This window comes from Neovison vison, chromosome 11, assembly GCF_020171115.1.
Source record: "Neovison vison isolate M4711 chromosome 11, ASM_NN_V1, whole genome shotgun sequence".
Lineage (NCBI taxonomy): Eukaryota > Metazoa > Chordata > Mammalia > Carnivora > Mustelidae > Neogale > Neogale vison.
The window spans coordinates 163,967,038-164,238,051 of record NC_058101.1 but is presented as its reverse complement, the minus strand read 5'-3'; the positions used below and the strand labels follow the sequence as shown (position 1 = coordinate 164,238,051).

Genomic DNA, 271,014 nt, shown 5'->3' with positions numbered 1-271,014 from the left:
GTGCTAAAGAATTTCCAGAAATATCAGCCTAGGCAACCACTATATCCCAGAGGAAGTGTGTTTCAGGGTTGGCAGGTAGCAGACACATCCCATAGGACAAGAATAATGGATTCTGCATAAGGAGTCTAGAGGAGTCGTGGGCTCTGGTTCCATCTTTGACACTAGGACTGATCTCGGGAAGTAACATCCTATCTCTGAACCTTGGCCGCATTTCCCAGAAGATGAGTGGATGGATAATATCACCAAAGTTGCCAACACTATGAGGTTTTAAGTTGTCTTATTGATTGAAGAGGTCCTCAGGAAATAGGAAAATAGAAGAGGTCTGTGGCATGGGGCCTGATCAGAAAGGCAAGCTGAGAGAAGTGAGCAAATCTGAGCAAACTGAGAGATGTCAGCAGATCTGACATTTCAGGGCGGGGAGGGGGAGGATGGGAAGGAGGGGAGAGGGAAGGATTCAGCCTGAGGCCCAACTAGGGCCATGCGGCTTACCCACAGCCCTGGCTCTTTAATGGGGCCAGCATGACCACTAAGGGTCCTGGAAAGAATGCTGGCCTTCTAGGATTCTGTCTGGAAAGGCCTGCTTGGACTCCTTCCCTGTGGCTCCTTTGCTCAGCCTGAGATGTGCCAGGCTGAAGAAGGACGGCCGGGCCCCCTGCTGTCCTGTGGACCCCCAAGCTTCCCTCCATGAGCATGACACGGCATTCTGCATTGATCCCTGGGGAGCTGAACATGAGGAAACATAAACACCTCCCACTGTCACAGAAAATTCAGCTGCGGGTCTCCAGACCCAGGGTGGGAAGCTCAGTCTTTCTTCTGGGAACCAAAGGATGGCACTATGAGGGTCAGGTTGATCCTGCCCCTTTGGGGAGGGGAGGGGGGCTGGAAAAGGAGCAAATTCAGCTTCTCTGTGGAAGCTGAGAGTGGAGGAGCTTCAGACAGAGGTGGGATGCTCCTGGATGCCAGCCTGGTGAATACTGCTTCCTCCCCCAAAGTCTGAGCCTGAAGTTCAGGGAGTGTTCGGGGGGCAGAGATTTGTTTGGGTGGACAGAGTTCTGTACCAGAGGGAAAAGGGCCAAAGAACCAGTTAAGCCACCACACCCCTCCCCTCTACTCAGAAACTGGTGAGCAGGTGCTCCCCACTGACCCTCCTCTCTGGGCTTGTCCTATATGCCCTCCCCACACAGAGGTCTGATTCTTTCACCAGGCGGACCTCTAGTCAGCTAGGAGCAAGGCTTCCTGAACTGGAGCTGGATCATGAGGAACTTCCTCACCAGCGTAAGGGCTGAGACTGAAGGGATTGACTGTTAGGGGGCTGAACTGATGGGCCGAGTTCCCTTTGCAGCCCTGAAGGTCTTTTTGTCCTGGGAGGCTCCCGGAGCATAAATTCAGACCAAACCCTCAGGTTTCTATACGGTTTCACTATCCACTTCCCTCTGTTCTGCATTTGCTCAACAAGGTGACCCGGAACAAGAGTACCCTGAGGAGCCATGGGCCAAGGACATGGGAGACGAGCAAGGGTGGGAGAAGATGCAGGATATGTGGGTGAAAGTTTTCAGTGGTGGGAAGCATACCTCAAGGGCTCAAATGTCAGGGTAAAGTGGTCAGTCAGAGGCTGGGTTAGCTAAGCAGTCAGGGCCAGGAATAGCTGTCTGGACCCTGGCTCTGTCCCCAAGTAGCTTGAGGGAGTCTCTCCCCTCCTCGGGGCCTCATTTTTCTTGACTGTAACATAAAGAGTCTGGGTTAGATCTGGGATGGCAAATGGGTGCCATCCCACTTGCCATCTCGAATGGCTTGTTCTTGGCTGCCTGGAGCACCACATAGGATTCTCGGGGAATCTGTCCTTGTTGGGGAAGTTCTGTGATTGATTAGCGATGACTGCCTTGGATGACTAAGGTGGTCCAGTCTATTTTATTATTTAGCCGTTGTTCTTATTTTTATTACCAGTTAATAACTGAGCATTCACGATATGCCAGGCACTGTTTTAAGTGGTTCCGTTTTCACCGTTTCCCATGATGCTGTGAAGTCGATCCTATTACTGTGATCGGCATAAAGCACAGCTGGTAAGTAGGGAGAAGGAATTCCCACCTGGGCCTCCTGGTCCTGAACCTTATGCTTTTTGATGCTGTGGTTATACGACCTCTCACCGCTGAAGTTCCTACTTCTGTAGACACCTACAACTCTGTCAAGGCAAAGTGGAAAGGAGCAGCAGACAGCTGGGGAATAGGCGAAGCACGAACCCTGGAGGGGCGGGCCAGCCTGAGACCAGGCACCTAAAGGGATTCAGGGCTTGGCCTCGACCTGGGAACTTTTATATGCTTCCTCCTGGTCATCGAGCTCGGGACCAGCAGGTGGCAGCACCTGGCAGGGTGAGAGAAAAGGGCAGATTCTGGACTTGGCATTGATCCTTCAGGGATCCTTCAGGGATCTGCCAGCCCGGATGCTGAGGAAAGCATGGACAAAGAAGGGTGTGCAGGAGGGCTAGTCAAGGGCCGGGAGGAAGGAGGCCCAAGCCTCAGACCCACAGGGAGCTCCCATGGCCAATGCTTTAGTTCCCCCCGCAGTGTGAGCCTCTCAGCTTGCATTTCATGGTGCCTGCTGTGGGCTTTTTTTTTCCTCCACTCTGGGAGAATGACTAACTTTAAGGACTAAAAAAAAAGTGTTTTGATTACACTGCCTTTTTACCAACTGGGAGCATTAGTCACCGTGGATTGCTGCAGATAACGGGGAAGGCAAGCAGCATCCCCCACCTCCCCCTCCTTCTCCCTGATTAGCTCGCAGAAGCCAAGGAGGAGACGAGAGTGAGAAAGAGCGCACCCAGGAGGGAAAACAATACCCCTGGACAGCATGGGTCCCGGGCATGTGCCCAAGGGCTGCTCCTCCAGGCTGGGCAGGCCCCCGATAGCTTGACCCATAATAGGAGATGCCCGCTGGAAAGAGAACTGGCAGGAGGAGCACTGAGCCCATGCCCCAACCCCCTGGGATCTGAGTTGGCTCCAAGTGTCCTGTTCATCCAGGTGGGTCCAAGGTACACCTGGAAAGGGGAAGGCAAGGGTAAGTCACTGAAGATGCAGCCCCCGAGGTGGGGCATTAGTGGCCAAAGAGGATGACAGAGCCCACGATGGCGTGACAGGGGGCCGATGGCCAGGCTGTGGAGGGGCTAAGGAATTGCTGCCTTGGGCTGGGGCTGTCAGGGCTCTGCCTAGAGTTGGGCAGCTCCTGCAAATGGGGATGGGTCCCACTTTCCCTGCCCTATGCTCTGGCATGCTCTGGCATTCCTCTGCATCCTCAAGGGGGCAGTATCTGGCACTTTGGGTGGCCTTTGCTCCTGCTTTGGTGCTGATGGGGCAAGAGAGCTAGGGTGCTCTCCTGGTCTGTCCTGTTGGCCTGGGTGCTGATGATGGGAACTCTGTACCTTCCTGGGGAAGGCTGGAGCTGGGCTGTATTGGGGACAGGCTGGCCCTGTGAATCCTGTTCTTTCAGGTCAGCCCTTTGGCCCACTCCCCCCACCCCACCCCTGCCCAACCCCCACCATGGTGCTCCACCCTGGGAAGAATGGCCCTTCCATTGGCTAGCCGCTCATGGATATGTAAAGAATCCCAAATATTAGGACAAATAACCTTTGGATTATGTCAGTAAAGAAAAAGAAACAATTTTATTTCTACATTTCCCAAGATCAAAGCTACTTCATCTTGATGTTGCTGCTTCTGATTCTTTTAAAAAAGAAAATACCCACAAGTGTCTAGTGTTCTCTGACTATGAGCTTATGTGACACCACCTTAGAGCAAACAGGGTTGCAAGAGGGAGAAATCCCGAGAGAAGCACCTCTTAACCTTGGGGCTCTAGCTGCCACAGAGGATGTCCAGGCACTGGGGTTGCCGTGTGGTTGTTCCTATCAGCCCTGGCGTGTCTCGTCAGCCTTTGCTCTTCTGAGTGTGGCACAGTTGGCTTCCCGAAGCTTCCCATGCCCATTCTTTGGTCTTTGCAGTTGTCTGTGATAATCTCCATCAGTGCTGAGTACTCCTGGTGCTCGGCAAAGCATCTGACATGCATTCAATCATGTATTCACTTAAAAAAAAAAAAAAGATTTTATTTTTAAGTGATCTCTACACCTAACATGGGGATCGAACTCACAACCCTGAGGTGGAAAGAGACATATGCTCTACCAATTCAGTCCACCAGGCACCCCAAGACCATGTGTTCTTCACAGTAACTTGATAGGGCAGCTTCTCTGAGGACCCTTTTTATAGATGAGGAATCCAAGGCTGAACCAATTGCCCAAGCGTCATAGAGTTGGCCAAGTGTCAGTGACAGGTGTTTAAAACCAGGTCTGTCTAAACCACCTTGGAGTAGAACAGAAAGTAGCCAAAGCGGAAGGAGCTAGTTTTTGTGAGATCTCACTCATGTGCCATCTCGTTAACCCCCGCCACCTCTCCAAAGGAGGACAAGGAGGCTTGGTGGGCTTGGCCGCAGGAGAGCCTGGGATGGCCCAACAGAAGTCATTCTTGCGACAGAGCCCATGCCTTAGCTGTGGTGCTGTCCAGAGGCCAGCTTGCAGACAGAAGGGGTACCCACTGATTTCAGTGGCAGGACTGGGAAGACAGGCTTTGAGCTGATTGTGCATGCCTCAGGACTTTTGTTCCTTGGCTGGGATAGCCCTCCACTCTCCACTGAAGCCACAGTGTACCCCAGATGAGCGCAGCCCCCAGGAGGGCATGGCTTTCCTAGGGAATCCTCACAGGTCCCACACACACATGGGAAGAGCAGATCTAGGGCGTGGGGAGGACTGCCCTAGCCTGACCTCGCTGTGGGCCTGGCTGCCCAGTGTCCGCCCCCTGCCGCTGTGGCCGAGACAGCCCCTAGACACCGGCGGGGCAGGTGGCAATTATCCCGAGGCACTGATTACACTGCCGGGCCGGCCGAAGCCCCAAATAGCCCAGCAGCTCAGCCCGGCACAGGGAGTGGGGGAGGAGAAGCGTCCCATCCCTTCCCGCTGGAGAAGACAGGGCAGGACCAAAGGGGTGGGTGGGGTTGATGTGTTTGGAAGGTCTGTGGGGGATCTGGACGGCATCATGTCAGGGTTTTGCCTTTGGGGGCAGTCAAGGACCCTCAAAGAAAGGGATGAGGTCTCCACCATGGCAGTCCAACCCAGAGAAGGGGGTCAGTGGATGGGGCAGACACCACTCCCCCACGGCTTTCCGAGGGTGAATCTGGGCAGTGAGCATGGAGCAGCATGTAGAAAGGTTCTCATGCCCCGTGGGAGGAGCCCCTCTTTGAACCTTATGCATCCCTTGCCTTGGATGGCATTATAATTTCCTGTACCCCTGGGCCCCTCGGTCGGGTGGTCTTCAACCAGATACAAAGGCAGGCAGCTGTGGACTTGGGAGACTGGGATCCTGGAGCTGGAGCCCCAAGCCTTTGGACTGGGGTACCTTGCGGAAGGCGTCAGGGCGAGGAACGCTGGCTTCTCACCCCACTGTCATTTCTAACCGCTCTCACCACTGCCTGAGGCGTTAGGGAGGGTTTGAGACCTGAGGAGCCGAAGCCTCCACAGCATGGGCTGGGGGAGGTAGTGAGAACCCAGTTTCTCAGGCAAGTCACTGGAAGTGGGCTGGACCCAAAGGCCCTTATAGGGAAGGGTGCGGCAGGTTGCTTTGGGGGTGTCTCGGATCCACCACCTCAGTCTGGATCTGACATCTTTAGAGGCTTGCTTCTTGGAGGACAGGCACAAAGGCCTAGAATGGCTGACCAGGAGGCGGCACTAGATGGAAACAAAATGGAAAGAGAGAAATACAGCCCCTGGCGTGCACCCCATGTCGCTTCTTATATATGGACAGATTCTCCTGTGTTGACCACCCCAGCCCACCCCCTCGCTCTGAGAGTGTGCCACCATCATGGCTTCCCCTGTGGTCAGCCAAGGGAGGGGGCTGAGCTGCAGGCCCCTCCCCCACACCCAGAAGCTTCCCCTGAGGGGAAACCAGGGCAGGCCTGTTTCCAGGATTTGCCAACTTGGGGACAAGACAGGGCAGGAACCTGGTTTCCCAGAGGTCTCTGACTGAGGGGGTCATGGAGCTCCACGGTGCCCAGTGTCTGGGATCCTCTTCTCCCCACAGCAGGGGGAGGGGGTCGCCCCTCTGTCTGCACCTGCTTGAAAGCCACCTGTGAGTTCTCGGGACCCAGGTCGGAGAAGGAGGCTGCCAGGGGCTCCAAACCACCTCTCCCAGCAACTCTGCTAATCCAAATAAGATAGGGAAAAGGCAGTGGGAGGAAATGATAGTTTCATGGTTATTTTCAGAAAGGAAACAAAAAAAAAAAATGCAAACAGGAGCACACCCTGCATTTTGGTGCAAAATCTAGGAGTCTCAGGGAAAAGAACCGACAGTGCTTCATTCTTCTGGTCCCTTCACCCGTTGCTGGGGAGGGGCTGCCTGGGCTGCTTCGGGGCGGGGGGGGGGCTCCGGTCGTTTTTCCTCCTGGGGAGAGGGGCAAGGGGCTTAGGGAGTGGATCTCAAAGACCCTTCCTACAGAGGCAGGCTGGGAAACTGTGAAGCTGAGGCTTGTAAGGCACAGTGGCTTGTGTAGGATTGGTGGGCTGGGAGGGTGTGTTCTAGGAGCACAGCACAGAAAGAGAACGAGAGGGGGAGGGAAAGCAGAGGAGACTGGGCTGTGGGAGAGCAAAGTGGGGCTGCTGCGGCCTTGCTTGTGTGTGCGTGTGCGGGGCAGGCACCAAGATGGGGGTCATGGGAGCAGGGCCACACACAGAGGGGATGGCCTAGGGCACCCCCAGGGCCGAAGGCTATGAAGGAAGACAGAGCCCACCTTCCTGTCCTGGGGGGAAACGGGGCGGTGCTCCATCACCTCTGAGTTTCCTGGATAATGTGGGGAGAGCACGGAAGGAAGTGGGGACCTGAACCTTGGGAGGTTTGTCTGGAGGCCTGTTCTCAGGGGTTTGGTCGGACTTGTCTGGAGACTTTTATAGGCCAGCCTGCAGGGGCTCGAGTGTGTGGATGGGGGAGAGGCAGGAGCCAAGGCTAGCCGGTGCATGGGGAAGAGGAGTACAGTGAACTAGGAGCCCCTGTGGTGGCCGGCCAGGTGTTCTAGAGCATGGGTGAGAGAGAGAAGAGGACAAGCAGGCCTCGGGGAACTGGCAGAGGGCCTTGGGGAGGTAGCTGGACTGGTGTCCTGCCCAAGGCAGGAGCACTGTTATTATGTCTGTCTTATAGAAGCATCTGCTGAGGCCTAGAGATGTTAGCTCCTGTGTCCAAGTTTCCATGACTAGCCAGAGAGGGGGTTGGAGTAGAGAGATGGGCAGGAAACAAACTCGGGCCCTCTGTTGGGTGGTCTAGTTGGTGATGGGGGGGGTCTATAATGCTGGGGAGAGAGGAGTGCCCATGAGGCACTGTTCCAGGGAAGACAAAGTCTGGCCAAATAGCAGGAAAATCCCTGTCCCAAGAGGCTTATGGGGCCTTGGAGTCTACCCACATGGAAGGGAAGGAGCCTTCCCTCCCAGCCTGCTAAACCAGACCAAGCCCTGGGACCTGGGAGGGTTGGGGAGGAGATGGAGGTAATGACTCAACCCATCCAACACACGCTTGACCTAGGGGTGGTTGGTTGGGTAACCCAGCAGACACTCCAGTGCGGGGAGGGATGGAAGAAATGGGTGATGCTTCAGATAAGGGAGAAAAGGCAGGCCGGCAGGGAGGGGCTGATGGTTCTGGGCAGCTTGTTTGGGAAGAGGATGGGGAGAAGCGCACTCGGTCTTTGGGGATGGGGAGAAGGAAAGAAGCTCCAGGACCTCTTGGGTGGCCTCTCCTGAGATCATGCTCCTGTAGGGAGGCAGAGGCTCTTTGGGGCTCATATCCCCAGAGGATTCCTGGTAGTAGGAATTCTCAGGGCAGAGGCCCAAAAGCAGAGCTCTGAGCCCTCCACATGGCTCCCTTCTCCCCACAACCCTACAACAGTGGCTCTGTTCAGGAGCCAGCCACCCCCTGGTGCCTTTTAGTCCATGGGCCTGGGGCTGATCCCTGCACCACAGGCCACTGCCGAGACCCCAAACTGGGGGACCTCTTGACCTATCTTCTTATACACATTTGGCTTGGGGCAGAGGATCAGAGGCCCCAGGGAGTCAAGACGGGTGGGAAGAGGCCAGCCCTTCTGAGCATCAGCAAGGAGGATCAGATTTGGGCCCAGGAGGATGAAAGCACAGGCCTTTTCCACTTCCTGCCCCTGCTGGGTCCCTGGTCAGCCCTCTGGCTCAGAGAGGGAGGGGTGGGGCTTTGGTGCACAGGGTGGTGATACTGGGACCCTTTCACACCCAAGCTTCAAGTGTGGATCCACCAATAGCACTGCCCACTTTCTTGATGGGGACTTTAAGACACAGAGGGGCTATGGCTTTGCAAACAGCATACAGCTTTGTCCTCATGTCAAAGTCAAGGTCAGGAGCCAGGGCTTCTAACTCCTGGGGTGGTACAGGAATGCTGTCTAGGTGGCCCAGACATGTACATGTTTGATGATATATATGTCCTCGCTGGTTGTAGATTTCAGCACCCTTAGGCGCAGAAGGGGAAGCAGGGATCATTCCCGGACAGTTCACCTCTGAACCATCCGGATCCTGTGTGGTTTTCCCATCTGACCTACTAAGAAGAGTGACATGAGTTCAGACCTGGCTCCCAGCTCTGCCTAGAACATCTGCCTGGGATATCTACTTGTAGAAGGAGGATACTGTTCCCCAACAGTCTTCTTCAGGCTCTTGGGACAAGATGGCTCTCCTTCACAATTTTACATTGCAGTGGACCTCTCAAAAGCCCTGTGGAGCAGGGGCTCGTACCCCCTACCGATGGGTGATACCAAAGGGTTCATACCCCCTACCGCTTGGCCAAGGTATGAGGTGGACTGGGTCTGCCTCACATCATTTGGTCTGGTCTGGTCTGACACAGAGAGACGAGCAAGACTGGGGCCAAAGATACAGCTTGGGCCTTTTTGGTCAAGAGGCCTGAGCTCTTCAACCAGGAGAAAAGGAGAAGTAGGTGGGTAGGTAGAGGGGAGGAAGGCAGATGCTGGTCTCTGTTTGGAATTGTGGAAGCAGAACTTCAAGCGCCCCAGGAGAAGAGGAGATGGGGAGGCTTTCCCTTCCAGCTCACCATCTCAGGGCCTGGACTGAGAAACAGGCAGGGAGGTCAGCCTGAAGGATGCTCCGTGAGGACCAAGGAGAATCCGAAGATGGATCCCCTGACAGAACCCCTCCTCCAGCCCTGGAGAAGTCTGCCCTGTAGCAAGAAAAAGCAACCAGAATGCAGCACAGAGAAGTGTCATCTGGGTTGGACAACCTCCACCAAGCCAGCTGGGTGTGCTTCAGAGATGCCAAGCTGCTGTGTTGTTTCCTGGGGCCCAGGGGCCACTGGGGATTTTCTTTTCCTCCTTGAGGAGAAGGACAAGAGAGCGAGGATCCCCTCTACCTAGAGTCCCATGGGATCATTTACACAGAGACCTTAGCTTAGCACTTGGCATGTAGTGAGTTCTCAGTACCTTGGTTTCATTATTATGGAGAGACATGGAAGAGGACTTTCTGAGATCCTCCAGGAAGTTTCCCTCCCCTTGACCCTTGACTCCCCCACCTCCCACAGGACTCTGATTTAGGTATTTTTCTATCAGGGACCACCATTTCATGACACCGGGCCCAGTATGTTGAAATCACCCGTTTATGGGTCTGCCTCTCTCCCAACAGAACGGAAGACCCTCCAGGGCAGGAATGGTGTCCTGGTGGTGTTCCTCTTTGTACCACCAGCCACTCCCTGTGCCCCCCCAGACAGGCACTATACCTGACTTTGTACAGGTTTGCTGAATTAATGGATGAATGAATGAAATGGGAAGAAGCTCTCATGATGATGTCAAGTTGCCAGGGAAAGACAGAGATGGGGGGAAGCGGGGGAAGGGGAGGCTTTTGGAAAGACATGACATGGGAGGCCAAAGAAAGGCGGAGGGAAGAAATTTCTCTTTTCCAGATGCAATTGCTTAGAGAAATCTATAGAGATAATGCCACAGCACCAACATTTGCAACAATCCTGGGGCACCGAGCTCACAGCGAGGGCTATAGTAGATCAAGTGATTTCAGGAATGTCCCATCGGGCACATTCAGGGCTCGGGGTCCGTGTGAGAAGATAACTGTACTGGAGGATCCTGGCCACCCACCAGCTCTTTTCCAAGGTAGGAAACATGGCCAATCTGGCCACAGTTGAAGGAGGAAGCTGGCTTGCAAGGAGCAATTTCTGCCACAGGATGCCAAGGGAGATTCCCATTGTGAGACAGTAGGGCAGTAGGAAGAGTCATTCATCTTATGAGGGATTTGGCACCAAGGCAAGTGTCCACAGGAAGGGAAAGGGTTCTTGGGCTGTGGTTCTTGAAGGAGGTAGTTCTTTCTGTCCTTGGCCAAGCTGGGGTTTAGGAATCATCAGTGGCCTCTGAGAGGACATGAGAACAAGGTTATGAAGACTGCAGCTGGGCAGGGGGGTGGTTAGGAAGCCAAGTGGGGAAGGGGAATCATTGGGGGCAGAGAAGAGAGGCAGACTGGGAAGAGGGAGACGGACTAGCAGCCCAGCATGAGTCCAGCTCTCTCCCCTTCTTTCTGGCCCCCTTCCGAGCTTGTCCCTGGCCACTCCGGCTTCATGTGGCTTCTTGAATTGTTCCAGAAGGCCACCAGCAGGGCCTTAAACTTGCTGTTCCTTCTTGCCCAGATGTCCACAGGACTGCCTCCAGCACTTCCTGCGTCTGTATGAAGGCCCCTCTCCAGTGAGGCCACAGGACTGCTCCCTATGCTACCCACCACGTGATTGTAACGCCCACCCAGCACCTCTCATTCCAGTCACCCTGCTGTATTTTTCTGTAACACATATCACAATCCAACATACGTATTTGTTACCTGCTTCTGCCCTGGACAAGGGAAGCTTTATGAATGGAAGGATGCTGTGTCCCTCAGCACATAGTACTGAGGAAATGAAGTAACCAGCACTTTCCACGGGGCCCTCCACTGAGAGTCTGGATCTGAAGTCCTAGCTCTTCCTTTATTGGATGTGATCTTGGAAAAGTCATGGAACCTCTGGGAGCCTCTTTTTTTTTTTTTTTTTTTTTTTTTAAACCCTGAAAAGAGGGTGTTGGACAGTTAGGGTCACTTATGGCGCCTCAAATGCAGGGGAACCTCTCAAGGCGATGGGATGAGCTAAGGGCCAGGGCTCTCCGCGATTCTCTCCTAGATCACCACGGCCAGGACAGCCCTGGATGGTGCTTCTGCTCCCAGACTAGGCTTGGGCCGGGGCAGTTCCATCAGCCCTGAGGCTGGAAGCTGAGAACTGGCCAGAAGGCAGAGGTCAAGGATGGATGACTAAGAACAAGCCTCAGATCCAGGGAGAGGGACAGACGGGGAGGAACTGGGGCTGCTGCGTTTTATTGAAATCCCTGATAAGGATCAGGAAGCAGGCAACAGCCCAATGACACATTAATTAACTTTGCAGATGATACTGCATCGGGAAGGTGTCATATCCACCCAGCGAAGTGAGAGAGAGGGGAGGACCTGGGATGGGGTCAGGAGCCAGCCAGGAAACGGCAACAATGAACAGCAGCTGCAGCCGGGAGCGGACGGGACGGACTGTGTCCTCTGGGTGGACCTGGGGGGGCGAGCGGTGGAGAGGATCCATTTTCAGAATACAGATGTCCCTCAGAGGGCTGGAGCTGGGGGCGGGTTGTGCGGACCGGAGGTTGCCGCCGCTCCGTTTGAACTGGTGTGCGGATCTCTGGCAGAACAGAGCTTGCTTTCTTGCCTATGTGTTTGGAGGGTGTGGAAAAGGGGACAGGGCAAGGGACGAAAAAGGAAGTAACATGTACAGAGCATCCACTGTGAACCAGGTACCATATCCTTTGTGTGGTCGGAACTCCATGATGGCGGGTTATGACCAGAGGAGGAAATTCAGGTTGGGAGAGACTAAGAAATCTGTCAGCGGTCACACCGTAAGCAAGTGGCGGAGCTGAGATGCACACGGAGATGGAGATGGTGACTCCAGAGCGGGCTAAGGGCCCCAAGGGAAAAGCCAAGGAGCTGGCTTATCAAACCACCTCCCAGGTTTTAAGACGGAGGCTTGAGCAATGAACCAGTGCCCCAAAGGAGACTTTCCTTAGGACCCTGGGGTCACACAGGCACTAGAGATTTTCTGCCTTCCTGCTTGGAGGGCCTGACCTTCCTAAGCAGGGAGGAAAAGGGGACAAGGAAGATTGGAAGACCTTCAGAGGCAGAGACCCGGGGGGGGGGGGGGGGGGGGCAGGGGGAAGAGCAAAACGCAAAGGACTAGAAAGTGCTACAGCTCTTGCAGCCTGTGCTTGAGAAGAAGCCAACGTGCCTGGAGGCCCCAGTCTGTTCTGGTCACTAATGTCTCTCTCTCTCTGTGCTGGAGACAGGGACCTGATTCTTGGTGGGGGTGGCAGCCACCCCAAACAAGACAGGTGTAGAGACAAAGTTAACTTTCCCTCTGGAGGGCTGGGGTGTCCCCAGCCTCAGTGGCGTCTGACATCTCTTTTCCCCCAGGGAACCAAGAGGTGGAAGCATTCTTAAGACTATAACTAGGAATTCAGTGGGGAACTCAAACAGGGACTCAAGTCAGCTGTCAGCCAGTTCAGAACAGAGCAGTCTGTTTCTGTGTGGGCCATGATGCCGCTGTGAAGTCCTGAGGTAAAGATGGCTGCTGGCCCTGGACAGGCCTCACTGGGAGAGTCAGCCCGAAGGACTTGCATTTGTGTTCCAAGCAAAATGAGCAGGGCCCAGAGAACACAACTGGGCAGTGAGAGGATGGGAGGGTTGTGGAATCACAGAGGCTCCCAGGAATGGGTGAAGGAGAGGCCGTAGGCGCTGGGTGGGCTTCCTGAGGTCCAGGAGAGCGCCTTTTTTGTCCCCTGTCCTGGGACCTTGAGAGGAGAGGAAGATATCAGTAACCCGGCGAAGCCCCACGTCTTCGTCCTAAGAGAACATGCAAGGGCCTTCCTAGAGACGAGGCCAAGAAGCAGGCGAGGCAACATTAAAGAAACCACACGGCGGCCAAACTCCCACCCAGCCTCAACATGAGAGCCTTCCTAGTGAGCAGCCAGTACCATCTAGAAGCTTGGGTTCTCTCATTCCTGTTTGCAGCTTTTGGCCATGTTCTGTGTGCTTCAGCTCCTTTGTAAGATTCCTCAGAAACCTTTTTTCCAGCCATCTGCGTGTTTGCCAGAAGGGAAGAAATACTGTTCTCACGCCCAGGTCAGAGGGCTGAGGAGCACTGGGCTCCTGGTGGCCAGCAGAGGTGGAGGCAGGGACTGTCCCAATTTTAAACGCCAGACAAGGCAACCATGACGAGAATGGGGAATGAAGATCCTAGGCAAGTGAGTCAGGGTCTAGTCCCTTCCTTTCCCCGTCATGGACAAGTGAGTGACTTATGAACAGTGACCTCTGTTCCTTGAAAATGACCAATTGTTGAAAATATGAGAGATGGGATAGAAAGGAACCTTCAAGCAAAAAGAGGGGTGAAGTTTCCAGAGCTGGGATGTTGGGAGAGGCTGACCAGGCCAGACATGTCCCTGGCCACTGTGGATGACTGACAGGGGCCTGACTACTTGCAGCCTTGTCCCGGGGACTGGGGTGGCCAAGGGGCTCCAAGAGTCCCTTAGATCTTTTTTCTTCCTCTGGAAACCTCATTCCCATTCATATAAAGAATGGTTTTTCTAAAAAGAACCACTTGGGATAGATTAAGGATTATGACCTCTTTTGAAAACCGCATGACACCTTTTAGAAAGGCACCCCCCCCCTTTGCCAGTATGACTTCTGGTCACTGGGACACGCAGAGGCCTTCTGCTTTCCTCAGGCTTATTATTCCACGGCACCAGGAGGGCCAGCCAACTGAGGCCAGGAAAAGGTAGCTCACAACCCCTCGTCTATGGCAGGCAAGTTCTGGATTAGTAAAAGGGGATCAGTAGCCACTGGCCATTAGCCATTACCTTGCTATCGTCGGGATCTACCTCACTATTCCTTTTTATATAGTTGAGAAGAATATGTAGACCCACACTTACATCACTACTACCCCCACCATTAGAAAATAAGCCATTCCTTGCCCCCGCTTCTTATGAAGTATCTCCTCCTTTGTACCAGCCCTAGTTCATGGAGTCCAATTTTGTAAAGAGTCATCACCTCCGGTAAAGCCACTCCCAAGACGAGAGAGAGAGAGAGAGAGAGAGGAAGATAGAGAGAAATCCTTTCATTTACCCTAAACACCTTACAGCTTGCTTTGGACATAGTTAAGCCCCTTCCATATTTCTATGCCTGATTTTCCTCCTGGCTAAGCTTCCATTGCTTCCTTCTCCTGATAGCTCTATCCAGCCCTTTCCTCTACCATCTCTCCACTTCATCCCTAAGTGTGAGGGTTGAGTTTCCTCTCCCCATACTTACAAAACCCAGGCAGGTTGGGTTGCTGGTATGATGCTATCTGGGACAGCCTTATCTAGCTACAAAGTATGAATCAGAGATTACACCACACAGGGCTGGTGCCAGCCAGGCGGGCTGCCATATTGTCAAGTAACCCAGTGGTTGAACCAGGTTGGGTTGAGTAATATGCACCAATGGGAAGTGAGTTTATTAATCATGCAGCATAGTACACTGTTGACGAAAGTGTAACTCTGAGGGCCTGATTTGATTGGAGAAGGTGCAGGTGGGGCCGGATGCTAACTATGAAGACACCCAGTGACGCTATCCTTCTCTGATAAATATGCCCTTGAAAAAACCATGGAAATCTGGAAGCAAATATCTAGTTTAGCAAAGAGGTGGGTTATATGCTCAATCTTTAGGGCTTTTCAGCCATCTTGGATTCCCTTCGCTGAAAAAAAGGATACTTCCTTGTGGCTATAGTTGTAGTTAGGAATTTCGAAAGTTTCATGAGGTAAGAGAAGGGAATTCAAGATGGCAGCCCGTGACCTAGAATTGTGTGGGTGAGAAAATGTAAGATTCCATACAGCATTCTCTTTATTGATCTCACACTTCAAAAAACATTCTTTTCTAAGGCCACGGCCCACCACCTACACCCGGGTCTGCCCTCAACTTCTCGGTAACTGAAGCCAACCGAAATACCACTCACATTTTTCGGGGCGATGGGCCTGACAGGGGCAGCAAGAGCAGTTTCTGAGCAGGGATGCTGCACTCCATTTCTGTCACTGGATGGTTGCTTCAGGCGGCAAGACATGGTCCCCCAGTTGCTGTGTCTATGTCTATGTCTATGCAGCATGCAGACACCGAGCCCCTGCCCCCAAGCTTCAGTGAGGCAGATGACACACAAAATACATAACAGAAAAGCCCAACTGAGTGTTTTAGAGGGCAGGCAGGAAGAAAGGAAGAGAAAGGACTGATCTGTCCAAGGATCATTCTAGAACAAGCTGCAGGAAGATAAAGGATTGTAAATAAGGTGAAGGGAGCAGAGTGGAGCTAGGGACGCACAAAGAAAGTGCTGGGAGGGGGGTGGTGGTATGTATCTCTTTAAGAGAACCGGGAGAAAGCTCTAGGGCTGGCCAATGAACTCAGTTAAGAAAGGGCAAGTTTCTCAGGGAAGAAAGCTCAAAGAGTGGGGGTGGCATCACCTCTAGGGGAGATAGAAGTCATAAGATGTGAGGGGTTAATGCTATATAAAATATTCCTTGTATGTCCTCCAAGTCTCAGAAGCATTTGATCCCGGGGAGTTCGTAAAAGCTGCTTTTTTTCAGCCAAAACCCTCTTTCCCAGGCAGCTACAAATAGTGAGGCCTGGAGAGTCCTGCCCAAGTGGGGCTGAAGTTGCATAATTTTTAAATCTGATTTTTCCCAATTATCTGACCACAATAGAGCTTCCAATCTCTCTGGTTATCTTGCCAACCTTGAAGAACCCTCTCTCAAGTCTCCACCTGTTTTTCAGGCTTCAAAAGCTGCAGCAAGAGCAAGAGCACTACTCGGTGTGGCTCTAGGGATTCCACAGGGTCCTGCTCTGGTGCTCCCAGAGCTATAGTTCAGCCACTAGAAGATCCCCGCCTCTGTACCCTCAATAGCCATTAGAAACCAAGGAGAAGGCTTCTAGAAGCTTCCAGTCACCAGTTCCAGTTCCCACGGGTTTATCTCATCTGCCTGCCTCATCTCTCTGGCAGTCTGAGACTCCCAGCAGCGTGGAGGAAGAATCCTTTTCTCTCAGAACCACTGTGAACCCTCGACACTGGGTTTGAAACAGCAGAGCCCATGTCAAACTCTGACCAGCTTTACTCATGATGCCAAATTCCAGGTCTCACATTGAGTTTTCAGAGCAAGAGCAACAAAGCCTGGCACAAGAACCTATCAAATCAACCTTCAGCCAAAAACAAAACAGGACAAAAAAACAGGCCAAACCAAAACTTTATACTATGAAAACAAGAAATAAAATAAGGAGATTAATAGGCCGGCTGATTGTCAGCAAACACAATATCTTTACTGTATTAGCATTTGCTCACAGTGCAAATGGTACAACATTACACCATTTCAATATTTCGGTTTTTAAAAATGCTGTTTTCATTAACTATATTATATTGGCATAACAATGTGACAAAGGAGCAAATGAAATGTTGGTGAAGAATTTCACCTTTTCACAATATCAAGCATATTTTTTTAACCTTAGTATAAGGTACTATAAATCCAAGAAATAAAAACATCCACAAAATATATTACATCTGGTTTGTCTTTTTCTAAGTACTCAACTTTATACAAAAGTCTTTCAAAAAATATCATTCCCCATAGGTTTTCCTGTTTAAAACCTGATTTTTTTTCTCTCAGTTCACATAAGTTAGAGTGCATTTTCTTTTGTTGTTGTTTTTTTAAAACATGCAGACATATAAAAAAATCTGGATAGCACAACCTTTTGGCAACAAAGTTATTTTTCTCTTAGTTTAAGCTTAAATGTCTGAGAACAGTTTTATTAAAACAAAGGAAAACTCAGATTATCATGCAGTGACATGCATAAACCAGAAGGAGCAAGGAAAAAATATTAAAGGATATTTGATTCCTCCTTCCAGCTTTGAAGTGACCAAAATTTTTGTTTTTAATAATCATCACATTATAAAAAGTATTCAGCAAAATACTGTCTCTGCAAAGAAAGATTTTACCCTTCAGCTGAAAAAATATGGGCCCTCCTGGCAAACTTCATCCTCTTCTCTCTCCTTCTACAAAAAAGTCCAAGTACCTGGAAATTCACAATCCCCCTGCTCTTTCATTTTTTCCCCTTTCACTAGACTCTTTTTAGTATTATTTATCCACCACCAAAGGAAACAAAAAACAAACCCAAAGAACAAACAAACAAACAAAAACCCCCGATGCTTTTTTTTCTTAAAAAAAAAAAAAAAGTGGGAAACGCATAAAGTGACTTTAAAAACAGACATTCTGTAAACTCCAGACCTTTGTTCCTTCTCTCTGGGCAGCTTAGTGACCGCAGGAGAAATAACGCTAAGAGGGAACAGTACATTCAGTCAAGACTGCTGGAAGCTGTGTCAGAGAGCAACCTTCCCTACTACTCCATTTCAAAAGAGTCACCCCTGTGTGTGGGGGGAGGAAGTGCTAGGGAGGGGGGTTGCCTGAGAAGAGGTGAGGTAGGGCAGGGAGAAAGTGAGAGCTGGGTGCGGAAAAGATAATGCCTCATTTCAGCAACAGGGATGAATGCAAAAATACCCCTATTTTTAGGGAAAATTTGGACAGAGATGTGTGTATGTGTAAATGCACGTGCACGTACACGTACATACATATATATGTGTATATATATACACACACACACCTATGTAGATATAATCTCATTGGTTAAATTTTTCATAAAAAATAAATCATTTAAAGCTTATATACCTCCAAATTCTCTTTACTCCAGTGCGCTGCACTGGATCGCCAAGTGCCTTGGAGATTTTATTTTGCTGAGAGAACATGTTGTGTGTTATATATATATGTATATGTATGTATGTATGTGCGTGTGTATATACACACACGCGCACACACACACACACACACACACACACCATATACACAGCTTTGAATTCTACCTGTTGTGTGGGCAGTGACAAAGGATGAAAAAATGAGCCTGCTTTCCCATCACTGAGGAGAAGGAGAAATGGGTATGAGTGAGCGAAAACAGAAAGATGGTGACATGAGGTGGCTGGTTGAGGCCTGCCTTTCTGCAAGAAGATTTTGAAAGAGATGGGAGAAGGCTTTAGAGAGAAGGGAGAGGAGGGGGGGAAAGGGCAGAGGAGCGAACTCAGCAACACAGCTTTTGGAAAGTGGGGCTTGAGGACATAGATCTGTTACAAGGCAGGTTTAGTGATGGCTGCTCCTTCTCCCCGCAGATCAAACTGCCCTGAGGCCTGAGAGGGAAGCGCTCGGAAAAGGAGGGGTGCTGAGGGGCCACCCCTATACGGCGGTAGAAGCCCCACGGCGGGCATCTGAGGCATTTCTGTAAGAAACATGATTTCCGAGCAGATGGAAGACCGTCTCCTCCGGCCACGTGCAGGCCCCCAACCTGGGACATTCCCCCAGCGGCCTGGGGACCCGATGTAGGGAAGAGTTTGGGGTGGACACAGCCCAGTTCAGCTCAAGAGTCTCACACACACATACACACACACGCACACACACGCGTGCGCGCGCGCGCACACCCACACACCCACACACATAACACTCACGCGAGCACGCACACTCGCGCGCATCCCCGCACGCAGGCGCGCGTGCGTGCGGCGGGCAGCAAGCTCTGCGCTTTGGTGCGCTCCTTACCCCCTCCCCCTCTCGGGTCTTCGAGGGGGAACCGAGGGAGACGTGGGGGGAACCGTGAGGTGCTTGGGTCGGGCGAGGCTTGGGCGGGCCCCGCCTTCAGTCCCCCGCAGGTCCTTGGCGCGGCCCAGCGACCCCTGGATCAAGACGATCCGCACTGAACAAAGCGGGCTAGACGCCACCTTTCCGCCCCCACGCCTTGGTTAAGGGGGGGCAACGAAGGGAGGGCGCCTCCTGCCCTGGCCCCCGACCGTTGGCCGGTGTGAAAGGGTGGAAACGGGGGACATCGAAGGGGAACAAGGGACCTTACGTCCATGGAGAGGCCAGGGCGCGGCCCCTGCGCCTCCGTGGCTAGCTTTCCCCGCTGCTTTCAGGCGAGCAGCTGGGAGACACTGCAGGGGAAAAGTGGGGATCTGGGGGCCCGAGCCTCAGGCGCAGGTGGTGACCACAGGGGCCAGGGACACGGGGGGCGCCGAGGACGCAGAGGGCGCACCCCCCTTCTCCGCCTTCTTCTCCTTTTGCTTGAGGTGGATCTTGGCGTGGCGCTTACGCTCGTCGCTGCGCGCAAACTTGCGCCCACAAAACTCGCAGGCAAAGGGCTTCTCGCCCGTATGCGTGCGGATGTGAGTGGTAAGGTGGTCGCTGCGACTGAAGCTCCGCATGCAGATCCGGCACTGGAAGGGCTTGTGGCCCGTGTGGATGCGCAGGTGCCGGGTCAGCTCGTCCGAGCGACTGAAACGGCGGTCGCAGCCCTCCGCCGGGCACGCGTGGGGCCGCTCGTGGAGCGGGGTCTTGCTGGGTCGGTTGGGATACTTGCGGGGCCGGATGGGCTTGAGCGTGAGCGGCGGCTGGGGCAGGCTGCCAAAGCCCGGGTGGATCTGCTTGTCTTTGAACGCCTTGATGGTCTCCAGGGGGGTAATGGGGGGCGGGTTGACCCGGATGGGGTCCATGCCCTGGAAGGGCTTGTGCTCCGGAATGGAGCCCATGTCGTTGGGGTGGTGGTATAGGTTGTAGTCAGGAATCATGGGGAAGAGATTGCTGTCCAAGGCCGGCTTGGCCGATTGGTAATCCTGGGGGGAATAGGCGAGCCCGGGGTTGCCTTGGGGGTCGTGGAAAGACACAGGCTCCGAGTAGAGATCACTGCAGTTAGAATAGGGGGGCAGCGCCGGGTACATGGCCTCCACGTCGCCCTGTGGCGGCTGCACCATGCTGGCCGTGGAGGTCTGCGTGCTGAGTGCCCCTGAGGCAGGGGGCACCCCCAAGATGCCGGCGCTCATGAGGCTAATGATGTTGTCCTGACACCAGTTGGAAGGGGAGTCGAAGGCGAACTTTCCCAAGTAGGTCACGGTCTTGTTGCCGGGGGCTGGCTGGAAGGAGCCCGAATAAGAGAGTTCCGGGTTGGGCTTCTCGTTGGTCAGACCGATGTCCATCACATTCTCTGCGGAGAGCGGGGAAGAGAGGGGAGGGGTGAGTGAAGCCGAGCCGGCTCCCGGGCCGGGGCGCCCAGGTCCTCGCCCAGGTGTGGAGGGTGCGGCCGGGTGGAGCGAAGAGCGCGCGGGGTAGGAGGAAAGCTGCGCCTGAGCGCAAAGCGGGCGGTGCCGCGCTCCCGGGCGCAACCTGGATACAGCAAAATACTACGGATCGGGGTGTGGAGTGGCGGCTGCACACACACACCGCACACGCCGCGCACACACTCACGTATCACACGCGCACACACACACACGCGCGCACGCGAGAAGCATTGTTGTTGTTTCCGAGGTGGGGCGGGCAGGTAGCAGCAGCTACAGGTAGTTTGAGACCCGGAGCGCGCCGGGCTCTCGCTCTCTAGCGCACGGAACTCGGCCTCTTCCCCTAGCCCTGTCCGCGCCGGGACGCGGCGCCTTTCCTGCCCCGACGAAGCCCCCAGTGCGCACCACGCCCGGGTCGCCGACCCGGAGCGCTCCGACGCTTTGTCCTCTGCGCGTAGAGGGGTTCTGCCCGCAAAGGGAGCTCTCCCGCCGCCTTCCCGTGCCCCAGCCTTCGCCAGGCCTGGAGGAGCTTTCGGCTCTTGCTGCAGGGGGGAAAGCCCAGCCTCAGCTAACGAGGGTGGAGGGCGGCCGAAAACCGGCCCGCGTCTCCATGGCGGGAGTGGCCGCTCTTCCTAAGCCCCGTGGCTGGAGGATCGCCCCCCGTGATGGCCCCCGCGCGGGTGGACCCCCCTCCCTCTTCCCGCCGTCCCCACACCCCCACGGCTTTGCTGAACGCCCCGGAAAGGCAGCGTCGCAGTACCTCTCCCACCGCGGGGACTCCACGCCGCACATGGCTCCATCCCGGGTGGGAGGCTGAGGGAGTAAGGGGGGAGAGCGCGGGTGAAAGGGACGCTGGGCTCCTCCCGGGAAAGGGGGCGACAGCACCACGCCTTGCTCGCAGCCTGGCGATCGCGCCCCCTAAGTGGAGAACCCCAGAGCCGCTCGCACCTACCTCCCTCTGGTCGGCGGCTGCCCCCACCCGGGAGAACCGAAGCCTCTACCGTGGCGTCGCCAACCGAGCCTTCCCGATCGGGGAGGGCGGGAGGAGTGGGTGGGAAAAGCAACTCGCCCCCCGGAAAATTCCCAGCGCGCCCCCCACCTCTTCACCCATCCATCCATCCATCCATCCATCCATCCATAGATCGCCAGCTCGTTCCCTCCTCCTCTTCCTCTCTTCCCCTCGGCTTCCTCGCTGCCTCGCCGCCTCCCCGCCGCCCTTACCTGTAGCCATCTGATTATAATGGGCTACCGAGTCGCTGCTGCCAGAGAAGAGGTTGAGCGCGCTGGGGATCTCCTCGGGGTACAGATTGTCAGGCAGTTGGTTTAGCAAACTGCTCATGGTCACCGGCAGCTTCTCGGCGAGTTTGCCGGTCATAGCACTCCCGAGCTGCCGCCGCCGCCACCGCCGCCACCGCCGCCGCTCGCTCCTAACGCAGCTTCCAGGCAAGCGGCATCCGAGAGGCGATCCGTGGTGCAGGGGAAAAGCATGCGAGAGGGAAAGTTCGGGGGGAGGGGGAGGGAAGAGGGGAAGGGGTGGGCCAGGGGAGGGGATCTTCTCTTTTTGGGGTGGGTGGGAGATAGGGCAAAAGGGGGTAATCCTCTTGGGTGCCTCAGCTGGTGCCGTAAGAGGCTGGGGGGGGGCGTGTGCGGGGGGGGTGGGGGGGCGGCCCGGGCTGGGGGAATCTCGGCCCGAGGGGGTTGGACGCGGCCTCAGTATTGATCTCACAAACAGATGCGCGCCGGCGGCCCCCCCGCCCCCCGTGCCGCCACCGCCACCGCCGCCACTGCCGCCGCCGCCGCCTCTGCCGCTGCTGCTGCCGCTGCTACCACCACCACCAGCCCCGCCGCTTCCTAGCAAGCTCACTGCTGCCCAAAAGCTCCCAGCCAGGGAACTCCACCAGCCTATTTATCTGAGCCCCGGGAAAGCTCCGTGACGTAGCTGCCCATATATGGACAGACAAAGCCCAGCCGAAGGGGCGCGACGTCACAATGGAAGCTCCTCACAATGGAACATTAGAAAGCAGGAAGCGGGCCGCAGCCAACATGCGGCGCCCGCAACGCTCGCGCACCTTAAGAAAATGAGAGAAAGAGAAATATAAAATAGAAGAATGAAGGAAAATTCGAGACGAGAGAGGAAAGAGAGAAGCATCCGATCGCAAAGAGTAAAGCGCTCGGCGCGGAGTTGAAAAAGCAGTAACTGCCTGTGTGTTTATAGGAGGTCTGCACTCTGGGAGCGCGCTGGTACCGCGGGGGAGGGGGCTGAGTTGTTTGCAAGTGGCCTCCAACACCCCGAGCAGGGATAAAGGGAATTGGAACCACCGGTGAGGTCCCTTTGCAGCCTGGGAACTTATGGGGAGCCCGGAAGGTGTGCGCTCCGACCCCGCTCCAGCCGCTCGTCTCGCATCTAGGACCCTGCCTGAGACTGACGGACGGGGAGCGCGTCCCTTCCAGGAGGATTCTAGCGGGCCAGGGGTCGCAGATCTAGTATCCCCACCACGTTCTGGAGGCTCTCGCTCTGATTCTCCGCCCACACCCCTGCCGCTCCCTGGGGCCCTGGCCCTGCGCTGACTCCCCGTCGAGCGCAGCGGCTGGAGACCTTGATGGCTAAAGCGTGGCTGCGTCGGAGGCGAGAGCCCCGCGCTTTTGGGGTCGGGAGTGTGCGGTCTGGGTGGCAAAGAAGTAGGAATGAAGTTGAGGGGATAGGAAACATGTGCACCAAATCCCTGATGATTCTCTAACGGTTCCAAAGCACCCCTTTGGCCACGGGATGGCAGGAGGGCCCGGCAGGCCCGGGCGCTGTCGCTGTCTGTTGCTGCCTGCGAAGGGCCCGCCACTGAGTTGCAGCAGGAGCAAGCCGAACCCACCGTCTCTGAGCCACCTCCTCTAGTCTCTGCCCTCCCCCTTGCCTTCCACAGGGCTGTCCCCATCGCTGCCTGCCGGCGCCCTGCAGTCAAGGGCCTCCTGTTTGCCGACCGGAACGCTGTCACCTCCCGGAGTGGCAGCAGATCCCGGGGGCGGCTGCTACGTTCCCCGAGGCCTGCTCCGGGAGCGCGCGCGGCCGGGCCGCGGGAGAGCTGGAGGAGAGAAAGGGAGCGTGGGGGAGCGACCCCGAATCACACCGGCACCGGCTTGGCGTGGGAGGATTCCCTCCTCGGTGGCCATGTGGGCGCGGTGAATCCCGCGTCCCCTCCTTCCTTCCCTCCAACCGCCTCCCCCCAACCCCGTGCGCTGGGGAGTCGGGGTTGGGGGAACGTGCATTTCTCAGGGGGAGTGGGAGTGTTGACAAGGAGGAAGAGAGGATCCCCGGGCCTCACTCCGTGGGAGGGCCACGCGGGCCGGGGACGTGTGGGAGGAACTCCCGAGCTGCTCATCGTGGTGGGGGTGGATGACAACCTCGCTCCCCTCCCCTCGGCTCCGCGGAGAACCGGGGGAGGGAGGGCCCGGCCTCCCCCAGATCTTTTCTGGTTCTTGGGAAAGGAGGGATTCCCGCCGCCCGCGAGCCCCCTCACCCCACCCCACCCCGGCCGCGGCTCGCGCCAGGCTCCCCACACCTATACAGGGGAGGCGCTGCGCCCCCGGGCTCTCCTCCGCCTGCGCGGCGCGGGGAGGGAGAGCTCTGCGGCGGTCCCCGGCTCCGGCCGGAATCAGGGCATGCAGCGCCTCCCGCCCCCGGCTCCCTCCCTAGGGGGGCGAGCGGCCTGCCCGGGGGCGTGGGCGGCAGTGTGAGCCCGGCTGGGCGGGGGAGGGGCCCTGGCGGCTGCAGGGAGGGTCGCGGGGCGGCGGGCCAAGCCGGGAAGAGCCATACAAGGAGCGGATCCGGTGACGCGCCGGCCGCGCCCCTTCTCCTCGATTTGGCTGCTGATTCCGGTCCCCGGATTTGCATATTTTGGCATCCAGTGGAAAAGGAAAGAAGAACGGAACCCGCAGCCTTTAAAGGAACCGCACAGACTCTAGCGTCACCTAGAGAGGCGGTCTGGGGGGCGTGAAAAATGAGCCGGCGGCTCGGGCCTCTGGCCGCAGAGCCTGGCGGCAAGGGAGAAGCGGGGAGCGGCGGTGACTAGAGATTGTCGCCTGCACCTGGCCCCTCGGCTGCTGCGCGGGCACCGGGAGGTGGCAGGGGTCTCCGCGGGTTCCTGACAGGGGCCAGCAGACGCCGCCGGGGCCGCGGCCTTGGGCGAGCGGCAGGCCACCGTACAGACTGCCACTGCCCTTGTTTCTCTGCGCGAGGCACAGCTCAGCCTGCGGGGGTGGTGGAAAGGCGGCGGGAGACCTGCGGGCGGTCCACCTCCACTCCTGAGGACGCTGCCGCGATGCACCCCCTCCCTATTCGGCCAGACCTCTACCCAGGAGAGGAGAGTCGAGGAGCTGGAAACCCTAGTTGAGGCCGATAGCGGCCCACGTTAGGGAAAACAGAGGCAGGGGAAGAATTTGGGATCCTTGAGAGCTTCCAGGACCCCAGAGACTGTGGAGGAGTGAGCCATTGGAGAGATGGCCCGGAAACATTTCCAGGCTAGCTGCACCTGTTGCACTCAAGAAAGGAGAGGAGGGAGGAGCAGAGCTTGCCCCCCTGCTCCACCTTCTGCTTACCTGTTGGTGAGCTCGGATATGAGTCTTTGGGGGCAGATTCCCTCCCCCCACTTCTTCCTACTAGTTCTTGACAAAGAATGGGTACCATCAGTTCAATTAAATAAGTATTCATTAAAACTTCGGTGTGACCTGAAGCAAATTTCGGAATTTCTTTCTTAGCCTCAGTTTCCTTGTTTGTAAATTGGGGTAATAACAGTACCTATGGCTTAGGAAACTTAAAATGAAATAATCCTCATACTTAAGCTAGCCTCCTGGCAAGCACTCCATAAATGGCAATTACTATCAGTATATATATTCTACCCACCCCCCACCCCCCACCCCCGCTACCATGCATCTTATGTGTGAGCATAAGTGACCAAGGGATTAAAAAGGGCCAGGTATCCCACATCCATGTGATCATACACAAGAAGCATGAAAGTTTATTATTTAGGGGGAAAAGAAAGTCTGGCTTGCATGCCAGGTACCTGCTGGGCACTGAGAGATGGTTAAAGAAAGGTCTTTACTCTGTGGGAGCACCAGCCCTGGGTAGCTTGGGGGGGGGTATGAAGTGGGTATGGGGTGTTTGGAATGGTTGCTTATAGACTAATAATCTTCCTGTCTGGTTGCCAAGCCTTGAATTCAGCATAGAAAAAAAGCTTTCCTTCTTCCCTCCCCACTTCTTTCTCCTCTCCCTCCTGAACAGGGGCTGAGGTTGATTGTCTCCGTTTTATTGGCGGGCTCAGGTGAGAATGCCAAGGGCCTAATTACCTGAACTCCAAGCCCCGGACTTGTTGCGGAGCGAGTAGGCACTGGTTCAGGGCATCCTCAGCCTGGAGATGGTGAAAGGCAGGCCCAGCCCCTCTGCGCTGGGGCCAAGGCCGCCCAGCCCCTGGCTGCTCTCTCCCACGGAACCCAGTTCTCCTTGCCAGCTGCATTCTGGGGACTGCTGCTGTTTATAGGGGCCATTGGGATGCTTGTCTTGGTGGAAGGATAAAGGGAGGAGTCAATGTAACCCTAGGAATTCACCCCCGAAAAAGGCCAGGTTGTTGCTCTGTCTTGGTCCTTAGTTCTGCAGTCACCTCTGAACTTGAGTGCCCCTTTTTGCTACAGATATCCAGTCCTCAGCAGTCTTACAATAACAGACCCACCCCCCCACTGCCTATTAATCCAATCTGGGGTGTTAGCAATTGTTGCATTGCTCTTCCCAGAGGCCGTTTGCATTTTGAAAGAAAATGCTTAAGAAGGGTAAGAAATAACCCAAAGGAATGAAGCCCTTTGCTTTGCATGATCCTTGGAGATAGTAGCCACTCAGTGCTGGAGGACTGTTTGACTGTCAGTAGCAGGCCCAGTGACAAGCAGCAGATGTCTGGCCTACTACAGAGTGTCTGGCGTTCCTCACATCATTCCAGACACTTGTGTACAAGGCCCACTCTGGAGGGATTGCTCTGGACTGACCCTTGCCTCAAGGGTGTTCCATTGCTTTCCATTTTGGGGTGCCCCCCAGGATGTGCACAGGAGACAGACAGGTCATTGGTGGACTCTGCCTGGCCAGCTGGGTATTCTCGAGGTCATTGCTATTTGTTTGATCATGACAGCCAGCTGAGGCTAGGTGAATTTTGCCTAGAAACTTTTGGAGGGCAAAGACTGTAGACAGCCATGAAGACTTTTGAGGGTGTGCTCCTTCTGAAGCCACAGAAGTTGGGTCCATGGGAGCCCTGTGGACATAATTCATTGTCTTCATTCTTTACAGCAATCCAGTGAAAACACTTTTAGGGCTGCCCCCTTAACATTCAACCTTAAAAAAAAAAAAAAAAGTAGAGTCCAAGTTGTTCATTGGAAGATATTGGGCCAAGAAGTGGCCGAGCTGAGATTTGAACTCAGGGCCTTGTAACTCCAAGCTACCTACTGCTCTTCATCTCAGCCTTTGTCCTCATCATGCCTGTCAGAGAAAGAAATGAGATGGCAGAGGTGGGTAAAAGGATGGATAGGTATACAACTTGTGGAGAAGGTGATGGATAGAAGAAAGGTTCATTGGAAAGTTGCCTCCCTGCACCCACTTGGACCCAGCATGGGGTGGGGGAGGAGTCCCTACCCAGGGGAGAGTCTGGGGCTAAGCACTCAGGGAGGTTGGGGTGGTTGAGCAGCCTTTCCGCAAGGCTCTTAGGAGGTGGAATGGCCACTGTGCCCCTCTCTGCCCACATCCTGTGACCCGAGTTGTCTCAGGCCACAGGGGCCTCTCCACATCAGTCCAGCGCTTCCATTTTGAACACCTGCCTCTGCCCCATTTCGAAGTAACTCCATAATTATATTATGTTGAATCAGGATGGTTTTTGATCACACTTCCAGGAATTTGGGGGTAAGTCTGGTGACCAAAAGGGAGAAAGTCTTGTTTCAAAATAAATTTGCTGGGAAGGAGCCCCTGGTTGGTCCTGGAACCCCCTTCTTCGACATCAGTCCAAGGCTGCGAGCAGCAGCCACAGAGGTGGAGAGGACAAGCGTCTAGGGCAGGGCTGGGGTGGGGGAGCAGGGAGGGAAGGCAGGTCTCGTGCCAAAGGCAACACTTAAAAGAATTTGCTAGATGGTCAAGTGGAAGGTGGAAACAGGAGTTCTGGATTCTGACGTGAATTACCTATGTGACTTTGAGTCAGGCTCTCTTGTTCCTGGGCTTCTGGTAGGAAGTGGACCAGACAACCCACCCCTAAAGTCTTCCTAGTCCTGTTAATCCACTGTTTTAGGATTCCACTGTACAAAAGGTTGGGAGGAGACATGTTAGTGTTCCTAATCGAGTTTGGAGTTCTATAAGGCTTGTCCGGGATCCCTGTGGAGGATGAAGCATGAGTCAGGGCGTGAGGCCTTAGGATGGGAACTTTGCTGTGGTGGCTTAGGGCTTCATGGAAGGTAAGTGGAGTCATGTGCTCCGAAGGCTTGTCATTGCCCCTGGGGGCCGAGGTGGGACAGCCCCCTTCTCAACTGGGAGGGATGGTATCTCTGTAGAAAGGACTCTTGGGGGATGGGGCTTTTTGAAAAGAGGAACTTTGTCATCTGAAATGAACCAGAAAATGTGTGAGTGTGAGGGGACAGTGGGGGAGGCAATCAGGGGGAGCAAAGAGAGAGAGAGAAACGGAGAGAGAGAGATGAAGAACAGGTTCTCTCCCACTTTCTTGCTGGGCTGCAGCCTTTACCCATGGAGCAGGTGCTGGATTCCAGAGGCTGGGATGTTTCTCTCCTCCCAGCCCTGTAAGATATGCCTCAGGAAACCAGAGAGCTGGGGTTGAGATCCTCTCCCCTTACCAGGTCCTTGGCTCAGGACCCTCGCCAGCCTTAAACAAGGGAGCCCTTTGCCTCCTCCATCAAGGTGAGGAGTTGGAGACAGACTTGCGTTCTTTTTGGCATTTCTGGACAGTCAAAACTCTGGGGTCTGGGAAAAAGCAGTGAGTGACTCTTCTGGGCCCAGAGTTTGGGCTCCTCAGTTGTGTTATCACCCTCTTTCACCAAGATGGCTTAGGCAGGGCTTCCTGACTTTTGTCATGCCTTAGCTATCCTAGGAAATGAAAACTCTTTTTACAACACTGGGACAAAGGACTGATGCTGCCCCAGGACCTTTCCCGTCAACTTGAGGGCCAGGGGAACAATACTGGCCAAGTGGAGCCCACTGGAAGTCTGCCCATCAGCTTGACTGATGGCGTGAGTTTCCCTGACAGGGCTTAGGACAGATGGCCAAAGGGTAAGGGGCGTGATTTCTCTCTCTCTTTCTCTCTCTCTCTCTCAGCCACTGTAGCATTATTTGGGCTGTTCAGAACTATTTGCACCAAGATCACTCAGAAAGTTACAGGAAGACAAGAGATGGTATCTAAGCTCCCAGAGGGCAGGGACCGAATCTTACTCCTCTGCCTCCCTAGCACTGGTCCCAGGCCTGCCCCGGTGGGGGCGCCATACAAGCTTATTGACCCAATTCAGGGGCCCACCTTGGTGATTCTGAAACCTGGTTTATTTGAGGAACAGCCTGATCCACTCAAACCTTCCCACCTGAACCCCCTCCCACCCCCGCCCAGGACAGAGTACCTCTTGTCCAGCAAAATTCCATTTTGTCAGGGGAGCCCCTAGGTCTGGGACTTAGCTCTCTTGCGTCAGTGAGGCAAACATCTAGGAAGCCCTTCCTTTGTACTGTTTTTGGAGGGAAGCAAACGTGAGCCTGGGCTCCTGCTGTTTTTCAGGGAGCATAGCGGCTTCTAGGGAATGAGGAAGGAGGCTGCTAGGAAGGATCATGCAAAAGACATGCTAAGTGTCTCAAAGGAGCACAGACAGGGGGTTCAGAGGCAGAAGGACCTCTGTGGCCTGGCAGGAGAGATTTGTCCAGGAAGAGGGGAAGGCCTGATGCAGGGTGGGAGTGTGGTGGTCCTGAGACCCATAGTGAGGAGGGGAACGGACAGGAGGGGAGAGAACAGGAAGGGAGAGAAGGGGAGGGGGATTCTGTGTCAAGAGCTATGATTCCCCCCCCATTTTCATTCAACTTTATATTCTTCATTTCTGGAACTAGAACCCATTAGCATTGTCCTTCCAGAACTTCTCAGAGTACCTAGCCTAGGCCTGATTATGGTTTCTTGTGTAGGTGAGTGAGGAACCCCGGAGAGAGAGAAGGGAGACAGTCCTGAGTCCGGATCTGCTAGATCCCATGAGACATTCGGCATCTACTAGAATGTAAGCTCCAGAAAGTTCCATAACCCTCACTGGGTTATATGGGTTATATATGGCCAGCGAGAAGCGGGCTTATGGGGGTGCTCCATACGTATTTGTTGAAAAATGAATGTGAAGACACTCTTTCAGGTCCCATTTGTGATCTTATTAGCAGCATTAGGAAAGAGGGCTAACCCCAGGTGTGAAACCAGGAGGAAGAAGGAGCCTGGGGAGTCCAAGGCAACATGGGTCCCAGGCTGGGGGCAGGGTAGGATTAATCATACATAAACTCAAGTGGTAATAGCCCCGTTAATTGAGTGGTAATGATCCTTGGCATTTTTCATCTTCAAAGTGAGGAACAAACTGTAATTAATACTCCAGCCACCCGGGGGCAGGGTGGGGGGTGGTGTGGAGAATCTGGAGCTGCTGCTACTCAGTCCGGGAAACTGAGGCACTGGCAGTGAAACTGGCTAGGAGAGTGGATACAAAGCCCAGGAGAGGAGCCCAGAACCTTCCGGGATGCCTTGAGCACATTGTGAGGTGTCCCCCTCCCAATCCCAGGCAGCTCAGGAGCTGAGATCATGAATGAAGAGGGGGCACTGGGCATCCACAAGGGGCAGAGAAAGAAGTCTCAACCTCCGGCCTGGCCAAGGCCCATCTGGTGTGCTGGTGCCTTGGCCCATGAGAGCCAGCCCAGGCCCAGGTTGAGCCCAGAGGTGGCCTTGGAGTGGCAGGCGGAGCAGTGGAAGGGTACCCTGGAGTCCTTGGCGCCCAATGGCAGGCCTGCTTGTGGCATACTCAGCGTGAGTCACCAGCGGCTCCGAAATGCCTCCCAGTTTCCTCATCGCAGTCTGGCTGCCCTGAGCCCCGAGGGAGTTTTTCATTAAGGTGATTACCCTGCCGTCATTAAAGGGCGGTAAATATCACCCAGGGACGGAGGGCGCGCGGCTGCCTGTGAACTGCAGCCTGGGTTCACAGGCGATCCCTGCCCCCCAGCCCACTGCTGCAAGTCTGGGCCTCATGGCCACCAGTTCGAATCCTAGGTATCTAGTACCCAGGGCCCAGGAGCTAGCCCCTGGCTTCTGCGTTCCCAAAGGCCCTAATGCCATCCTGTTTCTTTGTACCTCTCACACCATGTTGCATTTTCTTTGAGGAAGGTTGGGTCCGTCCATCCCCCAGTTCAGCCCCCACTCACTCAGGAAAGCCTCCTCTCCTGGGAGACACCCCTTCCAGGTGATGATCAGATACTACCTCCAGATTGCCACCATCCCCACTACCTTTTTATATTTATTTGTTTAATCCTTTGACAAATGTCTCCTCCCACCTCCCAAAGGTTCCAGAAGGGCAGGAACTGATTTTGTATTGTTTACTCTTGGTGTTGTCCCTCTCTGTCCCTCGTCCCTCACCCCCGGCCCACTGTCTCTCCACCTATCCCCAGAGTCTGTTGTCTAGCAGGCCTCCTTCCTTTGAATGAATGAGTCCCCACAAGGCAACAGAACTGCTTGACGGCTCCCGCCCCTCTGCCCAGTTGTTGTCGACATGGGACAGTGGTGTCTTGTGCGCCTACAGTGTGTCAGGCATGGGGAATGCGGCAGGGAGGTGAACTTGGAAGCCCTTGCTGTGGGGAGACTCAAGGCCAAGTGAGTATTCACGGTGGGGGCGGGCAAGATGTAAATCTATAGGAGGTGGGGATTTGGGGGAAAAAGAAGGAAAAGGGGTGATTGATGGGGCGTGCATGTAGGGATCTGGTTTTAGGTAGTCATTCTTCCCCTTCTTCGCATTTTGGGGCTTGCTTTAGTGCAGCTGACATCAAAATCGAGAATCGGAATATGTCGGTCTGTGCTGTATGGTCCAGCTAATTTATTATGTGCTCCCTGAAAAATTCTGTATAGTGTTCGATCTTGGTTTCAAACAAATTACAGCAGGACACCCTGGCTGGCTCAGTGGGAGGAGCACGCAACTCTTGATCTCAGGGTTGTGATTTTGAGCCCCGTGTTGGGTGTAGAGATTATTTAAATAAATTTTTAAAAATTACATCAAAGTCCACTAAGGAAGGCCAGGTCTCTGAATGACTTGGCCCCTTGTCCCTGGTATCAGCCACTCTTCCCTGGGTCAGCTTTGCCGCCTGCCACCAGGTGGCCTGAGATAAAATTCTGACAGCTCTGGAGGACGCAGCTGGTTCATAAGCCTTGAGGGAAGGGATGGCAGCAGGCCAAGGGTGACTGTGGCTGTGGGTACCCCAGCCCCGAATCTCAGAGCTGCACTCCCCTCTTGCAGAAACCATCTCTCAGATTGGCTGGCGAGAGAACTTCTTCTAGACCCCAAATGAAAGAAAAAGTTGCTGCAATGGAAACTCGAACGAACCCTCCCTCCTTGCCCCACTTCCCTCCAGCGGTCACACTTCCGGCAGCCACCACAGGGTATTTTAGGTTCGAAAACAAAGCGTCAGATCTATTTGAGCAACTTTTTTTTCCATTGGAGTAGAAGCCCAGGGGCCTGTGGCCACCCTGGGCTCGGCCACTTCCCCAGGGAACTGACGCGTTTCCCCTTCTCTGCTGAGGACCAATTTAGCAATTCAGACTGGCCACTTTTAGCTTCTCCTTTCCTTGGCCTGGCAGCAGGCAAGGGCCCAGAGGTAGGGCTGCAGGGAGGATGGGTGTGTGTCTGGGTGCCTTCCTTCTGGACTTCAGGGGAAGGCCTGGTTCCCCTCTTCTGCCAGAACCTCTGTTTTACCCCTCTCTAACACTCCTAAACATGCTTGTGTGCCCATGCGTGCGCGCGCGTGCACACACACACACACGCACACACCCCTCCCAGACCTATTGCTTTAAATCCATTTGCTACATCAGAAGACTGCAAAGTGAGAGCTGGGATTAGGCCCTGTCTGGTCCTAACTCTATGCCAAAGGATGGTGTGTCTGTGTCACTGGTGGGCTGGTGTGTATGTAGGTTGTGAAGAGTGTGGGCATGCATATTTGGAGACGGCACGGACACACAAATCGTATGTTCACAGTCCTCCTGGGCTACACAACGCATGTACACACAGCTTGCATGGATGTCTAGACAGAGCCTGGCAGAGTTGAAACCCTGCCGTGTCTAGCGGGTGCGTACACCATGTGATTTTGTGTGGGCTGCTGTATTTACAGTGTGCGTGTGCAGGGTGTGTAGAGGTGTGTGGAAGTGTGCACACGCACTTTTGTATACGGATGGGTGGGCTGGCCTGGTTTTCGGGGGCTGGGGGAAGGAAGACAGCAGAGCTCTACACAAGGGTGGCCTGTGTCCTTGGGGGCAAATGCATGCAAGGTCCGTCTGTGGACCAGGCTCTGAGGGCAGGTTAGTGAACTGCAGGTGTGTGTGTGTGTGTCTGGGGGATGCTGGCTGGGGACCGGCCGGTTTGTCCTTACGTACGCCTTATGTTTTACTTCAGGACCCTGCCAGGCCTCTCTCCTCAAGCAGCCCCTGCCCCTCCAGAGGCTGCCCCATCTCCCCCCGAGTCCAGCACCTCCCCCGTCTGCTGAGAGCCTTAGGTCTCCCAGTCGCACGACTCTTGAGGGACACCTTCTGGAGAGCAGGGACCTGCTAGGTTTCTTTTGTAGTTTCTCCCATTCTTTGCACACCACAGAGCCTCCATCCGTGCTGGAGGTCGGCTGACTGTGCTGGCTTCAGCGTGTCCGTGAAGGCTGTGCTGCTTTGTGATGACTTCAAAGTGTACATATAGCTTCCTTGCGGACTTCAGGCCAGTTTGTGTGTGTGTGTGTGAATGAGCGAGCAAGCATGTGAATATGTGAGTGTGAGTGACGGTAAATATTAGGAATACATATGTGACTGTGAGTGTGTGAGCGTGTGTGGGTGAGTGAAAGTGAGTAGTGAGGGTTGTGAGCGTGTGAGAGAGTGAATGTTTAGGGGTGTGGGTGTGGGTATGGGTAGAGGGTGTCTGGACTCCTTTGGGGGTGCTGCTCACACCTGCCTGTCTGTCCAGGTCCTGGAGGAAGTCCCCTCAGCCTGCCTTTCTGAAAAGCTTAGCCCCTTTCCTTTGAACTGTCCTCTCTCTGCCCACGTGACTTTCGCCAGTGGGGAGATCCCAGCTCACGGGGGTCAAGGGGGTGCTTCTGAGTCCTGCTGTCCTTCCAGGCATGTCGGGAGGCTCCACAGGTACATTTCTACCCTCCATCCCTGTGTGCAGACATGGGGCCCATGTGGTCCTCTACTTTCCCTCCACTAGGCTCCCTGAATGGGTTTCCTCCAGCCTGGATCTGGGGAGGATGAGCTCTGTTGCTGGTTATTGCTTCTGGAAACAGGTTCTCCTGAAACCCCAAGGTCTTCAGCTCCCCCATCGGCAAACCTCTTTTTAGTTTGGCCCTCCTGGTAGGGTTTTCTGCAGCCAAATGCACTTGGCTCTTTTGATTCTCAATCCCAAGGTTCTACACTGTGCTGGTGGCTTTTTCTCGTTTACTCCCACTCCTGCCCAGCCAAAGGGACTGTGGTGGTGGCTTCCTCTACCATTCCCTGAAGCAAGCACATAGAGTTGCAGAAGATTCAGCTGAAGGGGGCCTCACAGAACACCGGACCTGAGCTATTTTAGAGAGGCTCAGAGAAGGCAGTTGACTTGTCCAGGCTTACACAGCAGCGAACGGTACTAAAATCAGGCCTCCCCTCCCGGCCAGCCATCCTTCTAGCTACGTCAGAACAGATAGCCATGCCTTTCTTCTCTATTTCCTTCCCTTTCTGCCTCTTTCTCTTCCTTTCCTTTTTTATGGAGCTATTTCCTTTTTTCCCTTTGAAATATCCTCTTGTGTGAAGCAGGACCGCCGGCATTTGGTGGGAACCAAAGTGGCATTCGGAGCCAAACCTCTGTCCTGGCACAGTTCTCCTCAGTCTTTTCCAAAGGCTTTTCTCTTTCCTAGTCCCTCTTCCCAGGATGCTCAGAGGGACCTTGTCCTTCCTTCTCCCTGAGCCAGACTATTCAGCTCCGATTTCTCCTTCCAAGCCCCAAGGAGACCAGATGGGAACCCTCAAGGAATCAGCTCCCCTCTGTAACCTTAGTTTCCTGGTCTCGAAAATGGAGCGAGGGTCTCTGAGGGGAGAAACATGAGCATCTGTGTATGTGTGTGCATGCAGGCGTGTGTGTGTGTGTGTGTGTGTGTGTGTGTATGCCTCACGTGTCCCCCAGCAGCTCCGGGGGTGGGGGGGAATGGGGAAGTTAATTAGCACCAGGATGAAAGGTGCTGCGGGATAATTACAGGTAATATCAGGATGGCCAGGAGGGTGGGGCAACAGGCCCCTATATCTCAGGGGGTATGGGTGGGGGGGTCAGATTCTAGCCCTGCTCCTGCAAAGTGCACCAGACACCTGGGAAGGTGGGGGCTGGGGGGGGAAGGAGCAATCTGAGTGAAGGGTCTTTGTCTTTACAGAGAAATGCTTGTTAGTTGCTAAGGAACTGGGCTCTCTTCCCTGATCCAAGCCTCCCAATGTTTGCTGAGCTTGGGAGGGGGATGCTGGGCTGGGGCCTGAGGATCCCTTGGCCGACAGCCCTTCCCCCCCTGCCCCCCCACTCCCCTGGGGCTTCTGAGACTCTGATGGGTCTCCCCAGAAGGACTATCATCTAAGGGGGGGGGAGTGTAGGTCTTTCCCACTTCTGGAAGCCACACTGCTTGCTCCAGCCCAGGTGGGGAGCAGAGCAGGTGAGGCGGAGGCAGGGAAGGAGAGGAAAACATGCATTCCCTGAACAGTCTGTATGCCAAGCCTGGGGCCTGGGTGCCTTGGCTGCTCTCTCATCTAACTGGTGCAACAGATCTTTAAGGAAGGCACTTGTTTCCATGCTTTTCTCATTATACTGGTTTTGTTTGTCTTTCTTTCTTTCTTTCTTTCTTTTTTTTTTTTCAGTTGAAACATAGGTCCAGAACGGTTGAGGAAGTTGCCTGAGGTCACAGGGCTATCAATGGTAGAAAGTCTATGTGAATTTGGGTCTGCTCAGTAAGAAAAGTTGTACTTTTTAAGCTGTACCATTTAAGGCATCTACCAGGCTCTCTTTCTAGCCCATGGCTGCTTAGCTGTGACCCGGAGCCACTACCACCACCACGGTCACTGCCACAGGCATCAGACAGTTTTCCCATGCGGCTTTCTCTCCCTCCTTTTCCACCTCTCTCCCTTCCGCGACAGCAGTTGTCACACGGGGGAGCTTCTGGGGGAGAGGGATGATTCCATGGGCTGAGGGTGGTAAATTGTTGGGGTAGCTGCCCGGGGCAGGTGGGGCCGGGGGCGGGCGGAGCTGCTGCCGTGAGGGTCCAGGAGCTGGCCCTCCCCCACAGACCGTACTTGGTCTAGAATAGCTGAAGCTGGGGGAAGGGCAGATGCTGGGTGAGCCTCCCTTTCAATTCTTCTGGGATTTCCAGCCTTCCTTCTCAGCCCACCTGGCTTCCGAACAGATAGAAGTTCTGGCCTTTATTTTCTGGAGCGAGGAGAGTAAAACGAGAGCGCCGAATCTCCCTTGAGTACTGAGAGCCGCAGGCTCGAGGTACCAGCAGATGCCACCATGAATGGTTACCACGAAACAAGGAGGAGGTTCCTTAACTACTGGGGAAATGTCCATTTCCTCGTCTATAGAACGAGACAAGCAGAACCGACGTTATGGGCTCACTGTGATGGTGGATGGACTGGGGGCTGGGAAGCGGGGCAGGGGTGTGGTCCGTGAGGTAACACCAGTTAGGCGTCTGGCACAGGGCCCGGCCTACAGAAAAGGCTCAGCAAACACTATCTGATCATGACGATATGATAATGTCCGTTCTCCTATCCCTGCAACGGGCTTCCTACATCTTTCTTAGCTGCTTCGTTAGAGATCTCGAAGCAATCTATGTGCTCATTTGGTTTCTTCCTGGAGGAGGCCCTGAAAGGAAAAGGGGCAACAGGCCTAGGGTCTTGTGCGGGCAGAGAGCAGAGTCAAGGGCAGGTTTCACAAGGTGTCCCTGGCCCTCATGTTTCCCTTTCCTGGCACTGGACCTCCTTCTCTGTGGCTTTGAGGAACCGTCTGGCAGGGCTGGCTTCAGCCTTGAGCCTGGGGCCAGCTTTGTTCTTTTTTCACATCTTGGAGATGGGAGGGTGGGGGTCTCTCCTGCAGCTGAACTCAAAGCCCAAAACACCGAGAAAAAAGAAAAGGGGATGGGGTAGGGGGAGGAAGGAAAGCAAGCCGATAATTTCCTCGAAGGATAAACATCCGATTTTTTTCCTCACCCAAAATAAACATGCTAGCCACAAGGAATTAAAAGCAGAAGAGGGGAGGATGTGTCTCGATTTGGGGCTGCTCTAGTAAGCTGACCTGCTATTTATCCCAGCCTTGGGCACCAACCGGAGCTGCCAATTACACTCCGGGCCTGGTGGGACGGGGGCTGCAGGGAGAAGTGCCCAGGGGTGTGAGGTTCACACACACCCAGAATGTCCCTTCTGAGACTGCCTTCCCTGACCCTGCCAATGGACACTTCCTTTCCTGCTTTTTTTGCCCTGCTGACAAGCTTGCCTGGTGGGGTAGAAGACAGTGGGGAGATCCCAAGGCCTAGGCGGGCATCAAGGGCCCTTCCACAGAGCGAGACCTTAGGGTCCACCACCCAGGTGGGGAGCTAAGTCTGTCAGTGTTGGGGGGGTGGGGGAGCGCGGTCCAATTCCCTTCACAGACTTAGTCACCCATCTCGCTGTGTTCTTCAGCTCCCCACCACTGAGTCCTTCCAACCAGTGAAGATAGGCTCAGCTGGGCTGAGGGCTGGCTCAGGGCGCCTGTGCCTTCCAGCTAGTGGGGGGGGGGGTGTGGCTCTGAAAAGGTAATAACCTTGTGCCCAGCTGCAGCCTGTTCTTTCATCTGGGGATCTCAAGGCACTCTGCACTCATGAGTCACCAACACTACTGTATTCTGGCCAAGCAGAGGGGGGTTATTAACTCTGAGAGGGAAACTGAGGTGGGTGGTACTGAGGAGGGGGTGTGGGTGCTACTGGAGTTGGGGGTAACGGTGTCAGGGGACCAGAGTTTTATGCGTGAAGGAGACCGCAGCCAAAGAGGTACCTCCAAGGGGGCCTTGGGTGGGAAAGCCAAGCGGCCTTCAAAGGACGTCCAGGGGAGTTCGGCGCCAAAAATCCTTGCTTCACAGACACTGAGGAGTTCCTTCATAGTTTCTAAAAGCATAAATCAGATTGTGCCCCTTCTTCCCCTCTATCTATTATTCAATGGTTTCCCATTGCTTTCAGGGTATGATCCAAAATTTCAGCATGACTGCAAGGTCAGGAGTGTTCTGGTCTCTGCCCATCTGTCCAGTAGGCCACATTATTGGCCTAGAAGCTGCCAGGCCCGGGGGGCTGGGAGGTGGTGTTCCCTCTCTTTGACTTTGGCTCCAACCCCCATCCCAGCTCATGGTTAACCTCTACCATGCTTTTCAGCCCTGAAGTTAGACAGCACTTCCTCAGAGAGACCTCACTTGGGCCTCTACTGCGTCCCTCCACCACAGAGCGGGACCTCCACACCCTCACAGCACACACCACGCTTGTCATTGGCCTGTGGTCACCTGATGAACCTTTCCCTCCCATCCTGGACTGTAAGCTCTGTGAAGCAAGCCCTAGGTTTTGTCTGGCCCTGTTCACACATGTATCCCCAGCGCCTAACGGAAGGTCAGGCATGTACCAGGCGCCCACAATATTTGTTGAACGAAAGCTGCTGAATGTCACAGTTGGAAGGGACCGTGGCAATAACCCAACCAGCCCAACTCTCCTTCCTACCTTGATTTCCCAACTAAGGGAGCAGACTGAGACAAGACAAGGCCACAGTGCCTCAGTGACAGTTGAGGCCTAGGAACCCCCCACCTCCTGCCTATCCATCTCTCTCAGCACTGCTCCCCCACCACTCCCATACACACACACGCATTTATGGGAAAGCTCCAGTTCCCAGTGCTGGGCAATGATGGATTTCTTCTTCCTAGTTTTGGAAAGATGACCGGTTGGAAAAGAACACATCCAACCAGTAATCCCTGGATGATTTTTTTTTTTTAATTTGGAAGAGAAGGGGATCCATACCCAACAGGGGTTCCATACCCAGTGGGGGTGCCATACCCAGACCGTTGCTGGTGGGCACCGTGGACACACACACCTGCGGCATGAAGCCTGATGTCTGGCAGGCAGTTATCTCTACGTGGGTTTGTCCTTTAGCTCACTGCTTCCGGCTCCGGGGGCCTGGTAATTGGGCGAGTCCTGGTAATTTTGGGTCATGAATTGGGTGCTTGCTTCAGGTTCGCTCAGGTGGAAGCGGTTCAGGAATTTGTCCATTTTCCAAAAGCCTAGAAGGACAGACAAACCAGAGGAAGGCAGTGAGGGAGAAGAATGGACTGGGAGCTGGTGGGACTCGACAGGGAGGCTGGCTCTGGGGAAGTAGAGACAGCAAGTGAGGACCTTGACCCTTGGGCTGAAGGCATCAGGGTGCCTGGAGGCGCCTTCTGGGTCCCCACTGGAAGCTAGCAGAGTGTCTGGGAAGAAGCTGCTCTTCAGGGAACAACGGGCATCAAGGCTGGACTGGGTCAAGGCCTTCCTTTGGTCTCCTTCCCCAGAGCCCCTTATTGGGTCTAACTCTGCCGGCTCACTCACATGCAGAAACGAAGTGCCCTGTTCGGTGGGCTCCCCACTTCCTCCACCCACCCCTCTTTTCCCACAGGCTCTCCTGACCCCAGAACTGAAGTTTTACTGTTTCTTTCCTTCACACCTGGTCACCCTGGCTGCTGGGGCTGAGGCCGAGGCTGGCCCAAGTGACCTTGGCCTTCCTGCAGGCTCCTCCCTAGAACCCCAGCTGAGGCATCGGCTGAGGAGCGGAGCCTACCACTGGGCTTCTCCCTACTCCTGAGCACCTGGGTCCTATGGGAGCAGAGTATTCGGGCGAAGTCCCCGTTGTGCCCAGGTACTTCTCAAGGGGAGAAAGCACAGGGGTGTTGGGGGAGGTGCCTCTTCTGGGGCAAGTGTGGACAGGCCCAGCAGCAGGGCAAGGAGGACACAGCCCCGGGCACTGGGGAGAAGCCGAGGGAAGTGGTCACAAGCATATTCCCACGCTCTGGTTTCCCAAACCCTGGGCCTCAGGCACCCTCTGCGCATGACGGCCGGCTACAATCCAGGATGCCCGGCTTAGCTTGAATTTGAGATAAAACAACAAATAATTTGTAAGTCTGTCGCCCGTATTGCATGAAGCATACTTAAAAATTTCTCCCTTGTTTATCTGAAATTCAGATTTAACGGGGCATCCTGTATTATTTTTTCTTTTTGGCTACGTCTACCAACATCCCCCCCCAGGGAGGGGGGGAAGGTGGTGCTCAGGGCCTCTGTCTGCACCCATGAGCCTTTTCAACAAAGAAGACAGCAGGTCCCTTGAAGGGCTGTTACTCCACTTATCATCCTTCCCCCTCCCAGGGGCTGTTAGCTCTTCAAAGATGTTTTCAAGGAAAACAAAAATGTTTTAATCCAAAGGAACAAGACAATAATAATGCTAATGCAGGTAATAATAATAGTAATAACACATCTATATAGTGCTTCCTATGTGCCAGCAACTCCATGCATATTCATACACTTAATCCTCACCAGGGCAGACTATTTTTATCCCCAGTGCACAGATGGGAGGATGGGGCACAAGACGGGGTTCCGGTGAGGAAAGGGCTCCTTCAGGTTCCCGCAGGTCCGGTCTGGTCGCTGGCTGCACGCTCTAATTAGGGAGAGAGGCGCTGGGCCCTGGGAGAGCCTCTCCTGGGGGGAGAATGCTGCTGGGGGACAGGTGGGTGGCTGCATGCGGTGGGGTCTTCCCCTGGGAAGCACTGGCCTGATGTGGTCTTCATGCCCAGAAAGCCTGGCCGGCTGGTGAAGAGTTGTGGTATGATCCTGGGAAAGTGTGTTCACGTGTGTATGCTTCTACATGTGTGCAGGTACAAGCCAGGAAAAGGGCTCATGGGTGAACCGGTGTGTGACAGGCATGGGGACAAGGGGGCCTTCCCCACCGAGTAGGGCAGGAAGAAACCTTGGTGGCCAGGAGGGAATTGAAACTCTCATCACGAGATCAGGGCAAGTTGGTGGAAAGAAATCCCCTGTACCTTGAGGGAGAGCTTGCCTCCCTCCTGCAGACTTTGCCCTCCCCTAGCTCAGAGGGCTTCTCCCAGTGGAACTTGGAGTGCCCTTGGAGCCTCCCAGCTCCCCCTGGTCACATTTCCGACAACAACACTGTGGTTCTCGGGCAGCTCGTTAAGCCAGCCCTGTGTCCCTCAGGAGAGTGGGTACCGTGCTGCTGGCTGCTAGCCTCCCGCTGCCTCCTCCCCTGGCTTGGCCGTGACTCTTCACACCCCCTGTTTCCTGCCACAAAGGGCAAGAGGAACTGACCCTGTGCAAGTTCTAGAAGGAAGAGGGGTGAGTCAGACCCTCAGGGGTGCGTGTGTGGGGAGAGATGGGGAGCTGGGAGGCTGTGGCTTTGTGGTCACCCTGGGGAGGAAAGTCCCATCCTGCATGGCACTGCTCTGTCCTGGCCTGGAGCTGCAGAGAGACAGCCGCCACATGGGAAGAGGCTGCTGTCTGTGCTCCAGCCACTCCCACTGTCCCTGTGGGCCCAACCAGAACAGGCTCTTCCTTGGCCCAGGCCAAGGGTAGTGAGAACTGGAGGGAGAAAGGAGGAGGGCGTCTGCGGCCTGTTTCCTGAGCCACCCAGTGGCTGGAACAGGGAGGCCGGCTCTCCTCTGGGTGGGGCCACTGGATAGGATGGGCTGCTTGTTCCCTGCACAACCCTAGGGGGCACCGTTCCCATCCCGCAAACCCTTACGCTGTGGCCGCGCCAAGAGGCCAGTCTCTCACCTACTGGCTGGTGCCGATGGGGAAGATGTTGGCGACAAAGGATTTAGATGGGAGAGATGTTCCAGAAACGGGCCCAGGGGAGAGCTGGGTAAGCTAACCTGAAGTCATCAGGGGGTTCTGAGCTCCTACTGTGGGTGCCTGATTTCTCCTAGACAGTGACTTCAACAACTGGAAGAGGGTCTCCAAGATTTCAGCTACTCATCCTCCCAGCTTGAGTCCTAGGGGCTGCCATGGCTAGAATGTTCAGGACACCCTGAACAGGGGGCAGGTCTTGCCAGTCACTCTCTGCCCCCCAGCTCCTCCAGTCTGTGGGGTTGGCTTAGCATCGTTTGGAAGTGGTTCATAGCATGGGACTGGACAGCCCTGTTGGATCTATCAGGGTTCAACAGGCACCCCAGGACCGAGAAATAATCCCCTCGGAGGACTCGTGAGGTTGGGGTGGACAGCTCCTGGGCTAGAATGGGCAAGCTCTGGGCTGAGGGCAATCTGACAGCCCCGATGACAGCCGCTTCCTCGTGTCTACGGGGCTGGGGTGGGGGTGGGGTTTGGGGCTGGGGTGGGGGTGGGGTTTGCGTATCCTGCGGCCTTACTCCTGCCCTCAGTGGGTTTATAATATAAGATAATGAACATTGGGCGAGTAAGAGTTCCCACCTGACTTGCCATTTAGTCCTCAGTGGGCGGTCAAGTGTTTCCCTCTTGGAAGTGGGGGCCGAGAGGGAGGCCTCCATTCAGGTGAGCTGGAGGACAAGGGGGGCGGGGTCCTCATCCCTGTCTCCCTGCCCCCCCTCACCCCCAGGGGCACTGTGGCTTCTTGTCAGGGGACCGTGGCCCTGAAGAAAAAAACAAAAATTGAACGCCAGCCTCATAACCGCCCCATCGAGTGCCCGGCTCAGGTCTGTAATTTGTCTGACTCTTTGCAGGGCCGTCTGCAGTGATAGAAGCACTCGTGCCTCTCCACTGAGATTAATGATGTCCTGGCGGTGGTAGGCGGGAGGCCTGGGCCTCTTATTTTTTGTGCCATTAAATGACATCCAGAGACTTCCACTCAAGAGCTGAAAAGCCCTCGTTCCATCACATCCAATTACTCCTGGAGAATATTTGCTGAGTGGCTGATCCTGCTGGCTTGAGAGGCTTGGGGCAGAGGGGACCACTCTGACTTTGGGAGCGGGAGGGTGGGGATGCTGGGAGTGGGGGGGGGGTGGTTTCGAGGTGTGCAGGGGTTACCCGGCTCCTCTGGAGCCCTCCCCAGGACTGGAGAGTGGAAGAACAATTCCTAATTACCCAGTGAACGGATGGCCCAGGATGCCTCCATTCTCTCCTGGGGGCCGGGATGCAGGTGGGGGCGGGGGAGGGCACAAGAGAGGAGGATCGGTGCTGTGGACGTGAGCTTCCTGGCATCAGTTCCAGTATCTCCTGGTGGTGGCAGGCTGGCATTCTGGGTGAAATCTGGGGGATGATCTGGTCACTACAGCTTTGGACAGTTGATGCTTGGCTTGACTGGGAGCTTCCAGGTGGTTCTTAGCCAGGGTGCCTGTCTACAAGTTGCCCAGGATGGCCCCAACTGGTCTGCTGCCAGGCCCCCAGTCCTTCCCGCTCTGCCAGGTGGGTGGGGCCCTTCGGAGGCAGAAGAGGGCTGCCTCACACAAGCCCACACAGTGACTCAGGGGCTGGGCCCAGGGGCCGTTCTGGGGCCCAGCCAGGTGAACCGCCTTGGGAGGTCATGGCAGGGGGTAGGGGCTGTTTTGTAGTGGGCTGTGTTTGTGTGTGTCTGTGTGTGTGTTTGGGGCTGGTCTACAGGCGGGGGCCCCCTTCCTTCCATCTTTGCCTCCACTGTGTATTTTTCCCTCACTGCCACCAGGCCCAGCAGGATTTTCTCCTAGCCTCTGTCCCTCCACATCAGTGTCCCCTCCTTTTGATACTGCCGGGAGTTCTGCTGCCTTTCTGACCTTGGCCTGTGCTTTCAAACCTATCCCCTCCACCTGCATTGTCTCAATCACCCATGATGCCCCCCAGGCCTCTAGAGGCTACAAGCAAGCCTTTAAATGCCTTGTGTGCAGAGTCTTAGCTTGTCACTTCTCTCTGACCCTGTGGCAGGAGGGCAAGGGGGATGGCTTACCCAGGAGCTGCTCAGTTCAGGTGTCTGTGGTGCTGGGGGGAGTGGGTTATGGCCACCTGGTACAGAACCCAAGTACCCTTCTCAGCCCCTCCCATCCCATTTTGCAAGGATCGGTCTCTCTGCACACCTCAGGCTGCCCCAGCAAGGCCATGGTGGAGGCTGGTGTGGCCCGTTAGTTCCCCTGGCGCTCTGGCACCACCCTGGGCTCACCACCTCTGAGAGGCTTCTGGAAGCAGCTGCAGCACGTCCTCTTGTGGGGCAAAGAGGGGATTTCCCCAGTTCACTCTCGAGAGGAGTTTGGGGCCGTGAGGCCAGCTCGTGACACCCTTGGGCCAGGGGGCTGAGGTGTGGCGTGATGCAGACCACAGCTCCCCGGAGTTCTAGGCTCTACATAGGGCTGGGCTATAGCCTTCTCTAGGGAGGCCTGGGGGGTCTGTCCCGGGTGGCTGCCGCTGTGAGCCAAGGACACCCAGGGCTTCAGGATGGACTTGCTTCTTCTCTGTCCCCACACCAGGGCCCAGAAGTCAGATGGTCTGGGTGAGGGGAGAGGGAATTTAGGTAAGTGGGCACCAGGAGCACAGAGCCTTGTTCCAGAAGTCAGAAGAAAGGTAATTTGCTCTTAACTGCGGAACCTGGGTCGGCCAAGACATCATTGCTCCAGGCTTCAGTCTCCTTACTCCCCCAGTGGGAGCAATGGCCATGGTCCTGCCCACTCCACAGGGTCCAGCAGCTGGGTGAGGCCAGGGAGGGGCAGGGCAGGCTGGCAGAGAGGCTGGGCACAAGTGGTCCTGCCCACCCGCTCGACATTGGGACAGGGAGGATGTGGATGCCAAAATTGTCATTTGTGGGCACGGCGCTCACAGAGGTGGCTGTCTTTTCAGGTGTTAAAGGAAGTCGATGATGAGCTGAATATGGGGGCGTGAGAATGTGCAGCTGTGTGTGTGTGTGTGTGTGGCTTGTGAATGTGCGTATGTGGGTGTGTCCCATACACAAACATCCTCACTGACTGAAAGCTCACAGTGGGCTGAGCACTGGGATGGGGGTAAAGAGGAAATCCACAGCAGAGGTGAGCTTCTCCCTCAAGGAATGGAGTCTCACGGTGGAAGTGGGACCCGTGCAGGTGAAAAATGACTGAGTAATACAAAGAGATGAAAGTGGGTGACTAAGGAGGCACAGCAAAGTGTCACTGAGTCCGTCAAGAGGGACAGGGGCAGGGTCAAGTGTGGGAAAGCTCCCCTCTCCCCCCTGGGGCTGTCAGCAGGACTGATGCTCTGCAGGTGGCCAGAGCCCTCGGTTTGGGGAAGGGGAGAAAGGGTCTGCGTGAGGAGTGTGGGGGGTGGTGAGGAGTGTGGGAGGTGGTGCCATGAACAAGGTCGGTGGGAGTTCGTAGGTGTCCAGAAGGGCCCACAGGATGAAGTGGGAGCCAGCCCTGTGTGTGTGGGCCCTCTTCAGACACGTCCCTTTGGCTCAACTGTTTGGTTCCTCTACAGTGTAGAAGTCTAGATGCCGAATCCAAGAAGACGCAGGAACAAGCCATCATCAATTACAGATAAGCCCAGAGGCCAGATTCTGGGCCTTGGGCATAGAAGGTGGGGGGTGCGGGGAGGGTATTAAAGCTGGGGGCCTGGAGGGGCATGTCCAATGTGTGGCAGGCCCACATTTGGGAAGGTGAGGTGTAGTCTTGGGGATAAATGTTAGTGAAACTGGGCCAGCTCTGATCAGAGGACACCCATTCCAGCTCTTTCAGCCTCAGTATAAAGGCAGGAGGAGTGGGGAAGGGAGGATTTCATAAACGAGAAGCAAGGGGGCTCCAAAGCCCCTTCTAGGGCCCTCCCTGTGGTCCTGGCAGCCTGGCGTCTGACGGAAGGCCTCCACCCAGATGTGTGTGGAGCTGGCTGGGCTGGTCAAGTCTGATCACTTGCTCCCTGCACTCGTCTCAGAGGACTCGAAGTTGGGGGCCGCTCGGTAGGCTGGGAGAAAACCGGTTAAGGGTCATTCCATGGTAGACCAACTAGTCCATCCCCTTATCTTGATGATGTAGAAATCAAGGCCCAGAGATGTGAGGTGGTTGGTCCAAGTTCACACAATGGATAGGTCAAAATCTCCCATCCGCCGACCCTGCCCATGTTGTCTTGAGGTCAGAGAATAAAGGGAGGCCCTGGAGAGGCTTTCAGTCCCTGGCATGGAGCAATGTTCCCCAGCCCCCAAGGTCATAAAAGTTCTACTAGAATAATGTCACCCTTGCTTCTCATCTTTAATTGTCATTCAGATCTAAGTCCTAGGGAGGCAAGGACCCAACAGGAAGGGCTCCCGTTGACTATCCTTCACGGATGCCTCTCTACCTGGCTCTCGCATGGTGACTTCCCCTCCAGTTTCTGGAGTCCGTTCCTGCCTGCGCATTCAGGAAACACAGGGGGCTGGTTAGACCACGCTTACTCTAGGACACCCCTGCTTCTCCAAGGATACCTTCCCATGGAACAAAAACTAGACAACCGTAAAGCCCCGGGCCCGTATTCCTTGGCTCCAGGTCCTGGCCTCCCGAGGGCTTGGCCAGCTTAGGGCTCCATGGGTCCCCAAGCACAGTGTGGGCGCTTCAGAGAGCACCAGGGGTTCTAATGATGGGCAAGGGCTGCTCCTGTTTTTGCCATGGCCCTCCGGCTTCATTCAGGCACACATCTCCAGGCCCCCGGCGGCCTGCTGTGCTCTGGCTCCTCTCGGTCCTGCCTACCGCTCCAGCTTAGTCATCACTCAAGAGTGGCTTTTGTGTTGCCTCTCCCACGGCAGCGTCTAACGGTGCTTCATGGTACCCGCCAAGGTTGTGCCTCTGCTGGGCTTTCATGAACCTTCCGTGACCTTTCCCCCTCTCTCCTTTCTTGGCCTCACTGCTCCTCACAAGAGGTGCTCCTTCTCACTTTTTAAACAAAATAATCTTTGCATCTGTGGTTTCTCCAGCCCAGAGGTTCTTCTCTCTTTCACTCAAGAATTCAAATGTCCTCCTCCTCCCAGGCCCAGCCCAGGCCGTGCCTCTTCCACATAGCCTCAGGCCATACAGACCTGTAGATCATCTAGATCCAACCCCTCATTTTCTAGATGGGGAAACCAAGGCTCAGAGAGGGTAGCTGATTTGCTCAAACATCAAATCACTAGCTGGAGACTGGAACAGATTTCCTTACCCTGCAGTAAAATACCTTTGCAATCTTCCCTGCTAAAGAGGGTGTGTCTTCTTGGAGGGAAGGGAATCTAGAACCTTACAGACAATCCCTAAATCCTACTGGTCGTCAGTTGTCCTTACAGCCCTAAACACACAATTAAGTGCTTAATTATAAGCTGCTTTGCATTGTTATTTAAGTGTTTTCAAAGTAGACTGTAAGCCCCCTGAGGGCAGGTAACATTCCCTGAGCTGTGGGATTGTGCCCTCTTCTAAGCCCCTAGCTAAGAGTGCCAGGCACCAGAAGATGTCATCGAGTGGGATCGGTCCTCTGGCCTGGCTGGGGAGCTCATCTGGGAGGCTAATTCTCCCACCTGTTTCTGGTAGCGAGCAAAATGGCATGGAAATCAAGGGTCCCTGCCCAGATGCAAGTCTGGTTCCTAAGTTTTCACATAGATGAGGGGTGTGTGTGTGTGTGTGTGTGTGTGTGTGTGTGTGTTGGGGGAGTGCATTACAAACTGTGGCTTGGGCAGATTCAAAGGGACAAATAATGGGTGTCAGGTTGGATAGGTTTCGAGCTTCCTCACCAGCTGCCAGCATCACTGGTGGGCACACAAGCCACGGTGTTTTCTGGAGGACAGGTGAGGATCGAATGCAAGGACTGCAACCAAGGCAGGGGCAAGCATCTTTGCCTCAGGCACCTCCCTTCTTCCTCCGCCCCCTTTGTGCTCCTCCTGGCTTCATCCACTGCTCTCTCCTTTCCTGGCCACCCCACCCCTCCCAAGGTACGCGATCCCACGGGAGGCTCTTTCAGGGGACAGTCTGAGCATGATTCCTGCCCCCCTCCCCACCCCGGGTGTGGGCTCTGTGACTATGATGTCTAACGTGGGACTCAGAGGCACTGCCTGACTTTGTGGGGGAACGTGGTGGGCTGAGGTGCTAGTTCCCAGTCCGCAGAAAGCGCGGCGCCTGGACTGGTGGAAGAGGGTTCATGAAGTCTGAGGTGAGAGGGATCCAAGGAACTGGAGAAATTCGTCTTGGCCTGGGCAAGATACATTTTTCTCTTCCTTCTCTCCTTGCATCCAGATTTGAAAGTGTGTCTTGGGAAAGTGGTTTAAACAGATTTACAGCTTGGCAAAGCGCTGAGGGCACCTGGGGAGGGTTCACCAGTGGAAAGGTTGCCCCAGCTCGACTTTCAGGGCAACCCAGAGCCTTCTGTGATTGGTGGCTCCCACTCGGCACACCTGAAGGCCTCCTTCGCTCAGCCAGTGCCTTTGCCGGCTTGGGCTCTGTGTTCCTCTCCTCTGGGGCCTCGGGCAATGGGCTTGTAACAATACCTTCCCTGGCTTCCCAGTGGGTGGAAGTTGGTCAGGGTCACTGGGTGAGAGCAAATGGCTGATGACACCCACCCACCCACTCATCCTCCGGCCGGCCTGGGGGATGTGCTCTCTGCACCCTCCAGATGGCATGTGTACGTTCCACGTCCTCTTCCCTTCCCCCAAATGGGGGAGATGGTAGAGTACACAGGGATTACTTAATTTCCCATTTTTCTGGAGAGAAAGCCAAGGCTCAGAGAGGGGGCATGGCTCACACAGGAGCATATGAGTCGCCTGAGGCACTGCGGTGGCCTGATGTCCCCGGGTCTCTTCCCACTCCCCAGCTCTGGTGGGAGTGGGAGCAAGGCCACTGTCAGCCGTTAGGAAGCTCCAGGGAGTGGATCCTCTCCAGGATGCCAGAAGGGCTGCTCAGAGAAGCTAGTGGAAGGGGCATGGCCGGGGAAGTTTTGGCCCCACCACTCAGTTGGTGCGGGGCAGACAGAGCAATTAACGACCAATGAAGGCAGACTGGCAGGGTGGCATTCCAGGGCCCTCTTGCCCAGATTGGACTCAATTATAGGGTACAATTACCTGCAGGGGTGCTGTGAGGTAGCTGCCTGCACATGCCATTCGAGGCTGAGTTGGGGAAATGCTTCTCTCCCTGGCTCTGGTTACTCCCTTTGGGACCCGGCCTCCCAGACCCATCTACACAGCGGAAGCCGCCATCTTGGTCTGCGGGACGCACTTCTCGGGAAAGACTATATCTGATGCCAACATCTCCCTTAGGACACTCATTGCAGTCCACTGCCAAGGAAGGCCATCCCCCTGACTCCGGCCCCCAAGGCTCATGGGTGAGGGGGTGGGTCAAGGTCCCCCTTTGCCATGAACGCACAAGCATCCACTTCCGCCCCAGAAGTCGCACTGGCTTTGGCAGATGGGAAGGCCTTACCTCGAGTTTTGTTTTCTTTGGAATGGAGAGAGATGTTCTGTCTCTCCTGAAGATAGACGAAGAACTGATAGCGGTGAAAGCCACTTTGTGCTGGTGGGGACGGAGGCTGGTAGGCTGGGGGTGGGGGCAGAGAAGGACAGCGCATGGGACCCCACCCCACAGTACCCACAACCTCCTGGCTGCCCTGGGCCAGAGGAAAAGAGAATTCCTTGTGCCTTTCATGGTCCCTCCACCTCCCCCCGACCCCGGGGGGTCCCAGCTGGGGGCTTACCCATGGCAAACCATTAGGGTTTTTCTTTGGCAGGGTCTCAGCTTCAAAGCTGCCTTTAGGAAGTGCCTTAGTTTGTGCAGAGTGGGAAGAGGAGGTGTGGGCTGCTTGGGGGTCTTGGGGGCCAGTGGGACTCCCCGGGCCTCTCTCGGGCAGTGGACATTGGTGCTATCCCTTTGCTGCTTTGGTCTATCCTGATGGATTTCCTGCCTCAAGAGAAACTCATCTTCCTCTGTGAGAGTGTTTGGCAGTGGATTTTTATTTATTTTTTCAGCATTTCCTTATGATCTCAATTCCCAAAGAAGCCAATTTCTTGGCTGGATCCGGAGGATCTGGAAGTGGTTACGGGGGTGGGTGGGACTCGGTTCAAAGGTTTGATCATGGAAGTGTAGGATCTGGGTGCTCGGGGCACTGGGAGCCCACTCAGGCTCTTCCGGAGGAGAAGGCCTGTCTCCCTCCCTCTTGCCCTCGATGCAGGAGCCAGAACTTTTCCTGGGGAAGGCGGGGAGCCGGGGTGGGGACATCTCTCACTCTTTCGCCAAGTCTATGCAGGGGTTTTGTGGCCAGACTTTTGCGGGTGGTTCCAGCTGGGCCTGCTTCCAAACCATGGGCCTCTGCCTCCTCCTTTGCTCTCCTCCTCTCCCCTTCTGAAAAGCCTAGAATCTTCCTGGGGGTGGGTGGGGCTGGAGTGTTTGCTGTGAGGGTGCTGGTGGGAGGGAACGCGGGTACTCTACGGCCCCCTCCCTCTCTTGGTCATCAGACAAGAGCCACTTGCTCTTCACTCTTCTCTTCGGAGCTGCTGGAAGTGTTCCTCAGGGTGCACTTCCGGCCACCCCCCCCCCCCCCCCGCATGCTCACAGCCAGGGGAATTCCTGACCGTTCATCTCTCCCGCCTTTGTGATTGCAGACCTGATATCCGTGTGTGCGTGTGAGTGTGTGTGTGTGCTCAGAGTGAGCACTGCACAGCGTGTGCTGGGAGTCGTGTGAGTTTGTATGACGTGGCGTCTACACTGACAAAGAGCATGGTGTCCGTGATCCTGTGCGCAGAAGGCTGCGGTTGGAACCTTCTGTCTCTGTGCAGCTTGGGAATTTATCCCCAGGGGTGATGAAGACCCAGCCCCCTTCACTAGGGCTTTCTTAAAGAATCTCCCCCTCCGAAAGTAGAGATGAGGGGTGCTGAGGAGGAGGGGAAGGGATACACACACGTATCCCACTTCTTGTGGCTGGGCCCTGGCTCTGCGCTTTCCCTGGTGACATCGCCTTAATCCTCATCACAATCTGGTCGGATGCAGTGTTATCCCCATTTTCTGGATGAGGAAATGAGGTTCGGAGAGGTGAAGTCAGGCCGACAGGATGGGTGAAGCTGGGATCTGAGTCCAGGCCTATCTGATGTCTGACCCCACCTTGCGTCATGGAACTATGGGTCTCATTTGTCTTTCTGCTCAGCCCTCCTCGGAGGCCCAGTCTGCACCTCAGCTTTCCCCTCAAGTTGAGTGGCAGGCCTGCTCTTGCAGGGGGGGCGCGAGGGGGAGGGGAGGAATAGAGCTATGGGGGGTGGAGAAGGGGTGGGAAGGGGAAGTCATCAGAGAAAAGGGAGGTCTATGGGGTCCCATGCAAGCACATCATGGCACTGGGTACGAGGGAACACAGGGAGGCAGGCCCAGGGAAGGGAAGGACTCCAGTCCCTCCAGGAGAGCAGACCTCTGCATTTAATGCTGGCCTCACCCCTTAATCCTTGTGAGCTGAGGGACAATGGGGTCATGCCTGCCTTTCATTCTCTTTCAAATGAAGACAGCAGCCTTTAGAGGCCATTAAATGAACTCAAGGCGCAAGGAAGAGTCAACTCCTGGGTCGGTGGGCACTTTCACACCACTAAGTCTCAACATTAAGTTGCATTGTTATGGTTCTTGCGGTCATGTTGCCCCAGCTGGGGCAAGGGGTGGGGGAGGGTCGTACTCACGTGACAACTCCTGGCCCTGGACCTTCCCTTTCTTTATATCAACGCCCTGCAATCAGAGACAGGCACAGGTGTGGGTTACTCCTGGGGCAGCAGAAGGCCACACGGCCACACCTCAGTCCAAGCGGGTTTTGCAGACTTCATTCCTCTCCCTGAGGGAGTAAGATAGGAGAGTAGGCACGGGTATGACTGCTCCTGGGACACATTCCAGAACGGGCTCTGGGGCTTAGAATTGTGCCTTAGGGGGTCCAGGGAGAGAGGACAGACACAGGCATTGCTGAGGGCGGCCTGGGGGGTGAAAGATGGACCCCCCTGTCCCCTGGAGAGGGCGAGCTCCACTCCTCCTCTGCTCACTGGAAGGGCGGTTCCACTCCCATCATCTGTGTCCCCAGACTGGGCACGGGACACAGTCTCTGCCTATGGGGTCTGGTGAGCTCTAACGCAGGGGCTGACAATGCTCACAGCCTTACTAGGCTCTCTTTGGGGCCTTCAGCACATTAGACCAGTGGCTGCCTGAGGAACCAGAAGGGCAGGGATGGCAGAAGGAGGCTGGACTGCTGATTCTGAGGCAGCTTCTTTCCCAGCCTTGACTGGACTCAGCCCACAACCCCTGGGCAGATTGTTTGGCCTCAGTTTCCCTCTTCTTCCTTCCCCTCCCTTCTCCCCTCTGCTCTGCGTCTGTGGGATAATGAGGCGATCCCGGGGGCGGGTGCTAATTATTGTTTGTGCAGGACCGGGAGATGCTCAGATGAAAGGGACTGGAGCCGGGCCCCTGGGTCTGTGCCACAGCTCGGGGGCCCCTAGGTGTGGGGTTTTATGGCCTTAATGATGGTGATTAGCATGGCTCTTCATTGCTTCTGCCAACACCTAACTGTGCCCTGGCCACCTTTCCACCGAGCCCTCCTGGTCCAGCCTTGGCTCCTTCCCCTGGCAGAGGTCCTCGGGATAAGGCTTTGGAAGGGGGAGCTGTGAGATTCCCTCTCATTTCTCTGCTGAGGCTCTCAGGGTCAGCTGGGTGACCCAACTCCTAGTGCGGTTTACCTTCTACAGAATTAAAGCCCCACCCACCCCTCTTCTTGAAGTACCCTACCCCCATCTCTTCCACTTTGGGCTGTAGCCTGCCAACTGTTCTTATTTTGGGTCTCCTTGGCCAGAACATCCCTTCCCCGAGGCTCATCCCTGTCTATATTACCTCTGGTTGGGAGAGAGCTTGGGGCGGGTGGGGGAGACTGAGACTGCAGAATGGGCCCCTCCACCTTGGGCTCCCTTCCCACTTGGTTGTCCTCAGCCTGAGCATTCGAGATCTCTGTCCCCTGGCACCCCGCGCCAGCCCCCCTCATGCCGTCTTCTCTGCTCAGGAACATCCAGGCATGCCAGCTGTGCCTTGGCCTGCTTTCAGCAGGGTCCCCCCACCCCCGCCCCCAGTATCAGGCCCTGTCTTACCGGCCCTGCATGGGGCCCCCACTGTGACCTGCAGGTTGAGAAGCCAGGGGTCACCAGGGTAGGGGAAAGGGGGCAGGGAACAGAGGCCCCTTTCCTTGATACCCGTCTCTCTCAGGAGACAATGTGAGGGCCCAAGCCCTAGCAGCCCCTCTCCTGAATTGGCTGTCTGGCTCTCTGGTGGCTCTAGCACGACTGAGAGAGATGGGGGCTAAGGCCCAGGGCGGCCCAGCCCAGCCTGCTGAGCTCCCAGCCTCCCCCTCACTTGTCTCCAAGTCAGCCCAGCCAGCGGTTTGTTTAAACAAAACAATAGCAACCTAAGCTGGCTCTTTCTTTTCAATTCCCCACAGGCTTGGGTCCCACCCAGAGTGATAAACGGCCTCTCTCCTCTGAGTGAGTGCTGGGAGGGCTGGGGGGCGGGCTGGGGGTGGTTGCTGGGCCGGTAAGGTCAGTGAGTTTGTGCAGAACGGGGTGGAAAGTCTGATTGTAGCCTTGATCAGGGTGGAAAGGCTCTGTTTCCCCTCCCTTTCACTCCGGGGAGTCTTTTCTCATCTACTGGGGCCAGCTTGGCAAAGACAGACGTGGATTCAGTGAGTAAAGCCAGCGGCCTTTCCTGCCCGCCTTCCCTGGGGGAGCTGCCCTTGAGCTCCGCTGAGGAAGCTGCTGGGGGAGCCTGGAGCAGAGGGCATTGATGGCTTGTGTTCTTAGGGTCTCTCTGGAGCTTGTCCTGCGGACAGGTGCTGGTCCTTGGAAGGATGAGCAGGGAAGGAAGTCTCCAAGGAAGGACCAGGCTGCGTAGGGGCCTTCCCCAAAGAGCCTGTGGTCAGTGTGGCTGGTATTTATTCAAGCTGAGTTGAAGATTGGCTACACTCCCTTTGGCCATAAACCTTCCTTCATTGGTCTGTTCTGGGGAGTAGGGGGTGCTAAAATTTCCACCACATGATCAATATGTGATAGGGTCTTAGGAAATCAAACTCAAAGGGTAAGAAAACTGACTCTCCAACGGGCTCAAACTGCTTGTCCAGAGCCACAGAGTAGTGAGTGGGAGAATCCCAGAATATTCCAGGAGGAGGAAGCCTAGACCCTTTGACCCTTGAGACCTAGCTCAGGAACTCATGTCTTTTGACACATAGTGCCATCTTATGCTTTTTTTCTACGACAATCCCATCACTTCTCCAGGCAGCATGGCTTTAGGAAGACTGTTGTTAAAATACATAGATATTACCTAGAAGCCTGGGGCACAGTGGAAATGGCTACATGGTTCCCTGCCCCCAGCTCCCCACCCCCATATGAAATCCTGAGCTCTCCCGAAGAGTCTTCACGGATCGGAGTACCTCATTTAGCCTGAGATGACCTTAGGAACCCGGAAATTTCTGGGGATGGATGAGATTCTGGAACATTCTAGTGGAATGTGTGTGTGTGGGGAAATCTCTAATTCTGAGCACTTCCTAGGAAGACAGGACTGAGGAAAGGGTCTTGAGGGTGGGCAATGAACCCAGCATTTGAGGGACAGAGCAGTCTGAGCAGACAAGAGTTTTGGAAAGAGGGCATGCAGCGGAGGAGGGGCTGCTGAGAGCTCTCCCAACCTTGGCTTCCTCCCTGGCCGTCCCCCCTCCTCCAGGTATACTTCTTCTCTTTAAGACGGGCCTAGCCCAGACAAAACCTCCTTTCCCTTACTATATGCTAAGACAGATTGACATTTTCAAAAGGAGCTTGTCTAAATGCTAAGGTTAAAAAAAAGGAAATAATTATAGAAATTATAAACAGTGTAGAAATTGTCAGGTTTCTGATCCTCAGGAACACGGAAAGGACCAGGGTGGCTTTTTGAGGATAGTGGAACAGGAACCCCTAAGGTGTGAGGGCAGTGTGCTTGGGAGGATGTCCAGGGCCCTTCTAAGTGTCCAAGACTAGATGACCTTGGGGAGGCAACTCTTTTCCTAATCAGCATCCTCTGTCAAGGGGAAGAAAGGAAGGGGTGAAAGGTTGTTCAGTAGGACCCTTAAACACTCAGGATATTAAAAAAAGTCTCTTCTTTTTCTTAGAAGTTGGTCCCTGGTGTGTGTGTGCACACGTGTGTGTGTGTGTGTGTGTGTGCATGGCAGAGATGCGCACGACTGGCATAGAAAGAGTCACACGTTATTCTAATTGCAGAGAAGAAGCTTGGCTCTATGGACAGTTCAGAAGAATTTCTGGGTTTACAGACTTGAGATTTCCTTTCCACCCCTCCGGCCTCAGAGCTCACGGCTTCTCTGTCAACTTACTTTGGACCTGGCACGTCAGATGCTTAGGTGGAGTTGAAACTCAACTGAGAGTCATGGCCACTCCAGTCTTGGCCCAGGGTAGATACAGACTGCCCCACCAGACTTGCTCCGATCAAGTAGAGGGCACAGTTCTGGAAGCTGGGGTCTGCTCCCCACTACTGCTATCTGACATTGGCAATGAGGTTTCAGTTCTTCTTCTCCAGGGCTCTAACCAATGCATCCATCTCATGGCAGCCCTTGCTGGGGAAGGGCAGAGCTCAGTCTCCCAATTCAGTGGAAGGAAACCCAGAGGAGCTTAGTCTCTCAAGGGCAGGGATAGCATCCTGCCCATCTCTGTAGCCCCTAAGATGCTTGGCACAGAGCCATGGACGTTGTCAATGCCCAGGCTCACTCCCCAGCCCTTGCCACCTTGGTGCTCTCCAGCTCTCCTTCCAATCTGCTTCACCTGGTCCCAGGGCCTCCTCTGGCCTCTAGGGCCTGCTTCACCACCTGCACAATAGGGTAGACATGCTAGGGTGTTAACATTCCCTGGCAACAGCTCCTAACCAAGGGCTGATGGAAATGGTGCGTAAATACTCCAGCTCCTCCCATCTTGGGGAAGTGATGGGCTGTGATTTCATACCGGCTCTGGCCACCCAGAGTAGAACTAGTTTGCCCATGAACCTCGACTGAATGCCCTCCTTTTTCCCTTCTTACCCGGTCCCTTACTGGGGCTTCCTCGCGTCCCTTTGAAAATTCATTACTTGCACGAGACTCCTTGTCTCGAGCTCTGCTTTGGGGCAACCCAAGCTAAAACACTACGGGTCTAACACACATCTGTGGAAGGAGTGGAGAGAGGAATGAAGGCTTTGTTCAATGTGTCACAGGTAGCTGGCCTTGAGGCCAAGACTAGAAGAAGCCTCTCCTCCTGGCTCTCTGTCCCATTCTCTTCTGATGGGACACACTGCCACTGTCCGGACCCTGATCCTTCCACCCTCCCAGGCCGGGTCCCAGAGGTCTCTGATACATTAAGCTTTTGGAGTAGCACAAACAGATGAGCCAGTTAGATGAAAGACACCTCTATCCTGGGACGCCTGGGTGGCTCAGTTGGTTAAGCAGCTGCCTTCGGCTCAGGTCATGGTCCCGGTGTCCTGGGATCGAGTCCCACATCGGGCTCCTTGCTTAGCGAGGACCCTGCTTCTCCCTCTGCCTCTGCCTGCCATTCTGTCTACCTGTGCTTGCTCTCTCTCCCTCTCTCTGACAAATAAATAAAATCTTTAAAAAAAAAGAAAAAAGACACCTCTATCCTTTGTTTCTTGTGCATGGCATCAGCTTCTCGAGAATCACAGGTCCCGGGGCTCCTCTTCCCCAGCCTGGAGAAGCCTTAGGTCAAGCCTACCCGCGACACGGAGGCCAGATTTAGGTTGTGAGATCTGGTGGATGGGAAAGGGCCTGGCTCAGCGCTGGGCCCAGCAGAGACGGCCAGCCTGGTGTCCTCATTCCCCTTCAATTACCTACAGGCAACTGTCCGCCCACCTGGGCGTTTGCGAAGGCCCCAGGTGCTCGGGCTTGCTGACCCCTGGAGTAGAGGGTCAGCAGCACATTTCCTAGAGTCTGCGGGAGATGATTTAATCTCTTCACCCACTTCTTCCCATCTTAGACAGGAGGATTCAATCACTTCCCCTGCCTGACTGCCAACCTCTGCCCGAGTGGGGAAGTTTCACTTCTTGATCTCCGGGGTAGGGGGGGCAAGGGGGAGTGGAAGAGCTGTCAGAAGAGTCCTGGACTTGAAAGAGGTTGTGGGGATAAGGGACAGTGAAGGGAGACATGAATGAAACAGCACTGGGTGGGGGGAGGCGGGAGGGAAAAATACGGAACACAGAAGCAGAATTCCAGGCTCTCTGATACTGGCACCAAATAAGAAGGCTCCTTGCTGTTTTGCACAGGGGCCTGCTAGCTGCCAAGTGGCAAGGGATCCAGGAAAAGGCACAGGATTGCAGAAGTGCTCCCGAGCAATCTGTGTATTCTGCAATTAAGAAGGGGTAAGTAAGTGGAATGCACTGACAGCTCCCAGGCTCTGAGGTCTCCAGGGGCCACGGCTGCCAGGCCGCCAAACACCGGCTTGGAGAGGGCCCAGCCCTGGAGACCGGTGCCTGCTTCAAGGGAGAGGCTGTGATCAATTAATCCTGTGGCCTGCTTTTTTTGCCCTGAGGCCAGGGAAAGGAGGGCCGGCTACCGAGGTCAGTGAGTCCGCGGTGAGAAGGAGTCACGCACCTGAGCTCTCCTGGGAGCTGAGGGCTCTGGACTCCAGGGTGTAGGACAGCCAATTATTCTGTGCACTGGCTTCCCTCAAGAAGGGTTAACATCAAAGACCCAAGAGGCTTCTTCCTGGCTCCTTCATGGGCAGTGGGGTTGCGGGTGAATAGTTTTTAGAAAGTGCCAGTGGGCAGCCTGAAGACTTGGTGTCTTGGCAGGGACTGGTAACAGACCCCTGGGTTTTGACTCCTAGTTTGGCTTCATATCTGGGGTCAGTTACCTTCTGGGTCTCCAGACACCAAAAATGGGGAGAGGTGGGATATAGCCAAGGGGGAATCATCTGCTTCTTGTAACTAAGCAGATACTGACTAACCCGGAGAAGAAAGAAGAGCTTCACCCAGGGCTTCCCCATTCTTCCTGACACTGGGTGAAGAGGCAAGATTTCCCAAGGCCAAGGTCAAGGCTGTCTGCAGCTTAAAAAGTACAGGCTGTCCATGCCCTTTGTTCCAGGCGGCGTGGAAGGGCGTATGGTTTCCAGATAAGTCACGCTGTCTCGCACCTGTGTGTGTGTGTGTGTGTGTGTGTGTGTGTGTGTGATAATATCTAGCGTAGAGCTGGCCCTGAGGAATGAGAGCTGCGGAGATGGGGAGATGATGAGTCAATGAACAAGGAGCCCTGGGCTGGACACAGACATATGAACGAGGCACATTTCACGGTGCCGGTTCAGTGCGGTGGATCGGTCAACAAAGAAATAACTCTATTACAGGCCTAAATAACTGGAAATCTACAGGAAGTGTTGGGGGAGCTCCGAGAACAGAAGTTGTACCTGCTTGGGGGCAGTGATCGGGAAAGGCTGTCGAGAGGAGGCTGTACTCTATCTGGGCCACGAAGGATGTGCAGGAGTATTTTAGTTTTCCAGCGGACCAGAAAGGGGAGGGGCAGTGTAACTTGAGGGAGCAGCATGAACAATGTATAAATATGCAAACAAGATGTGAAAACAGCAGAGGGTCTGGAAGAAAGCTCAAGGTAAGGCTGGAAATGTAAGCCAGGGTTAGGTTTGAATGGCAGGCCATGCTTCTGAGAGTCAAAGCCACCAGCAGCCTGAACTGTGGGCCAACAGACTGTAAGCAAGACTTCTTCCCCAAGCTCACCAGCGCGTACCTGGGAGAGTCATCAGAGGGGGTCAGGGGAGCTGCCTCTGGTCAAGAAAGTATCTGGACAGAGCCAGGCCTTGGAGCATGGCCCAAGGGGCAGGTCAGAGCTGCGTGGAGCTAAACTCCTTCACCATGACCTCATTCTGAACAGGTGAGTCTGGGGCCCTCAAACACCTCCCCGTACAAATGATAACTTCGTTTCAGATCATTAAAGTACTGTATACTCATTGTAGAAAAGGTTGAAAACACAGGACCCCCCCCCCAACACACACACCAACCAGAAAGAAAAAGAAACCTCTAGATCATTCTGTGTAGAGATAAGTGCTCTGAGAACACCATGGCTCCATTCTTTGCATCTGGGTCCCAAAGTGGCTTGTCCACAGGTGCCAGCTCTGAGCCCCAGTCCCCTCTGGGGCCTGCATTAGGTGAACTCCTGTCTGACACCCTGCTCGGGGAAACTTGCCCCGAGTTGCTTTCCATCTCTGAAGCTCACAGACTTGTCTGGACCTCAGGAGAAGGCAGAGCCATTGCTCTTTGACACTTGCCTGTCACAGGTCATGCACCCTCTGGCTGCATCTCCGGGGCAGGGTGACAGAGTGCGAGTGGGAAAGAAAACAGAATAAAGGACACAACGTGCGGTCTTATTGAACCCAGTCCACTTAGAAATAGACAAATACATTAAGATAGCTGAAGAGCAAGTATCATGAGTTAAGAGCTAAATATAATTATCATGCCATAATGTGACTGGGGACTAAGACTGCCATTTCTAGATAATGGACCAAAAGCCGAGGCGTTCAGCATCGACCTCAGGTCTGCCGAGCGCCTCAGTTATCTGGAATTGCGGGGCGAATTGGCTGTTCTTCGTAAGCACGCTTCCCTGATCTCGTCACTCTTATCCTTGTAGTTCTCCCCAGCTCCTTTCATCTTAACTGTTTTGGCTACTGATCTTATTCAACAATGGTTCTTATCTTCTTAAACACACACGGAGACTACCTTATGTAATTTTAAACACCACTGCGGTTGACTCGGTGAATAACCCATTTCGCGCCCTGCTACAGCGCCAGACTGTAAATGCTGAAAAACAAATAAAACGCACGGGCCCTTTGGCCTTCTGCCTGCTCAAACTTCCTTAGGAGCCAATAATTTAATATTTATGTGGTCATGGTCGCCACATAAAGAAAGGGAAACACCTCTTGCCCGGTGCCGACAAGGCCCAGGCATTTTGCCAGCATCTTTATACAAGTTGGCTCCCTCTGGTCCCCGCCTTCCCGGACATTTCCTGCTAAGGAGCAGGACCGTCAGGAGACCGCCCCTCCCCCCTGCTCCCCACTTGGTGGACAGAAGCCGCCTGCCCTACTGAAGGAGTTGTGCCTTCATGGTCTGATTTTTGGCGGCCGCGGAACCGGGGAAGCGGTGCCGTCCTGTGAAAAGCATCCCCGCTGTATTAGTGACTGAGCTGTTCACACAGCCGTCCAAAAGGGCAAACTGGGCTTCAGTCCAATGTCATTACCAATCAGCTGCATGACTGTGAGCAAGACACTTAACTTTCTCTGAGTCTCTGCTTCCGTACCTGTGAAGTGGAAACGGGACTGATGTCTGCCTGGTTTCCCCATGGGGCTGTTGTAAAGACGAAGTTAGGAATATTCTCAAATCCCACAGTGCTGTCCCGGTGCAAGGGTCATTGTGGTTTCCCTTCCCTGGGGCTGCGCAGTGGGGGGAAGGGTGTGGTGGCAGTGGGGTGGGGAGGAGACAGGGAACCCGTCCGCCTGCCCCCTCTTGCCGTGGCAGTCCCCACGAGTCTCCTGGCAGGTCAAGCACATGAGGCTAATGGTGGTGCCGTGGGCTTGGAGGTTACTCAGCTGTGAACGTGGGCCCCTCCTGCTGGGTCTGCACTCACCCGGGGTGTGCCGAGCGCATGGTACATAATGTTTATTAATATGCCTTGATGAGGGGCATTAATATCTCTTAATGACACCATCTGAGCCCAGCCTCCTTCCTTCTCTCACTCCCTGCTCCTGTCTCTTCCCCCACCCACAGCGACATACACACTCACGGACAGAGAAAGCCACGGACAGGAGAGAGAGCTGTCGGGGAGGAGTGGCTCCGATGGGAGTCCCCAGCCCCATATGGGGGCTCCGACAGGGCTCCCGGTTCCGATGGACAGACCGAGGATCCTGGGTGGGGGAGGCAGGAGGATGCCAGGGCTCTGCTGTCGGGTAGAAACCAGGCCAGAAACCAGCAAGGGAAACAAAACAGTGGGCAAGACTTTTCCGAAACTGGTGGGGGGGAAGAGGAGTGGCAGAGGGGTGAGACAGAGGCCCAGAAACCTGGGAGCAGGAGGGGAAGAAGAAAAGTGAAGAAGAGAATGCCTGTAGGTTATTCGCAGGCAGGGTCTGGGGGAGTCCTGGGGTGGCGTGGCCAAAGTTGGAGGAGGGGAGGACAGCAAGTCACACTCATTCACACACCCTCACCCACGTTCGCACACTCATGGCCCCCCATTTGTGCACACACATCACTCACATGCATACTCAACGTGTTCACACACAGCCCCCACACTCACACAGTTAAGTGCACATGCCCACACCCCCCCACACATGCGTGTTCATAGCCACACACGTGCTCGCATATAAACACAACATGCTTACGCACACATATGCAGCTGTCACGCTTACTTACGCATATGCACCCCTCCACATGCACATGCATGTACACGTGTCCACAGCCACACACATATGCACACATAGGCTCACACGCTCAGCGTCCATGCTGACACACAGCTCTCTGCACTTGTGCACTTAAACTCAGTCTCACACACTCACATATGTGTATGTTCACACTTATATACGTGCTTGTACGCATACACGCATCTCACACATGCACACTCACACACCAACATGATACACTCATACAACACATCCTCACATATACATATACATGCATACACACCAATATACTTGCATATTCGCACACAATACTCACAATTACACAGATGCACACTCATGCACACACACGTACTCACATTATATGCAGTTGTACATGGTCACACAGACATACTCATAAAGCACACACACACACTCACACACACTCCCTCCCCCAGGCCACCCTGTGCTGGTGGGTGTGTGAGGTTCTGAGCACACTAGGAAGACCAGGGTGATGGGTCGTTGAAAAGGGGCAGCGGCAGGGGCGCAGCGGCGGGGGTGGGGGGGGGTGGGGTGGTGCTGGTTAGGAGGAAGCTAACTTGAACTGCGGAATTAGGACCAGGGGGTGTGGGAATCTCCAGGCCCCTGGCAGGAGTCCAGGACAAAGAGATGACTGATTAGGACTGTTGTTTGTGAGTAAGAACTGAGCTGTTCTGCTCCCCTGTGAGAGCCCCTGGGGTGGGGATGGGGGAGGGAAGGGGAGCCCTGGCGGGAGAGGTGATCAACCGGGTGGGGGCACCAGCCCTGCCCTTCCCCCTGCCCCAGAAGTGTGAGCTGGGGTTGGCCTGCTCCCCTCTCCTTGCAGCACAGAGGCAGAATTGGGAAATGACGGCAGTTAATCCCCCAAACAAACAGGGCTTAGGAAACTGCAGCCTCCAGAGGGAGGGAGCTGCAAGGCTACCTCCTTAGGACTAGTGTTTATCTACGACTCCCATCTCTCATCTCCAGCAGCCAGTCTTTCTGGCTGGGTGGCTGCAACCCCAGGAGGGGCACTGGAGGCACTGGGGAGGGCCAAAAAGCTTGGGGGTGGGTGGTGGGCCAGACCTCTGCTTCCCAGCTCCAGCAGGACCAAGGGGACCCAGCAACCCGCTAGCGCCCACCTGGCCTAGGGAGGGTACCCCCGGGCTTGTGGACCATTGGTGGCACTGGCGTCTGGACCTCTCCAGGGTGGCTGTGAGAGCTTCATGACACTCCCTTCCCCCAGGTTCTGTGGAGTGGAGATCACCTTCACCAACGGCTGGGACGCTGTTTACAACACCTGGCTCAGCCTCTTCACCTGCTTCTGGTTCTACTAGTCCCTCCATCTCCTCTCTCTCTGCTTAAGAGGTTTCTCACCACCCCGATCCTGTCCTGTCCTGTTATCAACTGTCAACCAGGCACTAGCCAGCAGCCTCTGGGCCTTGCTGTGCTCCCCACATGCCACCCAAGACATGCTGGTAGTTCTAGAGAAGCAGGCCACAAGGCTGGGGGCTTGGGAGCATGGGATCGCGTGTGGGGGTGGGGGTGGGGGCCTGCCCAGCCATCGTGAGCCCTCTAGCCTCCTGGGGAAACGAGGGTAGCAGTGGTGGGAGTCAGGCTCCCGGACTCTGTTCTCCGCTTTCTTTTCCTCCTCTGCCCTACTTCAGGCTTCCATGCTCAGTTCTAGTGGGACGATGAAACACAGCCTGTGCTTTTGGGCCTCTCTGTTCCTTACTGGAGAGCTCAGGCCTGGGGCTACCTTGTGAGAAAGAAGAAAGGAGGGAAGGAAGGAAGGAAGGAAGGGAGTGGGGGATAGACAGATGGACTTCCTGGGAGAAAGCTTGGGGATCGAGATTTTGAGATGAAAGAAGAAAAGATGCTGGTGAGATCTGGGCGGTTCTGGGAAATCATGTCCTCATGAGGAAATGTGGCAATAGGTAGAAACGGTTAAATCTCATTCAAATCTCATCTTGTTCTTTTCACAGGGGCCGATGGTGAACTTGGCCCGGGTCCCCTAGCCCCTGGCTACTGAAACAGCAGCAGCCGTCACCCGTCACCCAGGAGCTTGTCAGAAATGCAGAATCTCCGGCTCCACCACAGAGCTGGGAATCAGAATCTTCCTTTTAACAAGAACCTGCGGTGATTCTGATTCGTTTGAGAAGCCCTACCCCAGAGTCCTGCTCTCAGACCTGCCAGGCCACTTTCCCTGGGCTCTCTGAACCGGGCGGGGGACGTCGCTTCAGACCTGTGGGCGCATCAGTGGTCCAAGGTCCGGTCTCTCACGGGTCTCTCTCGGGTCCTGGAGCCCTTGCAGTCCCCCTTCCCGGGCACGACTGATTGGCCCTTCCCGGGCACGACTGATTGGCCCTGAAGTGGCCCTAGCTCTCAAGTCAGATTCTTTGGACCCGTCAGGCTCCTGGGCAGTCAGAGGAGATTGGGTGCACTGGAGGGGCAGGGGCTCAGCTGGGACTGGGAGGCACCAGGCACATCTCCTCCCCTGTAAACCGGCCTGGCGCTGCAGAAGCAGCCTCAGATCAGTGACCCTCAGTGTCACTTGCTGTTCGGAGCTTTTGGGTTTCTGGTGTTGGGCAGGGCAGGCCCTTTCACTGGTGGGGGACCTGTGTGGCCACACCTGGGGATAGTCTGATGGGTACTCTCGGTGGGAGGGGGTTGTTGACAAGCCCATGGGGGGGGCCCCCTTCCCCTGATCATGCTCCTCACTCCTGACCCTGTTCGGGGAACCTTTATTCCCCAGGTTTTCAGGGACCTCCGTGGGGGGAGAGGAAGAAACAAAAGAGACAAGAGCGTTGCTCTTCCTTGTAGCCTGTAGACCAGAGGAGGGCGCTGTGTGAGGCTGCACAGGTCTGGGGGTCAGGGTCTGCTCTAGGGTCCTGCTCCTAGCAGGAGGCCTGGTACTAAGGGTCTCCGTCAGCTCCTTCCCCGCAGAGATGGCCAGGTAAAGCTGTCATCACTGGTGAGCTGACAGTCTGCCCCCTCGCTCCTCAGCCATGCCCGGGCCCCGTGGTGGGCCTTTGTGCCCCTGTCTGCCCGGCTCAGGCCAGGCTTGTTCATCTGGGCCAAGGGAACAGCACATGGGGCCCACCGGGGGCCTGCCAGGCCCAGGGCTTGCTCTCATTCTCTTGTGTCACCTTTTACAGAGCCCGGCAGGCAAATGCCATCTGGGGAGCTTGGCAATTACAATGAAAAAACAACCGATACTGAGCTCAGTAAACACCGTGACCTCACAGTTGGTCTGTCTCTGGAATGTGTGGGGATGGACATAACCTCAGGGAGTGGAAGGGAGTCTGCGGGCCCCTTTCCCGCAGGTCCGCCGGCTCCCCATGCTGCCCCTCTAGTGGAGCTCATGTACGGAGGGCCTCTGGGCTGAGCCGCACAGGCGGGTGGGAAGATGGGCTGCAAGCCGGGCTTGGGGCAGGTCCCGTGCTTGGCCTCCCGCCCCATGGCATCATCATCAGTCTTCAAGTATGTTGAAATGAGCCTTTGCACAACTCCAAGGAGGGCCCAGCAGTTCCAGGTGACAGTGCCCAGGGCCATGAGGAGATGGGAGGAAAGGGGACAGGGTGACAGCAGGGAAGAATCCCAAAGAGGGTCAAGGGGCCTCCCCAGCTGCTGACTCCCCATGCTTCCCGAGCAGGGGCTGAGCGTCTCCTTCCAATCCCCCACCCGTGTAGCTGGACCTCAGTGGCCTTCTACCCAAGGAATCCGGGCTTCTAGGCTGCTGAAACTGTCCCCAGGCCATGCCACAGGGAGCCGAGACAAACTTGTCCCCAGAACTTTTTGTTGTGAGCAGTCAATTGCCCCGGCATCTGCGGCTGCGGCGCAGAGCAAGGGGTCTTTAATGAACGCAAATGACAGCTGATTAATCTGCCTCCTCTCTGTGGGGTCTGGCCACGCTCCATTCCGCCTCCACGGCCCGTGCCAGCAGGGTGGGCTCCAACCTATTACTGCTGTGCTTCCAGCCCTAATGGGGAAGAGGGCAAGCCCCCAGCCCTCGCCAGCCCCAGCCCCCAGCCTGCGGGGCTGTCATGCACGAAGGGTTGGCCCCACAGGAGAGGGCTTGGCCCCTCTGGACTCTCTCCCTGGCTGCTCCCCTGGACGAAGGGGGCAGATGGCAAGGAAAGATGTGAACAGGTGCTCAGTGGGATTTGGGCAAAAGGGTTACAGTTAGGAGGTAAGTGGGGGCACTGTCTAGACAATGGTTTTTTAGTTACTCGCTAACTGCGGCCTTAAGAAAGCAGCGGGTTCCCAGATCATTCTCACTGTGGGAAAAGGCAGAGAGAGAGAAGGATGCGCCTATGGAGAATGCTTCCTTCTCTGCTAGGTCACCTGCCCTGGCTCCTGGCTGATGTCCATGCAGCCCACATTTATTGAGGTCCTACTAGGTGCCAAGTGCAGTGTGGGTGTGCGGGTGATTTACAGTTTGGCAGGAAGACGGAATGAAGCGAGTAATTACAGATGGGATGCATGCTAAGAAGAGGACTTAGAGCAGGGAGGGCTTCCTGGAAGAAGCAGATAGATTGTCCCCCTGATAGTGGTGCTTGATGGGTAGAGGGGAGAGAGAACTGTGCACTGGGTTGGAATAGCCCCGATTTCCAGCCCTCCTCATCCCCAGGCCCCTGTCACCTCCTTGAGTTGCTGGACCTTTCCCTGAAGGGATGGAGGAGCAGGACAGGGACGGAGTCAGGCCTGGCATCATGGAGGCTCCTGACCTTCTCCTGGGTGGGAGCCCTTGCTGGGAAGCAGAAGCAGAGCTCCCTTTGGGGGAGAAACCCCTCAGTTTTTACTGCAATAAAGAAGGGGCCCCGAGCTCTCTCCTGCCACGGCCTCTAATGACGGGGTTGGGATATAATGAATACTATGTACTCATCAAGCAGGCTTATGACCGCCCTCATTTCACGGACCCCTTTCATCCTCACCCATTCCCAAACCAGAAGGGACCATCCTCAGGGCTGAGGCCCAGGGCCTGGTGGTAGCCACAGACCCCAGCTGTTTGGGAATGGGGTCCTGTTGGTTCCTGAGCCTGAGGCCCCTCAGAGGCTGCCTTCCCCTCCTACATCCCTTATCTGTTTGAAACAGCTGAGGGAATTTAGGTCGACCTTAGGAAGTGGGCAGGGGCTGGTGAGGGAGGAAGCATGTACGCCCTGATTCTTCAGAGCCCTGTCGACACTTGTAACACGTGGCACGGAGAAAGAGCACTGAGCATTGAGCACCGGGTGCTGGCGCCACGCCCCCCCCCCCCCCCCGGGTACTGATAGGAGCTTCCAGCATCATCCAACACCTGAGAAGATCGAGACTCGTGGAGGGAGGGGCTCGGCCTGCTGAATCACCAGCAACACCTGTGTTTTGCTTGGGAGGTCTCCTGCTCCGGGACTAGCCAAGCCTGACCCTGTTTGGCTTCCTGGAGCTTGGTGAGATCACAGCCTGGGGTGATGTGGCTGCAGGCCAGTGTGACCTGCTATGCAGGGAATATTTTTAAAGAGACACTTGCCCCTGTGTTCCCAGGATCAGCATCGTGAGACACTCAAGTTGTTCCGAGTCCCCCAGGTCCCCCAAATTTGATTGTAGAAATTGGACGGGGGTACATGACATCACTTGGGGTGGAATGGGCAAGTGGAAATAAATAATCCGGTCCGCTTGCAAGGGATAAGCCTCCCCTCCCCACCTCCCAGGGGAGGGTGGGCCTCAGGGGGGGCCTGGTAATGGGTGGCATTGGAGGGAGGTCGGATGGGTAAGGATGGGAAAGCCCGATTTGTTTTCCCCAGAGCTATGGGACTATCTCACACCACGGTTTTCTTGAGCCTGCACAGAAGCCACAGGCCACCGTGACACGGTCTGCCTGTGGCAAGACACTCATGAGTGAGTCAGCCTACAGCCTCAGTGTTCCCATCTGGGAGCTGGCCCAGCCCTGCCTCCAGGGCATCTGTAGATAATTGGGGTCAGTGGAGGGCAGAGGATCCCAAGAATGTAGGTTCCTGTGCCCCTTGCCAGGATCCCGCATTCATGTTCCCTTCCCTGGGAGACAATCGGTCCTTTCTGAGGTTGGGCAGAAAAAGCCCTGCTCCCAGGTCCCACTTGGCCTCTCAGCTAGGGACACCGTGGCAGAGAAGGAACATACAGAGGCCCAGGTTTCAAGTGCTCGGTCTGGGAGAGTGGGGGAGCAGACCGCTGTGAATCACTCAGAGGCGGTGTCTCTGGTTATTAGAGCAACAGGGCCATCCTGGCCCTGTGTCGGGCACTCTCCCATCCTGAGGCATTTCAGGCACTTCTGCTCCGCTGTATCATCTCATCCTCTTTTACAAGGAGGCAGAAGGGGCCAAGATGATCATCCCCAATTTGCAGGTGGGGAACGCAAGCCTATGAGAGGTTAAGTGACTTGCCCGGGATTACAGCCAGCGGCAGAGCTGGGAAAGGAGTCCAGGTGTCCTGGCCTGTGCTCCAAGACTCCTGACTCATAGTCCACTGTTCTTTTGCCTACACCTCATAACAAAGGGGGCTGTGTTAAGGACATCAGTTGTGAGGAGAAGAGATAATTTCTTTCCCCGTCGCTGGAATTTCTCCGGTGGCCCCAGATGTGCTTCAGTTTGGCTGAAAGACCAGTCTAGATCTCCCTAGATCTCTCCTGAATCATACCCGGGCCTGCAGGCGGAAAGCTCTTCAGACAGGGACTGGCAGCCACTTGCACTAGCCCCCTCCTGACTTCAGGACCCCAGGTGCCATGGAGAGGGGATGCAGGCGGAGAGGATGGGGGTGGCCAGGTGACATGGGGAAGGCCTGGGCTCTGTGGCTAGAGGCTTCTCCCATCTGAGGCTGGGGCCTCTCCTCAGGGACAGCTGAGGTTCCTTAGGAGTGTGGCTCATGTGGTTTCTGTCTCAGACGTTCTCCTCCTTGGATTCTCTGTCTCGTTCCAGCCCAGTTCACCCTTCTCTTCCTTTGTGAAGCCTTCCTCAAAGGCATTTCCCCCAGTGCTTCCTCCCTTACACCGTGCTTGGCTCTGTGGTGGTGCCCTTTTCAGCTGAGGCCTGCAGCTGCTGCCTCTTCCCTGGCCACGAGGTCTGCCAGGGGATCTTGTCCTCTACAACCTCTCCTGCTGTGGTGGCAAGGGGAAGATGTGCAAAGTACCTGGGGCAGGAGGGGAGGGACTGACACATGAGTGCCTGCCTTGTCCATGCGCTCCACACCCATCCCAATGGCTCAGCAGGAAACTGAGTCTAGGGGAGCTCAGCCACTTGACCTGGTCATTAGGTGGCAGAACGGGAAGCGAACCCAGGAATTTATTTCAGACACGATGCTCTTTGCCTGGCCCACTATGGTCTCTCAGACTTTTGCTTAGAAGGATGCCGGAGAGAGTGACAAATCGTATTATCTACAGAATTGAATCCTGGTCGAAGGTGTTGTCTCCTGGTTTGAAAAATGCCCTCAGTCTGGCAAGAGAAGCATTTTTATTTCACTAGGTTCACCTTCCTTCCTTCTTTTCTCCAAGAGACATTTCTGCTGCGGTGAACCATGAAAAGGCCTTGGGGTGCATCTTCCCAGCACGTGGGGCAGGGGCGTCTCTCTGTCAGTCTGTTTTCTGCACGGGGTGCAGAAGCCACCCAAGAGAGTCTTGGGCACAAGGACTCATCAGTTTGGGGACAGGTTGGGCTGTTTAGGTCTGGAGAGCTATCAGATGCCAAGTCTGTGGCCCCTGGGTGTGGAGCCTATGACTCTGTCCTCTGGCCCTTTTGGAATAGGGAAGGGGGAGGTGTGTGTCAGTCCCCCTGGACTAGGACAGTCAGCCGGACCTCAGCCACAGGGACAGTCACAGGATTTCCCTTCCCTTCTGGCCCCTCCTCTCTCATGCCAGCCTCCTCCTCCTCCTCTGTTCTCTCTCCTCTCTCCAGCCTCTTTCTCTTGCGTCCTCTGTTCTGCCTCTTCTCCTCCCTCCTCCTGTCCCTTCTTTTCTCCTTCCTTCCAAGGGGACCTCAGCCCTCCACCAGGAAACAGATTTCTTCAGACCATCTGGTCTCACAGTCTGCCTCTCCTGATCAGCCCTGTCCATCCATTACAACATGCTGCGACGGCGGAAATGTTCTAGATCTGCACTGCCCCTATACTGTAGCTCCAGCCACACGTGGCTCCTGAACACTTCAAATACAGCTAGTGGCGTAGAGAAGTAGCATTTTTAAACATTTTATTAAATTTTAATTAATTTAAATTTCAGGATGCTTGGGTGGTTCAGTTAGCTAAGTGTCTGCCTTCAGCTCAGGTCATGATCCCAGGGTCCTGGGGTCAAGTCCCACATGGGGTGGTGGGGGGAGAGTCCTTGCTCAGCGAGGAGCCTGTTTCTCCCTCCACCCGCCACTCCCCCTGCTGGTGCTCTCTCTGAATAATAAATGAAATCTTAAAAATAAATAAACAAATAAATAAATTTTAATAAAGGTTAATTTAAATAAGTATGTGTCTAGTGGCTAATGAACTGGACACCAGAGCTCTAAGTGATACCAAGTGCTTGAGTCCCGGGGCGGGGGGTCCCTGGGGACACCACCTCCCCCTCATCGCCCTATCCGGGCCCTGCCACATCCCCTAAGTGCCTCTGTGTGGACACAGCTTCCCGCCCATGCTGTTTCCTGACCTGTGAGAGGACACAGAGGCCTGGGTTCTGGGCTTGGAGTTGGGTAAATGTGGGCACTGGATCTGTGAGCCTCAGTGGCCTCTTCTGTAAAATAATAAAGATAATTTCTTGGGGAAGGTGCCCATGTCCCAAGTTTCCCTTCCAGCTCTAAGTTCGATGCTGCTTTTGGGCAGCAACCTCCTATTGTCAGATCTGGGTGAGTCAGCATGAGCAGCACGGCAGGTGGGGTGTGTGTGTGCATGTGCATGTGTGTGCATACGTGTACACGTACACGTGTGCATCCATGGAAGAGGAGCTGTGAGGGATGGCAGTGAGACCCTGGGATCCTGCTTCGCAGTCTGACCCTGCCTGATTGAATGGCCTGGGACTAGGAAAGGGGTTAAAGGCTCCACGATGAAGGGAATTTTGCAGCCTGACTCCACTCCTGGCAGGCGTTTTTGCCTGCTCCTTGGCCCGGGTGCTCCAGCGATGCCCCAGACTTCCTCTTCTGCCATAAAAGTCTCCCGGAAAGTCTTCCCACAGAAGCCCCGGGGGCTTTCTCAGGGAATGTGTGAGTGTGTGCACACAGGCACTGTGGAGCAGGAGCCCCAGGCCGCGTGCACGCTCTCCCACGAAGCTGCTGGCCCTGGCATTGGAGGGGGTGTCTGTCCCGGCCTGAGGGGAGGGGGGATGGGGCTTCTCCTGGACCCAGGCCCTGGCTTATGCAATGCTGGGACTCTTAGTCATCTTGAAGGACTTGGACACTCATGCACACACATACACACACGCACACACGTGGATACACTGTGTAGGTAGGTGTGTGGAAGGAAGATAAATTAGCCTTTGCTGCTTTGCCCTCCCTCCAAGCTTCTGGTGCAGCTGATCTCCCCACATCTGGAGAGAATGGGGGCTGTGGGAATCCCTCAAGACGGGGCTGTTCTCAGGCTCCTCGAGGGTGATGGAGGCTCTGAGCCCATAGCTGAGGTTGGAGGGACCACAGAGAGGAGACCTCTGAGGGCAGGGGAGAGAAGCCCGCCAGCCAGGATATGATGGGACGTGACCACAGTGTAAAGAGAAGAGGATGAATTCTCTTTTGCTCCCGAAGGTACTTAAGCCTCGGGGATCCTGGGTCACAGACCTGCCTGGTGGAGAGTTGCATCAGAGCGAAACTTCATGCTGGATGCCTTGCGGGAGAGGGCATTGAGGGCTTGTGATTCAAAGTTTCCAACCTTTAGGTGCTTGGGGTCAAATCCTCATTCTCTTCGATGTCTCCCCTCTCTGACCATTAGTCTGTGCTAGACAGGTGGAGGTGGTCGCTGGGGGTAAGTGAAGACATGTGGGGTTGAATCAGAGGTCACCAGACTTTAATCAGCCCTGAGTCAGAGAGGTGGGTGGGAACAACTTCAGGTAATCTTGGGGCTCCCAATAAGCAAGAGCTTCCTGGGAAAAGAGAACCCTCCCTGATGGGGCAGCTGTGAGGCTCTGACGGCAGACCGAACCTTTCTTTGCCATCACTTATACTCTAGGAGAGAACAGAGAGGCCACAAGTGAATGATTCAGAAGCAGATCCACCTGGAGCCAGGGAACTGGGACCAGCGGACCCGCTGGGTCCCTTCTAACTCTGTAATTCCACATAGGCACTCACCACATCAGTGCCTCTTGCTCTGTGGACCTACACTGGTCCACTGAGAGTTTGTGTGGGGGGGTGCCAGTTGTGGGGAGACATCAGTCTGTGGTCAGGGAACCGAGAGAGATGTGGGTACAGAAGTGGGGATTCCCACAGAATCCTGCTGGAGTTTCTGAATCTGCTCCAGGGTTTTTACTTCCCGGAAATAGGAAAGAGAGTGAGGATGGTTAGAAGGATCTGCAATTTGCTTTTTGGTTATGCATGGTTTTGGCAAGAAAGCTGTGGGGTGTGTTCCTCCTTTATCATAGCTGGCAGCCCAGATTTCCCACAATACGATGAGGTCTGGCTGGTAGGCACCTCCCCCAGACGTCCCTGTGGGCCTCCCCTAGGTCTCCTTGCTTTAGGTCTGTGGGCAAGAGGGACCCTCTTAGGTAATGTCAGCCCTCGGAGCACAGCTCTGTTTCCCTGACTCATGACCTCCACCTGTCCTTCTCGAGCTGGCAGCTGTGCCTGCCCCAGCCGATGTTTCTCTCCATCTCCTCCTGGAGAGGGGAGTTGCCATCCAGGGCATGGCAAAACGCAGCTTATGGTCTCCATTTGCCTCTGTCTGAACAGGTTCCCCGTACAGGTGGTCGGCTACAGGGAGGCTGTGGAAGCACAGGGTGAGTTCTAAAGCAGGGGTGGAGGGGTCCTTCTAAAGAGAGATCCTTTGGGGGGGCCCCTCCTCTGCATTTTACTGAGAAGCCAATCCAGGGTCCTTATAGGCAGCGTGTGTCTGGTACCTAGTTCTCTGAATTCCCAGTGTGAGATAATTTATAACAAATTAATTCTCTCATTGTCCCAGGGGCTTGGATGTGCATGGGGCTGGCATTTGGAAAAATGCATTGGGGCAGCATTTTCTCTTCTAAAATCCGGGTAGATGGTTCTGGGCACATGGCTGGTGTTTAATAAATGCTTGCTGTTTGACCTGTGTCTGGAGGTGATGCCTCCCTCACCTTCAGTAGGAAGGAGGGGCGTTCCTTGTAGGAGCGTGGTTTAGTGGTTTACCCTTCTCTGCTGTCACCCTCTAGATTTCTACAACAGCTGGGCAGTCAGAAAGGAGGATGTCAGATGACCCAGCCTCCCCCTCCCCCTCCCCTGTCAGGGTCACACCTTGCTCTCTCTTAGCTTCTCTCACTGCTAAGACCTGAATAAAGGAGTTAGTCTGTACAGCAGCAGCCACCCTAACTGTTAGAGAAATAAACAAGATGGTATTGTGCCAAGGGGAGAGAAGTTACATCAAAAATATCTCAGAAAGGAAGAAAGCCAAACTTTTATATGAGATGCATGGATGGGGGACGGGGGGGGCAAAAAAAAAAAAAAGGCCTGGGTAATTAAGTTAATAGGTTTCTTAAAGAATGCCCTTGTGAGTGATGTTCAACACATTCAAGTGTTGACAAGAAGGTATTGAACTTGACACCCACGCAGCGGGCAGAAGCATGCTCTCAACTCCGACACACCTTCTTTGTCTGAAACTTGTAGTAAAACTCAGCTCTGGGTTGTGAAATCTGTCCCAGGGAATCCGTGCTGCGGGGGCTCCAGGGTCAAGTCACTTGCTGCCAGATAGGCTTCGGGTGGGCCGAGGCGGCCACTCTGAGCTAAGATCCCAAGATTAGGAAGGGCAAAGGCTGGGGTCCCCAACTCAGAAGCCTAGAGATGCTATTATGTCATATGAGGCCTGTGAGTCTCTGAGGACCCACAGACAACTTGCAAGTCCTTGGGGGTCGTCAGAATGAAGCCCCGTCCTTTCCCTCCAAGCCTCTTGGGGAACTTAAGTATGAGACCCAGGAACATCTGTGTGATCCTAGGACTTCCTTATCCTGATGAACTAATGTAAGGATCCAAGTGAATATGGATTTTTTCCCTTTCTCTTAAATCTTTGGTAGGGAGAGAGGCCCTAAATCACTGGTGGCCTGTCGGAAAGGAGGCTTGCCTCAGAATAGTGGTGTGTGTGTTTGTCTTTAAAGAATACTTGGGGTTTCTCTTGTTTGAAACCACAGGAGCATAAATTACCATTCTTAAAACAAAAGAGTGCCTCCTTTGGCCGAGAGCTGGCCTCAAAGGTCCTAAATAAGCACGAGGCTTTTGGCCTCTTTGCCTGCCTGCCTTTCTGCCCAGCTGTCACCCAGCCTTCCCATCATCAGCCCTTTACTCAATCTTCTCTTTATGTTACATTAGGCTCAGACTTTTCAAGTGATCAGAGCTTTCAGGCTGGGACCTGAATCTCAGGGACTCCATCAAAGTTAGGGTGGCAAGGATGTCTTTGTGAAAGAAATCTTCTATTTTAGATATTTAGCAAAACACTTTGAAAATCTTGTAACCCAAGTCTACGGTTGTCTGGTCAACCCCGAGGAAGCTCATCTTAGGGGACTAATGACAAAGACCAGATTCAACACCTGTAGCTCATGGGTTTCCAGCCTGGCAGAAAGACCAGCACTGCCCCTCACCTCAAGTCATACACATTGTCTGCGGATGTGCTGGGAAACAGTGGGTGAACTGGAACTTCCCCTTACTTAAAAATGGCCGTCAGGAAGGCCATCGCCTCTTGCAACTGGAAAGGCTGGGTTAGCTCTGTGCTCTAGTTCTTGGCACCAGCTCTTGTTCTGGGGCCCATTTCTGTCTGGAGAAGCCAGTCACCACCCAGGTCAATTCCACTGTTCAGGAGCGGCAGAATTCTGGGATTTACACACACTCCTAAGACATTTTCATTTCCAGGAGAAGGGAGCAATTTTTTTTCCAATTTATTTATTTTCAGAAAAACATTATTCATTATTTTTTCACCACACCCAGTGCTCCATGCAAGCTGTGCCCTCTATAATACCCACCACCTGGTACCCCAACCTCCCACCCCCCCGCAATTTATCAGGTTTCTGCCTAACTCTCAAGGCACCAGGACCCAGGATTAAGGGAAAGCTCTGGGTTGAGTAGGGGATACTTGTTAATTTACACTGAAATTTCCCATTCTTCTAGCATTCTCCATCCCCGTTCTCCATCATGGAGACATAGCACTGCAATGCCTCTCCTTTCCTGATTGCCCAATTTGAGTTTCCTAAGAGCACACTGCACAGCCAGTTCAGCACTCTCCCCTTCAGTGACTCCTATGCTTAGAGCCAGGCTGGGGGCCACAGGGCTACTGTTCCAGCCGTTAAGAGTAGAGTTCAGCCAATGGGACCCCCAGAGCTGCCTGCACCATCACTGGAGTCCCAGAGAAACACCCACCTGGCTCAGGAGGCAGGAGGGAGCTGGGAGCCTCCCGGAAATATGCAGGCTTCCTGAGAAGTCACTTCCTCCAGCCATTTCCCATTTCCTCCCACCCCCCAGCACTGAAACTGGGGGTGCCATAGAGACTTCCAACGAGGAGTCAATGATTCAAGGACACTGGGATGGATGTTTCACTGGGACATCTTTTTGCATTAAATTCTTTTTGCAAATAATGTTTCTTCCTTTGGAGACACCTGACCAGAGCAAAGCAGACTTCTTAGTTTGAACAAAGTAGTGACATGAGATCAGTGATAACGTTGGTGTGTTTCACGTGGACAAACGGTACCAGGAGAACTTGAGAGCCGGACAGCTCCAGGAGCTGCCAAGAGGCTGAGGTCAAACTCCAAGGCAGAGCCCACCAGAGTGGCCACCTTGCTGAAGTCCTCCCTAGGCCACCATTCTTTGTGGGGGTGGGCGGGAGCCAGGATCCTAGGCTACGGGCTTTGCTGTGCTGACTGGCCGCCTGGCCTCAGCATTGGCTTTTGGACCAGATTTCCCCGCCCCGGCGTGGGAAGTGTGAGGGGTTGGAGCCCCGAGGCAGGAAGTGAGCACAGATGGGCTGCCCAGACAGCTGTGTGGGGAACAGAGCACATCTGTCCTGGGTGAGTCTGGTGGGGCCCCGCCCCACAACCTCTATGCCACATCTACCTATTCATCCATAGGGTATCGGCGGGGTTTGGGTTCCAAATGGGGAGAATGATGTAAAGTCGGAAGACAGAGGATGAGTTAGGGGTGGCTGAAAGGGGTACAGTCACAAGAAAACAGAATGTTTCTGAACTCTGGGGAAGAGGAGGGGCAAAGGACAAAGCAAAAACCGAAAGCAAACGGATCAGTTTGTATCTGCTGGGGATGGGCTTCTGGCTTTGCAGGGGCTCCTGAGTGCCCAGGGTCTGGTCTGGTGTCTCCTCCTCTGTGCAGCTGTCCCACTCCAGATGGTCTCTCCTCCTTGGGGCTCCCCAGGTGTCTTGCATTGTACCGATTAAAGTCCCTCCTTTTTCTGACCTGCTGCGCTTCCGATGTACTAAGGATAGAGACCCTATCTCCTTCATCATGGAATCCTGGTGGAGCAGACATGCTGTAGAAGTTTGTTGAATGAGTGAATGGTTTTGTAGCCTAGACTGACACGAGGTTTCCTATTTAATCCCTTAATTTTCTCTAATTGGCTTCAGATATTGCTGGGAAAGCTTATCCCAAGTAGACACCCAGAGAGATCCTTGAGAGATAGAAGCTGGATCAGACTTCTCAGCAGGAATTTGCCTGTAGGCCTGAGGGTGGTTTACCCTTTTAGCTCTTTTCTGGGGAGCTCAGCAGAGGGGAAAGGCTCATTGTTCTAGAAACTGGACAGACAGACTTGGCATCATGGCTGTTCGCACATCCTCCTTGGGGCAGCTGCTCCTCCCTCTGTGCAAAGCTGTGAGCTGCCCGGTATCAAGCCGGAGAGGTGGGAATTATGGGTCACACGGATCTCTGCAAGTGGGGGAGGCTGGTAGTTTTCCCACATCCACTCCGTCCATCACCCCTCTCTGTCTGGTGTGTACAGGCTAATGACAGGAGATGGGCATTTGAGTCCCAGCTTGGCTGTGTGGCTGTGAGTGAGGCATTTCTCCTCTCTGGGCCTCAGTATGCTCGTCTGTACAATGGGATGCACTGGATGATCTCTGGGATCTCCTCCAGCTCTTGGTCACAAATCCGGTAGGATGATGAGTAGGGAATGTGGCCCTTGCGTTATCACCATCCTCCAAGAGCCTGGGCTGGGAACTTGCCCTGCACTTGGACTGGGAGAGGGTGGAGGGTCCCCAAAGCCCCTGTTGCACTCACTGGCTCCTGTGTTCACCCCTTTGCTGCAATGATGACTCTTTCTGGATGAATTAGTTGAGTCCTACTTGGAGTCAGAATGTCTGCATGGATGATTCTTAAATGTTTCTCAGACTGCTACTCCTGTTTTCATCACTGAGTGAGTGTAACAGGAGTGCCCGTTGGGAAAAAAGGAGGGCTGGAGTCCCAATTGCTTGGGGCCCGAGGAGACACACACTCTAATAGTCTCGTCCTTGTCCTCGTCATCACTACCACCTATTATTAATACTGTTAAACATTTACTGTTCTTCCCTCAGCCACGGGCAGTGGATGAGTAAATCAGCAAGGAAACCTGGCTTCCAGAAGCCTGCACTGTTCTGGGCATCTCTCAGGTCCAGGCTGGTTTCTCCTACCCTTATCTAGAGATTAACTCTGACCCTCCGCAGGCTGTGAGGCCGCTGCTCAGTGCCCCTCTTTGTGAAAGCTGTGGGAAAGGCATTCTAACTCCAAGCTGCTTCTGCTGCTGGCCGCGTGTGTCTTATTTGTCTCTGTGGCCCTTACGGGGTGTTGTACAGGGCCGTGACACAAGGTGCTCCCTAAATGCTTACTGCTCATAATTGTCATAATGTGGTCTTACAATATGTTCAGTAGGGGAAGCAGGCCTCGGTGCTCAGAGAGCCCCTGAGCCGCCAGGAGTGGAGAAACATATTTAACTCCTCGTCTGGGGCATCCTCCCTGCCGATGCCCCAGTCCTAAGGTTGCAAGAATAGCCTGGGATTGTTTTGGAGGCGGGCCGGCAAAGACTCACCCAGGAGGTGATCAGCTGGCGCCTCCTTCTGGCCCTGCAGGACTGGAGCAGGCCTGGGGAGGGCTCCGGAAGGAGCCTTTGCCCCTTAGCTCCCAGAACGTGACCCTCCAGGCCCTAGACTCTTCACCCTACAGAGCCCAGCTCAGGAGAGCCAATGGAGGGTGAGGGAGGCTGTTATGTAACCGATTTAACTCCTTGTCAAAACTGGTGACTAATTCCAACTGTCTCGGCCAGATTGGCTCAGCAGCTTTGCTGCTAGCCGTATGAGGCCTGGGCCAGTTTGTGGCCGGTTCTCACACCCTCTGCTGGATGGATGGCAGCTTCCTGGCTGGTCTTGGCCTCACCAGCCCCGACCACTGCCCCATCAGCACTCCTCCCACCAGTTTAGACCTTTTCCGTGTTCACCCACTCCCCCGACCTTCATGTCCCTTCCCGCCCTAGCAAAAACAGCCTAGGACGACTGTCCCCAAGAACCACCTGCTTGGGGTCTCGCTAAGGCCCTTTATTTTGTACCAGGTGAGAGAGAGAAGGGAGTTAGGGCCTTCTGCCCTCGGACAGCTGGCCAGGCTGGGAGTTTGGGCTTGTGGAGGCTGCGACCATGGGTGCAAGCTCGGGAGCCTCTCTGCACCACTCGCTTGGGTGGGGGGCAGTGCTCCAGGCTACATCTGGCCTCACCCAGCGCCCTGGACTTGGGGCCCTGGCTCCGCGAGTCACAGGCTGCTGGGGGATGCTGGGAAAGTCCTGTGCCCATGACCCGGGCTCTCCCTTTCCTTTCTCGAAGGAGGGGCTTGGTAAGCTCAGCCCATCCCTGCTGCAGAAGGCTGTCCTGAGGGCACCTGGGTGGAGGTGAGAGAGTTTGGGGAGACTCCAAGAGGTGTCCTGACAAGGTCCAGAGCATTCAGAACATTAAGTGCCGGGATTATTTTATCTACTCAACCAAACAATCCCCTGTGGTTGGGATGATTCCTATTTTATAGGTGAGGAGACTGAGGCCCAAAGTGACCAGGATGTTTGTCAAAGCTGGTACGTGGCTGAGCTGGCCTTTGAACTCACACCCCCAGTGACCCGGAAGCCCAAGCTGGTCCTGACACACTGCCTTCCCAGGGTGTTTCTGGGACGTGTTCCCGAGACCTTGAAATGAAATGCTTACACATCTCTGCAACTTCGCGGCAACTGTTCAAGCAGATCCAGAAAATAATACTACCTTGTCCTCCTTCCACCAAGCAGTATACAGACATGATCTCATTCACTCTCACAGAGTCCCCTGTGGGCTAGGGAGGGGGTGGGTAGGGTTGACTCCACTTCCTGGAGTGAAAGGGAGGCACAGAGAGGGAGGTTGTCCTGTCCTAGATCACACAGCGGACTGGCGGGACAGCTGGGACTGGACACCAGGCCCTCTTGCCCTCCAGGGTAGGTAGTTACCTGCCTTGATGGTTGGGAGCTAGAGTCACTTCGGAGATACGGCAGATTGGGGTGCTCTTCTTGATGGGTGACTCAGTGGCTGAAAGAGCTCCAAGGGAGTTGAGCTTGTATTGAGAAAGGACATCTGAGAAGCAATAAATTCAATCTGCACGAGGGAGGGTGGGAGGGAGGCGGCTGGGCCTGGCAGCTGCTCCAGCAGCTCCCTTCATGGCCAGGCTCCTTCCCCCTGGGCTTCCCTTCCCGGATGCCCTGGGACCTGGAGGCGGCCGTGGCATGACGGAAAGAAGACTGGCCTCAAGGTCATCGGGCCAGGGAGCGTATTCACCAGAGGCCCCCAAATTAGTCACCTCACCACTCAGCTTTTCCATTTTTCACACAAAATGTGGGGAGACTGACTACACGCAACAGACATTGTGTGTGAAATGTTTCCTCATACATTACAACGCTTGCCCAGAGAGAAACCACTGGTGTTCCCTTCAGCTCGATTTCCTTTCTAGGAAGCGCCTTTTAAAAATGGTTTTGGAGTGGTGGCTCACCCCGTAGGACTGTCTGGGTCAAATGTCTAACGGAACGACTGGGGCTGTTTTCACTTGGTATCTCTAGTCCCCAAGGTCTGGCACTGAACCACAAGCTGCCTGAGTGGCCCCGTGCACTCTGGGAAGGGGCGGTGAACTTTCTGCAAAGGCCCAGGGAGTAGGCATGTGAGGCTCCATGGGTTTTGGTCACAGGTTCTTTCCTTCTAACTCTTTAAAGCTGGAAGAGCCATCCTTAGCTCACAGGTCCTGCAAAAAAAAAAAAAAAAAAAAAAAAGGCCAGTTTGGCCTGTGGGAAGTAGTGTGCTGCCCCTAGTCTGGTATAAAGGTGGGTGGAGGGGAGTTTGGAAATAGAAAAGCCTAGAACCCATTTAGCTGTATGCCTTTGGACCACTCATTTGGCCTCCTGAGACTTTGTCTATTGTGTTGCCTGTTTCAGAGGGCCGTTGTCTGTGCAGGGGGCTGTCTATGCAATGCCCCCCTATAGCAGAGATCCCCTGGATGGGAGCTGAAAGTACCCTAGAGGGAAGGAACATGCAATCCAAGCTGGCCTGCCCTGTCCTCAGTGTGGTAGTGGGGACAGAGCTCTCCTATTGCCTGGAGTATTTTACAGGGCAATGGAGGTCTTGTCTCAGAAGAAGGGCTCCAGGGTTCCATTGAGGGGCAGGAGCGGAACTGGGAGTCTGCCAGACTGCAAGGGACCCCACAAAGACTGAGCAAGGGCCAGGAAGGCCCAGGGCTTTGCTGGGAGAACTCTGGGGACTACCTGGTCCTCTTGAGTCCAGGGTTCTGGTCAAGTAAAACACTAGGGGACAGTAGCTCTGAAACAAGCATGGACCCAAACAAGCTCTTTTCATTGACACGCGCTAAGCATCTTCTGCCTTCCAGGAGCCCTGCTGCAGGCTGTGTCCCTCCTCCCAGCAAGTCTGGACGCTGTGGAGGACTATGGGGCTTGGCTGCAGGGACAGGAGTGAGGTGAGAACAGACCAGAGCCAGTGCTCCTGTTGCCTCTGATGTGATGTCCTAATTCTGTCTGTGCATTCAGGCTTGGATTGGATACCAGGCCATGGGTGTTTGAGATCTTGGCTCTTCTTTGTTTGAAATACAGGGAGAAGTGACGGGTTCCTTGGCTGTCAGAAGAATCCCACTGTCACCCAGCCACGGAACCCGGAGCACTCCCTTTTGTGTACCTGTGCCATCCCAGGGCTGGTTCTGAAGGCCTCGCCTGGGACCAGGCTCCCAGGCTATCACTCAGCAGTGTGACATGGAGCACAGTCTCTTGTCTTCATATCCCCAATTGCCCTGCTCATTTCTGTGCCCCTTCCACCTGTGATGCACAGTTCTCTAGCTAGGAAAGTCCTTCTACCACTTCTTTAGCTGGTAAACCTCTACTGAGTCCTCTATTATTATTATTATTTTTCTTTACATTATTTTGAGGGGGGAGGGGCAGAGAGAGAATCTTAAGTAGGTTGCACACCCAGCGTGAAGCCCGATGCAGGGCTCCATTTCACGACCTTGAGATCATTATCTGACTTGAAATCAAGAGTTGGACGCTTAACAGACAGTCACCCAGGTGTCCCTCTACCGAGTCCTTTAAAACATAACGCAAATGTCACCTCCTCTAGGAAGCCTTCCAAGACTACCTAGGCACAGTTAGTATTTCCCTCTTCTACGTTCAGGCACTTTGTGTTCCTATTGTACTGTTTGAGGGTAAATATTAGTTGAACACTTATTACAGCCTATGCCTTCCACAAGTGCTTTACTGCATTATCTCATTTAACATTTACAAACTCATGAGGTGGCTTTTTAAAAAAAATTTTATGTATTTATTTATTTGACAGACAGAGATCACAAGTAGGCAGAGAGGCAGGTAGAGAGAGAGGAAGGGAAGCAGGCTCCCTGCTGAGCAGAGAGCCCGATGTGGGGCTCGATCCCAGGACCCTGGAATCATGACCTGAGCTGAAGGCAGAGGCTTTAACCCACTGAGCCACCCAGGTGCCCCAGGAGGTGGCCTTTTTTACCCCCATCTTGCAGACAAGGAAACTGAGGCTTAGAGCAGCTACATAACCTGCCCCAGGTCACCTAACTGTTAACTGGTAAGGCTGGGATCTGCATCCAGGCCGCTGGACTCCAGTGCCCTCCCTCCTAACCACTAAATTATATTGTCTCCCTTACATTACTTATAATTACCCCAAACTGTAATGATAAGTTTATGGGTCTGTAAATGCCTCCTGTGCCAAGAACTCATCTTTGTTGCCCTAGACTACATAACACAGCTCATAGTAGGTGCTCCGTGGATGCTTATGGAATAAACGTTGAATAAAGAATCTGTGGGGGCTGAGGCCCCCAAGGGTAGGTGGGGTTCCTGGGAACAGGGAAAGGGAGACTGGCAGGGAGACAGCCGGGTGGGTGGGGAGCACCTGACTCCAGCTGGAGGTGAGGTGGTTCCTGCCGCCAGTGGCCATACCATTTTGGAACCATCAGCCTGGCAGGAGCAACAGAATGGTGTCCTGACCCGCAAGCATCTTCACTGTGCTCGGAAGTGCTTCACATTGGGGCATGCAGAGTCTGGAGTAGAAGATGGCTAGTTCCCATCCCTAGACAGCCTACAGGGGCAGAAGCTCAACCCTGGTCCTTGCAAGACGCACTTGGGCCGAGTCTGACCCCGGAGGCAGGGCCTGGACTCCGAGCCCCATAGGTTCTGAACCTTGTGGGCATTCTTTGAGTCCCGGGTGTTAGAGGAAGTAGCACATGTGTGAGTTCCTGTGCGAACGAGTCCCCTCTTGCTCCCCGAAGGTCTGTTTACAGCCCACTGGCTTCCGGGGGAGGAGAACTCTCAGGTGAGTGAAGACATGTGCATCAGGATGCTAGCCTTCTCCAACTCCTCGGGGCCCTCTCCATCTCATGGGAGGTGGGACCCCGCCATGCCCCAAAGCCTGGAGGCTCCCAGCAAGCCCAGGTGGGCCAGGGAGGTCACGCTTCCTGCCACCCCTTCCTTGCAGGTGGCCCTGTCCTGGGGAGCTGCAGGGCCTCAGGGGCAGGGGTGGCTGGATGGTGTGTGGGGGAACCCCTTTAGCATTCAGTCCCCTCTAGGGGCCAGCTGTGCCCCTTGAAGCCAACTGGAAAGCTCTTTTCTCGCCCGGAAGAGGTCCAAAGCCGATGTGGCTGCTGACACACGGGGAGGCGGGGGTGTGGGGAGAGGCGGGGAGAGCCAGAAGACCCCCCTGCAAGCCGTGTTCATACAAAATGCATTTCCCAACGTATCCCTCTGGCCTGTCGGAGCCCCTTCTGCTCAGTGCTCTGTTTATACATGATAGACAACTAATTAACATCCAAACCTCTTGAAAGGTCTTTTCAGAGGTAATGTTCTGACAGATTATGTCAGCAAGGAGCACTGATTTGTCTAAGCATGGATCACATTGTTTCAGATTGAATGAGGTGAATATTAAACTGCTTTAAATGTACTCTTCATAAAGTACTAATTACACACTCCCAAGGGAGAACAGCCAAGGAATACTAAACAGTAGAGAAGTCAACAGAAGGTTCTTTTTATAGTATGTTGCTGGGCTCTGTGTTTTTCTGTCTCCTTTCTCGCTCTCTCTCTTGCTCTCTCTCTCTCGCTCTCTTTTTTTTACAGTAAAATCACAGCACGCTAAAGAATACACATTTATAGCACAATGCTTCTCATCTAATTATATGGCAATCATTAGTTTTAAGCTGGATGCATTATATTTTCTTTGATATATTATGCCTGAGGCATAACTCCACATTTATTGCTGCTACTGGCAGATTCTAATCCCCCCAACCCCCTTTCCAAATCCCAACTCCTCTCTAGTCCCCACCCTTTAACAAATTATTTAACTCCTCCTGTTAGTTTGCTTATTGTCTCAAAAAAAAATAGCAAATTAAATGGGCAAAAATGGAGGAAACAGCACACCCTTCATTACATTAATTTAAAGGTTAAAAAAAAAAAAAGAAATCTCATGTGTTCTTGGGAGCTGTGCAATTTTTTATCAGGCAGGTGATGCCCTGAACGTAAAAGGTCTCTTCCCCAGCCCAGTGAAATTCCTTTGTAACAAATTCTACTGGATCACACTGAATTCCCACTTGGCTGAGCTTCATTGTCCCTCAGGGAAAGAGATATTTATATGTATATAAATATACATCTATAAAAGCAACACAGGGGTGGAAAAACCATGTGGCAGGGATCATTCCAGAAAAAAATGCAGGGCGGCCCTTCAGAATGCCTATCTCCAGATGAAGCCAGAATTCTGCTCCATCAGTTTTTCTGGGTATTTCTGACATCAGCCCTTGCCCATGGTTGAGAAAAAGCGAGATCAATTTTGAGATGCCCTAGATTGTCAGAGTCTCAGTCCTGAAGGGAGGAAAAGGCCAAGTTCTATGGGGACGGATGGCTCGATATTGACCCAACTGGTTTCTCTTTGGTCAGGCCTCCAGTTATGATGCCTTTAAAGAAAAAAGGGATTGCAGGGTCCAAAGTGGGGACCACCTCTCTACTGTCTTCTTCCTTTTCCTCCCCACAGCAAATCAAAGAATGATGGGATCTTGCGGTTGAAAGGGTTAGACCTTTCCTATCCTCTTTGTTTTATGCTGAGGAACCTCCCCATGGGGCTTCTGCATTCACCTAGTATCACAGAGCTGCCTGCAGTTGAAGGCAGACCCTGGCGTCCTGACTCCCAGCTCTGCACTCCCCCCACCTTTAAACAGACTAACTCCAAGCAGCACTTCCCTCCCAAGAATGACAAAGGGCAAAGAGTTAAATAACAGAGTGCTATGGACTGAATGTTTGTGTCCCTCTCAAATTGGGATGTTGCCTTTTTTTTTTTTTAAGATTTTAACTATTTATTTGAGAGAGAGAGAGAGAGCGAGAGAGAGAGCGAGAGCACGAGATGGGGATGGGCAGAGGGAGAAGCAGACCCCCTGCTGAGGAGGGAGGTGGGGCTCCATCCTGGAACTCCAGGATCACGATCTGAGCTGAAGGTGGTTGCTCCACCAACTGAGCCACCCAGGCGCTCCTCAAATTCCCATGTTGAAACCCTACCCCCCGTGTGATGGTATTTGGAGGTAAGGCCTCTGGGAGGTGATTAGGTCATAAGGGTAGAGCCCTCACATAGGATCGTGTCCTTTTAAGACAGGCTGTATCAGAGTTTGCTCTCTGCTCTCTCAGCCCTGTGAGGACAAGATGAGAGGGTGTCTGTTGCCAGACACTAGACCTGCCAACACCTTGAACTTGGACTTCCCAAACTCTAGGAATCTAAGAAATAAATGTTCAGGTTTTTTTAAAAGTCATTCAGTCTCTGCGCCTGCTATAGTAGCCTAGACAGACCGAGTCACAGACTTACCCTCTCTGAGAGCTAGAAGTCTGGAGAGTCATCTAGTCCCTGCACTCCCCCCCACCCCCCCGCCCACCCACAAGGTGCTGCCTGAGTCTCCTTCCCAATGTCCCCATGAAGACTTGTTCTCGGCTCTGGCTCTTCCAGTGATGACCAGTGGTCAGGTCATCACTGTGTGGCTCTTGTGGTGAGAAGCTGGTGTTTGGCATTCGCTGGAGAGCAGCTCATGGCGCAGAGGTGGGAGCGCCTGGGTTCAAATCCCGTGCCACCGTGCCCCAGCCATACGAGCATGGAGGAGCGATTCACATTTCTTTGCTTCTGTCTCCTCCTCATCGGTAAAATGGGAGCAAGTGCCCACCTTACAGGGTTTGTGAGGAGGAGCCTACTAAGGGAACTGAGGCTAACCTCCTAAGTATAAGCTGCTGAGTTAGTTTTATTGTTGTTCAGAAGTTCATCTCTTTCCTGGGCATCACTGCCACGCTCGAAGTTCCCCATGGGGCCCCACAGGACAGGATTAGTTTTTCTCCTACAGGACTGCTTGCAACCGTTTCATTCATTCGATGCTCAGCGTTCACTACATGCCCCTGCTGCCGGGTACATGGCGATGGCCAGGAGCAGAGAGCCATGCGGGGAAGACCTGCTCCCTGGTCTCGTAGAGTTTATACTCCAGAAGATCTAACAGTTTGTATCTTCAGAGCTTTTCTTCCCAGGGGAAACACTCATCAGTTTCTGTGCGTGTTCCTCGCTTAACTTTTTTTCCCCGCCCGTCCTCCTTGTGTGAGATCATTCAAAGAAATAGACCGGGATGAATTCAACATGGCAGCAAAGCTGAACTTCAGTCCTAGGCACGCCTTGTGTCCACGTCCCCAGGCACACCTGTCACGCTTGCTGCTTGAGACTAGGATTCCACTGGGTGGAGGGAGCCCAAGTATTAGGTTTTCTTTTAAAGTTCCCTATTCCCAAATCCAATTTATGTGTGCGCATGCGTGCACGTGCCTGCCTGTGTTTATTATTCGTGTGTGCACGTGTGCCCCCAAACCGCCACACAGCTGTGGCGCCTCCATTCCGGGGAAATCGAGAAGGCTGCCTTTCTAACTGTCCACTTCTTGGGGACACACTTTTTCCCTCTAGTGCTGACCCCACCTTCTACTGGGCTCTCTCCTCAAGGCCAGGTCCTTCTTGCTGAGATATGCTAGGTGATGATCTGTGAATCTTCTGGAATGCACTAAGTTAGTTGCCAGGCCCACTGTCCCTCTGCATGTCCATCCCTCCCATCACTGATGCTGCCAAAGTTAGCATAACAGAACATGACTTAGACGTTGTCACTCTTCTGCCTAAAACCCCTCTCCAGGATCCCCCAGCTTAGGATCCTGTACAATCCCCCTGGGGTGTCTCAACCAAAAGCTCCAAGCCGGACACTGTTCTAAGTGCCTCCTGGATGCTAGCCCCAAACCCAGAGTGGGCTCTCTCTGTGGCCTGATGCAATAATGGGCTTTGCGCCCCTCCTTTTCTAGAGCCCAAGGATAGCACTGCACTGTCCCCATTCTGGCCTCTCACAGTGCCTGGTACATACTGGGCTTGCTGAACTGTGTGGAATTATGACTGGTGCAGGGCATCTTTTTGAGAAAGAGCGCTGGCCTCATGCTAAGACACACAACAGGCGGCTAGCTCCTTGTCCTGACTGCAACATGCCCTCTTCCTTCTACAGCCCGCGTCTCCTTCCCCAGAGTGGCCTTCTTCACCCTCATGCTGGGTCTCTGCCATGAGCCCACCTGGTGAAGAGGTCGTGCAGACCTCACTGTATACCTCTGAGTGACTGACAGGTGACAGCACCTGGTACTTGTCAGGCGTCGTGGCAGACGCTGGCATTAGGGGGCATGGAGTAGGGATATGGCCTCTGCCGTCGTAGAGCTGGCAGACTCATGGCGATTTATGGAACCCTCTGAGCACCAGCTTTCTCATTGACAAAAGGGGCCTCGCCTTGGAATATCTTCCCCACGGTTGCTGCAGAGACTGAAGTAATGCATTTAGGGTGGCTGGCCTGGAGGTAAGGCTCTCTCAAGTTTCCAAGTAGGCATTCTGCCTGCCTCAGGAGTGCATGAGGAGCCGACACTTTAGGGACAGGAGCACCTGTGCACATGTCTGCAGGGATGTGACCTGGTGTCTGGGACGTATCTCTGCTCCTGGCCTTGGTCGCCAGGGACAGAGGAGGTATTGCTATGGGGGCCGGGCTAGATGGCCCTACTAGTTACATGGGTTACCAGCTCCAGGGTGGCAGAGCCTGGGGGCATGTGGGATCCGAGAGCAGGTCCTGTGTTGTTTTCTAACACTTTCCTTTATGGTCAGGGTGTCCATTTTCTCCTCAGCACAGACTCCTGCCCTTCTCCTTTCTAGGTCATTCTCTCTCCTGGCTCAACAAATGCCCAGTACTTCCGGCTCGCCTGTCTGGGTCTCCACAGGGGCTCCAGAGGGAGACGAAACTAGGTCTGAATTATTGCTTCCTCAAGCTGCTAGTTGTGTGGCCTGAGGCAAGGTCTTTAATCACCTCTTGCCTCAGTTTCCTTATTTGCAGAATGGGGATAATAGTGCCATCCTCACGACCTCATTGTGGGGATGAAGAGCAGGAAAACTGTCCCAAACAGTGCAAGGCACAGTCAGCCCTCAGCATGTGTGAGTTTCTAGTTCCCCTGAGAGTCACACTGAGGTGCTGTGGGTTTAATGGATTCTCTCCCCTCAGGAGTTCCTGCATTTTAAAAGAGGACACCGGGGGCTGCTTGGTAAAGCATGATAAATTGACTGGGGTGAAGACTTCTGGGGAAGCAGTGGGGTAGAGGAAAGAGATATTTTGGGGGCAGGAAATGGCCTTCCTTTACTTCTGGAATCACACCACTTAGACTAGCAGTTCTCAGCCTAAAAGCTGTGACACGCTGGTGTGGTACCAGCAGTTGTGAGATATATCACAAACAAATATGTTACTAATAATAAAATGCTGCAGTTTTCGAATAATCCCCCCAGCTTGTTTTGTAAAGTAGAGGGAATTCAAGGTTATCCCCATAACACCATCATAGCCACTCACATCGCTCTGTGATTTCTAGAACAGGATGGAAAAGAGTTCATCCCAGCATTGACAACCCGGGTGTGGCCAGCCATGGGCGTCCACAGTTGCGTCATGGCCAGCCACGGACTTGGAGAGGAACAGAAATGTGAAAGGCTCTGAGAAATTTAGAGACACTAGATACACTGCATAGTGGAAGAGAAGAAGGGACCACTGCCTTCTGCCCTAGTGTGGTCGCCTCTCATGGCCGAATTTCATGCAAGCCGCCAGACACAAAGAAGCACTTACTAGATGGTTCCATTTACGTGAAGCTCAACAATCCGCTTAGTTGATGGAGGCAGCAGTCAGAATAATGTTGGTTTAGGATTGGGAAGAAGCTTGTAGGAGCCTTTTGGCATACTAGAAATATTCCACGTCTTGATCTCGGTAGTGGTTACATGGTGTTATAGAGTGAATGTTTGCGTCTCTCAAAATACGTATGTTGAGGGGTGTCTGGGTGGCTTAGTCGGTTAAGCGTCTGCCTCCTCTCAGGTCATGATCCCAGGGTCCTGGGATCGAGCCTCGAATCAGGCTTCCTGCTCAGCTGGGAGTCCACTTCTCTCCCTGGCCCTCCCCCTGCTCTCTCTCTCTCTCTCTCTCAAACAAATAAAATCTTTTAAAAAAATGTGTATGTTGGGCACCTGGGTGACTTAGATGGTTAAGCGTCTGCCTTCAGCTCAGGTCATGATCTCAGGGCTCAGGTCATGATCTCATGAGCCCTCACATTGGGCTCCCTGCTCAGTCGGGAGTCTGTGTCCCCCTCTGCCCCTCCCCCTGCTTGTGTTCTTCCTCTCTCTCTCTCTCTCAAACAAATAAGTAAAATCTTTAAAAAAAAAAACCTGTGTATGTTGAAACCCTACTCCCCAGTATATTAGGAGGTGGGGACTTGGGAGGTAATCAGGATTAGATGAGGTCATGAGGATGGGACCCCCATGAGTGGGATTTGTGCCCTTAGGGGAGGCACAAGAGAGCTTTCTTCCCTTCCAACTTGCTCTCTTCCTTGTGAGCACACTTGAGATGTCGGCTGTTCATATCCGAGGAGGCTCTCACTAGAACCTGGCCATGCTGCACCCTGAAATGGGATTTCCAGCCTCCAGGATAGTGAGAAATCAATGTCTGTCATTTATAGACACCACCCCCGCCCCCCGCCCCACCCTGTCTACTGTTCTTTGTAAGAGCGGCCCAGCCAGGCTAAGACAAAGGGTAAAACAAAACACTGAAGTTTTATACTTAAGATCTGTGTGCTTGATGTATGCATTTATAACTTAATTAAGCATTTTTTTTGAGAAGCACTTTGGAATCGCAAGCACACACCTGTCAGGGTTTTCCCTACGGCGCCCGCTGGAAGTTTCCCTAATGTTCCAGGGCCCCAGGTGCGGACAGTTAGTGTAGGAGCTGTGGGAGCACTGGGGTCACATCGGGTCAGTTCCAGTGGCCGGTGATTGGCCATGAGCTCTCCTCAGGGGCTCTCACCCGCTTGATGACTTTTTGGGGCTGACATCTCAGCCGCATTAGCGCCCAGTGCATGCAGAGGCAGAACCCTTCCTAGACGATCTCGTGTCCCCTGGCAAGGCAGCTCAGCTCCTGCTGAATGCCGTCAGGTGCCCCTGGCCCGGGCCCTGCCGTGAGCCCCTCAGAGCAACCTCGGCGAAAGGAGCTGGGCACTCCGCCCCCATCAGTGGCCCCATGATGCTGAGGTGACTTTCCCTGGCCACCCATGTGGAGCTCATTTTGTTTGCTTTGTGTGTTACTTTTCACCCACCCCTTTGGTTGCCAAGGAAACAGTGACGCAGCCTCGGGTGGGGCCTCAGGCTCAGTCAATGCAGAGTCTTTTAAGGCAATGGTGGTTCAGTGTGTCGCTGGTGCCGGAGGGCTGGTGGGCTGGCACAGGGGGGTAGGGGAAGGGGCCATGTGGGGAGGCAAAAAGGAAGCTTTGCTGCTAGCCCACTGGACGATGCTAGTCAGGATGCCACTTTTAATTCAGAGCCTGTAGGAGACCCACCCATGGCCGTGTCACCAGCAGACATAGGCAGATGGTTCTGGAGGCCAGATGGAACAGCCCTTCCCCATGCTCGGAGTTTGTGTGGCCTGGGACCGTCAGTCTCTGAGGCTCCGGCAGGTCCAAAGCCTGTGCAGGCCAGGCAGGGCGGGAGCAGGCAGAATGGGTTTCTGGGCACTGATAATGCATTTTGGGACTACTGGCTGGGAACTAGAATTCAGGGGGACCCCTCTTCTTGAGAGAAATGGCTTCTGTTCCTCCAGAGGTGACTTCCCTCACTTTCCATGCCTCCACTGCTATCACCAGTGACACTGGGACCCTCGGGACTTCTTAGCCACTGTGTTCTGTCTTTTGCAGCCTCAGCCTGCAGGGCCTCAGACTCAACAGCCTCCTCTGGGCCGGACTCTCTGTCATGCACGAAGCCTCTCCCAGGCACGTGTTCCTCACATGACCAAGTAGCGCAGTTCCGAGGCCAGGAAGTCTGGCTAGTCCTGGGTCTTATGGGGCTGGGGGGGCTCTCTCTTTTGAAGGCCCTGCCCAAACAGGCAGGTCTGCCACTCTGGACTGAGCCCTGCAGCCTGGTGAGTGTGGCCCCTCCCCTCCATGCCTCAGTTCTCCTTTCTGTGTGTGGAGATGGGTGGGGGGTGGAGGGGAGAGGGGAAGGGGGTTTGCCTCTCCTGCTGCAGGAATACCTCCCATGTCTGGCTGGCAGCTGGGCCTGGAACTGTGCGGGTCACTTCCCTGCTTCGTCACTCCCCCACCTAGCTCCCTTTTCTCTGCCAGCTTCCCTGCCACCCAGTCTCAAAGCTGCAGTTATTTCTGGTTCATCTTTCTCCTTTATCACCTTTATCTAGTCACTTATCAAATGCTGTCAGTTTTTCCTTCAAAATGTCTCTAGCATATGTCCCTTCTTTTTTTAAAAACAAGTTTCATTGTTTTTTGGTATAAAAGAGAAATATACTCGGGATAGGAAATATGGATAGCCAAAAAGAAGAACATTAGAGTTACCCATAATTCCTCCAGGCACAGCGGACTGTCATTGTTTTGATATAGACCCAGTCAGTACACCACATACCTACACCCTTTTCTCTCCCCCGCCACCACTCCCATTCCGGCTGCCACACTTGTCAGAGCTCTCCGCCCCTCAGGGTCTCTGACTCCCCTCTCCTCTAGCCTCCTGGGCCAGTCTAACCTTCTCAGACACTGCCTCTGAAACATGTCAAATCTAGGGCAGCCGCTAGTCCACAGGAAACACAGTCCCTCTGGGTAGAAACCCACAGCTTGGCAAGCATATGGCGGACGCCTTTGTGTGATTAGAAGGAAGGCTCCCCTTCATCGGGGTAGAGGAAGCTCCCAGACTGGGCGATTGGCTGGTGGGCAGAGTGCAGAACCAGGGTCCCAGCAAAACTGCCCTAGGCCACCTGCTGGCCAGCCTTCCTGGCCTTATTAAGCAGGGCCCCTCCCTTCCCAGCGTAGTCTCCTGAGCTGCCAGACCCGTTTACTCCCTGCTTCTGGAACACTGCATTTTCTGCCCCTCCACCAGTCTTTGCCAAACTTATACCCTCTCTACATCGTCTGTACTCACCTCCCCTTCCCTTCACTCATGCTTCTGCTCATCCTTGCCGGCCTGGCCCAGGGGTCACATCTCATAGGCTCCTAGGGTCCAGGCAGGTCCCCGGTGTGTGCAAGGGGGTGGGGTCTGTGAGAACAGATCGTGACCTGGGCTGGCAGGTCTTCACCCAGGTTATTAAAGGCAGTTCTCCAGTGTTCCAATATCCGCACTAAATCAACGTGTTAAGAAGCTTTGCCCAAGTGGGGCAAAGTTGTCTAGCTCTTGCCACCGTCTGTCTCTCTTCTAAGAATTTTGTGTCTCTGCCCCGCCTCTCCTTATCCGCCTGGCTCCTCATATAGAAGCACGAGATACCTGCTGGCAGCTTAGGCTTATAAGGTTTCATGGAATTATTCACCCATTCAACAAGCATTTAGCGCGTGCCTACCCAGGCTTTGTAGGAAAGAACCCAGGCTTGGGTTCTGATTCTAACACTCTTTTGAGCAAGTCACTTAAGTTCTCTAAGCCTCATTGCCCACCTGTAAGATGGGAACTTCAGTAATTCTCAACCCACTCAATTGCACCAAGGCATTTGAAATCATGAAGGCATTTTGTAAACTGCAATGCTCCGTGGAATGCCATTATTAGCCCGTCTGCTATTGTTCAGGCTGTACCTACATGTCTAAATGTCTAAATGGTGTGAGCAGCCTCTCTATAGCAGTGAGTACAGATCAGGCATTTGATATATCCTTGTGGATGAGTTAATGAAACGTACCATCTCTACCTCTTTCGGGAGAGGATGTGTACAGACGGCGACAAAACCATTGTCATGGAACGATAATATTATAATACTGGGAAGACAATGGAGCCCCTGCTCTGTGCTTGCTGTTGGCATAAGAGGTTTCACAATCATCATCTCCTTTGACCTTCACAATAACTCTTCTCAGGAAGGTACTATATTACCACCATCACGCAGTAGAGGAAACTGATGCCTAGTGAAATGAATAATGTCCCTGAGTCATGTCGCTGGTGAGAGGTATGGACAGGAGAGGAAACATGGAAGTAAAACAAGCACAGTGAGTCAGCCCATGGCTTTGGAGGGTTAGTGGTAATAACATATACAAGGTCATCTCAGCAGACCATAAGCTCACAACGGCTCATACCTATTATTACTGAGCTCTAGGCCTGTTACGCACATTATTTGATTTGGTTCAGTCCTTACAGCAATCCTGTGAAGTATCATCCTGCCCATTTTACAAAAGGGGACACCGACATTCAGAGAGGTTCAGAGCCTCTGCCAGACCACACCCACAGCCGGATAACTGAGAAGCTGGCCTGGGACCCAGAGCCCAATACCCCCTGTACCCCGAGGTCAGTCGTTGGGGGCTCACCAAGCTTCTCCCAGACAAAGAGGAAACGCTCTGCTTCCTCTAACATTTGCTGGTGGTACTTCTGTGAGCCTGGTAGCTAGAGGGCCCTTGTTAAGGCCTTCAGAGTGGCCTCCACCAGAACCCACCTCTCTCTCAGAAGTACCTGTACAGTTGGGATGCTGAGGCCTGGGAAAATTTGGGCCCTCCCTTTAAAACTTCAGGGAACAAAGACTTACAGAACCTATCTTGGCCTTCCCCACCCCCTACCCAATTTTTTTCCCAAAGAAAAATGAAAGAATCTGATAATTACTTCTATCTACCACCCAACTGTACTAATTACCAACCTATTTCTTCACAGTGTGACAGACACCAGCTCTGGAAAACACATAGAGATAAATTAGCACTAATTGGTTTTCCTCTGGCTGTTTGAATTAGTATTTAAAGCTCCAATTACAAAGCAGAATAATTGCTATTAATGTCCTATCGCAGTACAAAAGGCAGTTCTCTCGAGAACCAGCCCAGGTGTATTATTACTTTGATTACAGCATATTTAACCTGGCTCGTTAAGAGGGAGACACGGGGGACAGTTTCAAAATGGCGGACAGACCACTTCCTGCAGGGTGGAAGCTTGAAGACAGAACTGTGACTTGGGGGAAGAAAAAGGCGGGAACAGAAGAAGAGAGCACAGAGGAAGGAAAAGCTGGGCCCGAAAGTCTGAAAGTCTATAGGGTTTCTCAGGAGGGTTCCTGGAGTCCGACTTCCCTGACTGTCTCCCTGGGAAACCCTCCTGGGTCCAGACAACCCTCCCCAATCCAGAACCAGCTCCGCCTCCCATCCAAGGCCAGCAAAGCCCTCTGAAGCCCTTCCTGGCCCTTGCGTGGATGCCCGGGGAGTGAGGCCGCCCACAGAAGGACGCGTGGGATGTTTCTGGTGCTGGCCTCAGACTTTTACTAGTGATTGAGTGGGGGCTGTGCCCTCCACGTTCACATCTCTCCAGGCCAAGTCTCAGTCGGGGGCTTTAGGACACAGCGTGAGGTGTGCTTGCCACTCCCACCAGGGATCGCCTTGCGTTATATATACCCTTTGTCCCCTGCACCTGTCCTGGCATTGTTTTCATTCTTGTTCCTCTGGCGGGGTCCTTCCTGTTCTGGCCAGAGAATGGTGGGTGAGCTGGGGAGAGGTGAGCCTGGAGGGCACCTCAACGGGTGTCCGTACGAAGCGCAGAGTCCTGGCTTTCCCGCTCACTGGCTAGATGGCGAGTCCTTCCGACTCCAGGAGCCTCAGTCTCTTCAGCTGTGCAATGGGGGCAGCATCTTCCCGCTTTCTGGCTTCACAGAGCCATGAGGACCAGGTGAGAATGCTGTGAACATGCTTTGTAGACTAGAGGGCAGCTCCTAAACCAGGGGGTCTTTCCTTCACCGTGGAGCAGTAGTGGCTTGCGGAAGGCGGCTCTAGAGATGGAGCCGAGGCTGCTTCCTGCTTCTCTTTTCTTTGCTCCCTTCTTCCCTTTCCATGGCTTCCCTTTCCCATCTCCTCCTCTCAGCCCCCCAGATCTCCCCATTCACGCTAGGGTGTTAAGAACTCAATGAGCTACCCTTTCCTAGAGCAGCTGCGTTTCAGAAGGGAGGGCTATGTTTAACCCAAAGAAATGAGTCACTAATGGTGAACTTTCAGGCAAACTGAGATGATATTTTGTGGGGGAGAACGAGGATGTCACAGTGCTCCACAGAGCCCCATAGGCAGCTGTCTACTCACTGACACACAGGTTCGGTGTGGCCCTGTGCCAGGCTCAATGTGACGGGAAGCATTTTGCCAGAGAGGAAAGAGGCAAGAGAGAAATCACTGATGGGAGATTGAGGCCCCCAAAACTCAGCCAAGGCTGCTGATCCTGAATGCTGAGGTCACAACACGAGGAGTGGGTGTAAGGGGGGGGTTCCTTTTCTGGAGGTGCTGGCAGTGAGCCTCTCTGGCCCGTCTGTCCCCAGGAGGACAGCCAGCTACGGGTCCTGGGCAGAGTTTGAGTTGGGCGTGCCAAGGCTATCCTGAGGAATGCGGCCCCCCTACGCCTGCCACCACCTTTAACTTGTGTTGCCCCAGCTCCTCCCCCCAGACCTCTTTCTCTTTTGCCACATGGGAAATAGACCCAGCTGACTTCCCCCAGTCAGGACTCCTTGACCTGTCTGACCCCCTCTTAGTCCCCTGCCCTTCCACGGCCCCAGTCTCTCACCGGCTTCTCCCCAGGAGCCCCTCTCCCTCTGTCCTGGCAGGCTCTGTGGCCCACCCCCCTTCCCCTTGTGGGGAGAGCTGCCATAGGGTAAGGGGCAAAGTGGCGCCCTTGGAATCAGGAAGCAGGTTCGGCCTCACATGGCCCTAAGTTAGCTGTGTGATATAGGTTTTCCCCACTTGTACCCTGATGGGGGCTCCTAGGTCTCTTTGGGGGTAATGTTCTAGAATTTTATGGCTCTCTTTTCCTTCCTTCTCCATATCACTTGATCTCTGATATCCAGGCAGCCGGCGCCTCTCGGCACCCTTCGGGGACCCTGGAGGGCCAAGAGCTTTGGCTAGGGGGTTCCGGAGGTGGGCCGTGAGAAGGCAGGCAGGGCCCATCTGCCAGGGAGAAGGCTCTGGGTGGTCTCTGCGGGGTGGGCCCAGCTGTTGCAGCCAGGAAAGGAGCGTCACTGCCAACGAATCCCTCCTTTACAACCATGCTGAGAGGGACGTGGAAGGGCCCGTGGGTGGGTGTTCACGTATGGGGGGGGGGATTTCTTTTTAAGAGACAAGGTGGGTGGAATGGGGGAAGCCAGCTGGCTGTGGGCTCTATTTCTACTGACAAGGCTTTACCCTGTAGGTGTGAGGAATTCCAATTAAATATGCAGCCTATTTGTCTGTGTGTGGGAGAGGGTTTGCTGGGAAGGAGGGGAACGGAGGCAGCGTCTCTGCGGCATACCAGCAAACCAGAAATTAGCTCCGTTCATCACAGGCACACGGGGCTTCCCTCAGCCCTCCTGTGCACTCACAGGAGTCGCGAGGAGACAGACAGAGGAAGTGAGAGAGAGGTTGGGGAGGCGGGTTCTCCAGACTCGAAGGGCTTCCGGAATCTCTGAGTGGGCAGGAAGGATTGCCCGACTCCTTGGCTCTTGGGGGGGTTTCCCATTCTGGAGGCGCAGGCAGGGAGCTTCTCTGGCCCATCTGTCCCCACCGGGGCGGGCCAGGGTCGTCCAGGCTCACCTCTGAAACAACAGGGCTCTGTATGCACATACAGGGGCATCTCTGACGGGGGTGGCAGGTGGGTCTGTGGCCAGGGTGGCCTAGGGAGGACGCCATAAGCTCTGTGGGGGGCCCCGGGGCCACCTGGACCCTCCCTTCCTTCACCCTCATGCCAGATCAGCACTGAGAAAGCCTCTGTTTGGGGCAGCGTTCTCTCTGAAGAACAGAACACTGCAGTGCTGATGCTGGGACTCATCGGGTCGGGATAGAATCCCACCAAGGAGATCTGGGGACTCATGGGCCTCCAGAAGCCATTGCAGACCTCTGCCATCCCTTCATCCCTCTTTTTACTCGTAGGTGGGATTTAGAAGAAGACATCAGAGTTCTCCAAGGCACAAAGAATAATCCATGTTAAGCTGGCCGATACAGTCTTTCGGCAGCAACTCTGTGTGGTTTTGGGGGTTCTCCGTGGTACCCCCCACTGCGAGACCCTCTGAACAGCAGCCGGACTCGCTGCAGGGTCCACTGGCCTTCCTGGTGGGCCAGCTGCCTTGCTCTGGGCCTTCAGACCACTGGGAGGCTGCTGTAGCCTCTTCCACTGTGGTCCACCACTGCTTTCTCCCCGGGGCCAGTCCTCTCTGTGTTTTTTCTGTTTCTCTCCCTATCTTCAAACACAGACTCCTCTTTAACTCTGATCCCCCCATCTACCTCCCGACTGGTTAAAACACCATCACTTATTGATAGAAGAAGCTTACTAACAGTTCTGAACGGGAGACCAAGAAGGGCCTATTCCTGATCCAAGCACTCAGTAGCTCCAGCCACAGAACTCCCCAGATTATGTGACCTACAGGGCCGGGGGGTGGGGGTGGTCAGCCACCAGGTGTGTCTGCAGGGTGGCACACAGGCACAGCGCAGGTGGCTGGGGGAAACCGGGATGGCTTGTGATGGGTCCCAGGGAAAGCGTGCCTGGCTGGAGGGAAGAGCAGGGCAGGGGGCGGCACCAGCCATGGTCTGCAGAGGAGGGGGCTACACGTAAGGCAACTGAGCAGGCAAGCAGTGGGGGCCAGAGAAGACACTACAAAGGCTGGGAAAGAGGCTCAGGAGGGCGGGTGCGCCCCCTTCCTCATGCTCCATCATTGTCTTCATTCCTTCAGTTTCCCTTCCGGCTCACTCTCCTTCCTCCATCCTCCCCACTTGCCCAGCTATAGGAGCTTCTGAATGAAGAGAGGGTGTGGCGGCTCCAGAAGGGCCTCCCGGTGGGGACGGAGGGGACGAGACCTGTCGAGATAGCGATAGCGCTGGAGAAGCTCTTTCAGAATGCCATGTCTGACATGCACAGGAAGCCTGGTGGTCTTCCCTGCTAGCTGCTGCCTCCCCCCCACCCCACCCCGCTTCACCTCTCTCTACAGACACTGGAACAAAGACAGAGTGGCTCAGAGGAAGGGGCTAGAGGTAGAAGGGAGGCTGGGCGGTGAGGGGGTCAGGGGAACAGGAACTGAGAAGAGACTATGGGGGTAGCGAGGTGTATCTGCGTGGAGAATATTCTAACGGTAAAGTCAGGCATATGTAAATGTTTGTGTACTTGGTTTTTTATGATATTTCCTTAAAGTAGGTATAGGGCAAGGAAGGGGAAGACTGAGTCGTGTGGCAAACACTGCCCAAAGGGCACTTCTCAATGACCAGAGGATAAAGTCAATCTTTTGACACCGGATGGAACCTTGGAAGCTCTCGCGGTGAGTGCCTCACCACAGTCATGTGGTTGGCCTGCTGCCGCCACAGGCACAGGGACAGAGGAGCTCAGTATGACTCTGGCAGCAGCCCCCGCCTTCCCTGGACCCTTTTCTCAGGGTCTGGGATCCTTTACTCTGGGACTGCAGATGATGTTTCCAGAAAACATTGGAGTCTGCTCCCCATTAGGTCCAAAAGGCCGTCTGGGATTGGTGGAGAGATAGCACCAGGCTAGATTCGGGGACAGAAGGCTTGGCCGAGGCTGGCTGTCCTCAGTGGACACCAGCGGCACCGTGCAGACCACGAGCCGGCAGGGCACCGCTGCAGCGCCTTCTTATCTGCCCACTTCCCTTTGCTGGGTACCTGTGACGAGTGAGGTCGGTTGTGTGGACGCCCTCCAGGAACTCACAGCCTAGAGAAGATGCTTCTTGGAAAGAAAACATTCCTCTTTGTATTTTTTTGCTTAATGAGTCACGGGTTTGGCAGGCCCTTTGGGCAGACGTTTGGGCCTTGGGTCTAGAAGAGTGTGCAGAATCAATCACTGAAGTGTTTCCCTGAGCCTGACCCCATGAGGGATTTGAGAGAGGTGCAGGGCAGTGCCCTGTCCTCGGGGGAACTTTCCAGCTGCAGGGAGGCCTACAGCAGCTGGAGAAGCACAGGTGCTGAAGGACAGCTGTGGTCACATTCTGCGGACCCCTGGAGGACGGAGCCAGAAGAGACAGGTGGGGTTGCTTTGGGACTGGGAAGGATGAGACTATGGGTGGCATCCTTGAGCACTGCCTGAGCCAGGGCTCAGCTGGGCTTGTCCTGGGAAGGAAGAGGGGCAGGAGGAGGATGAGGGCACAGCCCCTGGACCTTCAGGGGACAGGTAGGGCCCGGAAGGGGATGGACAGGCTTCAGCTGAGGAGGCCACGGCTGGCAAGGTCTCCAGGTAACAGCCAGAAGAAGGCTGGGAAGCTCACTTCTTGGCTCCCAGCCTGCCTCTTCCTGCTCTGTGGTTGTCAGACTCCTCTCCTCACTCACCCGGCATGGCACTCCTATCTCCCCCAGAGCTGGGGGCGGTGACTGGGGCGCAGGGAAATGTTGTGAATGGCAGAGCTGCTCTGAGTCCCAGCCTTCCTCTCAAGGGCGGGGTGGGGGGGGGAGAGCAACCAACCATGAGGCATTTTCCTGGCGCTAAGGATAACCTTGTAGGAGGCAGAGGGAATCCAATTAGATGGGCAAGGCTGGGGAGGCTGAGGGCATGTGGGAGGTTTCTTTTCACTTTCTGGCTTCCCCAGGCCCTAAAAGAGAAAGTATAGCCAGCTCCCTCATTCCAACCCCGGCTCCCCTTTTCAGGGCCACCATCACACGCTGATTCCTCCTGTCATTCATCCCCTTCTCACTCAGGGTGATAGAGGTTCACAGCGGGGGAGGCGGTGGGGGGGACCCTTCCTACAGCAGCAGACCTGGGCAGCAGCCGCAGCTGTTCCCTCCCTCTTGGTGGTTGCCTCCTGCCTTTGGAGTGGAGCATGGCAGGGGGGCAGGGGTGGTGTTGGGGAGTTGGGAGGGCTGCCTCCTGAACCCTTGGAGCTGGGTCCCTCTCTGAACCTGGGCTCTCCTGGGCTCTATAGTGATCGTCCTTCTCACCCAACCGGGCTCCAGTTCAGTACAGATAAGGTGACACGTGACCTCACTCCCTCAACCCACCAACCTCAGTGGCCCCTGGGGCTAAGATGTCTCTCTCAGTCTTTCCTAGAGGCACTTACGGGGGCACATAAAAGCATGCGTGCAGGAGGGTGGACATGGTGTGGATGTGGATGGGTCCTGTGGCCTCCTCCAGCCTTCTCCCAGTGCCCCACAGAGGGTAGGAGTTGGCTCCACCCCAGTGACTTCTTCTTGCCTCCTGTTGTCCCCATTCCCCTCTCTTGTGATCCTGGGAGGGTCAAGTGGCTGGGGCTACAGGCCTTCCCAGCAAGCGTCTTAGGAGAAGGTTCTGGAAGTCCTGTCTTGATGGGGTGCTGGGCACCAAGACAAGTTCCCAGCCTTCCTCCCTCTCAGCTGAGGTCATGTGAAGGGTGCCTTTTTGGGGAAAGCAAAGTCCTCTGCCCGCCGTCCGTACCCTCCCTCAGTCGGGCCTGCCACAGGGCTCTGAGTCTTGTCATCTTGTCAGAAGCTGTCCTCGGAGGTGTGAGGAACTCCAATTAAGCATTCAGCCAGTCTGCCTGTGTGGGGGGCCTGGGCTGTGGGGGAGGCAGCCTTGTGCTGGCGCGGTGACTAATCTTTGCAATACCAATTATGAGCCTCTGAGGAGGTGGTGGGAAGGTAGGCGGGGGAGGCGGGGGAGGCGGGGGCTGGGGTTTCCTCAACTCGTCAGCAGCCTGGCTCCCTGTGCAGGCCCTGCGGGCCAGATGAGAGTCAGAGATCCCAAGAAAGGAAACCCTCGAGGACTCAAACTACCCACAGGAGAACCCTGCATCCCTGTGGGGTCAAAGATGCCCCATATTTGGACATACCCAACGTGTTCCGAGGACCCTGGCTATTCCAGGCTTTCTCCCTACAATCCTGAGTCACTGGGATTGGCTTCAAGGTAGGGATAGAGAATTGGAGGCACAAAGAAGTAAGTGACTTGTCAGAGGTCAACCAGCTAAGAGGTGACCAGGCGAGATGCATAGAGGTCCCTGACTCTGGACCAGTGGGGTTTTTATGGTGTCACAAAAGTACCAGACAGAGCTCTAAGGGTCTCAGATCATCTAGTGCGCAGGCCACAAGGACCCCCACCCTCCATTATATGGGGGCACTGAAAAGCCCAGGGTGCAAGGCTGGGGCTGCACCCAGCCCCCCACCCACTGACTACCTCCTCGCAGAACAGAAGAGTTTTCTTTTAGGAAACTGAGCAGTATCTCTGCTGGGTACCTTCATCCCCCCCAGTAAATGCCTATCCCTTACCAACTGCAGGCCAACATGGTGCTTAGCACTGGGAAGAGTGGGAAAGGCCAGCTTCCAAGAGGACAGAGTTCACTGGGATTCGCTAGCAAAGAGAAGAGGTGTTGAGGATCCCAGGAAACACCTACAGTCTGCCTCACAGGAGGCCTGGTTGGGGGCCCAGATTTTTACTGGAGTCTAGGGCGTAAGCACAGCACAGGGCAGAGTGGAATGGGGTCTTCCAGGGGGCCACGGGGAGGCAGGAGGCAAGAGGGCACAGGGGGCTCTGCTCCTTTCCTTGGGCTTCTGCCGCAGAATCAGTCCAGCTGCTCCAGAGACAGTCGTAAGTCTGTCCCCTTGACCCAGGGAACCCTTTCAAGGGTTCATCCAAGAGAAGTAGGAGCAGCACTTAAATGGGAACGAAGGCCTTTCCCAACCCCTCGGACCTCCAGGAAAATGTTAGGTATCAGGCCTTGATCTCTAAACATTTTTCTTCGTGTTTGGGGTTCATGAAGTATGAGCACAGAGAAGAGAAGTAGCTATTTTTCTTTTCCAAGGAAGGCAAATGAGAGGAAACAGGGCTTCAGCTCCAGCCTCAGGGGGGGTGGGACAGGCCATTGTCAACCCTCCTGAGAATGAGGATGGCACAGGAGTCTGCTGGGTATGGTTAAAAGTGGCCTTGCTTTCCAGGCATCTTGCTGTAGGTGATAGATGACAAGTGTCCTTCCTCACTCAGGCCTGGCCGTTTTCACTGGTGACTGAGGCCCTTGTTTCACAGGCCCCTTATATAGCTTTTTGAGGCTCAGAGCAACTCATGCCTGGAAATCTGTTTGTCCAGACCCATGAGTTCTTCCTCCTTCCTGGAGGCTGTAGAGTGGGGAAGATTGAGAAGCCAGAGGCCACACATGGCGGTTACGGGGTAGACAACATCAACTCCTCTTCTGGGTTGCCCTCGAGAGGATGCCCTTCAGGTCCTGGCCACTACCTAGGGTGGGAATTAGGAGGCTGGAAGGCAGACGGAGTGCGCTGATCCGTAGCCCTACGCCTGCTGGACGCATGTGGACAAAGGCACCAAAGTGATGGTCAGATTCCTTGGATCCCACTTGAGCCTAATGATCAGCCCCAGACTTTTCCTTCCAGAAAAGGCTCAGAGGGTCTCTCGGATTGCTCGCTAAGGGGAAAGGAGATGGACACATGTTGAGTGCCAGCACGCTTCAGCCCATTGCCTGGAACAGCACAGCCTTGTGGACTAGACGACATCGTCCATCTATAGCTATGAAAGTGGCCTCAAAGAGGCCCTGTGGCTTACTGAAGCTCACAAGCAGCAATCGGCTGAGCTGGGTGCAAATCTGGAACTGTCTCTGGAGTGGAACAACGCCCTGATTCAGGAAGGGCAGATGACCCCGTGTCTCCTGTGGAGCTGACCCTGGGTGCACTGTACTGAGCAGAGGTCTCAGAACTGACTCAGTGGGATGCCATGAAGCCATCCCCTCTTCTGTGCCCTGCCCACCATGTTGGTTGCACTTGGCGGTGAGAGCCTAGTGGAGGAGTAGGGAGTCCGGGAGAAGGGGGAGGGGAAGGGGCTGTTGGAAACTCCCCGAGGAGGCAGGAACCAGGCTGAGAGTGGGGAGGAGGGACACGGGGGTGGGTTCCAGGCTTTTCCCCACACTTCCTCAGGGATCGCTTTACATAACCAGGGCTGCTTAGTCACCGCTTTTTACTTTTTTTTTGGAAACAATTTTCTCAGCATCACAGCTCCCGTCTCCATCCCTTACTAGTCACCGGTGCTAGGGAAGTCCCTTTTCTTCCGTTCCCTAGGCAACCCAGCACATTTGCCTTTCAAATGATCCAAGGCCTGGGCGGGGGTAGGAGTTCCCTCCCCCTGTACTCGGCCTCCCACACAGCCACTCCCCACCTCAGTTGGCAATGTCATGTGGCCCAGTCACCAGGAGAAATCTGGGAGCCCAAATGCCCTTCCTGGCATCGACCTCCGTTCTAGACCCTCAGATTTTCAGGCCTGGAGTTTGGCTCAGACTCAGGGCTCCCAGCTCCTGTCTGAAGGCCCCCATGCTGGACTTCAGACATGGTAGGCTCCCCTCAGCCCTCTGTTGACAGAGAGGTGGCAGAGGTGGGCCTGTTTCAGGGAGGCCCAGGAAACCTGGCTGGAGGTACCCACACTTTGGGAATTGGGCCTGCAGGCCTTGGTCCCCTCCTCACTCTCCACATCTTCCCGTAGGGCTGGGATTCGGAGTGAGGTCTTCTCAGTCCCTCTCTGGCTCCCTTGCCGGTCTTGACTGGATGGGGATTGCTTGTGAAATAGACTTGGTGAAGGAATGGGAGTGAGAGGGGGAGTTCTCTTGGGGTGGGTGCCGGAGACACTGTGTAGAGGGCCCAGAAGCCCGGGCCTGGTGCACCCTCCCACACTCCCCCTTCGGAGGCCCTGATGATAAAAGGTGCCTGACCTGCGGGCTCAAAGCCAAAAATTCAGGGCGATCGGGTGAGCTATGACAAGGCATGGCACAAAATCCCAGAGCAGGCAGGAAACCACCACTCATTCATTTAAAACAGATCTCCGGATCCAGACCCCAGTCTTCAAACCACCCATCAGAGAGCTCCACTTTTTACACAGGGTCCGTGGATGACTACGGAAGATCTTATGGGGGCACACAGGGGTTCTCATTAAGAGAAAAGTCTCTTAGAATGCCTTCTTCAAGCAGGAGTTCTTAACCTAGGCTATGTGAACAGGCTTCAGGGGTTTATGAATGACCAGAAATTATATAATTGTATACATTCGCGCACCCCTGTGTGTGTACTTCATTAGTGAGAGGCCGCTCTCTTTCTTCAGATTGGGGTGGGTGACCTCCAAGGCTTGAAGACCCTTCCTGATAGCAGAGGCTGGCCCGGCTTTGGAAGTAGGTTGTCTTCAGATACTCTTGGTGGAGAGCCCACACCTGCCACATGTTTCGGACGGAGGCAGCTTTGCGGTGCCCAGAATCCAGTGATCAGCTTCCCAGGATCACAGGGAAGACCCCCTGGACTGCCCAGCCTTCTTGCTCAGACCCCAGGTTTCCTCCTCCTCAGGTTTCTTGTCCTCCCAGAGGGTACAGGACAGGCATGCACAGGCAGATCCGGCCTCCCCACTGAGCTCAGCCCACTGAAGTTTGGGTCCAGATGTACCGGCTGGGGCTCCTGCTTCAGTGGGGAAGGGGTGGGCAATGTGGGGTTCCTCAGGGCTCCGTCTCCCCTATTCCAACCTCACTCTGCCTTCCTTTCTATATTTAGATCTCTTCTCTGTCCTTTCTTGAGCATAAGGAACGATGCCTAGCCATTCTCTTAATGCTTTCATTACTCTTTCCCTCTGAGAAGGGGTAGGTGTGCCAACCAAGCAGGGAGGGAAAGGGTCTGCAAAAGCCTGCCTCTGGGGGTTTCTGCATGGTGCTCTCCCTCAGGACCCTCACTAGCCTGTGGTGCCAGGGCTGCTCTGGAGAGACTCGCAAAGGGCTGGGCCCTCCAAGAGTGGCTGACTTGCTGGCCTCCCCCAACCCCCCGGGGTGGGGTTGTCTCGGCTGCTTTCTTGAAGCTGCTGGTCAGGTGCTTGGGCTCTAGTGGAATCAGAGGCCAGGATTCAACCAGTATTGAACTAGGGTCATTGCGCTCCAGGAGATCTCCCAGAAGAGATCATGACCACGGCAGGCGTGAGCAGCACTCACTTAACACGCCCCGTGTCCAGGCCCTTCTTGCACACCAGGAGCGGAGACGGCACGAGCCCCAGAGCCAGGCCAGACGGTGAGGCTGGGAGTGGCCGCCACTGCCAGTGAACTTGGGAAAGCTACGTAACATTGCCGGGCCCAGGAGGCCACAGGCATCTCAGCGATAGGCTGTGCAGAGGACTACAGAAATGGGTCACGACGAGTGCCTGCCTGGACCCCAGCATGCGGCAGGCACTCCGTCTTTGTTAGTTTCCTTCTGCCTCCTCGCTGGCACTCCCACTACCAAAACTGAGTACTGAGTGCTATGTCAGGGAAGATAGGTGCTGGAAAGAGCCAAAGGAACAGATGAAGGAAAGCCCAGGGGAAGAGGCGGGGACTAGGGAGGAGCAGTAAGAATAAACAGAAACAACACATCTGGAGGGCAGAATGGGCTCAGGACTCAAGGGCAGGAAAGAGGACCGGGACGGGCAGGAAGAGACAGACTGTGGCTATCTTGCAGTTGTTAAGATTTATCCCAGAGACCTTGTTTTTAAGGAAACTGAGGCACTAGGGTGGCCGGGACAAGCCTCCTGGCCTTGAATTCTGGCCCTGATGCCAGCCACTGGACGTGACCCTGGAGACAACCTCCCATCCTGGGAGATGTGCCAGGCTTGGGTGCTGCCAGCCGGGTGCCTGATTTAGCGCACGCCTTGTTAAGAGAAGCTAATTAACAAACCTGCATTTAAATAAGCAGCAGCCCGGGTGTTTGTAACCACCGCCTTATTGAATTGTGACAAGTTATTAGCCCTTGCATGTTAAATGAAACAGAAGCATCCAGGAAAAACCCCTAAATCCAGTCTGCATAGAGCAGATCCCTGCTGAGAAAGTGACGGCAGCAAAAACGGATTCAGGATTCACTTGCAGCTTTGGAGAGAACTCCAGGCCTCCCTTCCTTGGAGGTTACATAATCTTCTGTCAACAGGGATGACACCCGGAGAAAGGCAGGGAGCAGGACGGGAGGACCATCGGAGATGCTCTGAGCTCCATCAGGGGTTTGGCCACCTTTTGGGGGTGCTGGAGACACAGCCTGGGCAAGGGGGCTGCTACAGTGGGCCATGCGGCACCTACCCGTGGCCACGAACATGTGCTGTGGGCTTGAAAGTTGTGGCTGGGCCTGCTTCTTTGGGGCCCCAGTGTGCCTAGAACATACTTGTCACCACTTGGGTTCTGCCTTTGGACAACAGAACAGCTTAGCACAGACCCATGGGGGCCCGAACTCTCTGCGGCATTGACTGTACTCAGGGGATGTCTCTCTGACCCCCCACCAAGGACAGCAAGCCTTAGGCAATGGAACTGGAAGTGGCCACATCCTCAAGTTATGTTCCCTGACCTTCCGGGGCACCTGAGGGAACCTGACCAGACTTCACCTTGGTACCTGCTACCCAGTGCCCAGAACTTAGAACTATGGCCATATCAAGATCACAGGCATCCTCCAGCGTGGGTCCTGAACGATCTTCAATTTTGGGGAAGGCCACATCTCTGGGGTAAGACAGTAAAAGGCAAGGACATGGGTTGAAGAATGTCAAGGTAAGTCTGGTTTGGGACAAGCCTGGTGTGATGCCTGACCACAGGTGCTGCTCCTGGTATCAGGGAAAAGCACAGAAGAGGGAGGCCCAGTCAGGGAGGCAGGCTGGTCTGTGGTGCTTAGACTCATCACGACGCCGCTGGGCCACTGATTAGCCATGTGACCCAGGAAAGCTACAAAACCTCTTTGAGACTGCCTCCTGATTTAAAATAGGAACACTAGGGAGTGCCTGGATGGCTCAGTTGGTTAAGCATCTAACTCTTGGTTTCAACTCAGGTTGTGATCTCAAGGTTGTGGGATCAGGCCCCACATCAGGCTCCATGCTAAGCATAGAGTCTGCTTGGTTTCTTCCTCTCCCTATACACCTACCCCTGGAATAAATAAATCTTTAAAAAAATTAAGTAAATAAAAAGGGAACAATAGCTATCACACAGAGTCCCGTGAGGAGTCAATGAAAGAATGTCTACAAATGGCATCTTGCATCCAGTAAGTGCTTAATGAGCACTAATAAAGGAGGAAGTGGCAGGACCCATGGGCTAACAGCGTGCAGTTTCCTGGGATCCTTGGGGCTCAGAGTTGAGCCTGGAGTTGCCTTTAAATTTTGGCTCTGCTCCTTACTAGCTCCATGACCCTGATTAAGATCCAGACTTCACTGTACCCCAGCCTTCTTCTGTGTCACAGCGTTCGAGTTATCTCACAGTGCCGTAGGGAGAATGAAATGACGTAACACAGGTGTAGGAAGTGCCCAACACGGAGCAGAGATGGACAAAATGCCGGCTTCCCTTCCCCTTCTCCCCTCTACCTGCTTCATCCATCCTATTTTGTCTCCCAGCAAGAGGACTGCTAAGCTGTCCACTGTGGAGGGGTCTGGACTAGTGATACCAGGGAAGGAGGACTCTGATACACCATGGTATTCTGGGGCCTGCTTTCCTAAGAATTAGGATGGGACCTATGGAAAGATGTTAGGTATACTTCTGGACTTGGAAGGCTTGTCTCTTCGCAGCTTTAAAAAAGTTGCCATGCAGTCTGAGGGTGCAGAGCAAACAATCTCTTTCTGTTCAGTTCCTCCAATGGTCAGATTTCGACTGATGGATCAAAGGAAATTCATCAGTGCACACACTGTACAAAGCTCTCTGGCTGTGGGTAAGGTAGCTTGTAGGGAAAGACCGTCATGAGTGCCTGGGAAGTCATAGCAAGGGAAGAGGGCTGGTTCCCTTTAATTTAGGGGTGGGTTCCTCCAGGAACAACTCCCAGATACCTATCTTTGGCAGGGGGGCAGGACGTGCATAGGTGGGCAGACGGGCAGTACACTTGAATGGAAAACAGTGAGGGAAGCTGGAGAGTTGGGGTCTGATTCTAGACACCTCAGTTAAGTTAGGAGGAAGAGTTTGTACTGGGGACATGGTCAGAAAGGCAAGAATTACACAGGGTCTTACAAGCTCAATATAATTTGCCCAGCAGACATTCTCCAGGCCTGGGAATTGGCAGAAGTGGAAGAAGAGGGGATACCAGCACTCTGTCGGGTCATTTTTGTTTCTATGGTACTCATACCCTCTCCTTCCGGTCAAAAGTGATTCTCTGCACAGATTCTGGGTGGCTGATGATGGCAAAGAGAAAAGAGGAATGAACTAGTCATGGCAACCTTCATTCTTCTCTGTCACTTCTCTTCAGTCAATAAACACACACTGGGATGAGAAGGACTAAACGTGGTCTCGACCCCCAAGTATTTGAGTCTCACTGGGGAGTCAGAGAAGTAAACTACTACGAGTACTAATACCAGTACCCACACTTCTGCCCTCAGTTCTTTAATGGAGGAGCGTATGAGCCGTGGTGGTTTCCCAGAGGAGAGGGGGTTTAATGCTGCCTAAAGGAAGGGAGGCCACAGAAAACCTTGTGAAGGGTGAGATGTCTAAGTTTTGCCTTAAAAGATGATCTAGGCAGATGAGAGGGTTGAGCTGGGGACCGGGCAGGGAAGAACTTAACTGACCACAAGTCCAAGAGAAGCCTAGGAAGTTACTGCTGGGATGGGAATGGGAGTACCACATGGAGCCTTGTGAGACACGATGCTGGTAAGGAGGCCCGGCTGCTCAGGGAGGGTCCTATGTGCTGTGCCGCAGTGTGTGGCTTTAACCCCATGTGGGAAGCAGTCAGGGTTAAGTAGGGGAATATTCTGGAAAGGGTAGCCATGCTTGGGGAGATTCTCCAGGGATGGGCTGGAGGACAGGCTGGGGAGCATGGAGACTAGAAGCAGGTGACCAGTTGGGAAGTGACTGCCTTGCTCTAGAATGGAGCTGGAGCAGGGCTTGGAAAAGCCAGTGTGGGCTCCAGAGACTCAGGAGGGAGATACAAGGCAGTGGCTGGCCGGGGGGATGGGAGAAGCAGGGAGAAGGGAGGCTCCAGGGTGGGCTGCAGCTTTTCCGTCTGTGTTGGCTGTGATGCTGTCGAGAATGGGGTGGGGGGTGGCAGGGGCAGGGTGGTGGACTAGAAGTGGGGAGATAACCCATTTCATTTCAGGCTTATTGAGAATGGTCTTGCAGAGCATAAAGACAAACATGTGGGCAATAGGCCCCTGGCTCTGGAGCTCATGAAGAGGCAATGTGGGTTGTGCTGCTGAGCGGTGGGAACAGATGAACCCATCCTGGGGAAAGTCATCCTGGGGAAACAGTGCCCAGGCACCGGAAGTCAGGTGGAGGGACACAGGGTGGCAAATCGTGGTTGCCCGGGAGAAGCACGTTTCAGAATGGGAGCTGTTGCCTTATGGTCACAGAGATACACTGGCCGAGAAGGACAGGCCTCCACCAAATGCGGTAGGGAGAGGGCCAAAGAAGGAACAGTCAGTGTGGAGAGATGAAACGGAAGTGAAGAAGGAAAAACTGCACAGGGCCACGGGCCCAGGGAAGCAGCCTGTCTGGGGAAGACAGCTGAGTGGGGCGTGGCTGTGACCCGACAGGGCTGGGGGCAGGCAGTCTCTCACAGGCTGGTGGGGAGTGCCTAGGACCCCTGCCTCATCCCACACCATCCTGGGCCTCAACGTCCTCACCTGGGAGAGGAGGGGTCTGCACCACGGCCCTGGGGGGGAAGGGTCTCCTTTAAACTCTAAAGTTACTCGCACACCACTGGAAGGATTCTAAACTGATAGCATTTTCGTATTATCTATCAGAAAGTCCTCAAATGTATAACACCTTTGACCTCCAGGAATTTATCCTAAGAAAGTCAATAAAGAGGTGAATGAAGAGTGGGTATTCACAACTTTGCTCATTGTAGCATCGGTAATTACATTATATATATATATATATATATATATATATATATATATATATATATATATAAAAGATACAACCTAATGTCCAATAGTAGGGGATGGGCTGAGTAAATTATAGTACATCCATATGGTAAACTACTTCTGCACTAAAAATCATGGTTTAGAAGAATATGTGTTGACATGGGAAAATGTTAATGATATATTGCTAAGTAAAAAAGCAGGCTACATTACAGAATGTACAGTATGATACATTCATTTTTAAAATTTTTGATTAGGACACAGACCAAATCTTTAATTAATGTCATTTTTTTCTTCTCTTGGCAAGCAAGCAGAGTATTATCTGGAATAATGTAACTGAAAAACGAAACAGAAAGACGGAGCTATACACTAAGGGTGTTCATGTAAATTTTGAAGTCATTAGAAAAATCGAGAGGAGGCTGTTACTGAGTCAAGGCAGTGGAGAACTTCTGAAATTTGGAAGTCGAATTTCCCCTATAGAACAGGGGTCTCACCTTCCTCACTTTTCGGATGAAGAAATTCAAGCTTGGCGGGATGTCTAGGACAGTGACTGATTGGGGACTGTGCTGGGGAGCCAGGCCTAGAATGAGGGACCTTCGGTTTGTGCCAGCAGGCTGGGGTGGTGGGCTTGTAGGGAGCCCCTGCTGCTACTTACAAGGTGACCACATTCCTGAGTGCTCTGAGGTCAGGCCTTGGCCTCCTCCTTTCCTTGCAAGCCCAGGAGGCCTGTGTAGCTTAAGTGCTCGGGGGCTGTAGGGTTGTTCCTGGGCGGACTGCATCACTTCATTTCTACTACGCTGAACTTTGGGGAGAACTTGCAATGTCCCGCGGTGCATGCTCATGCACTAACCCTGAAGCCCTCTTTTAAATGCAGGCCGGAAGGTGCTGGGCCTGGCCCCTTCTGGGGCCCTATGTCCTGCTGACCACCATGGATACTCCATTATCTCTGGCCTGGACTGCTACAATGGCCTCCTAGCAGTTCTCCCTGATGCTGCTGTCCCTGACCCGAAGCAGCCAGGTGGAAGCCTCCTAAAACCCAAGTAAAACAGACCCCTCTTCTGCTCACATGCTCCCGGGCCTCCTGATGCACACACACAGAACGAGCCTGGGCCCTCACCAGGCCCTGCTGCATCAGGTCACCTCACCTCCTGGCCCTCCTCTTCCCCAAGTCCTTACTTGTCCGCGACACCCCTGCAGCCACATCGGCCTCCCAGCTCTTCCTGGGACACAGCAGCACCTGCCCCAGGTTCTTTGCACTAGCTGGTCCCTCTCCCTGAGGGCTCAGCCCTGCCCACCCCCCCACCCCCATTTCTGCTGGCCTTGCTCTCTTACCTCTTAGTCTTTATTTGAATCTCATTTTCTCCATGAGCCCCTCCCTGAGCACTCCGGCTCCACAATCCTGCTCTGCATTTTCCCCAATAAATTAAGCCTTCTAACAGCACCAGATTACTTATATGTTAAGTTTTATTGGTGCTTGTCTGTCTCCTTCTTCTAGAAGTAAGCTCCCTGAGGGGAAGGAATTTTGTTTTGTGCCCTGATGCACCCAGAGTACCTAGAATAGAGGAGGGAGCACAGGGAAGCCACTCAAAAAAACATTTGCTGAATGAAAGCAAAACACGGGGAGAAGTTCAGAACTTAGAACTATTTCTGTTACCAGGAAAACACATGCAGGAAATTGAGGACAGTGCTCCAAGGAGAGGCAGCTCAATGTGCAGAAGTAACAACGGTGGTGTAAGTCTAAATGGAAGTCCGCCTTCCCCTCACCCCGATTTCTAACTCTGAGCCCTTGGGGATCCCGGAAGCCCCCTCGTGTTGGCCTCCAACCAAGCCTTCAACTGTGCAGGCTGCGGGACGACTCATTCGTTCATTCCCTCCTTCACTCATTCATTTATTCAGCACAGAGGAGGCACAGAGCCAGGGGCAGTTCTGCCCTTCAGGAGATCACAGCGAGGAAGGGGAGCAGATACCTACGGAATGGACCGCCCAATGAGACACATGGAAGCACCTGCCCAGAGAGCCTTCACAGCAGGCGAGTTCCAAGGGTGCCTTGAAGTATGAATGGGGTAAGAGAGGAAAGAAGAAGGCAGGCATCCTGGCAGGCAGACATGGCAAAGGCTTAGCAGTGGGAAAAACACCAGGAATATTTCGGGGTTGCTGCAGCTGGTTGGAGTGATGGGCTCCTGGGGGGTGGATGGGGGCCGGACAAGCTGGGCTAGGGCCTGACCTTGAAGGGTCTTGGGGCTACCTTTGGAGGCTTCGTTTTCTAGCTCTGAATTTGTACATTTTACAGGCTTCTGGAGAAATGGAGAGTTGGCTCCTTCCTCAGCAAACAGACGGGGTTTAATTGCTGTTACTGTCAGTGTAGTTGCAAATATCATATAAAAAGGGCTTTTTGGCTAATTGTTTTTAGAATAAAAATTCAAGAACTATGTATAGATATTATGCATCCAGGGTACTTTAAAGATCAAACTGTTTATATTACCCTTAAATACAGTCTTTAGCATGAGGCACTGGGATCTGTGAGTGACTGGGACAACCAAAGATCCCCCAGGGCTTAAGATGTTGGAACAATATGACAGCAGTAACTTTTTTACTGGGGGGCACGTGGGGGAGGCTGCAGCCAGTGCCCTTTGATTGGCCGGTGGCCCAGAAGAATAAATAGCTAAGCTGGGTGACTTCACAGGCACCATTAATCTAAATGCTGCCTTCAAACAGAACCGCCCTCCATCCCAAGCTGAATTCCATGGGCTTTTGGGGGTGGAAGAGGAAGGAGAGGAGGCTGGAGGCGGCAAGGTCCAGGCGAGCCTCAGCATTTCCCGTCTTGTCCCCTTGCCTCAACCCAATAGTACTGGGAGGATTTCTGAGCCACACAAATAAAGCAAATTCATATCTAGTCATTGCCATCCTGTCTTCATGCTCAAGCCTTTCTCAAATTGTAACTTGGGAGCTTTTAGAAAGGCAAATTTATCTGTGACACCATCCAAATTCTATTTTATTGGAATCCTATTCTCAAAGGATGCATTTGACTCCTGAGAAAGCTGTGGGCTTCTCCTTTTGATATTTTCCCAAACTGTGTGTATGTGCGCGCGCGTGTGCCCATGCACACACATGCACATTTGTTTTAGGGTTCGCTACTTATGTACAAACACATAATGCATATTCACAAGACAGTTACAGAAGTGTATATGTATATATTCATCACATATATGTGTAATACAGCACAGACTCCTGGAAGCCAATATTTAAGTTATCATATTTAATTTATTCAACAAACATTTAATTAGCACTTCCTATTCATTAAACACTGTCCTGGGTCTTGGCAGTAATGCAATGAGCAAGTCAGATAAAGCTCCTGCCTTAGGGGGGCTAACTTTGAAATCCACTGGAGCCTTAACACAAGGTTTGCAACAAATGTGCAGAAATCTGTATTGACAGCCATCAAGTGAGCTAGTAGGATATGTCAAGAGATCAGCATTTCCTTAATATGGGAGAAACAGCCCATTTGTGTGAAATAGTGGCCCCGAGGTTCCCTGCATAGGGCAACTCTCAGTGCTCAGTGCAGAGTACTTCCGGGTGCTTGTAAGGTGGAGATGAAAGTGCTGGGGGCAGGGATGCGTGGGACCAGCATATCCGAGCCTTGCGTCCTGGAGGTTTTCCACACCCTCCTTCTCCATGAAGCCTTCCCTGTCATCCCAGTCATAACCAATGTCTCCTTTTACAAGCTTATCCTACGCCTGCGCAACTTCAGCGGCCACTTAACCTTACATGGGGACGTGTTATTTTTGCTCTAGGCTTTAGTTCGCTCTTACAATGAACACTCAGGGAATTTCTGCTCTGTCCCTGGCCCCGCATTCTGCGGGGGACACAGATGAAGGGCACTGGCTTTGCCTGTAAGGAACTCCCAGCCTGGTAGGGGGAAAGGCAGGCAAACTTGTACTGACTGGACCAGATGCATGACAGGGGTGCGCAGGGCGCTATGGGGCGTAAGGCAGTGGACAGGGCTGAGGGTGGGCTGACTCCCAGGGCTCCACAGCAGAGGTGATGCTTAGAGGCTCCCTAAAGAAACCAGACTCCTGGGAACAGGGACCTTACCTAAGTCTCTTTATATTCCCCACAGTTGTGATAATCACATTTTCTTTCTCTGCAATTTAAAATTTTTTTAAAGATTATTTATTTATTTATTTGACAGACAGAGATCGCAAGTAGGCAGAGAGGCAGGCAGAGAGAGGGGGAAGCAGGCTCCCCGCTGAGCAGGACCCTGGGATCATGACCTGAGCCGGAGGCCACCCATTGAGCCACCCAGGTGCCCCTCTGCAATTTAATTTTTTAAAAAATAGTATTTTAAATTTAAAATTCTGATTACAAACAATACAGATTATAGAAAATTTGGAAAACTAGCTAGGCCCCCAGAAGAATATAGCACTCCTACTACTCAGAGCTAACTACTATGAATATTTTGGTGCACATCTCTGGTTTCTTGTCCCTGTGCCTATTTTCCCATGCAACAAAAATAGGTCATACTCTATATAATTATTTTTAATTTGCTTTTTCTTTTCTCATAACAATTTGGCACAACTATCTTATTGATGGCCTCACCTATTTATCTTCAGTCTTTTTAATGGCTGCATAATATTCTGCAGGCCATACTTTATGGGCTAATCGTCTCTTGCTGGACAGAGAAGTACTTTCTGGTTTTTCATTATTATGAGCAACATCGTGACGAGTAGCATTATGGATGAATTTCTTCTTACATTCATTATAATTCCCTTACTATAAATTTCTATTAGAACATTGGGTCAAAGCCTATATGCCTTTTAAAGGCATTTGAAGTTCAATACATACCACCAAAAAACCCTGCTTAAGTGTTTTCCACAATTTATATGCCCATCAACATCATAGGAAAGGACACTGGATACTATTGTTACCAGTTTTTTTTTTAAGATTTTATTTATTCATTTGACAGAGATCACAAGTAGGCAGAGGCAGGCAGATAGAGGGAGGAGGAAACAGGCTCCCAGCCGAGCAGAGAGCCTGATGCGGGGCTTGATCCCAGGACTCTGGGATCATGACCCGAGCGGAAGGCAGAGGCTTCAACCCACTGAGCCACCCAGGCGCGCCTGATTACTAGTTTTTAAAGACACAACTCCAAACATTGCCATCTTAATGGCCACAACTGCTGTGGGGGATGGAGAGATAGCAATGATTTCTTTTATTCATTTGGGCTTCTGTACCAGTGTACATTTTCATTTTTCGTATGTTTATGTCATATTTCTTTTTAAAGAACTTCCTATCACTATTCCTATTACTGTCCTTTGTTCATTTTTCTATTTATTAAAAAGTAAGTGAACAGCTAACATTTATTGAGTGCCTTCTGTATGTCAGGCTTGGACTAAGCACTTTATATACTGCTTTATTTCTGTTCCTCCTTCCAACAGCCTCACGGGTTATGGACAATTATGATATTATTAATTTGTAAGTACCTTATATATGGAGGATAGTAATCCTCTGTCCTTTTTATCACATTTTTTTAAAAAATGTGTTCATTGTTTTGGTTTTGTCTATCAAGGTTTTGATCTGCAGAAGTTTGAAGGTTTTATGAGGTCAAATTGGTCAACCATTTCACTTCTGCCTTTGCAAATACAGGTTATAAAAGGTCTTTTCCTATCTTTAGATCAGAGGAATATTAAGCTATATTTTCTTTTGGTTCTTTTATGGTCTAGTTTGAAACATTTAAATATTTGATTCATTTAGAATTTATTTTGATCATGGTATGAGAAAGAGCTTTGACATTATTTCCCCCCCCAAATGATTAGCCAATCATCTCTAAACCATTTATCTTTGATTTTGAGATGACTCCTTTATCAGATGCTGTTTTGTTTTCCTCCCTTTTCTTCGGTCGCAATGCGGTCGCAATGCTATATGTGTTTACACTCACCCATACTATTCTTTTAATACAGTTTTATATCCTGCATTAATATCTAAAAGTAAACTTAAGTTCCAGTAAAAATAATTTTGTCAAGTTCCAGTAAAAATCCCTTTCTTATCAACAAAGAGCACATACAAAATTAATTTGGAAAATACTGATTTGCAAACTTATGTTCTCTCTCCATACACTAAAGTCTTTCATACTCTCCTTGAAAGTTTTTTTTAATTGAAATTCTTTACACTTATTGGGTAGTTTATTTCTTAATATTTTCTACTGTTTATTAGTATGAAATATTTATGGATTTATTGTATTTTCTAAGGCCCGAATCAAAACACATGTTGAAAAAAAAAGTATATATATATATATATATTTGGTCTTTCTATGTATCAAAGACATTTTAGCAGGTATAGTTTGTATGCTGAAATGTGGAATTTCTGAGCATTTCTATGGTTAAGAGGACAAGGGGGAATATTTAAAATTGAAAGAATATTGGCTAAATCCCAAAGGTGTGACGGGTCTCCAAGGCCAAGGTGCCCAGGACAGGGCCCGCACCACGGTGGACATTCGGTATTTACGGAATGGCTTCACTCTGACATACTGTCAGATACTCAGAGTTAAGTGCTGGCAAAGCCAAAGTAAGGATTAAAAGCAGTGACTCAAGTTGGCTCTTTAACCCATAGATTCACCCAACTCCCCTGGCACTTCTCAAATGAGAGAGATATATATGTGCCTGTGTGTATGTGTGTAACTCATTTCCTCCACTGAGTCTGAGTTCCTTGAGGGCAGGAGTTTAATTCTACCCTTTTAGAGCCCCCACAATGCCCAGCAGAGTGCTGGGTCCAACACGGGGGGCCCAGTGCGGGGCGGGGGGGGTTGCTGAGTATTCGAGTTGTATTTGAGTTGAAAAGGATCGTCTCTTGCTATCGTAACTAGGGAGTCTGGTCAATAATGAGCAGCTGCGGAGGCTTCCTCTGGGCAGCGCTTTTAGCTGGCTCTTTGGAGAGGACAAGCAAAGTATAAAAGCCCTATTCTTTGCCTACACGCTGCCTAAGAAGAAATTCTTGCCACATGCCAAGGAGTCATTCTGTGGAGAACGCCAGTGTCCCAGATGGTTAGTCCTGAAAGGGGCTGAGCGGGCCCTGGGGGCCAGCTCTTCGTCTCCCCCGGGAGGGCACTGAGGCCCAGGACCATGAATGATGAGACTCCAAGTCGGATCCGGTTGGCTAACTGGTTGGCAGGAGTTCAGTGTGATTCGCAAGGGGATGGGATGGGTTTTAAGCAGAGTTCGGAAACTGAGGGGACATAGATTTGGGAGAGGAGAGGGGGAGTGGTACTTCAGACAGGGGGATGGCGGAAGAAGAGGTCTGTAGGTGAGTGTGACTGGTCAGTGGTGGGTGCTTGGTTGGTCGAGGGTGTCTGTTTGCTGGAGGAGGCCGCTGGCAGACATGGGGTCAGAGGAGTGGGAGAAGAATGTCTTGCTGTTGTCCGTGGGTGGGACAATGCAGCATTCTGTGACAGCGTGGCCAGGAGCTGAAAGCATGAAAGGTGAGGTGGTCAGGGTGAGTACTTTGGTGGGAACGGTGGCCGGGAAGGGCCCATGCCAAGACCAAAGGCTGTGTTCCGGGTGGAGGGCCAGATGGGTACCAGGGAGGGAGGAAGGCGAGCAGAGTCTTCCCACGGGGCTGGGAAACTAGGGCAAGTGCCTTGGGACAACTAGGAAACAAGACAGCGTGGAATCCTGTGCTAAATTGTGTGGCACAGACTAAGTGCTAAGTGGGAGGCCAGACGAGGAGAGGGGTCTTGTAGTCATAAGGAGGGTGGATTTTGAACGGAACTTTTGAAAAGAGCAGCTTTTGGAGAGAAGTGGTGTTATTAATCAGGTTTTTTATTTTTTGTACTTTATGATGCTTTGGTTCCCGAGGGTTTGTTAATGCTGGGGAGAGTGTCCTTCTCAGGGCTAGTTAATCCCTAGAGAGAGCAAACAACTCACTACGCAGACCATCCATACTGCCCACCACATCCTACATCTAACTTCCATGCACTAAACCAGTGCTTCCCTGTCCTGCTCACCCTGGGGCCAGGTACCCGGTGACTAGAGACCCCCCTGATAGCCCATGGCCCATCGAGATTATCCCAACTCTCAGTCTAACACTGCTCAGACTTGCCTCCCCTACCTTGCCAATGCCCATTCATTCCAGGTGAAAACAAAGATAAAAGACTCCAGGTCGGTCTGGCCGCTTGCTCCTTCTGCCTCCTGAGTGACTCCGGTGCTTCCCCATGTGGCCCTGCATGGCATGGCACACGTGGTAGGTTCCTTCTCCTAGGAACTCTGGGGGATAAAACTCCTTTCAATGGCATTGATCCCTGCGTCATCTCCCATAGGAAGGGGAACAGCTGTCATATTTGGGGGCAGCTGGTGTAGGAGAAACTTCTGGGGGGACACGGCTAGGTTCACGTCATACTCCCTTACATGGACTCCTCCCCCTGCTCCTCCTCCCCCATATCTCACTTTGCTTCACTGCCCAGTGCCCAGTGCTCTGGTTTGTTCCAAGAGGTCGGGTCAAGACTCCAGCACTGTCTGTTGCTGTTTCGGGTTTGGGGCTTAAACCAGTCCATGACCTCTCTCCTGCTAAGCAGCCCTTCCAGCCTTGCTTTCAGCTGTGGCCCAATGCTCTCCCTGCCATTAAGCAATTTTGAGCATCTCTAAAGCCAGTGGAGAGAGCGTCTGGGAAATAGAGATAGGCAGACTGGGGGAACTTTCCCAGAACCTCTGTTCTGGGAGTCCTTGGCTAGTGCCAGGTGAAGGTCATGAAATGCCAAATTTTGATTTGGAGAGGGAGAGGAAGTGACCCCTGAGCAGTCCCAGGGAAGATGGTCCCTTTCTCCTTCTCTGGGGACATGGTCAGTCACCCAGTGAGTGCCCCAGACCCACAAGGCCCAAGCCAACCAGTGGCCTCTCTCATTCAACCCGCTCGGGAAAGTGAGAGGAAAGAGCAGTAGGACTCAATTCTGGTCCACAGCCTGTACCATAAGCTCAGATGACTTTGGGCCTCAGTCTCCTCATCTGTAGAATGGAGGACTAGGACCATATATATCTGAGGGCCCTCCCAGCTCTGGAGATCTGGAATCTCTGAGGGGAGGAACGGTCCTTCAGCCATGAGGCCAAGCCCGTCCCAGCTACAGGCACATTTTAGGACCCTTTACTCCTCATAGCAATGGCAAATAAAGGTACCTCAGTGCTGTGCCCTCTCAGGCCAAGCTGGTTCCATCTTTCCTCCTGGGGTAAACAGCACCTCAGGCTGCAGGGTATACACGCCAGGGCCACATGGGACTAGTCCTCAGAGGCCCCTTGGCTGAGAGTTGAAGGTTATTTCCCAGAATCAGAGCCAGGCTGGGGAGGGCTGACTGTCCTGCCCAAGGCGGGGCTGCAGAGGGCAGCAGACTTACTTCTTGGAGCCAAGATGCACAACTCCCAGATTCTGTGGGAGAGTGCCAGCTCATTGTTTACCCTTCACAGTGTGGAAGCAGTCCAGAATTTGGCTGCATTTGCCTCAAGAGATGGCTTCATGGCCCCCCTTCTTGACCATTTCCTCTCGCCACCCCAGCCCTACCTGGCTGTCAGAGAGAGGGTCACCTCCCTTACCTACCCTCTCCTGCCCATGCCCTTTGAGCTGCTGTTAACTCTTCTCTCTACCTGATTCAGTGCTTCCTGGTGGTGGTCCTTAGTTTTTAAATCTTTCTCCTACTCCCCAGTGCTGGCAACCCTCTGAGGGGGAGGCTCATTGTCCTCCCCAGACCTAGTACAGCAGGTATGAGGACGGAAACATGTACGATGGGATAATGCTGCGGAAAGATACCTTGGTTTGGAAAATCTGTGTGAGGTCACAGTTGAGCTTGAGGGGAAAGACCCCCTTCCTCACAGGTGGAGGGCTGCGGGACACCCACATCAAGATACACCATTTCATTGGAGCCTCACATAAGCCCTGTATTTCTGTCTTTTACAGACTGGGGCTCATGGAGGAAGATTAAGGAGCTGTAGGGACCCAGGTCCACCTGCTTCTCCCACTGTGCCACACTGCCTGGAGCAGAGGTCCCTGCTACCAGGTGGCCAGGTCCTCAGGGAAGGGCACCTGTTCCTGACACACAGCAGATGCAGGGACTAGAAACAGCAGTGGGAGAAAGAATTAGGGGTGGAAGCTAGGCTCTTGACCTGTGCTACCTGGAGGCCAGTTCCCAAGGAGATCAAAGTTTCTTTGGGGGATGTGTGCATTTCTTAGGAAAAAGGCTGAATGTGAGCTCACTGCCTGAGAAATGGTTTTACAAAAGCACACAGACATGCATCACACACATGCATCCACACATATACACACGCGCGCGCGCACACACACACACACACACACACACACCCAGAGCCACCACAGCACGGCTCCCCAGCATTGGGGCCCTCCCCCAATCAAACCCATCTCTCCTCCTACCCTATATGTGCAATCTTGTGAAAACTCCACCACTCTTAAGGTTAATAAGGCTCATTTGCTTAAGATAGCACCTGTTTCTATGGTGACTCCTGCCACCCAGAATCTGTTCATCAACTGAGACAAGAAAACAGTGACTTCCACCCTCTTTGAAAGGAAAGAGCTAATTCTCAGCCAAGGGCTTGACAGGGCAGCAGCCCAAGTTGCTCTGGGGGTCTGTCTGTCCACCCTATTGAAGTCCTTCCCTGCAGCACCCCCACCTCAGATGCAAGCGGAGTCCCCGATTCTTTCCAGAGTGCTCTGGACTGTGGTTTTCTCCTCCTCATCTTCCTGGGAAGCAACACAGCCCACTGCTGGAGGTGTGGGGGGGTGGGAGTGGGGTGGCAGGGGGTAGTGGTGGCGGGGTTGCTGTCTCCTGCCCCTAGGGCTCTGGTCTCCCCACACTAACTGAGTGTTGGGCTGAGTGTTGGCAGGAGAGCACAAGGAACACTGGGAGGTCCCCCTGCCCCTCCCTCCTGCTGCCCACTACTCCAGGCCCATTGCTCACCCTGGCACGACTGGGTTCCTGCAGCCGCCCGCAGCGGGCCTCCTGCCACAGACTTGCCTTCCTCCAGTTGCTACGGCAGGCTGCAGCTCCCTTTCTCCTAAACCAGACCTGGATGGGCCTCGCCCTGCTCCCTGGCCCATTCTGGTCCTCTAAGGTCTGTCGCTGAGGTTTGCAACACCGTCCAGACTGACACCAGTCCCAGTTGTGGGTTGAAAATACCTGGGGAAGAAGGTTCCAAGGCAGACATTGCTAATCATAAAGCTGCAGCAAACGATTTATTGAACAATAAATCGGAGCAGCTTCCATGCCCCCGTCCAATGCCACCGTCTCCGGCGCTCTGAAACGCTCTGCAGATGGGAGAGCAGGCGCACAGGGAACCGGGCGAGGACGCTGATGGGAGGATCAAGGATGGAATCAGACTCTCAGAGCTGGATGTGACGGCCCACACCTACCTAACCTGCTCATTTGCGGGCGAGATGACAGAGACCCATCGAGGGGCGGACCGGACCAGTGGCATCCAGCTAACAAGGGACCCAGGACAGATGTCTCCGAGTCCCAAGCTCCTCTCAAAGAGTCACACAGTTTCCTGCTAAACAGAGCCAACTTCTCGTGGCCTGCAAGGCGCCTCCACAGCCCTGGCCTCACAGCCTCTCTGCCCTCAGCTCTAGGCAGGCTGGTGTCAGGCTCTTTCATAAAATCCCAGCAGCTGAGAGCTACAGGCAGTAGCCTAGGACCACCTGGCTCCACCTTTTGCCCCATCCCTGGCCGATGGCTTCTTCGTGAACATCTCCAAAGACAACTTACTCATCCCTGTACTCAAGAGGCAGCCTTAAAGGCCTCGTGGTTACAAACACCCAGATGTACCCCAGAGTCAGGCCTCCTTTCTTGCCACCTTCCCTGACTTCCCGCCTCTGCCTCAATCTCCTACTTGAAATCTCCAGTGAAGATCTAAAGAGCATCTCAGAATAAACTGTCTGAGACAGAACTTCAGGTCCCCCCCATCCTCTCCCCACTGCCTTGCACTCCAACCTGCCCATCTTCCAGTGTTTTTCATTTCAGTAAATGTCACTGCCATTTGCTCAGGCCCCAAATCTAGGCGGCATCCTTGGATCATCCTTTCCTACCATGTCTAATCCACAAGCAAGTCCAGTCGGCTCTTAACCTCAAATAGACCCCAGAGCTATCCTCTCCATGCCCACTGCTGTCACCTTGGTGCAGCCACCCTCATCCCTCCCAAAGGAGTGGAATGGCCTCTTGTGGCTACCATGCTGCCCTTCTCCATGGCAGTTAGAGTGACCTTTTAAAGACACCAAGCAGAGAGTGCCGGAGTGGCTCAGTCAGTTAAGCGTCTGCCTTCGGCTCAGGTCATGATCCTGGAGCCCTGGGATCGGGTCCCGCATCAGGTTTCCCACTCAGCTGGGAGTCTGCTTCTCCCTCTCCCTTTGTGCTCTCATCCTCTCTCAAATAAATAAATAAAATCTTAAAAAAATAATAAAGACCCAAAGCAGGAGTGTCCGGCAGGCTCAGCTGGAAGAGCATGTACCACTTGATGTTTGGGTTGTGGGTTTGAGCCCCATGTTGGGTGTAGAGATTACTTCAATAAATAAGAATTAAAAAGACACAAAGCAGTTTTCATCCAAAGCAGTTTTTAAAGCCACCCGATAGCCATGTGCCAAACTCTGCCTGGGCCAGGACACAAGAATTCTCAATCCCAGAATCATATTGGTTTTCCTCCAATTTTCTCTTTTCCTTTTTTAAAAAATTGTGTTGAGAACTCTCAACATGAGATTTGCCCTTTTAACAAATTTTTACATGTACAGTATTAATCTCTAAAACTTACTCATTTCGTGTCACTGAAACTTTATACTCTTGACTAGTGACTCACTGTCTCCCTCCCCTACCAGAAGCACATTTGTATCACCTGGGAATTCTCAACAGAAATGGTGCCTGGGCTCTGCTTCCAGGGGTTCTGATCTAGCTGGTCTGGATCTAGCTGGAGCATAGCCTCCCAGGTGATTCTAACCAGGGAGTGGCCAAGTTTAAGACTCTCTGTCCTTTACAGTCTCCCTCATTGCTCATCTCCTGTGCATTTCCCTTTGACCACTCTGCTCCAGCTGCACTGGCCTTCTCTCTGTTCCTGGAACCCAGCCAGGCTGCTCCTGACCCAGGACCTTGCTTCCTGTCCCGGGAGCTCTGCTTCTGCTACTTCCTCTGCCTTTGTGCCCTTTCCTCACTGTTCACCCGCCCAGTTTTTACTCAGCTAAAAGGATCACCTCCTCTGTGGAGCCCACCTTCTTTCCTCCCAGGTTCTTGGGACCTAACTCCACCCTGACACTCCCACTCTGTATGGGATGTCATCACTGATTTACTCCTCTGCTTCTCTCACCAGATAGGCTGCTCTTCCCTGGTGGAGGGGATTTTATGATCTGCAGCACCTGAATGAAAACTAATGCCTAAGATATGCTGAACATGGGCTGAATGAATGAATGAGTGAATGAATGAATGAGTGAACAGGGGTGGTCTGACGGATGCAGTAAAGGGAAATTATCATCTTCAATGATCTAAAAGCCTTTACTTCCATCGAAGTGATCTAAGATTACATTAATGTTCTTAATTCCTGCTTTATGGTTTGACAATTCTATTATTAGCTTAAGATTAGCTTAAAAATTAACTAAAACTCCTTTGCTCCTTTTTCCTCATGAACTCCTGCCATGCCAGATCTTCCACGTTTTGTACTTGTGCAATTGATTTAGAACCTAAATATAGAACCTTCAGATGAACCCCTGTTAAATTGAAGTCTTTCAAGGCAGGCCCATCCTTCCAATATGCTAAAATTAACCATCATACCAGCAATTCCTTGAAACTTTGTAGGATCTACCAATCTGGTGAGCATGCTATGTATAAACATATCAAACAAGGTGGGACCCATGCAAGAGTCCCACGGTGTGTCACCCCTATGGGTGACACGTGATTAATCAACACTCTTTGGGAAGCCACAAACCCACCTAGCACAATAGTCACTGAAGCTGTATTTCTCTTCCTTGCCAACAAGTTCACCAAGATTGACTTAGTCTAATGCCTTGGTCAGTCAAGCTGTACTGTGGGCCTCCTCCTGGCTCACTGGATCAGTGCTTTTTATCCACGAAGAAATCCGAGTGGGGAGGCGTGACTTGTTTTTAGTGAACCTATGCTGACTCCCAGTGTTCACTGTTTTCTATGTTGTCTCAGACCATCTGTTTATTAAATTGGTATTGAGCTTTGATGTGGATTGATATCACACTCGCCAGCTTCAATTTGGGAATTTATATTTTCTTATCCTATTTCTCAAAATGACTTTGTGATTGTAAATCTAAGTCCTTTCTGGACTTTGAAGGTCTCAGCTCATGAGATATTAATTCAAGAAAGGCCAGTAAGCGTTTGCAGATTGCAGAAATTCTTCCTAGGAAGACAGGTCACAGCAAGCATGGTCCCTAGAGGCCTGGAACACACAGGTGTGAGATACCTCAAGCTGTTCAGAAGGAGCACCTTGGGGGCTGTCAGGGGAGGCAGAGGCCAGAGCCCCTCAGAGGTCGTGAATACCATGCTAGGCAGATAGGACTCTGTCCTGAGCTACTGAGGAGTCACTGCGGGGCTTCAACTAGGGAACGAATGTGATCATATTTCAATTTTAGAAAAAACAGATAATTTTGGAGGGGTTGGGGTTGTAGGAGGGGGACCGGGGACCAGTTAGACTTCTGCAATAATAATCTAGACAGAAGTGATAAAAGCTTTAATGAACTCAGCCGTCTCGGCTTTTATGTTTATGATTTTTTTTCCCCATGCCATTCAAATGTCTGAGCATTTAGTTTTGTTTTGTTGCAGTTGTTGTTTTTTAAAAGATTTTATCTATTTATTTGTCCGAGAGAGAGAAAGAGAGAGAGAGAGAAAGAGGATGCACAAGTAGGGGGAGCAGCAGGCAGAGGGAGAATCAGGCTCCCCACTGAGCAGGGAGCCAGTTGCAGGGCTCAATCCCAGGACCCCGGGATCATGACCTGAGCCAAAGGCAGATGCTTAACTGGCTGAGCCACCAAAGCATCCTGTGTTTAGTTATTCTGCTCCATTCCTGGAATGGAGGCTCTGGTATCCTGACTTTTCCAGGCCTGCTCATAATCGGAGACCCAGCTCAACTCTTATCTCTGCTGTGAAGTTATCATATCCATCCTCCTCCAACCCAACCACTATCCATGCACCTACCCGTCCAGCCTTCCTTCCTTTATTCTTTTATTCGTGCCTCATGCCTCCATTAACTGATTGAACCAACACTTACTAAGGGCCTTCTATGTTCAGGGCCCCCTAGCTAAGTGCTGGCCGTATAGTAGGGTAACAGTTCTACTCTCTGGGAACTCATGGTCTAGTCAGGAGAAGAGACGCAAACATAATAACAAAGTGAAGAAAGACAAAGCTGGAGGTATCAGGAGCTGAGCCTTGAAGGAGGAGTGGTTGCCCCACTACCCAGGGGGCAGTGCTCTGCCCTTTCATTTCTCTCGGAGCCTCAAGAGTTAGAGCTGACACCATACCCCTTGAGTTCTACTCTTTCCTATACGTGAGCTTTGTCTTTCCAACTCAGTAGCAGAAAAAAAAAATCACATTTTAAATTCTTCTAACATTTATTTATCAAAAACCTCTCTGTCTGTCTATCATTTATTGTTGTTAATGGCCATAGTGCTGAGTACAGTGCTGGTTAAGGAGCTGGTCCCAACACTTCACTGTTAAGTCCTATGCCTGCCTTGCCTTTTTAAAAACTGTCACCAGTGGACAGCTCATCCCGAAGTACGTACAGAGAGTGCCGTTCACCCCTAACTTTCTAAACTTCTTGTGGAGGACTGGGGGTACTGGCTGGTGGAAGCAGGGCCAAGCCCCGAAGCCCCGAAGTAAGCATGGCCCCAGCACCGTGTTGCTGGTGTGCCCCACATTTGATCTCACTGAGTCTTCACAGCGTTCCTGCAAGGCAGATGCTAGTGTCCTTTTACAGTTGAGGGGACAGACTCGGGCACGTAAATCATGTGCTTCCCAGTAAGTCGGAGGATGGACCTCCGGGGGCGTGTGCTGCGTTTCAAGGTCCAGAGTCCAGGCCATGTGGTCTGGAGGAGGTAGGGGCGGCCAAGGGCAGAGGCCAAGGGTAGAGGGCCAGGGAGTGCAAACTGCCCCACTCGCCCCGGCCCTCTTAGCTGCCACACCTGGCCCTGGCGGAAGCTGTCACATGTTCCAGGACACACACCCCCCCCCCAACAAGGGAGATGTCCTACTGTATCACGATCCCATGTCTAGGCTCTGGATTCAAATCCCAGTCAGCCACATGGCAGCCATGAAATCCTAGGCAAGTAGCTCAGTCCCTCCAGGCCTTCTTTCTCTTGTCTCTATTACCTTCCTCTTAGGGCTTTTGTTAAGACTAAATGAGATATTCATATAAAGCACAGTGCCCCAAACCACATGCTAAGTGAGCATGTGTTTTTTCCTGATCTTCTCTTTCCTTTTCTTTTCTATTCTTCCTTCCTTCTTTCTTTTTTTTTTTTTTTCCTTTTTTTCCTTTTTTTTTTTTTTTTGAGAGAGAGTGAGTGAGCATGGTGGGGAGGGGCAGAGGAAGAGGGAGAATCCACGGCTGGCACAGAGCTCGACGTGGGTCTCCATCCCATGAACTCAGGGTCATGACCTGAGCCCAAACCCAGAGTCCGATGCTAACTGACTGAGCCATGCAGGCACCCCCCTTCCTTCTTTAACTATTACTGCTGTTGTTAATATGTTACATGAATTTAAGCCGTGAGAGTTTCTAGCCAGGAAAGGACAGACGCAGATGGAAACACCCAAGGAGTCACCCGCTCCAGCCTTTCACGCACTGAGGGGAGTCCCTGGGTCACCCACGAATAAGTAATTTCCGTGATAAGAAGCTCTCTCCTCTGTGGAGTATATGCTCAGTTTTCAGGCAGTTCAAATTCTTAGAAAGTTTTTTCTTCTAGGGAGCCAAATTTACTTCCCTGTAAATGTCACCCATTGGTTCTGATTCTGCCCAGTGGAACACAGCTGGATCACCCCCATTTTCCAATTAGATGTCTTCACATTCTTAAGGAAATCTTCAAAGAATTTTTAAAGACAGTTGTTACGTCTTCCTGTCCTGTTCCAGAAGGCTAGCCATCCCTACCTTGTTCAGGTCTTGTTCACTTGACATACGTGTAAATTTACACAGCCTCGCTGTTCTGGTTGCTTTCCTCATGCTGCTCACGATCCTTCATAAAATACTGTGGCCAGAACAGAAGACGTTCTTCCAGGTGCGGTATGAAGAGCGCACACGAACAGAAATCTCCTGAGATCAAGGAAGGATCCCTCCGATATGCTGCCACCAGCCCCTCCTTTGTCTCTTCCGAAGAGCATGTGTTCAGGATTGGGGGCCTGAAGCCAGGGGGCAGTGACAAGCCCAGGTTCCTTGTGTCAGGGCAGGGTGTCTGTCTCAGTCTTATCCACTTTACAGCGTGGCCACGGAGGGGAGCCACTCTCTGTCCCCGTCAGAGCTGAGTTCAGAATTGGGGGGTAAGACTGTGCTGTTCCTTTTGGGGGCGTCTATGGGTATGTATGAGGGAGGTGTGTGTGTGTGACTGTGTGAGTGTGTGTGTGTGAGAGAGACAGTGTTGGGGGAGGGCAAGAGAGGATAGGGAGAGAGAGAGAGAGACAGAGACAGAGACAGAGAGAGAGAATTTTCTGCCTGATCCAGGAATTCTCCTGGATGGCAGAATTGGTTTCCATAACGACTTTCTGATATAAACATATTTGATAAAAATAAGTTAACAGCGGAGCTGTGGTGGAGCACAGACTCTCAGAGTGCTGAGGGAGAGGGAGGGAGAGAGAATGAGGGAGAGAGAGAGAGAGAGAGAGAGAGAGTGCACAAGCTCTTCGAAGAACAGTACTTTCCTTGCCCCCCCCCTTCCTGGTCAGCCTCTCTATACATAGTTTCCATAAACCAGCTAAAAAGCTTTGTTGACCATAGCCCCTTTCCTGCTTGTACACCTCATATTCATTCTCTCTCTCTCTCTCTTTCTCCTTAGTTACCTGAAGCACTACAGTATGTATGGGATAATATGATAAATTCATTTCCAATTCACTGCATTATCCCTTGAATATTTTAATGACTCATTGAATGGAGTAAAAAAAGCTATTTCAAATGAACAATTATGCTGCATTAGTCTGAGGGCTGATTATATTTAAACAGTGCTCACATGGATAACAGGACACAGCGACCTCAGCATACGAGAGCTAATTTGGCTCTTATCTCCAAATAATTTTACACGGCAAATTACCATGAAAACCTAAAGGGCTTTAAAAACATTCATCAAAAGATAATATTCCACTTTGTAGCAACATTTTATTTAAATTATTTTGAATGGGAACGAAAGCATCTCTGCAGTGGGACAATGACAGCAAGGTGGGGACTGTGAGTGATAAGGAAATGGCGAGCGGGTGCTGGCTGGTGTTAAAAAGACAGATGGCAAGTGTCCGGGAAGATGTGTAGTCCTCACAGGGAGTACACTGTAGGCCTGACCAGCCCTGGCAGCCCAGCCCCCTGCCCTGGCTGTGGTCTGGTCCAAAGGGGCACAGGGCAATTCCCAAAGGCTCACTGAGGGGACCCATCCCCTTGTCCCAACTGCTAGTGCCTCTATGAAAGCAGGTCCTGGTCAGGTGGGGTTCTCTGGGCTGGGCCTGAACCCACCTGGACTTGAAAGGCAAAAAGGATGAGCTGTTTTTACTGGCAGGCTTGCCTCATTACCTAGAATTCTTACTTTACAAAGCATAAGTCTGAGAGCCTCAGGGAAGCTGTTCAATTCTAAGTGGCTACTCCGAGCTGGTCAGATCTCCAAGCTGGGGGTCATAGGGGAGAGAATCACATTTTCTGAGGTCCTACTATTCCGTTCAGAGTCAGGAGCCTTAATCTCCTCGAACACTAGGAAAGAGATATTATTATCATGCCCATTTTCATGACAAAGAAACTGAGGCTCAGAATTCCCATGTGAAAGTCCCAGAGCCTGGATCCTCCCCTAGTTCATCTGACCCAAAAGTACAGGCCTAGTCCCTGCCCCTTCAGGGTGGCCTTGTACCAGTCTGCTTTATACCCTGGGGTCCCCCTGCACTGTCCCTATCACCTAAAGCCCACTATGGCCCTTAGCTCTTTCGGGAGCAGAAGCCATGCCTTCCTGGTGTTCATTACTTAAATTAATGGACCCTCACAGTACAGGGCAAAGCATGTATGGACAAGTGAGCAAAGAGCGGAAAAACTAAAAATACAGGTCTAAATAAATTAATCAATCCCATTTCCTTGGTTTGATCTTTTCATCTGAACTTGTGGTCCTGATAAAGATTGTTTATTCTTCTGTGTATTATCATTTGCTTGCTTCTAAGGATAGACATTGAAATTGGAATATATATATATATATATATACTGCATAATATACATAATATTAGAATATTTATAATATTCCAGTATTACACACACACACACACACGCACACGCGCGCGTGTGCACGCACACGTGTGCTCGCACACAGTATATTTAAATTTCTACAGTATCTGCTGCTCAACTGGTTAGGAACAGGATAAATTTGCCATTCTTTACAGAGCCTCTCTCTAGGGAGGCTTCCCCTCTTTGCATATGTAATTTCCTTCTCCTGTCACAACCCTGAAGGGTAAGGATTTGTGTCATTTTTACAGAGGAGAAGCCGCAGGCTCAGAGAGGCCAAGTGACTTTCCCGAGATCACTCAGGAACAGGACAGATCGATCATTCAAGCAAGAGGGTCCTGATGTGTGCCAACTGCATCGCTGGAAAGCAAGGGGCTAAGATCCTTGATCTGTTTATTTGCTTGCCCATTTATCTTATTCACCTAACACACTGAGGGGTCCTTTCAAAAACAACCTCTCATTATGGAAAAATTCAACCTTTGTAAGAAAAGTAGACAGAATAATGGGCTCTTAGAGGTCCTTTTAATTCCACCCAGAATTGGTTGCGCTTACAGCTGCCAAAGGTTGAGGGCACCGAATGAAAGGGAAACATGAACTTGCCGTTTCGCTTTCTTTCTTAAAACAAAAAAGATATTCAGGGCAAATTTTAGAATCATTGACGGTTTCTAGGAAGATTTTCTTTTTTGGAAGAAAAAAGGTACTCTTGTCTCCTTAATTGTTCTTAGTGTTCTTTGTCACCAATCATGATATTCTTTGTGGAAGGTATTAATATACCATCTTCCTGTGTTCAATATTCCCATTAACAATAAAAAGTCTAATGAAAATATCTGCATGAAAAGCTCTGAGCACTAATTTCAGAGACAAATAGAAGATGAACCAATAAGCTTTTCTTCTGAAATGAATGATGCAAATTAATTGATATCTTAATTAGGCTTTAGCACGAAGATTATTAGTTAGATTGAATCAGAACTGAAAAGCATCTTAAAGAAAAAGCCGAGGACAGGGCACTGAGGGGAGAGAGATGTTGTCAATGCTCTTTTGTTCAACGAGAGAGATTTTTCAAAGAGGGGATGGAGAAGGATGGCATGCATTACCCTGGAGTCCCTGCCTACCGTGGTCTGGCCAGCTTTGGGGACTGAAACCTTGTCCTGCCCATGAGCTAATGGGAACCCGCCGCTGTGGGAAGTTCTGCCCTGGGAGCCGCCGGTGCCCCTGGAATCCCAGCCCCGCACTGCAGCCTCCTTCCCCTGCCTCACTAGAGCAGAACCCCTTGGAAGGAAAAGATTTGCCCTGTTGTGTGCACATTTGCAGCCCTAGGGCCAGAGCGGTGCCTGACTTAGACCAACAAGGATGATGTTACGACCAGCAATTGTGCACAGCTCACTATGCGTTCTGGGTACCGGTCCAACTGCTCTACTAAGAAGAACGCATTTGAACTTCCTAACAAGGTCGTGAGGCAGGGACTACTGATTGGCCCCACTTTTCGAGGGAGCGATGCAGGTTCAGCTGTTTAGCCCCCCAAGAGCACATAGCCATACTGGTGGGTTCAGATTCGAACCCAGTTGTCGGGCTCCAGAGTCCTTGTGTTTACGCTAGCAAACGGCAGTGAATCCGTATTGGTTGAATTTGGCGAACAAAGGGCACAAGGAACGCCTGGCTCCTATGGTGGAGTTTTTGTACAAGTTTCCTCTCTCCAGAGCTTTATCCCATTCTGTGGTAGACTGCTGTCGGCCTCTCTTTGGGGCAGGGGGCTGCAGATGTTCCCTGTATCCCTCAGAACTGCCTACTGTTTCAACCTGGGCAGACGGCCCCCAAATCGCTCCTACTGAGGGGCTCCCATGGCCATGGCTGCACCCACTACCCAATTAGACCTGGGTCCCTAATTTCAAGGCCAGCCGGGGTTCCACCTCAGCTGGCCATGTCTGTGGCCACTGTGAATCACAGGGATGCCGTCACTCTACATCGGCTGTGACTTTATGGTGTGCCTTACTGTTGAGGCCACTGACTGCTGAGGGTAATGATACTAGGTAGGCTTTACTCTTAACCTAACATATCAAGGGTTAAAATTACCAAAGTGTTCAAAATGCCTCCCAGGTGTATTTCATTGCTCAAGATAGCATCCCCTGGGGAGGTTCCCTCACAACACCCATCTGTAAGACGGAACCAGAAAGAGAGCCCTGGAAAGGTAGGGGAGCCACAGAGACTGTTTCCCATCTGGCAGAGAGGGCACAGTAGGATGCCTCTTGCCACAGCAGAGTGGCTGGCAGAGATGTCGTACAAACCATGCGGTATGGCAGGAAGGGTCTGCAGTTTGGAGCTGGTGGGATTTGGACTGAAGACCCAGTTCTATGACTCTCTAGCTGAGAGACTGCATCAGCCAACCCCTCTAAGCTTAGCTTGCCCACCTACGAAATGGGCAAAATGCCTAGTTCACAAAGTCATCGTGGAAGTGTCAAAAGCGACTGTCACTTGAAAATTGCTCCACAGGTGGGTGACGATGGTGGTGACCAAGGCATTCTGACACTGAGCTCCGTGGTCTTCCTTCAGCTGGCTAAACTCCTTTCTGGGGACTCATGCTCCCCACACTGACAGAAGCAGTGCCTGGGAATCTGCATTCTAACACGTTTCCCAGCGGATATGAGCTTGCTCTAAGGTCTGAGACCCAGTCAGCCGCTGGGAACGCCAACACAAAGGAAGTGCTTCTGGGGTTGATTAGAGCCTTCCCTTTTTTTTTTTGGCCGAGGTCCACAGCCCGAGACCCGAAAGAGCCTGGTTTTCATACTGACCACGTGGCTGGAGGAATTTGGGAGCTGGTGGGCGGGCTGAGTGGATGGGGATGAGGGGAGCTGCTGCTTCCTGCTGGACCCTTGGATCAGGAAAAGTGGGTGAAAATGTGCCTGAAACCCAAGCCGCCTCCGGTCTGAGAGGGAAGGCCGAGGGACACACCGGGGCAGGTGGCCCTGCTAAGCTCTGAGGCTTAGCAGTCTTGCCGGACAGCTGTCACCTGCTCCGCTTCTCAGCTGGGCTGCTGAGAACCCACGTCTGGCCACAAAGTGCCTGTGACAGAACTGTCCCAAGTGCATGCTGAGGGGAGGGGGATGGGGGGTGGGGGAGGGTTCAGGCTTGGAAGAGAGGCAGCCTCATGGCTCCAAGCTGCCCTTGATGCTGAAATTACTCCATCCACCACAGTTTCTGAAATCTGCCTCAGAACACACCTGTAGAACACTCTCACAGCCGGCCTGGTGTGGGGCGTCCCGAGCAACATTCCTCTCTTGAGGGCTCCACCCCCTTGTGACTGCCAGGGGATCCCAGGTACAGAAAAGAGCTGGGCTCTAGACTGCTGGATCCAGTATCTTTCCCTTTTGTGTCCTCGGCTCCTCTCCCTGCCCTGATTGAAAATCCCCCCCCCCTGTCCCTTTGCATGTTTATGGTGTTTCCAAGGCTCTTCACAGGGCCTAGGAGGTCTTGGCCCCGGAGGGGGGGTGGTACGTTGAAGCGATGCCCCTGCTTTCCCTCAGGCACCGTCCAAGAAGCTGTTGCCCGAAGCCTCTCTGGAGGGGGCCCCTTCCAAGGCCATCCACAGTCAGCACTGCCTCAGAGGATGGGGGGTCGACCTAAGCATCCTGTGAAGGGCTTGCGGTCCCTGGGCAGGGGCTGGTTGACAGGGTAGCTTCCTCCCCAAGCCCCCCACTCTAGGGGCTGTGAGAGCCCCTGCTTTGCTCAGGAGCACCAATGGCTAGTTTACCCTGACATCCCTTCCTCAGCCCCACAGAGATGGGAGGAAAAACACTAACTCCTTACACTTGTGGTACTATGGTTTCCAAAGCGCTCTCAGGACGCCCTCTCATTGAAGTATCTGATAACCGCACAGGGGAGGTAACATGGTTCCTATCTTACAGATAAACATGAAATGCCCACAGGGACTCTGGGCAACTTAACTGTGATCACTGATTTGGGGACCAGCCAGACCTAGATGCAGACTTAGTCTTTCTAGTCCCGGATGCCCACCATCTTACTGCTTGATGCCTTCGCACACCTCGCGAAGGCCATCCATGAGCTCTCTGGGCGCCGATGCCTGGATGGCATGGATTTTCCAGAGTGTGTGGCCAGGCACTCGTGAACTTCAGATTCAACAGTCAAATGTGGTTAGAAAATAAACACATACTACATAGTGCACGTTAGAATATTAAAAGCTCTAAAAAACCCTTTAGTGAGGAATGGGATTAATACAGTGCAACCAGGAGTCTCCAAAACTTGTTTGGGAAGAGAACCTTTTTTTCTTCCTCCACATAATGCCCATTAACACTGCACCCGATCTGTGTTCCTCAGACCTACTCCAGAATGGATGAGTGAGGTTCCCTTACAATTAATGCGATGGCAGAGGGACACAGAGGAGGGGAGGCCACTTGTTTCTGTACAAAGGAAAGGACATCACCATGCCTCCCCCAAGCCCCTCGGCCCATTAGGAGGGGGAGCTCCTGCAGGACAGCTCTGCTCCCCCACCCCAGACTGCACAGAATCACCCCGTGCCTCTGAATCCAGGCCCCCGGAGGTGGTACGCTGGAGCCAATTGTTAAATTTTCAGAAAATTTGTGAGTTAATTGTTAAATCATCAGGAACTCAAACCTGGCCACGATGGAAGTATTTACATTATAGAAATCAGCAAACACGACAAATCGGGGCTCTTCCTACCTGGTTTATCCCGAGAGCCCATTTACCTGTGCACCACTGATCCCGGATGTTTTCCTAAATTGTTAGAAAACTTGGAAGGGGCTGTGACACGTGGGTGCAGAGGACAACCTGACACGCAAGTCGTTGCCCTTCAGGGTCCCCAGCCCTCCTGAGTCAAAGCCGAGAACCACACAGAACAGTCATCCTCTAGCTATAACCCCAATGAATCAGAAAGTGCCTGCTGGCCTGCTTACCTTTATATCGGTTACCAGCCAGTGTCTCCAGAACTGAGCTTTGGGCGAAGACCTGCTCGGGGCATCTGGATCTACCATCACCAGGATGTAGTTTGCGTCCTGAAACACATTCACCAGAAAGAAATGTAGTGTCGTGGCTGGAATTCTGACGGGAAACCTGCAAGGTGCAGTCTCTCCTTTGATCTCTACTGCAGCCGACAATGACTGGCCGACCCCTGTAGCTTCCTACCCAGTCCATCTTTGTTCTCGTGACATTCCTCTTGGGTCACGTGTTTACTCTCAGAGAAATGAAGTCTATTAAGTAGACAGCTGAAAAGCCTGGCTTTCCCTTTATGAAGAAGAAGAAATCAAACAAGCATATTTACTAAGCATCTGGAAGTTCCTAGCGTCATGCTGGGTGCCGTGATGGAAAAGAGAAAGTTAAAACAGGGCTTCTGCTCTCAGGAAGTTTACAGTATGGTTGGAGCAACTTATCCATGAATTCGGCAAACCCAGGAGAATTTAGTCTGTGTCGGGGACAGTCCCAGTGGCAAGGAAAACTAGGATCCATTCGTCCCTTCAGCAAGCACTGAGTGAACACCTACTGTGTGCCGGAAAGCGTTCTAGGAGCTAGGCATCCAACAGAGAACAAGAAAGTGTGAGCCTTACTTTCTTTCAAGAAACTTTCATTCTAGGGAAGAGGCACAGATTTTATTTAAAAAACTCAAAAAACAAACCCCAGCCACAGGGAAATGTCCACTTGGGATCAATACTCCAATGAAAACAAAATAGGGTGGGGTGAGAGGGAGTAAGCATTCTGGGAAGAGGAAACAGCCACTCCAAAGGCCTGCGGGTAGGAAAGAGCAAGGGTTTGGGGAACAGGAAGAATACCATGTGGCTAGGGGAGAGCAAGGGGGAGAAGGGACAAGGCCAGGTTTGAGAGGTGGGGGCCGGGGGAGCCAGGCCACAGAAGGCTTTGTAGGCCTCGGTACGGTGAGGAGGAGGGTTTTACTCTAAGTGCAGTGGAGAACCAATGGAGGGTTTTAGCCAGCAGAGTGAGATGCTGGGATTTGTTTCTCAAAAACTGTTTTGGTGGTTGGGTGGAGACTGCATGGTTAGCAGGAGCTGAGAGAGGGAGCTGGGAGGCAGCTGTAGCAGCAAAGGGAAGGATGGTGGCATATTGGACTCGAATGGTAGCAACAGAGAGAGAAGGAAATAGGTGGACTGGGGAAGTATTTTTAGGTAGAATCAATGGGATTGGCTGACGGATGGGGCATTAGGACATTGAGGGAGTGGGAAAAGAGAATTTGAGGATGTCTCCTGAGTTTCTAGCTTGAGCAACTAGGTGAATAAGTGCCATTTACAGACATAGAAGACTTGTGAGGAGACTGTTTGAAAGGGGATCTTAAGAGTTCTGTTTTGGGGACGCCTGGGTGGCTCAGTGGGTTAAGCCGCTGCCTTCGGCTCAGGTCATGGTCAAAGGGTCCTGGGATCGAGTCCCGTGTCGGGCTCTCTGCTCAGCAGGGAGCCTGCTTCCCTCTCTCTCTCTCTCTCTCTGCCTGCCTCTCCATCTACTTGTGATTTCTCTCTGTCAAATAAATAAATAAAGTCTTAAAAAAAAAAGAGTTCTGTTTTGGGCATATTAAATTAGAAATGCTTCTAAAAGTATACAAGTCAGAGTCTGGAGTCTGGAGGAGAGATCAGGACCGGGTATCTAAGTTTTGGAGACACTGACAAAGAGATGGTCCTTAAACCCATAGGCTAATGAGATTCTTCTTGGCTGGATTAGACATGGAGCAGAAAAGAGGATTCCAGAACAGAAAGGACTTTTCTAGAACAGCTAACATTCAGAAGAGAAGAGAACCTAGCAAAAGAGACTGTGAAGCCTGGAAAGTGGGGGCAACACCTGAAGAGTAGGTATCATGAAAGCCAAGCCTGAAAGAGTTTTGAAAAGGGGGAGGGGGTCAACTATGCCGCATGCTGCTGAAGGGGAGAGCGAGATGAGCGAGATATGACTGTGATCAGACAAGCTGGGGACACTGCTAACTTGGCAAGACCCGTTTCCGTGGAGTAGAAAGGACTGAGGTTTGTTTGGGATAGGTGGAGAGGAGATGGGAGGTGTGGAATTGGAGATAGTCTATAAAGATGATAAAAGAAATCTTAGTGTGAGGTCAGAGGCCTGGAGTGGCCGTTACCAGATGGAAGAGTCAAGAGATCTTTAAAGTTTTTTATTTTTTAAATTATTCTTTTAAGAAAGAGGTGACAGTAAGGCATGTCTTCAGGTCCGTGGAAATGATCCAGTAGAAAGGGAGAGAGAGGTGACAGAGGAGAAAAAGGGATCGTTGCAAGAGCCAAGACTCTGGAACGCTGCATGGGGACAGGACCCAGAGCAAAAGTGGAGGGAGATATGGAGGATACAGGCGCAGACGCAAGGGAATTGCAGAATGCAATGGTGAGGAGTGAGGAGACTGTCTTCTGAGGACTTCTGTTTCCTCCGTGAATTAGAAGCAAGGTCATTAGGAAAGGATGGATTATAGGGAGTTCGGGGACAAGAGGAAGGGGTGAAATAGTCATTTTGGAAAGTGAGAAACTGAATATACCATGGGTTTGTGGTAAGGTTCCTAGGTAATATGACATCGCACATCTGTTGCGATGCGATGCACAAGTGTTGCGGTGCGGCTGTGAAAGGAATGGCGGCAGGGTGTCACGTGGACAGGGCCCCAGACGGATCAGGACGCAGGACGAGAAGGGAGCGGGAGAGTAAGACGTGAGTAGGGTAAATAGAGAAGAGCCGGGGCTGCTCTTTATCTGAAGGGGACGGAACTGTAGAACAGTGCAGGACTGACTGAACATTTACCGTGCTCAGGGGACGCAGAAGACAGAGCCCAAACCTCTCTGCCTTGGGAATCCAGGCATCCTGCACAGAGCTGCTTTTGAACTTCATCTTGAGCAGGGTCATGAAAGCGACTCTGTAGGCAAAGGGGAGTGTCTGTGCAAAGGAATGGGGAGGTTCAGGGAATGGCAAGAATCTTGGTGTGCTGGGACAAGGGGCAGCTAGAGAGGAATGGTGGGTTACAGGGACTAGATGAGAGAGAGCATGAAGTGTCCTAGGCCATTTAGAATTTGTTTTGCATAAAGACCCCTGAAATTGTTCGAATGGACCACTGACATGAGTAAGTGTGTGCTTTGGGAAGGCACGCGATAAACGTTGAGTAAAAACCTAAAAGATGAGCAAAAAAAAAAAAAAAAAATCTCAACTGGGGAGTCCTGAAGAGGGATCGCAAGGGCTTGAAAATGCAAGTAGTAGTAATGAAGACAGAAAGGCATTTGAACAGTCTAGTCAATAGCATGGAATGACTGGGTAGGGCCGATGGGGAGGCGATGTCTAGGATGACCCTGACATTCTTTCTTGGGCAACTAGGTCAACGACAGCTCCATGAGTATTAGGAATAACGACTTTGGGAGACCTTGAGTTTGGTGTTAAAATGTGCAGGCAGGGGGTGCCTCAGTGGCTCAGTCAGTTAAGCGTCTGACTCTGGATTTTGGCTCAGGTCACGATCTCAGTGTTCTGGGATGGAGTCCCACATTGGGCTCCGTGCTTCACGGGGCATCTGCTTGGGCTTCTTTCTCCCTCTGTCCCTCCCTTGCTTGTGTTCTCTCTCTTTTTCAAGTAAATAAATAAAATTTTTAAAACAGAGAGAGAAAATATGAGGGGGAATGTGGGATCGTATCCCAAAGAGCCAGGGTGTGTGTGTGTGCACGTGCAATTCCAGTGGAATCCCAGAAGGAAAAACTGTGTAACTGATACTCCCAAGAATAGGTTCTAGCCAAAGTAATTAGAAAATAAAAAGAAACAAAGTATAAATACTGTAAAAGAAATAAAACCATCCTCTTTCTGTCTTTTAATTAATTATTTTTTCTCTTCCTACATAAGAAAACCAAAGACTCAGCAGGAAACAGCTAGACTAATATTGTAAAGTGAGCTGTTATGAAATGCACCCAATATCAGTACTTACTAATAATGGCCAAAAACCACACTTTAAAAATCCCATATACAATTATAATACAAAATATAATGTATCTAGGAATAGACTTGATGAAAAATCCAAGACTTAGACAAAGAAGCCAAAACACAACTGATGTAAATGAAAAGAAAACTTGAATAGACGCGGAGACACTCTATGTTTTTAAACTGAAAGATTCATTTACAGATATGTTGATATCCTTTAATTAATTAGCTAATGTAACACAAGTCCACCCAAAATCCTAAATAGATGTCTTGGGAATTTCATGGAATAATTCTAAAGCTCAGAATAGGAGAAAAAAATAAATTAGCCGAAGCAGTATGGAAAAATAGGGAAATGGTATTGATTTTGAAGATATTAAAACATACTTTAAAGCTACAATAATTCAAACAATCTGGCATTGGTTAAATAACAAGTAACTAGAGGAAGCAAAGTAGAAAATCTAGAGAGAAACCCATGTTCTTAACATATGTGTATTTAATAGATGATCAAGTTCTCATGAAATATGGGATATTTAATATAACAGAATAACGTTATTTCAAACAAGGAGGGAAAAGACAGATGATTTTTTAAGTGTTACTGAGACAATTGGCCTACCATGTTGAATAAACTTCAGTCTCCATTTCTTTCATATGCCAAAAAATTTCCAGACTTACATATGAAAATGAAAAAAATCTTAAAAAAGTGATTTAATGAAATTTAGTGAATTCATATAATGGAATACTCTGTTAGAATTAGATCTTTATATTTTAATATGGGAAAATATCTAAAATACACTAGTAAGTGAAATAAGCTGCTGAATAGTGTGAACGATACCATCTAAAATGTGCAGGAAAACTTTATATATCTAACTATATATATATATTTATAGATATATTTGCATATGCATAGAAAATGTCTGGAAAAGTACACACCAAACTGTTAACAGTAAATGGCATGAAGGAAAAGATTGATATATTTAACTAGATATAATTTTGAAACTTTTATGACAAAGAAAAGAAAGCAAAATAAAATTCGAAGATAATGCTGAGAGAAAATATTTACAAGATCTATGCTAGAGGGTTAACCTTAATATGTAAAGTACTTTTTAAGTCAATAAGAAAAAGAGTAATAACCCAATAGAAAAATAGATAAGCAGGGCGCCTGGGTGGCTCAGTGGGTTAAGCCGCTGCCTTCGGCTCGGGTCATGATCTCAGGGTCCTGGGATTGAGTCCCGCATCGGGCTCTCTGCTCAGCAGAGAGCCTGCTTCCCTTCCTCTCTCTCTGCCTGCCTCTCTGCCTACTTGTGATCTCTCTCTGTCAAATAAATAAATAAAATCTTTAAAAAAAAAAAAAAGAAAAATAGATAAGCTACAGGAATAGACATAAATTCATAATATAAGAAGTATAAATGATCAACAAACATATGAACATTCAATTTCATTAGTAATCAAAGATATGCAAATTTTATAAAATAAAATCCCATCATGCCTATGAAATTGACATATGTATTTTTTATGTCTATTCCCAGACTTTTTTTTAAGGTATGTAGAAACAAGGGATAGGTTACAAAATCTTATATAAGATATGATTTCATTGTCTTTGTTAACCAGAGGAGAAAACCAAAAATGTACATCATACAGATATATACCCTTCCACAGAAAGAGAACCAGGAAAATCAGAGCTGTAATGTTGACCATCTCTAAGTGATGGGGTAATTATGAACTATATTCTTCTTTGTGCTTTTCTCCATTTTCCTATGTTTGTGGAATAAAATGCACTGCTTTTACACATAGGAAAAAAAAGGATTTATACTTAAAAAAAGCTTCTGTAAGACGTCCCCAAACCCTCATTTTTCTCCTGGTCAAACAATGCTCAGAGGAATTCTTCTCTACAGCAGGCTTCTTTGTCTTTCCATTCCCCTCGTTCACTGCCCTCCCAGCCCCCACCTGCAGCTCTCCCACACTGGCGTCTGCTTCTGTAGGTGGTGGACTGGGAGACTGGTGGGTGAGTCCCTGTTGCACGGTGCTCTCTGAGGTGGTTGCATCCTGAGGTTTATCCTAGACAACCTCCCTGCTAAGCAAACCCATAGCAGACCTCTTCTAAAACTCAGCAGGAAAGAGAGGGCTTCTGTGGTGATGGTCTTTAGCCTTCTCTCTCAGTGCAATCAGGGAGCTGGTTTTCGACCCTTTCAAAGACCCCAATTGCCAACAGAAACTCCCTGGCAAATATTTAGCAGAGGTGGGGTGATGTTCAGCAGACAAATTGAGAAACAGGCTGTTCAAGAGCTTGGCTCATAGCTAGACCCCCTGAAGTCTGACCCAAGCCCCTGCTTGTTCTCTGCTGGTCCTTGGGGCAGACAGCCTGGCATAGGGTGGAGTGAAGGAGATGAGCCAGCCTCTGGACACATGACACTAATGTCTGATCGTGGCAGGCCATCCTCTCGGCACAGCCTAAGGAGAAGAACGTGTAATCAATACTTTCAACAATGGATTTGTCTCCAGAGATTTTGCACTTGCCACATGTCTCCTTGCCTGAGACAAAACCGTTTTGCACTTCACTGAGGGTATCACACTGACCTAGTAAATGCCAGGTACGCCATAGGTACTAACGAAGGCTTGTTGTGCTGTGGGCTGGGGACCTCGGCTACATCTTTCTCCTCTCTGGCTTCTTCTAGCAAATGAGCTGATAGATGGTCTACTTACCTTCAGATTCCAACATCCATTCAGGGGATTCTGAGGTGTCTAGATACCATATGAAACTAATCCTGCTTAAATGAACCAACAGTCCCTCTACTGGGTATTGATCCAGAAGAACTGAGATCGGGACCTCCAAGAGATGTCTGCACTCCCGCGCTCATCCCAGCATTTTTCACAATAGCCAAGATGTGAAAAAAAACCCAACATGTCCATCAATGGATGAATGACTAGAGACAATGTAGTCTATCCACACAGCGGAGTATTATTTAGCCCTAAAAAAGAAGGAATTCCTGTCATTTGTAACAAAAGGAATGAACCATGAGGACATTACGCTAATTGAAATGGGACAGTCACACAAAGACCAATATTGTATGATTCAGTTTATATGAGGTATCTAAAATTGGCAAACTCATATAAGTAGAACAGAGAACAGTGATTGCCAGGGTTGTGGGGAGCTGGTCAATGGGTACAGAGTTTGAGTTACACAAGCTGAGTATGTTCTACAGATCTGCTGAGCAACATTGTGCCTGCGGTTAATAATACTGTATTATATACTTTAAAATCTGGTAAAGGGTAGATCTCATGTTCTTAACCACAACAAAGTTTAAAAATAAAAAAAAGAAAGTAATTGTACTTGAAGGAACAGGACGGAATCAATGTCTTTGTCAAACATCCTGCAAATCTCAAGAGTTTGAGTGTATGCTCGGCTGGTGAGGCACAACCTTCCTGCATTGCTGTGGGGAGGCAAAGTGGGGGCAATCTATCTCTAGGCTCCGTGACCCCATTTCTATGATTTTTTTCCTTCTAAAGATACCTGGACATTTATGAGAACAATTTGTATGGAAGGTGTCCATTTCAGCTCTAGACAGAGCTGAATAATAATAGCCCAAGTCAGAAATAACTCAAGTGTCCATCAGTTGGGGATTGGTTGGTAAACACTGATACATACTCACGATGGAATATTTGATAGCTGTTAAAGGCAACGAAGCTCTCTAAGATCTGATATGAAAAGCTCTCCAAGACAAATTACATGAAAAAAGGCAAGCTGCAGAACAGTGTATCTAGGAGCTCACTTTTACAGAAGAAAGGGAAAATAAGAGATTCCTTTCCAGGGGCTGGTATTTGCACAAACTAACTCTGGGAGGATACTTTAAAAAGCCAGTAGAGGATGCAAGCAGGGGTGGTAATGGGGAGGATGGGATGGCGAGACGGGACGGCCATCTCTTGTACATGCCTGTTCTACCATTTTGGTTTTTGAGCCATGCGAACTCACGGTGGACCCTTGAAAAAACCTGGGTGGGGTGGTGATCACCTTGAGCCGTTGAGTATCCATGTATAACGTTGGACTCCCCCAAATCTTAGCAGCCTCCTGTTGACCGGAAGTCTTACTGCTGACATAAACAGCCGATGGACGCGTATTTTATACATTATGTGTTTTATATACTGTATTCTCACAGTAACATAAGCCAGCGGAAAGAAAGTGGAGTGAAGAAAATGACGACAGAAAATACATTTGAGGTAATGTACTGTATTGATGGGGAAAAAAGTCTGTGGATTAGCAGACCTACCCAGTTCAAAGTCCTATGGCTCGAGGGTCAACTAGGTGACCTGTTAAAAATCAACTAAAACAGTAAAATAAAGAGAATGTATAGTAATCACATAGTATTATCTTGGAGATGGCAGCCTCCAGTCTCTCTCTCGCTAGCCGAGAGGTAAAGAGGGATGGCCTTGTCCCTTTGCAGCAGGCAGAGCTCTGGGAATCCTCATTCTATTTGTGGGGGGGCAGTTAGGTGAAGGGCAGTGGAGGGATGAGAGCTTGGGCCTCACAGCACAGGGTGTGAGCAAGACGTAGGAACCCGTGTTAACAAATCACGGTGCTGGGATGCCTGGATGGCTCAGTCGGTTAAGTGTCTGCTTTTTGGCTCTGGTCATGATTCCAGGGTCCTGGGATCTGGGATCAAGGCCCTCGTAGGGCCCCTTGCTCCGCGGGAGCTTTTTTCTCCCTCTCTCTCTCCCTGCCGCTCCCTCTGCTTGTGCTCTCTTTCTCTCTCTCTCTGTCTCTCTCTCTCTAACAATCAATCAATAAAATCTTAAAACGAAACAAAACAAAACAAATCACAGTATATCCAGACGATGGTGACAACATGGACACAGAGTTAGATCTGGACTTGTCCAGGTAAATTTTTTAAAGCAGCTGTACTGAAGTCTAATTTCCCTAGTACAAACTTCACTCCTTTTAGGCATACATTCCAACAATTTCTAGTAAATTAACAGAGCTGTGCAACCATCACAATTTAAATTTAGAACATTTTTATCACCCCAAAAAGAAACCTTGTGCCATTTACAGTTACTCCCTGTTCTCTCCAACCAGCTCCAAGCAAACACTAATCTACTTTCTGTCTCAATAATCTCCTTTTTTGCCTTTTCGGAACATTTCGTGTAAATGGAATTGTACAATATGTGGTCTTTCGTGCCTGGCTTCTTACACTCAGCATAACGTTTTTGAGGTTCAACTATGTTGTTGCTTTAGCCCTTTTTGTTGCCAAATAGTATTCCATTGTATGGATATTGGTATGCATTTCATTTGTCCAGTTGGTGGACATTTGGGTTCTCCTGCTTTTGGGCTATTAGGAAGCCCGCTGTTATGGACATTTGCTACAGGTCTTTGTCTGGATATTTGTTTTCAATTGTCTTGGGAATATATCTGAAGTGGAATTCCAAGGTCATACAGTAAATTTTGTTTGTTTGTTTTTGGTCATTTAGTAAATTTGTGGTTAGCATTTTTAAAAATTGCCCAACTGTTTTCCAAAGTGGCCAAACCATTGTTCAACCCCACCAGCAGTGCACGAGGGATCCAACTTGTCCACTACCCCCCAACACTTGTTAGCGTCTAGCCTTTAGACTGTGGCCATTCTAGTAGGTACCAAGTGGCCTCTCGCCGTGTTTCTGATTTACATTTCCCTAATGACCAGTGACGCTGAGCATCTTTTCATGCTCTTACTGATTACTCATATCTTTGGTGAAATGTGTGTGTAAATCTTTGTCCCCTTTTAACTTTTCTTCTTATTATTCCAGAAGGAATTTTAATAGGTGTGTCCCAGCTGGAGGTTGGGGCAATGGGCGCAGTGGAGCGAGTGGGAAAAAAAGGGAGGGAAAGTGGAAAGAGGAGGCTATTAATTTTAAAATCTGCTCTGAAGGCTTGTCAGAGCCAGACAGCCCTCGTCCTTGAACCTCTGAGTTCTGCCCGCAGCTACCGTCTGTCCGTGGTGCTGTCTCCTTACTGTGGTTCACCGTGACACTGACTCTTCTGCAGCGAAATGTCAGCCTCACAGGTAGCCACCACAGTCCAGGTGGGCAGAAAGTACCAAGTGACATTGACTCCCCCAGGCCTAGTGAGCCAAGTCTTCTGTCCACTGTCCCACTGGCCACCCTCAGAGAGACTGAGCCCCAAACTCCCCTGCCTCCCACCCTGGTTTGTTTCAGCCAAAGCCTCCTCCACCAACCTCTTTCCCAGCCGCTGGTCCTCCGCCACCCCATCAGGCCCCAAATGCTCTTTTTGTTGCCTCAGAGCCTGTCCTCATTCCCCCTCCACCTCCAGACACGTCCACTCTGCCCTGCAGAAATGCCACTGAGGAACACGCATCTCCCCTCCGTCCTCTGTTTCTCTAGGAATCGCTCTACTTCTCCTCCTTTGCCTGGATCTCCCTTGAAGGGCCCCATCCCTTGAGCACTCTCCAGAGCTGGTGTGTGTTCTCTCATGCCCCACAAACCCCAAGGTCAGCAGGCCAGGAGGTGGCATTGCTCCCTGTCGCCATGTTTTTCTTTGTGGTTCAGGCCATGCAATCCTATGTCCTCTCTCTGGTCTGTTTGCTGTCCCCTAAGATCTCACGGTTGCACTTGCTCAGTCTTCTCTTCTTCCCTCCGTCCTGCCGTCGTCCCAGTGACTTTGGCACACGTGGGGGATACCCATCCGGCACCATGGGCCGCTCTGGTGCCTGCACCCCAACCTCTCAGGCCATCTTCTCTTTCTCTGCCTCAACCGTCAACAGTCACACCCCGACCTTTGTCATCTGAAACTGCTCCACCTCCAAAATTTGCACGAATTCTGGCCACAACCTCCTCTCTGTTCAGCTTGCTTCTTCAACTCTCAGGACTAGTCTTTGACCTCAGGGGGCCTCCTGACCACGGGGGATGGTCCCCCCCTCCCTGTCCACTTGCCCCCCCCGCACTTGCCTGCTCCCAGCTTCACAGGTAAACTGCACATACCATCTCCTTTTCCTTACTTCCTGTTTACTCTTCTTCTTTTTTTTTTTTTTTTTAAGATTTTATTTATTTTGTTTGACAGAGAGAGAAAGCACAAGCAGGGGGAGTAGCAGGCAGAGGGAGAGGGAGAAGCAGGCTTCCTGCTGAGCAAGGAGCCTGAGGCGGGGCTCGATTCCAGGACCCTGAGATCGTAACCTGAGCTGAAAGGCAGACACTTAACCAACGGAGTCACCCAGGCGCCTTCGTTTACTCTTTATAAAAAAAAATATCGAAGTGTAGTTGACACACAGAGTTGTAGTTTTCAGGTATACAACATAGTGATTCAACAGTTCTATACGTTACTCAGTGTTTGCCACGGGAAGTGTTGTCACCATCTGTCCCCATAGAGCGACATTACGACAGTGGTGACTGTATTCCCTGTGCTGTACTTTCATCCCAGGGACTTCCCATTGACTTTTTAACTTGCTCTGTGCCCTCAGTTCTGCTACAGGCTCTGTCAACAGGTTCTGTTGCTAGTGTCACCAACTCCAATGGGTACTTTCCAATCGTCATCAAACCTGGTGTCTCTCTCTGCTGTGCTTCCCAAGGCAGGTCACCTCTTCTTCTTCTTCTTTTTTTTTTTTTTTAAAGATTTTATTTATTTATTTGAGAGAGAGACAGTGAGAGAGAGTGTGAGCGAGGAGAAGGTCAGAGGGAGAAGCAGACTCCGCATGGAGCTGGGAGCCCGAGGCGGGACTCGATCCTGGGACGCCAGGATCATGACTTGAGCTGAAGGCAGTCGTCCAACCAACTGAGCCACCCAGGCGCCCCACCTCTTCTTTATTAAAATGCCTTCTGGGATTCCAGGCCATTCTCTCATGGCTGGTTTTGCTCATGGCTGGAGCCTAGGCTCTCTTCATGTTACTCCTCCCGCCTTCTCAGGAGCCTCCAAGCACAGGCACCTTTATTCTCCTGCCCCCAGCTCTCTTCCGAGCTCCAGAGCCTGTACCCCACAACCCACTTCTCCTCTCCCCATGGAAAGGAGAGGAACACCTCATGTTAGTCCTGCCCAGCAACACTGCCTGGGCTTCTGAAGTATTCTGTTTCCATGAATGAAGGCAGCCCCATCTGCTCTTGTAAACCAGAAGCCCAGGAGTCAAGTTCCAGTCCACAGTAGTCTTGTCAATTCTGCCTCCCAAGCATCTCTCAAGTCTGCCAATTCCCACGCCCCGCCGCGCCTGCCACGTCCACCCTGGATGCCATCATCTTTCGTTTTGTCTATTTTAACAGCCTCCTGACTTATTTCCTCATATTTACTCTGACTCCCTCATCAATTTTCCACCTGGATCCAGAATATCTTTTCAAAACACAAGTACGATCATGTTATCCTGGTGCTTAAAATCCTTCACTGGCTTTCCATGCCTCCTCATGGTGTTCTCTAAGGCCTTGAATAATCTGCCCCCTGCCCACCTATCCTTGTCACTGTGTACGCGTGTCCCTTGCACTTACAGGCCTTCCCATTGCTAGGGTCTGCCCTGCTCCCTGCCGCTCACAGCCTTTGCATATGATCTCTTGGTGTCTGGAAGGTTCCTTACTCCAGTCCCCCCCGCCTTTAATCCAGTGAACTAGTCATTCTTCAGAGCTCAGTTCTGGGTGACTTCTCTAGAGAAGGGTCCCCTGTACCCCCGTTCCACGTTAAGGTCCTTTGTTAAACACGTTCACATTTCTTCCCCTCACACATTTCATCTCAGCTTACAGCCAATAATCCATTCATTGGCATGAGTTTTGATTTATGTGTGCGTCCCCTACCAGATTCTACCCTCCCTGGCAGCAGGAATGGTGTCTGCTTCTGCTCACCATTATATACCCTGTTGATTACAGCATGTGGTGCATAGAAGACAGGCAATAGATATTTTTGAATGAAGAAATGAAACAAATATTGTACCTGGCCTAGGTGGTTCAATGGTTCGTTGGTTGGTTGGTTGGTTGATTGGTTCATTCATTCATTCATTCATTCATTCATTTGGAAACCATTAACTAAGCATTTATGTACTAAGCACCATGAGAGGGGCAGAGGATAACAGGTAAGAGAGACATGGCCTCTGCCTCTGAGGAGATAGTGGTCTAATGGGGAGCTGGACGCTTGCGCGAATAATGCGAGAACCAGGCACACCTCTGTGGTGTGCCGACTCCTGTCTGTAGGGATCCTTGAGTACAAACTCCTTCCCTCATGACCATCATTTCCATGCTTTACCACACCTGATTAAAACAGATCCCAGGTACATCTTACAGCAGGGCCTTTAACTCCTTGACTCAGATATCTAGCAAACCCACAGGAGCCTACAGCATACTGGGGACTAAGCAGCACTGCATCTCCCTCATTCCCAGATATGATTATGGATGTGGCTAGCTGCCTATAGCACTCACTTGTCCTTGATCAGGAGATTGAGCTGACCTGATACAATGAAGTTTCATGGTCAAGTTGAGTGGAGGGCCATATTCTCCAAGGCAGGAGTTCTTACCCGAGGGAAGAGTAGAATCACTAGGGGAGCTTTTCAAGCTACCAACCAAGGCTGGACTCTTGACCTAAGGGGTCTGGAGAGGGGCCGAGACACTGGCGTTGATGTGGAAGTTTCCCAGGTGACACCACAGTAGAGTTAGGGGCAAGAACTCCAGCCCTCAAGTCTGGTGTCCCTGACCAAATCTGCCACTGACTAAAAGCCCGGCTTCTGGTCTCTTACTTTAGTGCACTCTCAGAGAAGAGTGTGTGCCCTCTAAATAAAGAGGACAGCTTCCCCCGACCTGCTGGAGTCCCTTGTGCCCGGGACCCCGCAGATTAAGGGGCTCAAGCACCAGATGAAGAAGCTAAAGTCACAAACACCAGTCACCCTCTGCTCCCACTATTCATTATGATGTTGGTTGGAATACAAATTTAGCCCATGGTGGGTTGGTTGTGTTTGAACCTCCCCCACAAAGTTCTGTATGGGAAATCTAGTTAAGAGCCTTCTTCCTGGGGGAGGCTGAGTGTAACAGCTGTTCCTCACCAGGGCTGATGGCCCCGCCAGGATGCAGTCTGGGTGTTGCCCCTTGAGCCTAAAGCCTTTCATCCCTTGGGACTGGCTCACATTTCATGCTGGAGTCCAGAGGGACAAGCTTTCTCTCCATTGCTGCTGACAAAGACACTTCCTGAGCTTTGTGCACAGAGGCACCTCAGCCTGGGAACTGGGGCTCATGTCATGCTTTGACATCATTTGGAAAAGATGTTGGGTCTTCAGTATGGATCAGCTGTCCCTGCCTGCCTTCCTCTCCTGTAGAGGCTGGAAAGCTACAACACTGGACTTCCCCGTGTTTCTTTCACCATGTGGGGGCTATGTTCTGACCAAGAAGGCATAAGAGAAAGTCCTTGGGAAGGGATATCTTCCTGAATAAAAGGCACAGGCTCACTAGAAGAAAACCCTTGTCACCTTTGGTCTCCACCCATTCCCCTTCCTTCCCGCCTGGAATGCGGATGTGATGTTGGATGGGTAGCAGCCATCCTGTGACAAAGAGGGGACAAGCATGAGGCTAAAGTCCTGTATGGTAAGGATGGTGAAACAAAAATGGAAAGAATCTGGATCCTTGAGCTGTCGAATCTGCCTGGGACTGCCAGCCCCTCAACGTGTTGCATGAAACAAATATAAAGTACCACTAAGTTCCCGTGGTACGGAATTTTTTTCCTTGGACCCAAACACATTCCTACCTGACACACACATCTGTTTTCTATGCTGGTTTTAAGAGTGTCAGCGGCAGAACTTCGGAAAGTCATCTTGATGTTGTGTTCGATAACTCAGGTTAATGACACAGGACATGGGTTCTAGCCGCAGCTGTTCCACATATGTGTTTAGGGCAAGTTATTCACTCTTACCCACCTGCAGTTTATCAACCTGCAAAACGGCAATAATATGTGTGTCGCGCAATGGGGGTATTCTAGAAATAAAGTGAGTTCAAAACGTGAAAGTGTTTTTAAGACTGCGAAGCAAGGTCCCTGGGTCAGGTTTTGTTACTGTGAACAAACGGCCTCAGTGTTTGCTCCGTGTGGATCCTGGTGTAGCAGTTACCTTGGCAGGCAGAAGACTTCCTCCAAAAGGCCCATCTCCAGCTGCCTGGAACCAGCGAGACAGAGCTGCTTGGCATCTCTAATCTACTCTGAGGGTCACTGGGACATGCACAGATGCAGCCCTCCTTCTCTCTAACTCTCACTCTCTCCACAGCTCCGGAGATGGGAATGGGACTGATTCCAGAACCTTGAACTATTGGGAGGCAAAGGCGGCAGAGTTTCCCTTACAGCAAACGTAGCCAGCAACCGCCCAGCATCTCCGTGGTGCTCCCGGGGATGGGGGTCCCTCACTCCCTGGGGATGTGACTCATGCAAGTACGGCTCAGCTTGTCAGAGAGGGCTGTGTCTCATGGGGTCCCCAAGTTGTCTCTTAAAACTCATGCTTGATCCTGTTCTTTCTTCGAGAATTGCACGGAACGAGTCCTGTCCTTGCACATGGCAGCATTTCAGACCTTTAAAGGCAGTGATCGCAGCTTCACAAATACCTCTTGTTCAGGCTAAAGGTCCTTTCCTTCAACTGGTTCAGCTGCCTGGATCTACATCCTACACTGTCTGTACAAAGATGCCCTTGAATGGTTCACAAAGTGACAAGGAGACAGACATGTAAACAAACTACAGCACAATGTGACACGTCGGCTATGGGAACATAGGTGAGGGACAAAATACTTCTACGTAAAATGGCGCCAGGGTGAGAGAAAGGCTTCCTGCTGGGGGTGGGGTTTGGGGAGGAGGAATAGAGGATGATTTGGCAAGGGCTGAGTGCTGGGGCCAGAGGTTGCAGGGGACTTGGGTCCCAGTCAGCGAAGACCATAATTTGGTGTGAACAGAATCACATTACTGGAAGTGGGACCACTGCAGGTGAAACTTCTCTAGAGATTAGCATTCTGAGTCTACCATTGGAAAAACAAAACAAAAAAAAAAAACAAGAAACCCAAGGCTCAAAAGGATTCAAGGATCTGTCTAAGGCAATATACTTAAGTGATGTGAATCCTACTTGGCCGTTGTGTGACCCTGGGCATGTTGCTTCAACTCTCTGGGCCTCAAGTTCGTTATCGATAAAGTAGAGAAAATAATAATAATAGTGCTTTTCTCTTGGATTGTTACACACATTGAGCAAGCTAATAAACGGCTCAGAATAGTGTCCTACACATGAAGAGGGATCAAGAAATGCAGGCACTGCAAACAAGTGAATGGCTTCTCTGGGATGCAAAACCATAGCCCTGGTCTCTCAGTTATACCCTCTCCTCCCTTCACAGAAGGGCAGAAACAGGTCAGAAAGCAGAGGAACAGATTCAGGGTTGATTTCTATCTATACCAAGACGGTATTTACTGCGTGTTGCAGATGCCTCCCCGCCCAGGTCTCTGGACACTTGTACAATCTAGAACACACATACTACAAAGATGTACTTGTTGGCAACATGTCCCAGCGTTTCTGAATCAATGCCTTCTGCCACTGCGCTGCCCAGTCCTCTGGGGATGACGGTCCCTCCACAGCATCTGCCTGCTCAAGATGGCTGGGGGAGGGAAGTTCGCCTGGCTCCCAGGATTCTGGCTGTGTGCCACAGGGGCACCGGCGGCCGAGCAGTGGGTTCAAGTCCTCGTGGGTTCACCGTACTCTCTCCACCTGCCAAAGCCTGTGCTCTGATCTACTGCAACTCTTCCATCTTAATAAAGCTGAGGGACTTCTTTAAATTTCAAAGTCTTACACGCAGTCAAGCAGGCAGAGAAATCACAGCATATCGAGTGATGAATTGAGGTAGAATCCACACGGCATGGGGTGGGGGAGACGGAAGGAAGGGAATGGGAAAGCAGAGCTCAAATCGGCGATGAGTGTGGGTCATTTCTTCAATCTAATCAGTTGTCAGGTGGGTATCCCCACCTCCAAAGCTACACTCACGTCTATGCTGCTAACCAGCTCACCCTAACCCTAACCCTATTTCTGCGAATGGACTGTCATTTTGTCAGCCACCAAATTCAAACCGTGAATCATCTTTTGGCTCTTCCCTCTTCAGCCATGCCCAGTTCTTTTTGATTCCCAAGTTTAGGGTCTCTCGAGACCCTCCCCTCCCCTCTCCTCATTCTCTCTGGCACCCGAGAGTGCGTCTGGACTTGCTCCTGCCTCTAATATTTCAACAGTCTCCTCACTGGCCTTCTTACTCCACTACTCATTTGTGGCGGACGTGGTAAACCAGTTGTCGGGAAAACTAACAACTGAAAACAAAGCTTGGTTGGTAATGCTCCCACATTTCCGTGGGTAAATATTCCCACCACAGTCCATCCAAGCATCCCGGTTACCAACGGGAGGCCACAGAACGCAGAGTTGGAAAGAGCAGCCTGGATTTGGCTCTGGCAAACACAGGACCGAGCAATAATCTAAGGAACTGCCACAGATTCATGACTTCAATATGAAGCGTGTAACCTGGCGCTTGAGGCCTTCTATAGCTTGCTCTCAATCACCTGCCTGGCCCAGCCCACCACAGCACCACATGTGCCCATGAAGCCTGGGGATGCCCTCTGCCTCTTGCTCTTGCTTCCCGGCTCCGGTGTCTTTATTTACATTGGTCTCTCCGCCTATCAGAAAATCCTTCCCATTCTTCAAGACACTTCTCAAATGCTACCCATCTCCTCTAGGAAGACTTCTTCTGAGCCCCTTGAACCAGACAAGATGTTCTTATAGTATCTGAACTCCAGGAACATTTTGTTTGTCCCTTTGTGAGGGATGTTTATCACGGTCTGCTATGGAGATGGCTCTAGGTGGGCTTCTCTTGGCCCCTCTTACTAGATTAGGATTTTCTCGAAGCTAGGGACTAGTGTGTTTTGGTTGTTCCTGAAGTGTTTAGCATAGTTTCTTGCAAATAGTAGGTGGTCAAGTAAGATTTGTTGAAATACATGGACCCATTTCCTGTGCCAGGGTGGGACACTGTTTATTCTTCATGAGCTAGAAGGAGGAAAAGATTTCTGAAAAGATTTCTCCATAAGCCCTTTGTACTGGCCCTGACACGGTGTCACTTCCTGTGGAGCTTTCACCTTTGTCTCCGAGCCTCAGTCTGGGGAAGCTGATGCCTCTGGTTCCGGAGCCAGGCCTCTCACGCACCCATACCCGCCAGGACATCAGATCAGCTCAGCCAGACCTGATGATTCCTCCCAAGAGCCGGCTGGATCGGCTCCTGGCTAGGGTCGGCGAAGGCAGCATTTGCCTAAAAGCCAGGCCTGGGCCTCAGCAGACCTAGGAAGCCTTGGCAGCGGAAACAGAGCTGGGGCCATTCTGCCAGGCCTGGCGCCGGGCTGTGGCTTGGCCTCCTCTGCTCTCGGCCTAAGCAGTCGCCAAGGCCCCTAGTGTGAAGGAATTTGAGTTCTAACTTTAGGTGGCTACGTGGCTGATGGCTGTGTTTGTGAATATCTCATTCCTACTTTGGTGGCCCAGCTGGTGGGAACAGAACGGGTAGTCATGGGACTGTCATCATGTGCTGTCCAGGTTAACATGTAGCATTTCTATTACTATTAACAGACTTTCTGCTCCTCACTCCATCTGTTCTCTGAAATAATTACAGTTGTACAGACCATGCCTTCGCTACAGGCAAGCTCTGGGGAAGAGGATAGTGCTTTTATGAGAAAAAAAAAAGTGTTAAAAAATAACAGCAAACATGAGAAGAGAGTGGGAATGAAGCTAACAGCAGGTTTCCAATTTCTTTCGGAGTTCGGCCTGCAAAGGTGGCATTTTCACACTTGTTTGGGGTGACCAAGCCCAGCCAGATGGGGTGAGTGGCTGGGATGGTGGCTCAGCCTTTTGGAGCTGGTGGTGGCCACTGGGGGATCTGGCCCCAGTGGAGACGGGTGGGCCTCTGGTCGGGCTACCCAAAGAGTAGATGCTGGGAAGAAGTGGGGCCCTGCGGAAGAGACAGAGACAGTGTAGAAGGGCAGGGCATGTCCTGCTCCAAGGAGCGAGAGGGGGTCCAGGCCTAGAAGAAATGCTGGGGAATCACAAAGGGCTGGTGGGAGGTAGAGGTTGTGAGGTGGGCGACTGGCTTTGTCTGGGCCTCTCTCCACAAACAAAATGGGAGGGGATCATCATAATCTCTGGTTGGAAGGGCCGTTAGGAGAATGAGGGGGGTCCTGCAAAATATTAAGAATTCGTCTGCTGCAGGGTTAGAAGTATAAAAGACAACTGAGATGTAGACTGTGAAACACAGGCACCATTAAAGCCCCCAAACAAACACTTGCAGGTTCCAAGCACTCTGATTTGTAAGCACAGTGTGTGGAGGATCCTTCTCTTTGGGGGATGTTAAACAAGGCATCACAACGAGTACAACAACCTTGGGGGTCTTTGTTCTGGTGCCTGCCTTCCCACCACCCAGCTTGTCCATGAGTGCGGCTCAGCTGGATTCATCCTCTGGAACTAAAGAATAGTCTCACCCCTTGCCCTTGCCTGAGCCCCCACGGGAATGGCCAAGGAAGAAGGCACTGTGGAGCTTTTAGAAGTGAATTTGATGGAGAAACAAGGAAGGGAACACAGCCATGTGATTTCTAGGGCTTCTTCCAATTTCAAGGAAGTGTTTTGATTTGAAAGAAACCCACAGAACAGGACTGGTCAGCTGCAAAGAAGACATTTGTTGGGGAAAACTCTGTGTGTGTGTGTGTGTGCGCGCGCACGCATGTGTGTGTGTGTATGGACTCTATTCTTTTCTTGAAACCCATTAAATGATTCTTAAAAGATCCTGGAAAAGCTCAGGTGGAGAATCAGGGAACCACCCTCTGATGATGATCACAGTGCAAAACAATTCTCAGGTACTGAGTAGGTTTTCCCTGTCTTTCCTCTTTCAAATTGCCTTCTAAACTGGTTGGAAAGTTCTAGAGCTGCTTTAAAACCAGACTCACTGAATCATAGACACGGATGGGCCTTTACCTAAGAATTTTTGAAATACGTAAGCATGAATGAAAATGTGGCACTGTTGGCTGGACGGGTTCCCCCCAAAACCTGGGCTCTCCTATTTAGAAATTGGAAAAGGGGAGGGTGTTGAACTATTCCTGCCTATTCAGAAGATTCTAGACTTACCTTAGGAAAATCCATATTTTCTCCTTCAGCTAAAGACTTAAGGGGAGAGAACACGAATCTGTTCCTTGAGAGAAGGTCTGTGTAAAAGATGAATGAAATGATATTGATTGCTGGTGTGTTTGCTTCCACTGCCTCCTTGTGAGCCCTCCCAGGTCAGGGTATGGTGGCGGGCTCTTAGTGTCCTCTAAACCTATGAGGTGTACCATAAATATGTATTCTGAATGCGTGAATGAAATATATAACTAGTGGTACTAATAGCCAAGGACTTCATCTTTAAGCAAATAAAAAGTGGCCTGTCCTTAAAAAGTGAACCCTAGATGTATACACAGACTGATGCAATTAGTAATAAAAGATTAACAAGCAAGTAATAGCTACCATTAATTGAGCCTTATTATATGCCAACCATTTTAAATCTCTTGCTTCATTTAATTCCAGAGTCAACAGACAAGCTCAGCATTATTATTTCCATTTTAAAGATGAAAACACTGAGACTGAGGATAATTGACTAACATGGCCCAAGGCACGTGATTCTTAAGTGGCAAAGGCAATAATCAAATCCAGTTCCGATCCCAGAACTGGGGCTCTTAAGTGCTTTGTTAATCTGTTATAGTTTTTTAAGGGGCTAAAAAAAAAAAAAAAGGCAGGAAAGGAAACTGTATTTAGTCTTTCAAAAGCTTGTGACAAGTCTATTTTCAAAATTAAGACCCTTTGGGGCCATATAGTTTGCCATCGACAGGAATAAACTTAGAGAGAGCCACAAACAAGCAACAAAATGCTCTCTCTCTCCATTCACTTACAGATTACATTCTTTGGGGGCTCAGTTCTAGGACTTCTATTCTACACCTCTATGTAAATCCTGTGGGAGAGGAAGTTTACAATGAAACTCCCAGGTAATCCGGTGATCAGGGAATCCTTTGGCAGGTGAAATGGTCACGTGATGGGGCTAGATCCAGGCTAGCCCCGAGAGACGCGATGAATGCGGGAGGGCAGAGATGCGGGCCGATCAGCTCCTGGGCTGGCTGAAGCCAGGCTGGGCCCTGGCAGGAAGAATTCTGGGTACTTCTGGGAAGACAACTCGGGAAAAGATCTCACAGTCGCTACAGATCATTCCCTACAGACACCAAGGGGCTGCTGTGACCTGGAAGGACAACAGAGGGTTGGACTCAACCGGAAGGAAATACGGATAAATTAATGCACTGCCTTTGTGTAGAGCCCTCATGTGTGCTTGGAGGCAATGTCTTCACTTTCACAGGGCTGCAGAAAGGCTGAAATAGTCAAATGCAGGGGGCAGGATGAAGCCAGGAGGAGATGTGGCACGATCAAAGTATTTCAAGTCACTAAGAGTACGAATGTTAAAACACAGTCTTGGTCATCAAATCCTGCAAGGCAGGATTAGGGGGAGCTCTGGTGTTATTGTTGTTGTTGGTGGTGAGAGAGAGCACACTTGGGGATGGGGTGTAGGGTAGGGGCAGAAGGTGAGGGACAGAGAGAATTTTTTTTTTTTTTTAAGATTTTATTTGAGAGAGAGAGAGAGAGAAAGAGACAGGTAGTGAGAGAGAACAGGAGTGGGAGGAGAGGGAGAGCAGGCTCCCCACGGAGCAGGGAGACAGATGCGGGGCTAGATCCCAGGCCCCTGGGATCTTGATCCTAGCCAAAGGCAGACGCTTAACTGACTGAGCCACCCAGGCGCCCCGAGGGTCAGAGAGAATCCTAAGCAGGCTCTACACCCAGTGCCACATGGGGCTCGATCTCACAATCCTGCTATCAGCCGAAATCAAGAGTCGGACTTAACGGACTGAGACACTCAGGCACCCCAGGAGGCAACCCTTGATACTTGAAAAAGAAGCAGCTCGTAGAGATAGGAGGAAGTGCCAACCTACACAGTGAGCCGGAAACTCATCTATGTCATTACTCAAGAGGTGAGACAGGTCTGAAAACATAAACAAAACATAAAGGTTTTGGACAAACCGGTGGGCTATCAATTCACAGTGGCTCTTTGGGTAGATAGTGATTTTTGGGAAGAGATCCTTAAGGCCTGATAGCAGAGAGGAGAATAGGGTCATTAGAAGTCTCTGGATGCTGTGGCCAGAGTGGCTGGCATTCCCAGCCGGGCGGACAGTTGTTCATTTTGACCCAAGGTGCCGATTCTGAAGGACGTAAGAAATATTATGCATATGTTCCTAAAAGAGTAAAAATGGTTAACAAAAAGTCATTTCTTGATTCCTGTAATTATGAGCCCATGCAAGTAAAGTTCCACAAGGGGGGCTTCAAAAATCTCAGGGTTGAGCCCGTGGAGCTTTGCAAAGCTAGGCCGATAAAGCAGAAAGAACTTGCCTCTGTCACCAGCCAGGATGGCAACAGCCCTAAGAGTCACAGCCAGGGCGTATAGGGCCCGGAACCTGTGTGGCCCTTAGACGGGCAGTGCTTGCTTTAATGCTCTGTTGCTGCCATCTTGAAATTCTCAGTGATTTTTCATCTAGGGGTCCTGTGATTTCATTCTGCCCTGGGCCCCACAAATTAAATAGCCAGTCCTCGTTAGGAGCTACTCGGCTGGCATAATAATAGTGGGGGAGTGGGTCAGAGGAGGACCAAGGGAGAAGGCCAATCGAGGCAGCTGGATCCAAATGATGCCAGGAAGGGGAACATGTGTAGAATGGACAGTTTCCTAGGCAACTAGTGGCCCCATCTAAGTGTCAGGCACATGCTTTGCTAAAAACGTTTCTTAATGGCAGGAATTAAAACAAGAGAAATAAAGCCCAGGGGAGCCTGGGGCACACCTGAGTTCTCAGTGACCTGCTGTATGGTCAATCCATGAACAGAACCATCTGGAAAAGAGGGAAAAAAAAATGGGCCTTGTTGGGCCTGGTCTCAAGTGGATGTTTTGTGGCTGAATGGCGGCCTTCCTCTTTCCCTAGCTTCGCCCTCAAACATAACGTGTTTATCAGAAACACTCTTAAGCAATGACTTTAGCTTCTGACAAGGGCCACTCCTGAGTTGTCTGGGAAGCCTGAAGAGCCTGGATACTGAATCAAGGTGAGGGCGATATTGTGAAGGGAAAAGAAAAGACACTCACAGGAGCCCCAGCCGGGGCTGTTCCTCCCCACGCCTCTTGCCTCTCCCAGGGCCACTTCGAAGTGACCTTTCTAGCAACCCCTTCACGCCAGGACTTGGCTTCCCCATCTTCAGAACAAGTTATCTCAAATCCTCCTCATTTGGAGGTACAAAGGTGCTGACTCTTGGCAGAGTCCTTATTGAGGCGGGTAGGAAAGGACAAACAATACTACAGAAATCATTAACTCTAGTGTTCATATTGTCCCAGACATGATTACAGAAGGAAAACCAAGATGAGGCCCCAAAATGCCCCACAGACACTGACGCTGTATAAAGTAGACATTTTTCAGCTTAGAAAAAAGGAAGTTACTGTAAACCACAATGAGGCCATGCCACAAGGAAATCTCAAATCATGAGGCTTTGTCTGGTGAGAGAATTTCAAGTATCCCAATAGAGTTCCGCTATGCTTTTTTCTCCTCTTTTACTTAACCGCATTCTACCTTCTCTACTCTATTTAATTTCGAAAATTAGCTCTGATAGGGGATGATGCTGGCTCTGGGTGTTCAGAGAGGGAGAAGTCCTTTCCAGCAAAGAGGGTTCTATGGGTCTGCCCCTAACCGATTTGGCAGAGCTGCTGCCTTGCCCACAGCAGGAGGCCGGCATATCTGAAACCTGACCTCAATTCCTTCTCGCCATTCAACCCTTGTTCTTGACTGACCAAGGTGGGCACTTGGCCTGGGCAGGCAGTCCATAAACCAGCTACAGTCTACCTAGCATGAGAAAAACTAGGCTGGGCCAATCCTATTTGCCCTCGGCACTCTGACCTCGGTTCTTTAACAGGGAGGGTTAGACATCAGGGGTCGTATGTAGGTAAGAGTCATGAGAAGCCGGGATGACCAGTGTCTAGGGATGAGGACAGCGGTGGGGAGGGAATTCCAGCCCTAGGAGTCCCTGGGGCCTGCCTGTCATCTTCTCCCTGTCTGGTCCTCACGAATGCCCCCACACAAGCCTTCTCTTTCTTGAAGGGTAGAAGCAGGCTTCTTGGTGGAAGGGGTGGCGGGACAGATTTTAACTGGGCCCAGATGAGGACTTCTCAAGAGTCAGAGCTGAGCAGATGTGGAATGGGCTGCTGGGGAGTAAGGGTAGGGTGGGGGAGAAGAGTAAGTTCAGCATCACTTGGTGGGGAAGTTGTAGGGGAAACTGTAGGGCTTCTTCCAGTCCTGCCATTCTATATGTCTACATGTATCAGGGGGCTGGTCCGTTCTGTATCTAGCTATCTATTGGGGGAAGTGTTTTGCCAAACTTAAGGTTAGAATCCATCCTAAATATCATTCCACCCAGATTCATTCTGCCCTCACGCCCCGTAAGGCCCCACTCACTGCCCTGTCCTACCCTAGAAATCATTTCTTTAGGATTCTATCTTCTGACCAAACCACGGGCTCCTCTGGGCAAGATACCTGGTTATCCTCAGGACCTGGCATGACATCTGCCAGGTGTGGAACGGATACAGGAATGAATGACATGGTCGGCACGAGCTGGGACACACTGGCTTGGACTGCAGGGGCTAGGGTAGGGAAGAACATAGCAAAAGGGGCAAAAAGGCCAGGAGAAATGCCCTTTAAGTTGAGCTCAATGCCCTTCTCCTATGCAGACCTCCATCCTTGTTTGGGTCCAGGGGACCCCCTTTCTCCATGTCCTCAGAATGTCGTCCTCCCACGGTTGTCAGCCCCTCAGGGACACAGGAAGAGGCCACATGCGGTTTAGCAGATTGGTTTAGCAGAGGGCAACAGCCTGGAAGGAATTCTGGACCAAGAATTCTGATGCCACTTGACCTAGGCCAAACCTTCCTCCTCTCGACACCTCCTGCTCTAGGGTGGAAAAGATGAAATGGGGGCTCTTAGAAGGTAGGGGCTCCAGCTTTTAAAAATGCTAAATCCCATTTTGGGAGAAGATTTGGTAACCTTAGTTAACCCAACACAGGCATCCTTGTCACCCTGTCCTGAGAGATCTGGTCCTCTTCCCACACTACCCCAGAGCCCCTCATTTGGCTGTCACCCAGGGGTAATAGAAGATACCTCACTGTGATTCTCAGTCTTCTTTGTTGGAAAGGAGAAGCCTAGAGTGGAAGAGAGCTTAGACCCACCAAAGCCAGATATGAGGCATGGCACCAATTCCAGCACATCCCAACTCCAGTCCTTGCTGAGAAGGAACATGCTGGCTGGGGGCTCCCAGTCTCTATCCATTACGACCCATGAGTGGCCAAGACTGGGCCATTGCAGAAAGGAGATGTGAGGCAAATGGCACATACGGTGGGGGTGTATAGTGTTTGCTCAGCCCTTGCCTTGGGCTCAGACCAAGTACAGATGGCATGTGCTGGCAATAATGGACAGTTGCAAAAGCCACATAAAGAAGGGGATCTTGGGGAACCATGCCCCCAGACAGAAAGAAGTACATTGCCTCTATCCCTGTGAGTGATGTTCATCTCCACTCTATCCCCCAAACCACTTACTTTCCCTTACAGTGTCCCATGACTACAGGGAAGGCACACTGAACCATTCCTCTGGGGCAGAGAGAAGGAAGTGGGGATATGGCAGAGTCTGTTCCAGGCTCAGTCAACAAGCAGGGCTCAGAGCTGGAAGACGGGTCATGCAGGTCTACACTCTCACGCCCTGGCACATAAGCCTTGAAGGGGCTCTTTTGCTTTGGAGATCTCGATTTTTGACGTATATCCTTGGGGAAGGGTCATGCACTCCATCTCTCTGGTCCCTTTATTTTTTTTTTCCAATTTATTTATTTTCAGAAAAACAGTATTCATTATTTTTTCACTCTCTGGTCCCTTTAAATCCTGACTACCTTAAAGGTTTCATGGGGCCAGCCAGGCAGGAACCAAGAGCACTGTTGTGTGGTGAGAGGGAGACCTGGGCTTGGTTCTGCTTTGGTCACGAACTAGCTGGGCAACTTTGGGTCTCCTCATGGGTGAAAGGAAGGGTAAGATGGGATGGTAGGCTAGGTCCTCTGCTCATCTCAGGCTTTATCTTAGGTAGGTGAAAGTTCAGAGACCCCAGCTCCAGGCAGCATGTGCGTGGGTGGAAAGGCAACCCCAACCCTGTCTCCTTCCCTGTGGGGGACACCCATTCCACTACTGTTCTTTCTAACATGCGGTGCCCCAGAACAGCATCAGAGAACACTAGAAGTGTGGGGAGCCAGAGGAAGACCTGCATTCCATGCTGAGGATGTCAGGCCCCCCCGCCCCCCAAGCAGCCGGCTCGGCACCATCCCCAGACCCTGAAATGTGCCACCAAGGTTGGAGGTGGCTGCCAGAGAACACTTGGGTTCTAGAGCCTTCCACTCTCAGCAGGGGTAATCACTGAACTCTGTGAGCCAAACACCTTGAAAGAGCTAAATGACTTTAAATGCCTAAACATTTTAAAACAAACCTTACAACACAAGGCTTTTAATTTTTTTTTTTTTTAATCCCACTGCTAAAGCTCTTTCTCTCTCTCTCTCTTTCTCTCTCTCTCTCTGTCGCTTTCTCTTTTGGGGGGAATTCAAAAGCCGTTTTATGCCTCATTACCTGCACACTGTGAGTGATGTCTGTCGGTCCATGTGCTGTAAATACCTTAAATCATGCTTCATTAAGAATATCTATGGTGCTATTAAAGAGCTATAATAGACAACGAGTTAACAGATGATTAAAGATGAATTCCATTTGTGTCAGTCACCAGCCAGAGAGAGACGAGGGGCTGTGAGTTCTCAACTCTATTATCCAAGGGAGTGCAGCTCTCCCTGTGCCCCGTCCTGGATCTGTGAGGAGCGGGAAGGCAAGGCAGGGCTGTCTGCTTGCCAGGAGTGGAGATGGGCTGCATGATGGCGGGGTAGGCTGGACCAGGGGCGGATGAACAGGGGGGACCCGCTGAAGGGAATGGGAATGGGGAACCCCAAGGGGGTGCTTGGATAAAGGTGTGTGTGTTTGTGTGTGTGTGTGTATGTGTACACGTGCACACACGCCTGCGCACGCTCACGCCTGCGTCCTCTCTTCCAGGCACGTAATCAGGGCTGTGCTCACCGTCTGACAGCACTGTCAGGTCTGCCTGGCTGTTTCCCTGCACAGAGTCAAATTCCACTTGGAGCCATAAGAAACAGATCAATCTTGAACGCCTGGTAGCCGGAGAAAAACAAGCAGGTAGAAAGGAGGAGGGGGAGTCCCAAAGGAGGAGACACTGGATTTTTGGTCGTAGCAATGGCAGGGAAGAAGGAAGGAGAAATTTCCTTTCCTCGGGGGTGTTTTTGGAGAATAAAACAGATGAGTGTCACCAAGAAGGAAAGGGATTGGCAAAAAGATGGGGCCACTGAGGGGTTCGAATAGTTTCCTGTTGAAGAGGTGCCCCTTAAAGACGGTGCACTATCTGGTCTCTGATCTCTTTGTAGAAGCACGTGGTCCTGCCACTCCAGAGTCAGGGTATCTCACCCCCCTTGGCCATACTGTAGTCCACCAGCAGAAATCTGGAGAGCACCGGGGAGCTTCATTCCCAGCCAGTGCTGGGGACGACACTGACTTCAGGCAGGGCTGGATGGGGAAGCTCATACTCTGAAATGAAGACGAAGGCAGTTCTAACGGATGACTTCAACATTCTCCATGGACATTGTGCTTCTTGTTGTACATCCTTTACAAGAGGAATGGACTTATTCTCCCATTGGACAAGTAGAGGAGCAGAGGCACTGAGTCAAAACAGATTATGGCTATGGCTTGATGAATAGACATTCTGTGCCTTCTACTTGGCAGGATATATCTCTGGCCTGGTGGAGGCCAAAGGCATTGAGGACACGGTCCTTGCTCTTAAGAAGCTTCACAGTCCAGCTGTGAAGGTGGAAATCCTACCACATGGGCAGGGGAAAGAGAAGCCACCCACTGGAGGTCAACTAGAGGGCAACGAGATAGGGTAGAAGACGGGCAACTCGGTCTTAGCAGGCTTGGATGAATCTAGGGCTGCCTGTGCTAATGATAACACACTAGCTCCTCTTGGCATCTTCTGACCCAGACAGTCTTCCCATGCCCACTGCCAAGTTACACTGGCTCTGCTGGCAACGCTGATGTGTGGCTTTATGCTATTCACGTCCCTAGTGCTGCTGTCACGCTCTCCAACATCCTGTGTGTTACCTGCCGTGCTGTCTTGAACGTGTTACTTGGCCTGGGCTGTTCCTACAATGCTTCACTTTTTACATCTACTCTTTATGCAAAAATAAATAAATAAAAATTAAAAAAAATAGAACATGTCAAAATCCAACGCTTCCGATTTCTTTCCCATGGAGCCCAGCTGAGACGTTCATGCGTCCATGGCTTCGGTCTGTCTTCTGTTGCTGTGGAATGTGACCAGCTTGTGGGTGGGACTGGGAGAAAGGTCCTAAGCGTGATCTAGGAAGCAGAGGGCATGTGTGGCCATTTGCTAAGTGCTGGGTGGCGGGTAACAGAGAGTGAATTGGGGTGGGGGGGGCACCAGCATGTATTGACTCATGGGGTACCCAGAAACCTCGTGGGAGAAGAAGGCATTGTTATTATCGTCCTCTTCTAAAGACAACAAGATCTTGGCTCAGCAAGGAGAAGCGGTGGGCCTAGGACATGGGTCGGTGAGTGAGAGGGCCTCCCCTGCTTTGACTAGGGTCAGGGTAGATGGGGGTGATCATGGATGGGAAGGAGAGGAGAGGCTGGTATCCAGTGGCCAGCATTTCAAACTAGAGTAACGGGACAGAAGGGATGGCCTGGTGGGAGGAAAGGACTGGAGTGGATCCGGGAAAGAACAAAGCCATGGCCTCCTCACGGCAGTGTGCCTGTCTGCTGGCAGAGTTGGGAAGCCAGAGACAAAAGTCGTCTTCAAATAGCCAGGAAAATAAGCCAGGATGAGTCGGAAGCTACAATCTGGCCCAGGGGTTGTGGCTGTCTTTTTAACAAAGTGGCTGGAAGCTGTGCCACCTAGGAAGGGTTCTCCTTGGTGTGAAAAGAGCATATCTTCAAAGCATGTGTGTGTGTGTGTGTATGTGTGCGTGTGTGATGTTAAAAAGAACAAGGCCTATGGGTCCCTGTCTGACTGTGGAGTCTGCCATTTACTACTTCTTGTCTTAGTTCTTCATTTGAATTATGGAGGCATGGATACCTCTGTGGCTTGAAAATGCCACAAAGCACATATCTACAAAGCCACGCACAGCTCCTACACATGAAGGCTGCTGCATGCCGATGGAGCTTTCTAAGAGCCATGGCCTCCAGGACCCTTGGGGAGGGATAGGAGGAAGGGGCCTCTGCTGGGTTCCCAAGCCCTCTCATTGCAGTGGGATCCAAGTTTAGAAAGGAGTTGGAATAGACTTGGGTTCAGATTCCACCGGCTCCATGCCATGTCCCACTTCCAGGAAAAGAAACGGGCTTGTTGGAAAAAGAAAACAGACTCAGAAGGCATCTTGGGCATCCAACAGTTCTTAGGAAACAGCATTTGGGCAAACATCACTGAATCAGCAATACTTGGATCCGGTTTCCTTTGACAGCTTCACAAACTGAAGATCGAGAGGCTGGGGACCTGGCAACTTTCTGGGGACAATGCCAAACACATCTTGCCCTGGGTGATAGTCTCTACTTCCTCCCTCCCATCCATGTCTGGCTCACAAGGTACCTCTAGTAAGTGCCAACATGGAAAGACCTCTGGGCTTCCTGAGAAAGGGTGTGCAGAAGACCCCGGGCTGGAACTCAAACATCTGGCTTGAGATCCTGCCACACCGATTGCTGGCTCACCCAATGCCCATTATTCCAGTTTCTTTTGAATTAATTTTTCTCACTGTACACATTCCTACCAAGGAAGTACTTTCTAGTCCTCAGTGAAATGTGGGAAGATAAACCCCTTGGGATTTTAGAACCGGATGCTGACACGGGAGATCATCTGGTATACCTTTACTATCGCACAAAAGAGGAAACTGATGCTCAGGAAGGCATAGTGACTTGTCCAAGGCCACAAAGCTAGAACACTCCAGTGCTTTTCCATGGGGCCCCCATGGCACATCAGAGTTAGTTGTGAAGCTGAACGTGAGCAGAAAAATTCCTTTCTCTTTCTTGCTTGTTGGAATCCCATCACCCATAGCTACCAGAAAGAGAGCACACGACACAGCTCCCCAGCAAGCGCAGGCGAAGACTAGGGGGAAGGGGGAAAGCGCTCGGCCTTGATAATTGAATCTTGGTGTGCAGAGACAGCCAGGTGCACGGCAATTGAGTTAAGTGGAAAATGCCATTTCCGTATTGTTAGAGGTCTTCTCAGCTCAAGGATCTGATCATTTACTCCAAGCACCTGGTGGTCTCGTGCATCTGACCCCAGCTCCCAGCTGAGCCACGGGCCAGCTGGGATCAGCCGTGTGGGGCAGGGAAAGAAATTAATTTTCAATCCCCAGGGACTGTCATTGGTAGCTCAGCAGCCAAGGATTATACAGACCTGTAGAGAATAGAGCACAGTCCCTCTGGGGGAGTTATTGAACTCCCAAATGCCACCGGTGGGACGATGCCAGGGAGGGAGGGGGTGCGGGGTATTGCTGAAACAGACTTTATTGGCAATCCCATCACTGTGACTTAATGGACATCTCTTGCTGGAGATTTTGCCTCCTGCTGATTTCTCTTCCGAATATTTAATTTCAAACTCCTGCCCTCCACCTCCAAAGCATCAACCCTTAGACAGTAGAAGAGCCGAGTTTCTTTCTTCTCCACCCCCCCACCTCAACCTGTTGTTTTGAGGCAAGAAATTGCTTTTGTGAAATGAATGGCCTCGCTCTGATTACATGAACGAATCTTGTGGGCTCCTCCTCCTCACTTTCAAAGACTTTCAAAAGAGCACAAACCTCCCCGTTACTTTCCGAGCCCATGTAAAAAGGAGCCAGCCTTGGTCTACTTTCCCTCTGAGCCCACCTTTTCTCATAGTGGGTAAATGAACAGCAGTTAAAAACACACCACAACAACGCCCAACCAGAAAGAGCCTGGAAAAATCTGTTTCCCAACACAAACTTGGTTCCAGCAGAGTCTTTTGTGAGTGTGAAGAAAATATGAATTATGGTTCCTGGCCGTGCAAAGTCCTCACTAAAAAGAAAAAAATATATAAGAAAGAAAGAAAATGCTACATCTGTTTCCATTTCACTTGCTCACATGTTGAAATACACAGATGAGGCATCCCTCTAAATTTACCAGGTCCTAAGCAATTAACAATTAAAAAAAAAAGACTCCAACATGATAGCAACGTTTTTGAAAAATGCAAAACACTAGGATGCGCGTGTTGATGTGTTCATTTCTACTTTGCTGCATTCCTTTGCAATCCTGGTGCTACTGGAGAAGTGGAGTGAGGCCTCAAAAAAGGAGCAAGGCATCATTAGCACAGTGAGATCCCTATCTCAGCCCGCAGCAATTACCATCCCGAGAAGCCTGCAGGCTGCCAGGTGCTTTCATTACTGGGGGGGAGTAACAGGTCACTCACCTCTAGCCCCCATCTGAGGCTAAAACAAGCATTTTCCGCCCTAAGGATTCCAGCTTCATTTAAATCCATAATTGCTTTGATTTCAGAATGCATGGAACATGGAGACTTCATGACTAAGAATTGTATTAGTCAATAAGTTTGTGACTGTCATGAATCATTAGCCCTCAATTCAGTCCTTTCCCACACTGGTCTGAACCAGTGTAACAGATTTCTTTTTTCCACCTGTGGGGATCAGTGCAATTTTCCTTCAAGACCACCTGTTCTAGGGATAATTAGTTTCTCTGGGTCACAGAGGTGGGATGAAATCGGTGAACGCAAACAGGAGTGTTATTCTTGCTTCCATACTAAAGGCAGTCAGTGCTGGGCAGCAGAAGTTGTTTCCCCAAAATTCCTTACATTTACTGACAGCTTTTAACTTTCCAAACTCCTTACCATCTATGAGCTCAAGGCTCCTGGGATGGAGGTGCTCTTCTCCCCAGAGAGAGGGTTACAAACATTTAGTCCTGCGTTCTTTCAATTCTGTAACTTGTCTCACAGTAAGTTCCTTCCACCAAGGTGAGATTTGTTGTGTCCCTTTGGGGATTTGGAGCCCAAATCCTGGAGACCCAACACTCCTTTTCTGGGTTACATACATGATGGTCTGAATCCATGGATGGGTCTTCTCTGGGTGGTTCTGATTGCGTCAGGGCAAAGATAAAGAAACATTTCCTCCAGACCTTTGGAGGGACCAGAGAGATCGCAGGAGATGCATCTTGGTAGGGACAAAAATTATGCCAATTGCTGACGGTTTCTGATAATCCCTTACCCACGCTCCCACCCCAACACCAGAATCTGGAGATGATGGGACCAAAAAATATATTCATATGAGAGAAGATAATTAATGCATGCGATGCTCTATACAGATCGGTGATATCAGAGCCTCACCATGAAAAATTCAACGCCTGATCCCAGTGCTAAGGAATTGGACGTTGTCCCGCCCTTTAGGAGTCTACCGAGTGAAGAAGTAGCCTAGAAGTTAACTACAGGCTCTGGGACAGGGCCCTGCTTCTGCAGTATTCCTGCTCACTGCTGTTTCTGTCCATAAACAGGAGATGACTCCTGACTGGCACTTTCTCTGTACCTCCCCACATCTGCCAGGACAATGCCCTTCCCCGAGGGCACCAAACACATGTTCACCCCCTACCTGCCTCTGGGGCTCTATCAGGGCCGGGCACCCTCTCCTCCTGCACAATCCACACACACAGCAGTCTGGGGAGGAAACTATAAAAAAAATCAGTGGTGTTGCTGTAGGGACCGGTCTCAGGAACATCCCTAGGGGAAATGAATGTAATTGCACCTTGATGATACCCAGAGATGTAAAGAGCCCCTCCGGAACCTCCAGGAAGGGCGGAGGAGTAAATCAGGCGCTGGGACAATCAGGGAGCGGAAGAGTTAATGTCTTTTCTCCCCATCTTCACTTGGGGAATGTGAATTCTTGATCAAGCGATTTGTCAGGATTGTTGTGTATTTACTGTAATTATAGAACATCAAATGTGCATTGACGTAATTACCATAAATATGTGTAAAGACATTATAACATGTAATTATGTCATATAATTCTTTAATAAAGCATGCAGAAGAAAAATTACTCTGCACATGCTCAGTGCACATCTTCTTCTTACTATGTCTACTGAAGGTTTTATTTGCTCCACTCCCCTCCCCCTCTTCGAAATGACAGGGGCAGTTTCGCCCACTTAGGATTAACGAATAGAGAATATGTGTACAGGTTTGTGCAAGGGAGCTTATATATGGTGCTTGCACACACACACACACACACACACACATGCATGCATGGGAAGAAAAAGCATCGTCCCAGCCCAGCAGGGGGTTCAGAGCCTAGATGCAAGTAGCACAAGGCCCTGCAGGGAATCCTTCCATTGCTGACATGGGGCAACCGTCATTTTGGTCTTTTTGGGGGGAGCGGCCAGCCCCTCTCCTCTCCCTGCGCCCTTGCACGGGTGGACACATCAGGACGCAGCCCACATGGTTTGGTGGCACAGAGGGCCCCTAAGAGACAGATGCTTGGAAGGATGCTAACACTATTCTGAACCCAGGGATCTTTTCTGAAGACGTGAACAGGAAGCAAAATCCCTGGGGTGCAATGTTCATGCAGAGTCTAGACTTGTCACTGGAAGACAGGTTTAAATTCCTTTCCCAGCTCTGAGAGCCGAGTAGGCACAGGATCTGTGTTCAGATCTGTACATTTCATGGTCCTCCCTTTTACCCGCCGGGTCTTCTGGAAGCAGTGTCTCCCTAAAGTCCAGGGTTCTTGATGTGTTACATTAAATTAAATGGGAAAGAACACTTTAATGGGAGGGAAAGTCTTCCTAACAATGATATCAAAATAGAAATCATAAAGGAAAATGACTGATAGATTCGACTAGGCCAAAATGTACAGTCTGTCTATAAGTCTCCCCAGAACAACAATAACAAAAACACCATAAATATAGTAAAATGCAGACAAAAGACCAAGGAAATATTTGCAATATATATGACATAGGGGATAATATCATTAATGTGTTAAAAAGCTCTGACCAGTTGGTAAGAAAAACATTTGAATAGGGGTGCCTGGGTGGCTCAGTCGGTTAAGTGTCTGCCTTTGGCTCAGGTCACGATCCCAGGGACCTGGAATGGAGCTCCACATCCAGTGGGAAACCTGCTTCTCCTTCTCCCCAACCCCTCCCCGACTCATGCTCACTGGCACACTCTTGCTCTCTCTCAAACAAATAAGTAAAATCTTTTGAAAAAATGAAAGAAAAACACCTGAATAGGAAGTACGGGCAATAATGGACAGAAAAAAAAATCACAAAATAAATATAAATGACCAAAAAGCAGATGAAAAAAATCTGACCTAACTTGTATAATCAGAGAGGGAGATACTATTTTTTTTCACCTATCCACTGTTAATTATCTTAACAGATTATAATACCCAGTGTAAGTGAAGGGTTGAAGGGATGGGAATAGAAACTGGTTTAACTTTCTTGGGACCGATTTAGCACTGAATATCAAAAACCTTGAAAAGGAGCATACCCTTTGACCTATTAACTCTTCTTGTAGGATTTTACCCTAAGGAATTAAAAATAAGTCAAAGACTTAGGTCAAAGTTTCCTGACAGCAAATTTTTTTATAACACTGAAGGGGAAAAGTCCCTGGAAACAATGTAATGACTAATAAAGGAGAACTGGTGAAATGAAGTCAGGTAGGATCATAAGCCCCCGGTACCATTCAGCCTTTAAAAATGAAAGATGAGTGTGTGATGACATAAACAGATACATAATTATGTGAAAAATTAAATTATCAACCAGTATAGAAAGATATAATTTATAGATAGAAAAGTTTTAGAGGAATTTACACAAGATATTATCACTATCCGTCATCTTTTAGTGTTATAGTAAGGGTATTTAACCCCTCCCTCCCTACCTCTCTTCCTCTTTAAAAAATCAGAATAGTCCAAAATCTGAAACATTTGGATTGCTTTTAAAGTACACTAAGTTTATGCTGAGTGAAATAAGTCAAGCAGAGAGAGTCAATTATCATATGGTTTCACTTATTTGTGGAGCATAACAAATAGCATGGAGGACAAGGGGCATTAGAGAGGAGTAGGGAATTTGGGTAAATTGGAAGGGGAGGTGAACCATGAGAGACTATGGACTCTGAAAAATAATCTGAGGGGTTTGAAGTGGCGGGGGGGTGGGAGGTTGGGATACCAGGTGGTGGGTATTATAGAGGGCACGGCTTGCATGGAGCACTGGGTGTGGTGAAAAAATAATGAATAATGTTTTTCTGAAAATAAATAAATTGAAAAAAAAAAAGTACACTAAGTGGTATAAGCCTGTGCGTGTATACACACACACACACACACGCGCGTGCGCGCGCGCGCACATGCACACACTTTGGTCTAGTGCCCTGATGTGCCCATTGGTATCACTTGGGGCTCCCACGGCATACTAAAAGCTACACTCTTCTCTATGCCTCTGGCTCCCAATCACTCATCACAGAAACCCTCATGGCCAGGGTCAAGTTCTTGAAGCACCACCAGGAACGGAAGGGTAGATGCACAGGGTATTTTGGTCTACGTGCAGTGAGAAAATTCACAGCAAGTAAATACTAGAACCAGAATTAGAAGCCAAGATAGTAGATCAGGAATGAGCCTGTTTGGTGGGGTCTTTGAACTCAGGACTCATGGGATGAATCTTTCATCTGAAGCCACAAGAGAACCCCAAGTTGGGAGAACTTGGACTAGATTCTAGTGGGATGCAGAGTCCAGAACCAAAGAGGGAGGTGGAAGTGAGTTACTGAACTGAAAATCCAGAAGCTGAGGTCAAATACTGAAGTGTTTCTAATGAGCTTCCCTCTCGGTTTGTCTCATTTTGTACGTATTTAGGGCAGCACACTGAGTCAGGGAGCAGTGAGCCGTGGAGGGGAACAGGGAACACCATTCAGGAAAAGAGCTCCCTGTGAGAACTACCTGAAATAGGGACTTGACTTGAGATGCCCCGTGGTATGTGGTGCCTGGAGCATAGTCCGTGTTTAGTGGACTAAGGATGGGGAAAGCTCCTTGTCAATATCCCCTCTATCTCTGGCATCATTTTCTAGAGCATGGGGCCCATGTGGCAGAATCCTTTGAGGTGACCGGGTTGAGGCATTTTGTTCTCACTGATTTTATAACAAAGGAGGGGTCCTCTCCAGTGAAAAGGTGTAGCATCAAAGCAGGATGGTGTGGGTGTAGAAATGGTGAAAGGAACAGTTAAGATTCCCGCATGTCTTCTTATCAAGTTCCTTTCTCAGAGCTTGGGCAGCAAAATAGCTAAGATGTCAAAGGAGTCTCACTGTTTTTAGCACTGTACCCAAGAAGGGAGTCAGCCAGGCTCTAATGAATGACCACTCAGCTTAAGGTCTATCACCAATCTCAGATCTTCCAGTCTCATCTTCGTAAATGTAGTGATAAGGCCCATACAAAACACACCTGCCTAGGCAAGTGTTTAGTTCCAGCATCCTTAGAGAATTCACAGAATTACGTTAACATTCAATAACATTCATCCTGTTACTCTGATTTCCAAGGATATCATCAACTCTACCTTATTCATCTTCTTGACATCCTCAGAAAGCAAGAAAGAAATTATTACATTCATTGGAGATGTGGAAAATGGAGACTAGAGAAGATAACTGGAGACTTAAAATTTCATATTAAATTAACAGCTACACAAAGAGGTGTGTCTTTGGCCATCTGGCTCGCCACTCCCATCTAGAAGTCAGAGCTGCATGGGTGTCCCCATGACACCCAGAACTTAAAGAGGAAAACAAACTCCAAAATGTCATAGGCCACCTCACTTCTACTTTCAACAAGTAAGCCGTCTTCCTTACGCTGAGAAGAGCCCAGGCTGCGAAGCAAAATAAGGCAGCCCTTACCAGGGAGCCCTATCGCGGGGTCCGTCAGGCGGGCCCCTGGAGACCGCACCGTGGGATGACGTCAGCGGTGGTAAATCCCAGGAGTCTGTGAACGCAGGGCCTGTAGTTTGCCAAGTGTTGAGCTTGTAGCACTGAGGTTGCTTATGAATACTCAATTTGGAAGGAGTTGGGCTGATTGGGCTGAGATCTCCTCAGTGTCTGTTAGTGCGTCGGGAGCTGAAACACTCCACAGGGGATCTGCTCAAACCAGAGGCAGCAGAGGAAGCAGCCGGAGGCAGCCATTTGCAATGGCCCCCGCTGCCCCAGTGAGGTGAGGTTGGGGTCTGCTTTGCAGAAGAGTTCTGGGTTAGCATAGAGCAGCTTGCCATGCTGGCCCAGACTGAATGAGGATGGCATAGTAGCCAAGGTTGAAGAGAATATTGGAAGACCCACTTTCAGCCACATATGAAGTCAAAGACAAAATTTTACATTCCAATCTTTTTTGGCACGGCATTCAGGGCCCACTTGACCTCCCTTTGGCCTTATCTCTTACCATGTCCCTCCTTCCTTGTACTTTAAGTTCCGACCCTATCGGTTAAGCGTCCTTTCCTTGAACACATCCTACACTCTGCCTCTTTACCTTCCTTAACTCCTTTGTTCTTGCTGCTTCCTTCCCCATCTTTTTTTAAAAATTGTGCTAGAATACTCATTACATAAAGATGTGCTATCTTAACCATTTTTAAGAGCGCAGTTCTGTATGAAGTACATTCACATTGATGTGCAACTGATTTCTAGAACTTGTCTCCTCTGGTGGAAACTGAAGCTCTGTACCCACTAAACAACTCTCTATTCCCCCAGCCCCTGGCAACCACCATTCTACTGCCTGTCTCTAAGGATCTGACTACTTGAGGTGCCTCCTGTCAGTGGAATCATACATTATATACTTGTTGTTCTGTGACTGGCATAGTGGCCCGAAGGGTCACCCCCGTTGTAGCACGGGTAAGAGTTCCTCCCTTTTTCATGCTGAATAATATTCCATTGTATGCACATACTGCATTTTGTTGACCCATTTCTCTCTATTCTGCCCTTTCAAAAGCTGACTCTGTCTACAAAGCTTAAAATCCAGGGTACCTACTTGAAGAAACCTTCAAGATCCTCATTCACAGCTAGTCATTCACAAAAGATCTTCAGAGCATCTGCTCTCCACCAGGCCTTGTGCTGGCAACAAGAGCACTGGGTTGTCTCCCGCTCTCGTCTGTCCAAGCCCAGCTTCCTGGGCTTCAGGAACGACTCCAAGACAGCCCTCCCTGGGCATGCTCACAGCCCACCATGCTGCCCCGAGGTCTCCTTGATGGCCTTCCAATAAGCCTTGGAAGCTCCTGAAGGGCCTGGGCCACATCTTCTCTCAGCATCCCCAGGCCCCAGCACAACAGATCCGACATAAAAAATAATCAAGACATAATTTGTTCCAACAGAATTAAATTTGGAATGCAGGCTTTCTTGACTCCTAAGCGACGGATCAGTGACACAGCTAGTTATAGGAGTGCTTTCCTCATCTGGGGGCCCAGCCACAGGCTGAGATTCCCACCCCTGATGGTGGAGTGGGGGGACTTTGTAAAAGTATCTTACCTTAGCCTGCTGATGTCAGCATGTGTGGAAGGAGACATTTGATTAGCCCTGTAACAGCTGATAATTGTAGTAGCTGAGGTATTACTACACTTTATGGAACCTACATGGAAAGGTTCTTTCCTTGTACTGAGCTTTCTCAGTACTTCCCACAAGCTAACTGAATCCTCACAACAACCCCCAGAGATAATTTTCCTCTGGGATAAACAAATCTCTATTATTATCCCCATTTGACAAATGAGGAAACCGAGGCACAGAAAGGCTAAATACCTTAACCCTGCATCCAGAAGGGAAACAAAGTGATACCAGATTTGCCAGAAACTTGCCTGCAAACCCAGGCAGGCAAACTCCTTGTGCTCTGCTGTTCTGGTCTGAACATCTTGCTTTGGCAAGATCTGATGCAGATTACATTTAGCAGAACCCGTTTGAGAATCTCTTTAAAACGTTAAAAGGGGGCCCCTCTGACGTCAAGGACCTGTTTTCTGTTTGGGTTCCTTCAGTGTTGTGCAGCCCATCTGGACTCTGAATTTCCTTAGGTCCAAGGGATGCCAACTTGATTAAAAAGAGATAGCAAGAACTAGGAACTTCTCTTGACAGAAAGGTGTGGGGGGGGAGGTGGGCAGGGGAAATGAAACGAAATGGAGAGAAAATTGTTTCAGTTGTCATTTATAATAAACGCAACCCAATCTTTCACTTTAGTAATAAGATCTTAGGAGCAATTTGTTAGGATTGGACCGGCACACTGGCTGGTTTGGGGAAAGGAGGGGGCGACAAGACTGAATCTTTCCCCTCTCCCACCCACCCTGAGTTGATCTCTTGTTGGCCTGAGCAGCAAGTGCATGAGGCAGAGAAGGAGTACCTGGGGCACAGGGAGGAGGGGTAGAACTCCTCAGGAGCCAAATGGAGCGGGCTTGGAGGAAGGGGTGGGGTCTGGGCAGGGAAGCCAACGGAAGATGGAAAGCCACAGAAGTGGTTATTGCTCAGACACCAGGGGACTGGCTGGACTAGAATGGAGAGTTGACAGCTGGCAAGCTCAGCTTTCTCTGATAACCCAGGGACCACTGCAGAAACTGAAAAGGAGGGCAAGGCAGGGTTTCTGGAAGATGAATACAGGTGCAGTCTGTCAGACGGGCCGGAAGGACAGACAGCAAGACCACGAGGGTACTGTGGTGGTCAGTTTTATGGCACCAGCAAGGCTAGGCTACAGGATCCAGTCAACACACTGGCGTTGTTCTGAAGGTATTCTGTCATTGGAATTAATGTCCACAGTCACTTGACTTTGAGACAAGGAGATCCTCACCGATGATCTGAGTGGGTCTGATTCAGTCCATTGGATTTTCCTAGAAGGAAAGGTTCTACCTGTGGATTAGAGCATCAGCCCCTGCCCAGAAGTTTCTGGCCTGTTCTGCCTGGCCACCTGCACTGTGGGCTGTGGGCTTGCCTAGCTAGCCACTGCAAGGTCGCGAGCCAGCTCCTTGCAATCGGTCCCTACTGTGTATCTCTCCAGTTGAACCCTGACTGACACAGCGACAGACACTAGGGTGGTTTTGGACGAGGCAAAGGAGACTTGCCCAGACTTGAGATGGGACAGGGAGACACAAAGACCTATAGGACCTGGAGTGGCACACAGGTGCGGGGTGAGAGAAGCACCTGGGAAAGCCCATCTGCGGTGACCAGGGAGCACCAAGAGCAGACCTGCGTTCCTGCCCTCTCCCCTCCACAGGTCACCCAAGTAACCCAATCTCTCTGGATCTCTGAAAAACACCAGCTTGAAATCATACCCCTAGATGTCGTCTAGCTCTAACGTTTTAAGACTCTATGTCCAAATCAATTCTCTACAGGACAATCTCATCTTCAATAAAAAAAATGGGACTTTCTTCTAGATGAAGTATATTTTCTTGCCCCCAGAAGAGTATTTCAGAGATTATAGGGCCAATGGTTGTTTTCCTAAGTATCCAAGACTTAAAATAAAAGGAGGAGATCAAGGGAAGACGTCATTGGATCCCCAAACAGCAATGGGGGTTTGACCAGCTGGTAAAGGTGCTACCAAAGAGAGGACAGAGGATTCTGTCAATATTCATAACAATTAATATTTATTGAGGGCTTACCTTGTATTAGACACTGTTCTAAGTGCTCAAATAGGCATGAACTCTTCTAAACTTCACAATAAATCTAGTATATACCTGATCTATGTTTGAGAAACTGAGGTTTCAAAGAGCAGAATGAGTCACTTAACATCTCTAAGGTCCCACAGCTTATAGGAGTGGAGGAGATGGGGGGGTTGAACCTAGACCATAGCCCACCCTCCTGATTTTCTATGGCCATGGCAGACCTCCTGGGATTTGGTATTGGGAGGATGACTAGAGGAAGCTATTTGCAGCCAAAGGCAGCCGTGGAAATTTCCTGACGTGACACAGACAACATGGAGAATTTAGTGAGCAAAGGCCTCTCCTCAAATTACTGCTACTCTAATATACAAAACTGCCAAATGTGAGGCCCTCCAGGCGCCCCTCCTCTCTGGGCATCCCCAGGACCACCACAGACACCCATCTTCTCTACAGTCTGCTCTGATTGGAACACATTGGAGGTGTTCCAGAAACGGCCCCATGATTTTTTGGTTGGAAAGTAGGGCCCTGAAAGTGGTAAGGAGGCTTCTGAAGCCGTGTTCGCTGCAGCTGGCAGCACTTTCTGATTCACAGTGCGAGCCACAGAGGGACGGTGGTCTTCTCCTTGAAGTGTGTGGGGCTTTAACTTTGAGGAGAGTGAGCACTGGCAAGGGTCCCACATGCTTACCTCCCCCACCTGCAGCTGCTGAGTATTTCCCGTCTCTTTTTATGACCCGTAGGTGATGAAAGCACCATTCATTCAGCCAACACCCAGAAACAACGGCTGTCTGCCTTGCTGCCTGTTGCCGCAGCAGACAGAGGGTAGGTCCTGACCCTGAGGAGTTCTGGGCCTCCAGCTCAAAAGGGACAAGTGCCACCTGCCTGATGATGTCTAGTTAAAGTCCCAGGGAGATGTTTGCCTTGCCACAGGGAGGAGCAAAAGATAGTGTCGCCCTGGATTTCCAGTTAAGTAACTGTCAAACTGTTTCTCCAAAGTGCCCTGTCCTCCTGCCAGCACTCTCCCTGGCTCCTGACCCAAGCCTTTATCATCTCTAACTGGTCTCCTGGCTTCCACTCTTAGCCCATCAAATTCTTCCTCCTGGCCACTAGAAGGATGCATTTCAAACCTTCACCTAACAATGTCCTTTCCCTGCTTACACTGAGAACCTCTCCAGCCTTGCCTCCCAGCTCAGCACCCTAAACATTTTCACCTCTAGCAACTCTAAACTGTCTTTCTCCACCCTGTGTTTCCGTCACAGAATGCCCCTGCCTTTTGCTTGATTAGCTCCAATTCTCAATTACACACTCAGCTCATGTGTCACCTCCTCCAGGAAGGCTTATCTGATTGCAAAACAGGACATTAATAGCACAACCCCTGCCCCTTGCTCCCTGGTTGGGTGCTCATATAATGTTCTCTGCAGGAAGGGCTCTGCGGGGCCACCAATTTGTATCCTAACGATGGACTTCTACACTTACGTCTATCACCCTCTTACCGGACCTCAGTTTGCTGAGGACCCGGACTGTCTGACCTCTGAACTCAGTCCAGGACCTAGTACTGCGAAGTAAGAGGAGGCAGGAAGGCACTGGCAAAGGCAGAGCTACCAACAAGCTGTGGGAAGCTTGGGGTTCTGACCCTGCCTTTGTCACCTCTCTAAGCCTTAGTCCAGTGCCTCAGTTTCCCCACGGGGCAAGTGTGGGGGATGGGGAAGAGGGAGCAAGATGAATCTAAGGGACTCTGGAGGCAGCAGCTTCCATTCATTAGCATTTGTAAAGGGCTCTGAGTGCTGCAGATGGAAGCCGCTCCGGCAGGCAGCTTGTTAGGACTAAAAATAGAGTTGTGTAGCACCTTCTCGGCAGAGAGCTCAGGAAAGGGTGGAAGGGGTGAGAAAATAGGTAGCCAGAGGTGGAAGAAGCTGACCAGGTCCTTGAGGGACGTGCACACCACAGGAAACTACGTGGGAGACACTGTGGCCACCACCGAGCTCCCTCTCAGCCTGTGACCCTCCCCCTCCCACCAGCACGCACCATCTGTCTGGGAAGGTCAGGGGCAGGTGGCCCCCCGTGCCCGGAGGCAGGGGACAGACTGTGGCCTTCTCACGATCTGGGGACGGGACTGCTGTCCCCGGACGAGCTGTCTTCACAGCAAGGGTGGGCAGCGCGGCAGGGCTCGCGCCCCGGGCGGGGAGCAGGTATCACCGCGACAGAGCGGGGGAGGCAGGGGCCCCCGCGGTGTCCGAGGCCGCAGCGCTGGGTTGCGTAGCCGGGCAGGGGCCGACCCTGGGGCTGGGGGCGGGATGGGGAAGAACCGCAGGGGGAGGGGGAGAGGGCCCACGTCCTCCTGTGACTCAGATCTGACTCAATGCCATTTCTGAAACAGCCTGGGGGGGGCGGGGGGAAGGTGGTTTTTTTCTTTCTTTCTTTTTTTTTTTTTCAAAATGACAAAACAGCTCTTTGCTCAGGGCAGCCCTGGAAGAGCTGCGGGCGGATGGGAATCACCCCGGGTCTCCCTCCAGTAAGGCTCTTGGCTGCCCACCCACGGACGGCGGCGGCGGCAGCGAAGGGACCCTGGCCTCGCCGCCCTTCCCACCTGCAGCTGCCCGGGCGCCTGGCGGGGCGCGGGGCGACCGTCTCCCCGGCGCGAGGTGGAGCGCGCCGCCACCCCCGGCCGCGCCGAGAAGGAGCCTCGGGGAAGAGCTAAAAAAAGGGAAGGCGCTGCAGCGGGTGCCGCCGCCCGCCGGGGAAGGAATTCCCTCCGCCCGGGCGCACACGCGGCCCCCCGCCCCCGCCCCATCCTGCTCAGAAAAGATCGGATTTTGCCGGAGAGTAGGAGGCAAAGGAAGCCTCAATTCTAGCCACCGCCACCTTCCCCTCCCCGCCCGGATCCCCGAGAAAAGGGGATAGGATTCCCCCCCCTCCCCACCGGATCTGGTGGGCGCAACACTGGGCCCTGGGGGAAGGAGAGCGAGGCTGATAACGGGGACACGGGTGGCGGCGGCGCCCAGGGTGGCTTCCTGGGCTCGGAGCCGGCGGGTACCCGGGGTTGGGGGGCGCACCCTGCGCGGTGGCCGGCGCACCCCTGACGCTCCCCGCGCCCCACGAAGCGCAGAGCCGCAGCCGCGCACGGCCTACCATCAGGCTCCATTCTTTCCCGAACTGAGGGCAGCGGCTGGGCGGGAGCCGGAGAGGGGCCCCGTGAAATCAAGAAATAGTAACTTCACTCGCAAAGTTCTACCGTCTTGCAGAGCAGGGCCACGAGTCGTCTCGCTTGTCTCACACTCAGGCTGGCGTCTCCATTTGACAAATGGTGAAATGGGAGCCTCGGAAGACGTTATTTATTGTCCCGCTTTAGCGGATCCGGGTAAGAAGCCAGGCCTCTGACACAGATCTCCGATCCTGTATCAGGGACTTGGATCTGACTGCTAGGGGCCAGGCCTTATTCTTTGGGGTCTTCCGTGCATTTAACTTGTTGGGGATGCTTATCACGTACGAGCACCATGTGGAGGGCAGAAAGATGAACAGGAGCCACTCTGTGACCTCAAGGAACTCACAGTTGAGTGAGAAAAGGAGAAAACAAAATGACAGATTAAAATTCGGTGTAAACCACACTGTTCTAAACACGGAAACAGTTTCAGTAACTTGTTCAGGTGTCAGGACTGTGGTGGCCCCGCCAGGATTTGAACCCAGACAGTCTGACTCCAGAGCCTACCCACACAAACCACTACGGTAAACTGCCCCCCTTTCCCTTACCTATATAGCCTTAAGTTGGGGGCGGGGAGCAGATCACAAAGACCCAATATGGTATGCTCCCAACTAGAATACAGATAAACGCTCAGGGGGAAAAAAAGGACGAGGAGAGTACATGTCAAAATGATGGGTGATTTTTGTTTTCTTCATCTTTTTTATAAGCTCCATATTTCCTATGCTGAACATGAATTTTATAATAAGAGGAAAGCAATAAATGTTACTAAAATGCAGCTTGAATGCAAAGCTTCCGAAAGCTGGTGTGGCTTGAGTTAGTCCTAACAGAAGAGGACTTGTTCATCAAATGGGAAGGCTGGGAATGGCACCCCAGGGGAGAGAGCTGTGCACCCCAAGGCTGCAAAGGCGTGGCAGGAGGCTAGAGACTGGCAGGAGAAAGCTGCAAGGGAGTCTGTGCAGCAGGCGTGAGGATGGGAAAGCGTGGGAGATGAGGCCTCAATCATATTTCTTGGGAAGCCCCTCAAATAGAGAATCCCAAACCCTGAATACTATTCTAGAACCTTCCCTGAGAGGTCAATTCCCTTGAGGAGCTAAGGCAGCAGTCCAGGAGCGGGCTGAGATTCCTGAAGGTTATTACTGTATTATAAATCTTTTTCTGTCTTGGCCAGTGAAATGGCTGGATGTAGGACGTTAGACTCTGTCAACATATTTGGATCAGAAAGTACCCATGTACTGGGTAGAAATAACCAAGGATGGGCTGTTCCCATGCCCATTTTCATTAGTCTGACCTTCATGTCATAACTCAGTTTTACTTTTGCTCAGCGCCTAGCCTGCAAAGACATTGCATCAATACCCCCCACTTGCACCATGCTGCCCATCTCTCTGAGGTCCCTGGGCACACCAGTTCCAATATCAGCCTCGGCTTATTAAAGCACTAGATTTTCAGGTTGTGTGGCAGGTCCTGTCCTCCATATCCAGCCCAGGCCTCCCGAAGTGCCCTGGTCTCTCTTTCCCTGCTGGACAACCCTGGGCAAAGGCCAGTTCCCTGCTCTTCCCTCACCTGGCCCCAGCTCTCTCCGACGCGTCCTGACCCCAAGAGCTGCAGCACGCAGTGCACAGGATATACAGAGAGGCTGCTTTTCTACAGATTCCGAGTTCCAGGCTGGAAATAGAGGGCCCTCTACTCACGTCATTGCATGAAATTCACCATCTGCCACTTGAACAAGAGAGACTCAGGGATGTTTAATGTGAAAACGCGGCTCTTCCTTGGGCAACTGACTGTACTTCCGAGTGAGGACCACAGCTGGCATGCTAACCCTGGGACCTGGGTTACCCATAGGAGGGATTCAACCTAATACGGGTCTGGTGAATTGATAGTAATAGCTTCGCTCTCTTTAAACAGCTAGCCCTGTGCACACATGGACCACAGAGAGCAGGACCCAGCTCAGCCTGGCCCCAACTAGTGTGGATGTGGCTGCTTGACAGGTGGCGGGGGTTGGGGGGCACAGCCAAAGGAGCAGGGAGAGCCCAGGTGCCTGTCCCTGCAGCCAGCACCCCTAACTCCCACCCCATCAGCCTTCCCTCTCTTCCTTGATCCGCTTGGCAGGTGAATGGGAAAGCAAATGGACTGTGAGGAGCCCTTGTGATAATCTTCAAAACTCTTGAAGGGTCTGTTTTACTGCTGCTAGCGAAAGGAAAACACCACTCTGCTTTCCCCTTCTTGCTGACTTCTTGCTAATGAGCAGTCACGGTGTTTGGGGGTGGTCTTTCATCTGGTTGTCTCTTTAGTGTAATTTTTGGTAACTTGGATTTGTTCACCTGCCCTCAAGCCTCAAGGGAGGCTAGAAGGAGCTGCCTTCTGGTGGGGGTGCCTATTTTAAGTACTACCCTCCAGGGAACCCTGGACAGAGGTAGGGGTGGAAGAATTGGGTTTTATTCTTCTCCCTATTTCCCACAGCACTCAGCCCAGAGTCTTATACACAAACTCCCCTGAACTCCCACCCATCTGTCCAACAGCCTACCTGACATATCCACCAAGCTAATCGTGCTAACTCAACACGTCCAAAACTCATCTCTGCCTTTACCCCCCACCACCCGGAATTGGCTCTTCCCTGTCTCAGTTAATGCCACCGTTCCAATCCTGGTGTCATTTATCATGCTCCCTCCTCTCCCCACCTCCACATCGAATCCATCAGGAAATCCTCTCCCAGTGTTCCACTCCAGCTGCATTGGACACCTTGCGGATCCTCAAGCACACCAGGCACACTCTTGCCTTGTGGCCTTTGCACTAACTGGTCCCTCTGCCTGCTTTCTGTGCTGTCTTGGCATCCTCTTTGCTTTAACATCCCTTTCTCGATGAAGCCCGCCCTGCCACATTATTTAGTTGGCAAATCTCCCCCATGCCAGCACCTCCCATCTCCCTTATTCTGCTCCTTTTTTTTTTACATTGGACTTAAGTCTAGAAAGCTACAGAAGATACTTATGTAGATTTTTCAGTATATGTCTGTATGTTTATTTTTTAGTATATGTCTTCTCTATCAGAAAGTCAGCTCTACAAGATTCATAGTTTTGTCTGTTTTGTTCACTATGCATCCCAGGACTTAAAAAAAAAAATCAAAGTGTTTAAGGAATGAATAAACATGTGTTGGTTAGAAGTGAAGGGTGGCCACAGACCCACCCTTTTTCCTTGAAGCCATGCCCCTCCACAGCTTGTCTGGCTTCTCTGCAGCTCTTGCAAGGAGATAGGGAGCTTTGGGTCTGCTGGATACAGAGAGGGCATGAAACTGAATGGGGTCAAGAGAATGAGAAGACAAGTCACAGACTAGGAGAAAATCTTGGCAAACATGTAGCTGATGAAGGACCAGTTTCCAAAATATACAAGAACTCTGAAGAGTTAACCATAAGAAAACAAACAACCCAATTTAAAAACGTGCAAAAGACCTGAACAGACACCTCACCAAAAAAAGATATACACATGGCAAAAAAAAAAAAAAAAAAAAAAAGTATACAAAAATATGCTCAACATCATATCATTACAAAATTGCAATTTGAAACAGCAATGGGGTACAACCACACACCTATTAGAATGGCCACAATCTAGAATTCCGACAACATCAAAGGCAGGAGAGGAGGTGGAGCAACAGGAACTCTTGCTCCTTGCTGGTAGGAATGCAGAATGATACAGCCAACTTTGAAAGACAATTTGACAGTTTCTTTTAAAACTAAATGTATCTTTTCCACACACTCCAATAATTGTGCTCATTGATATATACCCACAGGAGTTGAAAACTCACGTCCACACAGAAACCGGCACACAGATATTTACAGCAGCATTATTCATGACTGCCAAAACTTGGAGGCAAACGAGGCATCTTTCAGTATGTGAATATATGAATAAACTGTGGCACATCCAGACAATGGGCTATTATTCCGGGCTAAAAAGAAATGAGCTATCAAGTCATAGAAAGACACAGAGGAACCCCAAGTGCCTATAACTAAGTGAAAGAAGCCAATATGGAAAGGCTCCATATTGTATGAACCCAACAATACGACGTTCTGGAAAAGGCAAAAAAGTGGGAGATGGCTAAAAAGAGGAGTGGTTGCCAAGGGTTGGGGGAGGGGGAAATGAATAGTGGAGCTCAGGATATTTAGGGCACTGAAACTCTTCTACATGATATTGTAACAACGGGTATGTGTCATCATACATCTGTCTAAACCCACAGACTGTACAATACCAAGAATGAATTCTAATGTAAACAGTGGACTCTGGGTGGTAATGATGACTCAGCATAGATTGACTGATTGTCGTCAATGCATCACTCTGGTCCAGGATGTTGATGGTGAGAGATGGGGTATAGGTGAACTTTCTGTCCTTTCCATTCACTTTTGCTGTGAGCCTAGAACTATTCTAAAAACAGTCTGCGAAAAAAACTGAGTGCCCCACAGATCTTTCCAAGCAGTACGATATCAGGCCCTGAATGGCTACTTCTCACCTATCCAAAGAAGCCCCTGGTCACTGCCAGAGAAGGAGCTTTGCTCTGGAACAACCCCTCATCCCACAATCTCAGCATTCAGGATAGCCCTAGACGGGGGCGTTTAGTGCAGACCCGGGAAGATGCTCTGTAGATGTCTGGACTTGTTCCTTTCCTGCTTCACTAGAGAACGAGGACAGGGACATAAAAGAAAGACTTTCTATTGCTGATCCCACGCCCCCAGTCCCAAAGTCCCAGGAGAAGCAGGTCTCCTTAATCCCCTGAAATGCTGCTGGTCCCTGGGGGTGAGGAGTAGAAAAACAGAGAAGCAAGAGTTGCTGGGACAGATGACCCCCCAATGCAGGAGCAGGGGTCCAGCCTCTGTCTGGAAGCTGAGGTCACACAAGCTACTGGATTTCTCTCCTTTTTTGAGCCTCCAGTGTTTAGCAGGTCAGATCTCGCAACCCAGTGCTTCTCTCCAAAGGACAATTCACATCGAGGCTTGGGCCCACGTGTTGTCACCTCCCCATCCCTGTTATAGGAGATGTATTTTCACTCCTGCCTCTCATGGATACTGAAGGATCAAAAAAGGCCTCTCTGGAATAATAATAGGCACCACAGATTTAGCACTAAGAGATTTACATATATTATCTCATTTAGCCCTTGCAAGATTCTCATAATATAGGTACTATTACGGACAAAATCAAACTACCGCCAAAAGGTAACATGGCTAGAAAATAGGAGAGTCAGGATTTGAACCTGAGTCTTTCTAACTCAAAAGCTACCATCTCTGGGAGGACTGGGTGGCTCAGTCAGTTAAGCATCTGCCTTCGGCTCAGGTCATGATCTCAGGGTTCTGGGGTGGAGCCCTGCATCGCTTCGGGCTCCCTGCTCAGCGGAGTGTCTGTTTTTCCCTCTCCCTCTGTCGCTCCCCTCTGCTTGTGTTCTTTCTCTCTCAAATAAATAAAATCTTAAAAAAAAAACAAACCAAAAACTACCATCTTTTGCCGGTAGAGTTAAGCAATGCATGCATGGCACAAAGGCCCTCCAGGCAAGGACATGACTGGGGGCTCAAATTCAGCCCCTGCTCCCCTTGCCAAACCATGCTTCCTGGACTAGAGAGGAATCAGGCCAAAAGACAGGACTCCTTTCTGTAGTTTGCACAAAGATGCTGAGTACGCTGGCCACCGCCTACATATTGCAAGGAGCCGGTGAAACCTACACCCTCCAGACATGCCAGGGTCACGTGTGAGTTTTCCACGGGGACAGGGTAAAAAGAAAGAAGTCAAAAGCCTTTTTCTAAATACCTTGGAAAACAAACAGGCAGAAGAGTATTATTTCTATTGCTATGAAGGAAAGCATTGCCTCCAAATACTTTCAGTCTCCCTGACCATTTACCCAACAGCTACTTTGATTTCCTCATCCAGACTGGCTCCAAATCCTGATTCCTGGCATCCAAATTCTTTTTACTAGAATCAGGAAAGATTAGACACAGAAAGGGGAGAATACCTACAGGCAAAGTTAAACTATAGCTTAAACTGAGCAAGATTTTGCCAAAAAATCATCCTTCCCTGTACGGATATGAAGAGAAAGGGCCAGGAAAAATCTTCCAAAGCTGGTATCGTTACCAGAGAGGCCGTGCCTCGACTGTTCTTCTTAAACACTTAACAGTCCTGGTTAAACAGTTTTTCCTTTTTCGTTACTGTCAGCCATGGAGGAAAGGATGAAGAGGAAAGGATGTTGTAGGACACAACTTCACATTTTCCCATTCAAGTTCATTTCACCAATACAGCATTTAAAGTAACGTGGCATAGAGAGCTGTAGATTAAGTATGTTAAGCCCAATGCAACATCATTCTTGCCCACGTTATCCCCTCCCAAATTTTGTTCTTGAGAAACTAATACTGTCCTTAACACACGGACACTCATCTTAATTCTCAGGGATGAGCCTCCAGCAGCCTGAGGGCTGCATGTGGAACGGGGAGGGGCCATCCCCGATCTTGACCTTGGAGATGTTGGGGAGATTTAGGGATCTGACTAGCGTGTGAGCTTCGGGAAGGTTGGGACCCTTCCTTGCTCCTGTGCTCCTCCCAGCTGCCCAGTTATCACATTTGTCCCTCCCTAGGGACAGCTCAGTTTGCTAAGCAAGTGGAGGAGCCAAAGGCAGCCCAGAATTCTAGGTCTTGATGTGTCAATCCCCCAGTTAGCCCTTGTGGTCTCACGGGGAGGTTCCATCCTGTGGCTGGGACTGGGGAAGGGGGTTGTGGAGGGAAGCATTGCGGCCACCTGAACACAGACACTGGAAAGACGGATTCTGTATCTCAACAGCTGAAGGAATTTCAGTTAAAAGAAAATAAGGTCAGGACAGGGGAAAGGGAAAGAAGTCAAAAGCCCCTTGTTAAGTACCTGAGAAAATGAAGAGGCAAAAAATTATTATTTCAATTACTAGGAAAATGTATTTTATTCGAAGATGGGGATTCATCATTGACACTCAAAAGCCTGAAAAGCAATATCCAGCACAATAATACCCCCGTCTCCATGCAGGGAGAATGAGTTATTAAATCGGAAGATGAATGTTTTGCAGTTCAGTTAACTGCCTCTGTTAAAAAAGAAATAGTTAGAAACTTGCTCTGGATCCCCAACCCCTCCCCATGAAATGTCTCTGGCTAGCCCCCAGCCGTCTGTATCTGCAAGGATCTTGACCCCTCCCCCTTTCACATTTCTGCAGCATATGAAAATTCAAGAGTTAGAAAGAAAAAAAAAATCAGCAAATTAAATGCAAACTGGAGTTTTCTTTTATTATTAAAAAAAAAACCAGTTGCATATAGTTCAATTGTTGCAAAGTGCCACGATGTAAATGCAGTGCATTCTTATGTATAACAGCTTTTCCTTCCGCTCCCATGGCAGCCTCAATAACGCTGCGCTTCTGTTCTGCATGAATAAATATGTATAAAATGTAAGGCGGCAAAGAAATAAAATCCGATAACCGAAAGATACCATTTCTTAGGTTCTGGGAGCAACATGAGGCACCAGCTTTTCTGATTCTTTGGTATTTATGGGAGGAACTATTGAAATGATAATGTGGAATTTATTATTTCTTTCCAGGGGCAAGTAATTTTCAGTTGTTCATCAAGGCTTTCAGAAGTGGAGGGTTGGTGGTCTACCTCCCCGTTTGGTTTTCTAGGCGGGGTCTCTGGCGGCTTCCCTGCTTCCTCCTATGGGCCATACACCCACAGCCTCTATATCTTTACCCTTCAGCACATTGGGAGTCACATCTGTTGGTAGAATAATGAATTTATCCCTTGGAGGGGGCTGTGTGCAGCCCTTTCACCAGTAAGACTTGAGTGCAAGATGATTCTGCAGCTCTTGAGCTGGGAGCTGGGAGCTGGTTGTCCTGCCGGCGCCCTGCCCACAAAAGGTAACTCCACCCCTCCTCTCCAGAGTGGGGAAATCAAGTGGGATATCATTTTAGTAATAATCTTAAACACAAGCCCTTTAAAAAAAAAAAAAAAAGAAAGAAAAAGAAATTGCTTATAGACTCCCAGCATTTTCTTGCCTTTGCACAATACTTAGAACCTTGCTCACAGTTGGTCTGGACTTGCTCCTTGGCTGTCTGAGAGTGCTGAGGCCAGTCATGCTGGGGGTTCGGGGCCCTGCACAGGCTGCCCACAGCCCACGTCCATTCACCCAGTCCTCAACACCAGCCACAGTCCCAGGCCAGCTTTCAAACCACAGCCCAGCCTTTCCAGACCTTCTTGATTCATTTGCTGCTCTCTCCACCTGACATGCTCATTCCCATGACCTCTCTAAATGGGGTCTTCCTGGCTGTCCACACTCAGCTCGAATGTCCTCTCCTCTGTCACCACTGCTTTTATGATGAGGCAGCTCCCGTGTATCCCATACACGCTGCAGTCCTGTGTCTGTGGGCTTGACTGAGTACCCCCCCCCCGGGCAGGGATGGTGTCTTCCTGACTTTCTGCGTCATCGGTACAGAGTCCGTAGTGAAGTGCAGCCGGTGTTTGTTGAAGGACTGAATGAATGAATTACTCAGAACAGACGGGATCCAGCTCATTCTTCAGGCTTCTCAGGATTTGTCTTTAGGCCCCATTCCAGGAAAGGATTTACATGAGATTACTTGGGAGCACTTGAGAAGCCAGAAACTCAGGAAGAAGGTCACTTTCCAATGATGCCATGGGGACCTGTCCCATCTCTATCTTAGCTCACAGCCTGGGGGCTCTCAAGGAACTGAAGACAATGTATGCTTACCAGCACTTGGACTGGGTCAATAAGCAGCGCATAAAGTATGTCAGAAGTTAATGAACGAGCTAGGAATTGTTTTGTCTGCCGCCTAAACGTGATATCTCAGGTGAGACATCGGCTTCCAGGGAGCAAAGCCAATACCTGGGACGGTCGGCAAAAAAATGTAAGCAAATTTCTGTGACATTAAAGGTAGAAAGGAAGACTTCAAGTTTCAGCGGATGCTCTCCTTCCCTCACTGTGTGACCCTGGCCTGGCCACATAACCTCGCTTGTCTTTAAAATGGGGCACCTCCTTCATGCAGTCTTTGTTGAGGATCTGAGGGTAAATTACATAGTATATGTCTGGAACAGAGAAGCCCCCATGAACATTACCTATTTTTTAAAATTTTTATTTTTTCAAAGATTTATGTATTCGTTTGAGAGAGAGAGAGAGAGAAAGAGGGAGAGGGAACGCGGGATGGAGGTAGACAGTAGGAGGAAGAAGGAGTAGCAAATTCTTCTGCTGAGCAGGGAGCCCAAGGTCGGGGCTCGATCCAAGGATCCTGGGTTCATGACCCGAGCTGAAGGCAGACACTTAACAAACTGAGCCAGCCAGGCACCCCAACATGACCTATTCTGATTATGGCTTGGATTTCTGGGATTTTATTCTGCCCTTATAGATACGTAAATCATGTTTTGGACTCCCTCCTGAACTCCCACCCAAAACCAGGCTCTTCTAACGGAAAAGAATTGGGAAGTAACAAGGCCCAGTGATTCCTCTGGGCTGGGTGGAAATCCTTAAACTGAGCCCCTCAGCATCAGGGATAAGCTTGTGAGCCATTTCAACCATCCTGGGGGCTCAAAGATTTTTTCACTTCCTTGGATGTATATACTGATGAGGTCAGGGGACTTTGGAATAAAAGGACCATTAGTGTATAACAATCATATCCCTACTTTTCTGGACTAAGATTCAAACCTGAGGGACAATATGAATTCATCTGAGCCTGCTGGGTTGGATGATAATCCTTGCAACTTTCACGTCTTCAAGAGATTGGGTTTCTTTGCCTTAAATTACCCAACACAGCTCAGGTACTGCATTCCTGCACATGGCTGGCCAGAGGTGGGTGGTCCCTTCTACAGTCTCCACAGCCAAATTGCCAGGAAGCCAGACAGGAAAGACAGAAGAGCGGTGCAGATCCCAGATGCAGTGCCTGGGAAGCCTGAGGCTCAAACTCAAGTTTGGGGAGTCCTGACCCATCTCGCTATCCTGTTAAAAATCCTGCTGGGGACAACCACGCATGTGGGCAGCCGGGGGCTTTCCTCAGACTGACAACAGCTTCTTGCTGGAACCCTGAGGAGATGAGCTGAACAGAGGCTCAGAGACACCTGTAGTGTGGGATGCTCAGCGGGGGAGGGGCAGAAAGACACGGGGTGAGAGGACAGCTCCCCCACCCCACTACACAGGAGGACATTTGCCCATCTGTCCATCCACGCATCCAGCCAGTCGCTGGGTTGGGCTCAGTCGTACCAGGGAGGCGGGGAAGAAGGCAGCATGATCAAAGGGCCTATGCTCAACCTTTATCCCCAGCACCCCTAGCTCCTCCTAGACTCCTCTCTAAGTAAGATCTGGCTGAAGAAGGAGACTATTGGGGTCCCCAGTGCTACTGCGGACTGGGTGAGGCCATCACAGGTGCCGGAGGCTGACTGCACCAGCAGCTCCTGGGAGGGTGGAGCCGGGGTGAGTGTGGCAAGGAAGGAAGGGGCTCAAGTCCCCGGAATGGAAGGTTAGAGAGTCTGATGGTAAGAGGGCATTTGGGGGAGGGGGTGTCTCAGCTCAAAACCTACACTGCAGGTGAAATGTGTATGGATACTATGGGAGGGGCTAGAGGCCAGGGATGTTCAGGGGGCTCTGAGACAGGGCAGAACGGGGTGGTGCCTCAGAAGGCACCCATCTCTGGGGCACACGTGCTCACTTTCTGGCTCAGTTTACCTGACATGCCACGTTAGTGAGATCACTACCAGCGGAGGCCCTGAGTCATCTGTTTGTTCAAGTCTGATTGCCAAGTAGACAGGAGAGCTCATGGCGCTCCTGGAGGCAGAGCCCATTGGGAAGAGGGTCTTGGCCTCCCTCCTCTGGGCTGCTCCTGAGTGGAGTGCGTCGGCTACCGGGGACACATTCCCTAGCTTCACCACAGGAGGCTCGGAGTTTCTGGAATACAACAGCTGCGTGAACGCCCAGGCCACCCTGGAAGGCCAGGGAAAAAGCACCCCTCTTCCTCCGAGTACTCCTGCTCTTTCCTTGTAGTCATTACGGTGGAGCCGCCATGGGTCGACAGACCCTAGAGGATGGAAGGGACACTTTAGCATGCTACTGGTCTGACTTCTTACCGGAGCATGAAAGGTGAGAGCAAGAGCTACAAGTGAGGACTCTCGTCCCCATCCGTGGTGTCTTCTCTGTTACTTGGTTTCTTGGGACAGAAAGAGAGGATGGGCCCTTCCCCGGGGGAGAGGCTTTGCTATGGTGAATGCTCCCTTGTGGTCTCACTACAGCTGCAGGTGTGGAAAGACAGGCAGGCCCTACAAGGAGCGTTCCTATCTCTGGAATGTTCTCCACATGTCTTCTTGTGAGATGTTTGCTTCTGGACGGTTGAGCCCAGCACACTGGGCTCACCCACCCAGAGGTGGGACTCGACCTTAGACATCCCTGTACTTCCAAGCCTCACACTGGGCCTGGCATACACACCAGGCACTCCATTGATGTGTCATGAACCCACACATCAGAGATGACCAGCTCTCAAGGGTAGTGTCAAAAGAGGTGAAGGAAATGGAGTTGGTCGGGTCCAGCTCTTCAGCCGACGAAGGACAACCTGAGGTCCAGAGAGATTAAGCCACATCCTCAATCCCACATAACGGATCTGGGGCAGGCCCAGGACTACCATCCCAGTGTTCTTATACAACACCATGCTGACTGGGGAGGATGCTGAAGGTGGCACGAAGGTGCTTGTGGGGTGAGGTATGACTCCAGGCCTTGGGGTACACAGACACTTGAACACAAAACTGCGTGATGCAGTGCACATCTGCAGCAGCAATGCAATTATCTCAGATCTAAGCACTGATCGATGCAAGTTTTAATTACCAAAACCTCTTCACCCTCCCCCATAGAGGAAAAGAAACAAATATCTCCCGGTATGTGCATTTCATAAAACGCGGTAACATTCTACGCGGCGCGAAGAGGCACACGGCATTTGTGTAAAAGGGGCTGCTGAACACCATTCTCCAGGCCCTGCCGCTGAAAATACTGTTCAGACTGCTGCATGCACTTAAGCTTGGCTGCAAGGTGAGAGGGCTGCACCCACACTCGGCCTCAGGAAGGCGATGAGGAGGAGAGAGTGGCCCGCTGGTTACGGGGCTGCATTCCGCCCTCGGACTCTGGGCTGTGGGACCAGAGACAGCAGAAAATGGGAAGGGGAGGACGGAGAAAGGGGCATGGGCTCAGGAGCCCAAAGTCCCAGTCTGGCTCCACTGTCTGTGAGCACCAGCGTCTCCTTAGCCACTTGGTCACAGTCCCTGTCCATCTACCTTGCAGGGGTTTGTGACAGTCAAATGACATGTGAACTTATTTCGAGAGGCTCCGATGGTGACATAAACGTGAGGTGTTATTATTCTGTAAGAAGTGTGCTGACAGGAGCTATGTATAGCCACCTCCGAGTTTAAAAGGAAAAATTCTTCGAACTGCTCCTAAGTTGACTGTATTCTGTTTTACACTTGGGCTGACCTCTCTTTCACTGGCTATCTGAGCAGCGCTTCGCTCCTGATACTACCTGAGGCCCTTTAAGAGCAGAGTCTACATTCCTTCACTGGGCAGGTAGGTGCCTGCCAGCTCTAGGAGACATCTCAGGATGGCCTGTGCCCTTGTCCCCATCCCTGCTTTTCACACTCAGGGCCAGGGGGCTCTCCCCACCTGCCCTCCCCCACTCTTCGTGTCTCAGTGAGACAGGGGCTAGAAGAGGCCTTTCTCTCCATTCTGCAGTCTTCAGTGGGCACTACAGAGATGGGGTGCAGGGTACCCAAGGTGGAGCAGTGAGAGAGGGCATAGACCCGATGGGACTCTGGTGGGGAGTCCCAGCGCCAGACTTTGCTTAAAGCAAGTGGTTCCCCTGCCCCACCAAGGGATTTCATCAGCTCTGCGATGGAGCTGTGTCCCACACAGAGGAGAAAAGGGAAAGCATGAGGCCTGGGCCTGCTAGCTCGCACTCAGGCCCACTGCTCACCCTTCAGGCTCTGCTCCACATGGGGGTGGGGGGCTGGGGACCAGGCCTCCACAGGCAGAATCTCCCAGACTCCCCACACCATCAGGGATTAGTCTGGTTGGGTCACTGAGAGTCACTGACAGAAGGCAAGAGGAAGGCCGGGACATTGCTACCCCTCCGTTTGGCTCTGGACAATGCCACTGGCCTTGGCTGTGTCTCCTAGGCCCTACAGGGCTCCAGCATTCCCAGGGATACCCTAAAGCCTGGACTGGTGATGCCACAGCCTCCCTTGTCCCTCAGCCTGGGGTGCCCCTGGCTTCCTGCTGTTTACTTCCCATCCTCCCTTCAGCTTCTTGGACCCCTCTCACCTGCATAACCAATTCACTGCATTAAATCCCCTCTGTTTTCATGGAGAGTAGTTTCCTACTACTGGTGGAACCCAGTCAGTGACTCCCTGAGTCCTGAGGGCTGGCCTGGTCACCAAAGACAGGGATAGTCCTCCGGCCTGATGGAGGACTTGTGCTTTCTCTGGAATCCAGTGTTTTCCAACTCGCAGGCCTTGCTACAGGGAGGCCCAGAGCCTGTCAGACTGGCGCTCTCTACAGTGACTGTTTATTTGCTCCCTTTGCTCCTGTCTGTTCCTGGCTACCAGGCTGCAGTGCAGGGGCCCCAAGTACAGGGGCATTCATGACTGTATGTCCTCACTGCCGATAGCCATGCCAAGGCACCCTTGAGTTCCAAGCAGAGTTCTCCCCATGGGGCAGTTACATTCCTTTGGGGTTCATTCTCCCTCTCTGGAGTCACCCAAGTGTGCTACTTGAGACACACTCCATCAAATCGTCTTGGGACAATCCTGCCCATGACAGAGGGAGGCAGCAGATCAGAGGGACTAGGAATGTGGCTTTGGGCTTGAGACCTGGCTCTGTCACTTACTGTCTGTGTGGCCACCAGCAAATGATCTCCTCTCTCGAAACTGAGAGCAGCTACCCCATCCTGAGGTTTTAAGAACTAAACAAGGTAATACTTTAGTAGCCTGGCCACACCACAGGTGCTGAATTTCTGTCATCACCATCACCACCACCACCACCATCATCACCACCGTCACCATAACAATCATCACCATCACCATCATCACCACCATTATCACCATCACCACCACCACCGCCACCACCACCATCACCATTATCACCACCATCACCACCACCACCATCATCACCACCGTCACCATAACAATCATCACCATCACCATCATCACCACCATTATCACCATCACCACCATCACACCACCACCACCATCACCATTATCACCACCATCACCACCATCACACCACCACCACCATCACCATTATCACCACCATCACCACCACCACCGCCACCACCACCATCACCATCATCACCATCATCATCACCACCACCACCATCTCATTACCATCACCATCATCTCTATCACCACCACCATCACTACGAGAGTCTCAGCCCCATGGGATGGATGGAGGACAGGGGCTCAGGAGACTTGGCTAGCTTCTCTGGTTTTGTGGATGTCACTGGTTTCATGGGAGGAACAGACACCACCCCCATATCCTTAACTTTCCTGCTGCTTCTATCCTTTCCCTCAATCTTTCACGGAAACGAAGCATTTAGAACTATGATCAAGCCTGTTTCTTTGAAGGGCAGGAAACTGAAGCCCAGAAATGTGAAGTTGCCTCGCCAACAGCCACACAGCATGTTCCTGGTGGAATCGAGAGGACTTCTGAGTCAGCCGTGGCAATGTGGCTGGTGTTATCCACACCCAGGCAGCCCCCGAGGGATGAGAGAGCAGGAGAAGCCTGGCAAGAGCTCTACCGGTTGCAGTGTAGTAGAAGCCTCTTCTTCCTGGCCTCACAGATCCAGGGCTGGGGTGGTGTTGGGGAATATGCCACGGCTTTTCATCTGTGCGGATGGTGATGTCACCATGCCTGGCTTTTCCTCGGGGCTCTGGGGTGAGGGACAGGAGGAGGAGATGGTAGGAAATGGAAGGCACCTGATGGTGTTGGGGCTATGAAAGTGTACCAGTCTCATCCTTTCATTCTATATTCTGATGCTTTGATATCTTGGGGTCTCACAGACCCTGGGGGCACTGCCCCTCCCAGGGCTAGCTAATTCCTGAGAGCAAGCATCTCTTTCATATCCTAACCAACCAAACTGGAGCCTTTACCCCTCAACCACCTCCTCTTTCACACGCTGGGCCACTATCCCCTGCCCTAATCTCCCCAGGGCTGTAGAGAGGACTTGGGACCCTATGCCCCAGAGCCTGCTAAAATTATCCAAACCAGTCATTTTGAATAATTTACTATTTTACTCTTCCTCACTCAACCCTTCTGTGGAAGCCTCAACAAAGCCTTATGTCCACATTAACCCCGTCACTCTCTCCCTGTGCCTCCTGACGGACTCTGGCGCCTTCCTGTGCGGCCCTGCATGGCCTGCCATGCCTTCTGTCTCTAGGGATGTGTAAGTACAAAAACTCCTTCCTTCATGACAGTCATTTCTGTGTCTGTGTCTTACTTCACCTGCTAAAAGCAAATCCTGGGCACCCTTAAAGCAACGAGGGCATCTGTACCAAGCAGGGATTAAGATGCTTACTTAGAGGTTCGAAACTCAAGATGTAGAAAGTTCCTTATCACATCTTAATGATATCCTTGATCCTTGATACCCTTTCCTATCCTTGATACCCTTTCTGATGTGGGATCAGCCCCTGAGAGTCTCTTCACTCTTTCATGTTGAAATTATTCTGAACAGTGTTTGTCACCATTGCCCTGTCCGTCCCATGCACAGCCCCCCAAACACACCCAGACTCCTTGTCCAGTACCGACAGCTCAAAAGCTGACACCAGCAACCTCACCATGACTGTGCCCTGTGGGCTACGACCAGATCTCACAACCCCAGCCCTGCATTTCTCTCCAGGGAAGATTGTATCTGCAGACTTGGGGAAAAAAAAAAAAGTTGAGCCGAAGATGGCACAAAATTAGTTCCTTCGACAGACAAATTTGCTCCTGAAACACACTGCCAACCTGCTAATGAGTCGTCTTGAACCTTGCGCGGTGTTACCTCTAATTTTGCAGCCTGCTAGGATTTGAGTTCTGCGGACAGCCTCACATTTGGTTTGGAATTATAGACTGAATTGCTGCTCACTCCTATTATTGTGCTGTCAATCTTGTATTAGCACATTATAATATGGTACACTGCCTGCATCTGTTCTGTATATCACGGGCCCTCATTGTCATTTGTTGAATCAGTTCATCTTATATGATTGTTAAGCAATTATTTCATCTCAGGCCGCTTAAATTTTGATTACTGTATACTATTTACGGGGAATGCAAAAAGAGGGGGAAAACTCCGCCACCAGCCGATTCATCACCAGTTCCCAGCTCTGGTGTTCACAAATGTTAGTGCTGAAGTGCAAAGGCTCCCTGACACCTGGACATATGCCCTTGGATCTGAGAGGGGAGCCGGGGAAGCGGCCTGAGGAGATGGATCTTGGCTCAAGGGCTGAAGGGATAACGAGTTTGGAGGCAACAGAAGAGGCATGTGGAAAGCTTCCCCTCTGTTTCCCATCCCTGGCAGAGAGAGCGCACACAGAGATCTTAAACACAAGGGCCTCTAAAGCACGTACGGAAGGCACTTGGTTCCACCACCTACTTAAGAGCAGTTATGAAGGTTGAGGAGCTGTTATCTGAGGTTCATAGCCCAAATCTGTGAGCTCGGCCCTCCTAATTAACAAGACAAGGAAGACTAGAAAGTTGCTAAAGCTACCTGGCAGGGCTTGGAGCCCGCTGTCACCACCATGGATGAGAGACTTTCCTTTTGTGAGAGCCTAATGGAGTGTCAGGACGTGAGTTCCAGTGGGATGGGGAGTGCACTGGCTGTTACGGGGAAGCAAGTACAGATCACGGCCAAGGCTCCAGCTAGGAGGTTAATCAAGGAAGAGCCAACGGATGAGACTCACTCGGTTCACGGCTCTGAGGACATCAGGAGAGGGAAGGGGGAGAAGTCAGCATCCTTTCCAAGGGTACCATCTGTCCCCTTGACTTAAGACTTCCCCCCAAAGTCCCAAGTGCTTTCTGACCTCCTTTTTACTCTTCTGAGCACATTTCTCACTGTCCTCAGCCTTCACATAACCATTCAGATCCACACCACCTGCATATTCTCCTATTGTCTTTCCTTAATTTTGTTATCTCCTTCAATGTGGATTTTTGTCTCCATGTCTCGTCTCATCCTAGCCTTCCCCTGCCATGCCTGAAAAGCCTTGTCCTTTTCCCTCTGCTCATGCAAGTTCTACCCATCCTTCAAAGAGTAGCTAGGTTTACCTGTTCCAGAAAGCCCTACCCTGTAGTGCTCTCTCTGCCCTGAGTCACAGCAATATCTACCGTTAGCTAATTCTCAGGTCCCATCTTGCCTCTAACACAGAACTCACTGCACTCTCCCAAATGAAGTAGACACTTCTTCCCTTCTCACTTCTTAGAAGGGAGACTGGAATATTCTATGTCTTTGCACATGGTGGCACATCCGGCAAAGCGAGTGGAACCAGATATTTCCTGCCCCTAGGATAGGTGCGCAGGTCTTGTTTGATGCTAATCAGTAAGCTAGCCCTTACTGATCGAGAGCGTGTGAGAGGAGTACTTGAAGCGAATCATCTCATTTAATTTCCTGGAGGAAATCGAGGCTCAGTGAGGTTAGGTGACTTTCTCAGGGACTGCAGAGGTACAGGACTGAACTAGAATTCAAACCTAGTCTGGGTCTGGCCAACTCCAGCAGCTGACTCCCTTTTCCTTTGCGATCAAACGCAAACATCAGGCCCTGACTGGTATTTTCCACAAGCCGAGTGCTGAGCTCGGCTCCTCTAGCTGCTAGCCTATCCGTCCATTTCCGCAGCTGTAGGCTTGGGGCCCAACTCTGACTCCTCTCTGCTCTTCCAGGACGCTGACATTTGCTTTTTCACGGAAGCCAACAGCCCAACTATTAGTCCTAGGGCTAAACAAACAAAAAAACAAAAACTCTAAAGATGCCTCTCTCCGAAGGCCACTGGGCAGGCCACGGGCATGACCAGCAACGGGCGTTTCCAACCCTCACACTGCTGCTATGAAAGCTGTTCCGGCCAAGGTTACTATGACTTTTGGAAGGAAGTCAGGACTCCCACAGCCTAATGAACACTCCTCGGTGCTGTTCACCTGGAGGTCCTGGGAGAAGCGAGCCCGGTGTCCTAGGCACACCAGCAGGTCACACGAGTGTGGGAACACCTGTGTCTGGGAGTTGCTTTTTGTACCTGCTGACGGGTCACTCCAAGAATCTACCTCGTTACTTCCTAGGCACGTACCACGTGAGGACTTGGTTTATCCTCCCTTCTTAGGAGTCAGACTTGCTTCCCTTCTGTGACCTTTAAGCATCATTAGCGGGGAACTACAGGTTAAGGAGGGAAGTTGTATTTATTTGTTGATCCACTCACTCATCCACTTATTTGTCAATCATTTCTTTAATAAGAAAGCCCTTACTAGACAAATACAGACTCTGCTGTCCATGGGCTCTGGGTCAGGAGCCGGCACGGGGTCCTTCCGCACTCTATAGAGAGACATGCCACCGGGTCAGCAGCAGCCCTCGCAGTGGGATTTGACACAGCGCCCGGCGACTTGGGTGTGAGGCAGCAAGGATTCCTGACCAACAATCTGGCTACATTTCCCCCTTCTCTGACTGCAAGTTGCCACATTTCTGGAATAGGTGAAAGACAACTCCTAAATCCAGGCTGGCTATCAGGAGGCCACGAAACATAGCCCATCGCTATTTGAATCTGGCCCTCAATTTCATAGCATCTGATCACTCTGTCGGTTGGTAGCTGGGGACAGTGAGGGACTCTTAAGTCTGCCAACCCCAGACTTTCTCATCATGGAATTGTAAGGGATTGGAAATCATGTGTACAAACTGAGCACCTCTGAAGTCTGGGATGTCAGGTCAAGGCCAAGGTGCAGGGTGAGGAAGGATGTGACCGCTTTCCCTTCTGAGCCATACAGGGCCCTGACGCTTGGCAGCCGTTGGGCAAGGCTGCAGCCCCCATACAGTATGCCTGCTCCAAAACCATGTGCCTGCCCCAGAACCATGGCCCAGAACCACGGTCAGAACCACGGGGGCACTGACCACTCTGCTTTCATGGTCCAAATCCCCCACTCCTCACCTGGTAGCAACAGCAACAGGGACAGTGACAGAAATTTTTGAGGTGGGAGGGGTGAGTGGTGGTCCTGGTTAAGAACCTGGGGGAAACAGGACGCTCATCTTCCAGCCTCAAGAATGACTTGATTTGACCTGGGAGTCCCAAGATCTTTGTCTGATTTCTTTGGGTGAGTTTGTGTAGATATTCCTACCACTCAGAATGATTGCAACTGGGGCTTTGGGGGGAGAAATGTCTTTCTCCAAGGGAGGAGGGAGAGCAAAAGAAGGTCCATGTGGACCAAAGGAGGGAGAGGCTAGACCATCTGAACCCACAGAAGCCCCCTCAAAACCCAGAATAGCAGTAAGGAAGCTGAGGGTAGGAGGTGGGCTTTAGGGAGAGACCCCAGCATTCATCAAGAAAAGGTGCTGCTCCTTTCTTGCTCCTGCTCTAAGACCCTGGGGAGTTCAGAGTTTAGGAAGATGATAAGTGGGAGAGAAAATTAAAGGCAAGAAAAGTCTAAGGAAGTCGTCAAAGCACAGCCAGGAGAACAGAACCCTGAAAAAAGGAGGTAAAAGGTAATGCCGTAAATTACAGCTTAAAAGCCTCGTTTTGGGCAAATTGCTTTTTAACAAGCAGACAAGCTCTATCAATAGCATCTACCGTATGTTTTTATAAAGTGCAGAAATATGTTTTTAAAAGGCCAGTAAATAAAGTTCCTATCGATTTGAACTCAAGTGTAATCTGTTTTTCTGTCTGCCACCAACATTGGTAATAAAGCAGAATCATGTAATACGGTATTTCAGGTAATGTGACTATACATCACTGCAGGGACGCTCTGCTCTGCGGTGATCTATCATTTTCTATTGGTATTGCTTAGCTGCAGAATTTATCAACTTGCTTCAAATTGATGCAATGTTCAATTTTCTTTTCCAATTTATTTTTGGTTGAGCCAAGCAATATTGAGGTCTCCGAGCAAGCCACTGAGCACTACCAGATGTTCCCTGGAAGACCTCACGCTCCTCGGGAGGAGTGAGGAGACGTCAGCCAGCACTCACCACACTTCACAGACAGGGAGACGAAAGGATGGAAGGCCGTGGAGGTAGACGTGCATGGAGACAAGGCCTCCTGGCCTGGGGGACCCAGCGACAGCTGTACTCTAGAGCACCCGGAGGCTGAAGGATGAAGGGCAGAGGACATCTAGCAGAGAATCTGTAGCAGTGAGTGCTCTAGAGTCCAGGAAATTGTACTAAGACGTAAATGCTGATTTTGTAGGTCTGGATGAGGCCAGAGACTACCTTTCTAACCAGCTACCAGGGGCTGCCAATGTGACTAGTCCACAGGCCACACTTCGGGTAGCAAATCTCCAGACCGGGAGCATCCGCAAGACAGAGAGTCACAAATTTTGCTCCGGAAAAGACCTTCAAAGACCCAAGAAGTAATCTGGTCAATTCCCTGATTTTCTTATGGGGACAATGTCATCTTTCCAAATTTCTAACTCCCTGCTGCCCTCCACACACACTAGTGTGTGCCCTTGTGGCCCCACTCACCATCTCACAGTGACTGCCTGGTGAGTGAGAGTACCCAGAGACCGCTTGTGTCTGGAGACCACTGGACAGATGCCAAGGACCGGTGCAGTGTGGTGGAAAGGGCGAGTGTGGCATTAGATGGGATGGGTTTGGATTCCAGTTCCGTCATTTGCTGACAAGCAGGTTTCATCTTAGGCAAATGACTCTATCTCCTGGAGCCCCTTAATTCGCCTCTTAATCGGTGAATTGGGATTCAAATTCTTTCCTCGAAATCTACCTTCTCATTAAATGAGATGACATACACAGATAGCTTGATACCGTCAGGTGTTTAAGAAGAACCAGATCCCTTTGTATTTATTCAGTACGAAGTCGCCAAATAGATGAATGAATGAATGCTTTGGAGGCAGCCGAGACAAACAAAGTATAAGTGGCTCATACTAGATCATAGAGTAGAAAGAAGCCAGGGCAAAAGGCTGGGTTGGAGGGATGTAGCCTGGTTCCTCCTGCTTTCTATGATACCCCACCTGTTGGCTCCAATATCCTCACCTCCCTCCGATGAAACTCAAGTCACAAATGCATGAAATACTCATTTTGTCCTCTTGGTCTGGCATCAATTGTTGACCACCCAGAGGGGAATGTGGCTTGGGGAATGAGGAGTCTGGCTTTGGGAGAGTTGATATGGTTAGGCATGGTGTCGGCTCTGGCATATCGTGGGATATTCCTTATGTAGAGTTCAGGGTTCTGGAGGTGAGTGTTGGAGTTATTCTGAGAGCGGTGTCAGAGAGAAAACTAAGGCCTTTGTAAAGTCAAGTTCGGTGGACCTGCTTCACAGGGCTGGGAAGGGACAAGGCTAGGTTACAATTAGGTCTTTTGAACCCAATCCACCACACTTCAACCATACATCACAAGATCCTTCATATATTAAGAAACCAACAAAAGAGAAAGTACAGGGTCTAAGAGTCATACTTAATTAAACCAACTTATAAGAAATAAAAATTCAGTAGTCAGTCTATTTAGTGCCAAAATATTATGAAATAATTTTCCAAGTAATATCTCATACTTGGTTATGTTTTTTTAAGCTATGGTAAAATGCATCTAACATAAAACTTATCATCTTAACTTTTTTTTTTTAGAGAGCAAGTGAGTACTTGAGAACACGTGTGAGCAGGGGCGGGGATGGGGGAAGAAAGAGGGGCAGAGGGAGAGGGACAGAAGGATTCTTAAGCAGGTGCCACGCTCAGCACAGAGCCCCATATGGGGCTTGATCTCACGTCCCTGAGATCTGAGCTGAAATCAAAAGTCAGATGCTTAACTGACTGAGCCACCCAGGCATCCTTCCCTATCGTCTTAACCCTTTCTAAGTACACAGTTCAGTAGTGTTAGTTCATACACGTTGTTGTGCAACCAACTTCCAGAAGTCCTCATTTTGCAAAATGGGAACTCCTTGCCAATTAACCACTGACTGTTCTCCCCTCCCCCAGCCCCCCGCAACGACTATTCTACTTCCTGTCGCTATGAATTTGACTACTCCAAGTACCTCATATAAGTGGAGTCACACAGTATTTGTCTTTTGGTGTCTGGCTTATTTCCTATAGTATAATGCCCTCCGGTTCATCCATGTTGTAGCCTGGGTCAGAATTTCCTTCCTTTTCAAGGATGCATACGTTCTTCCGTATGTGTACACCACATTTTCTTCATCCATTCAGCAGTCAGTGGATACTTGGGTCTTTTCTACCTTCTGGCTGTTGTACATATTACTGTTCACACTGGGTATACAAATATCTCTAAACTACCTGCTTTCAGTTCTTTTGGATACATATTCAGAAGTGGAACTGCTGGGTCATATGGTAATTTTATTTTTAAGTTTTTGAGGAACTCACCATACCGTTTTCCGTCGCAGCTGCACCATTTTACATTCCCACCGACAATGCGCAAGACTTACAATTTTTCCACATCCTTGCCAACGCTTGTTCTTTTCTTTCCTTTTTGTAAAAAAATAGTAGCCATTCCAGTGAATTTGTGGTGACATCACATCATGGTTTTAATTTCATCTACCTAATGATTAGTGATGTTGAGTAACTTTTCATGTGCTTTTGGCCATTTGCATATCTTTGGGAGAATATTTATTTAGGCCCTATTTCCGTTTTAAAAATTGGATTATTTTTTGTTGCTCTTGAGATGTAGGAGTCCTTTATATATGCTGGATATTACGCTTCCATCAGATATGCAATCTGCAAATATTTACTCATTCTGTAGGTTGCCTTCTTACCCTGTTGATTGTATACTCTGATGTAATTAAAATTTTTTGACATAGTTGAATTTGTCCATTTTTTCTTTTGTTGCCTATGCTATTTACGTCATATCCAAGAAATCATTGCTAGTTCCAATGTCATGAAATTTCCCCCTATGTTTACTTTTATGAGTTTTGTAGGTTTAGCTCATATGTTTTAGGTGTTTGGTCCATTTGAGTTAATTTTTGTATATTGTGCAATTTAAGGGTCCTAGGTTACATTTTAATGCAGATTTTTCCCCTTACAATCACTATGACTATAGTAACAAAATAGCCATCTCAAATTCCAAAATTTAGGAGTTAACATTTTGCCAAAGGGCCATAGGAACTTTAACATGAATAAAATAGGAACACGTGACCAGGTCCACATTTCCTAGACTCAGGTTCTGAAGTTTTGGTTGTTTCTTTTTTCTCCATTATAGGAGTTTGTGTTTATTATGACTCACAAGTGTATTACTTTGGATAAGCCACATATCTCTTTGAGCCTCAGTTCCCTAAAAAATAAACTGGAGATAATAATATCGTAGCCTCCGAGGGCTGTGGTGATGAGATGAGATTCAGGTGTAGAATGTGTGCTCAAATAACGTTGGTTTCTGCTACACTCAGTGCTTTCATCTGGAACATTCTGCCCTTTCTGATTCATGACAGGACCACGCAAACATCAATGGCTTAAAGGCTCATCTCTTCCACAGATGCTTCCTTGACTTAGGCTCTTCACTTCAGGCGTCCTTTCCTTTGTCCTTGGAACACAGGGTGACCCTTTTGTTTTCCCTGGCTTATAATAAACCAAACCAAAAGAGGAAGCCTGTGTTCTGCTTCTAAAATTGGTCCTGACATCTAAAACCGATGATGTACTATATGTTGGCTAACTGGATTTAAATTTAATAAATAAATAAATAAAATTGGTCTTGACGGGCAGTGGGTGATCAAACTAGAGACTGTCTGCTGGCAGGCAGTATGCTTCAATGCATGAAGTGAAGGCGGAGGAGCCCAGAAGATTCCAGGCTGAGTGATGGCTAAATGCCAGTTTAATGTGGAATTAAAGCAAGTTCAAATTTCTTGGGCTTCAGTTTTTATAGCTTGAAAACGGGCATCATAATACACCATTGTGACATTAATGAAAACAAGAGTTTCAAAAACCACTGACCCAATTTGCTTTGCAGAGGCAAATAATAATAATAAATAATAATTTAAAATTGTGATCACCTCAGGAGTTCTTAACTTTTTAAAATCACAAAGCCCTAAAGAGAATGAAAAAAAAAATACAGACTCCAGAAAACACTTTGCAGAAGTAAATTTGCAAATAATTTATAGCTTCACTAAAGCCTATCCAGGGTGTCCAGACTATAGGCAAACCCCCAGATAGAGCTCTCTGTACAACTGAGCACACCAGCTATAAAATACCTGGTGTGTGTTCCTCCTGCCTTAGGGTTTGCTTTTTTTTCTTGCCAATCCCTATTCAGTGAATCGTGGTACTTACACCAGGTTGCCAACTCCCACGGTCTCAGTTTGAATATGAGACTAGGAAATTATCAATAAAACTGTCACCCTGAAGGATGTGGCTGTATATGGTGGTCTCTGCTTGTGCTGTCACCGGCTGAGGACTGGGGGTCACTCACGGTGATCCAGTGTAGAGGGGCAGTTCCATAGGTCTTGGGAGAGAGACGCCGTGACAGAGACATTCAGAGTTACCGTTCTCAAGTCAAGTCACTGATTCATGGGAGCTCAGAGGCTCCTAAGAGGTGGTGACAGCTTCCTGGTGGTGTGCTTCTGAAGCCAAGAGCTCTACGGCAGCTTCCAGATTATGCAGTTTCCGCACTGGGGCCGAAAAAGCAGCTCTTCTTGGTAGACCAGTTGGATGGTTTTATTCCCAGGAGAGTCATTCCTGGAGGCCCAAACTAGAGCCTACTCCTCTAGCCCAGCTAACAATTTTGTAAGTAGTAAATTTTCTGTATTCAGTGCTTTCCTGCTTAAAATAGCTAGAGTGGAGTTCCAGTTTTCTGCAAATACACACTGACTGACAGGGCTTTGGGATGGAAGAGGTTGCCCACAGCAGACCCTCACATTTGGGGCTGGTCAATGCCTGGTCCACTTTGAAGACAGGTACAAGCACAGGAGCAGATTCACCCTATGACCTGAGACAATGAAACAACTGAGCAAAGCATGTGAAACAGTGTTTTTCAGACTTTGGACATTGGGCAGTGCCGGGCAGTGATCAGAGAGAGAAGGAAAACAAATGAGGAACATCACAATTACCCCCTTTTCTGCCTAGACTGAGTTTCCAACCTGCAGTACAGGGAGGGGGACCAGCTGGATCCTGATGGTCACTCTGAGCTGAGGATACTGAGCTGGAGGTCCAAGGAGGTCAAATTGCCTGGAATTCACAGGAGAGAGAGAGAGAGAGAGAGAGAGCGCTGTGCAGAGAGAAACCTCTGGAAATCACAGAGCATCATCCTTGATTAGTTGCATGCTGATGAGCACATACATGTGAAGAAATGACCTGACACCAGGGAAGGAACTCCCAAAAGGAACAGAGGGAAACATCTTTAGGGATCACACAGACCTAGGAATGGCTTGTACTCCTACCAGCTACAGGAAACAACAACGGCATCTCCCACCCCCAATAACCTCATAATTCACAAGGGAGCAGATAGAAACTCAGCAGTGGGGCAAATTAGCTCTAGAAAAAGGTTGCTCTGGCCCCACCTAACTAAGCTTAAAAACAAGCCTTTAGAAGGATCAGAATGTTTTCAATGAACCTAACTACATCCCAGAACAAAGCTCAAGAATATTTATAAGATGAAATATCTCACATGCAACAAAGTAAGAATTCACAATGTCTGGCAACTAAAAAAAAAATTACCAGGTATGCAAAGAAGCAAAAAATAGAAACCATAATGAGGACAAGAATTAATCAATAGAAACAGACCAGAAATGACACAGATGATAGAAGTAGTAGACAAAGATATTAAAGCAGTTATAACTACATTCCATATGTTCAAGAAGGTAGGGATGCTTAAATATCCCAAGAGAGATGGAATCTCTTTTTTAAAAATTCCATGTGAATTTTTAAATGGAAGGGCTAAAAAAGTGTAATGTCTGCAATGAAAAATGCATTTGATGAGGTCAACAGAAGACTATTGCACAGAATGACATATCAGTGAACTGTAAGATACGGCAAGAGAAATCACCCAAAATGAAACACGGGGAGTAAAAAGACTGGGGGAAGAACCCAGAACTGCATGGCAATGAGTGTGGGACTCTTCAAGTAGCTAAATATAGGGGTAACTAGAGTCCTTTGAAGGGAGTGAGGGAGGCAGAAAAAAGAAGGAAGCATGGTTGAAAACTTCCAAATTTGATGTGAACTATAAACCGCAGATCCAAGAAGCCCAACAAAAGAAATGCCAAGCAGGAGAAAAATGAGGGAAGCCACACCAAAGGCACATCATATCAAACTGCTCAATTTGATATCTTGATTATCAATATGCATATCAATCACTCGAAATCAGTGATGTGAAACAGGTTACATTATAAAATGTGACGCTGGTGGCCCATAATATGCCGTAACAAAAGACTCTTTTTTTTCCCCACCCAAAGATTTTATTTATTTATTTGACAGGCAGAGATCACAAGCAGACAGAGAGGCAGGCAGAGAGAGAGGAGGAAGTAGGTTCCCCGCTGAGCAGAGAGCTGATGCGGGGCTCGATCCCAGGACCCTTAGATCATGACCTGAGCTGAAGGCAAAGGATTTAACCACTGAGCCACCCAGGTGCCCCAGTAGCAAAGGACTCTTAATTATCAAGTGTGGTGGCCTAGAACAAAAAGCCCATTAAAGACAAGTGTCTGATTGGCAGCGCTGCGTGAGAGTTGATTGCGCTGGGAATGATGAGGACACAAAGTGGAGTAAGACAGCTTCTTTTGGTTGGAAAGACTAAATCACAAACAGACCAACAAACTTGGGGTTTAAATTCTCGACTCAAGACATGATCAGACCAGGGAACATTTACGACTTCTTGGGGAAAAAAAAGAAAAACAAAAACAAAAAACCTCCAAACCAGAATGGTAGTTCAACGAGCTGTGGGAAATCGTAGCCTGCGCCTTCAGTGCCAATGGAAAAAATCGCACATGAACTCTGATGCTGCAGGTTGCTGAGTTACGAGCTAAGTTCATAGGCTCACCAGGTCTCTTCAGGGAGAGAGACCTGTCGAGGAAAAATTGGGACCCTGTGGTTTGGGATGCATGATTCAGACAGCTGAAGCTCGGATCCAGTGAGCCTCCCTTTCTGACAGAAGCTGCCCCTTCTTCTGTGCCTGGTAAGACTGATCTTACCTTGCAAGAGATTAGCTGTTCTTTTTTTTTTTTTTTTAAAGATTTTATTTATTTCACACACACACACAGAGAGAGAGAGAGAGAGAACACAAGCAGGCAGAGCAGCAGACAGAGGAAGAGAGAGAAGCAGGTCCCTGCCGAGCAAGGAGCCTGGTGTGGGACTCGATCCTAGGAACCTGGGATCATGACCTGAGCCGAAGACAGATGCTAAATTGACTGAGCCACCCAGGCATCCAGAGATTAGCTGTCCCTGATGCCCACACTGACCACCCCTCATTGCTCTGGAACTATCCTGGAGTCAGATCTCAGCATACCTCACAGTGACAAGTATAAAGTCTGATCCCAAAACAGCAGACTTCCACACCCAAATAACTGGCATTTGTTTTCTTATATTTATTGGCAGAGATCTGAGATGTTATCTCAGAAGCCTGAGACATATACTATACATATATATATGTATAGTATGTATGTTTTTCTGTCCTCTGATCTAGCTCCTTACCTTAATACATATATATATGTATTAATACATATATATACGTATAAATTTATATATATATATGTGTGTGTATATATATATATATATATATATATATATATATATATATATAAACTGAGATGGGACTAGCTTGATCAATATGGATTCTAGATTCAAAGTGCTAGCTAGATCATCTGGGTGTGGGTCTGTTTCCTCAGCGTGTTCCCTGCTGACAGCTGAACTCCATGGTATCCTATACTAACTAAAATAGAGGTGATGGAAATTCCTTGATATAACACAAAGCAAAGAACCCAAATACTTAGAGAACTTCAGAAATGTTGGGGTAGGCTAACACATTGGCCCCTCTGTGTATTCTCTAACTCTGTCCCAAGAACATATTTCCTTCATGAGTATTTAGGAATACTTTGGTGAGGGGATATTAGCATTATTTTTTTCTTTGGTTGTCTTCAGAGTTTCCCTTTACTGCTGGTTTTTACCAGTTTGATCATGATATATCGAGATGTTGCTTTGTTGTTGTTGTTAATCCTGATTACAGCTCTCTGAGCTTCTTGGGTCTACTAGTTTTGAAAAATACTTGGCCATCTTCTCTCCAAATACTTCTTCTGCTCTGCTTTTTCTGTATTTTATTTCTGGGACTCCAACTATATGTAAGTTAAACCATTTTCTATTGTCCCACAATTCTTGGATGCTCTTTTGTGTCCCTTACCCTTCTTTTCTCTCTTTATGTGCGTTTAGATAATTTCTATCTATCCATCTTCAAGTTCATGGATTCTTTCACCAATCATGTCCATTTTTTGGATAGGCTCATCCAAAGTACCATTACAGAAATCTGTCCAGTTTTCCTTGATGGGGGTTCTGCCTTCTTCGTGAGATTGCCTCCTAGAGCATGAGAACTCGTCCTGAGCCCAACCTAGGGGCATGAGCCTGGCTCCCCATGGGCAGATTTTGTTGTGCCCTTCTGCTTGCCTGAGCCCCTGGTTACTGCCCATTGAGTGCTCCCCCTGCCCTGGGCATGTTTGACATGTGGTGTAAGACAGCTGCTTTAGACTTGCTGGTAATGTTGTTGGGGAGATAAGACACCTGCCGTAGAGTGAGATCAGTGCCCTCAGTGCCCTCAGAATGCAGGGTGATGTGGGAGCCCAGAGGAGGAAGATATGTTAAGTAGAGTTTTCGAAAACCACAGTCATAGCCCAAGTGTGGTATAATGAAGGCCTGAATTAGCGCAAAGCACAGGTCAGCTAACACCCATTAACAGAATTTTGCCCCTGCTTACTTATCAATTCCCACCCAATGGCTTAATTACCTGAGGGCTGCAGTGTCAGGGGGATGTTATCAGGGCTCCATCCTGCTCGCTGGGAGGAACTTCAGTCCAAGCTGAGTCTCCCCTGATCTCCCTCTGTCATCGAACGATCAGTTTCCTTCCACCTCCCCCCCCCACCATGGTTTCTTGGGGCTGACTCAGGTCCACTCCTACACTACCTTCCCTGACATTTTGTCCGGTGAGATTTTTCTGGCTCTGGATACCTAAGAGCCACATCACCCATTTCATTTCTCATCCCCCGCACCTGTCCTTGGCCCCTCTATTCCTGTTCAGGCTAAAGCTCAGAAATTAATAAGACTCTCCCAACCTACTGTGTTCACTGGTAGAACCAGCATTACACAAAAGTTAGGAAGTGACAATTTATGACGGGGCAGTATTTCGGAAGGGCAAAATGCCTCAACTATCTTGCCATCAGATATACGAAGCCCCCAAAACCATAATTAATGTCTCTTTTCTCTAGCATAGTAGCTCTAAACTTAAATTGATGCATAGTATATAATCGTTCTTTCTCTTTTTTCCTCTACATACATATGTATACATATAAACACACTTACAGATGTATGTAGTATCATGTATATGCAAAATTATATATATGTATATAGAGAGATCTTTATAGATATAAATATATACATAACTAAATCAAATATCCCAATGTACTAAATATCATATATATATGTGTGTGTATATATACATATATACACATATATATACATATATACACATATATACACATATATATACATATATACACACACACACATATATAATTTTTATCTCTATATATAGGCACCCGAGTGGCTCAGTTGGTTAAGCGACTGCCTTGGGCTCAGGTCATGGTCCCAGAGTCCCAGGATCAAGTCCTGCATTGGGCTCCCTACTCAGCGGGGAGTCTGCTTCTCCCTCTGATCCTCCCCACTCTTGTGCTCTCTCTCTTTCTCTCTCTCTCTTCTCCTCAAATAAATAAATAAAATGTTTTTTTTAAAAAAAGGACTTAAGAAAAGTATGGGGGAAAAAACTAAACTTTGAGTAAATTCCATATTCTTTCCTGCTAATTGAAAAAAAAAATCTAGCTTCCCCCTCCCCCGCCTCACCCCTCCTCTTCCTCCTTCCCTTTTCTATCTCTTTCTTCTTTTAATTTAAGACTGTTCAGTCTCTTAGCATGCAAAGTCTCTTGGGGGCAGATAACATTTTAAGCTGCTATCAGTCACCACACTGGGATGTGATGTGCTGAGAAGGACAGACACAGACAAGAATAGGAGTGGGGGAGGAGGTGGGAGCAAAGAAGAAAGGGGACGCTGCCATGTCCAAGGGGGAAAGGACATGGTATGAGGACGGTTGAGGAACCAAAGACAAACCATCTATGCCATAATTTGAGCCAGGTGTATCTTGGCCACCTAACTCTCAAGAATTAGCTCTCAAGTTTTAATACACAGAAACATATCACCAAGTCTTTTGTTTTTCTTATTCAAAGCTTCCAACAACCTTATGAGATAAGAATTATTAATCTTACTCTATAGTTGAGAAGACTGTGGCTTGGAGAGGTAGACCTTCAGATCTACTTCTGTCTCCAGCCTAGACCTCTGCCTTGAACATCAAACTCCTATAGAAACAGTCGCTCAGCACCTGTGCCTGGATGTCTGGTAACAGCCTACACTCAGCATGTGCAGATCGGATCGCCTGAGTTCTTGTGCGCACCCCTCAAACGTAGCTTCCCTCAGTCTTTGCCATCTGCTAGGGACTGAATGTTGGCATTCCCTGCCCTGTTCATATGTTGAAGCCCTAACCCTAATGTGATAGTATTTGGAGACGGGGGTTGCAGGAGTTAATACAGCTTAGATAAGGCCGTGAGGGTGGGGACCTCATGATGGCATTGGTTCCCTTATAAGAAGAGACCCCAGGGAGCTCTCCCTCTGTGCCTCTCTCTCCCACATGAAGACATGGAGAAAAGGCAGCTCTCTGCCAGAGAAGACACGAGAGCTCACCAGAAACTAACCTGGCTAGCATCTTGATCTTGGATTTTCTAATTTCCAGGACGGCAAGAATAAACTTCCGTTGTTGAAGTCCCCCAGTCTATGGTGTTTCGTTACAGCAGCCTGAGCAGAAAATGGGGACTCTGTCCTCCCAGCCGCCAAACCGTTCAGTCTGGTAGAAAGGGTCTCAAACAAAGCGCTCTAACCTTTGGTGGAGGGTAACTTTCCAGAGACAACCATGGATGTTTTTGACCAAAGGAGTGAGGCGTTTCCCTCATGCTCTGCCTGCCCAGGAGGAAGCTAGAATCGGCCCCTGGCATGGGTTTCTCTTCTGTAGTTATTCAGTCTTTTTCAAGGGTCTCATCTATAGGAAACTCCTCTCATCCGAGCACATTTGTGGTTGAAATATACCAGCCAGAACGGAGGGCAGGATGGGCTAGGAAGCTCTGTGGGGTAATGAGGTGAGTTTGGAGGGGCTGGGCCCTGAAGACGCTCCCTTAGTCCCCAGAGGGGAGGATCTCAGGAAGGCAAAGAGGGCTGGGCCTCACCATGGAAACGAGACTAGACAGGGGAAACTGAACCCAAATCTCCCTTTGCTAGTCCCTACTGTGAATGTTTCCAAGGAAATGTGGCTTGATGAATTCAACTCCATTGTTTTGGACAAGCATTAGAGCGGGGTGGGTAATACCCAGCCATCAGAGCCAGATCACCTGGGTCTGCCGGCTAGCTCTGAAGCTTACCAGCTGGGGCAAGCCAGACATCTGTTTCCTCATCTGGAAAATGGGGGTAATCATTGCACTGACCACAGAGCATTGCTGTGCAGATGAAAGGTTGACAGTATACACAACTGGGGCACCTGGGTGGCTCAGTGGGTTAAAGCCTCTGCCTTCAGCTCAGGTCATGGTCTCAGGGTCCTGGGATCGAGTCCCACATCCGGCTCTCTGCTCAGCAGGGAGCCTGCTTCCCCCTCTCTCTCTCTGCCTGCCTCTCTGCCTACTTGTGATCTCTGCCTGTCAAATAAATAAATAAATCTTTAAACAAACAAACAAACAAACAAAAACTAAGACAGTACACAAGAACTGAAGACAGCGCCTGACACATACAGGGAGCCTCTATCACACTCTCTGAAGGTGGGCAAGCTGCCCCGAGCAAGCAGGAGCCAAACCCAGGGAGCTAAAGGGCTGCCGGGCATTTAGCCATCATTCCCCATTCCTTGCTGTCCCCCAGCGTGAAGCTGTTCTGGGAGCGCTGGCTCTGAGGTGGCAGGGAGAGTGGGGAGCCTGTTTCTCTGTCTGAGCTGCCTGAAGTGCGTAGAGGAGGCAGCTGGGCCTTCCAAATGATTCATTCTGAAAAGCCAGAGCGTGGATAAGGAAGTGGTAAGAAAAAAAAAAATGTTTGTTAGGTTTCCATTCTGGAAGGCTCTTTGGGTGCACCCCTGCAGGTCAGGGCCAGATGCCGAGTTCCTGGCACCAGAGACTCACCCTGTTACTATGGTGTGTGCTGAGCAGCCACTGGGAAAAGCAGCTCTGGTCCTGGTTCCTTTCTCCCTCGCAGGGCTGGGGATGGAGGGCAGGAGGGGTGTCAGGCATCTCATCTACCTGGCATTATTAGAAAGGAATTAAAACATGGACGGGACCGGAAGAGATTATGCTGAGTGAAATAAGTCAAGCAGAGAGAATCAATTATCATATGGTTTCACTTATTTGTGGAGCATAAGGAATAACATGGAGGACATGGGGAGATGGAGAGGAAAAGGGAGTTGAGGGAAATTGGAAGGGGAGGTGAACCATGAGAGACTATGGACTCTGTAAAACAACCTGAGGGTTTTGAAGGGGCAGGAGGTGGGAGGTTGGGGGAACCAGGAGGTGGGTATTAGGGAGGGCATGTATTGCATGGAGCACTGGGTGTGGTGCAAAAACTATGAATACCGTTATGTTGAAAAGAAATTTTAAAAAATGGCAGAAAAATGGCAGAACTCATGTGTGTACCGCTCTTAATTTTTCAAAGGGCTTTCATGGGTTTTCGGTTTCTTGAACCACCTAACAACCCTGGGACAGCAAGGCTGCCCCCTGGGGGCATCCAGAAGTGTAAGAGTTTCCCTTCTCACCTGTAGTTACCAGGAGAATCGCAAAGGCTAGAAGCAGGGCACTGGGAAGCAAGAGAACTGGCTTCTAGTTTGGGCTCTATCGCCACCTGCCTGTGTGACCTTGGGCAAGACCCTTCACTTCTCTTTGCTTTGGCTTTCTCATCTGCAAATGGGAGGTCACGATCCCACCTAAGACAAGGGTGAGGGATCTGAAACATACAACACGCTCTCTAACCATGAGGGCCCACTGAAATGACCGATTTGGAGGTCACTTTGCCCACGGCCGCAAGGTCCATCACGCAGCCGGGCATCCGAGAGAGTAGGAGGGAAGAGGATAACAGACATTTAGTGAGCACCTATTCACTAAAAAGCTCTCTGCACCCAGACTGGTCGCTTTAGAAACACTTTTCCCTCCAAGTCTCTCCACGTTCATGATGAGGGAAGTGAGGCTAAGAGACCAAGAAACCCGCTGGTTGGATACAGAACAGGAATCTGAACACAAACCTGTCTTTCTCGACCTTCACGGCCCTCGCAGCCACTCTTCCATGCTGCTTTTCTGATCCGCACGTCTGGAAACTACACACAAAGGCGTCCTACATGTAACAGAGCTCATACGCCACAATGCAGGTGCTTGACTCACATCCTTATTTTGAGCCTATCAACTCTTAGTTTAGAAAGAATTCTGACACCCTTGACTATCAGCTTTCCCATATCGTCACAGACCAGAAGGGACACATGGCTACTTATCAGCTTTAATAGAAGCTAAAAATGACAGATGACAGGAGGAAAATAAATTTTTAAAATAATTTTAACAGTGTTGGACGGTTTTATGAAGAAACCATAACCCTACAAATTTCTTTGATTCCTTAGATATCACTTGTGAGTGAGCTAAAAAAACAAACAAACAAAAAAACACAACAAATGAAACACACACACACATACCTCACAAAAAACCCCTCAGCCTTCCCTCTGAAAACAAAAGAAAACGTGTATTCCCAAGGCAGATCTAGCTCCAGAAAAAGAATCTCCACGCTGGGCGTGGCCATTGGACCTCTAGCAGCTCTGACTCTGGCTCCCCAAGATCCCTTCACCCCTTTCTGAGCCCCTGTCCTGGGCACTGTCCCGCCTTTCCAGCCAGGGCAGAGCGCACACAGAGACCGAGGCGCCCATCCTCAGCACCACTGTGAAATGAGAGACCCATCCCAAATTCACGGAAGACCCCAGGACAGCAAAAAGCAAGCTGATAGAGAGCCACAGCCACTGGCTCATCATTTGCATGATCGATAAACCTTGATCTGGCCTCTGCCATGTGGCACAGAGTCCCAGAGCCGGGCTGTCAGCTGTGAAATTGACAAAAAACAGGAAGTGAGTCATGTCAGTCTGCAGCTGGTGACCCCTGGAAAAGGCACGTGTCCCCTTGTGGTCCAGCCTGCCTGCATGTGGCTGAAGTCATCCGAAATACCACCCAGCTGCTCTCGACGCTGTCCGCCATGACTGTGGTGTGGTCAGAGACATGAACTGGGTCTTTGTCCTCAGCTCCTGGCACCCAGCTCCAGGACTCAAGTTATCTTCGCAGTGTTGTGTGTCTTTTGTATGCTGATGGGACAACTGGTGGTTGGGAGCCCCTAGACAGCATCAAGATGGGGCTGGTCCCAGAAAGACCAAGGCGTGATTAGAGGGTGGGAACTTTCAGTCCCACCCCTGACCTTGGGAGAAGGGGCTGGAGATCTGGTTAATCACCTGCATGGAGGCTTCACTTACCGAGGCTATTCACGCCTTGGTAAGTGAAGCCTCCATGCAAACCCCCAAATGATGAGCCCGGAGAGTGTCCCCATTGGTGAGCATGTCAAGGTGCTGACGGGGTGGGGCCAGGTCCACGCAGACTCCCTCACAACTTGCCCTGGGAATCTCTTCCATGTGGTTGTTCCTTGAGTTGTATCCTTTGTAATAAACTGGTAATTGTAAGTCAACTCTTTACCTCAGTTCTGTGAGCCGTCCTAGCAAATTATGGAACCGGAAAGTGGGGGTGTAGTGGGGACTCCTGATTATTTAGCCAAGTCAGAGAGAAGCGTGGGTACTCTGGGCACCCAATACTTGTGACTGGGGTTTGAAGCGGGGGATGGTCTGAGACCAAGCCCTTGGCTGGCAGAGTCTGATACAAAGTCTAGAGAGTTAGCGTGAGATTGAACTGAAACGCGGAGCTCCGCACTGGCAGACGGAGAGCTGGAGAACGGGTTGTTGGTGTGGAAAAAACCCATACGTCTGGTGCTAGAAGTGTTGTGGGGAGAAAACACTGTGGAGTGACTCAGGCAGCCATGGGAGTTCTGACTTCCTGTCGTAGATGACTGATTAAGGGGGAGCCACCTCCCCTTCAGGGCGAGGCCCCCTGGCCCACAGGGGCCTGGCCTTAGTCGTGGAGGACTGCGTTGAAGGAGCCCACTAGATGGCTCTCAGCAGCTCCTGCTGAGAGGAAATGCCCAGGTAGCAAGTGAAATGTAGCGAGGAAATGCCCAGGTAGCAAGGGCGCTCTCCGCAACAGGTGTTTGCAACGGTGACATTGAGTCACTTAACAGAGGTTAAATTATGTTCATTAGACTGTTGAGGGAGGCAGGGTCATATGTAACCAATTTTAGAAAGACTGCCGTACACAACACGATCGAAAGAAGAAATCTGAGTACGTAAAGGAGCAAGGTGTGATCGTCTGGAAGGCAAGCTAGGAAGATCTCTCTCACGGGTGCTGTTATTGTTTGCCATTTTGATCAAACACCTTCTTCCTGACTCCAGGCCCTCCATCCTTCCTTATAGACCATCACAAGTTCCCTGCCATCTCCGGACCCCGTAACCTCACGGCAGGAGGCAGCGTCCCCAAAGCACTTGTTTTGTGTAGGGTCTGATGTATTACTAGCTTCTCCCCAGGCTATAGCCTCTCCTCATTCAGACAGTGTGTCCTGGACACCTGGCACTGTCCCTAGCCCCAAGCCCCAGGGAGTGCCCAACTCAGGCCTCTGTCCAATGCTACCTCTGAAGAAAGGGGACAGAGAACCAGGCTGAGTTCCCTAGGATAAGGGACAGCTTTCTGCCTGGGAAGTGCTAGGGTTCCAATGTTCCCCAAAGTTCAAAGAGCCATGTGGGTTCTGCTCCGTAAAGGGGAAAGGGGGGTTGCTAAAGGTCAACCTGAGAACCTCTGCAGGAAGGAAGCTGTAGGTGACATACAGGTTTCCCTGGAGAAGACAGTTGATCTAAGTTCAAGGACTTACCACCAGGTAACACTGGGTTGGCACATGCTGTGGGTGGAGTGGAGGTGGGCATCAAACCCTGAACTCTGCTTGTTACATGGCACAGACCTTATAAATAGGGGTTTTGCAGCCTAACGTGCCTAAAAGCAATAGCAGGGTAGCAGGTCGGGCAAACCCAGGATGGCAGTGATGTTTCCGGCACAAACCAGAGGACTCCATCTTGCTCTGATGGTCCCTTGTGCTCCCATAGCTTAAGTGGGGAGAAATACCCCCAAGAGATCTGAACTGTTAAGAACAGGATTAATTGACCTGCTGTCTGAGAGGCAGCCAAGATTTTGTCATGAAATACATAGATTTGAGGACCAAACAGCTGGGCTTCAAATCCTGGCCTCCTCACCCACCAACTGCGTGACCCTGGGCAATTTGCTTAACCTATGTGTGCCTCAGTTTACTTATCTGTAAAACAGGGATCATCATGGTTGGGAAGACTAAATGGGTTAATATTTCTAAAGTGCTTCAAACAATGCCTGGCATCCACCAGCAAACGCTAAATGAAACAAAATGCTCCAGCAAAGACAGGGGATTGAAAAGATGAGGCATTTTCAGTAAACATCACCGAGGCTCAGGTACGCGGATTCTCACTCCTGGCTGACTCCTGGCCTCAAAGGCAGTGGCTCCTGAATGGGGCTGTAGGGGAGGGAGAGCACGAAGGGTTAAACCCCCAAGTGAACAGAAAAACAAGTTCCATCTGGTCCCTGGGACAAAGCGACAGCCTGCAAAGCCCCCAGCCCGGGCTCCTGCTCAAAGGACACATTGCTTTTTAAAATTCCAACTTGTGGCTGCCTCGATCTATAAATCAACCAGTTCTCCACACCCTAGAGCTCGGAACAGGATTCACAAATGGCAGCGAGACATTCATTCCGAGAATAGGCATATGAAAGTGACTTTGCACTCAGGGTACCCAGACTTTCAGCTTCCTGAAAGGCCCTGGGGCTAGTGCTTCAGCCCGTCTCCCCTCCAGTGCAGGGAATTGTTCTCCAGGGGGCAGAAAGAAGGAAGGCAAGATGGCAAGTGGTCAGGGCTCAAGCCAGGATTAAGATTTTCGTTAAAAGCTCCACTTAGGGCAAATGTCCCTGGGACTTGGTGACATCCCCGTCTTTATCATTGACACAAAAAGGAAAAGAAAGCCACTTTCCCTCCCTCCCCACACCACGGCCGGGACCCCATCTTCAGAAACTAGGCTGGTTTGGGCAAAACTGATTCAGGAGAACCACCAAGTACTCCACAGAGGCACTGGGGAACCCTATGCAGGGGATTAGCGGGCTTCTTGCTGGCTCCCCAGTCCACGTGCACACAGGGCGGCTTGGGCCCCAGCATCCTCTGCAGGACACCTGGAAGGGAAGAGGGAGCCAGAATGAAACCCAGGACCCTCCTTGGGGACCCTGGCCTGCGGCAGGGTCCTTCCATTTTCACACTGCCCTGGCCACATGCCCACACCCCGGGAACGCTGAATCCAGCCCTAGCACTAACCCTGCGGAGCAGGGAAGTAATTCACAAAAAGTTGGGCAATTCAAAGTTACTGTTTCCACAGCAACCAGCACTCAGACCATTTGGGTAGCTGAAGCTTTTCCTCTTAGCATTCACTCTTTTTCTCCCCAAATAGCATTTTTTTTCTTATTATTAAAGTAATACATGCTCATTGGAGAACATATGGAAATTACAGACAAGTGTAAGGGAGAAAATAAAAATCACCCTTAATCCCACCACTTGAGGTGATCCAATGTCAACATTTTGATGCATTCTCCATTCGTCTAGGGTTTTTTTCATGCATAAAAAGATATAATTTTTGAAAATTGAGACTGTAGTGAAATTACTGTTTTATCATTTGATTTTTTCCACTTAAAAATATATTGTATGACACCCTGATAGCCTTAAATATTCTTTGAGAATAAGATTTTCAATGGTTAGCTGGTACTTTTTCATAGGGATAGAACATATTCTATTTAACCGATCTATTGTTGAACATTTACATGGTTTTCCTTTTTTCTTTTGCTATTTTAAATAATACTACAATGAACAGCCTTTTACATAAATTTGTGTGTATGTATCTGATTAAGTAATCAGATTAGAATAAATTCATAGGACAAAAATTACTGTTCAAACACAATGAACATGCTAATGATTTTAATACGCATTATCAAATCACCCTCTGGAAAGGTTGAAGCAATCTGTACTTCTACCTGTAATGTATACTCTTCTTTAAAAAAAGAAAAAAAAAAAAAAACCAACGACAACAACAAAAAACCCAAACCGCAAATTTGGTTGGTTTTAAACCAAGTCTGTACTACTTTCAAAAACTACATTTCCTTTCACTGAAGCATTGTCCCCCATATTTTTAATGAATTTCCCTATTTCTATAATCACCTACTACATCCTTTGCTCTCTATTTCTATGGGGTATTCATCTTTTCCTTATTGATTTATAAGAGCTCCTTATGCATAAAGATAATAATGCTTTGCCATATTTGTGGCACATATGTTCTCTCAGTTTGTCGTTGGATTTTTATTTTGTTTACGGCATTTTTAAAGTGTAGAAGTTTCAAATATTGTTGTAACTCACATCCATCCTTCTTTTCCTTTACGATTTTGTCCTTTGAATTTTATGCTTAGACAGACCTTCTCCACCCTGAGATCAGGGGGATAGTCACCTATATGTGGCTTTTCCAGTTATTTTATGGCTGTGTGGTTGGGGTTTTACGTGGACTGCTCTAAACCTCCTGGGTTTCACCTGGAGGTGGGCTCTGAATTTGCTCCTCCAATGGTCCTAAGGCTGGAGTCGGGTCAGAGACGGTTGCCAGGGAGATGCGGGAATTGACCTGTCTGCCGCTCCTGCCTTCTGGGAGCGCTCAGCCTGGCAGGCAGCTTTCTGCGGGGCCTGAGGTTCTGCCAGTGAATGGAAGACATGAATAGCTGCTCTGTGACCGCACACTGGGAAAGGTGCACCTCACGTGGCTCTGTTACCCATCTGAGATGGGGGAGGTGGAGGCCAGGGAGTGCCAGATGAACAGCTCCAGTCTTAGCACGGTAAGAATCGGGGGCATGGATTCCAAACCTGAAATTAACCACCACTCTATTTGCAAGATGAAGAGCTAGAGGCAGTTCTGCTGGCATTGGGTCTTCTTGAACACCAAGTTCTCTTGAAGAGGCACTGAGGGAGGGAGGAGCCTGGGACTTCAGCTCCCCAGAGATGTGGACAATCTCTGGGGAGATAGTCTAGCCCCCAAAGGGCCTGAGAGTCAGTAAGTGCCAAGCGGGATGGTGGCCTCCTGAGCCTGGGGTGCTCAGCTCCGGCCAGCATCCTGGAAGAGGCCGCTGCAGCCTGCCTGCCCCATCCAGCCAAAGGTGATTCCTGCCTTTTGTTGTCTTTATTTCAATCCAGCCCCTAAAACTTTTTACTGAGGGTCTTTACTCAGTTTCCAAAGTCAACTCTGCATGTACTAACAACTCAAGAGGTGTGTTCATCCATCCCACAGGTTTCCGGGTGTCCCCTATCCCCTCATCCATCCCACAGGTTTCCGGGTGACACAGCAGAGCCCTGTGTCCAGCCTTGTAGATCTATTGCTTTTCAACCAGCCATAAATATTTCCCTCCTATCTCTGCCCCCTCCATTTCTCTCCTTAAACCCTTAAAAGAAAACACACACACATGATGCCCTGAGCAGAGGCAGACAAGGGACACACACACACACACACACACACACACCCCACAACAACCCTGTATCTTGAATCCCAAGTCCTCCAGCCGTCCCCTGCCTCAGCCATCATGTTGCAGGTCGTACCAGTTGCCTGGGTGTCAGAGAAGATTATAACCACCAACATTTACTGAATGTTCCCTGTGTCGGCACCAAGGGCTACACACACATGATCTCTCATAATCTTCATCCAATAACTTTCATTCAACAAATATTAAGTGCCTACCACATGACCAAGACTCTTCTGGTACGTGGGCTACACCAGTGAGTCAACCAAAGATTCCTGCCCTCACGAAGCTTACACCCTAGCTGCGGGGTAGGGGTGGGAGTAGGTAAGAGACAAACAAACAAGGTAAATGAAGAAGTTACATGCGGGTTAGAAGACATAAATACGATGGCAAGAAGTTGGGAGGGACCGGGGGCTCAGGAGTACCAGGTCTGGCAGATGGGAAGGCCTCCTGGAGAAGATGCTCTTGAAGCAGAGATCTGGAAGAGGTGAGGATGCATTCCACCGAGATATGAGGGCAAAGGGCCCGAGGCGTGGCTGGTGTGGTCAAGAAGCAAAAGGGAGGCCAAGGGAACAAGGCAAAAAATGGTAGGCACTGAGGTCAGAGAGGTGAAGTGGGCCAGGCTCTAGGGTTCTGTAAGCCAGTGTGAGCCCTGTGCCTCTTACTCAGGTGATATGGGGGAGAAATGGAAGGATTTTGAGCAGAGGAGAAAACTGATGGGATCTGCAGATTTCAAGGCTCATCCTGGCTGCTGTGTTGAGAATAGGCTGGGGGTTTGGAGCAGACCTGGTGTCTGGTAGACCAGTTAGGTGGTTATTGTAATAACCCGGGTAGAGAGGGTGTGGCCCTGGCCAGAGTCTTCATGGTGGAGGAGAGAAGTGGTCCATTTCTGGATATATTCTGGAAGCAAAGCCAAGAGGGTTTCCTGGTGGACTGGATGGATAATGGGAAAGCCAGAGCAATTATCGATGACTCCAAGATGGTTAGGCAACAAGCTGGGAGACTGGGGTTGTTTTTTGCTGAGATGGTGAAGACAGCAGATGGAGCAGGTTTGGTGGGAGGCTGGAGAGTGGGCACTTGGGGTTGGACATGTCTGTGAGATACCCCAGTGACCCTGTAACTAGTATATCATAGAGAAGACATTTAAAGTCATGACCTTGGATGAGACCACAAAGGAGAAAGTGTGGAAAAAGATGAGAAGACCCAACCCTGAGGCTTGGGATATCCTATGCCCAGAGGTTGGCGAGAGGAGCAGCAGCCAGCCAAGGGGACTGAGAAGTGAAGAACAACAGAGGGTGAAGGCAAATTCAGAGACTGCGGGTCCTGACAGCAGAGGACCAGGGGTGTCTAGGAGGAGAAAGTGACAAACCCCGTCAAATGCTGCTAGGGAGACCAGAAGGATTAGGATTGAGAAATGGCCACTGGGTCTTCCCTAAAAATGGATATAGGTGTAATACCTATTTTAAGGTGAAGAAAAAGAATCTTAGTGAGAAGATCCAAGGTCACAGGGTTAAGAGCAACAGAGCTAGGATGTAAGAAAAGGTCTGTGCAAGCCCAACCTGACTGCTTCTCATAATAACCTCTCAGGCTCTGATGCTCTCTAAACCAAGGGAGTAGCTCTGATACCCAGCAGTTCTCATTCCTGCTGGACTGTTCATCCTTAGGAAGTTGAATAGTTTCTGCAGGTCAGGGAAAACCGGGGATGAGCAGACTGTAAAATCCTATAAAAATGCTTTTAATGCCAGGTGGGATATGAGGGGATTCTCAGAGCAAGCTGGTCTGGCTGGCCCTGCTTTCCTTCCAATTGTGTATTTCATCCACCTATTAGGGCCCAAGGGCATTTCCAGTTAGTGGCCCCCTGATTTAAGGTATTCCAGTCCAAGGATATTTGCATTTGAGTAGAAGGGCATTTCCACAACCGGCAAAGGGAGAGATGGCAAGAGGGGTTTTGCACACCCAACCCAAATCCAGGACCCTCTGTTTCTCCATTACTGGGTAGGTCTCCACGGTCTGCCCGCCCTGGGCAATGCCTTCTTAGCTGGTATGCGGGCTCTCCTTGTCTGGGGCAGGATGACAGTCACCTGTCTCCCTCTGGTGTTCACTCGTGCAATTGCAGCCCCAGGAGACCGCAGGAGGCTCTCTTTGCCTTCCCAGATCCAGGGCCTGGAGAGCCAAGCCTGGGAGCCAGGCCTGGCCCTCTTCCCTTCTAGGCCTTGTCTGCCTCTGCTCAGGGCATCTCTAGAACTCTAGGCCATGGAGATGGACCCTCTGCATTTCCAACTGCAATGGAAAGAACTCAGACATGAAAATTAGAATGTCTGATGGCTTACTCTGGTTCTCCCTTGGGGTAGCAGGGCAGATCTAGAGATGGGGAAGAAACCAAGGGTCTCTGATATGTGCACACCCCTGCACAACCCCAGGTCCCACTCTTTATCTCTCCCTTTGCTAAGTTGTTTGCTATCATGAGGCCCATTTGTAAAGGGAGGCAATGGAACAAGAGGAGATCTCCTACTTACTCCTTCTCTGTTCGCCTTAGGGGCTGGCTTCTTCCCTGGACCTGGGGTTGAGTAGCTGAGGTTGCAGCTGGGAAACAGCTCAGGTCATTTGGGGCACCCTGCAGGTGGCCTTCGACTCTCGGGGGATGAGCCCATACAGACCTAGGTTCAAATCCTGACTCTCACTCATGAGCTCTGGAACATTTCTGTGCCTCAGTTTCCTGGCCTGAGAAATGAAGGTAATCTTATCTCCTGTGGCACTTAGCACAGAGCCTGACTGCATCAGAAACAGTCAGTGTGGCCATGTAGTAAATGCTTGGGGATGACAGGGTTGCAGGGGGTACAGGAAAGAAAAGCATGGTACAGGAGCCAGGGATTCGAGCCCAGGCTTCATCACTCCACTTTGCACGTCTGCGCATTTAGGGCAAGCTAGCATCCACAAAACTGCAAGGAAGCCTAAATGGGGTGTGAGGCAACAAGGAGATGGCTACTGGGGTCTGAGGGGGAGCTTCTGCCTTCTCTGGCCATCTCTGGGCCAAGGGTTCTCGGTGTAGCAGAGAGAACTGCCTGTCCCACCTCTTGGGACTGATGGGAGATAAGAACGGTCATGACAAAGGAAAGTGGTTTGAAAACTGAAACACTTATACTCTAGTTACCCGCCCCCGCCCCACCAGCATCCCGCACTTAGCTCCATATCTCAGGGAGTTTACATTCTCTTTGGAGAGACAGACAAGAACCCAAATAAGGGCAACGCCCAAGTTGACATCAGGTGCAGGAGAACCACTCCAAAGCCTCACCAGAAACCTCCAGCTTCAAGGGAAGCGCAAGTGCCCAAAAGGGAAGCTAAGCTACAGGATGACTGGCCACTAGCTTGGGCCAAGATGGGCAGGTACCAGACCCATCTGTGGAGGCCCAGCTGGTAGTCTACGCTATTAATCCAAAAAAAGCTATATACGGTAGGATTCCAACTACGACATTCTAGAAAAGGCAAAAACCATGTAGAGAGCAGAAAGATCAGTAGTTGCCAGGAGTTGGGGAACGAGTAGGTGGAGCACAGAGGATTTTTAGAACAGTGAAACTACTCTGTCTGATACTATAATGATGGATACATGTCACATGCATCTGTCCAAGCCTATACAATGTACAACACCAAGAGGGAACCCTCCTGCAAACCATGCACTGTGGGTGATAACAATGTGTCAGTGTAGGGTCATCAATTGTAACAAACATACCACTCTGGTGGGGGGTGTTAATAGTGAGGGATGACTATGCATGGGTCAAGGAGCAAGGAGTGTAATTTCCACTCAATTTTTCTGTGAACATAAAACTTCTCTAAAAAATAAAGTCTAGGGTGCCGGGGTGGCTCAGTGGGTTAAGCCGCTGCCTTCGGCTCAGGTCATGATCTCAGGGTCGTGGGATCGAGTCCCGCCCGCATCGGGCTCTCTGCTCAGCAGGGAGCTTGCTTCCCTCTCTCTCTCTGCCTGCCTCTCTGTCTACTTGTGATCTCTCTCTGTCAAATAAATAAAATCTTAAAAAAAAATAAAGTCTATTAAAAATTACATAGAGGGGGGCACCTGGGTGGCTCAGTGGGTTAAGCTGCTGCCTTCGGCTCAGGTCATGATCCTGGGGTCCTGGGATGGAGCCCCATATTGGGCTCTCTGCTCAGCGGGGAGCCTGCTTCCCTCTCTCTCTCTCTGCCTGCTTTTCTGCCTATTTGTGATCTCTCTCTGTCAAATAAATAAATGAAATCTTTTTAAAAAATTACATAGAGCGGGTCTGGGTGGCTCATTCATTAGCATCTGCCTTTGGCTCAGGTCATGATCCCCAGGTCCTGGGATCAAGCCCCGCATCGGGCTCCCTGCTCAGTGGGGAGCCTGCTTCTCCCTCTGCCTGCTGCTCCCCCTACTTGTGCTCCTTCTCTGTTAAATAAATAAATAATATCTTTTTTAAAAAACTAAATAGATAATTTCCCACGAGCTGCTGCTTCCTCATCTGTAAAACCGTCTCCACATTGCCACCGTTAGGGTCAGGTGGGCTCTAACACAGAACAACATGTGCGCTGGCATCGGGGATGCACTGATAAGAGAGCGAGATACCTCAAGGTCCATGGGACTGTGTCCTGGCAGCGGTTCCAGCCAGCAGAGGACCTTCTACTTCCTTCTCCCCCTCCCCCTACCTCCACCCAAGACAGCAAGTGTTAACAAATAACATCATCACTCAAACAGTTTCAAAACCCTTCTCTGAACGGCTCTTGAGGCCACCTTCTTTTCTCTCCAGGGAGAACAGGCAACAAGCCACTGTACATTCAAAATTCGAATATTCGTCTCTCCAAATGGCTCCCACAAGGGCCGGGCAGCTATTTTAAAATCCAAGAAGCCTGTGCTCACACCCCCAACAGTCGGCTCTGAACAGATCCCACACATGAGACGTGCCCCACACAGACACTTGCTGAATGACCTTTTTAAAAAAAAAAAACAAAAACCAGGATGCAAACCCAGTGAACTCTCCTTTCAGATCCCACATGCCCCCTCCAAGGAGAGGCCCAGATGGTTTTTTGGTTTTTTGGTTTTTTTCAAAGGAACATTATTTGATCTGAAAAACATCTGGAACCTGTTTCCCCACACTTGACTGAGAGCTTTTGGCCGACATCAGATGCCCAACCACTGAGCAAACACCCTGTTTGCCTGCGCTCAGAGGAGCACCCCTGTGCACGGGGGACAGGCGGCTTGATTAAAAAGCTCCAGGAAGGTCAGGCTCCGGTCTGACCAGACGTTTGCAAACCCTGGAGCAGTGAGTTTAACAACAGGAAAGGTGGTGGGGTGGTGGGGTGGGGAGAAAGTACTGGAAATAAAGATCAAGGCCAAGTAGCTTCCTTACCAGCAAAACATCAGCCACACAAAGCACTTCTGAGTTCAGTATTTTTACAATGACAACCAAGCCTGTTCTCACCTTCACGAGGTGCTTCTGGTGGCGGGCAGGGCTAAGGCTCGTGTTGGCTGGAGTCCCCGGCTCGTGCAATGGTGACAGGCCGAGGGACCCACAGGAGGCCTCCACTGGGATCTGGACACAGGAATGGCCACCCGAGCCCAGTGCGGACACCAGGTGACTGCGTCTGGCTCTTCGGCCGTGAGCATCTGGGCGGCACACACTTTTGCCGTGGAAGTAATGGGCCGTAAGGTAACTTTGCCATAAAAGACGAAAAGTAACCGGCTGACCGGTTGGTTTCACCGCGGAGATTTACCCTCTATAATCTCAACACTCATGACTGTCTCTACAGTGACCCAGAGTTTCCAACCCACATTTCCCGTGGAACTTTGGAACACCCATTGGTGAACAGGGAACCAGAGGCCCAAGACAAACGACAGTGTAGAAGGCTGTCGCCACACCATACAAAACTCGGCGGCAGGTGCATAGCCCGGTATTTGGAAACTGATACCTCCCTTGATGAAGGAGGAAACCTCAGTGAAAAGAGAGAAAGTGTGAGGCCGCAAAAGGAGGCAAATCAACAAGAAAAAAAAAGTATATGCTGCCACGAAGGAAAGACTTTGAAGACAAGTACCTAGCTACGTATAATCTACAAAATCAATGATACGTTTACAGTTGCCAGGAATCCACAGTAGGCATTTGGTATGTTCAAATATTTTTATACTTCACAAGAGAGTCTTTTTAAATTTGTAATTTGTTCTTTGCGTTTCATTATCTCCTTTTTAATGGATGTCCCTCTTTTGTTTTTCACGATTTTTGTTTTTGCAGCAAAATTGCATGATAGCCCACGGGCTATGCAGCAAAAATGCTGGCAGCAAAGATGCTTCGGCATGAAGCCACCCAGAACCCCATCCATTTTCAAGTAACCAGGATGGAGTCAAGAGGGAAAATTATGTAGCTGGAAGACAGTGAACCTGGAAGGGGATCTAAAGGTGGCTCTCCTACTTCCCAGCTTTGGCAAGTGTGACCTTGGGAGGGCCCTTCACCTACTCTGCCCAGCTCCCAACATTATTAGGAGGATCGTGTGAAACCCTACATGAGAAGTTTCTCTGCAACTTCAAACCTGGCTGCAAGGGTTGGAAACGGTGATAAGCGTTGCCCTTTGAACTCTCCAGAAGCCCAAATCCTTCTGTGCCGAGTACTCTTCAGACTCCAGGCCTGTCTCTTAGAATGACAGCTGATAGCATTTACTAAGCTTGTGTCACTGGTTAGGCCTTGGTTAAGGTTGCAGGTCACAAGTTCCCTCTACCACTCGGAGTATTGCTGAAGCCCCCACCCTGCCCTGGATTTGCCATCTGCTCCCAGCCGCTCGTTCTGGAACTCCTCTCTCCGTCCTCAAGAGCAGTGCCAGGGAATTTGCCAAATCTAACGGCTCTCGCTAACCTGGCCCCTGCAGCTGCTCCCCCCCCCCCTCACACCCCACCTGAGTCTTCTGAGGTTCCTACCCTTGGCCTCTGAGGAAATCTCCTGCCCTTTGTGTGACCTCCACCATCCCCGTGGTTCTTCTTCTCAGATGTGAACTTCTCCACTGGGCCCATTATCTCCAATTTCTGCTGCATGGGGCTTTGCCCTTAGAACTGGCTCTTTCCTGCCAGCATTTCAATAGCTCGGGTGCCCCCTGTCTCCCGCACACTTCCGGTGTGTGTGCCCAGCCCGCTGTGTCCCTTTCTCATTCACTTCTGTCCCTGACGGGGCTTGCCAGCAGCTGGCTGGATTACGTCAGTTACACTTTTTCCCGTGCCTGTCTGACCTCTACAGGCGGGCCACAGGGAACCCCTCCGTAACCTCCCTCCGAGGGAGTCCCGCCGCCTCCAACTTCTACTTCCCACTCCCTGACACTGAGGACCCCAGTCTAGGCCTCCAGCCCTGTCTGATCTGCTCAGCGGGCTCACGGGGCACCTGCCTCTGCACGCACACACGATCCTCAAACTCAGCGTCTGCAGAGTCGCTACCACTGGCCTTTGTCCCTGTAGATCTAGTGTGTCCCTTACTGGAAGTCCTAATAATGGGATAGTATGCCCTGTCACCCCTGCCATCCCGATAATTATCGACAGCCTGTCCCTTCACTCTCCAAAGCACCTTGTTTTAGAGGATAAGTTAGATGCTTCAGCTTCACCCCCACTCCCCTGGCTGACCGTCACAGAAACCCAAGTGTCATACCACCCCCCACCCCACCCCACCATCCCTGTGCCTCTGCAGTCACCAAGCCCTACAGATGCCCTTCTATATAGCTCTCAAATCCGTGCCATGGCTCATGCCCTCGCCTATGCTGACTGTTTCAAGGGGTGTTCTCCCTGCCTCCAGCCTGTCCTTTCTTCCCTTCTCCCACCTGGAATGCTGGGATGGAAGGCACCTTCCCAAGCTCCTAATCCAATCGCCTTCACCAGCCCCTCCCTAGCCTGACTTCAATATCGAATCCGGACTCTCCACCAGGCCAAGCAGCTTTTGTAGCCCCTTGCATTGTGACCCTGTCCTCTCCATCACCCAGCCACCCGGGACCTCCCCTTCATGCCCTGCCTATTCACTGTCTGCAGGTCAGCTCCAGTCACCTCTTCCTGGAGGCCTTCCCTGACTGCCACTCAGCTTGGCTGCCCTGCCCGGTTCTTCGTGGTACCTGCAGTTCCTCTAATACACACCTGACGCCACATGACCCCACATTTGCCGGCCACCCACCCGTATTCCCAGTTAGACTGGGAGCATTGCTGTGGCGCCTTCGGTTTTGGGCTCGGAGGCACTAATATGGTGTCTGTGTATTCAGTGAGTATGTGTTAAGTGAATCACTTCCTGTCACTGACACTAAATCCTGCTGGGCTGCCGCCCTTGGCTGCCCCTGCAGGTATGCACGCCCCTCCTCTGCCCTTTCTTGCCGGGAGTAAGAGAATCTGCCCTGTCCATCTGTGAGGGGGTGGGAGGCTGCTCTAACCAGCCTTACCCTGGTTGTCAGGAGCCCTGTGTCCCGCCTCCACTCATCACCTGTGACCTCAGCAGCCCTGTGCTGCTCTGTGCATGAAGAGAAGGATGGGAGGCAGGCTAGTTAGCTCCGAGGTCTCTTTCAGCACAGAGAGTCTGTGATGCCCCCACCTGTGTCCCAACTTTGTCCCCATCTGGGCCCGCGAGTGCAAGGAGGTGGCCCCCAGGAAGCAGCAACACAGACATTGTGGGTCCAGGGTAGCGTGGGGCTAGGCCCGTCCCACCCAAGGCGAGGCTGTTCAGAGTCACCTGCTTTCTGGGAAGGAGAAAGCCACGGAGCCCGCCTGGAAACCCGAGGGACAGCAGGACTCCTTGTTCCTTCTCTCTAATGCAATGCACATTCCCCACTTAAAGGCAATTTCTTCACTTCAAAAGGTTTCCAGCTGGTGAAATTCAAGGTGAAGAATAAGCCTCAGTCAAGAAGCTTCTCAGGGGCCTTTCAGTTTGCATCGTCTTGAGAAGGGATGCATTTTAAGACGTTTGCCTCTTAATGTTTGTCAGAGCACCCAGGGAGAAAGCTGCTTCTTATTTCAACACTTCTCTCAGCTCTCAGGACTGTTGACACAGGGACCGTTCACATTTCCCTGCACAACTTTGCCTTTTGGGAAACCAGCTGGATTTGTCTCCTGGCTTTCTCCTTCCCAGCCCCGAGCCGCCCCCCACCCACCCACCCACCCCCCGCCGCCCTGGGTGGAGGAGGGATAGCCTGGGTTCAGAGTCCACCCAGCTCACCTGGGCACCCAGCATCTTAAAAGGCAAACTGTGGGACTCACACATCTCATGGTTCACCTCCAGGAGGTGTCCTTCCCCTGCCATTCATTCATTCTCTACTCACTCACCTGGTCAGCCAACATGGGGTCTGCAAAGCTGGTAAGGGGTTGTGGCCGGTCCTACTTTCCTAGAGCTTATACACAAGTCAAGGTTCTGGGAGATAGAAATAAGCAACCACAATACAAGCCAGAGGAAGTAAACACTAGGTCTGGTGGGTAGGGGACATTTAAAAAGCTCAGAGAGGGGTGCCTGGGTAGTTTAGTCATTAAGCATTGGCCTTCAGCTCAGGTCATGATCCCAGAGTCCTGGAATCCAGCCCTGCATTGGGCTCCCTGCTCGACGGGGAGCCTGCTTCTCCTTTCCTGCTCTCCCTGCTTGAGTTCCCTCTCTCACTATGTCTCTTTTTGTCAAGGAAATAAATAAAATCTTTTTAAAAATAAAAAAAAAAAATAAAAAGCTCAGAGAAAGAAGAGACCAGCCAGGGATGAGGAGAGGGCTAAGTGGGAGGCAATCAGGGAAGGCTTCTTAGAAGAAGCATTTTGGTGTGATCAAGGTGTCCCAGAATGCAAGGTCCAGATATGGGAAGTGGCCTGAGCAAAGGTGTGCAGAAGGGAAGACCTCTAGGAGGCGCAGAGACACAGTCCCAGGCCCACTGACCCCCTCCTTCCAGGGCCTCGGGGCTTGCTTGGTGGTGGTGGTGGTGGGAGCTTCCAAGGCACCACGGGCACCTGCTGCTTTGGTGGCTTTTGCTTTAATCACCTTTGAAACGAGACACTATCCCCATATAGCCCATTGCTATCTGTTTGTCCTTTCTCATCAGGCCCTGGGCCCAGAGGAAATGCTTACAATCCTCTTCTCTGTCACTCTGTTCCCCTGCCTGCACTTTTGAGGGACCCTATTCCCAGATAGCATCCACTTCCTCTCCAACTTTTCCAGTTGCTTTTTTTCTAGAGATATTTGCTCTCTCTACCCCTCCAGGGAAGCTCTGTTGATCCTCTCATTTCCCATTGCCCCTGGCCGTCTCCCCCTCTTCACCACCATCCTTCTTAGCAACCATTCCTTTCTGTCCCAGGAAAGCTTCTATTCAGCAAGCCCTCTCCAACGGTACCAGCACCCTGATGTCTCCCCTGAGAGTCACTCTCAGTGGTCCCGTGGTCAAGCCTTTGGAGCTGGGCAGACCTGGGTTTAGACCCTGGTTCTGCCACCTTCCAGCTCTGCACCTGCTTTGATTAAATCCTTCCACAGGAACTTCTCTTGTTTTTCTGACCCAATATCTTTTCTCCCTTCTAACAACCAGCACCTTGATTCTCCTTTGAAGGAACCATCCTCTTCTGCTCTCAGCTTTTGTAGATTTAATGGGCCTACCCACGGTCATTAGTTCAAGGATAAGTATGTGATCTAAGCAGGACAAATCCTGGGATTTTTAATGGCTGTAAAGTGTCAACCTATACCCACTAGGATTGATAAACTAATAACACAAATCTGAAGCTGATGGAGTTGTCGTTGCCACCACAAGGAAAGAGTCTATTTACACATAAAACCAACACAGAAAAAAGCAGAGAAATGGGAAAGAAAGATTTTTAGTGATGTTGTTTGGGCACCTGGATCCAGCCATGCCTGAAGCTATCCCTGGAGTTTTTGGTTTGTGAACCAAAAACTGGTCAAACTGGCTTTTGTTACTTGCTACTGACAGTCTCAACCAAAGAAACACTTCATTTGCAGACTTGATGAAAACTTTAAATGAAATGACACATGAACAGTATCCAGCATAAAGTGGGTACCACTTGATTAATGGTGTTTTTCGGGAACTCAAACTGAATCTGCCTTGTCAAACATCAGTTATATTTCAAAAAAAAGTCAAGTTCTATAGTAGTAGAATATTACTTTTTCTTCCTTTGTTTCCATCATTTTGACCAATTTTTTTTTTGTGAAACTTCTGACCTTGACTTTCTTTTTTTTTTTTTTTTAAGATTTTATTTATTTATTTGACAGACAGAGATTACAAGTAGGCAGAGAGGCAGGCAGAGGGAGAGGAGGAAGCAGGCCCCCTGCTGAGCAGAGAGCCCGATGCATGCGGGGCTTGATCCCAGGACCCTGGGATCATGACCTGAGCCAAAGGCAGAGGCTTTAACCCACTGAGCCACCCAGGCGCCCCTCCTTGGCTTTCTTAATCACAGCTCTGTGTCCCTCATAAATCTCCAGGTTTTCTTCACCATCCTGCCTCTGGACAGAGACAGGGTGGGAAATTTCATGACCTGGTGGAGGTGATGCGTTCACACCCCAGGATGCATTCACACCTCAGGACAATCAGTATCGACCAAGCCAAATCAAATGCAGACTTTCCAAGCTTGCTTCAAACCAAGTACACCAGGTACTCAGAAAAGTCTGCACTGCCATCTAGTGGCCATGTGCTATAATATCACGCAGAGTGGAGCCGTTTGAGAAACCCTCCTGGGACAGACTGTGGGCTGCGAAAGTGTTTTTGGATCGACCTCCTTACTCCTTCAGTGGCAGAACCAAGGACAAGTGAATTAATGGCAAAGTCGAGCATCTTGCCCCAGGTGAGGCATTATACTCTTCCTTCAAAGACTGGGCTCCTGCCCTGCAGGAGCCCTCCACATCCTGTGAGCGTTAGAATCTCAGGGTCCTATGTTTCCTCTGCTTCTCTCCCACGTGTCCAATGGTGCAACCCAGGCCAAGGGTCTCCAGGGAGGAGGGCTGACGTGCAGGTGTGCTTGTGTGTGTGCTTGCATGGTCATGAGCATGGGGCTTGGGAGGGTTGAGGGAGAGGAGACCCAGAAGGCACCCTTATTACTGCTTGCTTAGAGTCCCGGAGGAAAGGACATTTGTCACGATCACAAACACAATAGCCAGTCAAAGCTTTGTGTTCCCAGTCTCATAAATTGTGGGACACATCACAGTCTATTGGTTCCCTGATAGTGGAAACAGTCCCAGAGAGAGAGAGAAAAATCTACCCTCTCCATCTGAGGACGCTGTGATCTCCCACCCCAGAACTTGCTGTTTTGTTGTGTTTGTCCTGACCGCCATCAGGCCTGATCAACAGCAGCACCGAGAGTCCCCAGGCCGGACGGACAGAGGGGAAGAGCCGTCAGTGGCCTCTCCCTGCCGCTGCACACGGAGGGGACCAGAAGGCTGTGCGCATCCGCGTGGTGTGTGTGGGGTCACATCCTGAGCGTGACCCTTCCGTCTCCACCCATTTGTGGCCTGATTCCCGGCCACATCACAGTCCTTGTATGTAGGTTGACATGGGCATCTCCTAATCAAACACTGCAAAGATAGAGGCAGAGTCGCCCTTCACTGCTGACACTTTGGGGGCTCAGTGTGACCCAGGAGTCAAGAAACAAAGAGACAGAGACGGAACACTGGGGCAGTGCCCCCAGGACCTGGCCTGGCCACTGCAAGCAGGAGCCACAGTCCCGCTTCCTACTTCCATGGCCCTTCCCCAGGCTTACTGCATTCCCAATCTAAGGGACGCTTCCAGAACAAGATAGTACTAGTCATTTCCTGGTAGAAAGAACACTTATTTGTGATTCCTAAAAATGCTTCAATCTTCTGTTTCAGACAACTGCGAGCAAACTCTCAGGTGTGTTTCATATTGTAAGGACAGAGTCAGGATGCACTACTCCTCTTGTTTAGCCCATTACAAACTAGCTCCTCCGTGTCCGGAAGATCATTCTGAAAGCCGAGCCACCTTGCACCTGGAGAAAGGACTCCCTCTCTCCTCCTTTTCTCTGCCAACCCCAAAGCACACACCAGCTGGTCTCCGCATGCACTGAGGAGCAAGGCTTCTCTGGGAGCAGGCAAAGACCCCAGTAGAGCGGCCCCAGAGTCCCACTACAGTGCCCAGGCTGCAGCCCCATTCCCCCATCCCAACCTCCTCCAAGGTTATAGAGCTTCTCTAAGGAGGGCACATGCTTATGGTATCCATGGTCACCTGGGACCCCCAGACCCAGCCAAGATGGCCCTGCCCATGGCTTCAAGTTACCCAGATGAGCATGCTCAGAGAGAAGCCAAGACCCATGGCCCTCCCCCTCCAGGCCAGGCTTGCTCACTTACCTCCAAGGCCCTAGGGAACTTGACTATGGGCTCAGCCCAGTGGGTGATCTTTAGTCGGTAGTTGTTGCAGTCGGGAATAATCATGCAGCCGATGTTCCCCAGCTCTGGGTAGAAAACTTCAAGGCCCCTATGGAGAGAGGGAGATGGTCAGCCCATGTCAGTTCTGGGGGAGGCTGAGAGCTCACACCATTCAGTCATGCTGTGGAGAATGTGGAGTCAAGTGGGATTGAATCCTAGGCCTGCTACCAACTAGTTGTGGTCACTAACTAGTGTGACCAGTGTGGGTTAAGAGTTACTTGACCTCTTGGTGCCTCAGTTTGTTCACCTGTAAAATGGGGACATGGACAGTACGTACTGATAGCGCTGGCGTGAGGAGCGAAGAAGGCGATCGATGTTTACAACGAGCCACCAGCGGTCAGAAGACATTAACGGTCATCTGTATTTACTCCTCAGAAAGAACATACATCTTTAGGCAAACTTGGTCAGTGTCTTTAAAGTAGGATTGGAGGTGCCTCGTTAGCGCAGTAGGTAGCGCGTCAGTCTCATAAAGTAGGATTGGGTTTATAAGAACAATATTTACACAGTGCTTTCCAGGAATGTTTTCTTTACATCAAGAAAGGTTTAGCAAGTGTGCACAGCCTTCTTCATGGGCCCAGTCTTCGTCGACCCTAAACAACCCAGATCCCCTCTAAGTCCGGCAATCGTCCCTGGTAGTTTCCCTAACCCACCTCTCTGGGTCATGTGTCACCCAATAACCTAGGCCCTCGACCTACTACTCCCTGTACTTTCAGAATGCAAATGTCTCCTAGGGGGTAAACTCTCTGGTCCCTAAGACAGTGGGATGAATCCATTTGTCTGCTTTTTCCCTGAAAGAGCTGAACAGCACGAATGCTCTAAGAATCCTGTTCCCCTGGAGGGCTGTTCCCAAAACTCCATCAGGATTAGCCTTAAGGGCTCACCTGTAACCAAAACTCAGGGATGTAAGCCAGGCTGTCAAACTGATATTTAAAAAAAAAAAAAAAAATTCTTTGAACCAACTTTTTTTTTTTTATTTGCCCTTCCTCTCTGTTCCGCCATATTTTTTTTAATCACCAAGACCCAGGGTCTCGGCAGGGTGCATTTGGTTAAGATGATTCACAGACAGAGAAAAGGTGGGTCCTCAGCCTTCGCGGAAAAGCCCAACGTGGCTGAGCAGCTCCACAGCCTGCCAGGGGTCACCCAGAGCGGGCCACGATTCCCTTGCTGGGGGTGAGGCTGGGAGGAGGCCCAGTGAGGAGATACTGAGGAGAGCAGGGGCTCCCAAGCTCTGGATCTGCGAGGAAGGCAAGGACAGCCTTCGGGTGGGGAGCCCCACATTCCGCTCCCATCCCACCCTTTCAGTGCCTCCTGAGGTCCCACCTTGGGCGCTGGCAGCCAGAGCCGAAACCCCCGGCAGGGGCAGGACGCTTCAGTGAACCAGCACCCTGAGGAGCCTCGGGCTGGTTAGCTCAACTTCCGGTTTGCTCAGGTCACTTCCGGCTTGCTCAGCTCACTTCCGGTTTACCTCTTGGTGAAGTTATAGTAATTCCTTTTGGAGGCCATCGTTTTAATTGCTTTTGAACAAGTTTTAGGGATGGGTTTTCATTTTTCCTCACAGCAACATTTTATTTACTAGTTACTTACTATTATTATTATTATCATTATTTTTCAAGAGAGAGTGGCCTTGCATAGCTGGAGGGGCAGAGAGGGAGGGTGGGAGAGAAGCAGGTGCCACACTCAGCACAGAGCCCGACATGGGGCTCCATCTCCTGACCCTGAGATCATGACCTGCACTGAAACCAAGAGCCGGAGGCTTCCCTGAGTCCCCCAAGCGCCCCAACAGTAATATTTTCAAGACCTTTTGGTTTGGTTTGCCCATGACTGTCTGACATTGCACCTAGCAAGGTCTAAGGCCGATAGACGGGACCCTCTGCTGGAGAGTCAGTACACAGCCCGGAACTGGGAAGGGCCAACGGCCAGGAAGGAGGGAAACGGAGGACCCCAGGGGCCTTCTCCAGGGGACGAATGGGTCTCCTCCTTTTATCCTAGTGGAATTGCTACAAATGTTAAAACAGTTTAGCAAAAGCAGCCAGCTGACGTCCCACGAGTGGGCCTCAAGCGGCAGAGCAGCCCCTGGAAATGTAGGCACCAGGAGACCAGGGATTGAGTCCGTGCTCCTGGCCCTGGTCACACCATGGGGCGCTGCCAGCCCAGTGTCTCAAAACCTCCCATCGCCCCACACGGCAGGCCAGGCCACGGGGGCACGTGCGGGCCTCTGTCCCGTTCAGCAGTTTTGCCAAAGACTTGGATCAGGACACAGAAGGCAAATCTGTTTGATTTGTGAGAGTCACAAAGTTGATTAATAACAATGAACAAGTGGGTCATTAATTAAAACAGATGATTCAATCAGCCTCAAAAAAGATCTGGACAAGCCTGAGGTAAATGAATTGAAAACTGAACCGAGTAAGAACACACTTTAGCACCTGTGTCCTCTTCCGCCTCATGGGGTGCCTCACACGGGGCACCTACCCTCTCCACCCCACAGTAGTAGGGACACTTCCTGGTCAACTTCACAAGGACCTGGGAACACCGAGGGGAGGGCCGGGGGCTCTGGTCCCAGCGCAGTCGCTATCTCGCATGGCATAAGAGGCCGGGGGAAGGGAATGGATCAGGAGCACTGCACACATAGTATTTCATTCTGTATGATTCCTCAGAGCAGCCATGGCTATATTCCCCTCCCCCAGATAAGTAAGTGGAGGCCCACAGAAAGTGAAGCAACCCACACAGGGTCTCATTGTTGGAGAACTGAGGGGACGGGGACATGGGTGTGGCACACAGTGTCCGTGAGCCCCCCCCCCCAGATCCCCGCCTCCTGGTCCTGCCACCTGAGTGTGACCCCTCCCCTTGAGTGGGGGCTGGATTTGGTGACTTGCTTGGAAGGGAGAAGATGGGGGTTAGGGTTAGCAGCAGCAGTGGGACATCACTTCCAAGATTATGTCATAAGAAGACTGTGGCTCCTCTCACATGCCCTCCCGCTCAGCCAGGCTCTGGGGAAAGCATCTGTGGTGTGGCGAACAGCCCCATGGAGAGGCCACCTGGCAGGCAGGGGACCAAGGCCTGTCAACAGCCACATGGGCAAGCTCCTGGGGAGCCGAGCCCCCCACCCCTGCCAGTCCACCCCCTTAGATGAGGCCGCAGCTTGAGGGCAGCCTCCAGAGAGGCTCCAAGCCCCCGCTGCCCAGTGGAACCCCACCCAGAGAAACCAGGACACAACAAAGGTGAGCAGCCGCTCCGTGTGGGGGATCTGTGCAGGGAGAACTACTCCAGTGGCCTGTCTGACAGCCTCCCCAGGGAGCGGATGCGCTTCTCCGGGCTTCTGACGGGATGGTCACCGTAAGAACCGGATCAGAGGAAAATGGCTCCTTGCCTGTCCCTGCAGAAAGGGCTCAGAATTCCAGCGGCCTGCGAGTGAGGAGGACAAGAGGCCATGGAGGGGAGGCTGGCTTTACAGAAGTCTGAGGGGGCTCGCTGGGCACCCCAGCCTCCCTGCATGGTTCTCAGGGTCCAAGTGCGGGGCGCCAGCCTTGGAAAAGAACAAAGGGCTGTCTCCAACCAACGTCCCAGATGTGGGGTCCAGGAGCCAGGTCCCTGGGGAAGAACCGGGGACAGAGGAGGGTGCCCAGCTTAGAAGAGCTGCAGGTGAAGGCAGAGTGTGACACCCCACCGCCCGAAGGACCAACAGGAGGCAGAGAAAATGGACTTCTCTGGTGCAGGGTCCCAGGACAAAACTAGGAGTGCGGTGAGTTAAAGAGAGGCGACCCCCACCTTGAGACAGGAGGGGACGCACCCTGTCAAGGACAGAGCTTCCAATCCAGGCCAGAGGCTCTGGGGTTTTTTGTTGTTGTTGTTGCAGACACTGAACATAAGTCCTTTTTTTTAAGAGTGAGAAAGAGTACGCACGCGGTGGGGCACAGGGGCAGAGCGGGAGAGAGAATGTAAAGCAGGCTCCATGCTTAGCACAGAGCCCAAGGCAGGGCTCGATCTCAGGACCCTGAGATCATGACCTGTGCTGAAATCCAGAGTCATATGCTTAACTGACTGAGCCACCCGTACACCCTTGACTCTCAGTGTTTTTGTCGGTCTACTCAGGCTTGTCTTGGGGTAGGTAAGATATCACTGCGGAAGAGCTTTTCTCTTAACAGTGTTTTCCTACTGCTTCTCCTGATACATATAATTCCTCTTCTAGATTCATACTCTCAGGTATTAAGGCCTAAATTTACAAATTCCCTTTTAGACTCCAAATACCACAAGGGGAACGGCTTCTCTGGGGCCTGTCTTGGCAAGGGGAGGAGGCTGAGCTGAGCAGTGTTCTTGGGGGAGGTGGATGTCTTAGCACAGGAGGTACTGACCCCAGAGGTCTGGCATGTCCACAATGTGATGTACGTTAGTGATGGCCTTTACCAATGAAAATCCTTAGCAGCAATGAAGACAAACCTTTTGCAGTGATGGCTTACAATGAGACAGTTCCTACCATGCAGCCGGAGTGCAGTAAGTTTATGTTTCTCAGACTGGGGGTCTGCTGGTGTATTCTAGGCAGTCCTGAGAACAGCTCCTGCGAAGGATTAATTGCAGTTGCCCCTCCCCCCAAACTCATAAGCTGAACCCCAGCCCCCAGTGTGAGGGTGTCATGAAGCAGGGGCCTCCAGGGGGTGCTTCCACTAGGCAAGGGCATGGCGAGAGGATGGCCATCTCTGAATCAGAAGTGGGTTCTCACCAGATGTGCTAGCACTTGCAAGAAGGATGAGAAAGTACATTTCTGCTGTTTGTAAGGCGCGCTGAGCTGGCATTTTGTTAGAGCTGAGGGAAGGCGACTAAGAAAGTTCCCCTTCCCTTGAGTTTGAGAAGCTCTGCCCCTGCATGAAGGTCAGCGGCGGGAGGCAGGTGGAGAAAGAGTGTTGAGTGCAGAGTCAGACAGAAGGGGCTGAACTCCGGCTCTGACACTTGCAGGGTGTGGGAGTGCTGTGGACTGGTTATTTAATCTCTGGAGCCCCCTCTTTGGCTGTGAGGATGCTGATACACACGTCGGGGCTCCCTCTGTGCCCCAGAGCTCTCAGGCCACCGGGACACCGGCGTGTGTGTGGAGGAAGGCCTACAGCGCTGAACCAAGGGCAGCTGGGGCCCCGGCCGGTCGCTGCCAGGGACCGTATACACACAATCACTTTCTAGGTGTTCTGTAGTGAATGTGGGAAGCACAGAGGCATTCTGCAAGGGGGCCTGATGGTGGCTGGCCCAGCCCACCTCCCCAGCTGATGGGAACTTGATCTCCTGCCTACCCGAGTAAAATGGCTGCCGCCCCCAGGAAGGTTCCACTCTGCGGAGCACCTAGAGGCCTGGAGCCCATATGTGAGAGGCAGCCACTGTTCCCTCCTCCTCCCACACAAAACTTCACCCACAATGGTTTCACCAGAGTTTAAAAAAAATACTGATAAGAAAGCATACCATCTTTGGGGGGGGGTCGGTTTCAGCTACCTAACTTTCAAGGGAAAACCTGTATTTATCTTTCTAGAAGTCACATTAGGAGGAATTCAAATATACACAAGGAGACCAAGTAGAGAGAGGGTTCTTCCCTACACTCTCACTTTCAATGGCTTCAGTGGGATGCCAGTCCCATCAGCTACCAAATGGGCAGAGAGGGTTGGCGGCAGAGTGGCCCGGGGCTGCCCTCAGGATGAGCCACGAGTCCAGGCCAATCAGGACTGACTTTTCTAACTGGCGGTCCATGAGGAGAGAGCTGAACTTTGACTCAGGCAGGGAGAAGCTTCAGGAAGAAGCCCACCCCTGACGCCCGGCCTCTTCTCTAGATAGTACCCAGAGGCCACACTCCCTAAAAGACCCACCTGTCACACACTCCTGGGGCTTCATCCCTGGAAGGCTAACCATGGCCTCTCACAGGGGAGGGTCCAATTTCACACCCTCTGTCAACTGCCACTGTTCTCTAAAATGCTACTTTGCTGGGGGGAAGGGAGCAGTCTGGGCTACGGAGAGGGATGGTCCCTCAGGGTCCCAGCAGAGAGGGTGAGGCTGGCCTCGTACCCGGCGTACGAGGGGGAGCTGAGCAGACCCGTATACCCTCTGGGGCTGGTAGCCCGCCTTCTGGAAGGCGGGAGCCTGTCTCCAGTGCCTTCCTTATGCCGTCCTCCATCCAGATGTGCTCCCAGCTCACTTACTCTCTGCCAGTCCACAGGGGCTGCCTGAGGAGACAGTGCTCCCTGGTTCAGCAGACACGCCTCCCGCGATCTCAAGCCCCGTTAAGACCTGCCTGCTTGTTTTCCGGAGTCCCGCCCGGCCTTACTTGCAGAGGACAGCATCGGCGTCAGACAGGGGCTCGTACAAGCACAAGTCGCCTTCCTCCACATCTCTGGAGACCACCATCGTGAGACCGAGAAACAGGGCTGCCACGGCCAGCCTCATTGTCCAGTCCGTGGACACCTGGAACGAAAGGAACTTTTAGAGCTGGGGGGGCCCTCTGCAGGGGGTGCCCTTCTCACCCTGCGTGTCCCCAACCCGGGGGGCCCACTTGGAGGAGCAGAGACCACTGGTAAGCAGAAGGAGAAGGGCAGACAGCTGCCTGGGCTCCAGCGGCCAATCTGCCACCAGGACACGGATACCTTGGGAGGATCTGGGCCTACTCCAAGCCGGACTCAGTTTGCAGTCCTGGCTGGGGCCCCACCCCTGTTGGAGCAGAGCTTTGCTGGCCACTAATCTAGGCGCTGGGGCAGAAGGGCTTACATAAGTCTCTCTTCCCAGCAATGCGTCCTGTCCCCGCCGCTTGCCCGGTGTGCAATCAGCTGGCCCTAGGCCAGGCAGCCTTCTCCTTTGGCTTTAAGGCAAACCCTGGGAAGCCGTGACCCCAGGCTTTGGGGTGTGGGGGCAGGAGCGCGGGTCCTGTGTTGCTTGCGAGAGCAAGACCTTGATCGTCTCTCTAGGAGCTGCGGTCTGGCTGGGCTGAGCCCTTGGACAGCGCTGCGTCCCCTGCCCACAGTTCTGTGCCACCTGCCTTGACAGCCTTGGGGCTGACGGATGGTAGGTGGACCCAGGACACAGTGACCCTGTGCAGGAGGGGCCACTGCTCTTGGGGCTGCTCTGGCCCCGAGGACAGCTCCAGAGGGCCAGCTAAGGACAGAAGGGCTCCTCTGACTGCACCTTGCCGCAGTGCTGAACTCAGCACTCTCCCAAAATAATAGTCTCTGGAGAAGAAGCCAGCAGGGCTGCTGGGGAAGGGGGCAGCTTGCGGTGCGGGTTGCCGGCGGCACTGGCTGAGAGGAAGGGGAGCAGCAGCCTGCAGGAAGTTGCGTGTGGGGCTTCCATTGGAACAGGAGAGGGCAGGGGGAAGAGCAAAAGCAATTCTCCCTCTGCCTTTCCAGCTGATCTGCTCCCTGTCTTCTCTGAGATGGGGTGTGGGGGTGTTCTGGGGGGGTGTTCTACCAGCCGGGAACCGGGGATGCCTGGGTTCTGCTCTGAGCCCCCTGCCAGGTTGCTGGGGTGGGAGTTGGGGGGGCCTATGCCTCACTAGGATGCACCTCTTCTCCCTCTCAAAAACAAGTGAAATACCCCGTCACTCCTGTGCCTTGCTAAGGAAGATGAGATCATAGCCATGAAGTGTATGCAGCTTGAGCTTTAGAGAAACTATTTCGAGCATCGCTTGTTTTCCAGCTGAATTCCTGCTTCCAGGAGCCCGACTTCTAGCCAAAAGCCCTTCTTTGGGGCAACAACTTAGATGGTGCTTCTCAGTAAGTAGAGTCCCTGTTGTATGGCCAGGGCTCCCCAAAGAGGACTCCTTCCCAAGGTCATTCCCTTACTGGAAGTGTCTCCTGGTAGCCCCCGCCTCACAAGATGGCAGAGAATGGAATGGGACAAGCTATGGATGGAAGGGCCTCCAGGCGGGAATGGCCCCCACCTAGGGAATGCTCGTTATTTATGCAGAGTGTAAGTACTCTTCACAGCTCCTTCCATGTGTTCATTCATTCATTCATTCATTCATTTGCAATCTGTCTCTCCAGCGAGTACTGAGCACTCCCACGTTCCAGGCCTTGATACGACAGAGTGTCAGCAGGGTCCCTGTTCTGGAGGAGCTCGCTGGATAGCCAGAGCCACAAGGACAATGCTGCCAGTGTTGGTCTTCCAAGGCCAAGAGCCTCTTGCCTTCAAAGTGGCAGCCACTAGAAAAGCCAGAACTTTCCTGAATGCCAATCGCCCTTAGCACCAAAAAATGGCTGTCTGGAGGTGGGGGAGATTCCCCGGGATAGAGTTGCTCCTGCCAAGCCTACCCGTGTCAGCAATTCTTCCTCACTCGGTATGAGCCAAGCTTTTATCATTGAATCCTCTTGATAGGATCCTGTGAAGTACGTACTGTTGTTATCCCATTTTATAGAGGAGGAGACTGAGGTACAGAGAGGTTTGTTGACCTGGACCTTGGTCACATGGGTTGTAGTGGCAGACCTGAGATTTGAACCCATGCCATCTGCCTCCAGACTCCCTCTCCTCTACTGCCCCCTCTTGGAGCTTTGGTGTCCCCTGTCTTTCCCCTATTATTGTCCCCCTCCATTCCCTTTGTTCTTCAAATGAAGCCCGGAATCTCCCACTTAGCCCATAATGCCTGCCTGATCTGGCTCTTTCTGCTTCGCTAGCTGTGACTCTCTACTCTCCACAGCTGTGGCTTAAGGTTTAACTCCAGCTCAGGCCTCAAGCTCCTTCCTGCCCCAAGGCCTTCCTACGTACCTCCTTCACTTCCCACTCCCTTTTGGTGGATAGTTGAAATGTCGTGTCTTCAGAGAAATGCCCTGACCCCCAGGTTCCATTCAATTCCTGTTACACAGAATTGTAGCTCCTTATTCTTTTCCTGGTTCTTAAATGCTTGTAATGGATTATTTTGTAATTACTTACTTAGAGATTAGTTTATCGTTCCCTGCCCCCGTTTCCACAAGCTTCTTGGGAGGTGGTACTTAGTCTGCATCCAGCATTCCAAGCACAGTCCCTGGCATTTCTAGATGCTTAATAAATGACCGCGTGAATGCCTGACAAACCGGCCGCCTCTGTTTCTGATAGTTCAGTTTTCACGTAACAGTTCCTAACTCAATAAACAACAGCAGGAACTAACTGCTCAGGTTGGCCCCAGGCCCTGGATCCCTTTTGCTTATTTATCTAACCTTCTCCGGCTTGTTCTCGTACAGAGAGCTCCGACAGAGTGCAGTGGTTCTCGGCATTTTCAAATCTGATCTTTCTCTTGGGGATTCACAGAACTTCACTTCTGACAGGGAGTCCAAGATCTGGGAACCACATTCAAGCCTGGGAAGGCACAGTGTCCCCTTCCCGCTGCCAGCCTGCTTTGCTCCACTGCCTTATTTCTGGAAACTTCCATCTCCAGATCCCAAGGTAGCCACCCTGGGAGCCTCCAGTCATTTGGACTTTTCCTCCAGTCATCTGGACTGTGACCACATCCCAATGCTATCAGGGAAGCTGAGCCTGTTGGGCTTCCCAAGCTGCCTCGGTCCCTCTAAACCCCGGAATCCGCTGGGCAGCGGCTCCTAGAACACTTGACCCCCTCCTGTCCCTCCAGGCCTCCTCTCCCTCCCTCCCTCATTACTGCCCAGGTGTTACCTTCCTTCCCCATCCAGACAGATGCTCGTGCTTTCCCTCTCTCCTAAGCCTTTTCACCTACACCCTCTGGAATCTCCGAATCTACAGTGACTACATCCCCCTCCCTCCTTTCCCTCACTCTACATATAAAAATTGAGATTTATATGCCATAAAATTCACCCTTTTAACATGTACAATTTAGTGGTTTTTAGTATAGAAATCACTAAGTGTTGTGCAACCCTCACAAAGTTATGCAACCATCATCACTACCTAATTCCAGAACATTTTCATCACCCTCAAAAGAAGCCCCCAAGTACAACTCATGAGCAGTTACTCCCCCTTCCTTCCTTTCCCAGACCTAGGGAGCCACTAATCTACTCTCTACCTTTGTAGAGTTGCTTTTTCTGGGTGTTTCCTATCAATGGAATCATACTACAGTTGACCCTTGAACAAAAAGGGGTTAGGGAGGCCAATTCCCTGTGCAGTTGAAAATCTGTGTATAACTCTTGACTGCCCCCAGATTTAACTACTAATAGCTGACTACTGACAGGGAAGCCTTACTGATAGCATAAACAATCAATTAATCCATATTTTAACACATATTTATATGTGTTATATTCTGTTTTCTTATGATAAAGTGAGTTAGAGAAAAGAAAACATTATTAAGAAAATTGTAAGAGGGGTGCCTGGATGGCTCAGTGGATTAAAGCCTCTGCCTTCAGCTCAGGTCATGATCCCAGGGTCCTGGGATCAAGCCCCAAATCGGGCTCTCTGCTCAGCAGGGAGCCTCCTTCCCCCTCTCTCTGTGTCTGCCTCTCTGCCTACTTGTAATCTTTCTTTCTCTCTCTCTCTCTGTTAAATAAATAAATAAATAAAATTTAAAAAAGAAAAGAAAAGAAAATTTTAAGAAAGAGAAAATATACTTATAGTGTGGACTTTCGAAAAATTGCATATGGGTAAACTCATGCAGTTCAAACCCACGTTGATCAAGAATCAACTGTGTATGTGTTCTCTTGTGACAAGCTTCTTTTGCTTAGCATGTTTTCAAGGTAATCCATGTGTCAGTGCTTCATTCCTTTTTATGGCTGAATACTTTTCCATGTATGAACACACCACATTTTATTTAACCATTCAACACTTGATGAACATTTGGGTTGTATATTCTTTGGGTCAATTATGAACAATGTTGTTATAAACATTTGTATACATTTTTGTGAAAATATGCTATGAACTTTCTTGGGTTATGCCCAGGAATAGAATTTTGGGTTGTATGACAATTCCATGTTTAACATTCTGAGAAACTGCTCCAGTCTTTATTTTCTTGACAGTGTACTTTGATGCACAAAAAGTTATAATTTCAATGAACTCAACTGAATTTCAATCAAGTCCAATTTATCTATTTCTTCTTTTGTTGTCTATGCTATTGGTGTCATATTCAAGAAATTAGTGTTAAATCCAATGTCATGAAGCTTTTCCTCTATGTTTTCTTCTAAGAGTTTTCCAAACTTAACTCTTACATTTCCATCATTGATCCATTATGAGTTAATTTTTAAAATATTTATTTATTTATTCTAAAGAGGGAGAGAAAGAGAACATGAACAGGGGGTGAGGCAGAGGAAGAGCATCTCCAAGCAGATTCCCCACTGACTGGGGAGCCTGAGATGGGGCTGGATCTCACCATCCATGAGATCATGACCTAGGCAGAAATCAAGAGTCAGAGGTTTAACCAAATGAGCCACCCAGGTGCCCCCTCCCCATTGTGAGTCAGTTTTTGTATGTTGTGTTAAGTAAAGTTTCCTTTTTATTCTTTTGCATGTAACTATCGAGTTGTTCTAACACCATTTGCTGTAGGCTTTGCTTTTCCCACTTCAACCCTACCTCTTGCCATAACCAGAAAGCTCCTTTTCCTGAAGTTCTTCGAAGTGTGGAATGCTCAGTCTCCTACCCCCAACATGACTCAGGGCTGGGCGGGAAGGTCGACTAGCACCTCATTCTGCATTACTGTTTCTATACTGTGACTCCTCAACCCTCTTGTCAAAATCTATACTTCTTGAGGCTTATTCCATCTGCATTGATCCTAATTGTCCTATCACTCCTTGCTCACTGAACGCACTGCTACTTGGCATGGCAACTTTTCCTTGCTCCAAGACTTGATATTAACCCAGAGTGACATCCATATCCATGGAGATACCTCTTCCAACACCTCTCCCTCCTCTTCAGCCTCTTTTCTGATGGCAACTTCTTGGACACTGTCACCTCTAAAAACCATTCCATGCCTAAAATCTTAAATTCAAGCAGCCATCCTGTAAACAACCTCTTGTTCCTTTGCTCTCACTTTGTTACTCTCACTGCATCTACTCTTCCCTCTGATTCTGATCTCCAATCCATTGACCACTGTCGTTTCTCCTTACCTATTCTGACTTCCTTCTCTCTGGTGCCCAGTTTCCTGGGAATCTTTGCTTCTACTCTCCACTTGCCACCATCCTCAATTCCTTCTTCAATTTTGAATCCATCTGCCTGATCCACTAGGCCCCTTGCTGTTCCCCACTCCCACCTATCTTCTCAGAGAAGAGCCCAGAGCAGGGGACGGGGAAAAATATTGTGCTAAATGAAAGAAGCCTGTCACAAAAGACCACATATTGTATGAGTCCTTTTATATGAAACATCCAGAACAGGAAAATATATAGGGATAGGAAATTGATTCATGGTTGCTTACGCTGGAGGTGGGTGGATGAGTGAATAGTGGAGATGAGGGTGATACCAAAAAGGTACAGGGTTTCTTTTAGAGGTGATGAAAGTGTTCTCTGGTTGCACATATCTGTAATATACTAAAAACCATTGACTTTTAAACTTTCAAACTCATTAAATTGTACTTATTTAAATTTACTGTATAATTTGGTGAACTGTGTTGTGTGTGAAACATATCTCAACAAAGCAATTTAAAAAAAGTCCAGGTGACATCAGCAAAATTATGGGACTGGGAAGCTCCAGGCTCTCATTCTTTCATGGAAACTTCAAAATACATACATGTATACATACTCCAAAACAAAACCAACCAATCAACCAACCAACCAACCAACCAACAAAACAAACACACAAAAAAACAGAGCTAGGAGCTTTGGTAAACTGTCAAAGATTGTGAGCAACCAAATAAATGCTCAGTTGAGAAAAAGTTGCCTTCAAAATGATAAGAAATTTCATGGCATTTTCACATGTGCTTGCCCCCACATCCTCCCCAGCATGGTTCATTCTTGGTTTGGAGGATACTGAAGCCCAGTTACCAGTTTCCTCTCTCAAATCAGAGGCAGCAAAGCAGACCTTACTACAGTGTTATAATCTGTCTAAGGACTGCCTGAAGGACTGGTTTCTGTCTGGTCCAACTCAGGTCTCAGGGAGGTTAAGGAGTGGGTATTATTTATGAAAGCTGTGTGAAGACTATAGATCTACAGATATTTAGGGCAAGAAATTATGGGTGGAGACATATGAAAGATAATATGGTTCCAAAGAGAAGCTAGGGTGAGATTCTTGGGGGAAATTAAGACATTTAAAAGAAGTTGTGTATATGGGGGAACTGAGAAAGCCACATTCAGATTCAGGTGAGACACATGCTCAGAAAAGACCAGTGAGGATCTTAAGTTCTCATCTGGGGCTGATCCCTGGGCCCAGAGCATGCCCAGCTAATTAATAAAGGTCTTCTTTAGCACACAGTCAGTCTGCAAAGACCAGGAAAAGTGGCTGTTTCTCTCAAATACACAAATTTCAACAACAAAAAAATCACATAGAACAAGAAAATATAGCCATTCAAAGGAATTAAAATAAGTCAATATAAACTATTCCTGAGGAAGCTCACACATAAAACCCATTAAAGACCTTAAAATAATTGTCTTAAATAAACACAAGAACTAAAGGAAATCAAGAAAACAATATATGAACAAAATCAGAATATCAACAAAGCATAAAAAGGATGAAAAGGAACAAAATTAATTCCGGAGCTGAAAAATGAAAAAACTGAAATTATAAATTTACTAGAGGGGTTCAATAGCATATTTGAGCAAGGAGAAAAAAAGAATCCAAGAATTTGAAGATAGGAACACTGAAATTATTGATTCTAGGAGCAGGGGCAAAAAGAAAAAAGCATGAAGAAAAGTGAACTGAGCTTAAGAGATCCATAGGATACCATCAAGTAGACCAATACATGTATTATTAGTTCCAGAAGGAAGAAGGAGAAAAGAAGGCAGAAAGATCATTTGAGAAAATAAGGGCCAAAGCTTCCCAAATTGGATGAAGCATATGAATCTGCAAATGCAAGAAGCTCAAGAAATACCAAGTAGAATAAACTCAAAGACATGCACGCCAAGACACATAAAGTGTTGAAAGACCAAAAAAATGAATCTCGAAAGGAGCAAGAGAAAAGGGACTTGACAAGTACAAGATATGCTCCATAAGACTGACAGTTGATTTAACAGAAGAAAACTTGGATGCCTGAAGGCATTGGGATGATATACAGTTGACCTATAAACAACAGGGAGGTTAGGTACACTGACCCCCATGAAGTAAAAAATCTGTGTACAACTTTAGACTCTCCCAGAACTTGAGTACTAATAACCTACTGTTGACTGGAGTCCTTACTGATAACATAAACAGTTGGCTAATACATAATTTGTATGGTCTCTATATTACATACTGTATTCTCACAATAAAGTAAAATAGAGAAAAGAAAATGCCATTAAGAAAGAGGGAAAAAAAATACACAAATAAGTGGGCCCGTACAGGTCAAACATATTGTTCAAGGGTCAACTCTATTTAAGTTATTTAAAGAAAAAACTATCAACCAAGAATTCTATATCCAGAAAAAACAGTCCTTCAAAAATCAGGGAGAATTAAGACATTCCTAAATAAACAGAAACTGAGGGGGTTCGTTGCTATTAGATATTCCCTGCAAGAAATGCTAATAAGAGTCTTTCAGGTTGAAATAAAAGGACAGTAGACAGTAACTTGATGTTAGGTAAAAATAGAAAGATCTCAGGTAGAGGTAAATATATGGACAAACATAAAAGACAGAGTTATTTTATTTTTTCTTTGAAACTCCACTTTAAAAAAAATTGGATTTAAAAGTAATTATAACCTTTTGCCAGTGTACAGATATATAAAGACATAATTTGTGACATCAGTTACATAAAATAGAAGAGTGTAGCTCTATAGGAATAGAGTTTTTACATGTGATTGAGATTAATTGGTATCAATTCAAATTAGATTGTAATAATTTCAGGATGTTTTATGTGGTGCTCATGATACCAACAAAATATACCTACATAATATATACAGAAAGAAGTATGAGGGGAATAAATACAAATTCTTCCAGAACAGTAAAGTGGAAGGAACACTTCCTAGGTCATTTTGTGAGGCTAACATTATCCTGATACCAAAACCAGACAAAGACACTATAAGAAAGGAAAACTAAAGACCAATATTCTTTATGAATATTGATGTAAAATGCTAGCAAACTGCATTCAAAGCATATTAACAGGATTGTACAACATGACCAAGTAAGATTTGTTCCTAGAATGTAAGAATGATTCAACATATGAACATCAACCAATATAATACACTACATTGACAGAATGAAGGAAAAAATCCACAATTATCTCACTGGAGGCAGAAAAAGCATTTGACAAAATTCAACAAGTTTATTATATGTAATATAATATATACAATATAGTAATTCATGACCTTTTTAAAGATTTTATTTACTTATTTTTCTAAGAGAGAGAGAATGTACATACGTGGGCAGGGAGGGGCAGAAGGAGAAGCAGACTCCCTGCTGTGGGAGCCCAAAGTGGGAAAGTGGGACTTGATCCCAGGTCCCTGGGATCATGACCCAAGTTATAGGCAGGACTTTAACCGACTGAGCCACCCAGGCACCCAGTTTGTTTGTTTGTTTGTTTTTTAAGATTTACTTGGGAGAGAGAGAGAGAAAGCAAGCAGGTGATGGGCAGGAGCAGAAGGAGAGAGAATCCAAACAGACTCCACATTGAGCATGGAACCCAATGCTGAGCTTGATCCCATAACCCTGAGATCACGACCTGAGCTGAAGCCAAGAGTCAGATGCTTAAATGACTGCACCACCCAGGCACCAACAGCTTTCTTGATAAAAAACCAAAACCAAAACCAAAACCCAAACACTCAACAAACCAGGAAGAGAAGGAAATGTCTTCAATATGATAACAGCCATGTGTGGAATACCCTTAGCTAACATCATACTCAATGGTGAAAGACTCAAAAAAATTTCCCCAGAGATCAAGAGTAAGACAAAAGATTAGTTTCTCCCAGCTGCTATGGCACAGATTGGGGGGCTTAAGCAATAAAAACTTATTTCCTCACCATGAGGAGTGATTACTTAATGGTTACAGATTTTATGTTGGGGTAATAAATGTTCTGGAAATACATAGGGTAATAAATGTTCAACATTGTGAATGTAATCAGTGCCACTGTATTATACTCTTAAAAAGAGTTAAAACAGGTTACACCTGGGTGGCTCAGTTTGTTAAGTGTCAGCCTTCGGCTCAGGTCATGATCCTGGGATTGTGGGATCAAGTCCCATGTCAGGCTCCTTGCTCAATGGGGAGTCTGCTTGTGCTCTCTCTCTTTCTCTCTGACAAATGAATAAAATCTTTAAAAAAGAGTTAAAAGGATAAATTTTATGTATATTTTAGCACATACACACACCATAGACATCCAAGGAACTGGTGGTCTATAGAGCCCACTTTGGAAGCACTGATCTAATCTATTCTCCTTACTGTATAGACCACTTGATCAGCCTCTTTAGCCTATTTTGAAAATACTCCCCATTGGCTGTGCTTTCTTCACCCTAAGGCCTTTGTACAAGCTGTTCTTTCTGCAAGGAGGGCCAATTCTCTCCTGATCCATGACCCCTATGGCTAACTTTTGCTTATCCTTCAGATGTTATTTAAACATCAGTAAACCTTCCTTCAGCGAATCTTCTTCAATATCCTCTTATATCCACATATAGTCTCTGCAATACTTCCACCATGATAGTATATATCGGGCCATTTTTATTTGCCAGTTACTTGTGCTTATCTATCACTAGAGTGTTACCTTCATGGGGGAAGAACCACATGTGTGCTGTGAATTGCTGCGTCTGGCACCTAGAACAGTGCCTGAAAAACAGCAGATGATCAATTACCATTTAAAGAAGGAAAGAAATAAAGGAAGGAGGAGTGGACATTGACCTCCTGAAGACCACATCTCCACCTTCACTAATTTAATTGGTGTCTCCCTTGGGTTCCAGGGCAGTATTTGCTCATCCCTCAAGAGCTTTCACTGTTCTTTCTTCTGTTCTAGTTTTCTGTGCACATATTTTATCCTGTGAGGGCCCCATTTGTTTCTGTGTCCCCCATAGTACTTTGAATATAGGAGACACTTAATAACTAAACGATTACCCACATTCAAAAACAATAGTCTGACTTTTTGTGAGTAGGAAAGAATTGCAAAGCCTCCCAAAATGCACCTGAGCCATCCTTTAGTTCTCAACTAAAAGATGTTGCTTTTATGCATGCTTCATTTCAAGTGACCGATTTGGAAACTGTCTTGGAATGTAAAACTATCAGAGTGTAGTTTCTTTCATTGTTATTTTAAGAAATGCTTGCTTTCCTTCTATCACGTTTTGAATTATAGATCTTTAAATTATCAAACAGAAGTTCAGGAACTGGTGGTGTTGACAGGGGGTGGGGTTTGGGAGCAGTGGTAGAGAGAGCTGCAGAGCTGAATTTTCTAGCAATAACATTTCCCAAGAGTGAGGAGACCAAGAAGAGTGTCTATGAGATAAGCCCAGCCATAGCCCCTGAGCCAACCACTCATTTTATCCAAGGGTTCTGCTGGACCTTCAGCTGGAAGCTGGGGGCTTGGGCCACTTCACTCCGAGGACACAAGGTCTTCTTTCTGGGAGTCCAGCTTATTGGTCTCAGCAACCAATTATTGACCTAATCAACTCACTGCCTCAGCCAGATGATGTATTTACTGACGCACTTCATCCACAGAATGGAAAGGCTCAGATAAGCTATGAAACAGGGGTGTTTCCCAGGTTCATTGCTGCCCTGTCATCCTCAGAGGGTTGACTATTCTGTCTGTCCTCATGGAGGTGAGCATTGAATGTAGACCGACGAGAGCTGCACATTACCCTCGCCCTCCACTCCTTTCATTCACAGATCTAATCTCTGGTTCTGTCCACAGGTCTACACATGGGAGGAAATAAGAATTCTTCTTTCTTGGAGGGAGAAATCAGGGCCCCAACAAAGGAATGAAACTTCTTACATTTGTTGGAAGTAAGGCCTCTCTGAACTGAAATCAGTAATGGTAATCCCAGGCCAGGACTCCACTAGTGGGAAACGTGTCAAGGAGCCCTTTCTAGGAAAGTTAGAGAGGTGCATGATGCTCAGACACAAGCTTGTAGAAATGCCATGAGTAATGGCCTCAAGTCAAATGGGGGTTAAGAAATCAGAAATATACCCTAAACACAAATTCTCTTAAATTCTCCAGGCCACAGTTCTTGTCCCTGAGAATTTCTCATTCCCTCTGTCTCTCTGTCTGGCTGTTCCTGAGGGAAAGTCCCTGCCTCCCACCAACCAGGGAGAAGAGCCCTTATCACTTACTTACCCAGAGCACTGTGGGAGCTGTTGGGTGGTGGCTGCAGGAAGGTGAGAAATCTTGGCAGTTTTCTGGGCTGGACAAGGTGGGGAGCAAGTTCCCTCCAGGGTGCCCCACAGTTTGGGCCCTTAAGGCAATCAGGGTCTGCCAGTGTTGAGAGTATGGGAGTTTTAAGGGAGGTTCCTGGAGTGCCAGGAGAGGAGGCAGCAGTTGGCCGTTAGGGAGGCAGTTGGAGAAAGTTCCAGGAAGTTCCAGGGAGGAGCTAAGATGCAGCATGGGTAAGAATAGGTAAAGAAGAATGGGTGGGTTTTCTGGCATTCCCTCTTCCAAGGATTCTAAGGTGAAGAGCAGAAATCACAGAGACGGTTCTCTTACCATTCTTCCTACCTTTCAAGATAGACTTTGAGACAGGGAGAAGAGGCACCAGGGATGCACAGAGAGAAGGCTGTGGAAGAATGAAGAGAGAAACCATTGAGACTAGAGTCCCAGAAAGAGATAAACTGCGTAGAGCAAAACTCAAGAGTCCCAGAAAGAGATAAACAGTGTAGAGCAAAACTCACATCGACACCGAGAAGAAAGAGGTAGGATTGGGAAGCTTACCTGGGGTGAAGCAAGAGCCCCTTCTCCAACGAGTGTGGCCTGGAACCTGAGAAGAATGCAGAGGAGCAACATTTGTTCAAGCCCAGGATCTGCCAAGACTGGGGAGACTGTTTTCAGCAGCTAACATTCTACCAAAATGGGCAGTTGAAGTTCCTGTAACAGGTGATTGGGTCCTGGCAAGTCCCTGGTTTTCTGGACTTGGATTTCCTGCTGTTTTAAATGACCACATCTGGGATCACAAACTTGATTTCCTTCTGGGAAATTCATCTCAGGAAATTCAAGGAGTCAGTGGAAATCCAGACATCCCAGATAAATTAAGTCAGAATCTCTGAGGGTAAGGTCTAGAGATCAGTTTTTAAAATTTATTTATTTATTATTTTTATTAATTAATTAATTTTATTTATCTGTTGCTAGTAGGCTCCATGCCCTGTATGGAGCTCAGTGTGGAGCCTGAGCTCGCAACCCTGAGATCAAGACCTGAGCTGAGATTGAGATTTAGATGCCCAACTGATTGAGTCACCCAGAAACCTGGACATCAGTATTTTAAGCATGCTTCTCATGGGATTCCAATGAGCAGCCAGGCCTGAGAATCACTGTTTTGTTTTTTTTTGTTTTCGTTTTTTTTTGAAGATTTTATTTATTTATTTGTCAGAGAGAGAGCGAGCGAGAGCGAGCACAGGCAGACAGAGTGGCAGGCAGAGTCAAAGGGAGAAGCAGGCTCCCTGCAGAGCAAGGAGCCTGATGTGGGACTCGATCCCAGGACGCTGGGATCATGACCTGAGCTGAAGGCAGCTGCTTAACCAACTGAGCCACCCAGGCGTCCCGAGAATCACTGTTTTAAACATAGATTGGTGACAGGCATTTGACAGATGCTGAAGGTACAAACATGAACAAGGTTCAGACCCTGCTTCTGATGAGCCCACAGCTGAGCAACGGGCATAGGCATCAAAACAAACTACAATGACAAAACTGCCCACAATGTGTGGAGGTCAGTGGTGGAAGCATCCCCGGGGCAAAGAGGAAAGTGTTTTAATTGTGTGTTTTATTTTATTTTATTCATTTTATGATGGTTTGATGTCTTGAGGGCCTTGCTGGCTGGGGAGAGATGCCCCCTGCCCTTCCAGGGCTAGCTGCTTCTTAGGGATCATGAACAACTCACCTTGGAATGCTCCTTTCATATGCAAACCAACAACCTAGAGTCCATACCCCCCAACAACCTTTTTATCCAGCCGTCACCCACCGAACCTATACCCCCCTGCCCTACACCACCCAGAGCATGCTGACTTTATTCCAACTAGCCCACCCTAAGCTGTTTCCCTGTTTCACCCCTTCCTTTCCATGGAAAACACAATAAATGCTCTGGGATGGGCATTTCCCTCAAACCTCTGCATCCCTCTGCCTCCTGATTGACTTCAGTGCTTTCCTAGGAGGTATATGGTAAGCCCATTTCTCTGGGAAACGTTAAGTAATAAATTCTTTCAATCATTGACCTTTCTGTGTCATCACTCGGTCACCTGTGTAAAGTAAAATCCCATGGTGCGATCAAGACAGAAGCCATCTTATGGGAGTGACAACCAGGGAAGTCTTTGAAAGAGAAACAGAAGAGCATCCCACAGGCAAAGGCACGGAGGTGTGGAAGGGCCCCAGTTGTTGGTAGACTAGAGCTCTGAGTACAAGTGACCAAACGGTATGGGGTTGGGGAGAGCATGTAGGTGGGGAAAACAGGACATGCTTGGGGGGAGGGTGGTTCTTTTGCTTAAAAAAGATGTGATTTCTACACTTATCTGCTCTCCAACAGGCCCCATTAACTAACCCATTTCTCAGCTTGGGCTTCTGTGAGATTAACAAGGCCATTGTAGAGACCCTACACACTGGCATCAATATTTCTGGCCCAAAGAGCCTGTGGGAGGAGAGAACAGACTGCAGAGCAAGGCGGAGGCAGCTCCTCTTCCTGAGGCAGAGCGTGGGCGTTGGGGCTGAAGTGTGGACCTACCATCTTGGTCAAGCTTCTTACCCTCTCAGCCTTTTTCATTAGAGTGGACACAATAATACGTGTGTCATGGTTGTCGCACAGATGAGGGGGGAAGGGGAAGCACAGTTCTTGACTCTTAGTATACTTATTTCTATCTTTCCCCCCTTCAACATTGTAAACCATGTAAATCTGATGAGAACAAACAGAAACACGTTTCATCAAAACTGCAAGATGGCAGCTGGTGAGAGGCCAGTCAGTAACATTTCAGTAAGAGTGTCTCTTCCAGAAATCCCCATAAGGCAGTCCTTCTAGGTCCACAGAGGGGCCACGAGATCTGTTGGCTTGGCCAGGGTCAGCCTCCTTCATCTTGCTGTTCTAAACTGAGGCTTTGGAACTTTCTTGGTTCCACATCCCAGAAAAGCTTTAAGAAGAAGCTGCAGGGCAAACAGATGTTGTAAAATGTCACATGAGTTCAGATGTCCCCGCTTTCTCCTGCACCACTCAGCAGAAAGGCAGAACTGGACATGGATGGTCTTTTTCACCTTTACCTGCAACCTCGGATGTCTTGGGTCACCGCACCCATTCTGATGACATTGAGCGCCGACTGTACCAAGAAGCATGTGAGCTTATAACCAGCACTATCTCATTTAATCCTCCCCATAGCCCTACAAGGTGGGCTCTATTATTCCCACTTTACAGCTGGAGCTTGGTGTCACGGAGGAAGTGGAAGAGCCGGATCCCAGCCCAAACCTGTCTGAGTCCAAATGCCGTGTTCTTATTATCCTCACTAGGATGTCCTGGGCTATTTACATCTCCCAATGTCAGTCCAAAGCCCTGTTGACGCAAATGTCCCGGCACGGCAACAAACTCTTCTCTCTCCTCAGTTCACCCAAACTGTAGCAGTCACAGGAACTTTTGGACCCTCTGTCTTTGACACCTTGCTCCATGTGTCCTCCCATTCACTAAGCCATTCAGTGGATAGACCTTCATGGGGTCCTGAGGTTAGATCATCTTTGCCTCTCTACTGGCCTGCAGTTAGGGGGGATAAATGGGTCTACACTGGGTTTGGAGATGGTTTTATTAGGTCCCTGTGGGACATCCACTGGGCCCAACCGTGTACAAAAAAGTGTTTGAGCTCGGGGGATTTCTGCTAGAAGAGATACAACACAATGTTGGTCCCCACAATTTAATGGGGAAAATAGGTATTTACTTGACCAACAGTGAAACCAGCCAGTGATAAGAGCTATAAGAAAATAGTCCAAACAGTAAGGACACTGAGAAGAAATAAGACCAGGACTGAGGAAGAGTGCACAGTGGAGAGGGTAATTCAATGAATCCCCAGGGCTGCTTACTTAGCTCATCCTTTTTTTCTTTGATGGGGACTGGAATTCATGCCTCATGTCCTTCCAGCCTGCCTGAGCCCCAGCCACTGACATCTGATCGTTTCCCTGTGGAGTCTCGTCAGATCAGCCTCCCTACAGGCCTCACACCTGCGCCTGGCTCAGCACTCATGGCCAGGGCCTCCAAGGCATCTCTCCAGCAAGCCTTGCACCCATCCATCACTTCCGAGCGGCCACTTGGTTGGAGGGCTGAATGCTGTAGCCCAGCCCTGCGGAGGAGTGAAGGCAGCCAAGTCGTTAAACCCCAAACCACTGAGTGCAAGTGAGTCCAGGGAGCTTCCAGAGGCCTGGCCTGCATGTCAGTGTTCGCAGACATCAGCCAAGGAATAAGGAGCAGGCCTGGGATAAGGCCAGGTTCTAGCTCTTTGCTGGGAATGTCATTTGAGGCCTCAGGGGGAAAAAATCAGGGTGGCCCTCCTGGGCCTTCTTACCTTCCTCTTCTCCAGGGTCTTGTCCACGATGCTTATCTGGGGAGGGGGCTTTGTAAGGAAAAGATCAAGGTGGATCTTTTGGGAGCTCAGGCGAACTGCCCCATTTCATATGTGGCACCTCTGTGTGTGATTATTTCCCAAAGCAAGCCCACGTGGATTCAGGTAGAAGGGTTAGGGGAAGACTTGTCCTCCATGGCTCCACAGGAGAAATAAATCAGGCAAGCCAGATGCAGATTTCTAGCCTATGGCCCCCAGGGATAGGATGACCAGGCCCCTACTGGGCCACCAGAAAACCACAGAGACCTATAAGCAAAATGCTTAGATAGGACCCACGATGCCCTACCAGGGACACTGTAGAAGGGATTCCATTATCAACACAAGGATGGATTTGGATCAATGGTTTTTAACCTGTGTTTTTTGGAGGTCTTCAGGAAATTTGGGGAATTGGAGGGGTGGTAGGGAGCTCCAACCAGGATTATTAGGTCTCTACTTAGGGTATATATCTCTCTCTATCTATCAATAGATAGATAATATTTTCTATTTCTAATATATAGATACAGATATATATTTTCTACATTAAGACTCTGCTTAAGATAGAGAGATGATAGATAGATAGATGATAGATATCATAAGAACATATGAATGTATCTTTACCTATAGATCTAAAGATACGTAGATATTCTATCATATTGTATACCTCATGGAGATCTCATGGAGGGCCTATGGGGTAAACTCCACCTTTAGAGTTAGGTGATTAGTTTCAAGTAGCTCAAAGAGACTTTTATTTATTTATTTATTGCATTTCAGCACTGAGGGCCACCCTTTGTAGGCACTCTGAACATTTGTTGAAGAATCAGGGGACACACGGAAGCTTCTGGAAAGCTCATGTCTTTTGCTCTGCTAAGTCAGGGGCCCTCATTTCCAGATGCTCAGTGTTGATTATACCACCATTATGATATTGGAAAGATTCCCTGCACTACAGAGGATCCATTTCCGAGAATGTGTCTTGTTTGGTTTTCCTCTGGCCCGCCAGATCACTCTCACATGCACAAGTCTGCCTCTGTACGCGCAGGGCTGTGTTCCCGAGAAAAGCTTTAAACACTTGTGAGTTGGAGCCCACTGTAACTGCTTATGCTCACATGGGAAGAGCTTACATAAGTGAATAATTGCTATCTAGTAATCGTTTCCCTTTGGGTTTGTTTAAAGCCATATGTCCTTGGTATATGACTGCTAAGGGATAAATTTTTTTTTTTTAAAGATTTTCCCTATTTATTTGAGAAAAAGACAGAGAGAACAAAAGCAGGGCAGAGGGAGAGAGGGAAGCAGACTCCTCTGCTGAACAGGGTGCCCAACGTGGGGCTTGATTCTAGGACCCCGGGATCATGACGTGTGCCAAAGGCAGATGCTTAACCGACTGAGCCATACGGGTTTCCCAGGATAAATTCCAAATTAGGTAAAATTATCACTTTCAAGCAGACGTAAAGTACACACATCTTACAATGTTATTGAACTCATCGTTAATGAGGGAACTGGTAAGATCTTACAACCAGAATGGACAGACATATTGATGGATCAGGAATGTTGGCATGAATATGCAAATGGCAGCAAAACTTGCTTCTTCCATGGCAGAAGGAAGTCAGTTGAACCTTCATCACACTGAACTGCTTTATCCATCTAGAGACAAGAATTATTCTGCATTGTTTGTAGTTATCTACAATTTATGGAGTTGTAAAATAGCGCAGGTCAATGAAAGAGGCAGAACCACAGAAAGCCTAGAAGAGTGTGCTGCAAACAATTTTCCATTACAGACACTCAGTAATCTCATTAGCTTACACAAAGTTCTTTATATGACAGAAGTGACGTTTGATGTCAATGGAGAAAGGACAAGCTATACAATAAATGGTGACAGGGCAACTGAATTTCCATGTGTCAAAAGAAAATGAGACATGACACATACTTTACACAGAACAAATTTCAGGGAGATTAAGAAAAAAGAAATATTAAAATGGAAATTTTTAAGCCTTTGGAAGACTATATAAGAGAGTAACTTTATGACCTTAGGTGGGGAAGGAAATATGATAGAAGAGACCTGAATTATAGGAAAAAAGGGATAGATTGACTACATTTTAAAGAAAAAAACCTTTTTTTCATCAAGAGACCCCAGATATATAAAATCTTGTGTTGCATATAGCAAATAAAGGCCCAGCATGCAAAATTCATGAAGGGGTCTTACAAATAAAATCAGAAAAAGACCAGTAAGCCAGCAGAAACGGGTGGGGGCAAGGCACCTACCAGAGGAAGAGACTGCGAATACAAATTTCTTGGGAGTTGTACTTTGACTGCCTCTCCAATGCCCTTCAGATGCGCACAAGCACCTCAAACCGTTCAAGGGAGCCCAGAGAGATGGCACCACCTGGAGATTTACTCAAAACCATCTGTATCCCACTCCAGCTCCTCGCCCAGATTCCTCAGTCACCAGACTGGTTAGAGATGTTAACAGTTACAGTTACTCTGAAGATTCTCACAGCGAAGGCCAATTCTGTTCCCATTATGGAAACCAGGACTTCGTTCATTCATTCATTCATTCAACAAATCTTGGAGTGCCTATTTGTGTCAGGAACTGAGGATATGAAGGGATGACACCTCCTGGAGCTTTGTCCTCCGTGGGTGATGAAGGAGTCAAGCCCTACTCACCAATCAGGGTGCCCTCCCAGATGGAGAAAATTACCAAGGAAAGGAAAACTTAGAAGTTACAAAAAGAACATAGAGACTCTTCTGTATACCTTGCACCCAGCTTCCCCTAATGTTGACTAATATCTTGTGTGGCCAAAGAACAATGACCAAAATGAAGAAACCCACCTTACTACTATACTACTCATTAAACTATAGAATTTATTTGGATTTCAAGAATTTTTCCACTAACGCCCTTTTTCTCTTCCAGGATCCACTCCAGGGTCCCACACTGTATTTAGCTGTCATGTCTCCTTAGTTAGGACCGGTCTCTTATAGCTCTTCTGTGCTATAGACTAAATATTGGTCTCTCCCCAAAATCCATGTGTTGAAGCTTAATCTCCAATGTATTTGGAGCTGGGGCTTTTGGGAGATGCTTAGGCCCGGGGGATGGAACCCTCTAAATGGGATTAGTGTCCTGGGGAGAGGTCCTGGGAGAGCTTTCTCACCCCCTTCACCACGTGAACAACAGAGAGATGGGGTCCATTATGAACCAGAAAGTGGCTCTCACCAGACACCCAATCTGCTGGCAACTTGATCCCAGGCTTCCCTGCCTGAGGGACTGCGAGAAATACAGGTCTGCTGTTTATAAGCAAGCTTGTTTGTAAGCTTCAGGATTCTATTAGAGCAGCTGCAAAGGACTGAGACGCGCACTCTTTCCTGGTCTTTCATGACTTTGACATTTTTGAAGCATAATAGTCAGATACTTTGGAGAGTGCTCTCTTGTTGTTCGAGAGTGCTCTCTCGTTGCTCAGTAGGGGTCACATATTCTTGGGAAGGAGACCCCGGAGGTGGCCTGCTCTTCCCAGGGCATCACGTTGCTGATCTATTACTGGTGATATTGTAATTGCTCTTTGTAATTCCTCTTTGTAATTCCTAAATGTTTGGGGGGAAGTACTCTGAGATGATGCAAATACACTGCATGGGCTTTAGTTTTGCTGTGGCTTGTTTTCTTTAAATTCATCCTTGCACTAGGCTTCAGAAGACTGATTACCCCTGACAGTCAGCATCAGCCCTGCTGGGCTGCTCAGCTGAGAAAGTACACTCACTGCCCTTTCCTTTTGTCCACTGCGCAGAGGCACAAAGAAGCCACACGATGAGCCACGTTGTTCCCACCTGGGGCATCATGTGGGGGTTCATCCCTCACGAAGAACAGGAGGAGCCTGCAAAGGTCTAGGAAAAAAAGGCAGCTGGAAATATAATATAGGAAACATGTTAAGAACCCAGAAAGAACTTTAAATATGAAGACAGGCTGGGGGCACCTGGCTGGCTCAGTTGGTGGAGCATAGACTCTTGATCTCAGGGTTGTGAGTTTGAGACCCCATTAGCTGCAGAGCTTCATTTAAAAAGGCATTAAAATAAATAAATAAATAAATAAAACGAACCTGGTAGAGTGCTGTTTGTTTTTTGTTTTTTTTTAAAAGAGTTTATTTATTTATTTGACAGACAGAGATCACAAGTAGGCAGAGAGACAGGCAGAGAGAGAGAGGGAAGCAGAGAGCCCGATGTGGGGCTCCATCCCAGAACCCTGAGATCATGACCTGAGCCAAAGTCAGAGGCTTTAACTTACTGAGCCACCCAGGTGCCCCTGTTTTTGTTTTTAAAGATTTTTATTTGTTTATTTGGCAGAGAGATACACAGTGAGAGAGGGAACACAAGCAGGGCGAGTGAGAGAGGGAGAAGCAGGCTCTCTGCTGAGCAGGGAGCCTGATGCGGGGCTCCATCCAGGACCCTGGGATCATGACCTGAGCCAAAGGCAGACACCCAATGACTGAGTCACCCAGGGGCCCCAAGTACTGTATTTTATTTTAATTAAAAAATCAGGGTGCCTGGGTGTCTCCATTAATTAAGTGTCCAACTCTTGGTTTTAGCTCAGGTCATGATCTCGGGGTTGTGGGATTGAGCCTGCATTAGGCTCCACACTCAGCATGGAATCTGCTTGAGATTCTCTCTCTTTCTCTCCCTCTCCCCTTCTCATGCTCTCCCTCTCAAATAAATAAATAAATAAATAAATATCTTTTTAAAAAGCAAATGGGGGTGCCTGGAGGGCTCAGTCGGTTAAGTGTCTGCCTTTAGCTCAGCTCATGATCCTGGAGTCCTAGGATTGAGTCCCACATCCAGCTCCCTGCTCAGCAGGGAGTCTATTTCTCCCTCTCTCTCTACTCCTCACCTGCTGGTTCTTGCTTGCCCTCTCTCTCTCAAGTAAATAAAATCTTTAAAAAATGAAATGAAATAAAATAAAAGCAAATGAAGACAGGCCAAAGAAATTACCTTTCTTTAGCAATCTGGACAGGTGAAGGCTGGGAGGAAGAGGGCATGATAGCATAAACATGAACTTGTTTGTTTCCTTAAAAAACCTGGTGGACTGATGCACAATGTGGGGTAAGGACAGTTTGAGAGATGAGGAGTTCATTTTAAGAATGAAAGCAAGGAAATTTGACTCTGTTACTCAAGAGGCTACAAGTTTGAAATGCGTCAGTGCTGTAAGGCTAAGGATGCATTTCCCCCGGAGTGGGGGAAGCCAGCACCACACACACCTGGTAGCCTCAGTGTCTAGCAACTAGTGGGGCATGGTAAACCTTTGTGTGTGGCTTGGATGGAGGATCCAAGCCCGGCCATTCATTCCCAGGTCTCCGTATGAAGATGATGGGGACTCTGCCAGGCTTCTAGGTTAGGAATCCACTGTTCACCCTCCGAACTACTTGGGGGGGAGGTGGAGATGGGAGAAAGGATGTCAGGGCCACTGACAAATGCTTCCTTTTTCTCCTCCCTGGTTGCATCCTGCCCTAACAAATTCTCCCTCCACTTCTCACTCCAGGCACAGCATCAATTGACCATATCCTGGGACCATATATCATCTTTCTAGGGCAGAATGAAATCAAGGATCTCCTACCAAGAAAATAATTCGATCTCACGATTAGATTAGTCCAGAATTCTGGTTATTAGATACTGGCTGTTCCTGACTTTTCAGGTCTTGGGTACTTGCCTGCAGGGGCTACCAAGAGTGGGTAGCCCATCCCAACTCTGTCTTGACCCATGGTAACCTCGCAGTTGGAAGGTAATATCAGGTCTTGGCTCCCTGGCTTTTGGCCCATTTGTGGACATGGAGACCGGGACTCAATGTTTTGTTTTTGTCCTTCCTTGTGGGGTTTTGTAAGATATTACTGAGATGATTCTTACAAAGTGCTCAAATATGGCATGCAGGGAAATGGGGTACATAGTCGGGATTCCCTAAGATGCACCTGTGTCTTTGGAAGTCACCCTTGAGAGTTCAACCTTAAGCCTGCTTCTTCAGTCTCCCCAGTGATTCTGTAAGTTATTTTCCACACTGACATGGTTTCCTTTCTGCTTACCCCAGTTAGAAGGACTGTATTTCTGCAACTGAACCCTGGCAGATGCAGGTCAAAGAGAAATGACCAATAATGTAAGGAAAGGTAGGGGCACCTGAGTGACTCAGTTGGTTAAGTTTCTAGCTCTTGATTTTGGCTCAGGTCATGATCTCAAGGTCATTAGATTGAGCTCCATGTCCAACTCTTTGCTGGGCGTGCAGCCTGCTTAAGATTCTCTCTCTTGGGGCACGTGGGTGGCTCAGTGGGTTAAGGCCTCTGCCTTGGCTCAGGTCATGGTCTCAGGGTCCTGGGATCGAGCCCCGCATTAGGCTCTCTGCTCAGTGGGGAGCCTGCTTCCCCCTCTCTGTCCTCTGCTTGCCTCTCTGCTTACTTGTGATCTCTGTCAAATAAATAAAATAAAATCTTTAAAAAAAAAAAAGATTCTCTCTCTTCCTCTTCCTCTGCCCCTTACCCACCCTACAGGCACACTCTCACTTTTCCTCCCTCCCTCTCTAAAAAAAAAGGAAAGAAAGGGACATAATCATGGATATTGAAGTATTTTAAATTATGAGAACATGTATAATAACACTATGCTAATCAACTTGAAAGCACTGATAAAACTGATCACTTTTCAGAATATACAAAGACATTCAAATTTACAAAAAAATAAAAAATGCAAGGAAACAAATAATAATGGAAAATTGAAAATATTGTCAAAGAATTACATTCTGGACACATATTAGACCCAGGTGATTTTATGAGAAAATGGTTTCTAAAATACCAGGATATTTTATTTAACATCAATTGATTGTTTTTTGTTTGTTTGTTTTGTTTTGTTTTTTAAATTGAAAGTAACTCCTGGTTTCTCCTACTTTCCCAGAGCTCATCATTCATCCTTAGATCAAAGACATTCATCGCTTTACGGACAGGGTAGGGAGGATGCAACAAGAAAGCAGTCCCTCAGTTTTGAGTTTCAAGGCACGTTTTGCCATATTGGAGAGACAGAGCCTGAATGACAAAAATACTTGATTTTCAAGGCCAGATTTTTGAGAAAGAAGTTATTTTTATTTTGTTTTGTATTAAAAAGAAACTTTACAAACCAGTGACTATAGACAAAATCATGGAGGGCACAAAGTTTGGGTTCACAAAAGGACACTTATCCCCAGAGATTTGAAGGTGATGTTCATAGACACCCAGTAAAGAGTCTCTGAAGAGTGCTCAGCACCCTGGCTTTCTACCAGTTGAAAGGGAGGGCCAGGCTAAGAGAATCCCTGAAAGTACAAGAGCAAGAGGCCTACAGGCTGGCTTTCCATGGCCCAGCAAGCTTTGGAGGACATGGAACAAACGTAGTAAACTCAGAATGGTTGAGAGCGCCATCTAGGCTGTTGGCAGGTGGGGACTTGTTCCCTAAACCCTGGACAGTTGAGGGAACACAGACAAGCCCTAGGGGACCCATGGATGTAATGAGTGAGCAGGTAAAGAAACCTGGATAGTGGTGTCAGGACAAGGGGGACGCAGCATTGGTGAGCTCACGGACAAGCAGATGCTGGACCTGAGCAGAGTCCACGTGAGTAGGTGCTTGCCCACAGCCAACAGGAACCAAAGACAGGAGGGGAACCAGCACCATATAACTCATCTCATGCTAGAAAGAGAAGTAAGCGTCCTAGAATCAGATCACCATGAGGAAGGGAGAAGAAGGGGGGGTGGATTTCAGTTTATACTCTAAATTAACATGTTTCAATACAAAGTGGTTAAAAATGAGGCGCTTGAGTGGGGCAGTTGGTTGAGTGTCTGACTCTTGGTTTCTACTCAGGGCATGATTTCAGGGTTGTGAGATTGAGCCTGAGTCACGCCCTGTACTCAGTGCAGAGTCTGATTGAGATTCTCCCTTTCCCTCTGCTCCTCCCGCTTGCACATGCTCTCTCTTTCTTTCTATCAAATAAATAAGTAAATCTTAAAGAAAACAACTCATAAAACAAAGTGTCTAAAATTCATGAGTAAATTTTCTCCCATCAGCAGAAATGGAGTGTCTTCAACTAAGTATCTGTCTTGAGACATGACAAGTTACATATCTGTATCTCTGAACCTGTGTAAAATTTGTACCTGCTCTGAAAACTTAATGACTACAGATATTTCCCAAGTCAAGAAAAAAAAAATGTTCAGCATTAGGGAAATGTATAGGAAGTTTCCCAATACATTTTACAAAATCAGCACAAGTGTGACAGTAAAACCTAACAAAGTCCAAAAAAGAGTAATTGCCAATCTTTCTTAGGACTAGAAAAGCAAAACTGCCAAGCATGCTAGCAAGCCAGATCTAGCAATACAAAGAAGAGTTGACCATAATTGGGTTGGCTTTATCCTGGAAATGTGGGATGATTGAATATTAATACATCTATTAATGGAATTATCTCTTTAAAAATTATCATCTCAACTTGAAAAAACCATTTGAAAATGTCCAGTGTCTATTTTTTTAAAGATTTTGTTTATTCATTTGACAGAGAGAGACAAGGCGAGAGAGGGGAGTGGAAGAGGAGGAAGCAGGCTACCCACAGAGCAGGGAGCCCGATTCGGGGCTTGATCCCAGGACCCTGGGATCATGACCTGAGCCGAAGGCAGTTGCTTAACCCAGTTTGCCATCCAGGTGCCCCCAGTGTCTATTCTTAAGGGAATCATATCCTTTGTTCATGGATTAGAAGACTTAATATTGATAAGATGACTTCTTAGAAATTAAAAACTTGGGGGGCACCTGAGTGGCTCAGGGGGTTAAAGCCTCTGCCTTCAGCTTGGGCCCTGGTCTCAAGGCCCTGGGATCGAGCCCTGCATCGGGTCCACTGCTTGGCAGGGAGCCTGCTTCTCCCTCTCTCTCTGCCTGCCTCTCTGCCTACTTGTGATCTCTGTCTGTCAAATAAATAAATCTTAAAAAAAAAAAATTAAAAACTTGGGGCACCTGGGCGGTCAAGTCGGTTAAACATCTTCCTTTGGCTCAGGTCACGATCCCAGGGTCGAGGGAGTCTGGTTCTTCCTCTGACCCTCCCCTCTCTTGTGCTTTCTCTCTCTTTCTATTTTTGTGTCAAATAAATAAATAAATAAAATCTCTTAAAAAAAGCTTTTGTGCATCAAAGGAAACTATCAACAGACTAGAAAGCACTCACGAAATGGGAGAAATTATTTGTAAATCACTTATCTGATAAAGGATTAGTATCCAGAAAATGTAAAGAACTCCCAAGACTCAACAACAACAAAAACAAACAACCCAATTAAAAAATGGGCAAAACCTTGAATAGACATTTCTCCAGATATATAAATAGTCAATAAGCCCATGAAAAGATGTTCAACATCACTAGTTCATTAGAAACATGCAGATCAAAACTACAATGAGATACCATCTCATACCCATTAGTGGGATACTACCGAAAAACCAGAAAGTTGGGCGCCTGGGTGGCTCAGTGGGTTGAGCCGCTGCCTTCGGCTCAGGTCATGATCTCAGGGTCCTGGGATCGAGTCCCGCATCGGGCTCTCTGCTCAGCGGGGAGCCTGCTTCCCTCTCTCTCTCTCTCTGCCTGCCTCTCTGTCTACTTGTGATCTCTGTCTGTCAAATAAATAAATAAAATCTTTAAAAAAAAAAAACAGAAAGTAGCAAGTTGGTGAGGATGTGGAGAAATTGGAACCCCTGTGCACTGCTGGTGGGAATGCAAAGTGGTGTAGCCATTATGGGAAACAGTATGGAGGGTCTTCAAAAAATTAAAAATAGAACTACCATATGATCCAACAATTCCACTTCTGGGTCTATATCTGTTCGAGGAAGGTAATGAGAAGACATGACTGGGTGGTGGGTTGGGTTAAGTAAGTGATGGAGATTAAGGAGAGCACTTGCCATGATGAGCACCAGGTGATGTATGGAATTGTTGAATCATTGTGTTGTACACCTGAAACTGGTATAACAGCATATGTTAAAAGAGAGTGAGAGAGAGAGAAGAAGTCATGTTGACCTGTAAACTGGACCAGGACAATTGGAGGCTCTCACCCCTCTCCTCGTCTCTGGAATGTGTGTTCCACTTGCCTTCTCTGCTGCCAGAAACTGCTCCAAGGATACAGCCTCAAGATAGACATGTAGTGTTGAGATTATCTGGACTGGGTACATGACTAAACCCAGTGAAGTCCTCTATACAAACATTTAAAAATTCTGGCAGGCATTCACTTGCAGCTGCCCAAGATCAGCCTCGTAAGTAAGGTCCCTTGCTTATCAAACCTGCCACCTACCAACCTAGAGTATCTAGAGCAGTCTGCCTCTTTCTTGGGTCTCTCCTTGCCCTCCCTATATTAGAGCTGGTTTCAGATTATACCCAGAAAGCTTCAGAGGATGTTGCAAACCAACAATACCCAAAAGACTTGAAAGCAGGAACCTGAAAAGATAGTTGCACACCCATGTTCAACAACAGCATTATTCACAACAGCCCCAAAGAGGAAGCAACCCAAGTGTCCATCAACAGGGGAAAGGATAGAAAAAAATACATATGGTATGTTATATATCTATGATGGGATATTATTCAGCCTTTAAAAGGAAGGAAATTCAGACACCTGCTATAAAATGAATGAACTCTGAAGACATTCTGCAAAGTGAAACAAACCAGTAACAAAAGGATACATACTTTTATGATTCCCCTCATAGGATGTACTCAGAACAAGTATTCAAATTCATTGAGACAGAAAGTAGAATGGTGGTTGCCAGGGGCTGAGGGGAGGGAAGACTAGACAGTGTTTAATGGGTAGGGACTTTCAGTTTTACAAGAAGAAGCATGTTCTGAAGTGGATGATTGTGATGGCTGCACAACAGTGAGAATGCATCTCAGGTCACAGGTCTGTATATCTCAAAATGGTCAAAATGGTACATTTAATGATATGTATATATTTTTAAACCAGGATTTAAATAAATAATTGTTTAAAAATTAAAAACCCACAACTATAAAATCTATAATTATGTCTAAGTCAATCTTCAGCAGGAAGCTCTTTCTAATCATATAAAATAACCAACACCACAGGAATACAAACAATTATAAGAGAGTATTATGAAAAATTATATGCCAACAAATGAGGCAATCTGGAAGAAAAGGACACATTCCTAGAAACATACAAACCCAAAGCTGAAACAGGAAGAAATAGAAAATTTGAACAGACCTATAACCAGTCAAGAAAATGAATCAGTAATCAAAAATCTCCCGACAAACAAATGTCCATCTGTGAATTCTATCAGATATTTAAAGGAGAATTAATACCTATTCTTCTCAAATTGTTCCAAAAAATAGAAATGAAAGAGAAACTCCAAACTCGTTCTACAATGCCAGCATTACCTTGATTCCAAAACCCCCCTAAACAAAACTATTGGGATTTCATCAAGATTAAAAGCTTAAGACAAAAACCCCCCTAAAAAGGAAAATTGCAGGCCAATATCTCTGATGAACATGGATGCAAAAATTCTCAACAAGATACTGGCAAATCTGATTCAACAGTACATTAAAGGAATCACTGAGCACAAACAAGTGGTGTTTATTCCTGGGCTACAGCGTGGTTCGATAATCACAAATCAATCAGCATGATATGCCATACTAATAAAAGAAAGGATAAGAACCATTTGATCCTCTCAATAGATGCAGAAAAAGCATTTTACAAAATAAGCATTCATTTTTGATTAAAAAAAAACCCTCAAAAAAGTTGGGATAGAACATAACTCAGCATCATAAAGGCCATTTATGAAAGACCCACCCCTAATATAATTCTCAATTGGGAAAAACTGAGAGCTTTTCCTCTGGGTCAGGAACAACACAGGGATGTCCACTATCACCATTACTATTTAACATAGTACTGGAAGTCTTAGCCTAAGCAATCAGCAAACAAAAAGAAAGAAAAGGCATACAAATAAAAAAGGGAGAAGTCAAACTTTCACTATTTGCAGAAAACATGATACTCTATGTAGAAAATCCAAAAGATTCCAGCAAAAAGTGCGAGAATACATGAATTTAGCATAGTTGCAGGATAGAAAATCAACACACAGAAATCTGTTGTATTTCTATACACTAAAAATGAAGCAACTGGAAAAGAAATCAAGGAATTAATGCCATCTACAATTATAACAAAAACCATAAGGCACGTAGGAATAAACTTAACCAAAGAGGTAAAAGATCTGTACTCTGAAAACTATAGAATACTTATGAAAGAAATTGAAAAGATGTAAAAAAATGGAAAAACATTCCATGTTCATGGATTGGATATTTTAACAAAATTTGTTAAAATGTCCATACTACCCAAAGCAATATACACATTTAATGTAATCTCTATCAAATTACGACCAGCATTATTTATAGAACTAGAACCAATAATCCTAAAATTTGTATGGAACCACAGAAGACTCCAGATTGCCAAAAAAATCTTGAAAAAAAAAAAAAAAAAGCAAAGGTGGAGGCATCACGATTCCAGACTTTAGACTGTATTACAAAGCTATAATCATCAAGACAGCATGGGCCTTGCACAAAAACGGACACATAGATCAATGGAACAGAACTGAAAACCCAGAAATGGACCTACAACTATGGTCAACTAATCTTCAACAAAGCAGGAAAGGATATCCAATGGGAATAAGACAGTCTCTTCAACAAATGGTGTTGGGGAAATTGGACAACAACATGCAGAAGAATGAAACTGCGCCATTTCCTCACACCAAACACCAAAATAAATTCAAAATGGAGGAAAGACATAAATGTGACACCTGAAACCGTAAAAAGTCTAGAGGAGCACACAGGCAGCAACCTCTTTGACCTTGGCTGTAGCAGCCTCTTACTAGACATGTTGCAGGAGGCAAGGGAAACAAAAATAAAAGTGAACTATTGGGATTTCATCAAGATAAAAAGCTTAAGCATCTACCTTCGGCTCAGGTCATGATCCCAGCGTCCTGGGATCAAGTCCTGCATTGGGCTTCCCACTCACTGGGGAGCCTGCTTCTCCCTCTTCCTCTGCCTGCCACTCTGCCTGCTTGTGCGCTCACTTTCTCTCTCTTAATTAAGATTTAAAATTCTAAGATTTTAAATAAAATCTTAAAAAAGAAACAAAAACTTCTACACACCGAAGGAAACAATCAACAAAACTAAAAGGCAGCCTATGGACTGGGAGAAGATATTTGTAAATGACATATCTGATAAAGGGTTAATATCCAAAATCTATAAAGAACTTACCAAACTCAACACCCCAAAAACAAATAATCCACTTAAAAAATGGGCAGATGGCATTAAATAGACATTTTTCCAAAGAAGGCTTCCAGATGGCTAACAGATACATGAAAAGATGCTCAACATCACACACTCGTCATCAGGGAAATGCAAATCAAAACCATGATGAGATATCACCTCCCACCTGTCAAAATGGTTAAAATTAACAACACAAGATACACCAGGTATTGGCGAGGATGTAGAGAAAGGGGAACGCTTGTACATTGTTGATGGGAATGTAAGCTGCTGCAGCCACTCTGGAAAAGAGTATGGAGACTCCTCAAGAAGTTATAAATAGAACTACCCCATGATCCAGCAATTGCATTGCTAGGTATTTACCCGAAGGATACAAAAATACAGATTTGAAGGGGTGCAGGCACCCTGGTGTTTCTAGCAGCATTATCAACAATAACCAAATTATGGAAAGCTCCCAAATGTCCATCAACTGATGAATGGATAAAGAAGAAGTTATATATATATATATATAATATATATTTGCATTTATATATTTGCAAATATATATTTGCATTTATTTATTATATTTATATTTATTTATATGTTTGTGTAAATATATAAATACATAATGGAATATTACTCAGCCATCAAAAAGAATGAAATCTTGCCATTTGCAATAATGTGGATGGAACTAGAGGATATTAGACTAAGTGAAATAAATCAGTCAGAGATAGACAAAATACCAAATGATTTCACTCATATGTGGAACTTAGGAAACAAAACAGATGAACATATGGGAAGGGGGAACAGAGAGAGAACAAACCATAAGAGACTCTTAATGATAGAGAACAAACTGAGGGGCTGATGGAGGGAGGTGGGTGGGGGATGGGCTGGGTGGGGGATGGTATTAAGTAAGGCACTTGTGATGAGCACTGGGTGTTGTATGTAAGTGATGAATCATTAGATTCTACTCCTGAAACCAATATTGCACTGTATGTTAACTAGATAGAATTTAAATAAAAATTTAAAAAGAAAAAATATATTAAATTAAGACCTACATTAAATCAAAACATATATGAGTAGAATTATAAAAATTTAATATAAAAGAAGTTTAGTTTTTTTTAAAGAAAACTGAATCAAAGGAGAGGTACTTATGTAATCTAGTTAAAGTAGTTTAATATTTTTAAAATATCAGTTATTTTTAAATGGATTTATAGATACAAAGTAATTCCAACAAAATTTGTGTTTTTAGTGCACGTTTAGAAAATAAGTTTAGGGGCGCCTGGGTGACTCAGTGGGTTAAAGCCTCTACCTTTGGCTCAGGTCATGATCCCAGGATCCTGCTCAGCAGGGAAACTGCTCCCCCCCACCCACCTACCCACTGCCTGCCTCTCTGCCTACTTGTGATCTCTGTCTGTCAAATAAATAAATAAAATCTTTTTAGAAAGAAAGAAAGAAAGAAAGAAAGAAGAAGGAAAGAAAGAAAGAAAGAAAGAAAGAGAAGAAAAATAAGTCTAAATTTCTTTTGGAAAACTTAATATAGCAGAATTGTCAAGAAATTTTTTTGAAAAAGAAAGTTAATGGGGTATGGAGGGGAGAAAAGCATGTCTGCTTTTTCCTGGAAAGCTATAATAATTAAAACATTATGGTTCTGTCACAAGGATAAATAGCTCAATGAGACAGAATTGAAAGTCTAGAAGCAAACCTAAGAATGAGTGGGTGTTTAATATATGATAAAATTGAGAAATAAATTAAGTAAGTACAGAAGCTAGGACAATTGACTATTCAGGAAAACATTAATTCCAGACAGTTCAAATAGTATAGCATGAAATATGAAACTATAAAATAATGAGAAAAATAAAACAGATTATTTATATAATAATGGGAAGGGAAACATACTGCTAAGATTAAAAGCAAAGAAAAAAAAGCAAGAAATGAATGTCTCCTTTTTTTCTTTTTAAGATTTTATTTATTTATTTATTTGTTTGTTTGTTTATTTATTTGACAAAGAGAGAGACATTGAGAGAGGGAATACAAGCAGGGGAAGTGGGAGAGGGAGAAGCAGGCTTTCTGCGGAGGAGGGAGCCTGAGGTGGGGCTTGATCCTAGGACCCTGGGATCATTATGTAGGCCAAAGGCAGACGCTTAACAACTGAGCCACCCAGGCTCCACAAAATGGATTTCTCTTAAGAGAGAAAAGTGAAATTTTTGAATGCCCATACACAAGCATAAAATTATTAAATGCCAATAAACAAGATGAAAGTCAAGCAACAAACTGCAAAGTATTTACAACAAATGACAAAAGATTAATATTCTCAATACATAAAGAGGCATTATAAATCAATATGAAAAAAGTATCATTGCTCAATTAGTATGAGCACATGACTGAAAAGGTGTTCCTGCTCACAAGCCACAAAGAATGCAACTTGAAACTAGGTACATTTTGATACATTATAAATATCAAAAGCCATAAAAATACACTTCAACCCTGAAATTCTACTAGGAGTTTACCTACGGAAATGCCCATGCACTTGCAGCATTATTTGTAATAGCAATAGTTTGGAAACCATAGAAGTCTAACAAGAAAGAATGAGATTTTTTTTTAACGATTTTATTTCATATAGAAAATAAACCTTTAGAAATAATGTAAAAAAAAATTACTCAGTGTGGGACGCCTGGGTGGCTCATTCTGTTAAGCATCTGCCTTCAGCTCAGGTCATGATCTCAGGGTCCTGGGATTGAGCCCGCATTGGTGGTGGAGGGGGAGTCCCCTGCTCAGCAGGGAGCCTGCTTCTCCCCTTCCCTCTGCGCTCCCCACAGCTAGTGCTTTCTCTCAAATACATAAATAAAATCTTCTTTGAAAAATTACCAAGTGCTATAGAAAGATGCACACAGCAATAGCAGGGTTCCAAGAGGAAACTGATGACACACTCACATCGGGATAAATGGAGGAGGGATGAGTAAAGGGGTGCTTACAAAGGTAAGGGCAGGATACAGGGACACCTGAGGGTTAGTGATGTAGCTAGGGGCTAGTAACAACAAAGTGTCACTAAACCTCAGGGGCTTTGGGTCGGCAGGGCGGGGACTCGGCTAAGCTCACTCAGGCACTTACGATACCAGATTTGAGGACACCTTCACCCTCAGGGTTGTGCAAGGCACAGTGAGTGCCTCCTTACATGTTTGCGCCAGAGGCACCTGCCTCATGCCATGCTGTTAAAGGCACCTAGAAGGAAGATTCTGCAGAAAAGACTGTGTGGACAGGATGTGTGACCTTTTACAGGGGGCCAGAGGCAGTTCAAGGTGACCCCACAGAGAGGCTGCCTGAGAGAAATAACCTGCTCTCACTTTCCTCCCATCCCCTTATTTCCTGCAGGGGTTTCTTTCATCAGGCTCCTCTGAAAGCCAGAGGGCAAGGCGCTTCACAGTCAGCCTCTAGGACAGACAGCAGGACAAGAATGGATCCAAGGTGCACAGAGACTTCCACAGAATGACACAAAGTTAAGCAAAACAAGCAGGTTCCAAAGCAATATCTAAAAACTGATGCCTATCTTTACGTAAGTTTTATTTAGTGGTATATTGGGGTGTAACATTACATTATGGTTTATTTTTAAATAGTTTTTGCTTTTATAGGTATTCGCTAAATTTAATGGAGTGAGTGTCAGAAGAAAAAGAAAGAAAGAAACCTTCCAAAAATGCTATATAGGTTGTGGCCTTAAGAAGATGAAGTAAAAAGCCTAGGTGAAAAAAGTCAAAATATTTACAGGGGTTGCTTTTGGGTGGTTAATGTTTATAGAGTGGTTATTTCTGGGGGACCAGCATAGTTCTGTTTTTGTGTGCAGCTTAATCCTCTTCTTTCTTTGAAAATGTCCTAAAGTGAATGTATGTCTTGAGATCATAAATCCAGAAGTTATTCAATATAGTTTGGAGAGAGGCGAATAGATGGTGTAAAACGGAGAGGAGAGCGAAAAGAATCTCCATAAACAGCCACCTGTCCTTTCTGTGAGCTGATACCCCAAGCTCACTTATACTTATGTCATGTGTAAAATGACATGATTTCTTTTTAGCTTCTTTTGCTACAAAATTCCTTTTAAAGAAGAAAACAACTCTTATCTAACAGACACCACCACACACCCCCCAACGCATCCCCCCCACCAACCTGGAGTCATGGTCAGGAGACAAGGCCGACCAATGCATGGCTTAAGTAAGTAGAGTTGACTTGGAGGAGGACCTGGGAGCGCCACCTCCCGGCAGACCTGGGCATTACAGCTGACTGCTAAGGGCCCTTTCCCAGGCTTCAGGACACGCTGCCTTCTACATGCCTTCTAGCAGAGGCAGTATGTTGACCTCCTCTTCCTTCACTGACCACTTTGAAATCCAGCTTATTGTCTCCTACAGTGTCCCGTCTTCTAAAACTACAAGGCTTGGAATGCCTGGGTGGCTCAGTCATTAGGTGTCTGCCTTCAGCTCAGGTCATGATCCCAGGGTCGAGGGATCGAGTCCCACATCCATGGTGATCCGGAAGTCCTAGAAT

General features: G+C 50.1%; 2 protein-coding genes across 3 annotated transcripts; both read right to left on the bottom strand.

The window, feature by feature from the left end:
* Positions 1–17,375: 17,375 nt before the first annotated feature.
* On the bottom strand, positions 17,376–21,699 carry EGR3 (early growth response 3). 2 transcript variants are annotated; one of them, XM_044225155.1, is made up of 2 exons: positions 21,519–21,699; positions 17,376–20,227 (listed from the first exon to the last, which is right to left on the bottom strand). In XM_044225155.1, exons 1-2 carry the CDS (start codon positions 21,670–21,672, stop codon positions 19,218–19,220), a joined length of 1,164 nt encoding a protein of 387 aa, XP_044081090.1. In that variant the 5' UTR covers positions 21,673–21,699; the 3' UTR covers positions 17,376–19,217. The 2 variants fall into 2 exon arrangements, with proteins under 2 accessions (XP_044081090.1, XP_044081091.1); XM_044225156.1 differs by lacking the exon at positions 21,519–21,699 and adding an exon at positions 21,250–21,392.
* Positions 21,700–38,534: 16,835 nt separating this feature from the next.
* PEBP4 (phosphatidylethanolamine binding protein 4) lies at positions 38,535–249,087 on the bottom strand. The gene is made up of 7 exons (XM_044225154.1): positions 248,821–249,087; positions 236,864–237,000; positions 230,494–230,620; positions 133,081–133,179; positions 51,134–51,179; positions 48,906–49,019; positions 38,535–38,843 (listed from the first exon to the last, which is right to left on the bottom strand). Exons 1-7 carry the CDS (start codon positions 249,085–249,087, stop codon positions 38,695–38,697), a joined length of 939 nt encoding a protein of 312 aa, XP_044081089.1. The 3' UTR covers positions 38,535–38,694.
* Between the last annotated feature and the right edge of the window lie 21,927 nt (positions 249,088–271,014).

Excerpts from the sequence above, each read along its gene's own strand:
- EGR3 (XM_044225155.1), bottom strand. The coding sequence starts at position 21,672 with ATGACCGGCAAACTCGCCGAGAAGCTGCCGGTGACCATGAGCAGTTTG. Across the intron at positions 20,228-21,518 it reads TTATAATCAGATGGCTACAG|AGAATGTGATGGACATCGGT; the intron begins GTAAGGGCGGCG and ends CGCTCTCCGCAG.
- PEBP4 (XM_044225154.1), bottom strand. The coding sequence starts at position 249,087 with ATGCTGCATCTTAGCTCCTCCCTGGAACTTCCTGGAACTTTCTCCAAC. Across the intron at positions 230,621-236,863 it reads GCCGATGCTGTCCTCTGCAA|GGGCCTTGAAGTTTTCTACC; the intron begins GTAAGGCCGGGC and ends CTCTCTCCATAG. Across the intron at positions 51,180-133,080 it reads GGCTGGTAACCGATATAAAG|GGCGTTGATATAAAGAAAGG; the intron begins GTAAGCAGGCCA and ends CTCTGATTGCAG.